General features: G+C 53.3%; 85 protein-coding genes and 3 non-coding genes across 88 annotated transcripts in view; 40 read left to right on the top strand and 48 right to left on the bottom strand.

Moving 5' to 3' along the window:
• Positions 1–179, bottom strand: part of BDZ83DRAFT_606313 (uncharacterized protein) — a 929-nt gene extending 750 nt beyond the window's left edge. Inside the window, exon 1 of the mRNA XM_060507375.1 lies at positions 1–179. This exon is cut by the window's left edge and continues 750 nt beyond it. The gene's annotated coding sequence lies outside the window, so the exon portion shown is untranslated.
• Positions 180–2,101: 1,922 nt separating this feature from the next.
• BDZ83DRAFT_52112 (uncharacterized protein) lies at positions 2,102–3,933 on the bottom strand. The gene is made up of 4 exons (XM_060503304.1): positions 2,999–3,933; positions 2,573–2,786; positions 2,430–2,463; positions 2,102–2,345 (listed from the first exon to the last, which is right to left on the bottom strand). The coding sequence occupies exons 1-4, from the start codon at positions 3,727–3,729 to the stop codon at positions 2,221–2,223; spliced, it is 1,104 nt and encodes a 367-aa protein (XP_060369419.1). The 5' UTR covers positions 3,730–3,933; the 3' UTR covers positions 2,102–2,220.
• Positions 3,934–4,641: 708 nt separating this feature from the next.
• On the bottom strand, positions 4,642–6,710 carry BDZ83DRAFT_606300 (uncharacterized protein). The gene is made up of 6 exons (XM_060507374.1): positions 6,549–6,710; positions 6,405–6,479; positions 5,884–6,354; positions 5,721–5,832; positions 5,615–5,667; positions 4,642–5,492 (listed from the first exon to the last, which is right to left on the bottom strand). The coding sequence occupies exons 1-6, from the start codon at positions 6,598–6,600 to the stop codon at positions 4,960–4,962; spliced, it is 1,296 nt and encodes a 431-aa protein (XP_060369418.1). The 5' UTR covers positions 6,601–6,710; the 3' UTR covers positions 4,642–4,959.
• A 199-nt stretch (positions 6,711–6,909) lies between these two features.
• On the top strand, positions 6,910–8,307 carry BDZ83DRAFT_606299 (tho complex subunit 7). The gene has a single exon (XM_060507373.1). The coding sequence runs from the start codon at positions 7,188–7,190 to the stop codon at positions 8,250–8,252; it is 1,065 nt and encodes a 354-aa protein (XP_060369417.1). The 5' UTR covers positions 6,910–7,187; the 3' UTR covers positions 8,253–8,307.
• On the bottom strand, positions 8,308–9,223 carry BDZ83DRAFT_606296 (tubulin-specific chaperone Rbl2). Its single transcript, XM_060507372.1, has 3 exons — positions 9,088–9,223; positions 8,730–9,007; positions 8,308–8,617 (listed from the first exon to the last, which is right to left on the bottom strand). Exons 2-3 carry the CDS (start codon positions 8,907–8,909, stop codon positions 8,420–8,422), a joined length of 378 nt encoding a protein of 125 aa, XP_060369416.1. The 5' UTR covers positions 8,910–9,007; positions 9,088–9,223; the 3' UTR covers positions 8,308–8,419.
• A 698-nt stretch (positions 9,224–9,921) lies between these two features.
• BDZ83DRAFT_727396 (Alpha/beta hydrolase fold-1) lies at positions 9,922–11,039 on the bottom strand. The gene is made up of 2 exons (XM_060512783.1): positions 10,444–11,039; positions 9,922–10,380 (listed from the first exon to the last, which is right to left on the bottom strand). The coding sequence occupies exons 1-2, from the start codon at positions 10,852–10,854 to the stop codon at positions 10,036–10,038; spliced, it is 756 nt and encodes a 251-aa protein (XP_060369415.1). The 5' UTR covers positions 10,855–11,039; the 3' UTR covers positions 9,922–10,035.
• A 556-nt stretch (positions 11,040–11,595) lies between these two features.
• On the bottom strand, positions 11,596–13,310 carry BDZ83DRAFT_738255 (sphingoid long-chain base transporter RSB1). The gene is made up of 2 exons (XM_060513020.1): positions 12,538–13,310; positions 11,596–12,464 (listed from the first exon to the last, which is right to left on the bottom strand). Exons 1-2 carry the CDS (start codon positions 12,849–12,851, stop codon positions 11,735–11,737), a joined length of 1,044 nt encoding a protein of 347 aa, XP_060369414.1. The 5' UTR covers positions 12,852–13,310; the 3' UTR covers positions 11,596–11,734.
• Positions 13,311–14,241: 931 nt separating this feature from the next.
• BDZ83DRAFT_748461 (TAM domain methyltransferase) lies at positions 14,242–15,876 on the bottom strand (the record flags this gene model as incomplete). The annotated part of the gene is made up of 10 exons (XM_060513619.1): positions 14,242–14,326; positions 14,390–14,560; positions 14,630–14,878; positions 14,937–15,073; positions 15,145–15,168; positions 15,240–15,394; positions 15,449–15,490; positions 15,559–15,649; positions 15,756–15,785; positions 15,838–15,876. The coding sequence occupies 10 exons, from the start codon at positions 15,874–15,876 to the stop codon at positions 14,242–14,244; spliced, it is 1,023 nt and encodes a 340-aa protein (XP_060369413.1).
• A 716-nt stretch (positions 15,877–16,592) lies between these two features.
• BDZ83DRAFT_606278 (TAM domain methyltransferase) lies at positions 16,593–18,859 on the bottom strand. Its single transcript, XM_060507371.1, has 11 exons — positions 18,564–18,859; positions 18,480–18,506; positions 18,335–18,425; positions 18,219–18,260; positions 18,013–18,167; positions 17,917–17,954; positions 17,714–17,851; positions 17,383–17,631; positions 17,119–17,289; positions 16,970–17,054; positions 16,593–16,872 (listed from the first exon to the last, which is right to left on the bottom strand). Exons 1-10 carry the CDS (start codon positions 18,600–18,602, stop codon positions 17,027–17,029), a joined length of 978 nt encoding a protein of 325 aa, XP_060369412.1. The 5' UTR covers positions 18,603–18,859; the 3' UTR covers positions 16,593–16,872; positions 16,970–17,026.
• An 810-nt stretch (positions 18,860–19,669) lies between these two features.
• BDZ83DRAFT_t55 lies at positions 19,670–19,750 on the bottom strand. The gene has a single exon. It is a non-coding gene; the product is annotated as a tRNA-Gly (tRNA).
• An 896-nt stretch (positions 19,751–20,646) lies between these two features.
• On the top strand, positions 20,647–24,079 carry BDZ83DRAFT_568761 (NF-X1 type zinc finger protein; the record flags this gene model as incomplete). Its single annotated transcript, XM_060504116.1, has 3 exons — positions 20,647–21,092; positions 21,144–22,802; positions 22,858–24,079. 3 exons carry the CDS (start codon positions 20,647–20,649, stop codon positions 24,077–24,079), a joined length of 3,327 nt encoding a protein of 1,108 aa, XP_060369411.1.
• A 1,518-nt stretch (positions 24,080–25,597) lies between these two features.
• Positions 25,598–27,024, bottom strand: BDZ83DRAFT_568764 (Alpha/Beta hydrolase protein; the record flags this gene model as incomplete). Its single annotated transcript, XM_060504117.1, has 4 exons — positions 25,598–25,775; positions 25,977–26,615; positions 26,707–26,750; positions 26,914–27,024. The coding sequence occupies 4 exons, from the start codon at positions 27,022–27,024 to the stop codon at positions 25,598–25,600; spliced, it is 972 nt and encodes a 323-aa protein (XP_060369410.1).
• Positions 27,025–33,524: 6,500 nt separating this feature from the next.
• BDZ83DRAFT_568863 (LYAR-type C2HC zinc finger protein) lies at positions 33,525–34,780 on the top strand (the record flags this gene model as incomplete). The annotated part of the gene is made up of 2 exons (XM_060504124.1): positions 33,525–33,563; positions 33,638–34,780. 2 exons carry the CDS (start codon positions 33,525–33,527, stop codon positions 34,778–34,780), a joined length of 1,182 nt encoding a protein of 393 aa, XP_060369409.1.
• Positions 34,781–35,656: 876 nt separating this feature from the next.
• BDZ83DRAFT_568655 (Pex12 amino terminal region-domain-containing protein) lies at positions 35,657–36,844 on the bottom strand (the record flags this gene model as incomplete). The annotated part of the gene is made up of 1 exon (XM_060504100.1): positions 35,657–36,844. The coding sequence occupies one exon, from the start codon at positions 36,842–36,844 to the stop codon at positions 35,657–35,659; it is 1,188 nt and encodes a 395-aa protein (XP_060369408.1).
• A 1,032-nt stretch (positions 36,845–37,876) lies between these two features.
• BDZ83DRAFT_762107 (carbon-nitrogen hydrolase) lies at positions 37,877–41,277 on the top strand (the record flags this gene model as incomplete). Its single annotated transcript, XM_060515200.1, has 12 exons — positions 37,877–37,930; positions 38,023–38,100; positions 38,183–38,575; positions 38,650–39,159; positions 39,219–39,291; positions 39,359–39,834; positions 39,901–39,923; positions 39,977–39,990; positions 40,223–40,350; positions 40,515–40,758; positions 40,828–40,875; positions 40,951–41,277. 12 exons carry the CDS (start codon positions 37,877–37,879, stop codon positions 41,076–41,078), a joined length of 2,169 nt encoding a protein of 722 aa, XP_060369407.1. The 3' UTR covers positions 41,079–41,277.
• Positions 41,278–42,513: 1,236 nt separating this feature from the next.
• BDZ83DRAFT_568732 (Intradiol ring-cleavage dioxygenase) lies at positions 42,514–43,750 on the top strand (the record flags this gene model as incomplete). The annotated part of the gene is made up of 2 exons (XM_060504113.1): positions 42,514–43,191; positions 43,280–43,750. The coding sequence occupies 2 exons, from the start codon at positions 42,514–42,516 to the stop codon at positions 43,748–43,750; spliced, it is 1,149 nt and encodes a 382-aa protein (XP_060369406.1).
• An 8,362-nt stretch (positions 43,751–52,112) lies between these two features.
• On the top strand, positions 52,113–56,314 carry BDZ83DRAFT_51383 (uncharacterized protein). The gene is made up of 4 exons (XM_060503303.1): positions 52,113–52,345; positions 52,406–52,717; positions 52,774–52,910; positions 52,967–56,314. The coding sequence occupies exons 1-4, from the start codon at positions 52,206–52,208 to the stop codon at positions 56,017–56,019; spliced, it is 3,642 nt and encodes a 1,213-aa protein (XP_060369405.1). The 5' UTR covers positions 52,113–52,205; the 3' UTR covers positions 56,020–56,314.
• Positions 56,315–57,950: 1,636 nt separating this feature from the next.
• BDZ83DRAFT_568648 (uncharacterized protein) lies at positions 57,951–59,241 on the bottom strand (the record flags this gene model as incomplete). The annotated part of the gene is made up of 2 exons (XM_060504099.1): positions 57,951–58,494; positions 58,574–59,241. Coding segments are annotated over 2 exons (1,212 nt in total), but the record flags the coding sequence as incomplete, so codon positions are not given.
• Positions 59,242–60,146: 905 nt separating this feature from the next.
• On the top strand, positions 60,147–60,778 carry BDZ83DRAFT_51242 (uncharacterized protein). The gene has a single exon (XM_060503302.1). The coding sequence runs from the start codon at positions 60,380–60,382 to the stop codon at positions 60,728–60,730; it is 351 nt and encodes a 116-aa protein (XP_060369403.1). The 5' UTR covers positions 60,147–60,379; the 3' UTR covers positions 60,731–60,778.
• Positions 60,779–62,136: 1,358 nt separating this feature from the next.
• On the bottom strand, positions 62,137–64,197 carry BDZ83DRAFT_568681 (RNA polymerase I-specific transcription initiation factor RRN3; the record flags this gene model as incomplete). The annotated part of the gene is made up of 1 exon (XM_060504106.1): positions 62,137–64,197. The coding sequence occupies one exon, from the start codon at positions 64,195–64,197 to the stop codon at positions 62,137–62,139; it is 2,061 nt and encodes a 686-aa protein (XP_060369402.1).
• A 1,175-nt stretch (positions 64,198–65,372) lies between these two features.
• On the bottom strand, positions 65,373–66,771 carry BDZ83DRAFT_51084 (histone-like transcription factor and archaeal histone). The gene is made up of 4 exons (XM_060503301.1): positions 66,404–66,771; positions 65,965–66,075; positions 65,761–65,888; positions 65,373–65,674 (listed from the first exon to the last, which is right to left on the bottom strand). Exons 1-4 carry the CDS (start codon positions 66,558–66,560, stop codon positions 65,462–65,464), a joined length of 609 nt encoding a protein of 202 aa, XP_060369401.1. The 5' UTR covers positions 66,561–66,771; the 3' UTR covers positions 65,373–65,461.
• A 4,287-nt stretch (positions 66,772–71,058) lies between these two features.
• Positions 71,059–72,038, bottom strand: BDZ83DRAFT_748449 (prefoldin subunit; the record flags this gene model as incomplete). The annotated part of the gene is made up of 4 exons (XM_060513618.1): positions 71,059–71,091; positions 71,191–71,383; positions 71,800–71,890; positions 72,005–72,038. 4 exons carry the CDS (start codon positions 72,036–72,038, stop codon positions 71,059–71,061), a joined length of 351 nt encoding a protein of 116 aa, XP_060369400.1.
• Positions 72,039–72,548: 510 nt separating this feature from the next.
• On the top strand, positions 72,549–72,968 carry BDZ83DRAFT_748448 (uncharacterized protein; the record flags this gene model as incomplete). The annotated part of the gene is made up of 2 exons (XM_060513617.1): positions 72,549–72,582; positions 72,751–72,968. The coding sequence occupies 2 exons, from the start codon at positions 72,549–72,551 to the stop codon at positions 72,966–72,968; spliced, it is 252 nt and encodes an 83-aa protein (XP_060369399.1).
• Positions 72,969–73,347: 379 nt separating this feature from the next.
• BDZ83DRAFT_647987 (transmembrane proteins 14C-domain-containing protein) lies at positions 73,348–73,885 on the bottom strand (the record flags this gene model as incomplete). The annotated part of the gene is made up of 3 exons (XM_060510137.1): positions 73,348–73,541; positions 73,702–73,825; positions 73,883–73,885. 3 exons carry the CDS (start codon positions 73,883–73,885, stop codon positions 73,348–73,350), a joined length of 321 nt encoding a protein of 106 aa, XP_060369398.1.
• A 395-nt stretch (positions 73,886–74,280) lies between these two features.
• Positions 74,281–75,499, top strand: BDZ83DRAFT_606208 (DAD family-domain-containing protein; the record flags this gene model as incomplete). The annotated part of the gene is made up of 4 exons (XM_060507370.1): positions 74,281–74,797; positions 74,931–74,988; positions 75,040–75,103; positions 75,173–75,499. Coding segments are annotated over exons 1-4 (520 nt in total), but the record flags the coding sequence as incomplete, so codon positions are not given.
• Positions 75,481–76,907, bottom strand: BDZ83DRAFT_606204 (GRASP55/65 PDZ-like domain-containing protein). The gene is made up of 2 exons (XM_060507369.1): positions 76,584–76,907; positions 75,481–76,509 (listed from the first exon to the last, which is right to left on the bottom strand). Exons 1-2 carry the CDS (start codon positions 76,746–76,748, stop codon positions 75,589–75,591), a joined length of 1,086 nt encoding a protein of 361 aa, XP_060369396.1. The 5' UTR covers positions 76,749–76,907; the 3' UTR covers positions 75,481–75,588.
• A 283-nt stretch (positions 76,908–77,190) lies between these two features.
• On the top strand, positions 77,191–78,012 carry BDZ83DRAFT_568768 (RNA cap guanine-N2 methyltransferase; the record flags this gene model as incomplete). The annotated part of the gene is made up of 2 exons (XM_060504118.1): positions 77,191–77,273; positions 77,340–78,012. The coding sequence occupies 2 exons, from the start codon at positions 77,191–77,193 to the stop codon at positions 78,010–78,012; spliced, it is 756 nt and encodes a 251-aa protein (XP_060369395.1).
• Positions 78,013–78,076: 64 nt separating this feature from the next.
• On the bottom strand, positions 78,077–83,997 carry BDZ83DRAFT_748443 (Dopey, N-terminal-domain-containing protein; the record flags this gene model as incomplete). The annotated part of the gene is made up of 6 exons (XM_060513616.1): positions 78,077–79,393; positions 79,449–80,911; positions 80,960–81,204; positions 81,260–83,646; positions 83,714–83,841; positions 83,898–83,997. The coding sequence occupies 6 exons, from the start codon at positions 83,995–83,997 to the stop codon at positions 78,077–78,079; spliced, it is 5,640 nt and encodes a 1,879-aa protein (XP_060369394.1).
• A 1,189-nt stretch (positions 83,998–85,186) lies between these two features.
• BDZ83DRAFT_647982 (vacuolar fusion protein MON1) lies at positions 85,187–86,980 on the top strand (the record flags this gene model as incomplete). The annotated part of the gene is made up of 1 exon (XM_060510136.1): positions 85,187–86,980. The coding sequence occupies one exon, from the start codon at positions 85,187–85,189 to the stop codon at positions 86,978–86,980; it is 1,794 nt and encodes a 597-aa protein (XP_060369393.1).
• On the bottom strand, positions 86,781–88,585 carry BDZ83DRAFT_50911 (uncharacterized protein). The gene is made up of 2 exons (XM_060503300.1): positions 86,902–88,585; positions 86,781–86,822 (listed from the first exon to the last, which is right to left on the bottom strand). Exon 1 carries the CDS (start codon positions 88,423–88,425, stop codon positions 87,175–87,177), a length of 1,251 nt encoding a protein of 416 aa, XP_060369392.1. The 5' UTR covers positions 88,426–88,585; the 3' UTR covers positions 86,781–86,822; positions 86,902–87,174.
• An 801-nt stretch (positions 88,586–89,386) lies between these two features.
• Positions 89,387–92,560, bottom strand: BDZ83DRAFT_647980 (uncharacterized protein; the record flags this gene model as incomplete). The annotated part of the gene is made up of 2 exons (XM_060510135.1): positions 89,387–91,825; positions 91,883–92,560. 2 exons carry the CDS (start codon positions 92,558–92,560, stop codon positions 89,387–89,389), a joined length of 3,117 nt encoding a protein of 1,038 aa, XP_060369391.1.
• Positions 92,561–94,711: 2,151 nt separating this feature from the next.
• BDZ83DRAFT_647979 (thioredoxin-like domain-containing protein) lies at positions 94,712–97,471 on the top strand (the record flags this gene model as incomplete). Its single annotated transcript, XM_060510134.1, has 5 exons — positions 94,712–94,834; positions 95,032–95,165; positions 95,639–95,649; positions 95,686–96,018; positions 96,078–97,471. 5 exons carry the CDS (start codon positions 94,712–94,714, stop codon positions 97,469–97,471), a joined length of 1,995 nt encoding a protein of 664 aa, XP_060369390.1.
• A 2,468-nt stretch (positions 97,472–99,939) lies between these two features.
• BDZ83DRAFT_748439 (uncharacterized protein) lies at positions 99,940–100,720 on the bottom strand (the record flags this gene model as incomplete). Its single annotated transcript, XM_060513615.1, has 3 exons — positions 99,940–100,026; positions 100,307–100,412; positions 100,572–100,720. 3 exons carry the CDS (start codon positions 100,718–100,720, stop codon positions 99,940–99,942), a joined length of 342 nt encoding a protein of 113 aa, XP_060369389.1.
• Positions 100,721–101,214: 494 nt separating this feature from the next.
• BDZ83DRAFT_789021 (HIT zinc finger protein) lies at positions 101,215–102,630 on the top strand (the record flags this gene model as incomplete). The annotated part of the gene is made up of 2 exons (XM_060515691.1): positions 101,215–101,914; positions 102,020–102,630. The coding sequence occupies exons 1-2, from the start codon at positions 101,650–101,652 to the stop codon at positions 102,628–102,630; spliced, it is 876 nt and encodes a 291-aa protein (XP_060369388.1). The 5' UTR covers positions 101,215–101,649.
• Positions 102,631–103,175: 545 nt separating this feature from the next.
• Positions 103,176–103,819, bottom strand: BDZ83DRAFT_647976 (uncharacterized protein; the record flags this gene model as incomplete). Its single annotated transcript, XM_060510133.1, has 2 exons — positions 103,176–103,482; positions 103,626–103,819. 2 exons carry the CDS (start codon positions 103,817–103,819, stop codon positions 103,176–103,178), a joined length of 501 nt encoding a protein of 166 aa, XP_060369387.1.
• Positions 103,820–107,524: 3,705 nt separating this feature from the next.
• On the bottom strand, positions 107,525–109,224 carry BDZ83DRAFT_568630 (WLM domain-containing protein; the record flags this gene model as incomplete). Its single annotated transcript, XM_060504096.1, has 4 exons — positions 107,525–107,735; positions 107,787–108,821; positions 108,870–109,041; positions 109,092–109,224. 4 exons carry the CDS (start codon positions 109,222–109,224, stop codon positions 107,525–107,527), a joined length of 1,551 nt encoding a protein of 516 aa, XP_060369386.1.
• Positions 109,225–109,620: 396 nt separating this feature from the next.
• On the bottom strand, positions 109,621–111,898 carry BDZ83DRAFT_748435 (kelch domain-containing protein; the record flags this gene model as incomplete). Its single annotated transcript, XM_060513614.1, has 4 exons — positions 109,621–109,896; positions 109,955–110,224; positions 110,276–111,772; positions 111,851–111,898. 4 exons carry the CDS (start codon positions 111,896–111,898, stop codon positions 109,621–109,623), a joined length of 2,091 nt encoding a protein of 696 aa, XP_060369385.1.
• A 1,214-nt stretch (positions 111,899–113,112) lies between these two features.
• On the top strand, positions 113,113–115,628 carry BDZ83DRAFT_606171 (diacylglycerol acyltransferase). Its single transcript, XM_060507368.1, has 2 exons — positions 113,113–113,811; positions 113,879–115,628. Exons 1-2 carry the CDS (start codon positions 113,566–113,568, stop codon positions 115,190–115,192), a joined length of 1,560 nt encoding a protein of 519 aa, XP_060369384.1. The 5' UTR covers positions 113,113–113,565; the 3' UTR covers positions 115,193–115,628.
• A 15-nt stretch (positions 115,629–115,643) lies between these two features.
• Positions 115,644–117,803, top strand: BDZ83DRAFT_606167 (apurinic endonuclease). Its single transcript, XM_060507367.1, has 3 exons — positions 115,644–116,151; positions 116,211–116,822; positions 116,889–117,803. Exons 1-3 carry the CDS (start codon positions 115,794–115,796, stop codon positions 117,326–117,328), a joined length of 1,410 nt encoding a protein of 469 aa, XP_060369383.1. The 5' UTR covers positions 115,644–115,793; the 3' UTR covers positions 117,329–117,803.
• Positions 117,772–121,984, bottom strand: BDZ83DRAFT_606166 (protein kinase BUB1 family protein). Its single transcript, XM_060507366.1, has 3 exons — positions 120,873–121,984; positions 120,335–120,782; positions 117,772–120,282 (listed from the first exon to the last, which is right to left on the bottom strand). The coding sequence occupies exons 1-3, from the start codon at positions 121,872–121,874 to the stop codon at positions 118,124–118,126; spliced, it is 3,609 nt and encodes a 1,202-aa protein (XP_060369382.1). The 5' UTR covers positions 121,875–121,984; the 3' UTR covers positions 117,772–118,123.
• Positions 121,985–122,321: 337 nt separating this feature from the next.
• On the top strand, positions 122,322–123,980 carry BDZ83DRAFT_606164 (uncharacterized protein). The gene has a single exon (XM_060507365.1). The coding sequence runs from the start codon at positions 122,610–122,612 to the stop codon at positions 123,885–123,887; it is 1,278 nt and encodes a 425-aa protein (XP_060369381.1). The 5' UTR covers positions 122,322–122,609; the 3' UTR covers positions 123,888–123,980.
• Positions 123,981–124,599: 619 nt separating this feature from the next.
• Positions 124,600–125,559, top strand: BDZ83DRAFT_568610 (uncharacterized protein; the record flags this gene model as incomplete). The annotated part of the gene is made up of 1 exon (XM_060504093.1): positions 124,600–125,559. The coding sequence occupies one exon, from the start codon at positions 124,600–124,602 to the stop codon at positions 125,557–125,559; it is 960 nt and encodes a 319-aa protein (XP_060369380.1).
• A 40-nt stretch (positions 125,560–125,599) lies between these two features.
• BDZ83DRAFT_568887 (uncharacterized protein) lies at positions 125,600–126,412 on the bottom strand (the record flags this gene model as incomplete). Its single annotated transcript, XM_060504129.1, has 2 exons — positions 125,600–126,229; positions 126,290–126,412. The coding sequence occupies 2 exons, from the start codon at positions 126,410–126,412 to the stop codon at positions 125,600–125,602; spliced, it is 753 nt and encodes a 250-aa protein (XP_060369379.1).
• Positions 126,413–126,507: 95 nt separating this feature from the next.
• Positions 126,508–127,652, top strand: BDZ83DRAFT_50556 (uncharacterized protein). Its single transcript, XM_060503298.1, has one exon. The coding sequence runs from the start codon at positions 126,758–126,760 to the stop codon at positions 127,454–127,456; it is 699 nt and encodes a 232-aa protein (XP_060369378.1). The 5' UTR covers positions 126,508–126,757; the 3' UTR covers positions 127,457–127,652.
• BDZ83DRAFT_50569 (uncharacterized protein) lies at positions 127,653–128,663 on the top strand. The gene is made up of 3 exons (XM_060503299.1): positions 127,653–127,992; positions 128,076–128,231; positions 128,287–128,663. Exons 1-3 carry the CDS (start codon positions 127,849–127,851, stop codon positions 128,584–128,586), a joined length of 600 nt encoding a protein of 199 aa, XP_060369377.1. The 5' UTR covers positions 127,653–127,848; the 3' UTR covers positions 128,587–128,663.
• A 77-nt stretch (positions 128,664–128,740) lies between these two features.
• BDZ83DRAFT_568607 (calcineurin-like phosphoesterase) lies at positions 128,741–129,541 on the bottom strand (the record flags this gene model as incomplete). The annotated part of the gene is made up of 1 exon (XM_060504092.1): positions 128,741–129,541. The coding sequence occupies one exon, from the start codon at positions 129,539–129,541 to the stop codon at positions 128,741–128,743; it is 801 nt and encodes a 266-aa protein (XP_060369376.1).
• Positions 129,542–130,194: 653 nt separating this feature from the next.
• Positions 130,195–131,298, top strand: BDZ83DRAFT_606158 (TPR domain-containing protein). The gene has a single exon (XM_060507364.1). It carries the CDS (start codon positions 130,236–130,238, stop codon positions 131,118–131,120), a length of 885 nt encoding a protein of 294 aa, XP_060369375.1. The 5' UTR covers positions 130,195–130,235; the 3' UTR covers positions 131,121–131,298.
• A 1,960-nt stretch (positions 131,299–133,258) lies between these two features.
• BDZ83DRAFT_748426 (short chain dehydrogenase) lies at positions 133,259–134,116 on the top strand (the record flags this gene model as incomplete). The annotated part of the gene is made up of 2 exons (XM_060513613.1): positions 133,259–133,289; positions 133,392–134,116. The coding sequence occupies 2 exons, from the start codon at positions 133,259–133,261 to the stop codon at positions 134,114–134,116; spliced, it is 756 nt and encodes a 251-aa protein (XP_060369374.1).
• Positions 134,117–134,149: 33 nt separating this feature from the next.
• BDZ83DRAFT_50523 (uncharacterized protein) lies at positions 134,150–135,200 on the bottom strand. The gene is made up of 4 exons (XM_060503297.1): positions 134,804–135,200; positions 134,685–134,753; positions 134,604–134,630; positions 134,150–134,549 (listed from the first exon to the last, which is right to left on the bottom strand). The coding sequence occupies exons 2-4, from the start codon at positions 134,741–134,743 to the stop codon at positions 134,183–134,185; spliced, it is 453 nt and encodes a 150-aa protein (XP_060369373.1). The 5' UTR covers positions 134,744–134,753; positions 134,804–135,200; the 3' UTR covers positions 134,150–134,182.
• Positions 135,201–140,672: 5,472 nt separating this feature from the next.
• BDZ83DRAFT_789011 (uncharacterized protein) lies at positions 140,673–141,495 on the bottom strand (the record flags this gene model as incomplete). The annotated part of the gene is made up of 3 exons (XM_060515690.1): positions 140,673–140,938; positions 141,015–141,246; positions 141,304–141,495. The coding sequence occupies 3 exons, from the start codon at positions 141,493–141,495 to the stop codon at positions 140,733–140,735; spliced, it is 630 nt and encodes a 209-aa protein (XP_060369372.1). The 3' UTR covers positions 140,673–140,732.
• Positions 141,496–143,807: 2,312 nt separating this feature from the next.
• Positions 143,808–145,380, top strand: BDZ83DRAFT_727364 (uncharacterized protein; the record flags this gene model as incomplete). Its single annotated transcript, XM_060512782.1, has 4 exons — positions 143,808–144,016; positions 144,116–144,553; positions 144,582–144,832; positions 144,889–145,380. 4 exons carry the CDS (start codon positions 143,808–143,810, stop codon positions 145,188–145,190), a joined length of 1,200 nt encoding a protein of 399 aa, XP_060369371.1. The 3' UTR covers positions 145,191–145,380.
• Positions 145,381–145,965: 585 nt separating this feature from the next.
• Positions 145,966–147,805, top strand: BDZ83DRAFT_691308 (major facilitator superfamily domain-containing protein; the record flags this gene model as incomplete). Its single annotated transcript, XM_060511314.1, has 6 exons — positions 145,966–146,098; positions 146,159–146,222; positions 146,296–146,470; positions 146,522–146,594; positions 146,683–147,301; positions 147,366–147,805. The coding sequence occupies 6 exons, from the start codon at positions 145,966–145,968 to the stop codon at positions 147,718–147,720; spliced, it is 1,419 nt and encodes a 472-aa protein (XP_060369370.1). The 3' UTR covers positions 147,721–147,805.
• A 1-nt stretch (position 147,806) lies between these two features.
• BDZ83DRAFT_606143 (FAD dependent oxidoreductase family protein) lies at positions 147,807–149,854 on the bottom strand. The gene has a single exon (XM_060507363.1). The coding sequence runs from the start codon at positions 149,430–149,432 to the stop codon at positions 147,987–147,989; it is 1,446 nt and encodes a 481-aa protein (XP_060369369.1). The 5' UTR covers positions 149,433–149,854; the 3' UTR covers positions 147,807–147,986.
• A 1,063-nt stretch (positions 149,855–150,917) lies between these two features.
• Positions 150,918–151,004, top strand: BDZ83DRAFT_t57. The gene has a single exon. It is a non-coding gene; the product is annotated as a tRNA-Glu (tRNA).
• A 7,773-nt stretch (positions 151,005–158,777) lies between these two features.
• Positions 158,778–159,211, top strand: BDZ83DRAFT_647959 (uncharacterized protein; the record flags this gene model as incomplete). The annotated part of the gene is made up of 2 exons (XM_060510132.1): positions 158,778–159,028; positions 159,100–159,211. 2 exons carry the CDS (start codon positions 158,778–158,780, stop codon positions 159,209–159,211), a joined length of 363 nt encoding a protein of 120 aa, XP_060369368.1.
• A 932-nt stretch (positions 159,212–160,143) lies between these two features.
• On the top strand, positions 160,144–161,049 carry BDZ83DRAFT_568674 (CCAAT-binding transcription factor subunit B; the record flags this gene model as incomplete). Its single annotated transcript, XM_060504104.1, has 1 exon — positions 160,144–161,049. The coding sequence occupies one exon, from the start codon at positions 160,144–160,146 to the stop codon at positions 161,047–161,049; it is 906 nt and encodes a 301-aa protein (XP_060369367.1).
• Positions 161,050–162,601: 1,552 nt separating this feature from the next.
• Positions 162,602–164,209, top strand: BDZ83DRAFT_50118 (phosphotransferase enzyme family protein). The gene is made up of 3 exons (XM_060503295.1): positions 162,602–162,883; positions 163,009–163,628; positions 163,724–164,209. The coding sequence occupies exons 1-3, from the start codon at positions 162,785–162,787 to the stop codon at positions 164,145–164,147; spliced, it is 1,143 nt and encodes a 380-aa protein (XP_060369366.1). The 5' UTR covers positions 162,602–162,784; the 3' UTR covers positions 164,148–164,209.
• Positions 164,210–165,555: 1,346 nt separating this feature from the next.
• On the top strand, positions 165,556–167,451 carry BDZ83DRAFT_716450 (uncharacterized protein; the record flags this gene model as incomplete). The annotated part of the gene is given in 3 exon segments (XM_060511852.1): positions 165,556–165,671; positions 166,128–166,554; positions 166,570–167,451. 3 exon segments carry the CDS (start codon positions 165,556–165,558, stop codon positions 167,449–167,451), a joined length of 1,425 nt encoding a protein of 474 aa, XP_060369365.1.
• Positions 167,452–171,207: 3,756 nt separating this feature from the next.
• Positions 171,208–172,752, top strand: BDZ83DRAFT_647954 (uncharacterized protein; the record flags this gene model as incomplete). Its single annotated transcript, XM_060510131.1, has 3 exons — positions 171,208–171,325; positions 171,389–171,739; positions 171,830–172,752. 3 exons carry the CDS (start codon positions 171,208–171,210, stop codon positions 172,750–172,752), a joined length of 1,392 nt encoding a protein of 463 aa, XP_060369364.1.
• Positions 172,753–173,615: 863 nt separating this feature from the next.
• On the top strand, positions 173,616–174,323 carry BDZ83DRAFT_789004 (gcn5-related n-acetyltransferase; the record flags this gene model as incomplete). Its single annotated transcript, XM_060515689.1, has 1 exon — positions 173,616–174,323. One exon carries the CDS (start codon positions 173,616–173,618, stop codon positions 174,321–174,323), a length of 708 nt encoding a protein of 235 aa, XP_060369363.1.
• Positions 174,324–174,519: 196 nt separating this feature from the next.
• Positions 174,520–176,384, bottom strand: BDZ83DRAFT_606126 (uncharacterized protein). Its single transcript, XM_060507362.1, has one exon. The coding sequence runs from the start codon at positions 176,081–176,083 to the stop codon at positions 174,827–174,829; it is 1,257 nt and encodes a 418-aa protein (XP_060369362.1). The 5' UTR covers positions 176,084–176,384; the 3' UTR covers positions 174,520–174,826.
• Positions 176,385–176,697: 313 nt separating this feature from the next.
• BDZ83DRAFT_606125 (uncharacterized protein) lies at positions 176,698–178,611 on the bottom strand. The gene is made up of 6 exons (XM_060507361.1): positions 178,177–178,611; positions 177,944–178,106; positions 177,807–177,893; positions 177,316–177,745; positions 177,199–177,246; positions 176,698–177,139 (listed from the first exon to the last, which is right to left on the bottom strand). Exons 1-6 carry the CDS (start codon positions 178,410–178,412, stop codon positions 176,874–176,876), a joined length of 1,230 nt encoding a protein of 409 aa, XP_060369361.1. The 5' UTR covers positions 178,413–178,611; the 3' UTR covers positions 176,698–176,873.
• Positions 178,612–180,849: 2,238 nt separating this feature from the next.
• BDZ83DRAFT_606123 (S-adenosyl-L-methionine-dependent methyltransferase) lies at positions 180,850–181,884 on the bottom strand. Its single transcript, XM_060507360.1, has 3 exons — positions 181,361–181,884; positions 181,089–181,293; positions 180,850–181,032 (listed from the first exon to the last, which is right to left on the bottom strand). The coding sequence occupies exons 1-3, from the start codon at positions 181,821–181,823 to the stop codon at positions 180,885–180,887; spliced, it is 816 nt and encodes a 271-aa protein (XP_060369360.1). The 5' UTR covers positions 181,824–181,884; the 3' UTR covers positions 180,850–180,884.
• Positions 181,885–182,200: 316 nt separating this feature from the next.
• Positions 182,201–184,063, bottom strand: BDZ83DRAFT_606120 (uncharacterized protein). The gene is made up of 6 exons (XM_060507359.1): positions 183,628–184,063; positions 183,491–183,530; positions 183,173–183,396; positions 182,847–183,094; positions 182,647–182,777; positions 182,201–182,570 (listed from the first exon to the last, which is right to left on the bottom strand). Exons 1-6 carry the CDS (start codon positions 183,805–183,807, stop codon positions 182,218–182,220), a joined length of 1,176 nt encoding a protein of 391 aa, XP_060369359.1. The 5' UTR covers positions 183,808–184,063; the 3' UTR covers positions 182,201–182,217.
• Positions 184,064–184,650: 587 nt separating this feature from the next.
• Positions 184,651–185,482, top strand: BDZ83DRAFT_647949 (Alpha/beta hydrolase fold-1; the record flags this gene model as incomplete). The annotated part of the gene is made up of 2 exons (XM_060510130.1): positions 184,651–185,061; positions 185,129–185,482. The coding sequence occupies 2 exons, from the start codon at positions 184,651–184,653 to the stop codon at positions 185,480–185,482; spliced, it is 765 nt and encodes a 254-aa protein (XP_060369358.1).
• Positions 185,483–185,658: 176 nt separating this feature from the next.
• BDZ83DRAFT_606115 (heterokaryon incompatibility protein-domain-containing protein) lies at positions 185,659–187,535 on the bottom strand. The gene has a single exon (XM_060507358.1). The coding sequence runs from the start codon at positions 187,378–187,380 to the stop codon at positions 185,698–185,700; it is 1,683 nt and encodes a 560-aa protein (XP_060369357.1). The 5' UTR covers positions 187,381–187,535; the 3' UTR covers positions 185,659–185,697.
• Positions 187,536–187,838: 303 nt separating this feature from the next.
• Positions 187,839–189,876, bottom strand: BDZ83DRAFT_50022 (sugar transporter). Its single transcript, XM_060503294.1, has 4 exons — positions 189,676–189,876; positions 188,826–189,617; positions 188,420–188,696; positions 187,839–188,324 (listed from the first exon to the last, which is right to left on the bottom strand). Exons 1-4 carry the CDS (start codon positions 189,785–189,787, stop codon positions 187,949–187,951), a joined length of 1,557 nt encoding a protein of 518 aa, XP_060369356.1. The 5' UTR covers positions 189,788–189,876; the 3' UTR covers positions 187,839–187,948.
• Positions 189,877–190,932: 1,056 nt separating this feature from the next.
• Positions 190,933–193,634, top strand: BDZ83DRAFT_748406 (glycoside hydrolase superfamily; the record flags this gene model as incomplete). Its single annotated transcript, XM_060513612.1, has 3 exons — positions 190,933–190,993; positions 191,042–192,936; positions 192,999–193,634. The coding sequence occupies 3 exons, from the start codon at positions 190,933–190,935 to the stop codon at positions 193,632–193,634; spliced, it is 2,592 nt and encodes an 863-aa protein (XP_060369355.1).
• A 598-nt stretch (positions 193,635–194,232) lies between these two features.
• Positions 194,233–194,682, top strand: BDZ83DRAFT_606108 (uncharacterized protein). Its single transcript, XM_060507357.1, has one exon. It carries the CDS (start codon positions 194,288–194,290, stop codon positions 194,600–194,602), a length of 315 nt encoding a protein of 104 aa, XP_060369354.1. The 5' UTR covers positions 194,233–194,287; the 3' UTR covers positions 194,603–194,682.
• On the top strand, positions 194,678–196,558 carry BDZ83DRAFT_748405 (uncharacterized protein; the record flags this gene model as incomplete). Its single annotated transcript, XM_060513611.1, has 3 exons — positions 194,678–195,468; positions 195,529–196,306; positions 196,367–196,558. 3 exons carry the CDS (start codon positions 194,678–194,680, stop codon positions 196,556–196,558), a joined length of 1,761 nt encoding a protein of 586 aa, XP_060369353.1.
• A 448-nt stretch (positions 196,559–197,006) lies between these two features.
• Positions 197,007–197,106, bottom strand: BDZ83DRAFT_t54. Its single transcript has one exon. It is a non-coding gene; the product is annotated as a tRNA-Ile (tRNA).
• Positions 197,107–197,488: 382 nt separating this feature from the next.
• Positions 197,489–199,360, bottom strand: BDZ83DRAFT_691268 (uncharacterized protein). Its single transcript, XM_060511313.1, has 5 exons — positions 199,062–199,360; positions 198,817–199,008; positions 198,660–198,764; positions 198,099–198,604; positions 197,489–198,042 (listed from the first exon to the last, which is right to left on the bottom strand). Exons 1-5 carry the CDS (start codon positions 199,254–199,256, stop codon positions 197,829–197,831), a joined length of 1,212 nt encoding a protein of 403 aa, XP_060369352.1. The 5' UTR covers positions 199,257–199,360; the 3' UTR covers positions 197,489–197,828.
• Positions 199,361–201,912: 2,552 nt separating this feature from the next.
• Positions 201,913–204,291, top strand: BDZ83DRAFT_606097 (uncharacterized protein). Its single transcript, XM_060507356.1, has 6 exons — positions 201,913–202,030; positions 202,107–202,135; positions 202,193–203,296; positions 203,350–203,611; positions 203,663–203,874; positions 203,927–204,291. The coding sequence occupies exons 1-6, from the start codon at positions 202,006–202,008 to the stop codon at positions 203,951–203,953; spliced, it is 1,659 nt and encodes a 552-aa protein (XP_060369351.1). The 5' UTR covers positions 201,913–202,005; the 3' UTR covers positions 203,954–204,291.
• Positions 204,292–205,202: 911 nt separating this feature from the next.
• On the top strand, positions 205,203–205,970 carry BDZ83DRAFT_748402 (ribosomal S13/S15 domain-containing protein; the record flags this gene model as incomplete). The annotated part of the gene is made up of 4 exons (XM_060513610.1): positions 205,203–205,404; positions 205,491–205,523; positions 205,666–205,712; positions 205,797–205,970. The coding sequence occupies 4 exons, from the start codon at positions 205,203–205,205 to the stop codon at positions 205,968–205,970; spliced, it is 456 nt and encodes a 151-aa protein (XP_060369350.1).
• A 482-nt stretch (positions 205,971–206,452) lies between these two features.
• On the bottom strand, positions 206,453–207,029 carry BDZ83DRAFT_748401 (dpy-30 domain-containing protein; the record flags this gene model as incomplete). Its single annotated transcript, XM_060513609.1, has 3 exons — positions 206,453–206,528; positions 206,592–206,833; positions 206,892–207,029. The coding sequence occupies 3 exons, from the start codon at positions 207,027–207,029 to the stop codon at positions 206,453–206,455; spliced, it is 456 nt and encodes a 151-aa protein (XP_060369349.1).
• Positions 207,030–207,504: 475 nt separating this feature from the next.
• Positions 207,505–210,432, top strand: BDZ83DRAFT_49813 (VRR-NUC domain-containing protein). The gene is made up of 2 exons (XM_060503293.1): positions 207,505–208,116; positions 208,171–210,432. Exons 1-2 carry the CDS (start codon positions 207,605–207,607, stop codon positions 210,188–210,190), a joined length of 2,532 nt encoding a protein of 843 aa, XP_060369348.1. The 5' UTR covers positions 207,505–207,604; the 3' UTR covers positions 210,191–210,432.
• A 3,377-nt stretch (positions 210,433–213,809) lies between these two features.
• On the bottom strand, positions 213,810–214,463 carry BDZ83DRAFT_748399 (uncharacterized protein; the record flags this gene model as incomplete). The annotated part of the gene is made up of 1 exon (XM_060513608.1): positions 213,810–214,463. The coding sequence occupies one exon, from the start codon at positions 214,461–214,463 to the stop codon at positions 213,810–213,812; it is 654 nt and encodes a 217-aa protein (XP_060369347.1).
• A 2,716-nt stretch (positions 214,464–217,179) lies between these two features.
• Positions 217,180–218,446, top strand: BDZ83DRAFT_49791 (uncharacterized protein). Its single transcript, XM_060503292.1, has one exon. It carries the CDS (start codon positions 217,624–217,626, stop codon positions 218,281–218,283), a length of 660 nt encoding a protein of 219 aa, XP_060369346.1. The 5' UTR covers positions 217,180–217,623; the 3' UTR covers positions 218,284–218,446.
• A 4,929-nt stretch (positions 218,447–223,375) lies between these two features.
• On the bottom strand, positions 223,376–224,474 carry BDZ83DRAFT_568826 (uncharacterized protein; the record flags this gene model as incomplete). The annotated part of the gene is made up of 3 exons (XM_060504120.1): positions 223,376–223,657; positions 223,742–224,218; positions 224,418–224,474. The coding sequence occupies 3 exons, from the start codon at positions 224,472–224,474 to the stop codon at positions 223,376–223,378; spliced, it is 816 nt and encodes a 271-aa protein (XP_060369345.1).
• A 986-nt stretch (positions 224,475–225,460) lies between these two features.
• Positions 225,461–227,274, bottom strand: BDZ83DRAFT_748397 (methyl-CpG binding domain-containing protein 4; the record flags this gene model as incomplete). Its single annotated transcript, XM_060513607.1, has 2 exons — positions 225,461–226,449; positions 226,509–227,274. The coding sequence occupies 2 exons, from the start codon at positions 227,272–227,274 to the stop codon at positions 225,461–225,463; spliced, it is 1,755 nt and encodes a 584-aa protein (XP_060369344.1).
• Positions 227,275–229,479: 2,205 nt separating this feature from the next.
• On the top strand, positions 229,480–230,655 carry BDZ83DRAFT_606064 (uncharacterized protein). The gene is made up of 4 exons (XM_060507355.1): positions 229,480–229,664; positions 229,914–229,937; positions 230,006–230,062; positions 230,128–230,655. Exons 1-4 carry the CDS (start codon positions 229,624–229,626, stop codon positions 230,480–230,482), a joined length of 477 nt encoding a protein of 158 aa, XP_060369343.1. The 5' UTR covers positions 229,480–229,623; the 3' UTR covers positions 230,483–230,655.
• BDZ83DRAFT_49686 (prion-inhibition and propagation-domain-containing protein) lies at positions 230,650–233,361 on the bottom strand. The gene is made up of 3 exons (XM_060503291.1): positions 232,707–233,361; positions 232,601–232,639; positions 230,650–232,535 (listed from the first exon to the last, which is right to left on the bottom strand). The coding sequence occupies exons 1-3, from the start codon at positions 233,173–233,175 to the stop codon at positions 231,115–231,117; spliced, it is 1,929 nt and encodes a 642-aa protein (XP_060369342.1). The 5' UTR covers positions 233,176–233,361; the 3' UTR covers positions 230,650–231,114.
• A 979-nt stretch (positions 233,362–234,340) lies between these two features.
• Positions 234,341–235,456, bottom strand: BDZ83DRAFT_568661 (SURF4 family protein; the record flags this gene model as incomplete). The annotated part of the gene is made up of 4 exons (XM_060504102.1): positions 234,341–234,478; positions 234,538–235,031; positions 235,090–235,202; positions 235,290–235,456. The coding sequence occupies 4 exons, from the start codon at positions 235,454–235,456 to the stop codon at positions 234,341–234,343; spliced, it is 912 nt and encodes a 303-aa protein (XP_060369341.1).
• A 1,776-nt stretch (positions 235,457–237,232) lies between these two features.
• Positions 237,233–238,731, bottom strand: BDZ83DRAFT_716417 (S-adenosyl-L-methionine-dependent methyltransferase; the record flags this gene model as incomplete). The annotated part of the gene is made up of 8 exons (XM_060511851.1): positions 237,233–237,278; positions 237,329–237,748; positions 237,808–237,945; positions 238,006–238,043; positions 238,092–238,246; positions 238,296–238,337; positions 238,397–238,487; positions 238,636–238,731. The coding sequence occupies 8 exons, from the start codon at positions 238,729–238,731 to the stop codon at positions 237,233–237,235; spliced, it is 1,026 nt and encodes a 341-aa protein (XP_060369340.1).
• Positions 238,732–241,576: 2,845 nt separating this feature from the next.
• On the bottom strand, positions 241,577–243,373 carry BDZ83DRAFT_691237 (cytochrome P450; the record flags this gene model as incomplete). The annotated part of the gene is made up of 4 exons (XM_060511312.1): positions 241,577–241,941; positions 242,011–242,325; positions 242,432–243,211; positions 243,299–243,373. 4 exons carry the CDS (start codon positions 243,371–243,373, stop codon positions 241,609–241,611), a joined length of 1,503 nt encoding a protein of 500 aa, XP_060369339.1. The 3' UTR covers positions 241,577–241,608.
• Positions 243,374–246,448: 3,075 nt separating this feature from the next.
• BDZ83DRAFT_716415 (shikimate/quinate 5-dehydrogenase) lies at positions 246,449–247,585 on the top strand (the record flags this gene model as incomplete). The annotated part of the gene is made up of 1 exon (XM_060511850.1): positions 246,449–247,585. One exon carries the CDS (start codon positions 246,449–246,451, stop codon positions 247,583–247,585), a length of 1,137 nt encoding a protein of 378 aa, XP_060369338.1.
• A 1,325-nt stretch (positions 247,586–248,910) lies between these two features.
• On the bottom strand, positions 248,911–250,284 carry BDZ83DRAFT_748391 (NADH:flavin oxidoreductase/NADH oxidase; the record flags this gene model as incomplete). Its single annotated transcript, XM_060513606.1, has 2 exons — positions 248,911–249,528; positions 249,598–250,284. The coding sequence occupies 2 exons, from the start codon at positions 250,282–250,284 to the stop codon at positions 248,911–248,913; spliced, it is 1,305 nt and encodes a 434-aa protein (XP_060369337.1).
• A 1,572-nt stretch (positions 250,285–251,856) lies between these two features.
• BDZ83DRAFT_647929 (5-methyltetrahydropteroyltriglutamate-homocysteine S-methyltransferase) lies at positions 251,857–254,342 on the bottom strand (the record flags this gene model as incomplete). The annotated part of the gene is made up of 3 exons (XM_060510129.1): positions 251,857–253,830; positions 253,939–254,040; positions 254,112–254,342. 3 exons carry the CDS (start codon positions 254,340–254,342, stop codon positions 251,857–251,859), a joined length of 2,307 nt encoding a protein of 768 aa, XP_060369336.1.
• Positions 254,343–257,073: the final 2,731 nt, after the last annotated feature.

Raw genomic sequence — 257,073 nt, 5'->3', positions numbered from 1 at the left:
GGGAGCCCGCAGGAACAAATACAAAAGCGGGAAAGAAGAAAGGGGCGGATGGTCGGGTGAGGGCGAGGAGGCAAGGCAGTTTGAGTGAGGTAGGGAGGTTACCGGGTTAGTTCATCGTGGAAGTCCATGATGTTTTGTCCTTTCTGGGTCACAGAGCAGCGCCAAAAGAGTTGAAAATAAATGAAGAGGAAGAAAGAGGGAGTTTGACGTAACGATGCTACGATTCTACAATGTCTGCGTATCACCACCCCTGATAGCCCCTCGTTCCTCACAGGCTGCTGGACGAAGCAAGTCCGTGACACCTTGGAGAAACCAGGCGATCCTCGGACGACGTCGGGACAGGTCGCGAGATGTTGGTTCGGCCCGGGCGAGAGGCACGGAGTACTTTCCCTCCCGTGTAGATACCCGGGTCGGGTGCACCCGTGCTCCGTGGCCCGTGGCCCGTGGCCCCGTCTACCCGGCGTCCGTCATCAGTCATATTTACCCGCACAATGGACGGCCGATGAGATCTCGTTGAATATAATGCATCGCTTCTCCTGAAATATGATTGCCTAGGATGATATTGCGGGGTATGTAGAACAGGAAAATGACAAAGCTCGAGGGGCAGTATTAGCCTTCGTAATAGCAGCCGGGAACTTGCTGTAAGCCACAAGCCCCACGTATCCTACAAAGAGCCCAGAGGCTTTGCCTGGAAGTTTCATCTCAACGACGTGCTGAGACTAGGCAGAGGCTTCACAAGAAGTCCATCATAGCTTAGTCTCCCCGTTTCCCTGCCTCGCTACGAGGCGAGCTCCTCTGCTTTCCCCACACGCGCGAGACCAACAGGTTTCGCCCGTCTGACGACGCACAGCGTAGAGCACGTCGATAACTCGTTGTTTCCCACATGGGGTACCTGTGTCTATTTGTCGCCGTACGCGGTTTGTCCCGTCTGATGAGATCGCCGTGGTACCCCTATCCCACCATGTGAGGGCGCTCAGGAGAGGGGTAAGGGGGTAAAGCATGAACTCATCGAGGGAAGGCTGACAAAGGAACTCATGTTTTGTGCCCCCCATTCCTCCCCCTCTGCGACACCGTCGCTGTGCTTCGGACACTCAATCAGGATGGCCCAAGGAACGGCCGAAGCCCCGTGTCACGATCTCGCACGTTGGGTGACACCGCGACAGGAAAAGAGAGAGAGGGAGGGGGAAAATGTGACCGCCGGGTAGAAGCTGAGCGAGACTTTGAGCGGGACTGCCGAAGCAGAACGTGCCATCCGTTTCGAGTATGTGATGCCGTGTCACCGGTGGTTCGGTCATCTCATGCACGCAGTTGGCCCCTCCCGTTCCGTGACTTTCTGCCTCCTTATCTCTACTTCTTCTTCTTGTCGCCGGCGTCTGGGTCGTACTTTTCCTTCCAGATCCTATCGAGTTTGCGGGTGGTCAGCCTTTGGGTATCACAGAGGTATTCGGGCCACACGGGGTGGTCCCAGATTGTGTGGGCAATGGCGTCAGGGACGCAAAGATAGGGGGGCAAGCAGGCAGGCAGAAAGAAATCGCGACGAATTGCAGCCCTGGGAAGCAGCATCGAGTCTTCGCGGGCGCTCTGGGGAACGCGGCGCAGCGCAGGAGGGCTTGCAGTGGCAGGTAACCGCGTGCAGCTCCGGGAAAAGCTGACTGTCATCCAAGAGGATTGAATGACAGGGCGAGCTCCCGCATTTGGGGGAAGAGGCAGAGTAAAACAAAGCCTTGGGAGCCTATCAATGCCGCAGCGCGCAAGTCATCCGCGACAGGGGAGCTGCAGCTTTCCCCCTCCTCCCCAGTGATGCATGTGCCGAATCCAACTCTGGGGAAACCCTCCCCCCAACGAACCAGTGGATAAGAAAAGAAAGAAATGACCAGACAGGCTCGACTTACCATGAATTACCTAGTGTTTTGTTGCCATTCTTTTCAGCCAACCGGTAGTAACGGGCTGCCGCGAACTGGACATGTTGTCAGCCTCATGTGATGACATTGAGCATGCGTCCCGCGCGGGTTCCTGTTTGCGGCCGTCTTTTGGGTTCGCCGTGTTGATGCCCAACTTGGACCAAAGCAGGTTGCTGGCAACCCAAGTAGGACGTCAACCTGTATTAGCGCGCTCTCTCACACATTCCATGATATGAGTGGTCTCGCTGAGTGCAAGCCACACAATACCTGAGGCTGCTGAGGCTGATGCTAGCTGCCCCTAGAGACCAAGTTCTGGGCCTCACGTCGCAAGGCCCGGTAGACGCAATGCCGCTTGCATTGATGGGTGATATGTGATCAAACGTACCTTGTCCTTTTTGCATCCGAAGCCTTCTACATAGCACCAGGCTACCTCGTTCATAGCATCTGAGACGGGCAAGGCGGGTTAGCGCACCGCTACACATCAATTGGGCCTCAACGCCTCGGAGTGCATCATCATGACAGACTCACCAGTATCTCCAAGGTTCGCCGCAGTCTCATAGTACTATGACGACAAGATGTCAGTTCTAGACCTTCAAGGCATATCCACCTTAGGCTTTCAAATTCCTTGCCCCCCCTCTCCCCTCCTCCGGTCTGCGGACGGGATAACTCACCTGCTTTGCCGCTATTGGGTCCTTGGCTGTGCCCCAACCGTGTCTAAAGGAATTCGCCAGTTCGAATATGGCCAGAACGAGCTCGCCCTTGGCAGCACCACCCTTTTTGAGCCCTGCCTTCAACGCCATCTGCTCGACGGTTGCCGCATTCGACGCCGCCGCCGAGAGATACTTGATGGCCCCTTCTGGGTCTGGTTCGCAACCCCATCCGTGCCTATTAACCCTTGTCAGCAAATCCGTCCAAATAACCCAAGTATCGTGGCACCTGTAAGGGCCTGCTCCAAAACTCTCCCCCGTCCTCCCGTACAACGTGATCGCCCGGCGAGCCATGGCCCGCCCCCGCGCCATGATCCCGTCTTATAGGTACGGGGAAAGTGCCGAGTGGGAGTCGAGACCAGTCCACATGCAAGGCAAAAGGCAACTCACCTCAAAGAAAGACCGTATAAAAACTGGCTCAGCGTGTTATTCGCCCCTTTCGGATCAGCCAGGCGGGCAAACATGGCTGTCGAGTTCTCAAAATCACCCGCCTCGTGAAGCCGGATGGCTTCCTGGATATCCTCGTCAATGGCCGGAGACGACACCGCCGCGCCCTGCGTCCTGCCCCTTGCCATATCCCCCCCACCACCCGCCGCGTCGTTCGCCAACGGCGTCGCGGGCCTGCTCTTATTCGCCGAAGCCAGCATGGTCGCGCGCTTCTCCCACTGCAGCTCGTCGCCCTCGCCGCCCTCGGCCGTGGTCACGATGTCGGGTAGGTTCTGCGGGACGTTTTCTGACGAGGCGGGCGAGCGACTGAGGTGCAGCCGCTCCGACAGCCGTCTCCCGATCTTGCCATTATTGTTCGAGTGGGAGTTTGAGGTCGAGCTCGCCTGCGAGGAGGCGGACGCGCTGCGCGAGCGGCTGTTGCCGAAGAAGACGTCGAGGCTGCGCCGGGGCTTCTGGCCGCTGCCGCCGCCGTCGTTGCCGTTCGGGTTCAGGTACTGTTCCTTGCCGTCGTCGAAGCCCGGGGGCCCGCTCGGGGGGTGGATGACCTCTTGGGTGTGTGTGTCTGATCGAATGAATTTGAATTCGGGGGCCGCCAGCCTGTCTACTGCATCCTTGCTGCTGTGGTCGCCGTTGTCGAGTTTCTCCTTCTTCTTGAGAACATCGCGTATGCCCATGATGACGTCGGGAAAGGATTAGTGCTGATCCAGCGTGTATGCTTGGAGCTCTTGGACTAGGTAGGTCAGGTCTAGAAATAGGAGGGCCGGGAGATTAATGACAGCGACAAGGAGAAAGGAGGTGTCTTTGGCAAGGAGCAATTGTTCAATTATCCATGAGTAAAAAACAACAACGACCTATGTTCAACGCAGGACAGGCAGTGTTGTCAGACTTGGTGCTATTCTCAGCTTCGGGAAAAGGATGAGAGAGTGTGTAGTCCAAGGGGCTGAGCAGATGGCGGTGCTGTTCAAAGACGCGAATCCTCCCACAAGGCAGCGGCAGCAGCCTCAGATCAGCAAGCCCCCCGATCCGACCACGATATGGCCGCCAAATGACGGGTCCCCATTAGCGCCTCGCAATAAGCTCCCCTAGCCTGCTGCCCGAGGGGACAAAGGAGGGCTGATCAGAAGACAACATGTGGACAGTGGCGCCGACTGCTCCGACCTGGAAATGGGGGCGAAGAAAGGGCCAAGAGGGGTCTCTGGGCAGTGGGAACTTGAAGCTTGTGTGCGTGTGTCAGCGCAAGGAATAGTCATCGAATGACGGCTGATTTCAGGAGTCCACAGGGGAGAGGAATGGCGGGGTAAAATTCTAATGGAAATTTTAATTGATCTAGTTGAGACACCCGCGAACAGTTGGGCCGGCCCGCACGCGGAAATGATGCTTGGCCCAATGTCACTCTTCCACATGGGGGATTTTACGCCAGTAGCACGTACTAATTAACTAATGGTAGACAATCAATTCCATCTTTCTTGTTGTTAGAATGAATGTTTCATGAGACTAAAAGAGACATCAGACTTCAACAGGACATGGAATATTGAGACATCGTTCTATTTTATCTTGGCTGATACAATACATCACATTTTTGTTTCTTCTCTTCGTCTTCCGTAATTTATATTTCTATTCATTTCTGCTATCTCTGTTTCGTCTTTTTTTTTTTTTTCATAATCATTATCATGATCTTCTAATCTTCTTTGCTTTGTGCTTGGTATCAATGCTCTGTTTCTCCATTTTCTTTGTGGGTATAGTTTGTGGTTTTCTTCCCCAATCGTTTTCGTGACCTTGAAGTACGCCCACCGTCAAAAGGCTCGAGGCCTTCCTTGGTCTGGACTCCTTCAAGGACTGGATAGCAAGCATGTTAGTAGTGAAAGGAGACCATTCGGCCTCGGCAAGGTGGCATCAGATCACAATCAGAAAGAGATAAAATCCTTCTGAACCTTGAAGTCAGTATCATCACCAGCACCATCGGTGATAAACTCCTCCACTTCGTCAGAGTCCACGTCGTCGCTATCGACCGGCTCGTCATCGCTCGACAGATCCTCCATTTCGGCGCCGTCCGCCCGCTTCCGAAGGACGCTTGCCCTCTCGCGGTGAAGGAGCTTGCAGCCCCTGGTTTTACACTTGCCCGTGTTGCTGAAGTCGGGGCACTCGAAAACGTGTCGCTCTTCGCACTCGTCTCCCTTGTCGCAGTAGCCGTACATCCCAAAGGAACGGCAGACCAGAGCACTTGAGGATACACTAGAATGAGCATAAGGGCAAGTAGAGTTGGCACAATTGCCCTTGAGGAAGTGAACGCAAGTCGGAATGCGCTGGGGCGTCAAGTCATGGGACAGATCACAAGAGTCCCCACTGGCGCAGGTCCCCTTGTGCAGCATCTCCCGGCAGATGGCAACTCTCGAAGCATCGTGCTTGTATCGACAAGATGGTCCCTTGGCACATGAACCTAAAATGAAATGATGGTGGTTAGTGGAGTCCGGTATATCATACCCACTTGAGCAAGAAATCGTCCAAATCTGTCGGATCGGATATTGCGTGGGCGATCGAATAAGATTGTGAATAAAATACCAGTCAGCGAAAACATGCTGCAAGGCACGTCGACCTTCTTAATGCCATTTTGGCTGGGGGAGCGACCCAAGTTAGCAATTGTCAGCCAGGAGCAAAGGGTTCATACCGTTGAGCTTTGAGCACACCGTCGCGGTACAGATTGCCGGTCTTGCTTCGATGAAATTTGACACCTCCGACGAAGGCGACTTTGGGGGTAGCGTTGACTGGGTGTAAATCTCCTGTACGATTGTAAGTTTGCTCTACTGTGCAAGGCTGTGATAGTAACGCACCCGACACCTTGATGAGCTTGCTGCCGCTGTTCGCGACACGGAAGCGAATACCTTGAATCTCTATCTCGTGATTGCCTGTCGCTGCCGGGTTAGTAGGAGTATGCGGTGCGCTTGCATTGCCGCTGTAGCGTTGGAAATGGTTGGCAAGCTGTTGTTGCTCGCGCGCGTCCTGCTGACGAATCTTCTGTTGACGCGACACCTCGATGGCCTTGACATGTGCTTCATTGGTCTTGTCGTAAACGGCCGAGTTGATCAGCGACCTCTGACCGCGAGTATTCTTCGAGATCCAGGCGCCTGAGGAAGTCGTCGAGACAGAACCCTCCGCGAGTGACGACGAATCGGAAGGTGTTTGGGTTCCATCTTTGTTTACCACCAAGGACCGGTGCCGAAAACCTGTCGGGCCTCCTCGGGTGGAGGGGTACGGCTGGACTCGATGCTTGTGGGGGAAGGCGCCATGTCGGTGAGTGTTGTCTATGATGTGTCAGCGCAGGATGTTTTGTCAGTCTCAATATTAAACATACGGCGATGATAGGAAGCCTGGCTGCTTGGGACTGATTGAACGCCAGCTTGCTGGGCCTTGTGAAGGTTGATCTTGCCTGTTTGCCACTACGTTAGAGACTACGCGCTCTTGTCGCCTGTGTCTTGTTACAAAAAATACTACGTACCCGCAAGCTGGCCGATTCTGGCCAGCAGTTCTTGTTCTTCCTGAGACGGCATGTCCTAGTGTTGCAGAGTTGTACCGTCCTTTTGTTGTGGTGTTTCTGAGTTTTGCGACCAAAGAAATGCTGTTGCGCCTGAGGAAGTTGGTGTGTTTTTGAGAAGATGAGATCACTGAATGTTAGGAAGGTGAACGCTTTGACAGTGCGATCGGGTTTAGGTTACCTTATCTTAGGCAGGTAGAGGGGATAGTGACCCACTTTACAGCGCTTGAGGCTTGAGGTAGCTGACCAATCTACGCTAAGCAAGGCATGTGCGGCTGCTGGCATGCTACTGCAAGGCTGTGAAAGAAGAAGTGCACAACCTAGAGCTTCTTTTCCTCCACAGCTGCTCCTTTGAGTTCACTCCTCTGTTTCCATCATCGTCAACTGTGATATCCGTTGTGTCGCGGGCCATTGTCGCTCACATCAATCGCACTATCTTGCACCACCCAACTCAGAAGAACCACGGCTTCATTATCCTTGAGGCGATTGGGAGGACCAGCGAGGAATTGTCCTCCTACAGCATAGCCCCAGGGTCGAAGCTCATCTAGCTTTTGCAAATCGACAAGCGGCAAAATACACCTTCACTTAGTTGAATACCGCAAAATGGCGTCGACTTGGGGTCTTCTGGATGATAAGGAGGAGCAGGAGCTGCACAAGACCCGACTGGTCAACATTGAGGAGAAACCCTTCAAGCGAATCACCAAGCGGCTCACATCCATCTCGACGATTGTAAATGCCCACTCGAAACAACAACCCACTCCACCACCCGAGGGCGCAAACGGCGACAATGGCGCCGATACTGAGGTGAAGGAGGAGACGAAGACCGCTCAAACTTTGCGAGAGATTGATCAGATCAAAGACGACCTCACCCTCGACTTTGCCGCATTCGATAGCAGTATCGCCCGCCTGCAATTTCTTCTCGACGCGAATGTCCGCGAGCGCGAACGCTACAAGGCCGACCAGCAACGCATTCTCGAGGAATGCCAAAACGTCCGAGACAACAACGCGCGGCTGCGCGAACAGCTGGATGGCGCCAGGGCAACGCTTGCCCAACGTAAGGAGTACGACAAGCTCGCCAACGCGCTCATGGCTAAGGGTCTGCGGCCGCGCGGGGAGCAGGAGTCGAACCTCAAGAAGCTCGAGGAGGAGATTCGCGACCTGGAGAAGGAAAGTGAGACCTACGCGGTGACTTGGCGGGAGCGACGCGATCAGTTCAGCAAAATTATGGATGAAGGCATGCAACTGCGCAGACAGATCCGCGACGAGAAGGAGGAGGTCGAGAGACGGGAGGGCATGAACGAGGACGGCGAGGAGGATGGCGACGCTTCTAGAGGGGGCAACACGCCTCGGCACGTCTCCAGCGGCAACGTCACCCCGCACCCAGATAGCGGTGCCGTGCCGAGACCGGCGTCGGCGCACGAAGGTCAGTCGGAGGATCAATCCGAGGGTCTCAAGCCTCGAGCGAGTGGCCTGGGCGGCTTTTCACGATCTGGCAGCGCCGTTCCGAGTCAGAGTGGCACCCCTCAGCCTCAAGATGATGACGAGGGCGAGATTGAAGAGGGAGAGGACGTCGAGATGGATGACCGCCATGATACGCAGATCACGTCAGGAGGCGATACGCCTCAAATCACAGTGGACGCACCGGAGAGCATGGAGGTGGACAGCTAGACAAATTAAATGCTTCGGAGGATCCTAGAATAGTCCCTCAATCGAGATACCCATTAAAGCAGGCAGCCATCGTGCCTCTGACGCTCGCCTGCCCTTAACACAACGCAATCCCGAACCTCCTCTCATCTTTGATATCAGAACGCGGGGGAAAAGAAATAATCACAATTCTAAGCAGAGACGTCGTCCTTGAGATACGTCTTCTCCTCCTTGCCCTTTGCGAGCGCAAGTCTCGCCGTCTCCAGCTCCTCGGGCGACGCACCGCCGCTCTCGGCCAGGGCAATCTGCTCCTCCAGCTTGACGGTCGCATCCTCGACGCGGGTTCTCAGCTCGGGGAACACCTTTTGCGTCTCCTCCACCGCGAGTTTCTAGCCCCCCCCAAGTCAGTCAGCGAGGTGTAGTATAACGTAACAAAGCACTGGTGCCTCGGAAGGACGAGAGTTCCAGCGGTATTCGCTGGCGATGGGTCGGAAAACCTACCAGCTGCTTGAGCATGTACTCCCGGTTTCCATCCTCATCGGGCTTGCCTTCCTTGATCTCGTTCTCCAGCGTCGTGACCTTGCCCCTTTGCTGGATGAGTTCCTTCTCGTACGAGATCTCCTCCTTGAGGAGTCTGGTAACGGAGAGGGTCGCGACGGTGAGCTGGGAGGGGGGCGCCATGGTTGTCTGTTGGTGAGGTGGTGCTGAAGAAGTTTTGAGTAGCGGCGGGGTGAAAGATTCAAGTTTGTAGTTATATCCGATGAATGGGGTTTAGTTTTCTGCGGTGGTGATGTGTGAGAATGGAGTCTTTCGGTGAAGCAAGGTAAGCTGAATTGTAGTCAATCTTGTAATTACCTACCTTCCTATGCTTCGGCTGATTGTTTCCTGCTTTTGTTTACACGGAATGCCGGCTGTTCCTGCTGCTTGGCTGGCTACGTCAAGGTGCACACAGGCTGGTGCCTTGGAAAGGGTTTTGGTGGGGGTCTCACGGCGGGGTGCATCCCGGCAACCTTACCTCATCTCAGCAACCCTTTTTGGGAACTCGTCTTCTTCATGCGACCATTCCTGGGCATCTTTGTCTCAAGGCACCACGGATATTGCTCACCTTTTGATGGCTGCCTACTGCTAGCTATGTGCTTATTCTGCGGTCGTCTCTTCTCATTTTATCTAAATTTACAGAAGGAACGACATGACGCTCCTTCAAGGTGCCAAAGATCATGGATCATGTGTTACTATCGACAATGTTGTGTTCTCTGCATCAACCGTCTAACCTAGGCAACGACTTCCATGCCATTGGAATCATCGCCTGTTGAGAAGTATGCGTATCAATGAGGTTGGTATCCAGGTGATTAAAGTAATACATGAATTACCACGTGTTGAAGTAAGGTTGAGATGACAATCATACAATAGCATTGCTAGTTTCGCTTGCCAGCCGTAGGCATGAAGAAGCCCATGCGTTGGATGCATTTTGGGATGTTGTTTATGTCTTTCCGCTGATGATCTTACTTGCAATGAACCTCCAACCAAACTCATATCTCAACCAAGTCAAAAGCTACAACAAGCACGACACAAGCGCCAGTACATACCATATACTTTGATCTATAGACTGACTATATTTGGCGCTGGTATATTGGAGATAAACAGCATGAATTCAATTATCAACACTCGTAGCTACGGCATAACATCACACCGAAAAAAAAAAAAAAAAAAAAAAAAAAAACCTCCAATCGCTAGCAATACAATGCTACGCTCAAAATACTCCCTTCCGTAGCGAATTCGACCATCCAAAGCCTCCGTTATTTTTTATTTAAGCAGACAGTGCCTCCAGCCCCTTCTCCGCAGCAAGCTCAACAGCATCAGCCGTCTCAGACAGAACAGAAAGGAACGGCGAGTGCGCAGACTTCAACTTCAACTTGGTCGCCTCGGGTCCCAGGAGCTGCTGCATCTGCTCCTGCGCAAAGTACGGAATCGCCTGGTCGTCCTCGCAGCCGACGTACATGCAGGGAATGTCATACCAGGGCTCGTACGTCATTGTCTCCTCGAACGAGATTGTCGTCTGGTGCTTCAACAAGCTCTTTGCCTTTTCCCTCGCCTCGGCGGGTACGTCTCCGTAGAGGGGGTCATCGGCGGTCACGATATGGATTCGGCCGTCCTAACGTATTTTGTCAGCACATCAAGACTCTATAAGAACATAATTGAGGCAAAAAGCTCTCACCTCTACCCTCGTCCACGGGGGATACACATCGCCCGTCATGCTCAAGATGCTTTGCCCCTTTTGCCCCACAAACGCAGCGAGATATACAAACATAATGACGCCGCCCGGATTGCCCTCCGCGGCCCTCTGCTTGAACCCGGACCCCTGGACGCCTTCAGCTGCCGCGAGACCGCCGTATGAATGAGCGACCAGGACGATCTGCCGACCTTGGTCGGCGAGCTCTTGCAGCACGGCACCGATGGCGGCCGCGTCGTCGTATAAGCCCTTGGTTGGCGGCTCAGAGCTGACGGATTGGTGCCTCACGCCGTGGGTCTCCCAACCTCGTGTGTGTAGTTCGTCGCGGAGGTCTTGGAAGTGCTCTGGCGAGTGCCATGCTCCGGGTGTGTGCACGATGATAGGTTTGCTAGGCATTGTAGGAGGATGCTGTGGTTTGATCTAGACTTTTTTTGTTCTAAACGGTCGAAAGCAAGTTTGACCCGATTGCAAGAGAAGAAGAGTGGTTGAACGTTACTACAGACTCCATCGTACAATGACGGTTGGCATTTTATATGAATCTCCATGTCTATTTGGTCAGCGTGATATTGCCCTGGCGGGTGAGGCGTCCGATGTGGACCTCGGTCTTTCAACGTGTAAGCACTATTGATAATCGTGGGCATCACGTTTCGAGACCAATCACGTTAGCGTCCAAAGTCCCAATAAGTGTGGACTTGTGGTCTGAGTAGAGTCGCCCTGTCAGACCAGCCCCCTCCCGCGTGCGTGTGTGTCGACAGGGTTTGGTGAAGTATTTATCGAGTTGTAGAATAAGACGGATGCTCTTCTGTATGGGAATCTTATCCCTGTTGCCGAGGTATGGGTGAGCCGAGAAGTCGAGACCCATTGTGATTGCTACCATGTTTGGAGAACTTAGTAGAGCTCTATTATGGTTATAGGTCCGTCTGGTTGAAGACTAAGGTAATTGTTGAGCCTCTTTAAGAGTCTTGACTACACATAGAAAAGCTCCATGAGATTAATTGAGTCAATGGTGATAGCAACGACTAACTACTCTGATGTTGTAAGTGTACCGCAATTACCTCATTGTTCTACATGAGCTACTAGGACTTTTTGCTGGTTTGCGAAACATTTGATTTATACTTAAGACATGCGGTATATTCTGCAAGTTTCCATTATGAGTGAGAGACCTCAGAGAGCCGAAAAGAAAAGTGAAAAGATATAAAATGTAAATTCGGCTAGGTCCCTTGAATGATGAACCAAGAATGATCAACGCACGCTACTTTTAAAGGGGGTATCATCTTCAAACACGCTCAAATCTCGACAGCCTCTGCTCCTCCTCGTGGTGCCTCTGGTACACCTTGCTAAGCTCCTCCAAATCCCTCTCGTGATCGCCGTTCCCGCCGGTACTCCCAACGCCATCTATACCGACAAACGGCTCCGACTCGATCCTTGAAACCATCTTCCCATCCTTCAAGAACAACGCCGGGTGGCACCCCACGATCGCCAAGAGCGCGTACCCGACAAGAAACCCCTCGAGCCCGAGAAACAGTCCCTCCCCACCGGCCCTCGCCAGCGGGCCCTGAAAGCCCTCTGCATACTCGGCGACCCTGAAACACATCCTGCCGAACAAGACGACCATGGCGGACGGCACTGCGCCGGCGAAGATGCGGAAGCGGCCCGTCAGGGGCACGTAGCCTACGTCTCGGTGGAAGGTGGTGTAGCCGTACTGCCGGTAGGAACGGGCTGCGCGGAGGAGGATGGAAGCGAGGTAAAGGCCCGCGGCAACCAGGGTCGCGAGCTGGACGGCCAGGCCCGCCAGGACGATTTTCGCGCCCACGTCGCTGGGTGCGTAGGAGGCCTGGGGTGAGAGGGTGTACGGCACGTTTTGGAAGCTGACACCGAGGCCTACGATTTGGAGGAGGAGGGCGAGGCCGTCTAGCGGGAGGAGGATAGTGGTATACAGTTCAGGCTTGATGAAGGAATGTTCTGTGCCTAGTATCCGGATCATTGGTGCGAGGCAGACGTAGATACTGTAAAATAGAGAATTAGAACCCGAGATTTCTGTAGAGACTAACACGATCTCATAGGGGAACTTAGACGTACCTTGAAGTGACAAAGATGGGGGCAATAGTGAGCAGGGCCTTGCTCTGCAGGAGAGGGTACACGGCCCAGGGATCGCTCCAGCCGGCCATGCGGTCCACCCAGCCAAGCAACTCGACTACGCATGCGAGGGTCACGATGACGGAGAAGGGTGTTGTGGCGTGTCGTTGTGTTGACCGGGCGGCGACGGCGCCGTTGATGACGAGGCAGAGAGCCGAGACGGAGGCGAAGACGGCGCTGCCTGTAAGTGCTGGGCGGTAGCCGTACGGGCTGTCGGAGACGTCGCACGTCGCGAGCGTGCAGGGTGATGAACTCATGACAGCAGGTATAGTGTTGATGATGATGCGTCAGTGTAAGTGTTTTTGGTGTCAAGATGGGATCGAGACGGGCATCAAGTTGGACTCTTGGGAGCGAGTATCACACCCGTCGAGATCTGATGATATTAGAAGATGAGAGGTGCAGCAACAACACCCACTTCCATCGTCAATGGCGGTACCACCATGCTTATATGTTGCAGCAAGCATCGTGGCCTCGACCTCGAAATGCCTAGATTCCGATAGTATAAAATTACAATCTTCCAACGATCCTCCAAGATCTACCAGATAGTCGGTAAGGTAGGCAAGGCTTGTTGGTGACAGGTGTAGTAGTGTCCATAGTGTGGCCGTGTCTGCATCCTGCCTACCGCCAAAAAGGTCTAAGTTTAGAAACGGCGGTAGAAGTTTGGCGGGTTCTCTGCTTATTTTCGGGTGGGGAAACAGCAGGAAGTGGCAGTGCCGCAGCAAACTTCGCCGGGCCTTTGCACCGCAGCACCGCACGGAAAAGTGGGGACGCGCCGGGGGCATGAGAAGCCAGCGCGCTGGGACAAACCGTTAGAGCTTCTACCTTTCTAGGCATCCGTGACCGTGGCCCCGGGGACTGGGTTAGGTGAGCCGGGGGGCATCGTTTGCCAACCTGGCTCCAATTCGATATTTTATTCTAGCTTCATCTCATTCTCCTCTTTCACGAATACTTAAAATGACATTTCCTTTCTAAGCCTACAAAGATTGGCCGTGGCGCCAAGTTAGTTTGCTTTTCCGTGATGGGTTGAACGGCTGCCTATCTTAACTTGACAGGGCCTCCGTAGGCATCGTCGGGAGATGGACCAGGGCATCTCAGTGCTGGGCTGTTGGTGGCAGTCCACTGCGGCGCATCCGGATTACCCTTGGCGCGCTTCTCCTCCAACATCCTGCCGCCTCAGCCCCCCACCCGGATGCAAGCACTACGTTAGCTTCAATGTTCTTTCTGTAAAGTTTGCCAACTTGGCCTTGCCTTTTGCCTTGTTGGTCTTGTTACCGCGTAGTTATGTATCAGAATTCTTACTATTGGTTCTCATAGCCGCTGCTTAAAGCATCCTAGGATCGACCGGACACCATGCGTATGTCTGGATCGTTTCACGGTCGCGGCGCTAGGTTGACGTGCGGCTGCTTCCCGATCAGCGTCAGGCCAGCAGGAAGCTTAGCCTTGAAAGCCCCAGTGCAGATGGTTGGTATAAATCTCGTTGTATGTTTGACATCAATCGATCCATTCATCACGGCTGCGAGAGATCCAAATCGTCCCACTTGGGGTGGCCTGTAGGACAGAAGCATATTCTCATCAACTAAGAGGATTCTTATACCTATAACTATAGAAATCCGCCGGCAGCCGAAAGCCACTGACTTCGCATCATCACTACGCTCCCTCCTCTGCCTCCGTCTCCTCCTGAGGAACCGGCGGAGTCTTCTCCTTCTCCGGCTTGCGGCCAGTGATGCAGTAGCTGTTTTCTCTCATCAGCAACCCGAATCAGCAGATCAATGTCATGGACAATAACGGTACTTACACGGGGCAGTATGCGTGGTAACTCTTGTTCTTGAGGTCATTCCGAACGTCGATGAGGAAGACGTTGACCTCGTCGCGCGTCCAACCGAGCACGCGGGTGAAGGCGGCCATGCACAAGGCTTCGAGCGCAGAACCGAAGTTCTCCTGCGTCCATAAGCCGAGCTTCTTGTACCTAGTCGACGCTATTAGCCTTTCCCTTCCATTCTTATGGGTCTCCACACTCTCTGAGTAAGTACGGTACCTCTCATCCTTGGGCCAGGTGTTGTGAGGCCACTTGAAGACGCGGAGCTCAACGTCGACGAAGCCAGCTTCAATCATCTTGTTCTTCAGCGGAGGCGCCTCGACGAATACGCGCCCCGTAATTTCGGAAGCCTCGTGCAACATATTGACGTATTTGACAATCGCAGAGTCTTTGGGCAACAAGCCGTCGTCAGACTTGGGCATGACGTCGGCTTCTTGAAGTTCTAGGTATCCACCAGGGGTAAGATTGCTATTTTGATCAGTACAGGGAGCTCAAAAGAAAGTACAGCTCTGATTGCGTAACTTACTCGTAGCACCTCTTGATGAATTTACCCCAGTCGTCAATAGCTGCGGTCATAAATCGGCTGTGGATATACTCAAAAGGCTGAGAATAAGTCCACTCTTCCTCGACATCGTCAACCTCGAACCTGACGTTCGGGGTACGCTGGAATCGCTCATTAGCATGAAAGAATGGTGTGCTCAACACGGGGAGATCCCATACAAATCCGCCCGTACAGGCGAGAGGTCAACGCCCAATACCTGGATATCGAGTTAAAATTCAAGCTCTTTCCCACCTCATCGAGGCAAACAAGGGTCATGCTGCAGCGTACCTCGGACTCAGGGTGTAAGTCGCCAAAATCCATAGCCCAGCTCCCAGTTCCGGCTCCAATGTCAAGCACTCGCCCGACCTTTGCGGTATCATCGCATGGCGGCGCCATTCCAAGTCTGTCGTCAAATGTGTAGACGCAAATATCATGCTGGAAGTCTAGATTAACTTGTTAGTAAGAGCAATTTGGAACTTTGCAACACTGCAGCGTACCTAGCCGTTCCGCCTCAGTTTCGTCGTTGGGCATGCCATACTCTGTTAAGATAAAGATTGGTCAGTATATCCAGTACTGGAGTCTCGTCATCCGGTGACTTTCAACTCACTTCCATCCTTGTATCGGTGATATGTCCGGCCATTTTCAATCCGGTATTCAAGAATAGAGGCACTGAGACTGGTCGTCGAAGATGCCACGCTCTACGCGATTGAATTGCATTAGTTTGAAGACCAAAACTCTTTGCGCTCTTGTCTCGACCAAGCTGGCTGGAGGCTTGGTTCTTGTGGGCACTACGATCTAACATACCTCAAGTTCGGATCCACTGTGATCGGATTCCTATAGGAATGTAAGTTTCTCCGCCACATGAATTGAACAATCCAAGAAGTACCTCAGCGGCGATTTCGACTTCGTGATCAACTTCAGCCATTGTCGCGTTGTGATCGGTGGTAAAGTATGTCCCGTAACAGGGTTTGTTGGTTCCGGTGGGAGTAAGGGCCTACGTTCTATCTCTTCAATTGCTTGTTTCTGGGCCCAACAATGAGGCAAAAGACTTGACTAACGCTTGAATCCGGCGCCGGCTATAGAAGAAACAGCCCCGGAAAGCAAGTTAAAAACTTGACGGGGAGGTCTCTGCTTTTTGTGACGAGAGACCTGACCGGTCAACTCTGCATCTGCGACCCCTCTTTCCTTGGCCTGAAGACATGCAACCAACAGCGACTGGCAAGATGTCTCTTTCCCCTGCTTTCGCGTCACAATGTGGAGCTCAAAAGCGCTCAAGCGAATGAGAAATCACGGTTTCTGTACCCGCCGCAACTTTTGCGATTGCTCGGGAAGCAATTTGTGGAAGGAGGACGAACACATCCCGCGCTCCCCGGAACCCTTGCCAACCAGATCAGATGCCCCGTCTGAGGCCCCCGGCCCGGACAGTCACCTACCCACCAGCCTGCATTTGCGATAAACATGGTTTCCTAAACGAAGCACTCTGTATACTAAGGGAAGCCCCTCCAATAATGCATAGCAAGTAAGGCATGTTCGGGTCGATTGTCAAAGTCCCTTACGCGTGTGGGTTGCATAAGATGTAGGTTATTTCTGGAAAGAACTCGAGAGATATCCTCCACACCACCAGCAAGCCATGGAAGTAAAGTCTTTTTTTGAATATAAATGAATCTATTTGAGCCAATTGCCCGGCTACCAGCTTTTCTTGCAGAGTCACGCGTAAAAACATCGGTTCTTTGTCAGGTAAGAGTCTGTATTTCCACTGCTTTGTACCGTGGCCTTGCGCTCGTTGAATCGCACGCCTCTGATCTTGGTTTAACGAACCATGAGTGCACAAATCTTTGAAATGTCTTGGTTTTGAGACTCATCTCTTTCGGTAATTCCGTGGTGCACAGTAGCCTGTCTTTTCGTATCTTTGTAACCGTAGCTATGAAGATTAGGAAAGCAGAATTTTTATCTTGAGTACGGGAAAGAGACGACAAGTCTTGCCTCGCGGCTGTGTAAGTGCAATACCTCCCACATACCCAGTCTAATTCTTTTCAGTCATATCCACGAAAGTAGATTTACATGACTTCGACCTCCTATGGCCTCCGCCCTATAATACAGTATCTTGCAAATGATCGTTAGTCGACGGACGTGAAGCAAATACCATTGGGGCTGGCTCATAACTCACATTCGAAAGTAAGCGTGAAAATCCCTATTCCTCACATCATGGCGCACATTAATAAGGAAGCCCTCGACCCTCGCTCGAGACCACCCAAGCACGCGCGTAAAGAGAGCCATACACAGTCCCTGGAGAGCACTGCTGAAGTTCTCCTGTGTCCAGAGGCCTAATTTCTTATACCTGATATCGTCCTTAGTACTTGAGTCCTCACAAAGGTCTCTTTGCTCGTGAAAGATGGATGCTTTGGGGGCGTCGTTTGTGCATTATTCTTACCTATCTTCCTTTGGCCACCCGTTAATGGGCCACTTATACATCTGGATCGAGACGTCCACGAAACCAACCTCATTCATGAGACCCGCTAGCGCTGGTATATCGACGTACGAGCAGCCGGCGGCTTCCGCGCCGGATTGGAGGAGTTGTACATATTCAGCTAATGCGCAGTCCTTGGGAAAGGTGTTATCGTCGGACTGAGGGTTGATGTCGGCGTCTTGGACCTCGAACCATCCGCCGGGGTTAAGATGGCTATTCAGCAACACAAAGACTGTTATTACTCATCGATGTCTTCGAGAGAGTGAGACAGAAGCAAACGAGACTGAGGGCTTACTCGTAAGCGGATTCGAAGAACTTTCTCCAATTATTGATGGCACCTGTCATGAACCGACTGTGGATATAATCGAATGGTTTTGAGTATGTCCAGTCTTCGTCCACGTCGTCGATCTCAAACCTCACATTTTCCGGCACGCTGCATTTGAAGGACATATCAGTATCGACAAGACGCCGTCAGTTAACATCCGCTGGCTCTCTTACTATTCTGGCTGATTGGGCGAAAGATCAACACCATAGACCTAATTGCAGCATTGGGTAAGAAGCCGGCCACGAGAGATGTATGATTGGTTAGAATACCTCAGCTTCGGGATGCAATTCGCCAAAGTCGATGGCCCATATTCCGGTACCAGTCCCCACGTCGAGGACACGCCCGACCTTGGCATCTTCGTCGCATGGCGGGGCCCGTCCCAGTCTATCGCCGATTGTATATGTGAATATCTCGTGCTGCATATCTAATTCAGATGTTAAGCAAGTATCGAAATGGAGTGAGTCGTCAAGCAAACCCAGTCTATCACTTTCTATCTCGTCGTTCGGGAGCACATATTCTGATTATACCATAGTTGTCAGCCGGAGAGCTGATACCCCATTGCGTCACGTAAAGCCACCAAAGCTAACTCACTGCCATCCTTATATCGGTGGTAAGTCCTGCCATTCTCGATTCGGTATCCTAAAATCGATTGGCTGATGCTCATACTAGACGAGGCTATGCTCTGCAACACCATTAAAATCATGCCTTTGAGGGGTGGCGATGAGCCAAGGCTTACCTCAATCTCAGAGCGTTCGTCTATTTGCTGTCCTTCTGCGTCAGTCTTACATTTCCTATGAGACCAATGGAGAGTAGTCCATACCCCGTTATCGGCAGCGATGACTTGATATGTCTCCCACATCACGAGTGCTCGGGAGACTGAGCAGGAAGAATGATGTGAGATGCGGAGTTGCTTGTATACTGCAGCATTGGCGACGCTAAATATGCAAGGTTAATCAGGCACCGTCGGATGGTCTCTTAACGAATATTTGTAGAGGAAAAAAAAAAGACAATAATTACAGGTACAATATACGAAATGTTGAAAACGGAATTCCTTGGGGGTTTTGTGAAAAAGGCCAGGCGCCTGGAAGGGTAATCATTTCCAATCCTCCTCTTTGGCTTTGGAACTTCCCAAACCAACAGAGCAAACCAACTTGCATTATGCACGTCGACGGCGATGCTGCCTTCACTGCTCACTTGCAGGGATTCTCCTGTGGATATGAACCAAGGCACAGGCGAATCAGAAATTGGCTCTCCGCGCAACCCCAGAAGCGAAGGCGCCAAGGGAACCGGAGTCTTCACCTGATTTCGTCGTGATGCATGGAGATAGCGGCAGGTATGGGCCCCCGATCTGCCCCTCCCATTCCATTGTGCTGTTGAGTTTGCTAGATTCTAGATTTATCCCATCGATCTGGCGGGTTTGATTGTGAGAGTTGACAATGGGAAGAGCGTCTCAACGTAGTTCTTTTCCATCGTGAGATAGTTCTTGCGTGCTGCACACGTGGAGGGATAGAATGTGCTCTTCTCTCCATGAGCAAATTGATTTACTGCTAACTGCTGGCTCTGAGAACAGGTCTCCTTCATTGGAGCCCTCAATGTGAGTAATTCTTCAGTCATAATACAACTCGACTGAGTATATAGAACATCGTCAATACTTTCAACTCCATTCGCAAGCCTTCAGCATCGGACGACGGACCGCTCAAGTGTAACATCCTGGAATGAAGCAGCGAAATATAGATGCGAAGCGGCGGAAGCCGCAAATGCGGTTCACCAACGTGACAATGTAACGCCTTTTCACTCACCCATGTACCGAGAAAACAAGGCAAACCTGCCTTTCCAAACAGAGATTACTAGCAAGTGCCGACGAACATGAGTCCTAGTGACAAAATAACGCTTTTAACCTCGTCAAGGCGGTCGGAAGCAAAAGAATGCGTCGAGGGGGAATCGAACCCCCGGCTCCCCGACGCTGCTGAATGGCAACGGAGAATTTTACCACTAAACCATCGACGCGGTTGAGATTTTGGAGGCCTGGCGGGTCTGTCAAGGGCTCTGCAACCGTGACTGCTCAGCAAGCGTCACAAACCGACGAGACAGACACAAAGTGACGTGACAATCTTGATCTGTGAGCCCGCTCCGTGAATATCAAAAGCTCTAGAACCCTGTGCCTTGAGAAGCCTGTATTGGAAAAGTGAGGGTTCAGACAAGTATCACCTCACTTCCGACTTGTGAGGTGCAATGTGCAGAGGTATGCAGCGTATCCACTGAGGCCATTTGCCCTGCAACAAAATAAGAGCTTCAACCAGGGTGAAGACAGCGGTACATATCCCAAAGCGGTCTAAAGCTACACGAAACATGACTGCAGTCTGCAAAATATAATCAATCATTGAGTCAAACTTAGATTTGTCTTAGCTGGCGGTACAGCCGAGCCGCAAGTACCATTGATGGTGACTCATAGTGACTGGCCCGGGCTTTACATACGGGCGGTGACCTCCTGCTTGTTTTGTCAGCCTTACAGTGGGCGAACAGTGGCAGTCGCCAGACTCGCCACACCTGTCGGGTCCAAGCCCGGAAGGGACCTTCTCCCAAAATTTTAGCGGGTCCACTCATCCGAACGCTTAAGTCCGCCCCAGCGACTTCACTCGAATGCAGTCTTGCCCTTTCTCTGTTGCGGAATCTCTTTTAAAGTCGCCTCCCCAGGTCCGGGTACCGAGTGGAAGTGGAATCCTAGATCTCAATTCACTTTCATTCCTTTCACGTTCTCCTTTTCTTGCGAGGGCGCGAAGCCTCTTGATTCACTTCCGCCGCCTAATCTGGCAGCACCTGTTCGAAGACGCTGTATTTCAAAAAGCGCAACCACGATTTCATCAACTCATCATCACATCATTACGCCAGTCAGAGTATCAGACATGTCGGACGGTGGCGCAACACAGACTCAAACCCAGACGCAGACTCAAGCGGGCTCGTCAGCTGGAGGAGGTTCTCAGCCAAGCCGTCGAGGCAGATCAGGAAGAGGGAGAGGAGACGGAGGCAACGGTCGTGGTGGCCGGCGAGGTGGCGGCAGGAATGCCAATCCTCAGCCCCGGGCCCAAGCTCAGCCAGCACCGGCTCCCGAAGCCCCAACAGAAAATGCACCCGAATCAGAGCCATCTAGCTCGGAGAGGAGAGGCCGTGGCCGCGGCGGTAATCGGGGCGGCCGGCGAGGTGGAGCGGTCCGAGGTGGTACGGTATCGGGAACTCAGCGAATGTTTGGAGGCAGCCTGACGACTGCCGCGGATCCAAATGCGTCGGATGCACAGGGACTGAGTGCAGATGCCCCTGACTTCGTTCCTGGGCAACCTGTAGTCCACAGAGGGTATGTTCATACTCACCACATCCTGGAACAAAGGTTGACTGATATCGTCAGAAAACAACCTGCGCCGAAGCAAAAGAAGCCCCAGTATCCTTTAGCACCAAAATCTGTCGCTGCAGATTTACCCACACGCATCCATGAGGACATCAGCAACGGCCAGTACGAGTGTGTCATTTGCTCCAGTGAAGTGTTGCGGCCATCTCGCGTATGGTCCTGCGGGCTGTGCTGGACGGTGCTACATCTATCTTGCGTCAAGAAGTGGTTCACGAGCCAGCTCAAGAAGGACGACGACACGCGCTCTTGGCGCTGCCCCGGCTGCAATTCTAGTTTGACTGAGGAGCCAAGTGCTTACCACTGTTGGTGCGGGAAGGACATCAACCCTCGAAATGTTCCTGGTCTTCCTCCTCACTCTTGCGGACAGACTTGCTCAAAGCCCAGAGCAACATGCCCGCATCCATGCCCTCTCGAATGCCACGCCGGCCCATGCCCGCCATGCACCCTCATGGGCCCAACACAGTCTTGCTTCTGTGGCAAACACGAAGTGACGAAGCGGTGCACCGAGACGGACTATGGGAACGGATGGAGTTGCAAAGAGATTTGCAGAGACTTGCTACCTTGCGGCGAGCACTTCTGCGCCACTCCTTGTCACTCTGGCTTGTGTGGTAGCTGCGAGATTCCTGTGCAGGCAAGATGTTACTGTGGCAAAGAGCACAAGGAGATTCCCTGCGATCGCCGCGACGACCTTCAGATGTCATTTAACTATGGCCAAGTGTCCAGCTCGGATTCCGAGGACATTTCTGAGGATAGCTGGTTTGACGGCTCATTCGACTGCGGAGCGACTTGTGGGAGGAAATACGATTGTGGTTTGCACGATTGCGAGAAGACTTGTCATTCGCAGGACGAAGTGCCGGCGCACTGCCCATCGGCTCCAGATGTTGTCCTTCACTGCCCCTGTGGCAAGACACCGTTGGAAGAGCTTCTCGAACAACCAAGAAAGTCTTGTCAGGACAAGATTCCTCACTGCAAGAAGATCTGCGACAAGATTCTTTCTTGCGGTCACCAGTGCATGGACACGTGTCATACCGGTCCCTGTAACACATGCTTCCAGAAGCAGGATATTTCCTGTCGATGTACCCGTACTGTGAGCAAGACCCTCTGCCATCAGGGAGAGATCGCGACTCCGATGTGTTTTAAGGTCTGCCAGGCCCAGCTCAACTGCAGTCGTCACAAGTGTGGAGAGCGCTGCTGTACTGGGGAGAATAAGGCAATGGAGAGACAGGCCGCCAAGAGGAAGCACAGACAGCAGCAGGCTCCGGACGAGGTTGAGGCGGAACACATCTGCCTCCGCGTGTGCGGTAGGACACTGAAGTGTGGAACTCACCAGTGTTCGCAAATCTGCCATGCTGGGCCCTGCCCAAGCTGCCTCGAAGCTGTCTTCGAGGAGATCAGCTGTGCCTGCGGCAGGACTGTCCTGCAACCTCCACAGCCGTGCGGGACCAGGCCCCCTGAATGCCGATTCGACTGTAGAAGAGCACCTCCTTGCGGTCACCCCACGGTGAAGCATAACTGCCATCCCGACGATGTCGATTGTCCCAAGTGCCCTTTCTTGGTAGAGAAAGCGTGCATCTGCGGCAAGCAGAGGATGAAGAATCGGCCTTGCTGGCTGGAGGGGGCTCGCTGTGGTCTGCCGTGTGGTAAGAAGCTCAAGTGCGGGTAAGTAATATTGACTCCAACATAGGCGTCACCACATGTGCTAACTAGAATGCAGAACTCACACATGTAGAAAGGAGTGTCACCGTCCCGGCGAATGCGAAGACGCTGATATTCCCGGCTCTCATTGCGCCCAATCCTGCGGCAAGACTCGCAAATCCTGCGACCACTCGTGCCAGGACTCATGCCACGCCCCCTATCCATGCAAGGAAGATCGGCCATGCCAGAGCAAGACCTTCATCACTTGCGACTGTCAGCACCGCAAGAAGGAGGTGAAGTGTATGGCTACCAAGACCAACCCTACTCCGGATCGCGACATCCTGAAGTGCGACGACGAGTGCCTCCGCCTCCAGCGCAACCAGCGCCTCGCTGTCGCCCTGAATGTCGACCCGGATCACAACGACGACCACATTCCCTACTCGGACACGACGCTCAAGCTCTTCCGCGAGCTCTCTCATACCTGGGCCCAGAACCAGGAGCGCGAGTTCCGCGTCTTCGCATCGGAAGCCTCCGAGAAGCGTTTGCGCTTCAAGCCTATGCCCTCGTTCCAGCGCGCCTTCTTGCACGCCCTTGCCGAGGATTTCGGCTTCGACTCGGAGAGCCAGGACCCAGAGCCGCACCGCCACGTCTCCATCTTCAAGACACCGCGCTTCGTCGCCGCACCGAAGAAGACACTGGCGCAGTGCGTCAAGATCCGCACTGACGCAGCCAAGACAGCAGCAGCCGCTGCGGCCGCGTCGTCTTCGGCGGCCGCCGCAGCGTCGGCACCGGAACCCTTCAATGCCTTACTGCTCTCGGCCCCACGCTTCGGCCTGACCATTGACGAGGTCGAGTCCGCCCTCGCCAACCACCTCAAGGCCTACAACACCCTTTCCTTCACTACTGCCTTCCTCCCATCAGAGGAAATTCTCATCCGCGCAGTTCCTGTCACCTCGTGGGGCACTACCCCTTCAGCCATCGAATCTTCTCTCGCGTCCCTGAAACCCCTCGTCGCGCGTACCGTAACCAAGGACGGCATCGCCGCGGCCGCGACAATGGTCCACGCCGACGCAAGCCTCAACGTCCTCCGTCGGGAGGGAACTTCGGCCAACGGCAACAGCGGCGGGTGGAACGCCGTCGTCGGCCGCGCTGCGGCACAGCGTAGGACGGTTGCGCCCAAGCCCGCCGCCGACGCGCGTCCCGCCAGCGGTTTCGTCAGCTTTTCCAAGCTGGCGCGCAAGAAGGTCGTCGAGGACTCTGTCGCGGATGACTGGGAGGCTGCCGCCGAGAGCGATGAGTGAGGCGCGCCGTGGCGCCTCGCAAGTTTTCTTGCTTTGGCCAAGGAAGTTGTTGGCTTCTTGTCTCCTCTCGATTTTGGATGCAAACAAGGAGGTGCCCTGGCGTGGCGGAGCTTGCAGCATTGCTCGCCCTGCTTCTCCACACCTCGTTTGTGGTGTTGGCGATGTGCCTACACCGCGGGGAAAGTCGATGACGGAAAGACCAAGATTTGTTACGAGGTATAGACGAATGGGATGGGAGGTCCCAGCAACAGGATAACGAGTATTATTTAAGAGAAAGTATGAAATATCGAAAATCAGAAATCAAGAGGAAAGACATGGCATCAACATGAAGAGTATCGTGATATCAAAGCAGGACGTGATGCGATTATCGCCATTTACGACAACTGAGCGTCCCCTCCCCTTTTCTGCATTCGTCCATCGTGATAAGCCAAAACCCTTTCTCCCCTCCCTTCCCTTCCCCCATGACCCCCGCGAGATCTCACATCCCTCGCATCAAAGTAAGAGCAAGCGCCAACCGTTCAGCTCTTTGCCACGTCAGAGAAACGGAGAGCATGCTGCGGGGTGAATATATGCAAGCACGAGACGGGATAGACGAACAAGCCCAGCCCCGGAACCCAAGCATCCCCAACCCGGGTCCGTCCTATCCTGTCCCCGTGTGTCCTCCCAAATTCCCACGAAGTTTGGCTCGCTGCTGGCAAGAACGGGTGTCATGGATATATCCCCGCTTGGAACTGGCTGGCTGGTTGTCCACTTGTCCGGGGCGGATGGAGGGGGCAAGGTTGACCCCGGCTCCGGACGATCGTGATAACCTTCTGCCGTCGAGCATCATTCCGCAGATCGACGTGATCCCCCTTCCCTCTAGGGCGACCAGGACTTGAATATTGATTGTTAGACGTCTGAAGGTGCTTCAAAAGGGGAAGACGGGGCGGAAGGAAGTCAACGGCCTGTCATTGTACTGTGTAAATAGACCACAGTACAGCTCGTGGGGACCAAAGTGGTCTGCTGGAAAGTGTTTGCTCCGCCTGGCATCCCTTGTCCTCAAGCCCCCGTGAACGGTGAGATACACGGCCCTACCCCGTTCAGATCAGCATGTCACCGTCGCCTCACTCCATATCTCACATTTTGACTGGGTTGCCTGACTGCTCGTACTCATTGCTTCATTATATTTATGTTGCGTTTAAGATATGCTTGTCGCATCCCGGTCCGTCATGGGGAGCGGGGGGTATCATTCTTTGAAGGACCAAAAAAGGTGTGTTTAGAGAGGAAGATCACCCGCCGCCACGTACTGTTTTCTCCGTTCCATGCCTTCTTTTGCTGCCGCAGTGGATCCAAGTGATCGGCGCATTCACTGGTCGCGATAAAGGGGGCCCATTACATCTACTCGTTGTGCTTCATGGATGAACTCCTGCAGTGGAGCCGGCGAGACACGCCGGCGAAGACGGACTGCCGTTCCGCCTCTGCCTCCAGTATTTGAGCCACGTGCTGTTGGAACCGTTTCTCGGTTAGCAGGTGGTCCTCCTAGAGGCGCTGCTTCTCCTCCTTGCTTGTCACGCCAGTGACATTGCCAAGGAAGTCCGAGATGGCTTCGAAGTAACCCTCCTCCAAAACACTCGAGTTGTGGTCGCCTGCGGGCAAGGGCTTCCAAATTTTGGAGGGCGCGGCAGAGAGTTCGTAAAGTTGGCGCATGTGACGGGGTCTAAGACATGTGTTAGTCTACAAGAGGCAACATGTGAGACACGCGAAAAAAGGCCGGTGTAGAGAAAACCAGTATCAGACTCTATGTCGTAAAATTCAAATCAAGCGTCCCGAAGGACTCATATTTTGTGGGTGGTGACTTGCGATCATCATATGGTGTAGGAGAAGAAGCAGCAGGAAGAAAGGGTTGCGTGGCACTTACGGTACAATCTCGTCCTGGAGGCCAGAGAGAAACAGGATCGGCACGGTCGTGATGCTGGAAATGATCGATTCACTTGGCCAGACTTGGTGGCAGAGAAGCGTCAAGTACTTTGCCGGTGGCAACACGGAAGGGATAAGCTTGCGCATGGAGAGGAAGGTGTTCTCCAAGATTAGACCAGCAATGTCCCCATCCTTCTGGTTTTTGGATACCAGTTTGATACTGACAGCGCCGCCCAAGCTTTGTCCGTAAACAATCAGCTTATGGTTGCTCGTCTCTGCGCGAGATCGGAGGTAATCGAGGGCGGTTTGCGCGTCTAGGAAGAGGCCGGATTCGTCAGGTTCTCCTGTCGATAGGCCGTAGCCGCGGTACTCGAGCATGAATACGTTGCAGCCGATAAAGTTGATAAGCATGCGGGCGATTGGCAAGCGGTGGCCAATGTTACCCGCATTACCATGGAACATCAGGATGGTGACATTGGAGTTCTTCCCACCGCGCGGGCCGCGGATGTAGAAAGCCGATAGCTTCTCGCCATCGTTTGTGGGGATGACGAGTTCTTCGAAATCCTTGATGCCATACTGTGAGGGTCTTGGGACATCGGTTCGAGAGTTTGCGGGCATATGCGAGGGGTAGATGAGAGCTCTGGAGCGGCACAGCACAATCAGTCAGTCGTTTGGTTCGCTGAGGGTGGGATAAGGAAGCGTCACATGGACATTGGGGTGGAGGGACCTACTTTTGCTTGAAGTAGAGGAGGCTAGTCAAGACAGCTGCGATACCCTAGGTAAGAGAGGACAAGTTAGCCTACAGCACTAGCGAGGCGAGGCAGTCGAGGCACGACCTCGGGCTCAGGCCCAAGAGGAGGGGTTGCAGACAGGAAGGTTAAAATATCGGTGTGAGAAGATGGGTAGCCCGTAGGACGAGGAGGCGGGAATGGCCATACCGTCGAGGCTATGGCTGGTAGCCGCATGTACGCGCCAACAGTACTGAGCATAGACGCCGTCTGCTCGAGGTAACTGTTGGAGGACGGCGATGCTGAATTGGAAGAGGACATTGTTCGGAAGAGTCGTGAGCAGGGCGAGAGGGAAAAAGGCGGAGGAAAGATTATATTCGTATTGCTGCTGGACCGTTCGGCGAGTCCTCAGAAAGGAATGGGCCTGTTTGATGGGGAAGGTAAGGCCCGAAGCGAAGAGAGAGAAGCGGTGCAGAGTCCAGGAGAGAGCGGAGTAGCCTTGCCTTGGCCCTTGGTAGCGAAGGCGGTGGAGGCCGATGCTAGCGGATGGTAGGTACCGCGGTAGGCAGGTTTAAGTGTAGCGGGTACCGAGGACGTGTTAGGTGTAGTCGATTGTCGGCATGAGGCGACTACGGACCTGGACCTGGCACTGGGACCGTCTGGGGCTCTCTTTCTGGACAACTGAGGTGTGGACAGGATGGACGGACGGACGAACGAACAAGGGGTCGTGCACGAAGCGGAGGTGGTGGGCGTTTGGTGGTGAACCCTGGCCGCGGGAAAGAGAAAAAGAGGTTGCTAGCCGGAACGAAAGCGAGGATCGGAAAGCTGATTTGTGTATTCGTTGGATAGTCAAATGTGTCAGTATCCACAAAGGTGCCGTTTGTGAGGTGTGGCTGGCCTCGAGGTGTGTACTTGGAGCCGATTAAGGTATTTGCGAAGGAAGGTCGATATCCAGCTGTGCTATGGCAGATGGCATCGACGGCGCGAGAGGTAGGATTGGAGGTGGTGGTATCCGTAGTGGTGATGTGGTGCGGTTTGTCTTTAGCAAGGCCGCATGATGCAGGTCAGGAGGGAGCGGTGCTAGGGCGGGATCTGGCAGCCGTGCGGCCGGGATGGATGGCCGATGGCTGTCTACTGAAGAGATGTGGCTGCGGACGGTTCAATGCCGCTGTTGTATGAAATCCCCGTTCTGCCCAGTCTTTGGTGGTAAATCGTGGGATGATGTTGGGGGGAAGAGGGGGCTAAGAAGTTGTGGCGGGTCTCCTGAGGCTTGTTGATGCGGCAGGTGACCTGATTTGGTGGTAGGCCGCAGGGCTGCTTTCGGAGGTGCACGGCAAACAAGGGTTGCAAGCTGCTAAAGGCTTGCTGGATGGAGCTCAGTGGCGGAGGTAATTAATGTGAGAATGGGGAGAGAGTCAAGGGACACGATGTGCAATGCGATGCGATGCGATGCGATCGGTAATGATGGTGGGTACTCCGCAGTTCAAGCTTAGGTTGATACTGCGAAGGTGCTAGCAAACGAAACGAAGCGACGAGTCCGATGTCACTTCCACATCCGCTATCCGTTTCTACTTTGAGTTACGCCCGAGAAGATAATGGCGTTAATATCCGTTCTTAGGTCAGACTGGTCAGCGAGGCATTGACGGAAGCATAAAAACGATGGTTGAGCTTTTGAAAGGTTATGAGATAGAAACGCGTTCGCGGTCGTGTGTGGTTTCATTATGTTTATTTGTAAAACGCGACTAGCATGAAGCAACAAACACCACTCGATCTCCCTGCATGAAGCTTCATCAACAGGCGTCTACACCACTTCAAGCTTTGGAAGTTGTAGCTGTAAGGTGGCTTGGAACTTACACAGTAGGATAAAGTAGCTCAGGGGGGCGATCAATGCGAATGTCACCGCTTTCTGGCGTTAAGCTACTCCGTACACTAACTCATACCTAGTGACGGGAAGCAATCCTACATTACATAAGTAACCTGCACGCGTGACCTATCGGACTGATCCTGCTGCTATGAAAGGTGAGAATTTGAATGGAAGTGAAGATGAAGTTGCCCTGCTAATCTCGTACCTCCAGGTGCGCCGTGGGATGACCTAGCGGGAACCGGTGATTGGGTAAAGCCCGGCAAGAAAAGGGGAAGCAGCGACGGTGATGGGAACTTCCCGATGAAAGACGACCGGCGGCATTCGTGGCTTGAAGTGGACTCTGTCAACATCCACCCTTCACCACCTCATCCTACCGTCTGTCTACCTTACGTATACCAACATACTGTACGTCCACAGCCCACAGCTCATTACACATCGTCATTCACAACAGCGGGGGACCACGTCTCTCATTCCAGAGCATTTGGGGACCCCGAGCCATCCGGATGTGCCAGTTGCCAGACAACCAAATTCCACACCAGAATCAAAAAGGTGAGACTTCCACGACTTATATTGGGCCACCTCCAGGTACAGGTGGATACTGAGTACCTACTATGTATGGGTTTCAATGGTCGTGTCTTGGCCCCCGTTCAAGGTTCGACTTTGACCTCTGAGCTTGAGTTCGAGCTTGGCGTCCTTCCGGTGGGCTTCGGACTCCTTGAGCTCTTGATTTTGAGTTGATGGATACGGAGTACTGTCTATCCATCCATACTCCGTAGTACTGGCGTGGAACGACTTGATGTGGTTCTTGACGAATGGAAAGGCTCTCTCCAGCTGCAGTGTTTGACCTGGGGTTTCCCATTCGTTCCCGCCTCACATCGCATGCAGACCAGACATGCTTTGCAAAAGCTCTGCAAGTCATTACTGCGTACAACATCCACATCTCGGCCCCTCTACGGATACGGTACCACGAGCACGTCGGAACCCACGATTCAATGCCTTGCGTCAGTTTACTGCCCAGAGACGCCGGGGGGCAGGGCAAAGCAAGGGCGTGTGCAAGAGACCGCCCCAACGCAAAGGGAAAAGCAAAAGCAACGACGAAGGATCTCCAGCAAGCAGCAGGCGATCCACTCATTTGGTAAAGATCAGGCACTTCAACGTATTACAAGCAGCAAAAGTCACGGAACTTTCCTAAGGAACAAGATCATATAGAGCTCTTCTACTGCCTACACAAGTCGTCTTTCATGCAGCAGCTGAAGCTACAAGCACACAACTGCTAATGCTATTGACCAACTTGTCACTAACGCTGGGCTGCTGGATCCTTCGTCAACTTAGACGCGCGCTTTGGAGGGCGCTGAAAGCCCAAATTGGCGATGCACTGCAACTGGGGGCCCGTCATGCAGCCCGCTAATCAACGTACCAGAGGGCGATGTGACGGCCCTGTGGAAAATGCTAGGTCAAGGCCCAACGCGGCGGCAGCAGCCGTTCCGTCGTTCTGGGACCGTCGTCGTCATCTCCTTTGATTCGCGGCGGCATCCAATGCCATCTAGACGGATAGGGGCAGGCAGTTGTCGTTTGGTGACTTTGGTCTTGTCCGAACCCCGGCCTCGCCTGGTTTTGCATGATGTTGCTTGTCCGCAGGAGTCAGAACAGCAGCAAGACGCAAGGTTGAAGGGGTTTCCGTGGCCGTGCTGAACATACCCCTGGTCATGGAAGAAGATGCAGAAGCTCTTCTCTCTACGTATATGCCCAGAATAGAAGCAGAGACACAAGCACCACTCGTTCTCGTGGACTTCTCGGCCCCTGAGTCGTCGTCTGCTATACAGGGTTCTCACCACCTCCCGTGAAACCGCGGCAGGGCGGGAACGGGGAGGGTGAAAGACAGGCCATCTCTGGCGACCGAGACTACGCTACCGCCCGAGATCAGCAGCCCCGCCAGGTCGGTTCCATGTTCCCTCACTGGCGATACCTACCGCAGTATACGGATACTCCATACCCATGCGAAGCCGCGCACTTCCTAGTTCGCGATATAAGGCCGAACGGCGATGCATGGCGTACTACGTGTCACTGTGAGGTGAGGGAGGTAGTGAAGGTGCCTGCGCAGGTTCAGGGCAGAAGCAGCTAGAGTCCCGTCATTAGCAGATATGCGGCTATACGGTGAACCCACAGGCTAAGTAGGCCTTTAGCTTTGCATATCCACGTTCCTATTTCCACCTGGTCTCGCCTTTTGAAGAGGGGGCGGTCTACAGCTGCAGAATCTGAAGGGATTTTCCAGCGACATTGCAGCATTGAGATGGGACTCTATTGAGTACACTGGGGAACAGTCAACCACCATCAGGGAGTTGCGGTAATAATAAAGGACTGCATTTTATAGTGAACATCTCCAGATTCGCCCAGCGTCCGTCTTCCCGCAGAGGACTGGAATGAGGCGGACGGATGTGACCACCCCCACCGTCCCGGACTCATCGATCATGATTGGGTTGATGGAGAGGATCTGCTATCAGAGTCCAAGCCAATGGTAGAGGCGCATCAGCTGAGTTTGGGATACAATGGACCACTCGAGACCATTGAATGTTGCTGATGACCTTGGTTCCCCTGGGATACCGCCTGTTACCGTTGGAGGGGATGGGCGTGTGACTAGAACAACATGTCAAGCTGCCCAACCTGACAGACCGTCAGTCACTCCAAAAGATGCACTCCAGTCTCCAGTCCCCAAGTCCCCACGCGCAAAGAATCTGAGGAGGGGCCCAAATCCGAAAGGGACGAAAGGGCAGGGTGGGAGAAGGAAGAAGAAAAAAGTAAAGAAAAAATCCACTGCGAAAAGTTTCGGCCGATTCCACTTTGTTTGCGTTAGGTAGAATTTGCAGTGCAGCCAGCTGTCTCTCTCAACCACCTACGCTTATCTCTATCTTACCTGATAATTTTTTTCTCTCCCAACTTCATCCGTAGATCCAAAGTATCCAGCTGTTCGGCGCGCGCAAAGCTTTCTTTCGGTTCGGACGAGAGAGAGATCAAAGTAATCTCAGTATTTAATCCAATAGTCCACAGCACGGCCGCCATCTGCCATTTGGGTAACTTTTGGACCAAAAGCCTCTGCGCCATTGCCCCTCGATTCGGCACGCCACCATCCATCAGCTCGCTCATCCTCTCTGCCCGCCAAAACAAAAAAATCCATAACCACCACCACAACACAACAGTCCCGCGCGAACCAACTCTGGCCCCCAGTTCAGCTCAAACGTTCTCAAATTGAACTCATTCAGCAGAGGTCCAGGAATTTTGCAGTCACTAGTCGCTTCTTGCGCTCTTACCGCTCCATTGCTACGGACCGTTTCTGGATCAGTTGCTTCCTTCTCGGGAACAGACAAAATTGTGTTGCGTTCCTGCTGCCCGTTCCTCGTCACACTTTTCCCCGTCTCACTCACACACTCTCACTCTCACTGAGTCCGAGTCTGCCATCGGTCTCTCTTTATTACTTTTCCAACACAAACCTGAAGCGCGAAACACCACACTTCACCCCTCCATTCCCCCTGCCACCCCTGCCGACCAAACGCCCCCTTGAACCCCTCCAAATAAGGGATTCCAACATTGGAGATCGACGGCACAGCTGCGTATTTGAGACGCGAAACCAACACGGAGAGGAGCCCCTGACATCTCCAAGCTGAACTCTGAAATTTGAACCTTTTGGTCTCTTTCTTCTCAGTGCTCATTCACTTCCCCGACCAAGCCGAAAGACTGAGAGGGCCCATCATCTCGCCATCTCTCTTTCTATCCGTCTTCTCATTCCCATTCATACTCCAGCTCACTCACTCACTCCACAAACACACACTCACGACCCCTCGTGGCGCCTCCAAGCACCTCATCAACTCATCTCACTCTCACACACATACACACAACACCCACCTCTCGGGCTGTGTCTATCAAACCCGCTACACTAGTTTCTCGCACAGCCGCGACGGACTGCCAACGTCTCACCACTCCGCTTTTCAAAGCTCCCAGACTCTTGGACTCTCTTCCCCAAACCCTCCCAAAAAAGAGTCCCGTCTTGGTCTCCTTCTGCCCTGTACCCTTCTCACCTGGTTACAAGGCACGTCCCGGCTTGCATTGCAGTCCACTTCTCGACGATCCCCCGAGCCCATCTGTCCGGCCAGTAAGGCGACGTCCTTGCTTCTGCATTCTGCAAATCCACAAACCGACATACCTACACCACCGTCCAGAACCGCCAACCAAAAGAAACTGACGCTCGCACCCGTCGCCTCCCATATCGTCGACCCCCCATTTCACCTCCGTCAAAAACCGCGACCCAGTCAAAACCGTTCTCTGCCCAACCTTCGCGCCCAATAGAGACTCCCATCGCAAGGCCAACACATCATCATACAGCGTCGCTCCCTTCACTATGGTGTCCTTTTCGTGTGAGGTAAGCCGTCGCCGCCCTCCTTCTCCCGTTCCGTATTCCTCTCTTCCTTCCATTTTCCTTCCTCATGATCCCGTCTTCCAGGGTCCCCCTTTACTCTCATTCCGTACATACCTCCCCCCGTCGGTATCTTCCCCCCTTCCCCCCCCCCCCCGAAGATCCCCATGTCGTCTTATTATAAACTCGGGGGCCTGACATCACATCCTCACACCACACCTACCACACCTCCCACACATGGCAAGACATCGCAGACACACACCCCTCCAACTACAGAAACAAACGCCCCTCCACCTCCCCTTGGATGCCGTCTTTAATAGCCAGTGTCTCGTCCCGTCCCTCCCTCGCCTCCCAGACCATATCCATACAATACCTACCTTACACCCCTCTCCAAACACAACAGAATCCAATAATCTCTCGAATACCTCCTGCGCAACATAACTAACCTGTCTCCTTCCTCCACCACAGAACTGTGGTGATGTTATGACCAAGAAGAAGCTCGATCCCCATAGAAACCGTTGTCGAGGCGCCACTTACACCTGCATCGATTGCATGGTCTACTTTCCTGGAACCGAATATCGCAGCCACACGGTTAGTAACAAGCAGCTTCCACTGGCTGTTGCAGTCACTTGTATGAACCATGGCACTGACTCGGCTGTGAACAGAGTTGTATGAGCGAGGCCCAGAAATACCAAGGCGCTCTCTACAAGGAAAAGAATAACAACAAGAAGAGCAAGACGAACAACAACCAGGCGTTCGCTCCTCAGCACGACATGGCTCAACACGCATATGTTGAGGACGTTCCCGACGCCGAATTCGAAACTTTCCCCTACGAGGCCAGCGACAATGCCAACTCCCCCGCCGACCTTCTCCCTGAAGCGCCAACACCTCCCTCGGCTGCCGAGGGTCACGTCAACGTCTTCGACTTTCTCGACCCCTCAGCTACGCCGAATGCGTCTGCCCTAGGTGCTAAGGAGCCGAACGAGGAGACGCAGCTGGTGCGCTACGAGTACGAGGCCGAGGCCTATCTGGATGACGAGGGAGCAATGGTTGACGAGGACCCGGGTGCCCTCGTACAGTACGGTACTGGCGCCATTCCCCAGGGCTTTGAGACCCCGGCTTCGAAGCACGAGCGAAGAAGGAAGGATGGAAGCGAGAAGAAGGACAAGAAGCGCAAGCGTCTCCATGTCGACACTGACCAAATGATGGTCGACGCCCCTCCCACAACTTTAGCTCACTCCGGCCTAACGGGCGGTCTGAACCGCATGATGTCGCGCCCTGTCTTCCCTCCTTCGCCAGACTACTCTGGGGGCGACGTCGCCGATCCGTCACCGGCTAGCCCGCTCAAGAAAACCAAGTCTTCCAAGCACAAAAAGGAAGGCGGCATCGGCAGCAATCTCATGGGCCTGTTGAACATGAACGGCACCAAGTCCAAGTCCAAGAAGCGCAAGGTCTCCTCATCCACCAAGAAGCACTCCTCATCCAGCCGCCACCGATCAGATGGCGAGAAGGCTCCCAAGTTGATCGAGTACCGACCCGGTTCCCGCGACAGCAAGAAGGGCGAGGATGGTGACGACGAAGGCCAGATGGTTGTCTACCGCCCGCGCGCCGACCTATTCCTGTCATTTATCAACAAGGGTCCCGAGAGCGAGCGGGGTTGCAGCATGAACAAGGCCCTCAAGCGATTCCACCGCGAGCGCAGTTCCTCCGGTGACGGCCTCGGCAAGCTTTCGGAAGAGAAGGAGCTTTGGCGCTCGCTGCGCATGAGGCGTAACGACCGCGGCGAAATTGTACTTTTTCAGGCCTGAATCTGCCGGTCGATGTGTACACAATCATGCTGTTCTTCTCGAGGGGTTAGCCGCTCTACGGCTCGGACGGGATATCCAAGGGCAAACTCATAAAGGACAACGGAGTTACTGAGCGTCATTTTTCTTGCTTTTTTTTTTCTTACTTCTTGTTTCATATTCCCATGCTAGGCAACTCTGGCACATGATACCTACAAGATGGATCGGAAACCATCAATGGCCCTAGAGGGGAAACGGGGCCAAGGGAGAAAGGCAAGGGGGGTTTGGCCGTGAAATTTCGGATATTAACTCTTTTTTTTTTCTGGGTCGATGCGTCGGTCTCCTATCTGATTCCCAATTCTTCCGAATAAGCTACATCGTCGCACTCTCGTTGAACCCACGCCTACATGCTCTTAGCTCGTCTTCGAGCCTTTCACCGAGCCATTTGGGCGTGTATGATTACGAATGAGGCTTCGATGAGGCAAAATCGAAAGTGTTTTCTTCGTTCCGTCTATTTTTCTCTCTGCCTGTGTTGAAGGAGATTTAATGATGATGGGGGAAAGAAGAGAGGGGAGGGGAGGTTTGAAGTTGCGTGGCCTCAGTTCTATGGTATATATATTTATATCTTTGTCCGTCTTCTTTGCCTTCGTACACAAACTTGGTAAACGCAAAATGCTTTGCCCATTTTGGTTGTTCAGCAGAGATCCCCCTCCCTCTTGAGCCAGTGTGTCCATTATCAATAGAACTTCGTAGGTGTACAAATGCTGCAACGCCGCTCCACTTCATCAAGTTGCTGTCGGGCGGCAAAGCGCTATATAACCAAACTCTACAACATGATCATATTTACAAAGCATCACGTCTAATGTTACCATTACATCATAGCCCTACTATCTTGAATCCTTACGCAATCCGCAAGGGCAGAATATGCTGCACCATAGCCTCCCGTCTACACAGCGGACACTCTGGCTTCTCGCGCACCCAGTCCCCGATGCACGTCCAGCAAAACACGTGTCCGCACTGCGTGGCGGACGGGTCCTTGAGTTCCTCGAGGCAGAGGGTGCATTTCCTCTGCGCGGCGCCCGAGATGTAGGCCATTGTCTTTTCGTCGCTCAGGTCGAAGCGCGCGCCAGGTTCGCTGGAGGCGTCTGCCGAGGGGATGACGGGTGTGTGTGTTACGGCCGAGATGTCGACTTTGCTGCTTCCTACGCCGTTGCCGCCCGGCGTTCCTGTTTCCGTGAGGAGGAGCCCCGTGTTTGCGGCGTAGGCGTTTGCGTCGAGGGAGACGTCTAGCAGGGAACTGCTATTGGAGCGTGTACGTGCTGCTGCCGCCGCCGCTGCAGCGTCGGAGATTGTGGAGCGGATGTGCAGGTAGGATTGCACGGCGAGCTGGGCGACGAGGAGGACGCCGAGGACCTCGTAGCCCGCGCGGTCGGGGGAGTCGGGCACGCGGCGGGTGAAGACGTAGCGGAGACCGAGGACGCGTTTGGCGAGCTCGTAGTAGGTGCCCGTGAAGTAGAAGATTGCGAGGGTCGCTGCGTGGATGGGCGCTGCGGAGGTTAGGGAGGGGAGGTTTGTGACGAGGTAGGCTTTTATTGCCTCCTTTCTGGATGTTGTTTTTGAGGAGGGTTTTGAAGAGGTTGACGGCTCGAGAAGGGTTCGAAGGCGGGCGCGGAGGGTGGGGAGGGCGCGGCCTGCGATGTAGGGGAGGAGGACGGATGTCGCGATGTAGGATGCGCGGCGGGCCAAGGTCGGTAAGGCGCCAGAAGGATCGTCGGTGTCGTCGCCGGCGGCGCCGACGTGGAGCTGGACGAGGTCGCAGTACTCTTCGCCAAGGGTGCGGTTCCCGGGGAGGGTGGTGAGGCCGAGATAGAGGGTGTCTGCGAAGAGCCTGTGGAGGGCGGTGGCCGAGTGTGCGGAGCGGGCACCGAGGAGGAGGCGGTGGAGGGAGGTTAGGGTGTTTGAGAGGTGGCCTTTGTAATAGGCGTCTTTCTGGTGGGCGCGAATGATGTCTGGGGCGGAGGCGTAGGGGTAGGGCGAGGAGGGGAGGGTTGATGGCGAGGAGGTGGATGGTGGTGATGGGGAGGTCATTTTGGAGAGGTGATGTGCATTTGCGCTGCGTGCGCGCGGTTGAGATATGTTGCTGATCCAATTGTTGGGTCTTGTGGGTTTCGGAGGGGCGGTTTCGTTTGCGCTTTTGGCGAGGTGAGGTCAGAGTCGCAAGGGCGGTTGTTCGTTGAGGGTATCGCGGGAATGGTAAAGGTAGTGAGGTCGTGAGGATTAGATAGAGCCGGGCCCGTGGTTGGGATGTTTTTTGAGCCGAGGCGATTTGGGTGCCGGGGCAGGTTTGGAGGAGAGGAGAGCTCAGCCGGCCGATTGTCAGCGGCGTCTGTCACTGGTCAGCATGTGTGGCAGCCAACGCAGTGGCGCCGGAGTGTCAGTGCTTGGGTTCCACGGCGGGGGGTATTGGCAGGGGTTCAATGTAGATACCCTGCCGCCCTGCCTATCTCTTCTTGTCTTTCATGTAAGATGTAAGAACAGCTTTAGATGACTATGATGGTGACTTTTCCTTGTGCAAGTCAATCGATGAACTGGTTACGATAAATTTGAGATTTTCCATAAAATTTGCACACGACACGAGAAAAAAGTTGTCGTATTAGTGACAAGGTCTGGAGAGAAATCACTCTACGGTAGATAAGCGGCGTTAGAGCGGCCGGATACCCGGTGCCGTGTTGCTAACATCCGATAGCGCACGAGGGGTTCAACGCTTCCCGCTCGCTCAAAGCTCTTGTTCGTCTCAAGCCAACATAAGCTTCCACCTATCCGAGACTTCTCCGAGTAAGTCGGTTTAGAAGAGCATTGAGGTCTTTTCAACTTCAGGGACAAGACTGTGAGCATTTTTATAACTTCTCGAAGGCTTTTCCCCACAAACAGAGGCTCAGTGAATTCATCCGACCTTTAGATGACTCATCTCATACCCCGCGGTGATTTACTCTTATACTGACTACCGCCAAGTTCATGCAGGTGCACTAAAGGTAAGATATCATGCGTGATAAAGTCTCTTGTCAACTTCAAGGAGACAACTAACACATCGTTGTGTCCAGATAACTCGAGCTGGTCAACATGGGACATCTCATCACTGTTGCGACTTGTTCGCTGAACCAGTGGGCATTGGACGTAAGGTTTCCGCAACTAACATAGATGAAGTGGCCTTCATGCGACCCCTCATCTATGTTTAGGAGGCAGATGCTGACCAGAATCACACATAGTGGGAAGGAAATGCCGCTCGAATCGTTGAGAGTATTCAAAAAGCAAAGGCAGCTGGAGCTCGCCTGCGTGTCGGTCCCGTAAGTATTGTGAAGCTTGGAATGCGATACAGCACGAGTAAGGACACTTGCATGGATGCGCTAGAGTCTAACACCACCACAGGAACTGGAGATATGCGGCTACGGATGTCTCGACCACCTCTTCGAGCAGGACCTCTACCTACACTGCTTCGAGATGCTCCGCCGCATCCTGCTCGATGAGACCTGCCATGGCATCCTCCTCGACATCGGCATGCCCGTGCAGCACCGCAACCAGCGCTTCAACTGCCGGGTGCTCTGTCTTGATGGCAAGATCCTCATGATCAGGCCCAAGATGTGGCTCGCTAACGATGGTAACTATCGCGAGATGCGCCACTTCACGCCCTGGATGCATCCCAGACAGACGGAGGAGTACCATCTGCCCCGGATCCTCCAGGATATCCAGGGGTCTACCCACGTCATCTTTGGAGATGCTGTGGTTTCAACGCCCGATACGTGCTTCGGCGCAGAGACTTGTGTAAGTTCGTCAGAGACCATCACGGTTAATTTGGTCGATGGCCATGGAACATGAGCTGACACGCTCGCCCACAGGAAGAACTCTTCACGCCCAACGCCCCGCACATCGCAATGAGCCTCGACGGCGTGGAGATCATTACCAACTCCAGCGGCTCGCACTTTACCCTACAGAAGCTCGACACCCGTCTCCAGCTCATCATGGAAGCCACGCGCAAGTGCGGCGGCATCTACCTCTACGCCAACCAGCAAGGTTGCGACGGCGACAGGCTGTACTACGACGGCTCTGCCATGATCTTGGTCAACGGAGACGTCGTGGCTCAGGGATCGCAGTTCAGCCTGAACGATGTCGAGGTCGTCACGGCCACTGTCGATCTTGAGGAAGTTCGCGCCTACCGTTCCGCCATCTCTCGTGGCCTCCAGGCTGCGCGGTCTGATGCCAAGTATCAACGCATCCAGACTGCTTACGAGCTCAGCTCCGAGGACGAAGACGCGGATATCATGATCACCCCTTCGCCCCCTATCAAGCCCAAGTACTACTCGGTCGAGGAGGAGATTGCTCTGTGTGCTGGCTGCTACCTCTGGGATGTGAGTTGGATCAAATACCTCTTTTCTATATACCCAGCTGACCCAACCCCCCTTATTAGTATCTCCGCAGATCCGGAACGGCAGGCTACTTGGTACCTCTGAGTGGAGGAATCGACTCTTGCGCCACAGCGAGTATGCCTCTCTCCCCCCCTTCGTCGGTCACCCCTGAAATTATTCGGCACTGACGCCCCTTTCCCAGCAATTGTCTTCTCCATGTGTCGCATCGTAATGAAGGCCGTCGAGGAGGGCAACGCCCAGGTAATCGAGGACGTCAAGCGCCTCGCAAAGTACGACGGCGAGGACGTGCTCCCCAAGACGCCCCAGGCCCTCTGCAACCAAATCTTCTCAACTATCTACATGGGCATGAAAACGCAGAGCTCCGCGGAGACGCGTCAGCGCGCCAGGGACCTGGCCGAGGCCATTGGCAGCTACCACATCAACCTCGACATTGACGACGTCTACAACGCCCAAAAGAGCCTCGCCGTCACGGCGCTCAACTTCGAGCCGAGGTTCAAGGTCGAGGGCGGCACGAACCAGGAGAACCTGACGCTGCAGTGTATCCAGGCGAGAATCCGCATGGTGACCGCGTACGAGTTTGGGCAGCTTCTTCCCACGGCCCGCGGACGACCTGGTGGCGGCGGTCTGCTTGTTTTGGGCAGTGCAAATGTTGGAGAGGTGCGTTTGCTTTGCTTTGATACCCACGTCCATCTCCGCTTTGCTGTCATCTAACATCTGCCATAGTCCCTCAGAGGCTACTTTACCAAGTCAGTGATCCAATTTTGACGACGAGGAATGACTCATACTAACTTATTTCTAGATATGATTGTTCCAGTAAGCTTCCATCCCGCTACATTCTTTTCACGGGAACTAGTACCCCACATCACTTCAAGAGGATTCTGGACTAGTCCCTCTATTTGTTATTCAACTGTACCGGTGTCCCGCTGCCTGCCTACGCCCTGGTATCGTTGCCAGTACCAGCAGGGGAGCAAGGACTGCATGACGACTCTCCAGCATCGGAGGAAGTCTACCTTAACTCCATGCCTGACTAACACTCAAAATTTAGGTGCGGATATCAATCCGATTGGCTCCATCGACAAAGCCGACCTCAAACGCTTCATCGCGTGGGCCGAAAAGGACTTCAACATCCCATGTCTCCACGACTTCCTAACGGCGGTCCCAACCGCAGAGCTTGTACGTGATTTACCCGCTAGCCCCTCAAGCCCCGCCCTCTGAACGCGCAAGAGCTGCGGCTCAACTTATGCGCCAGCATCTTCCCCTTGTCTTCGGGAGAGAAAGCAAAATAAGACTTTGCGGGGACAGAACAGCCAGCTTACGTGACCACAATCGTATTGTAGGAACCCATCTCAGAGACCTATGTACAGAGCGACGAAGTAGACATGGGCATGACCTACCAGGAACTGACCATCATGGGTCGCCTTCGCAAGGTGAACAAGCTGGGGCCGTACGGCATGTTCCAACGCCTCGTCCACGATTGGAGCGTCGACCGTAAGCGCGGACCTGATGACGATGCTCCTGCGTACGAGCCTAGCCAGACGGCCGACAAGGTCAAGAAGTTTTTCCACTTTTATGCCATCAACAGTGAGTTTTGCTGCCCAAGAAGATCGAGATGGACGACTGCCGTTTGGTAGTTCTAACTTTGGTGAACAGGACACAAGATGACGACGCTTACACCGGCTCTTCACTGCAATGACTACTGTATGGCAGCACACCGCAACCCACTTTACTTTCTTCCCCCCCCGGTTTAGTAAGTCACTGACTGGACGATAATAGCACCCGACGACAATAGATTCGACCTCCGACCCTTCTTGTATCCTCCCTTCTGGAAGAGCTGGAGTTTCAAGAAGATTGATGCGGAGCTTGCAAAGATTGAGAAGCGGAGGGCAAAGACCAAGGCATAAGTGTATTCGTAGTCTATAGTCCGTACTCCGTAAACCCCCTGCCTTAAGATAGAGAATGATGGAGGCATAGTCCGCATGGTTCCGCAGGAAGACGAGGGGCCCTGTAATTCTTATGGGTCCTCGCACTCGACCCACAGCGTAGGGCTAGCGTTCCGGCGATCGAGGTGGAAACAGATTCCTTAAGAGAGAGAAGAAATCCGCTAGAAACAAGATGCTGGGTCCCCCAATGGGTCCATACCCATCCATGGACTCCGTGGACACCGCGGTATCGTCGGACCCCGAATCTACAAAAATGCCCGAAAACTGTATCACAGAGTATAATGACCAGAAGGACGCGTGTAACGAGGCTCTCTATTCGTTGCTGGGCCCTCTTGCGGAGTACTTCTGTAGAGCTTCTTCGTTACGGGCCACGGCTCCCACATGCCGGCCGCTACCTCCCCCCTTCCCGCCCCTCCACAGCCTACCCCACATTTCCCGACTACAAGCCTCCGGCAGAGCGCCGGCTGTCCATCCGACTATTACCTCACTCGGATCCGAAAAGCTCATCACTGCCCAAGGTCTGTGAGTGCGATGTGGCCAATGAGCTCTTTTGTGATGGTAATTCTCTCCAGGTGGGGTGGGTGACTCCGGAAAGGAACCCATGTCAAACATGTATTAGTACCTTGCGGAGTACATGGTGGAATCAAATCATATGCTGAAGTGCGCGGTAACGCTCTCACGATGCGAGATTCCTTGCGCGATCCAGCCCTCCTGCCAAGACTTCTAAGGGGTAGGGCGACGTTTGGTTCCCGTCTCTACCTTACCTATCTCCCCGTCCCCCGTCGAGAGCGTGGTTGTGATGGATAAGCGTGTGAGCTTATTGGCTGATATGGCCCTGGATCCGTCTGAACATTTCCTGCGGTGTGTAAGTTGAGGTAGGCAGTGAGGTCGATTTAGGATGTGGACCATGGCTATGTGCGTACGCTTCTCTATGAAGGGGGGGATACATGGAGATCTGCAAACGTCAGGAAAGGGCAGTGTTCTTTCTTTTCGCTTCCTATGTGGCGGGAGTTCATCCGGAACGTGGCAGGGATTTCAAAGTCCACTTTGAAAGAGTGGACGAACTTTTGCCTCGACGGCAGCGGAATTGTAGTGACGGTGTACGTGACGACGACGGGTGACGAGTTGGTGAACAACGCAGGAGCGAGTATTGCCAAATTGGAGGGCAACGGAAAAGGAGAAAGAGACATCTTGAACAAGATGGAAACATATAAGGAACGCAGACTCGCCCTCGACGAGAGAAAAGAAGAATAGAACATCAGCAGCCCAAGCATTGAGAAGCTATCAGACAGAGCCATCTTTCCCAACTCCAACACTTTCTTTCATAGTCTCACGACTCTCACTCACTTATACAACAAAACAACACTCTTTCCCCCAAAGACAACAACAACCAACAATGCATCCCGCCGTCCTCCTCGTACTCACCTCCGCCCTCCTCGGCACCGCCCACCCAGGCCACCACGAAGAAACCCACCCCTCCCTTCTTGCCTCCCGCCACGCCCACCACGGCCTCGCCCGCCGCGGCCTCGAAGCCTGCTCCTCGTCAAAGGTCTACCGCGACCTCCAAGCCCGCGCCCTCGTCCGCCGCGCCGATGCCATCGCCTACCACCGCGCCGTCCGCAAGCGCGCCACCGACAGCGCGGGCGTAGGCCACAACCTCACCTCCTCGCACGTCGGCATCGACACCTCGGCCGCGTCCGCGGACCTCTTTGGATCCAACCACACCTGCATCCTCGACCCGGAGGGCGAGATTGGCCCCTTTTGGGTAAAGGGGGAGCACCTCCGCTCCGACCTGCGCGACGACCAGGAGGGCGTGGATGTCGTTCTCGACGGGCAGTTTATCGATGTCGAGACGTGCGAGCCGATTACGGACTTGTACTGGGATCTGTGGAACTGTAATGCTACGGGCGTCTACTCTGGCGTGCAGAGTTCCATGAACGGGGATGTCAATGACGCGAGTAACTTGGACAAGGCGTTCCTTCGCGGTATTCAGAAGACGGATGCGGATGGTGTGGTGCAGTTTACGACAAAGTTCCCTGGTCACTATGATGGCCGCGCCACGCATCACCACATGGTAAGTTCTCTCTCCAGACAGCAAAACCCCTAGCCTCTATTCCCCGACCAGAGGACTTTTTGTACTAACACAAATCGCAACAACACAGGTCGCCTTCCTCGACGCAACAGTCCTCCCGAACAATACCCTCTCCTCCTCCCACGCAGCCCACATCGGCCAGCTCTTCTGGGACCAAGACCTCATCACCGAGGTCGAGTCCCTCTACCCCTACACCCTCAACACCGTCGACGTGACCCTCAACGCGGACGACCACGTCGTCACGAGCCAGCTGGGCTCCAACGCCGACTCGGACCCCTTCTTCGACTACGCTTACCTGGGCGACGACGTCGCCGACGGACTGTTCGGCTGGATCACCATCGGCGTCAACCGCTCTGCTTCCTACGAGACCAGCTACGATTTCGAGTTGACCGAGGCGGGCGGTGTTGCTGTTGAGGGGGAGTCGGATGGTGGGCTCAGTGGTGACATGCCCAGCGGTGGAATGCCTAGCGGTACTGGTGCCTTCAGCGGAGGTGCGCCGGCTGCTTCTGCTACTGCTGCCGCAACTGCTGCGTGCGCATAAGGTGATGGAAAGTTGGTGGGATTGTGAAAGGGGGGGGATGGGATTCTTTCCTTACGGGAGGGGCGGCTCTTTCCTGCTGGGTTGGTATCATATCATTATCTTGTCTTCTCTATGCTCTGCTACTTTTCCTATCTGGTGTCGGGTTACTCAAAGTTGTTAGATATGGTTCGAGTGTCTTTGGACCATGATGTTAATGTTAGAAAATTACATGCTTTGAATTTCGATGACTATTTTGATCAATGGTGATTCCGTGAAAGCATTTGACTCTGGATATTTGTGCTTGATTCGGGTGGCTACCCGGACCGACGTTATAATCAGCTAATTCCCTTCGTAAACTGATACTTCAAAATTGCGGAGCTTGTCCATATCAGATACATGCACGTGGTTTAGCAACCGAAGAAATGAACTATACACTCTTTACAGTGACACCTGTCGTCCACTCAAGCAACTTAGACTGGAGATATCAAAACATGGCAATTTAATAAAATTGAGACCTTGACGTATGATTACCAGTTGCAAGCCATCAAGATGGCCAGGCTGCGCGAGAGAGACCCTTCGGCCATGCACGTTGGAACTACGTATCTGGGTATAAATGTGTTACTCGTACCACCTATCTAAAGCCATTCCGATTGCAAATTCTGGTATGGCCCCTGTATGACTACTTCCCAATAACTGTATTGAAAGAAGGAAAACGGCCGGTGTTGTTGCAAAGATATTGCTGCCTCGGCCTGTGCCACGGAACACGTTAAGGTAGAATCTCTATTACTCTGCACCCTGACAACACAAGTACTTGAGTACAATACTGTCGTCGCAATAGTCACAAGAGGTCGGGAGAGAATTGCAGGTGTCATCTGTTCCACAACCCTCCCGAGCAGAGTCAGTAGAGACACGAGACATCGCTGCGCTGACGATTGTCTCTGTGGTCGATTCCCGCCGGGACATTTTCTTTGCTTCTTTCAGTTTCTTGCACCATCTAGCGAAAAAAAACCTTTGATTCATTTGTTTCTACCAATCTGGTCTAGGCAAAGGCAAGGGATAAGTTAGTCCCGAGACAGGCTCCCAGTCCAACGCTGGTTCCGAATAGAAAGGGAGGTCATTATCTGTAGCGGAAGGAGGGAAGAAATCAGCGTCGGAGAAAACACTCCTGGATGGCTCTCACCCGTCTCTAGGGAATTTTCATACACTGCATCTCCGTAGAGGGATTCCGCAGTAAATCTAGCAAATTGGCATCGAGAAAGTTGTAAATGGGCGAGTTTACCCATTGCAGTATCCGCATTGCAAGAGGAAATATACCAGTGCACAGAGTTGTCCCTCCAGTTGCAATAACTTCCCTGCCAAGCGAAGATGTCTTATCAAAAAGCAAAGATGTCGACGAATGAGCGGACGATAAATCGAAGTCCTCTCCTCATGGAATCGGCACTAGTAAAACCTCGATAATCGACGATTGGACCCTGGTGCGTTGTCTCAGAAATCCGGAAAAGAAAAGTCAAGATCGGCAAGCGGACCATGCTCGAATCGGGTCTGGGAGATGCTCAAAGCAGAAATGTCTCACACAGTTTCCGAGAAAAGAGCCCTGCACACGAAATAACCTTTTCCAATCGTGGGCCCTTGCAGTGTCCCAGAGGCAAGGGGACTCCGCGTTTCCACTTTGAAGACGACGTTGTTGATGTTTCGTCAAAAGCGCTGGCTTTTATTTTTCCCTTTACTTCTTTCGCTCGCGTTGTTTTCAGTACGAGCTAGCAGATTTTCCCGAGATCGAGACCATCGCTGGGGCCTTTCAAACGTTAGCAAATCTGCAACGGCTGCGGGTAAGAAAAAAAAAGATTTGATCGCGGCGACCTGAAATGGGCCCGCCAACGTCAAAGCCCGCCGCCGCCTGATGCAGGTAACGTAGCTCCGGGCAGCTGCTTTGCGTCGAGGTATTACAATACCACCTTGAAATCCTCTTCGACGCATTCTTTTGACAGAGCCGAATTAACCGATGATCCCCACTCAGCAGTGGACTCGCGTAAGTAGCCCTCGGGGCCTTTCTTGTCAATATCGAACATCTGCGTAACTCGGCCTTGGTCATCAGGACTATTCCTCCCCCCGGATGTGACTGCGCCCAGACTGGCGAGATCGGTAGGGCTGCGGGCGGGTTGTCCAACGGCGTAGTAAGGTCTCTTCTTTGTTGAAAGATAGTAATTTGTAGACTCGGCTGTCGGGCATCGCGTTCCGGTCTTTCGTAGCTGGCACAGCCGGCAAGACATTGGGGCTCGAAAAGATGGCTGACCTATATTGTCTGGCTGGGCTTCCCGCGACATGATCCGGTTTTGTCTCAGGCTGGCGCCTTGGACTCGTTTTGTGTCGACGAAGACGTCTATTTTAAAGTCGCGGTCAAGCACTTTGTACGATGGTGACACTCGGAATCCTGTCTGTCGGACAAGGCGGTGGGAGTCGGACAACTGACGATATCCCTCTATTGTCGCACACGTACGATCTGCGTGATCAACGGGGATATCATGCGCTCTTTAAGTTCGACGAACACGTGCCAAGCAGTGCATCCAATTATCATCGTGGCGCATTCCAGTAACTGCTCCCATGTATTCCCGCACGTAACTCGAAGCTTCTCCCGCACCTGAACCCAGCACAGAGCTCCCAGCCTGATGCCGCAAAGCTTGGTATCACCAAGAGACCTCATGCCGAGAGAAATGGCTTCTGGTTGTGCTGCTTGGCAAAGATGCCAGCGCAGTGCTGATCCATGCAAAGCAGGCTGCCGAGGCCCATAGAGATCTACTGCGTAGAATGCCCAATAGCAGTCCATTGAAGATTTGCAAACGATTGGCAATGTGGAAATGAGAATCCAGACCATTAGGACGCCAGTGCAGGTCCGTGATCACATCACTTCTCGAGGCTCAATCAAGCAAGGAACCGTGGGCGAGATCTCAGCTTCAGGACCGCTCGGGCGGCGCGGGTGGCACCTAGCCAGCGGACCAGTCTTCGGACGAACCCTTCAATTCGCGAGATTATGGATGAGAACTGGCTTTGTTTAACTCCGCAGTCTGTGCTTGAGTTCGAGTTCGGATGAGCCAAAAGCCGATCATTGCCAAGAGGCCTGCACATCTGTCAGAGTATGCGATCCATACTGCAGACTTCATCGTTGCTGTCAATCTTGAGCCTTGATATTTCACCAGTGGCGAAAGATTTCCATGTGGTGAAAAATAAACAGTGTTGTCAAGGCTGAAGATGCGAGTGAGTGGTGTGGAGAGCTGAGAGGAGGAAACAGACTATTGTTTGGGCTAGCGGTGCCAACAGTTCTAGAGCACAACTTTGCGGATAAAGCCACTAGTCAGGGGTCGAAGGGAGAAGCTGATAGATCCCGCTCCCAGATTCCACGAGTCTGATTAGACTCTTTTGGAACGTCCAGCCGACTCAATCCAAAGATAAGGCATCGATGTAGTAAGGCGGGGTTCCGCGTAGGCCTAATGTTAAAATGTCGGGGGACGTCGGCCATGGCCGTCTCATATCCCAACGCTAGATGCATTGTGGAAGCAAAAGTTAACCCAAGAGGAATTTTCTTCCATGGTCTTCAATATTTGGCGGTAATCGCTAGGAGGTACGTCAGCATCGGCAAGCATTAGTTCCCAAAATGGAAGTCACGGCCGTTGACTGGCAGCCAAAGAAAGCCAAAGATGGCCCAGAACATGAGAGAAAAGAGCGCAACTTGATGTCCAAGTGTCTTGGGCGACGACATCTCAAGCCCTCGATCATCGATGTTAACTAGCGAGGGTGGCGTTGGCCACTTTCAACGCCGCCGAGTGCTTTCCCAAACCACTGGGACTCGGCTGTTGGTTGAGCTGCTCTGCAGGCAATCACCACATAAGGTACCTAGTGTCCATGAACTTGACTGATTCAAGCCGGCAGTGAAGGAACTTGAGTATTGGCGGTAGTTGGTGTAAGGCTAGACAAGCTCAGAGACATTAACGAGCGGCGGAGAAATCTCTCCAGGTTTGCTTGGATAAATCTCTCCGAGCCATGTCAACCACGTCAGAGATGACAGTCTGTGTATGAAAAGCGCACTGGTTGTGTGACTTGAGTCCGTCATGAAGACTGAACATTTTCGATCTTGGTTGCTCGCCAAAGTCTTTGGCCAGCTCTGTGTAGTTCGGCCAAAGCTCCCACTTGCATCGTGGCAGAGAGGCGATTCAAAACCCCGCGATCTTTGAGAATGTGGTTTGGATACGAGGTTCCGAGGTCACATCGCCATGCATTGCATGCATACGTGCCGCTGCGATGGTTGTCAGCTCCTGTGCATCTGACAGAAAGGCCGGCTTGGCATTGGTTGGCTTGGCCGCCACATCAGATTGCAACCTCAGGAACAGGCCCAAGCATTCACTGCAGTCATTTTTGAGAGAAGGCTCTTAAGCCATGTAGAAAGGCATGAGGCGTTTGTATCATCGACGAAAGAGAAAAAGGTAAGACGACACAGGAAGTGGCTTGCGGCTTGTCGGGGCTGTCGAGGCTGGCCGTGGCCTCGCCCAGCGCTGCTGGACTGGCTGACGCTATTGAACCGAGCCAAGTAGCTAGTCGACTCAAATAGAGTTAATCAGCGTTTGGGACAATTCCCGGCAACTGAGTTGTTGGACTCATGTGTGGGTGAGTGGCGGACGAGTAACCGCGGGGGCGGTTCAGTCGAGATTACCGTCAAGCTCTAGTTACTTCGTGGCTTCATCGATGTCGGCTGGTTGTTTCGTAGCTCTTCGCAAGTGCATTCAGTCTAATGGACATGCTTTTTTGTTACGGTAAATCAGCGTAGAGAGAACTGCTTCGTGGAGACGTTCGATCTGCAAATGCTTGCGCAAATGTTAGCCATATGATCACTCGCAATTTTTTGCCGTGACTGAGAAACGTATCGATCAGGTGCCAAGTTTCCGACCGATAAGGTTGTCTCGGCGAGCAGTATCCTAATGCAGGTCTTCTAGGTGGTGGTCAGCATTTGCCAATAATGACACCTGCATGGCCTCAGCTATCCCGGAGTGTAGGCGCCTCGACGACAGCAAATGATGGCGGAAATTGTGCGGATCGCAAAGCCCCCGACCAGGTGCGAGTTGGTCACATACGAACCGGGCAATCTAGGCCTGCAGCGCTAAAGTGGGGAAACTTTGGGAAAGTTGGCCAGGTCGAATCAAGAGCTGTACCTCCAGCAGTAACTGAGAGCAGGGCATTCTGCCTAGAGCGGGGGAAAGAGATCTCCAGGCGTTCGTGAGGAGTCTGGGGGGCGCCTTGTCGTATGCTGGATCGAAAGCTGAAAAGAAACTTGCTGCGATGTGTTGCATGAACTGCAGGCCGTCACATACTTCCCACGCCGGTTTTCAAGGCTAAACTGAATAGTGGGATGCGATATCGAACGGTTTGAATATCTCCAAAGGTTTAGGTTTAGGTTTAGTTGCCTCCATTCGACTACACCGTATGTCTTTACGTTTGATAGTAACGGGCGAGGCTCGTTACCGTGTCGTTGGTAACGTGGTCCAGTTCGAGTTTATTCTTGTGTTTGTGGACGGTGTGGCTACCGGAGGATTCGGGGAATGGGACGTATACACACTAGGCGTTTCTGTGTTAGGCCTCGGGATATATGTACCTTACTCCCATTCCGCTGACGGAAGGAAGGGGGGGACGGGAAGGCCCATCCGTACTTCCCTCAGATAGGTAGTTTCGAGGTTGGTACCTTCCATCGTTCATAATACTGGGTAGCGACACTCGCTTTGGGCAATGAGGCAGTTGCCAGCATCAGATGGAACGTGGAAACATCGGATGTTCAACAGTAAGAAGGCGGCACAGGATTACGGCTCTGAACTGGAAGTAGCAACTCAATCTCCTCTATCCACCCCCTTTTCGCCCAGGGGCATTCGATCCCACGTTACCCACTTAACCTAATCTGGATTGAGGTAGCCAGGATGCCAGGGTACCAGGGTATAGAAGCTGCAGAAACGTACCTTTCAAGTGTGGAGTCGCAGGGGTCCCTCCTTCCGCGAATCCGCACCACAGTCCACGGGGTCCACGGGTCAGGGGACCTGGTTGCCGCCCGTCGAAATGCCAGTCAAAGAAAAAAATCAAGTCATCTTGACTCGTCCAATCTACTGCAAGTCAGCAACTAACATCTCGTATCGTCTGATGGCAAGAAACTGACACAAGAAGCACTGGCCATTGTCTAACTCGCATCGCAATGGCTTAACGGGTCTCGGTTACTAGACACTTTCTGGGCGGGGGTTTTCCTCCCGTCTATCTCAAGCCAAGAGAGCGGTTGCTGGGCTTCGGATGAGAAATACGGCCGACTGCTCGAGTCAATGGAGAAGGAAAAGCCTCGCTCCCTCCTTTGACACTTCTTGGCAGAAAACCAAGTTCCCAAGCATCCGGTACCACAGCGGTAATTCTTGCTGGTCTTTGTTCTCACAGCCCACAATGACATTGATGTCTGGTCAACCACGGCAAAGCTCCACTGACGCAACGTCTCGGGTCCCATTCTAGATGGAAATCCTTTGTTATCGAAACGGGTGCTATCGTGCTCCAAATTTGGATGCGGCTCGTTAACCACAACGTCGCAGACGAGGAGTCCGAGTTCTAGATCATCCATCTCTAGGACACCAAGCCCAGAATAACAAGCAACACCAAAGGCGTGGGATCGTCACCAGCACCACTTCTCAGCCGCGTTCGAGATGGCTTGCGTTGCGGCTCATTTGGTGCTTCAGGAAACAAGCTTGGCCAGGGCAATAGTAATTCGGGCGTCATGGTTCCAGATGCTTCACTGACCATCTTTGCTCTATCCTTTGTGAGTTTGGAGTTCCACGACCGCATGTTTGACGTGTGACTGTTGCCCTGTGATTCTGTATCGAGATCACGGACCGGCATGGCGTTGGGATCAAAAAGATCTGCTCATGGGACCGCGGTGAATGTCGGAGTTTTCTTCACCGAAGATCCCAGCTTGAGGCAATGGATACTACAAGCAAACATAGATGACACCCTACATCCTGGATGAGTAAGGATATCCTCGGGTCTTGGTGCCCACCAGTACCAACCATAGACCCAAGGTATCTGGCTCGTATTCCAGCCACAAAACTGTGTAAGAAAGAACCTTGCATTTACAACGGCGACAGAGCTTCTTCGTATCTCGCACCCGTCGCTGCCTGAGTAAGATACTTGGAAAGAATACACCGGCTAAGAGTGGCAATAACATCAGTTCCCTGCGACTTGTCCCCTTGCCGGTAAGAGCACTTTGCCGGAAAGAGAGATGGCCAAGTGCTGACTGGGGTGGCCCCTGCATGATCAGACCCCACATTATCCCAAGGTACCGCGGGTACGAACCCCTCTGGCGCTAGCCTGCTCGACGACCCTGATCCCAAAGCGCGCATCTTGGAGAAAACATAACACACACATCTTCCCGTCTCTTTCCAGTTGAACGAATTGCAGCAAAGTCAGCGCACGCACCCTTCAGTCTGGTCTTTTCTGCCCATCTCCTTGCGTCTGGTGCTTAATCTCCACATGTTCAAGGTTGTCATTTGGGCCAAGAGCTGGTCTAGGAGCCCGGCGTTTTCTGCCTCTCGTCTGGCCATACAACCGTCTCTTAGTCCCAAGCCACGAAGCCTCCTACTCTGGGCTTCAGAACGCCCCTCTCCCATATTGCCCCCTTCTTGCCGTCTCGCACACACAAGGCGCTTCGCTCCTCCACATCTAAGTGGAGGGGACGGATAATATCATCTGCCACAGACATAGCTATGGGGATAGCGAGAGCGGCACCACTGGAACGGTCCAGGGCGGCTAACGGTTTCTTACCCAGGCGTCATGAGTCGAGAGGTTATTCACGGCTAGCGTCTAGTTCTTTTTCATTGTTCCTCGCCTCGTGTGTATCGTCTTCAGCCCTCAAGCCAGGTTCGCGACCTGACAATATCCCAATTCTCTCTCCCATCCCTTACCAGTAACCTCGGCCTCCTCCCATCATCCCGGCCTGGCAACAAGAAGTCAGCTCCCGGCCCACCACATAGGCTAATCCCACACTACATGCTGCAAGTGCACAGCTCACGCCCATCTGGCTTCCCCGGTTAGCCTTACTGATACTCTTTTGTACTAGCCCTTCATGCGAGCATGGCAACCCCTAGTTCCCTTCTTGGATTCTGTTCCGTTGCAACCTTCCAGGAACCCCTGGTCCACGAGGGGGACATCGCCTCTCTCTCTCTCTCTCGAGGTGGTAGAAGTCGCCGGGAGCCTAGTCGGGTCTATCGCGTACCCGTTTCCCTAGGGCTCCTTCGTGTTGGGCCGCTCGCTGCCACATGAGATTGCCCATGCCGTGAATCGAAATTCATATATACCTTCATGATTCCCGGCCCCATCATGACCCTCTTTCCTCTTCACCCTTCACCTCTTCTATACACTCCTTAGTCCACATCTTGTGTTGGTTTCTGCCTCTTGGCACACATTTGTCACCATGAGGACCACACAATTGTCTTTCGTTGTTCTTTCTGCTTCTTCTCTCGCTAACGCCCTCGCTTATCCGCCTGGCATTTACAAACGCGCGGCGCCTCCCGCAACTCTCCCTCACGGCTACACCTACAAGGGCTGCTACGTGTATGTTACCTCGTTGGGAAAGGCTTCTGAACAAGACTCAAAGTGCTGACCAAACAATAGCGATGTCGGCCGAACAATCTTTGATGCCGGCACGGCAAATGGGCAGATGAGCAACGATGCCTGCACCACGTACTGCTACAACAAGGGCTTCTCCTACGCTGGTACCGAGTACTACAATGAATGCTACTGCGGCAACGCCTTGGCCAAGGACGGTGTTCTTGCCAACGAGGCCGACTGCTCAACGCCATGCAGCGGGAACGCTACCCAGCCTTGTGGAGGCCCCAACCGACTGTCGTTATATCAAACGTCCCTCATTATGGGTCCATCTGTCAACCCCGGTGTTGGCGACTGGAGCAGCATTGGATGCTACTCGTGAGTAGAATACTATCTCGACAGCTTCAAGAGCAGACAACTGACAAGATTAATAGAGAGGGAACCAATGGCCGTTCTCTCACGTACGGAATCGGAAGCATCCCTGGTGGCGAGATGACCGTTGCCAAGTGCACTGCTGCTTGCGCTAATGCCAACTTCATCCTTGCTGGTGTCGAGTACTCTGGCGAATGCTGTAAGTCGTCATCGCGCTGGTGATTCTCTTGGCAGTTAGTTAACACTCTCTACCAGACTGTGGCAGCACCATCTCCAACGGCGGTGCCCCTGCCGTCGATGGCTGCAACATGCTTTGCAACGGCAACTCTTCTGAGTATTGTGGTGGCCCCAACCGGTTGAATGTCTACGATTTCCAGCACCAGTACAAGCCCCTTCCCACCTCAACATCCACCCCTGCTCCAACAGGTGCTTCGACTTCCAGCTCAAGCACCCGCACATCCTCGAGCACTGCTGTCTCCTCTTCCAGCAGCGTCGTCTCGTCATCCAGCAGTGTCATTTCCTCGTCCAGCAGTGTCGTCTCCTCGTCCAGCAGCGTGGTTTCCTCCTCTAGCAGTGTTGTCTCTTCTTCCAGTACTGCTGTCTCTTCCAGCTCATCCAGCTCCCCCGTCTCCTCCAGCAGCTCCGCGACCCCAACCCCGACTGGCCCCAGTCAACCCGCGACTGTCGGTGTTTGGAAGTGGTATGGCTGCCAGACTGAAGCTACAAACGCCCGTGCTCTCAGCGCGAAGACGACCGCTTCTGACGACATGACTTTGGAGAAGTGTGCCGCTTTCTGCGACGGAAACACCTTCTTCGGTGTCGAATACTCTCGCGAGTGCTGGTGTGGTAACTCGTTTGCCACCGGCTCAGTTGCTGCTCCGTCTAGCCAGTGCTCCATGAAGTGCATGGGCAACCAGTTCCAGTACTGCGGAGAGGGCAACCGCCTTTCTGTCTACACCATTGGAAGCGCAACCCAGTCTTCGTCCTCGTCCTCGTCAGCTTCATCTTCATCCTCATCTACCAGTGGCTCAGTGACTGGTGCCGCTACATCTACCAGCTCTACAGCAGCTCCCTCTGCCACTGGATTCCCCACTGGCTGGACTAACCAGGGCTGCTGGGTCGACAACCTGAACGGCCGCATCCTTCCCAACCAGCTTCAAGACGACCCGGCTATGACACTCGCTTCCTGCGCCAAGGCCTGTTCCGATGCCGGTTACACTGTCGCCGGTGCCGAATATCACACTCAGTGCTTCTGCGGTAACGCCATCTACAACGGCGGTGCTGTCGCATCTGACCCGACAACCTGCAACACCGCCTGTGGAGGTAAGGCTTCTGAGATGTGCGGTGGCGGTAACCGCATGACGATCATCTCCAAGGGCACTCCCCAGACGTACGCTCCTCCCGTTCCCCAGAGAAGCGGCTTCAATGGAAGTTGGACCTACCAGGGCTGTGTTCAGGACAATGTTGGAGCTCAGCCTAACCCGCGCACCTTCTACTGGCAGAACCTGTTCCCTGGCACCATGACGGCCGGTATGTGCTTGGACAGGTGCGCCGAGTACGGCTACATGGCAGCTGGACTTGAGTACGGTGAAGAATGCTACTGCGGTGACCCGGCCAACATTGTTACCCAGAAGGCCGCCTTTGTCGACGACTCTGAGTGCAACATTGTTTGCCCTGGAAACCGCAGCTCCATCTGCGGTGGTGGTGCTCGCCTCTCGACCTACTTCTGGACTGGCACTACGCCTCTCTACTCATGGAATTTCGGTACGGATGCTGCCAGTGCCGGTGTCTACGAGAACCTCATTGGCGGTGTAACCGTTCCCCTGATGACGATGGAGACCATCACCGGTAAGGTTTCCTTCCTCGAGAAGTTCGGCACTGGCCCGCCCAACTCTACCGGCGCTTACGAGCTCGACCTTTCCCTCGTCCCGGATATCAGCAAAGCCTGGAGAGAAATGCACGTCAAGACCGACATCTTCTGCTCTGCCGGCATCACCCTTCCTGACAAGGCCGGTCGCCAGCTCAACATTGGTGGATGGTCTGGTGATTCCACCTACGGCGTCCGCCTGTACTGGCCCGATGGCAAGCCTGGAACCCCTGGCACCAATGACTGGCAGGAGGACGTTACCAACCTCCGCCTGCAGGATGGCCGCTGGTATCCCTCTGCCATGATCATGGCCAACGGTTCCATCTTCGTCATCGGTGGTGAGGAGGGATCCAATGGTCGCGCTGTGCCCACCATCGAGCTTCTGCCCAGCACTGGCACTAAGCCATTGTACATGGACTGGCTTGCGCGTACTGATCCCAACAACCTGTACCCCTTCGTTGCCGTTCTCCCCAGTCAGGACATCTTCGTCGCGTACTGGAACGAGGCTAGGATTCTCGACCACGTTACCTTCAACACCAAGACGATTCTCCCCAACATCCCTGGCGCTGTAAACAACCCCAAGGGCGGCCGCACTTATCCTCTTGAGGGAACTGGCGTTCTTCTTCCCCAGCACGCTCCCTACACCGATCCGCTTGGCGTTCTCATCTGCGGTGGTTCTACTGAGGGTCCTGCTACTGCCATGGACAACTGCGTTTCCATTGAGCCCGAAGGCACCAACCCTAAGTGGGTGATTGAGCGTATGCCCTCGCGTCGTGTCATGTCCTGCATTGCCCCCCTTCCTGATGGAACTTTCCTCATCAACAACGGTGCTCAGCACGGTGTTGCTGGTTTCGGTCTTGCCAACGACCCCAACCTCAATGCTCTTCTGTACGACCCCTCGAAGAAGATTGGTCAGCGCATCACAGTCATGGCCAACACCACCATTGCCCGCCTCTACCACTCCGAGTCCATCACTCTTCTTGACGGTCGCGTTCTCGTCAGTGGTTCTGACCCTGAAGATGGTGTCAACCCCCAGGAGTACCGTGTCGAGGTCTTCAAGCCTCCTTACCTCACCTCCGGCAAGACTCGTCCTACCTTTACCATCACCAACACGGACTGGACCTACGGCCAGCAGATCTCTGTCAGCCTCGGCCACGCCCCTGTCAACGGCGATATTAAGGTCTCTCTCCTCGGTGCCGTGGGATCGACGCACGGTAACTCAATGGGTGCTCGCACCCTCTTCCCCGCCGTCACTTGCGGGCCTACCACCTGCACCGTCACGGCACCTCCCAACGCCGGTATCGCCCCTCCGGGTTGGTACCAGTTCTTCGTCCTCGATGGCGGCATTCCCGCTGTCGGTGTCTATGTCCGCATCGGTGGCGACCCCGCCAGTCTGGGCAACTGGCCCCAAGTCTCCGGCTTCAAGGTGCCCGGTGTCTAAAAGCCACTATCTTTACAACATTCAAAGCGTCATTTATTTCCAACTAGACTTGAGCTTTGTGTCCCAAGAGCTCTTTTCATTTTACCTGACTATTTTCACAAGCGATATCCCAAACTTTCTCTTCTTCTCGGGCATCTTCTTTCTTTTAGACCTAGGGATAAAAACACATGTCTGATCACATACAGGCACACACACAGTCACTATGGCGAAATATGATTTGGGAGTTTTATTTTTCGTTATTCAAAGGGAATACAAATACTCATGACGATGTCCATCAAGGACTTGGGTAAATCTCCTACAACAACGAGGCCACACTTGGCATTTCTGCAGACTAGTTTTAGTATATAATTATAATCATTTAAAATTCAAATCTTGCGGTACGTCGTTGAATGTGATGTGCTCTTGTAAGTTGCTTCTTGGGTTATGAGGTGCACAGAGTGTGCCATCCACCAACTGCTGCCTTGATTCAAGTTCTATGCGGAATTGAGCTGATATTGAGGCTGAATCTGGCCCGGACCTTGCAAGCTAGGTATTGCGTTAGACCCCTCCAATTCTTGCTAGACTAGTCCAAGGACTTAGTACTACGTTGTCATGGTCGAACAAAGCATTTTTCAGAGTCGAAACCCCCACTGATGAGGAATATCAACTCACCGCTACTCACCACACTAGGAAAGAGCTGAACGACCAAATCCCGAACAGGGTCCCCCATCTTGCATTCCGCAGACGATTTAGATGAGGAGAACCTAACACACTTGCCATCTATCAACGTTGTCTTGCTTTTCCTTCTTTTCCTGCAAGTTTTCGGGTCTGACAAGACCTCCGTGTACATGGTATGATATTGTAAATAAGAATTGTGGAAACGAAATACTCCGTAACAGGCCCCCCGTCTTCCTTTCTCCACCAGATGATCTTCCCCGGTGTCCCTTCCCTGTGCCTGCATTGGAGGTTGCAGCGGTGAATGGAGAGGGAAACAATGATTCCAAAGATGACAAAAATTCCAAAGGAGGGATCGACGTATTACATACATACTTCCTAACATCCATTCATCTAACCAGCCAGCCAGACAAAATTTCGCTATTTCCCAATCACGATGAGACAATGTGGGGAATTTTTCCCGTTTGGATGTCCATTTTCGCTCCTACTAGTTGGTAAAGTCGGCACGTTTGGGCTGGGCGAGGAGTTTCGGTGAGGAGGCGGACAGAGAGGTTCCGGTACATTGTGAAAGGTACGGCGTACCGACAGAAGATTCCACATGCATTGCATACATCTCCACCTTCTCACATGAGGAACAGCGCAGTCAGTGGCATGCCTGTCCAATCATGGCGAAGCTTGGCAAGCGCCCCGTTGACAACCCGTTTGACTTCACTTCGTTCTCTTACATTTCCGTGCTGTAATTGAGGACAGACGTTTACCAGAGGGGCATAGGTCAGGGACTTGTATCTTTTTTTTTTTTTTTTTTTTTTTTTTTTCCTCATCTAATCTCCAAGGGTCAGAGTCGATATCCAAATGAGGCCAGTTTGCCCCTGCTGGCCAGCTCTGTATGAGACGATTGCCAGGTCCTTACAAAGGCTCTTGATATGTGTAAAGTAAACTTGAAAGCTCCTGCTTGAACGAAACTGAAAGGCTTGCTTAATTGATACGTACTCTTTGTAAAGTCCCCTGCTTTCTAGGGGACCATGTTTCTCTTTGCAGTTTATCTGTATCTCATCCTTGGTCTGTCTTCAGTCTAGAGATGCAAAATATGCGGCCTAAATCCCCTTCTCTCCCTTTTGTAAAGTCGTAAAACCGTCGTAAATTCATCAGTCGCCTCAACGGAGTAGACGATATGCAATCGAAACCATGCAGCACGTCCAAGCAACCCTTCCCACTCCCGCAGTCAAAATGCTAGGTCATGGGGGCGGGTGGCCTCCTCTCCGGATAAACCCTCACTTTCAAGCCGTAATCTGCTGCGCACCATACACCATACCCCCGGCCTGCGGCACACCCGCCCCCTCATCGACATCCATCTCCCACTCCAGCTCCGGAACACCCACCTGCTCCATAACCCTCGCCACAACACTCTCAAACGCGTCCCGCTCAATGATAGCCCCAAAGTGAATACAATCCACCACCCCGCAAAACTCCCTCTTGAGCGCCTCAATCACGTTGCCGCGCATCAGCGCCGCGGCCCCGTACCGCGCCGCGAGCTCGAACCACGCCTGTACGGGGGTGAGCTCGATGTCGCCCGGGTTCAGCGTCTTGGCGAGGGCCAGCAGGGATTTGAGAGATAGAGAGGATCCAGCGCCCGTGTCGGCTTGCCAGGTGTGCGAGACGGTGGAGGCCTCGCCGCGGCGGATGGTGCGGTAGACGCGGGCGGGGGCCGAGGACATGCAGAGGGTCGAGGCCATCATTGTGTGGCCAGAGGCGGCTTTGCAGGTGTCGCCGTGGGCGGGGAATTGGCGGGGGTGGAAGTGGTTCCAGCAGATGTGTTCCATGCTGTTTTGGGGAGGGAACTTAGTAAATTACTGTACAGCAAGGACGATTGTAGGGGGTAGGTAGGCTTTGTGTAACATACGCGAGAATGAGGTTGATGGCAATGATTTCCTGTTCCGCAGACAACTGATCTGCTGACGACGGTCGAGACTGGGTATACACGACTGCGGCCGATGGCGACGAGATCTGGAAGCATAGGGTTCCAAGGGCGTCGTCCTTGCGCATAGTGACTGTGACCTCGCCCATGTTGACGTCCGCGAAGAGGTCGACCGGCGGGTACGGGTCGTAGTGCAGGGTCTGAGGTGGGTATGCCGCCACCTGGGATTCTTCCGGCAGGGGAGCGGCCGCCGAGTCCTGTGCTTGTTCGTCCTCTGACTGATGGGAGAGTTGCCGTTGTGCCGGGACGGGAGGCAATGCCTGCTGTTGTTGCTGGACCATCGCCGGCGCCATCGACACCTCTTCCGGCACCGCCACGGGTTCCTGCGACCCGCGGATCCGCACCTCGCTAACGACGACGCTCTCGCCCTTTGCGCCTTCAGGAGGTGCCACGAATCCTCTTGCGGTGAGGGCGCCCCTCATGCTCTCGTTCTCGCGGCGGAAGGCGAGGACCTCCTTCTCGGCGGCGGCGATCATATCCCTGAACTTGCAGACGTCGAGCTCAAGCTGCTTGATGTAGTTGGCCTTGCGGGTGCGGTGCTGGATTTGGGCCTTGCGGACCTGCTGGCGGCGGAACTTGGCCTTCTCTTTGGCCTTTTCTGCGGGCGTGAGGCCGGGTGTCGTTGATTCTGCTGGAATTGGGGGTTGGACTATGTTAGTTCCCTGGTCTAGGAATCTGCGGGTTTCTCAAGTGATGGATTTCCCACGTGGAAGAAAGAAAGAGGGATTGACAGAGGATATAAGCATATGAGAATGGGAGCCAAGACGGGAGCTTAGAAGTAGACGGGGGGTGAAATCTAGATGTCTGTCAAGGTGGCATGGGTATTTCGTATATGGGGGACAAAGTGTGGATGTAAGTGAAGTGAGATACGTCCAAGGTACGGCTACAATGGTCTCTGAATAGAGAATGGATGATTCCAGGAGCCAAGCCTGGTCTAGACGTGATTCGCGGGGGTCCATGACCAGCGGTGTACCGCATCGGGCAACCGTCGAGCCGGGAGACGTTGGAATCAAGTCGGGAAGGGAGATGCAGGGACAGCAATTCCCATCCCCTGGCATTGCTCGTGCGGCTTTCCCAGAAACCAACAGGAAAAAACGTGGTTCATTGGGTAATGGGATAGCTAAAAGCATGGTAGGGCAGGCCAAGCAAGCAGCGATTGTGGTCGGTTCGCGAACCACCCGAATCCACCACACCAAGTTCGGACTCCTTAGCGGCGGGAAGGGTCTAACGCCACAAGAGGGTTCGGGTGTGATGCGGGTGGCATGATGATGAGGAATCATGAGGAATCCGGCATGGGGTTGACAAAGCATAACTCACAAAGTCCATCCCCATCCCACCATCCACCACTTCTGGATCATGGCTTGTCGGTCCCCTCCGCCCCATGTATTCGTCTGTGAGACATCCATGGGCATTGATTATGGGGAAGAAAGGCCGGTTCCACACAAGGTCACTGAAACCACCAACATATTCGACGCGATTCACCAGGACCCTGGCGGAACACTCGCCGATCGAGAGGACGGGAGAGGGGCGGGCGGACGGGCGGGCCACGATGTTACAGGGAAGGACGGTAGTGGTAGGGAATACCAAGAAAATCAGGGCAACGAAAGGTGTGTGGAATCATGAAGGCCGAGAAAGGTAGGTGGATATGTGAATCAAAAACGGGCGGGAGGAGAATAGGAAAATAAAAATAAGAAATGGGACGAGCGCATGTGGGATCAAGGATAAGACGGGATGAAGGGGAAGACAATCTTGACACTTGTCATCGCAACTTTGCAAGACACGAATTTTACCAGAAAAAAAAAAAACATCAGAATGAAGAAGACAAAACAAAATACTCACAAGAACCCTGCCGTTCCTGATTCTCTCCTCCAGACAGCTGCTGCGATTGGTGATCCAACGGCGACGACGACGATTGATGATGGTAAGGCGGCCCCTCGTTTACGAACTGCACCCTCCCAGCCCTCTCGCTTTCCTTCTCTTCCCTCCAATACTCTTCGAAGCCCGCTCGACTGTCGCCGCTCGTTGACCTGTCATATTGCTGCCGTTGCTGGCCCTGGAGTTTTTGGCCTTGGTGTTGGGTGAGGTGCTGCTGCTGCTGCCCCTCCCCCGCCCTCACCGAAGCCTTGTTCTGCAGCCGCACCTGATTGTCCGCCATTACCGCGAGACACGTCGTGGATTTCAATGGAGATAAGCTGGGCGCTGCAACTTCGCCGCTGACGATGGGAGGCTGTGGTGTAGGTCGGTGTCCTGGGTGGGTTGGTGAAATGTGAGTGAGTGCGATAGTGAATGAGTGCGTGAAGTGAGGCGAGTTGAGTGATGATATGAGCGGGGTGACGTTTGGCGTCGACGACTTCCGATTGATCGATCGCTCACGAAAAGAGTGTCGTCACGTTTTTTTTTTTCTCCCGCTCTCTTTCGTTTGCAGATGAAAATGTTCCCCCACCGTTCGGAGCGGAGTTTTGAAACTATGGGAAGGGGGAGGCCGTGAGGGATTTCGCCCGTCTTAAAGATGGGCGAATTCCAAATTCCCATGGGCGCCTTTTTCTTTTCTTCTGCCCGCCTTCGGGGGGGGGAGAGGAGACCCTCATTCTCCTCCTCTTCATCAGCGCACCTCCGCAAGAGCAGGAGGAAAGGGCCCGGAGAATGGAGATAGAGAGGGCGCCAGAGCAGCTAAACTTCCTCGCCATTGGCAGGGACCACCAGAGCGCCGCAGCGTACAGCACTGCGCAGCACAGCACAGGAAACTGCCCCCCTCCCAGGGATTCTCAGGGATTCTGGTCCGTCTGCCGGGCGGCACAGTGGCATGTCAAAGGGAACTAAGCGACAGGCCGGAGGAGAGGGAAGCGAGGAGAGGGACCGCGCTTATCCAATTGAGGGACAAGTGGCCGATCACATCACGTGCCTGGCGCCTAACACCGCACCATTATACCTTGGGGAGGGAGGCAGTGTCACCTCAGCTGCAATCTCGATAGAATCTAAGAATTTGAGTTACCTTGATAATATCTTACTAAGGTACGCCTGTAAGGTAGTAGGTATCCCTTTCCGTCTCTTTTCAAATCAGATTCAAAATAGTGCAACGATTTGTCACTGGCTGAGGTGGCATCGAGAAGCGAAGGAATGAGAGCGGGTGTGAGGCTGAAGGCTGAGAAACAAGTGTTGGCAATGATTTTAATTTTCATTATACTGCAGAAACCTTGTTGTGGGTTGACGAAAGCTAGGTAGCTCTACCCGTCTTTCTCACTACCACTATTCCTAGAGCGGTTCAGAAATTTGCTTCTTCAACATCTTCAACATGGCCTGCTTGCAGAAATATTGCCACCACTCTCCACCAGCTCAAATCTGTTCTGCTTCTTCTTCTTCACGCCCAACGCCTTGCGGGAATCATGTAATCAATGCCAAATTGGCCCAGATTCGCTTTTACTTTTTTGTGACCGCCCAACGCCGTATGAATGCATTTAATCCGCCCTCTCTTTCTCACAGAGCCCGCTTCAGTCGTCGTCTTCATCCTCACTGGCGGTAGCAGTGTCCTCTTCAACGTCCGTCTCCGGAATGTTCTCGTCGTCGTCGTCGTCTTCGCTGTCGCTATCGGCCGTCATGTTAAGACCCGGGATAGCCTGGTAGTGCACGTAATCGTTCTGAACCCATCGCTTGCTCACAGGCAGCTGGTAAGGGTCGAACGGGAAATAGGGGTCGAGTTGGTATGCTTCCTCGTCTTGCGCCCCCGAGCCCGTATCTCGGAGGGCGCCACCTGTTCCGTAGGTATCTGACACGAATTGTGACAGTCTGATCCGCTTGTTCTCCTCAACACGTGGGAAGATGTACATAAGACCGAGCTTGTGTGATAGTGTCGCAAACTCCTCGACAATAGCCGGTGCGCAGATCTTGAGAGGGTTCATCTTGCAATACACGCTGGCAGAAAGCTCTTCTCTCATCCCTTGCATCCACTCCAGCTCGTGACCGAGATATGATGCAGGGTCCTCTGGGTCGACAAATTCGGGTGTAGACACGTTCAAGTCGCGCCAGCGGAAGCAGAACATGTACAGCGCGGCTTGTACTTGTGCGTAGTAGATCTGGTGTCTTCTCAGATCCGGTCCTCGAGCGTCCGCGTCGTGCTTGAGGCGGTAGATTTGCATCTGCTTGAGCAAGAGCGCAAACACTGTGCGCACCAAGTCGGACGGCACATGGGCGCCTCGCGCCATGAATCCGGCGAGGTATGTTGCCGCCGCTTGACGCACGAAGCTCGGTCGGTTTTGCGAACCAAAGATGTGCATCAAACTGCCGACAAAGGTGTCGCGCAAGCGAGCTGACATTTGGCCAAAGTGGAAAAGGAGGAATTGTGTATGACGGGACTTGTACGTCGGCAGCACGATTTTTCCAAATGACTGTACGAGCAGGGCATACCGCTCCCAGGCTTGATCTGAGTCGGGGTTTTCGAAGAGGGGTGTGTAATGGGCGAACAGCGTATCGAGGATAGCATCCAGCTTTTCAACATTGCCCTTGACCACTCGAATCTTTTCTTCATTGTCATCAAAGTCGGAATCATCGCTGTCGACGGACTCGTCGTCGCTGTCCTCGTCCGAAGCATCCTCATCGCCCTCCCATGAGCCGGTATCCAGAGACTTGCTGAGTGCGTAGGCAACCGATGCCGTGAGGTCGTCGTCGAGGTCGTCGAGATCCGTCTGCATCTGGACATCAATCTTAACCAGTCGTGACAGCAGCACGTCGACAATTTCGAGGTCCAAATCTCCCGCGTATTCCTTCAACCGCAAAAGGTTATTGACATAGGCTACGAACATTTTCTTCGGGTCGTCGTCGAAGGGGAACTTGGTTTCGAGTAGGCCGCGGAGAACAGGCGTGGCCGCGGGGAACATTTGAAGAATGTACTGAAGGCCGGTGTGTAGCCTTTCGCGCATCGTTGTTCGGCTGACGGTAGGGAAATCGGCGACGCCCCACTCAGATTGTCTGGAGTGGGAGAACTTTTCCACAATCATGGACAAGACATGCGTCAGATAGGATCCCTGGGCACTGACGAGGGCGGCCAGGAACTGGATGTACACCTTGAAGAAGTCCTCGTCTCGGCCCAGCCACGAGACCTGCAAGACCGTCTTCACGAGGCCATTGCATGCCTTGTTCTTCAATAGCGGCACGCAGCTGGTCAGCGCCAGAACGTAGCCCTTGAGCTCTTGGGGCTTGAGCGTATCTTCGTCTTCTCCGGCGACGGGTGGCAGGTATCGCTGCTTGTCGTTGGCGAAAATCTCCTTGAGCATGTCGTAGTCCTCATCCTCGCCCATGAGGTGCTCCTCCAGCGCCTTCCTCACTTCCGAGTTCACCTCGTCCATTGAGCGACTACCAAACTCGAAGACGCGGTTATTCATTTCGTTGATGAGTACTTTCCGCCTCTTTGTTGGGCTCGGAGGTGGGTCATCGAACTCAATTTCGTCAGCTTTCCTCCGGCCCAGGACTGTCTGACGTAGGATGCTTTTGATGGGCGTCGCCGTTCTCGGTGGCGGACCAGACCGGTGTCTGGAAATGGGGGTGAAAGGACGCATGAGAATGTGTTGTTGTTGGTGATCAAGGCTCTGTGCTCTCGCCTTCGTCTTTCCTCTCTTTCTTTCGGCGGCTCGGGCTCGAGGTCAGATCTTCACAGTGGTCGGCGTCTGACAATTCTCATTGAAGGGTCAACGTGTGGCGCGAGGATCTGCAGGGAAAGTCGTTATGCATGTCTCGGTCTCTTGCGACGATGTGGACTCGTTTCGAATTATTGTCCTCGAAAGAATGTGTTGGTTTCTGGGCGTGATTGTGTCGGCCGACCGAACTTATTTCGTGGTACGGTGGCGGTTGGTTGCCTGGTAAAGTTTCTAGTTCGGGCGTGAGCTGCCGCCGATGCTTTTTTTCGTCGAGTGGGCTGCCCGCCGTTCTGCTTGGCTGCCACCTGCGAAGGGGGGAAAATTTTGTGACTGGAGGGGCTGCGCACGTGCCTCGTTCGACCTGGGGACTTGGGCTGGTGGGCTGCCCCAGGCTCAGTCATTCAGAGCACTCAAGACCCCTGGAATTCTTCTGGACCGTGCACTCTCGGGAATGGAACAATGAGCTTGGTGGACCGGGAATCTAAGTGGTGGCTAAGATACTGGGGAACCTTGAAGCCTATGACGACGTTCTTTGAGCTTCTTATTGGATATCTTTTTCGACATACCTTGGATACTTTACAAACGCAGACACGGTATGGACAAGTTACATGAGTAGCCCTCAACTGTAGCCCCTGACCGTGCTGCACGAGATGAAACATGACATGACAACTGAGTCCATGTGCCTCGTTCGTTTGCGCGACGGAAGTGGAATAACAAGCTATCTGAAGTGCTGTAGCTACCAGTGCTTTGGAGATACGGCCCGGGTCCGTTTCCAAAAGCTTCGATGCTTGCTGAACTGCTCTCTGCCGATGCTTCAAAACCGCTAATTGGTCGAGCATGGCTTACTGAATCGCAACGCCATTGAGGGGAATCTATCAAATAGACACTTGAGTCAAAGAAAAGACGAACCCCCTCCACTCCACACTTTTGGATTAACCGTTCCGCTCCCCCTTCCCATAACTGACTCCTAAGGCCCTCATATACAACCATGTGCCCCATTCCATCCATGGTCAGGTAGTCTGAGACCCCCTGCCTCCGTACTTATACAGACTTGAACAAATGTCCAGGCGTCCTTCATTCGTCGGGCTTGGTCGTCAAGTCGCAATTAGTACATATATGTCGAGATGGAGAAAAAATAAAATCGCCCTTTCAAAACACTGTCCAGTCGTCTCAGGTGTAAATCACATTACTGGTAGCCGTCGGCGCCACCGGTACCATTGTGCGCCGTCTGCGCGCCGTACATGTAGCCCTGAGCGTCGGCGGTGCCATCTCCTTGCTGGCCTCCGAGGACGCTGTTTTGTGGCTCGGCTTGGAAACTTCCTGCTCCGGTTGGCGGGTTGGCGCCGTAGCCGCTGCTGCCTGGACGGTGGGAGGTTTCTCCCCTGTTGGACTGGGATTGCTGCTGGAATCGTCAGTTGAGCTCATTGGTCCTGTTTAGAGGATGATGCCGGCAGAGTTTTGAGCCTGTTTAGGAACTATACATACTTCTCTGTATTTCGAGAGGTAGATCTTGAGGGCTTCTGCGTAGTTCTCGAATCCCAAAGAAGTCATGGCGAATAGAATGTCTTCTCCGTTAACCGTCTTTCTCTTCTCCTGATGACACTTCTCCGAGGCTGTGATAGGTCAGTTACCTCCTTAGTCAAGTTGCCCCTAAACTCGGGGAGAGCAGCGGGAAGAGATTTTACTTACCCTCACTCGTAATGAAGGAGATGAACTCGCTGACGCATTCCTGCATGCATTCTTTCGCTTCCTTGGCGATCTTTGCGTTTTCAGGGAGCGCATTCTTCATGATGCGAGCGACTGGAGCAAAGTTGCGTATATTAGCGTCAAGTTCATCGTACTTCTCACCGCCAGAAGCACCTGTTGTTTCTGGCGACTTTGGGGACGATTCGTGAGACATTGATCCCTTCTAGCCCTGCGCTGCCGTCTCTGATGATGCTTTGGTTGACTGATTCGCAACCAACGTCAAAGAACAGCGAGTGGAAGCATAGAGCAAGCGAGCAGACTGACCAATCCGGTTCATAGACCATAGTCATAGCAGCCGCAAGCAAACATAGAGCCCCAGGTCAAGCATCGTCGTCGTCGTCGCCGGCTTCTCGAATTCGTTGGGGAAGGGGATCTGGCTTACCATTGGCTATGGGCAACCAGCGGTCCTGCTCCTTGACCTCGAACTCATAGGTGAGTCCACCGGACTGTGGGTCTTGAGCCTCGTTCATTTGTTCCTCTTCCGGTGATTGTACACCTTGGTCGACATCCTTGGGAGGAGATTGGGGGGAGTCCGACATATTTGGCTACCTGCAGCGGCTGCTGGCGTTCTTGTAATTTGCTTTGGCTCTTGCAGCTCGCACACACGACGGGCTTAGGATGATGTGTTCCCTGACACGTTGCAGGTCCGTAGGGCTTGCAAGTCTGGCGGCTTAGCTGCAGAAAGTGTGCGTCAATCCTGTCCCGGGCTGTCCTGGAAAGGATTATTTTTACTCGCGATCCCCTGGCAGGCCCTGTCTTGACTTCAGGCTATGACGGATCTTTCTGGGGTGGCCTGTATGCTGCCTTGCCCGGGTTGAGTTTGGCGACAGAGACTTGGAAAAAAGCGGGATGAGGGTGGCTGCGTTTGCGGGTCCCACAGGAATGGCCAACGTCTAGTCCAAGGAGAGGGTAGCGTCGAACTGGCAGAGACGTTTCTCGATCGCCCTGCTGCAGCTGTGGATATGCGCGGTCCTCCGGGTTGGTGCTCGAAGCTCGGCGCGGGTTTGACCTGTAAGGCGGAAGGTAGATGGGGTTTGCGAGTCGCGATGGGGGTGGGTGAAGTTGGGTCGAATCAGGTATCCCCAAGGCGAAGAGAGGTAAGGTACTTGTGTGAGCTTTTCGGGGCGGAGGTGCGGAGCGCTGCGTCGAGGAGGCGCGTGGGCAGCCGGGCCTTTGCTGGTACAGTACGGATTTTGGCGTGTCGTTGAGACTTTGAGCCGAGCTTTGGGCGCGCAAAGAGTCGTCCTTTGGTTACACACCGGTCGACCGGACGGGAAAGCCGTGATAGGGGAATCAAAAGGTAACAGCTGCAAAAGCGCGTCAGAGAAAAGCTTCGCTTGACCCGAACGGGACAGAGAAAGAGAGAGGGACGGGAAACGGGGCGTGAGACGAGTGGGAAGAGGCCGAACAGTGAAGAACCTAAGCACTCAACGCGCGCGTCGTGTGTGGTTGTGTGCGCCTGTGGTGTGTGTGTGTGGCTGGGGGGAAACATGGAAGAGGGGCCAGCAAGTGCCGTCGACAAGGGGTTGTAGAATTCTTTTCCTTACATGAATTTGGGGTGTCTGAGTTGTTCGATCGAGGTCGCAATAGACCCTAACAATGCGCCTTGAAAGGAGGATACACCTGTACTTGTTGATGGCTGCAAGAACGTGGGGTTGGTGCAGAAGGGAGAAATGGAGGGAAACCTAAGTGGGCAATGAAGGTGCGGTCAACAAGAGGCCGGCGCATTAAACACAATAACAAGGCCAAAGTCCCTCAAAGTCGCGCTGCCCACCAGCCGGTTTATCGATAACGCGGTAGATACTTTCGGATGATATGCGTCTCCCCCCATATTGGCAAGTACCTGTCAGCTCCATATCGTCCTCTAAGGTTTAGCGTGGTACCTGGGTCCCCCATCCATCTGATCCTCTTCCCTAACACCACGCGGCTGAGGGGATGCGCTCCGAACCTGGAAGCTGCGACTGCTCTTTCGCATACTCAATTTTACCAAGCTCACGCGCTCGGATGTCAGTTTGGGCGTCTGTCAGTCTGACGACATCTTCGACCCTGCAAAAGAAACCCCGTCAGACCACGAGGCAGAAGCATCCGAGATCAAAGATCAAAACTACCCTTCGGAAGCTTAGAATCCGTCGTCTAACAGCACCACCATGGGATCGACGAAAGGTACAAGAAAGGCTGCTCTTATTTACCTCTCCCATCCCTTTCGACACTCCTGCCTAGCCAAGTTTGATGTGTCATTGCATGCATTCATGCTGTATCAACACGGACGCTGGTCATCCTGCCCGTCCTCCCGTATATGAGCGGTGTACGGATGGGCTGCGCAAAGCCACTTCACTAAGCTCAGAGGAGGGTAGCCAGCACGGCTACCTTGCCTTTCATCGGCCCATGGCGGACGCCAAGCGGGTGCATGAAGCACAACCGATATAACGGGACGGAAGTATGATGTGAGCTTCTGTTCTTGCAAGTCTGCTGATGATACCTTTGATCTTGAGGTGGGGAAACCAAAAACGTCGGCTTAAGAGCACCGGTAAGCTCTATCGCGCGGGCCCATGCCCATCCTCCTCAACAGGCGTCATCAAAAGAAAGATGCAGCTGGCGCAATACGATAATTCCTTATACCGATGTGGATTCCCCGGCCGTGCGACTTGTGGCAGTTTGGGTAGCTCATCCGTTGCGACAAGACCGAGTGGGAGGGCGAGGGCGCCGGTTGATTTGACAATGGCACCGTCTGGAGTAAACAAGCCGTCGAACCTGTCAGCTGTCTATTTCATCATCGCCCCCAAACCAGACCGTGTCAGGCACGAGAAGGCTGACGGCAGCCTAAGCAAGCGCCCTGGATGACGACCGCTTGGGCCGAAACGTGCACCTTGGTTGGCTCGTACAGCTACTTGCCTCTTCGGGCACGATAACTCTGGAGAGGAGCCTCTTGAATTGGCCATTTGAGATACACGCACACAAGGCTGCGCAACATGACATCCAATGATGTTTCATTCGCTCTAAAATGAGACGCGAGAGAGAGCCCGAGTTGGCGTTGGTTGCCCTGGGTACACCAGCCAGACGTGCGACTCAAACACCACTTTTATCAGCAGCAAGAAAGTCGCGGAGAAATTCTTCCAATCTGTCTCAAAGAGGCGCTGGCCACCAATCGGCGGCCCATCGCCTTACAGTACGCCCGACCCTGCATGCAGCGCTGCAACAGACAACCGCCAACTCAGCCAGTCACCCTCATCGAAGTTGGGCTCCTCTGCTCTGTCGGGAGCCAATAACCCTTTATTTGGATTGGGCTCGGATTGGACGATGCCTGCCGCATCAAACAGAAGGACCACCACCAAAAACTCCTGCGATGCAGCGATGCGCTGACCTTCCACTCTTGTTTTCCACGACCCTGGTCCGGATGATGCGGTTCCTACCCCTCCTTTTCCCGCTCATCATGGCGAGAGGGGTACGGTGTATGTATACCTACCGTGTCAGTATCCGTACGCACTTCGGCCTTCCCTCGCCGTTGCGAGTGATTTCATGTCACAGGCGAAAGGGTTGCATGTGTTGGCTGCGCTGCTTCTCATCCCAGAGCTGGTGACAACTCAGAGCCACATTTTTGTGTCAACCCTGGTCTCTTACAACACCGCCGAGGGGCACCGTGAGCCATCAAACTGTTCAACTGCCCGACACCAGCATCGGGGAATCGGGCAACGTCGTCGCTGTGTCAATTTCGACTATCGAGTCCTGCGCCCTGTCTACAACTCAATATGACTCTTTCTCGACATCATCCGAAGCCCAGGTACGGCCATGCATGACTAGGTCTAGACGGTCGTCAATAACCCACTGCCAGTGTCCGCGACCATGTCCATATTGGGTAGTCCATGGTGTCGCTAACCCACTTGCTGAATGCGATTTCGTACTTGTGCGTACAGGATGCATGCGACTATGAGAAAACTCCATGGAACAGCGAGGCGGATCTAGACCATTGGATGCCTCCCGCATCTACTTAGCCAGCGGCTGACCACGGATCAGGATCAAATCGTGCCGCTCGTTGGGCATCAGTTCGAGAAAGCATGATATCACTGCTGTAGGAACCCTCAGAACGGGAACGTCAGTCGATCACCGCAGACCTTACGTTTCATCCCTTGGCACTTTACGAATCGGATGGCCGCCCTCTGCCCATCAGACAGATAGGCTCCATATGCGCACACGCGGGACAGCTTCTGGCGTCTGGACAGGCCCCAATCCGTCGCTGGCCAACATGGGCCGGTCCGCCTCCGCTCCGTGGTGCCTTCTCTCCCAAGTGGAAGACATATTTTATGTGTTTAGCGTCATTCTTCCAAAGGGACGACGTGAGATAGTAGGTAGGCATTGGTCTCGTAGCCCCGAAAAAAGGAGGCTTTCCAGAAGCGAGCGAACTGCCGTAAGGTTGTCAGAGGCCGCGCGCAGCACACCTTTTCGTCACTAGGCCGCATGACAGGCAGCCAGTAAGCACGCCTCGCCAGTTGGGTCGATCTCAGCCAGCCATCAATCTTGAACCGCCAGACGTGCCAATGGACTTTTCCCAGTGGTGTGCCAGTCTGACGACCTTTACAAGTACGATCTCGTTGGGCACTGAAACGCGGTTACCGCCGTTATCTCTATTGCTTCTGATGTCTCACAAGGCTACGACGTTGAACAACGCATTGCTGCCACTGCGTAGTCTTCATGTCTCTATTTTCCTGAGACTGAGACGTTTTGCTGAGTTGGCTCCCTTCCCTCATCGTAACATCAGCCCATGGGTGTATTCGATGCCGCCTCATTTTGGACGCCTTTGATATTCGCATGACGACTTTGCTGTCCCTTGTGCCCTTCTCCGTGTTGACTGCAACTAGAACCCCTGATTGAGAACAGAAGGCGCAGAAGGCATTCTTTCTCCCAGTCCAAATCATCTGATCCAAGGGTCTTTGTGCAGCAACCGGACTGAAAGGCTGTCGTCGTCAGTCTGCTGAACGAAGACTCTCGAAGCCAACGTCGCCGACCAACATTATGGTGACCCAAACCCAATGTTCCTACATCTCAGTTCTGGACAACCTGAACATTGTTCTTCTTCTATAATTCCACATTTGTCAGGAATCGTTTACAACCCAGTGACCTCATGGCGAGGGGGGGGGGGGGGAAGGAGCGACGTCTCTGGCATCCAAAACGAACCTTCCACTTCTCCAGCTCGTCCTGCTTAGCCTTGTACTGCTTGACAAGGTCTTCCAGGACCTTCTTCAAACCTTCTGAGTTGGTCGTCAGGGCGGGCATGACGTCCTTGACCGTCTGCTCCATGAGGACCCCGTTGATGAGGCGGAAGCACTTCCGGTCCTCGGACAGCGGTTGCAGGGTCTCTAGGACAAGCCTGTTTAAAACGAGTCAAGGTCAGAATAAGAATGGTTCGTTTTTCCATGAGAGGCGGTGTGCCGGGGATAGAGGGAACGAGGAGGGGGGGAGGGTAAGGGGGAGTGAGAGGGGTGGGAGTTCATCAAGGGTTCGTCGTTTGAGTTTCTGAAGGAATGAAGAGTGAAGAGCGGTGTGATGAGGGCGAAGAGTTGGGTGAGGGGCCATGCCGGAGTGAGTTCCGGTTTGAGGATGAGAAGGGAAGGGAAATCCCATCATGTGCCTATACCCCCTTTCCCTGCGCAGGGTTCACGATCTCATTCAGGGTATGGGTGATGGCCTCCGTCTGTCTTCGAGGTTGCGCCGCCGCCGCCGTGCGAGAATGGGATGAAGTGAACATGAGGAAGACGAGAGGGAGAGATAGAGAAAGAGACGCACTTGTGTTCTTCGGCTTCTTGTTCTACATCGCCAATCTTTTGCGCGATCTGTTGCAGGGTGTTCTTGTAGACGCCATACTGCGTTTGCAGGTCTGGAGGGAAAAGCAGGTTAGCAATGGAAAACCATGGCGGGGTTATTCTTCCAAAAAGTAACATCTCATGTTTTCCCCCTCGACGGTCGAAAAGTGGCGAGTGAGTCAACTAACCTTGCTGCTTCTTCTGACTTACTTGGGCCGCCATCGTGAGGTTCAAGTCTGTGAGAGGTGAATGGCCGGGGTTGATGAGACCTGGTTGAAGAAAGTAAGGTACGATGCAGGGCTTTGAGTCTCACAGTGAGGGAGCGAACGAACAAGCCTGAGGTAATCGACCCTCCCCTCCACTGCGCAAGCAGTGACCAACTGTGGGATGGAAGTTCTAGAAGGGGACATTCGAGGTGGCCCGAGCTTTTGCCGCGCTCTCTGTCACTCTGTGAGGTGTACGGAGTACTTCAGCAGTGTGACCACCCCGAAAATGCACAAAGCCCGGCGCGCCGTCTGCTGCCCCACCGAGCCGAAGTGGTCTTATCCAATCCCTCGCAGGCCAATTCCCAATCTTTTATCGCATTAGGAACTCACTGGGAATTTCCTCTGGCGCATCTACAGACCACAGAGCAAACGCCGGCGACGAACAAACTCTTCCTCCCACGACAGATTGACAACTCTTCTCTTGGCCTTTCCCAATCCCAAAGACAACACTCGAACCGAAGTCAAGATGCATCCTCACCTGCATACCAAGGACAACTTCGGTAAGTCACCAACAAATGCACCCGTCATGATGCCTATCCGCGCCCCTCCCACTCTTGGGTTCCTCAAACCCCGTCGCATCGCCACAACCTTCCCCCCTTTTCCCCCTGGATTTCAAACCCAACATGAGATCGTTACATACTGACAGACTGCTTCCCTCCGCGAAATAGAGTGCGAAGACATCATGGTCGCCCTCGAAGAGTGCCACGCAAAGGGCTTCATGTTCAAGTCCCTCGGCGGCTGCAACGACGCAAAGGACAAGGTCAGCGAGTGCCTCCGCGGCGCGCGCGCGAGGCGCACCGAGGCCAACCGGGCGGCGGCGAGGGCCAAGAGGGAGGAGCGCGAGAACCGGATAAAGGAGCTCAACAAGTCGCTCGGTCTCGATTAGACTGCGGATCCAACCACAGAAGCGAACGACCAACGAACGAGCCGCACCGTGTTGCGACTAGACGACTGGTGTACAAGTTGAAGGGAAGGGCAAGAAGAAGCAATGTATTATATCACGAACACTCGCAACTACATCGATTTTTGGGCGACGGCATTTGGGTCGGGACGGAATACCAGAAATAATATGAGCGATCCAATGGTTTTTGGCGTCCGATAAGGGAGCAAGAGATTGTACCATAGATTGTACTCGATCGATGTTCTCACGCCGGCAGAGAAGAACAAGACGGTGAAATTCTTGAATAATCTGTATTCTTATAAAAACAACACCCATACTCTTTTCATCCAGCAATCCTACAATCCCTCTCAGACACGCTCTCTCTTTACAAAGTGCGACGGAACTCGTTGCCAAAGGTGAAGAGACCAAAGACGGACAGCACACTGAGGAGGATCGGCACGGGCTTGCGGAGGCGGATGGCACGGGGGATGGCGGAGCCACCGAGGACAGCTGAGGCGAGCAGACTCAGCTCGACGCCGTAGGGCTCGCGGTTCTGGATGCGGTAGCCGCCGAGGCCGTCTGCGTGGTTTCAGAGTTCAGGTCAGTCCAACTATGCCAACCCACTAAAGCTACTTATGCGACAACGCGGGGCAGGGGATGGATGGTGGGGAAGCGGATCGAGGGGATTGTTGAGAGATGGAGGGAAAAGGGGAAGACGGCGCAAAGGGCTTGTACGTACAGAGAAGACCGACGCTGACTCCGGCGACGATGGACGGGACGGACTTTGTCCGGGCGTAGCCGGCGATGCCGCCTCCGGCCGTCAGTACGGCCAGGGCGAAGGAGGGGACAGAGAGGTCAGAGGACTGCGCATGTGTCTTTTGTTAGCTTTGTGTTCTTGTGAGAGAAATAAGTCATTGTACCATTTTGAAGTATTTGTTTGTGAGAAGTTGCTGAGAGCACAAATTCAATTGGTGTTAGGTTTGCGATTGACTTGGAATTGATGTAAGAAAGCAATTGCTTGTTTATGAGCAAAAGGCCGTTGTTGCTTCGGTGCCTCGGGAAGTCCAAGCTTCGGCCTCCCACCCACTCGAAAAGGAACAGCTTATGGGAAAGCTGCTGGATGATCTCATCCATTCCCGGGACCCTGACTAATCACGACATTACCCAGGGGCACGCGCACCGGGAGTCGCCAGGGACCACTGGACTGCTACCCCAGATTCGTGGCTTGGCAACGCTCTTGTCCAGGGGTAGAGGCCACACCAGCCACATCTATCACCTGACGCCCTGTGGCTTCAAGCTTTCGTGTCCTCCAGAGCTCCCCCCAGCTCTCAATTGTACCAGTGACCGCAGTACGTACGCAGCAATCGAGACAATCTGGAAGGAGACATCTCCTCAACCCTTCGGTCCACCACCCAGCCGACCTCACGATACCTCTAAATTTCTTCCCAAAACACCGCCGAACCCTCCCTCTCCGAATCACGACGTGAGAACTTCCAACAATGGCGCCCAAGCGAACCGCCTCCTCCCAAAAAGCAGCAGCAGCTGCTGCCGCTCCCGCAGTCCACCACCCCGAGCCGCCCACCTCGCCCGCGGGACCGACCGCCGCCGCCGCGATCCCGGGCACAATGACCTCGCAGCCCAAGGCCGTACCCATCACCATGACCCCCAAGAGCACCGGCAGCGGCGCCCAGAACTGGGACCAGGTCCTGGCCAACATTTACAACCACTACGTCAAGAGCACGCCGCAGCGCACCAAGCTGATTGACGTCTTCATGGCATTTTTGGTCGTTGTTGGCGCGCTGCAATTCTTGTACTGTGTTGTTGCTGGAAACTACGTATGTCTCTTTTTCATATCTTGCCCTCTCAAGCAGCTCGGACGGGGATATTGTTTAGTTGTAGCTTGGGGAAGGAGCCTTAGCGGATGAGCATCTAGAGAAGAACAATTGCTAACATGATGGTGTAAAATAGCCCTTCAACGCCTTCCTCTCTGGTTTCTCTGCGACCGTCGGCCAATTCGTCCTCACTGGTAAGACACAATCGAAACAACAGTCTACAATGGCTGACACTAGTCCTCTAGCATCGTTGCGCATCCAGACCACCGAGGCCAACAAGTCCGACTTCCCCTCTGTATCACCCGAGAGGTATGCCGGCTCCCCCAAATCCTCACGAATATCGAGCTACGACTATAGAAACTAACACTGCCATCACAGAGCTTTCGCCGACTACGTCGCATGCAGTCTGATTCTGCACTTCTTCTGCGTCAACTTCATAAACTAAGGGCACGTACCAGATGAAAGGAACAGGAGACAAGTTTTTATCTTCCAGTCGGGACAAGAAAAGGGGGTGTCGGTCCTCAAGGCCAAAGACTGAGGTTCGATGTGGGCGGTGGACAGACCAATTGGTGGTGAAGCATGAACGCTACAACACCACAATCGCATGAGCATGCGGAACGAACAAAGCAATGTACATTATTTGAGCAGGCGTTGCATCACAGCACGATAGATGTCAAAGAGATGAACAAAAGTGCAATTCTGGGAATCATCATGACAGTGGACTCCAAAATTCTAGTTCTATAATCCTGACACCCGTCTACCCACCAGCCTCAGCTTCCCCACCCCCTTCTCTATCACTCAGCACCCTCGGCCGCAGGCTGATCCTTCGGTGGTCCCGTCGAACTAGCTCTAGGCGGCGGCGGTCCCCCCATCTTCGGAGGCGGCGCAACAGGCGTACCCCTCCCGCTGGGCGCATTGTCCGCCTCCCTGCTCTTCTTCTCCTCCTCCTTGAAGTAATCATCCATAAAGTTATTGTTCCCGCCGTGGTGCCTCTCCTTCTTCTTCCTCGTCGTCGCCGTACCCGCAGGAGGCGGCGGCGCCGCGGCGCCAGCGTCCACCATTTGCGCAGGCACCAAGAAGTCGCCCCCCGTCGGAGGAGGAGCGCCGAGACCAGGCGTAGCGGGCGAGAAGAGATTCTGCTGCACCTCGCCAATCGGTCCCGCGTTCCCGTACAGCGCCGCGGCCGGGTCGGCCTTCTCCCCGCCAGCATCAAACATCATCTCGCCCGGCGCGTCGACGGGCTCGTTCAGCGGCGCAGGTAACCTGTGCAGCGCACCGTACCCCAGCACGCACCCCAGCGCGCCTTCACCACCCCACTCGCGCGTCGGCTGGATCGTCACCTCGCGCGTGACGTCGTACTCGTTGTTGTACACATACAGGCGCAGCGGGCGACCAATGTGGTCCTCGACGAGCTCGCTCAGCCCGCCCTCGCCGTGGAGGGCACCCTCGGGGCTGCCGAGGATGTAGTCGCCGTAGGGTAGGAGGCCCGCGCCGTCGGCGGGGGAGTTTGCGGCGACGTCGAGGACGTGCCAGATGTTGGCGGCGACGGCGAGGGGGGTCCACTGCAGGGAGAGGCCGAGGGAGGCGGTGTCGTGGGGAACGAGGGCGTGGAGCTCGCGGGTTCGTTGGCCCTTTGCGGACCAGAGGCCCAAGGAGACGGAGCCGCCTGCGCAGTTGCGGACTTCTTGGGCAAAAAGGCTTGGGTCGGGGTTGTCCTGATGTGGAGGGGCGGCTTGTTAGTATTTTGTTTCTGAGAGGGGATGTATACCAAGTCACAAAGATTACGTACGATAGGCCGGCCATTTATACCGATGATGAAGTCAAACCAAGGCTCGACGTTGAGTTCGAGGTTCGTGTTGCGAAGCACCTGGAAACCGAAAGAGCCCTGGTTGTTCTGTTGGGTTGGTTGCTGCCCGTCCAGGCGGGACATGAAGCGGTTCAGCGCATTGAACATGGTGATGCGCTCGACGCTCGAGCTGAGTTATCTTCTTGTGTGGTTTTGTGATTTTTCAGAACGGAAAATTGGGTATGAAAGCTCGAGATTGGTAAGTATTGAGGTCGGTGGTGGCTATTTACTCGGTGTTTGTCGTTGCGAGCATTCCATTCGTTCCTGCTTGGAGCAAGCTGTCATCCAAGGTCCCTCGTCAGCCTTGCAGATGATCCAAGCTTCTTCCCACACTAGTGGAGCCACCAAGTGGGACCTTACATTTTAGCTTCCTGTTGCTTCAGCCTCGTTCATCTCATTTTCATCACTGGACGACTTTCCCTTATAAGTCTCAACATGTGATATTGTCTCGATGGGTCTAACCAACTAGACTCTTGTTTCATCGAAATCGCTTGGTTGTGAAAGGGAACTGGGCTTGGATGTACCTTATACTTCATGCATCACCACCAAAATGAAGGCCGCCACCAGACTCCCCCTAACGGATGAGTGCCATCACTACAAGTCCAAGGCAGAAGTGCCTTGGGATCTCCAAAAGTAAGTCAAAGTCCTCTACTCGGGACAAAGATTCATATTGCAATAGCAGCTAACAAAAATCTCTAGATACTTTTCCCAGCGCTACTCCCTCTTCTCCTGGTACGACGAGGGCGTGTACCTCACAGACAGCGCCTGGTTTGGCGTGACTCCCGAACCCGTCGCAAACCAAGTCGCAAACGAAATGTACCACACCGACGCCTCAAAACACGTCCTCGTCGACATATTCGGCGGCGCCGGCGGCAACACAATCGCGTTCGCGCTCTCGGCCCGATGGGACCGCGTCATCTCCATCGAGCGCGACGCCGCGACCCTGGCGTGCGCCCAGCACAACGCGGAGCTGTACGAGGTCGCAGAGTACATCACCTGGATCCACGGGGACTGCTTCGACTACCTCCGCAAGCTGAGGGAGAGCCCCGAGGAGCTGAGCGAGGAGTTGAGGGTCGACATGGCCGAGACGGTAGTCTTTGCTTCGCCGCCTTGGGGTGGCCCGGGGTACCGGACCGCCGAGGTGTTTGATCTGAGCAAGATGGAACCGTATAATCTGGAACAGCTGCACGAGGCCTGCAAACCGATGGATCATGCGCTGTATCTCCCTCGAACGAGTGATCTCAGACAGGTGGCGAAATTGGCTCCGGAGGGGGAGAAGCTCGAAGTAGTGCAGTATTGCATGGAGGGGGCGAGTAAGGCCATGGTGGCTTTCATACCAGGAGCATTGAGTACAAAACAATCAAAACCTTGATGAACATTTCTTCTTGTTCTAGCTCTTTCAATGAGAGCCATACTCTAACAAGCAAAACCTGCTTTTACAACGCCTTGACAACGCTACGTTCATCGAACAAATCCTTCAACAACCCCTGAACACAAAACTCCCGGTCTAGTGGCGCCATCGCGTACGTCGACTCGAAAGCATAGATACTTAGCTCTCCAAAGAACGGCCGTAGAATCTTGCCCACGAGCTCGTCCTTTCTATCAATGCTGACTTCGTCATTGATGCCGCCAGGTCCAAGCAGTGGTCGTCTATGGGAGCTGCTCGTGGCCAAGTGCGCCGCAGGATTGCTACCCAATGAAGAGCTGACACCCATAGTGCCAAGCTCCTCTGCAAGCTCGTCGACAAGTGCAACAGGTTGGTAGTTGCTAGATCGATACACAGCGTCAATGGTGTCCGTGACGAAGAGCCACTCGTGAAGCTGGAAGTCATCCGGCGCAACGCAAATGAGCAGGTCTAGTAATTTGCAGGCTTGTAGGATAGAGATGTTGTTGTAGGTGTCAGATGCGGTGCTGTGATCGGCAGCCACAACAGACGCGATGGCTGCATGAAGTTCGGCATTGATAATCGGCCATAGCATAGCCAGGTGGATGGCACTGGTCTTCAGCACAAGTGCGCGAACAAGCATGAAGATCTCCGCTCTCGTTGTAGAGGAAGGTGAAGACGTCGCCGTGGCGCTGAGAAGTTCCACTACTTTGTCAGTGATGATGGGAAGCTCAGTGACAAAGGCGTCCTCTGTAGCTGCGAGGACTAGTGATGCAGTGCGACGAAGGTTGAGCTGTGTCCTCCGATCTGCCTCCAATCGAGCAGAAGTGGCACCAACACCAAACACGATACCGGCCGTGGTGGGCGGAGTCATGCGGGCCAGAAGCTCTGGCATACGTTCCTTGTCACTGACGGTCCATTGTCTAAGCAACGGCAACCAGTCGCTTCGGACGAGCTCAATGCTCGAGCTGAAGAACCGAGCATCGTTGAACGCGTCTCCAACATCCTTCTTCCACGTCTTTTGGTTATTGGGGAGCCTGGACAATTCTTGTAATAAGACTAGTGTATTCTTGGACACAGTATCAGGGAACGCCTTCGCTCTGAAGGCTGGACTGATGACGTTTGTTGAAATCGTACCGGCTGCGGACAGCACACGGTCCGTTTCGACTAGGATCTTGGGAAGGTTCGGCACGATTGAAGCCAAGATTGCGACCACATCCTCGGCTCTATCGAGGACGCTTACCAGGGCAATCGTGGGGGCGCGGCGAATACCATCGCGGTTCTTTTCCGACTTGTCGTTTGGTGCCGTATCTGAGAACGTCAGGGGCTTGGTTGTGAAGATTGCCGTTAGGAGCCGGAGGAATAGGTCCTGTCCGATTTGTAAGTGTGTTTTCTGTGGCAGGTTTTAAGGTAATAATGCTTACCCCAAGCTCGCGTCTCATCTTCCGCTGCTCCCCGAAATTGGTGTTGTCGACCTTTTCGCCCAAGATAGCCGCGAACTCCAACAGACTTGGTAGTGTCTGTCTGTGTGGGAAAGGATTTGTGAGCAGATCACGCAGGAACGCCATGCAGTCAAGCCAAATCTCGTCCATTGCGTCGTCCTCCAGCGAGCGGGCATATTCAACCAGGAATGTGACGAGGTCAATGTCTTGGAGAGATGTTGTCAACGTTGATTTTCTTGAAGCGTCCAATGCCCCGGGGTTCGTTCTGCTGTAAATAGCATTAAAGATGGCAGGGATAGTGTGCTTTGGTCGAGAACCATCCAATGCTGGTAAGAGGTTGAATACTTCTGACTGTGGTACGGGTGTTGTAATATTGATAGAGCCCCGCCAGATTTCGATGACTGTCTCGAGACACTCTAAGGTCTCTGCTGCGAAAAGGTGCTCCAGAAGTCGTCTCGCCCGGTTTCTCATTCGAAGAGATGTGTAGTTGAAAGACGAAACAGATGTTAAGTCCTGAGCATTGATATCGCCCCCTTGGCCCCAGGACCAGATCGTGAAGCAAATGCGAACAGCATCTGCGAACGCAAGATGCACCGTGAGTCTATCATTTGCGGTGGCACTCCGCGCTTGTGGGGTATCCGAGGTGAAGACACCGGATACCATGGTGCCAAAGAATCCCGATGGCTGCTGATCCGGGCCCTTGACAACTTGCGTTCTGGCCTCTTCAATCAGAAGTCGCTCGTGTGCCCGGGCCAGTACTTGCTCCAAAGCATTGAGTAGCGAGATCAGTGTAGACTCTGGTGCATTCCGGTCATCCTTCTTTGAATTGCCGTTGTCTCGGAATATGGATTGTAAGTCACTAAAAGTGTTGGAGACTTGTCTGCACAAAGTCTCCACCAGAGGAATGAGAACCTGGAAGATGGTATCGGAGTAAAACGGTAAGCATTCCGTCAGAAAGCTGACCCAACTATCGAGAACACTACGACTGCTGGGAGAGCTTAACCCAGCCTGGAGACACTTGAGTAAGTTGGGAGGCGGGGATGTCGGCTTGGTCTCTGACTGTGTCGATACTCTAAGGCTCTTGCTCGGTTCAAGACTCAGTTTTCTCTTCTCCGATGACGGAGAAGCAGGTACATCGGAGATGATGATGTCTCGGAGTTTCAGTGCATCGAACACGACGTCCAGCAGAAGAACCTGGACATAGGGGTCGGGCCCAGCGAGCGATTGGAGGAGGCGCTCGATGAGAACATTCTCGAGATGGAGGCTTCCCAGGGGCTCCGCGTAGGGGTTCAGGAGAATTTGGTGCATGACGGTCAAGGCATAGCGATGAAGTTGAGTTGCTCGGACTCGGATGTTTTCGTCTACAGGTTCGTTGTTGCCAGCGATGCACCGTAGACAAACGTGGATGAATACCTCTTGCATTGAGATGTCACCTTCATGACCAGCTGTTACGGGTTAACATCAGGTACCTTCAGTCGGGATTTTCTACTTACTCATCTGCGCGACATCCGGATGCCCGCCATCCACGGTGATCGTTGTAGAAGCCAAAACAGCCCAGATCACGTCTGGAGCCCAGCGGAAAACATTCGACAGCGTTCTCAGGTAGTAAAGGCAAAGATCCAGGTCGTCTTCAGCCGTGAGCGTCGTTGAAGTGGTCGAAGTTGATGCCGATCCAATTTCGTTGCTCGCTCTAAGGAACTCTAATGCAGAAAATTTCCTCACGAAAAGCAAGAAGAGTCTATTGGCGTCAGTAAATACCCTGGGTCAATACCTCTGATGATGGGCAAACCTACTTATCAATACCGACCAAGCTATTCAGCCATCCCTTGACAGTCATGAACAACTGGGTTCGTTCATCCAAGAGGGCATCGAGCATGAGAAAGAGAGGCCGCGTCAACATAACATCGTAGTTCTCTGACCCAGCCAGCCGGATCTGTGGAGGCTTCTCGGTCATGGGTGTTTTTGAACCTCGCCTTTCAGCACTGGAATCCTGCAACGTATGAGACCAAAGCACGCTGAACCTGCGGCCAGCATCGGCGGGACGTGATGCGAAGGACCCCTGGACGTCATTCTCGATAATGAGGCTGGCCAAGGCAGCCTCTATATCTCGATTTTGTGATGTAAGAGCAGTCTGAAGCTGCCACAATGATCTGACAGTCTCGACGTGGTACTTTGGTTCTGAAGCTGACAGAAACTCCCAAGCTTGTTGGACAAGTGGCGTGACAAGTTCGGTTAGGTTTGGCACCTCTATGCGCTCTGCAGAGTAAAGATGGGCAGAGAGGTACAGAATTGAGTTGAAGGAGGTGAAAGACAATGTGCTTGTGTGATTCAAACGCTCGTGAAGACAAGAGAGGAGGGACTCCGTGTCAAGCTGGTACGCAGTCGGCACTTTGAGTAGTAGGGCGGTCAGAATCCTCCCTTTGGCGCCTAGTTCGGATCCTGCTTCGGGGTTCTTCAATCCTTCGCAGACCAGCAAGCCCGACTTTTGCAACAGCAATTCTCCAACCTCGATAGGCGAGAGTGGAACATGGACGGCATCGAGATTTCCTTGCTCGTCGACATAGAATGCCTTGATCCGTTTCAAAAGTTCGACGGCAGGAAGTGAGGCCAGAACACCGGCCTCCATTGTCCTCTTGGACTTGCTGCCATCTGAAGACGGGAAGGCTCGATCCGGAATGAGGTCCAACACAGCTAGAGCAATGTGCAGTGCCTCGTCGGCAGTCTTTTGCGATGACTTTTTGGGAGAGTTCTGTTGTCTGTCTCTCGTGTCCTCTAGCATGCAGATAATTGAGAGAGCTGTAAGAGGCGCATGAATAGTGATCATCTCCTCCTCGCGGACATTGAAGTTTGTCAGGATGAAATTGACCAAATCCAACTTGTCGAGTCGTTCTTTTTCTGCAAGGTTTCCTGGTCCTATAGCCTGCGCTAAGAGACTGACAATCTCGCCGTAAATCAGGCCGCTCTCGACACCATCGAAGAATACGCTGGCGCTGCGGAACACTTCGTTGAAGTCAGCTTTGCTGGGAGCATGGTCTCTGTACTGCCGGACGCTGTTGACAATCGGAAGGAAAACCTCAGGAACTACCAGCCCTCCAATCTCCCATCGATCCATGAGCGACAAGCATATTCTGTAAGGTCTCGCTCTCTCTGCTGGGCTCGAATCGCGGTCAACATTGATCATGCTCAACAGCGCCCTGGTTAAAGGCTGGAGCCCATGGTCTTCAAAGTAACTCGTCTTGGACGCAAAGTAGGAGTTGTGATGGTCCGTGGAAGATGGCGACTCGATACCGCTCTCACTTTCCCCGGGTCCAGGGTCCGGGCCGAGGAACCATGCCCAAAGCCTTCGGTTGAGACTCATATCTCTCCGGATGACAACACCAGCCGCCGCACGCAAAAGGAGCTCCAAGTCGCCTGGCTTGACATTCGTCTGCAACACCTTAGAGTGCAAGGGAAGGTGGGTGACCAAGAGATCTAGGAATCCTCGCTGGATGAGGAGTTGCTCGTCTGCAAGCCCCGCAGCAAAGCAACGTAAAAGCAATCCAGGTTCTGGAGAGGTGACCATTTGTGCGAGTTTTGCCGAGTGCTCGTCTTCCTGGACGCCATTCTTGCCTGGTTTCCCTGGTAAAGAGGTTTCGCCTAATTTGGGCAGGTTCCTCACAAGGTATGCTAGCGCCCCAGCTCTCCGACTTGATCCTGTGATAGAGGCCAAGAAGAAGCATTGCCAGAAGAAGTCATCTCCCGATGAATGTGGTCCATCCAGTTCGTCGCTGCCTGGGGGTCGGATTGCGGTCTTGAAGCTCTCCATCAGTCGCAACGTTCGTTCAAAGTCCTCACTAGTTTCGTCCTCAAGGCCAGGTAAAAGGGCCAGAACAACTGATTTCATGGCTGGTCGAAGAGATCGGGGGTCAATGTCTAAAAAGTGGCGTTCAAGAATGTCGAGAAAGGGGGATCGGACTGATAGCGAGGCAAACGAAAGAGTCGACGCCAGGCCAGGGAAGTACAATGGTAAATCCTTGGATAGTCCATCGGTGCCTATGGTTGCGAATATGTAGCTGTAGACTTCGAGTGCTTTTTGGTGCACGCCGGACGGGAGGGAGGGGTTGAGACATTGCGACAGGCGTTTCGCGACGATGGCTTTCGAAGGGATAGTCGTGACCGAGGGGTGTCGGGCTTGCAGTGCCTGATGAGTACGATTAGTCTCTCGTCGTTTTGGACATCGGTTCGCCATCATGAAAAAAGACACTTACCTTGAGGAGGCGATTCAGGAAGGAAATGTAGTCAGCCCATTCCTGTAGGGCCGTTTCAAACAGAGTAAGGGCCCTCTCAACACCAGAGGCGTATTTGCGGTAATGCTTGTCCTTGGTCGGTGCTTCCTCTATCCCATAGAATCAATACATGAATTCTTCTCAAAGTTAAAGACCAAACGCTTACCAGCTCCGAGCTGGTTCCTCCATTGACGAGGAAGAGGAGACTCGCGGCCTGAGCTCTCTGGGGAGACAGACCGACGGCCAGAGCCAGGCTCAAGGGCCATGATTGCTGAGAATGGGCGTTGATTGAACGAGTGAGTACATCAGTCTGTTCTTCCGGTCTTGTAGGGACGGTATCGCATCGCTGTCTAGCCTCGGAGAATCAAGCTGGCGTAGGTAGTCGTCGCATGCAGTGATCGTGAACAGGGTTTAAAGAGCACAGTGTTGCTTGAGCTCGGAAGGCTACCATGTCTCCTTCCAGACGACAGGTGTACAGTGGGGTGGCACCCTGGAAGCTCCCAAGCTTCCCATTGGGCAGACTAGTTTAGCGACCGTTCTCGCCTGACGAGGCTGGCACAACCCTCTCCATCAGCGCCGAGATAGGATAAAGCGCAACGTCATTGAGCATTGGATTTGGGATGCACCTGGAAATTGTGGGCTCTTTGCATTCTGTCGCTTTTCCACCTTGATTGGACACTCCACCATTGAGCCTCACGATATGAGACACATCTTTTAGCACTAGAGACAAAACTTCTGAAGAAAATTGGTGTAGGTGTTGTACTTGGCCATGTCCGTGTACTAGGTAGTGTGCATGCAAAATGTCCTGGACCAAAGTGAGGCTAGTCCATGTCTTGACTTGAATCTTGTTCCCTAAGGTACTTGGTCATGGCACAACCTCTTACAGCAAACGGCATTACTATTATCTAGATAATCAGCTGCTAACGTATTGCGTCTGCTGAAGTAAGCTGTCAAAGTCCGGAATGTTTCCTCCGGCAAGGGAGTTTCCGCTCGGCCATGGGATTTGCAAATTCCCATGTTGCTCCCTGCTCTGGGGGCATTTGGCCCAGCTCCGGTCCCAGGTCAGGCGAGCGAGTGGGCCGAGACAGGCTCTGATTAGCGGACCGTTCCCACTAAGGCGCTCTACGAAGAGGCTGCCGCACCACTAGATCTCGGCGGCCCCTCCTATGCATCATCAGCAGGTCTGCGCTAACTTGGGACGATTTTCGTCCTTATCCCGTCGGGTCCCTCTTTCGCTCCTCTTCCCGTGCCGTCTTTAAACCTCACGTAACCAACCTACCAACCTACCTATACCCTAGGTGAGGTCTCGAATGCCAGTCATGGCGGTTTGAACCTGGTTTGCCGACCCAAACTCTAGATAAAGTCTAAACTACTCTACTTCAGGTAGTCTGCAACATCGCCGCGCTTCGTTCCACTTCCCGACCACCTAGCTGAAATGCTCCCGCCATCGCAATCATGGGCGAGGACCACGAAAATGGCCCCAGCGAGGAGCAGCCTCCCCCTCTACCTCCACGGCCCTCGATGGAATCGAACGACTCGATAGATTCGAGAATGGCCATGGCAGCCGCGACTACCGCAGTTACACCTCTCGACATCCAGACCCTGTCTTTCCCGGATGGTTCTCGCGGCACTTTCTCGACTACAGGCAGCAGGGCCGTTTCGACCCCTGTGCAGTCCTCGAGCGGACAAGCTACTCCAACGAGGACGCTGGGCGAAGGCGAAGATTCTATGAGTATCGCCAGCTTCTCTCCGACCCTGCGGCCGCCCAACGACATTGCAAGCCTATTGATGGGAGAGTTCAATAAGAGAAGCCCGGCATGGAATCTCCTCAGGTCGCAATCGGCAACAGTGCCACCCTTCGAAACCTTGAGGATGGACAACACAACCCGTAATCTAGCTGGGTTCGAGCATGAGTTTGACGACCTACCCGATGAGGCCGACACGAGTTTCAAAGACGAAGACCGAGTCACCATGTGGAAGGCAAAGTTGAAGCACTACATGATCCTTTCGTCGGCGGGCAAACCTATCTACAGTCGTCACGGAGACCTGAGGCTGATCAACTCGTCCATGGGCGTCATTCAAACCCTCATATCTTTTTATGAAGGGGCTAAGAACCCCTTGTCCGGCTTCACCGCTGGAACTACGCGATTTGTTGTTGCAACGCAAGGCCCCCTCTACTTCGTGGCCATCAGTCGGCTCGGGGAAAGTGACTCACAGCTACGAGCGCAACTCGAGGCTCTGTACATGCAGATCCTGTCGACACTGACCTTGCCCACGCTGAAAAACATCTTTGTCCATCGACCATCGTCCGATCTTCGAAAACCACTCGAAGGAACTGAGCCCCTGATTTCGTCCCTTGCCGATAATTTCACGAAAGGCTCCCCGTCAGCACTGCTTGGCGCCTTGGAGTGCCTCAAGCTGCGCAAGTCCCAGAGACATGCCATCAACAATGCCTTCCTCAAGCAGAGGACAGACAAGCTTTTGTACGGCTTGATTGTAGCCGGTGGTAAGCTGGTCAGCGTTATTCGTCCGCGTCGCCACTCTCTGCACCCAAGCGACCTCCAACTCATCTTCAATATGCTATTCGAATCGGGTGGGATCAAAGCCGGCGGCGGAGAAAATTGGATCCCCCTATGCCTGCCGGCCTTCAACAATCGCGGCTACTTGTACATGTACGTCAGCTTCTTCGACGGTGTGGACGGCGAGCAAGCCACGGGGCATGAGGCGCCGGTACACAAGGATGAAGAACTCGCCATCATCCTCATCAGCCCGGACAAGGAGTCCTTCTTTGAGCTCAAGCAAATGCGTGATAACGTCGCGGCTTCTCTGGCCAAGTCGGGCCATCTCTCTCTCATACAGACCGCCGCGCGTGCTGGACGGCCAAAGACCACAGACATCGCCCCCGGTGGCCAAATATCGCACTTCCTCTACAAATCCCGCGCAAACGTGCAGTTCAGCATGTCCGCTCTCGACCCCGTATTCTCCTCCCTGATGGCTCGTCGCCGCCTTATGGGCCTATATCATCAACTACACGCTGCCGTCCACGCGAAACACTCCCATATGCGCGTTCTACATTCTGTCTCCGAGGATGCTACTTCTTTAGCCTGGATCACACCAATATTCGAATTTTACTGCGTAGCCGGCCCCAACGTGAGCCGCGCCGTACTCACCCAAGGCGCCAACAAAGTCATTCAATGGGCCCGTCGCGAGGAGGAACGGGTCTTCATTATCGGCGGAGGCGTATTCTGATCCAAGGAAACGAGATGACCCCTTGAACATTCGGGTACAGGTCATACGCTTGGACTGATTAGCTATTAGCCATTAGAAATTACAAGAGCTGGCCCTCAGTGGCTATGCTGAGGCTATGCTGACTGAGAGAGAAAGCTTCTCTCGACAAACTACTTGGGTATCAATACAAAGATGACTCTACATGTCAAAGCCATCTACATTGTCGTCCACCACGCCTCTGGGATCTTTGTAAGACGAACAGCCGCCAACGTCGAACGTGATTCACACTCCGCCACCGCTGTAATATCAGCCTCGGCTCGATCCATGTCCTTCCTGTCTGTGTCCGCTTCCAACGTTCGTCCACAAGCGCCGCTCGACGACTCCTTGTCCCCGGCAGCAGCAGCAGCAGCATCTCTATCCTCTTGCCACTTCGCCCGCTCAACCGCAAACCCCAACTCATCGCCACAGATCCGACACCTCGCCCTCCCCTTGCCCTTCTTATCTTTCTTCTCCCTGCTCTCCCCGCCGAAAAGCCGACGCAGCAAATCGACCGACCGCGCCGCGAACCCGGCCATCTTCCTCCTCCGCCGTCCGCGCTTCTGGCGGCACCCGCCGCTCTGGTGGCACCACGGCACCTTGGGCAGCACCAACAGCTCGTCCTTCTCAGCCTCTTTCTTTTCCTTCTTCGCCTTCTTCTCTTCTTTGCGCTTCTTCGGCTCGGGCGGGAACACGCTAACGGGACCAGTCGGTGTCGGAGGCAAAGGCCGAGGAGCTTCAGGTTGAAGAAAGATCCCGGGAGCCTCGTAGCCCTCATTATTCCTACCCCCGCGTCCACCATTCACCCATCGAGCGTCGCCGCCCCACGGACTACCGGACAACAACGTCGCGGATTCCCTCTTCTTCCTCTTCTTGTTCATCTTCTTCTGCGGCTTATCCATCTCCTTTTGCCAGACTTCCCTCTCCTTCTTACGCTTCTCCATCTCCATCTCCTCGGCCTTCTTCTTCTCCTCCTCGGAGGGTGCGGTACTGCTCTCCCCTTCCTCATCAAATTCCCTCACCAACTTGCGGACCGTCATCATCACCTCGGTCCGCTCTTCACCACCACCCGACTCGGACGAGTAAACCGACCACAACGAATGCGGTGACACAGACAAAGACGTCGTCTTGGTCTCGAGAGATTCATCCGCGTCGGCAATATCGGTCATGACGCTATCCTTGCGCTCCACGGCGTCATCCGCATCCACGCCATTGCGAGCGCGGCGGTCGTTGACGACGTACTTTGGTCGATAGTCCGGCTGGGAAAGTTGTGTCCCGTCGATGCAAGTATGATGCCCCGCCGCCGAAGACGACCGCGACGAGGAGAGATGTTGGGTCGGATTCTCGAAGAAGGAAGGGTGTTGGATGACCAGGGGGAGACGGTCTAGAGGTGACCTGAGGTCCTCCATCTCTGAGAGAGAGGATATCATTGTTGGTGTATTGGGATTGGGTTGCGAGAGGTAGGGAAGGGAAGGGAAATGATCAATGGAATGACTTTGCTGGGTCACGGTGCGAGTCCGGTCGATGGGGCTTGATGGAGCTTGGTCGTGATAATTCCAGTGAAGCTGTCGAAGGAGCTGATGTTTAAAGCTGATTCACCTGCAGTTGGAAGCTGATGTAGCTATATACAAAGCTGGGAAGGCTGTCGACGGAAGTTAGGTAGTAAAGCCAGTGATGAAGCTACGGACGACGAAGCTACCAATGTGCCTGACGTTGAAGCTGATAGAGCTATAGGTGTAGCCAGTTGTAGCTAGGTGTAGCTATTGTTGAAACGAATGGCAATGTGTAGCGAATGTTCAAGTCTTGAGACGACTTTTCGATTTGTATCACGATAGTTTCTAACGAATGTCGGTTGAACGAGCGGTATGGTGGAGTTCCTTAACGAATGGACGGTGGTCGCGTGGACAGTATGTACCGAGGAAACCTTCACATTGACAGATTTCCGTGGGGATAGCTCGGTTTTGTGACGGCCGGGTATGAAGCCATGAGAACCTTCATGGTCAACCAGCCCCTCCGTCATGTATCCCGTATATGGCCGTACATGATACGGTAAGGTCAGCATCATGATGCAAGCCCTCCAATTCTCGCTTAGCGCCTCCTGAACACAACCAAATATGTTAACTCATATCGCATTTTATTGATTCTGTGAGTCTGCCCTGATCTGGTCAAGCCACTTCACGATGTCTCGTTCTCAACAAACCCACCATCACCCATTACGTCCCAACCAATCGTATGTATCATCTACTCTGGCCCAGGGCCATCACTTCGCTCATACTCCTCCAAAGAAACAGCCACAAGTCTTTTTCCCAAGAAGCTCGTGTTCTTGACAATCAAAAGCAAGAAAAGCACCCAATGACGATAATGATGGATTCAACATTCTCTCCTTGACAGTTAAGAAATGATTTCGCTCTCGTTTCGCCGGCCCTTGACACAGATGGAGACAGCTTGTCGGACCCATCTCTTCATCTTCCTTCGTACTTGCTTCGAAGGACCTGGGGTGGCCGTGGCCCGTTTACTGTGTACAACTGTCGCGTCAGAGTTCTTCGAGCCGGTCAGACCGGTTGATTGGGGTCGCCTGCCAGTGTGCTTGTTTCCACGCTCTCGAAGGTTCAAACGTGACTTGGTGAGGCGAAGTCTGAGATTCGACAGCTTTTTCTTGAGGATACTCGGCCGGAAAAAAGTTAAATCAGAGCTGAAGCTTCGAGAATCGCTGAGATCAAATCCATCAGTGGACGCACTCAACCTATAGAGGTTCGTGTCAACCGGGTGCGCTAGAGGGATGTCGCGTTCATGCAGGTACCCATCTCTGGAGTATCTTGCTGTTGGAGAGACACGGGCCGGTAGAATTTCCCCGTCACTTGATGTGAGCTGTACATATCGTCTTCCTTTTCGCCGGTAAGCCAAGCTGCCTTGGCGTTCCTCATGACGCACTGGGGTGAATAGGTTCTTGGCCTGGTGAGCCGGTAAGTCGGCAAGTATGCTCTGTTTGACACTGGAGCGACGTCTGACTGTGCCGGTCTGATCTTCTGGGATAGTGTCCACATCTAAAGCCAGCCGAGACGCTTTGAGTCGAAACTTTCGCTTCGATGGGCTTGAACCCACAGTCACTTTCAATTTCGGACTCGGTGCATCATGATCCGCCGGTTTGTGCTCTCTGTTGGGTTGAATCACTTCGAGCTCAATGCTAGCTCGGAAAGACTCATGGTCTTCCACATCGGAATGTGCGGTAATTCTAGGACTCGACCGTGGAGTTGCAAGGATTTCGAGCTGAAAGGGTGAAAACTTGACTGGAAATCGCAAATCGTCCCCAGAAGCCCCTGACACTCGTCTGATTTGAGCTTGCGCCTCCTTGGGGAGGGAGGGTAATGCCTTCATCAAGTGCGGGACACTGCTGCTTATACTCAAGAAACGGTTCGTAGGAATTGGCGTCGAGGAGAGTAGAGGATTGTCCGCTTTGGAGGCTGGTGGCGCTGTATGACTTCGGAGACTTGCTATGCTGATTCGAGCAAGCGCTCGGTTTCTACGATGGCCTCTGAAGAAAGGCCTCCACTGAAGGTCAGGATGGCTTGCGCCATTTGCGGCAGACTCATTCACCATATTTCCCCCCTCCAGGGGGTGATCGAGCTCCTTTTCAGCTTTGAGATCTTTCGGCTCATCTATATCGACCTCGTGAAGCCCAGTCGAGTCTTCATCCTTGCTCATGAATGGTGACTTGGCAATACGCTCGAATGACGAGACTAAAGCCGCAAGGTCGGATAGGCCAGGTTCAACCGAATGGCGTAAACTCGAGCGGAGAAGCGCCGCGAGGCCACTGTGGGACGGGGCTCTTCTGGATAGCCGATCTCGATTGAGCAGCTCGAATCGCAACGTACTGGGTTCGTTTGAGCCTGAGGTGACCTCGTCCGCACTCTTGGGATGGGATTCAGATAGTGCCTCCGTTGCATGTTCCACCGCTGGAAGTGAAGTATCAGCGTTCGCTTTCGTTGTGTGGCCTTCATTCGCTTGCTCATGGCCTCGAGACGGATTAGCATAGTTTTCCGCATTTTCTCCATCTTCAACTTTGTTATGTCCGATGTTTTGAGGCTTTGGAGTCGTTTGAGATCGCTGGAAAGCCGCAGTATTTACGTTCTGTGAACAATGTGCAAACATGTTCAAATCGTTATCAACGTCGACAGGGCGAGAAGCCGATGTCCCATCAACCTCGAACGGAAATTGTTCCAGCGTCGGAGGGGAGGCTCTGGAGCTCAAGCGCTGTGAAGGTAACATTTCGATGTCATTGGCAAGTTTCTTGGCCAAGGCTCGACAGTCATCACCGGACGAATCGCTTGAGTCTTTCACAGATATGTCGACGACAGCATCAAGACGAGCCTTCGTTTCGTCTCGAAGTACTAAGGCTCTGGTAAGGCTCGATGCTCGCTGAGGAACCGGAGCTAAAGGCAGCGCCAAGGTAGAATCCCGAGGATCTGTATGGCGTTCCGGGGTTTCAAAAGCTTCGGTGTAGTCATAATAGAAAGATCCTGCAGGGCGAATCGTGCGTGACAGATTGGGTTCCGAGTTTGAGGGTGATCTGTAGTACATCTCAACGACCGAAGTCAGGCTCGAGGATCTCGCACTATAATCCGTGGATGGTCGTCGTGGTCTGCTCGCAAGCTCGTTACACCACGGGTTATGGTATCCACGATACCCAAGAGCGGATCCAGTTGGCGACACGAAAGAGTTGGAATGCGGTAGAGACGGCATGGATTGGTTGATGCCGCCGCGAAACGCATTGGGAGGACCAAATCGTTGCGGTTTCGAAAAGGTTGGCTTATACGAGCCATGCACAGTCCTCTAATAAATAATGAGCTCCTGTTACGCAACGCTTTGTGGAGACCCATGAGTGCTTACATATGAGATTCGATCTATTTCGACCATCCTACTGTAGTCAACAAGTCCATTCTCCGTGAGAGCCGGCGAAGATGGGCGAACCCCGGGGCGTTTCAGTCGAGTCGGGTAGGGAAACGGGGAGCGTGGTCGTTGCAAGACGACGCTACTCGAATGGCTTTGGAGAGTACCAGATGACTTGTTACTGGATAATTTCCGAGAACCACATGTGGTCAGGGAGTATGAACGCTGGTACGGCCCATTGATTTTGGGAGAGAATGAGCTGGAGAAGGAGGACGGAGGGCCTTCTGAGCCATACATGGAGATGATTTCTGAATTGGTGTCTCTGTCAGAGCTGTGCCATCGACGGCCGGCTCCAGAGATGGTCCTATGGCTGGCACGAGACTCAGATTTAAAGATTGTGTTAACATCGAGTCCGGTCCGTGATCTTGCGCATTGGTGTGTTGTAGCCGCTGGAGCTATTGGCTTGATGCTGAAGATGCCTATGTCGCCTGTTTCCGTTGTGGTCTTGAGCATGCTCTCGAGAGGACCGGGCGACGGAAGTAAACTTGCATTCTCGTTGACGCTTCTCAACGGTCGACGTGGTAGACCATATCCATTGGGCGGTCGAGCGTGGGACTTATAGCTGCTGCGAAGCGAGCCATGGCTGGCTGAACGACGTTGAGCGTGGATGTTCTCCATTTGGAGAGACATTGACCAGGTCGTGGCACGGGTTGATGGTAATATGAAGTATCTCTACTTAACAGACACAGCAAAATCGTCGGGCACTGAAAGAGAGATCCGAAAGAGTCGACATGAAGCTATGTTGAAGCCGGCAGGCTGGCATATTTGGGCATTGTATCAAGCAAACGTTTTGGCAGAATTGGCAGCGGAGTGGACGTCAGTTGACCTTGACTCCTTCGCGAAGTCAAAATAGGAAGGGACGACGATGCCGTAAAGGCAGGTATGCTCATCTGGTTCGCCACCGCAAGAGAGCACCTACCTCGCGATGATTTGAACCCACAAGAAAGGCACTCCTCCAAGTGCATCCTTCATCTTGTCTCATAGGGAGCCTCTTTCCCCAGTTACATATTTGTATGGAGGAGGAGCAGGCCTCTGCCCAAAACTGCAATGTGAAAAGTCGCGTTCTCAGAGGATTCGGCTCAGATTTGGACATGATCATGGCTAGCGGGATGAGATGTGTAAAGAGAAGGCGATTCAGGCTGCTATTCGAGTCCATCTGGAACCATAGACCGTCTCTTGCCAGTCCTGCAAACAAACCTACCACCTAGTTGAGGCCGGCACTTATAAGAAGACATAACTAACCCTGGAAGCTTACAATCGATATCTATCGTCATCTGTCGTCCGTGCACGATGGTAGATGTAGCTTTCAGACCTCAAGAACGACAGACAAACGACCATACAGACTTTGGACTGTCTATTCGTAGATCGTACGCATCTAGATCCATGAAAATCGAAGGGGCGATTGACAGTTGAGTCGCTGAACTTGACAACTTTGAGGATACGATGACTTGATTGGCTTGCCATATAGTGACACATGCCTGTTTAGGTATTCATCTTGAGGATCAGTAGGTTCATGTGGTAGGTAATTTCCTGAGCGAGATTCGCTAGACCGATGCGATTAGAACACTATGCTCACATTTCTGGTAGGTGAGGTAGATGGATGACATCTGTCCTTTTCGCTTTTCAGCCTCATTGATCGTTGAACGACTCAGTGACCCGACAGATGGTTTGCGAGATAATATACGGAAATTGAAATACGATGCCGACGACGGCGCTCCAGCCAGCATGTGTCGTGTCTGACCATTTACATAGCACAAACCATGAGACGGATTCCTAAAGCTTCCTCGACAAGACCCCACTTGCGGCGGAGCGGCCGGGTCGGAGGCAAAGATGAGATGGAGAGTTTGGGGCGACACGGAGCATGTCAGCCGCTGCGTTGTTCGGGACACGGTTCCACTTTGCAGGCAACGAAGCAAACGGGCAGGACGGAGTAGCATTTTGAGAGTTATTCCATAGAGGCGAAATAACAAGATGTGTCCGCTGACGCGAGTGTTGCTCTTCGACTTTGTGGTTTTTCAAGGGCCTGTCTTTTCGTCTGAATAGCTCTGCCATTGCTTAAGAGCGTTGCCGTAGTCGCCGGCAACGCCCAACTCAAACCCCACAACAAGTCCAAATGCAGCATCGCAGGTACAGTTATGGTTTGCGTCGATATTGCCATGTTGGACCCTGGAAATGAGGCTGGGAGGTTTGACCACGGTATCCAGTAGAGCAATAATGGGTGGCTGGAGCTTCTCGCAGCAGCCACCTCCACTCTTTTGTCGGACTGCGAGTCGAAGCACCAAATAAGAAGCTGCCGAAACTGGCCAGATCTGGTTTAGTGATCCGCTCCACGGTAGCATTGCCGATGGATCTCGAGCCGGCAGGGCAGCTTGGCGGGTGGTGGAGACGTTAGGATCCTACGGCCAGATCCAATGGCAAGAGGGTGATCCTTGTGCTGGGACGGACAAGCTTGCAACCCCAAATACACCGAAGAGCTTGTTGTAACTTGTACACGGCAAAACGTGGAAATGTGTCCTCTGGGACGGTAGGAAACCTTGCCGCCCCCAAGACGTACGGACCCCATTGTTGGCTGTGTCTGCGTTGCATTCCCTTCGCCATAGAGGGAGGACGAAGAGATACATTCGGGAAAGGGATGAGACCACCACCACCACATACTTCCGTCGCAATTGAACCAACCCGAGCCTGGCGCGCACTGAGCTGGTCCGGGCTGGAACTGGGAGGACATGGGATGGAGGTCGTAGAGAAGATGTGGTTTGGGCGAAGGTTGTCATGTCTGCCCTGCCTCAAGGTCTATGGTGCCTGTGCCATCGCCAGTGCTTGTGCCATGTTGAAAGCTATTCCTCCATCAACGATGTCCTGTCTGTCTCAGACCGCCCAGGCATAAGGCGGAACGTAAGGAAAGGGGGGCTGTCAAGGACAATGGCCTCCGAGCGCGTTCGCCCCCCGGCTTCTATTTACGCCCTTGAGGCTCTCAGCCTCGGAGGACTGCTGACAAGCGAATCGTGGGGCTCTAGCAACTTCTTCATGCACTGGCGGAGACTTGAGAGGGGACTTTGGTGTAGGCAGAAATAAGTGTGATGCCAATGTAGAAGGCTCAGGTACCTGACGATGGCAAATTGAGCTTACCTACTCTCCACCGGCACAAAAGGATAACCGTTCCTACCTTAGCTCAGCTTCATCTTCAAACCGCCGATGGTCAGCCTGGCTTGATTATCAATTCACCGTAAGTTGGTGTTCCTAGCGGTCGAACGGTGGGGGGAGTGCCTGAAAGGGAGGGGAGTGGAAGCGAGTTTGCCCCTCACAACCGCAAGGCACCTTAGGAGGCACGGGCCCACCTGTGGATTGGGGTAAGTATCTTTTTGTCTGGTCTGTGTATTTCCCGTAGAAGATTACGGCTGGAGACACTTACAGATACTTAGCCCAAAAAGAGGAGAGGGGCGTTCCCTCATCCACTCATCCACCACAGACACTGCAGCCGCCTGAGTGAATGCATGAGCTGACGGGCGGTTCCTGGAAAAAGGGACACCTGTTCTCAATTGCCCTTTAGAAATCCGGAATCTTTCTCCAGAACCTCTTCCACCCTCTACTTAAGACCAAAGCCTTCCCCATTCACTCCGGTCTGAAGTTAGACTTGACAGCCTCGCCTTCTCCACGAGTGTACTTTTTTTCTTTCTTTCTTCACTGTTCATTCTTCAGATCAAAGAAAGGTAAGCTTTCTCTCAACTTTCTACTCACTCCCCAAGCTATCACCAAGCTTCATCGGTCGCATGAGGTAGTAGCAGACGGTCGCCACCACCGCAAAATCTACACAGCTCTGCCTTTCCTGAAGCTGGACAGAGCCCCCAAGCTTTCTTCCTTCTACGATTTGCCCAGACCATCACGACTCTCCGCGATAGCATCATCAATCGCTCGTACCAAAGCTAACATTTCTCCTCGCAAGATCAAGATGTTCTGCAAGCGTGTTGCCCTTGGCCTTTTGGCCGCCGCTGCTGCGGTTTCCGCCTCCGATGTTGCTCAGTTGAAGAAGGATGACTTCGCCGACTTCATCAAGACCAACGACCTCGTCCTCGCTGAGTGTGAGTCTCCCCAATAGCCTAACTATCGAGTGGAATAAAAACTGACCGTGGACTTCCAGTCTTCGCTCCCTGGTGCGGTCACTGCAAGGCCCTCGCTCCCGAGTACGAGGAGGCCGCCACCTCCCTCAAGGAGAAGAACATCAAGCTCGTCAAGGTCGACTGCACTGAGGAGTCTGATCTCTGCCAGGAGTACGGCGTTGAGGGCTACCCCACCCTCAAGGTCTTCCGTGGCCCCGACAACGTCTCTCCCTACTCCGGCCAGCGCAAGGCTGCTGCCATCACCTCCTACATGGTGAAGCAGTCCCTGCCCGCCGTCTCCATCCTCACCAAGGACACCCTTGAGGAGTTCAAGACCGCCGACAAGGTCGTTCTCGTCGCCTACATCGACGCCGCTGACAAGGCCTCCAACGAGACCTTCACCAAGGTCGCCGAGAAGCTCCGCGACACCTACCTCTTCGGTGGCGTCAACGACGCCGCTGTTGCTGAGGCTGAGGGCATCAAGGCCCCTGCCATTGTCCTCTACAAGTCTTTCGATGAGGGCAAGGCCACCTTCACTGAGAAGTTTGACGCTGAGGCCATTGAGACCTTCGCCCAGACCGCCGCCACTCCCTTGATCGGCGAGGTCGGCCCCGAGACCTACTCCGGCTACATGTCCGCTGGCCTTCCCCTCGCCTACATCTTCGCCGAGACCCCCGAGGAGCGTGAGGAGCTTGGCGCCGCCCTGAAGCCCATCGCTGAGAAGTACCGCGGCAAGATCAACTTCGCTACCATCGACGCCAAGGCGTTCGGTGCTCACGCCGGCAACCTCAACCTCGCCACCGACAAGTTCCCCTCTTTCGCCATCCAGGAGACCGTCAAGAACCAGAAGTTCCCCTTTGACCAGGAGAAGAAGATCACCCACGATGACATCGCCAAGTTCGTTGAGGATTTCTCTTCCGGCAAGATGGAGCCCAGCATCAAGTCCGAGCCCATCCCTGAGTCCAACGACGGCCCCGTTACTGTTGTCGTTGCCAAGAACTACGAGCAGGTTGTCCTTGATGACAAGAAGGATGTCCTGATTGAGTTCTACGCCCCCTGGTGCGGTCACTGCAAGGCTCTGGCCCCCAAGTACGAGGAGCTCGGTGAGCTGTACCAGAAGTCTGAGTTCAAGGACAAGGTTGTCATCGCCAAGGTTGACGCTACCGCCAACGACGTTCCCGATGAGATTCAGGGCTTCCCCACCATTAAGCTCTACCCCGCAGGCAACAAGGATGCCGCCGTCACCTACTCCGGCTCCCGCTCCATCGAGGACCTGATCGAGTTCGTCAAGGAGAACGGCAAGTACAAGGCCGAGGTCTCCGTCAAGGAGGAGGGCGCCGAGGAGAGCCAGGCCGCCCCTGCTGCCACCGAGAAGGAGGCTGAGAAGGCCAAGGAGACCGAGAAGGCTAAGGAGGATGCTCACGACGAGTTGTAAAAGAATTCTGGGTTCACTATGAAATGACACTTTGGGACGTCCCATGGGATAGGGACTATATACCTCTTGCGCGTTAGGTCGACTCTTTGCATTATGGTCTGCGGGTAAATCAACGTTATGAAATTCGAGCACATATCTTAACCTCCTCTTCACTGCGCGAACCGTGACCTGAAGCCTTAATACTCTCTACTCGATTTGTTGACGTTCGGTGAATTAATCTGTCGGCTATTGACTTGGACTGGAGGACCACAGAGCAACATGACCCAAGACCGAGAGCCGCGCATGACACAGACTTGACACTTGCTGAAAGGTAGTCTTAGTACCAAGAATTCCGCCCCACGCCTTGGATGTCCTGGTTTACAGGCTCACCAGTATAGCCGCCTTTCACGCCGCAACTTCCAATGATGCCTTACCCCTGGCCTTATAAGAAATCTCAATTTTGCAAGACCTTATCGTTCTTTCCGGTTGCATTCAGAAGTACCCTTCTGAAAACTTGCCCTATCAATGGCGGCAGTAAAATTGACAGCCATTGATGATTCAGGTGATAGCTGTCGCTAAGAGGCAGTGCTTCATTGTAAAAGGGCACTGGCTCCACTGGGCTTCCTCGCCCTTTGCTCGTCAGTGTGTTGAAGCGTGGACTTTGAGATTGATTGACAGTAGGTAGGATGGCGAAATGGAGACTTGAGCCATGATGAGGCATACTGCTACCAAAGGTCATCCGTGTGCCAGTATTTCATCCTGGTTCGTGGTGAAACATCACAAGAGCTTCCGGAGACAGGAAATGGCGTATGCCTTGGACAGTTGAAGTGACGTTCTCGCTACGCCTTTTTCTTCTTCCTTTGTTCTTACAAGCTACGTCGGAGCCGTGTGGCCTAGATATAAAGCGGCAGCGGCTCTTGGAAGAGGTGCGGCTTGAGTGTCGTACATACTATGATGTTTTCATAACGTCAATCTGTAGCTCATCGAATCGATGTGTGTTATCCTTTCGAATATTCAATGTGATGCGCATGTATTCTCAGTATGGATATGTTTGGCAGACTGGGAACTACATGAGAAGGTTTTCTTGCCCCTCTTGGCTTTTATCTTTGGTATGCTTACAAGTTGGGAGAAGCTGATCACACTCATCGCCATCTTTTTGGTTATGCTCAGTACTTACTTCTACAGATTGTAGAGTCAGGCAGAGGGACACGGTGATATCGATTGTTGAGGATTCTCTGCGTGTACTTTATGAGAGCGCTTCAAGTCGCATTTGCTTCGGTAGTCATTTCATCAGCAAACCTAGGAAACCTAAACGTCAAGAGGATACAAGAGCAGGGTAGGAATGACTGAAATTACAACGTCTACCTGTCGCACCCAAGTGACGGTATATTAAACCCCTAAGTACTAGTTCACGAGGTCTTGCTGAGGTATCAAAGACAACAGCTCGCGTAGTACAGATTGATCCGACAAACGGTACCATGAATTCAAAAACTAGGAACCATCGCCTATAAGTGGAATGGGTTAAAGGACGCTCCTGATGAACTCTAGGGACCAAATTTGGTAGGAACAGGTCTGTCTCTTCCACCCTTCCGCCCCCCTTCTTGTAGCGAGGTGATACCTTTACAGCATGTTTTGGGCCCTGCCGTGGCCTTGATGCAAGTTCTTATCAAGAAATACTTCTACTTGTTTACAATCTATATGCTCACGAACACCAATTCACGTCAATATGCGAGTGGCGCAAGTTCGATAAGAGATGGCAGGTTGAGTAAAGAACCCTGTTCATCACTATGGGGACATTGAAGTCGATTCCAGAGAAGAAGAAGGAAAGAAGACGAAGATTGGGAACTCAACCTGGGAAACTTGAGGTTCTTGAAACTTGTTTATCGTAGTTACCTGACGGAGGGCAGCTTGGACACACTGCGTCAGAGCTTTTCATCCGAAGGCGGCAGACTTGAAGAGATGAACTATTGACATCTTGAAAGCTCGCTCCTTACAAGGGCCAACCTGAGATTCCCGGCTGTCGTAAGCTCTAGTGGCTGACTCGATCGTGCATCGAGCTTCAGCGAGCGGCTCAGTGAAGACATTGCGGACTGTAGAGAGGTCAATTTTAGGGGGGAGGGGGGGGGGATGGGATGTCTACCTTTGAAGAACGAACAATGGCAAAGAAAACACACTAAGACACGGACTTGCAGGAACTCCCGCGCCGTACAAGCATATTGTTACAGTCTTGATATACAATCTCGGCTTCCACAACACGTTGCATAAAACCATACCGATGAATCGAAAAGAACCTCACGAAAGAGAAGAAGAATCGGACACTTGTTTGGAAAATTTCCGGTCGTAACCATTGTGCTGTGCTGCTTTTTTGTGCTGTTTTCGCCTCGAAAAACCTCACCGTCCATTACCACGGCGTCCCCCTCGGCATTTCGTCGCCTTGTTACACTCACATCCTCCTTCCTTCTCCCTTTTCAACGTTGCGACTCTCTTGTTTACTTCCTCTTGCGCTCGATGGCGTCCATCTTCTCTTCCAATACTTCGACGTACTTGGTCACGCGCTGGACAGCGGCCTGGAGTGCCTGTAGTAACACGGTCTGGTTAGCTCATTGGATATTCGTGGAGGGTCTGTGGCGGTGATGATTGGTTTTGCTGGGATATTGAATTCAGAGAGCAGGAGAAGCGAGGATGGTCGCGCCCCGTTGTAGCGAGACAGCGCCGGGGAGCGTTCCGGTGCAGCGCACAAGACGCAAACAACACCACGCCCTGAATCACTCATGGATGTGGGAGAGACCAGGGTGATGGACGCGGAAGGCCTCGAGGGGCAGGCATGAACGTAAATAATGAGATGCAATGACGCACGTAAATGTCCTCTGTCAGGAGCTCGTTGGAGGTCTTGTATTCTTGGAGGATGTAGGAGTAGACACCTGCGCCGGCGAGGGAGCTGCCGAGGAAGAAGCCAAACAGACTGTCCGAGGTTTGATTTGTTAGCGAATGTTTCATCATCTCTATTTGAGTAGACGTGGACTGGTGGCCAGCATCCCAAAGCCCTCACGGGACCCAATTGGCTCCATGGACTAGATGCAGGACAGCTGCCCTCGGGGTAAAGAAGAAGCTCAAGACGTACCCTCCACGGAATGCACCGACGGGTTTCCGGGTTGGCAGGGGGGCGGCGACGGCGTCGCGCAGAGGCGAGGAGGTCTGGAAGTTACGGGCGGCGCGGAGAGGGAGGCCGGAGGCGCGGGGGAGGGCGCGGGTGACGATGCGGGAGGCCATTGTGGTTTTCGGGTGATGTCGTGCGTTGGAGCTCGGTTAGAGAGGGAGGATGGATGCTCTGTCGGCGGGAGGAATGGAAGGCGACCCGATCGGAATTGGACGCGGAGTGTGAGAATGAGAAGGAGGGGAAGCTCGGTCGGCTTGCGTGCTGGTGATGTTGTGTTTTGTGGTGGTGGTAGAAGTAATGGGGTTTGGAGATGGCGTAGACCAGGTTCGATGAGGTCGGTCGGGTCGGTGCTCTGGGGGCGAGGTACGGTTAACTTGGGCGGGAACCTGGAAGCTCTGTCCCAGCCGTGTTACGTCGTTTCCTTCTCTCTGCGGCGGCGCTGCGGCGCTGCACGGCTACAGTGAGGTAGGTACCTCAGTCAGGTACCGCCTCCGCCTGCGCCGGACCAGCGAGATCAGAGAGGGCGGGATTAGCCGGGACGCCATTGGCGGCATCCTATTGGCCAGAATAGGGCGGTCGACCAGCCGGCTTTTGCTGGGGATTGTCTGGGACTCTGGGGAGTGGCTTCATGATCCACTGAAGGGGGTTCGGGAATGCGGCTCATGGGCGCATTCGGCACTTGTCGGCTTCTAAGCATACGGAAACTTGTCACGGCGTCAGGATTCTTTTGAAAGTTGACGGAACTGTTGATCTGTTGTTACCTTCATCAAGTATTTGAATGTCAATTGCTTGAATGTAAGGTAAGTAAAGTATTTAGTTACCGAGGTCTTAACCTACAACCTGGGGAAGCTCTCTGCTAGGTGCTCGTCTGTAACCAACACACTCTCATTGGCCAATAATCAGCCACTCAACGTCGTCTCTTCTGATTCGCTACAAAAAAGTTCAAGCTCAGAGACTCCAGAACCCAGAGAGCTCCCAGACGAACCACCACACTCCTCCACACTCTCTACAAAAACCCTGCCGCAACATCTCCAACCTCGAAATGAACAATTTTGGCGTCTACGAGCTCGCCAGCAGCAAAGTCACAAACGCCCCGGGATGGGCTTACGTCCCCGACACGGGCCTCAACCCGGCCGCCGCCGCCCTCCAGCCCGCGAACCGCAAGCGCGCCGCTCGAAGCAAGGCGAACCCAACCGCCTCAGATCTCACCGTCCGCCAGGAAGCCAAGATCCGCAAGGAACTTGAGCAGCTGGACCGCGACGGTGGCCGTGATGCCTCGATACCCATCCCAGCCAAGGCTTCACGAGGTACGCTAGCTCCCATCACCCCGTGCCTCCCAATACGCTGTGGAGAGCGGACTCAGTGAAGCGCAATGCGACAGGCAAACTAACGACGATTTGATGGAATCACAGGCCAGAACAAGAGCACGCCAGCGATTCGCAAAATCCTCCAATCCCAAAAAACCTTCCACAACCACTGCGACGACCACCTCGCCCTCCTCTCCCACGCCGGAAACACGCCCGCGCCGCACCCGAACCAGCACACAGCCAAGCCGGCCAACAAACCGCCCCATCCGAACCAGCACACCAAGCGCAACGCCGCCAAGCGCTCCAAGACATCGACACCCAAGACACCAGCCGAACCAGAAGACGTCGAGATGACGCCCGCGCCGTCAGCAGAAGCGCCAGAGGACTCCGCGTCGGCAGCAGGCCCGGTGCTGACGCCCTACGATAAACCGGGACCCGCGCCGCATCCCGGCGACGACAATCCGCTGCTCGTATCGCGGGTGCCTGCGATGCCGACGGACGAGGAGCTCAAGTGGTTGCTCTCGCGGCCGATGTTGAGTTTCTGGGACGCGAGGGCCGAGTGGGGCGACGACGATACGCGGTATCCGGAGCGGAGTTTCTGCGAGGTGTGTGGGTATTGGGGCCGGGTGAAGTGTATGAAGTGCGGGACGAGGGTTTGCGCTTTGGATTGTCTTGAGACGCATCGGGAGGAGTGTTTTACGAGGTACGGTATTTGAGAGGTTGAGAGGTTTCTGGCTTTTGGCAAAGTTTGCTGGAGCACACGTCATTGTGGTTGATATTGAGATTGCGTTTGGATACGGGATAAGCATGGACTGTGAATGGTCAGGAGTTATGATACCCCCCTTTTGTCTAGTTTATTTGGTAAGGATGGAAAAAAGTGATTTGAATTGGATGGCTTTGATCGCCAACGGGTCTGGATTCAAGACAAAGATCCCCTATGAGGAATTTGTACAGATGCGGATGTTTCTTACAAGCGCGGAGTGTATATATACTGTTGAAGATGTTGCCCTTGAAAGAGGGCAGACAAACTCCTATCCCAAGACCCTTTTCATCAAAATCATGAAGCCACAGAAGATGCCTGTAGCAAGAAAGAAAAAAAACGAGGTGTACCTATCAACTGATATGAACAACCTCTGTGAGAAGAAAGTAAGACGAAAAAGAGAGCGAGAGAGAGAGAGAGAGAACACATCAGACACGACCAAACATCCCCTCATCCACCACCCAGAACAACGCAAAGTTGAAGCACGCATTTGAGTTTTCTTCACAAGTCGTCCATGCTAAACGAGTTCTTGAGCGTAAACTCCACGTCGCCGACCGTCGCGCCGCCGGCGCAGACGGCGCGGAGGCTGCCGGTGGGGCACTTGTCGCGTGCGGCGCGGACGCACTGCTCCCACTTGGTCTTTGAGATGGTGATCTGCGCGCCCTCGACGGTGGTCTTAAGGGCGAAGCGGGCGGATCCGGCTTGGCCTACGGTGGTGGAGGGGTTTCCGTGACAGGCGTCGACGGAGCCGGAGATGCCGCCGCAGATGGCGAGTTCTGCTGCGTTTTGGTCGTGGAAGACGATGTGGCTGATATTCGTGTTAGTTGGTGTCTTTTCATGAGATTCGAGATTTGATAGGAGATGGGTGTTTGATGTGTTTTTGGTGGAACAGAGAGGATAGGATGTAGTGGAGAGGGTTTATTGTGGAAGTCAAGTGGAAGGGAAACGTACGCGTTGCGGTCGATGCAGGTGGCTTCCACCATGGCGGCCGGGTTCACGGGCTCCTGCATGCGCATGCTGAGGACCTCAAAGTGCTGCTGGGGCACGGTGAAGCGGGGCCAGTTGTGTCTTCCGGCCGGGGCGGCGAGGGCCGCGGTGGCTGTGAGGAGGAGGAGGACAAAGGTCTGGATGAGCGTGGAGAACATGATTGCGATTGTTGGGTGTGAGAGAGGTTTTGGTGTAAGTGAAAGTCTGAGGTCTTGATAGCTTTCAGTCGTGGATATGTGATGACTGGAAGAAGGATTCCGTTTCGGGAAGTTCGTTTTGTTTGAGGGATGAGTAGATCGATGCTTTGAATGTTGAGAGTGACCTTTGGCGTAGTGTTGGCGAGTCGATCGTGAGATATCTCGATGGGGTTTGCAAGGTTTGGTTGTTGGTCGTCGAGACGAGGTTTTGGGTTTAGAACGGAGCGAAGAGGGCTTCTTGGAAGAAAGAATGGAACAGATCACAGATCATCAAAGGTTGAAGAAAAAGAAGGAAAGTGACTGTCAACGGACTGTCTGGATTGTTTCTTTCGAAAAGAATGTGGAAAGAGAAACAAGTTTCGAACAATTCAAGCTGAAGGAGAGGTAGAAGTAGGAAAGAGTAGGCAGGACGGACAAGCCACTAAGTAGGTTTCGCAAGCCTCCATATTCACAATGGAACCAAAAATCCTTTTCCCGCGCACACCTTAACTTTGGGCTGTGAGCTATTACTAGGTTGCATCCGTAAGGTATTACTTCTGTAAACTTCCTCACTTTCACTTGCACCACCCCCTGGACCCTGGACCCCCAGTCTTTTGCAAATCCAAGAGCCGGCTTCCCCATGTCGCAATGAAGAGCGAGGGTCCAGGGGGGGAGGGGTGGCGCGAAACTTGGCTGACTGTATCCGCAAGAAATGACCCTGAACTTGGTAACCGCCTCTGAAAGTACGTAGTATGGAGCTCTGAGCCCCATTTCAATATGGATCCCTGACTTCTCCTTCCCATTATCGAAAGGCAGGAAGTGAGGGACGCGGGCTGCGGGACGCGGAACCAGACGTTTGTCACGTTTGTGCGTTGCGTACGTTGCTTGCGTTGCGAGGACTGCGTTGCGTGCTTTCGTCTCTCCATAGCCACAGGTTCTCCTCTTTCCTGGTGCCGGCCCGGTGAGGTGGGTGAAACTGGGGGGGGGGGGGGGCTTTCTACTACGCAGAGAGTACCGCGCCGGGATCGCTTCTGTGTCTTTGCAGATATGGTCCGCCTTGCCGCTTGCTCGAATACTTGCTCACCGTAGAGTCGAGACTCGAGACTCGAGATCGTCCAAGCAGACATTGTATTGTATGTGGCAGTTCCTCGACCTCGGTGGATGTAGCACAGCTTCAAGGTCCGCCACGTTCTGGTACCTGAAGGCTGACGGGGGACTAACGCTGTCGTCTGAAGACGGGAGGGGTTGTTCCCTACTAACCTTAGTATCATTAGAGTAGGTGTCACTAAAAGTAAAGCCTGTGTTTAGAGTCTGCCAAGAGCCAGAATGGCTGTGTGAACGGATGAAACCAATGCCTCTTTTTCTCTCTCTCTCTCTCTCTCTCCTGGCTAGGCATTTCTTAGTCAGTCGGCCTCTACTATGGCGCTCTCTTCCTCTCGCAAAAGTGTTGTGGCCAGATGTCCAGGACATGGGGCGTCGTTCCCGCCCTCGGATCGCCGGTTCGCTGTTTAGGACCGCCGCTGGCCGCATGAGATTCGATACTGGGCGAGTTTGCAAGGGTAGCACTACATATTGACTACTGTTCGTGCAGTCAGGTACGGGAGGAGGGGGGGGGAGGGGAGCGTTCCATCGGATAAAGCCAAGCATCGTCATTCCATCATGCCTTGCCAGCCAACTATGGGACGGTGATGGACGCAGCCGAAGGGATGATCGGACACTGGTCTGCAGCGTAAAGAGTTGTAAACGCGGGAGCACAGAAGGTAAGGTGGTAGTCAAAGTCCCCCCTGAAGAGCAGAAAAAACCCCAAAAGGATGGGATCTCTTGAAGGAACAAGTTTCGGTGATCACTTGGCCGTCCAATCGACACGGCGGCGGTCATCCGGAGTCGCAAGGTGAAACGGGGCCAGCGGCGGCCCAGCGCTGAATGTAGGCCACCAGCCACGCCCCCTCCAAAACGGCAGGCGACCTTGGCTTATTCGTGCGGTAGCGGTTGTCGGTAAGGTACGGATACTCTCTCGCAAACTGCTGCAACTTGCGGGCAACGGTAGTCCTTTTCGGCCCAGGCGATAGGTGCCCATTTTAAGCCTTCTGAAACTCGACCGGTGGGGTCCCCTATCCCGGTATTCCCGCGTCTCTCCACGGCTGGCGCGACTTTGGGGGGAGGGATGAGCGGCGAATACCACCTACCACAGTCGTGCAGTTGCCCCGGACTCGCCTCCCTTTTCTGGAGTGCATCTTTGGTGGTGGACGGTGGACGATAGGCTGAGGATGTCTTTCCCTTCTGCAGAATGAGAGCTTCAAAAGCGCTTGTCTGCACTTCTGCAGGATGGAGAAGGCAACAGACGCGGGGTGTTCGATGATGATGATAGGGTTGCTTGCACTGCAAAAGGCCAGCCGGAGCTTAAGCTCAGCCAGAGGTTGGGTACCGCTTGCTTCTCTTTTCGTCTCAACTATCTTGATAAACTGCTGCCGGTCAATAGGATGCGCAGCGATATAGAAGATCCCCGAGAATAGCCACAGAGTGCAATTCATTTCTAACCACCCCGCTGCTGCTACTGCTGGTACTAAGGTAGATAGTGGTCTTGGGTCTTTGGTTCTTCATGCTATTGCACTATTGATCAGTCATCTATGTATCTCGTTGTTTATCAGATACTCTGGCGAGTTTGCCCAGACTTTGGGTCCGTTAACCATATTTCTTTGTCCTTCCTTCTTCGGACTCCTCGAAATCTCCAGTCCAGGTCCTTTTCCCAGGTGCCGAGTAAGCGAGGCTCCGCGTCTTCCCTTGGCTCTGGCGATCCCCGAGCTGATGATGACATTTCGACGACGCATTCTGCTCGACGGGCCTAAATTCGCGGATACATACCTGAGATGCCCGCCGCGCGACCCCGTGACCTGTCTTGAATCGCCAACTTCCACGGAAGGAATGCGATAGGTGTAATTCTGTCCGTACATAGAGTCTTCATAGACGAAGCCGTGGTTCATGACCAACTGCCCACATCAAAAGGTCCCCCTGGCCCCATCGATCGGCTGTCCGCCTTGCCTGGCCTGCTCTTTCTCCATGTTTCGTCCTTATTATGCCCCCCCTTTCCCTGGCGCCGACCTTTGTGGCCGAGGGGGGATCCCATGCTGAGCTTGTCCGTGGCAAGCGTGGGACTGTAATGGCTTGACTCTTTGGACGAACCCACCAGCAAAACTTTACTTGACAACTTGACATATCAGTCTTAAATGAATAAGAGCCATTTTCGTAAATTGCGTACGAGTTGTGTGTATAAGCCTGCTTGCCCTTTTTCGCGCAGGGAAATGCGCAAGGGAAAAAGTTTCCTAGAATAACTGTCCGTTCCTGGAAAACATATCAATCACAGAAAAGCTGTGCACCGCCAGGAACGAGCCCTACCGTCTACCGTCGGCGGCCTGTCACTTAGTCAGTTGACGAGGGTGCGGATAGTGATTCGATATTAACATGCGCTCATCGCCTCATTGCAAAATCATGACTTGTCTGCTTCCTTTTTTTTCCCTGCCCAGGAGATCCCTACATACTTTTTCTTGTCTAATTGCTTGCGAATATACCGTGTACGGAGTACCACGATTGATTAGCAATAGACGCAATTTGTCATTATCTAGAACTCATCTCTTTTTAACTGCAAAGGTCCTGTGTCACTCCTAACCTTATCGTGTCGTGAACCCAAGCTCAGCCTTGCTTTTTTCGCTTGCTGTGCCCACAGACACCACACACTCCAAAGTCGCCGGGGTTGAGATACTCGCTCCCCTGGCACGCGGCGCCCTCGCAGCGCCAGGCGTTCGGTACGCTTGCCGGGTCCAGCACGTGGGAGCAGACGGCGCACGTTATCGACAGGGCAGAGTTGGCAAAAGAGCAGACTCCACAGATGGACTCGGCCTCACTATCTCGTCCATCTTCGGCCGTTGTCGCTGCGGCCGCAGCTCCATTAGACTTTGGCGCTGTCATCGTCGCTGACTCCGTCGCCGTCGCCGTCGCCCTCTGTTTCTCGGCCGATGGCGACGCCGTGGATGACGCGCTGGGCGGTGAGGTCGGATGACTGGTTGCTATTGACCGGGGGTCGTCTCGCGCTTCTCTCTTGATTGTGGGGGTTGTACTCGCGATGTCTAAAATTGGCGCCTCCTGATCGTCATTCGGCTCCTCCTTGACCTTGACTCGGGGAGGACTTTCTTGCTTTGGATTTCGGATCATCGGTTCTTGCTTCCGTGATGACTCTGCTGCTTGATTCTGTGGTGGCACAGCTGCAACTTCAGCTTCGTTCACCGGCTCGCGCTTGAACTCGAGATGCGTCTGCCGCCACTGCTTGACCGACGCCTGTAACTCCTGTAGCTCGTTCTGGGCGTCCTGGTCATCGGGGTTCTCGTCTTCGCAGACCTTGATCATGCCCCTGCCTTTGCCGTCCTTGATCACCTTGCCATCAATGTCGACAGCGTCTTCGTTCTTGATGTCCGCCGGATCGTCCTCGTACTCGCTTTCGCCGCTGTCCTCATCCTTAACCTCATTCTTGATGTCCTCTTCGGGCTCCTTCTTCGGCTGGTCGAATCGTGCGAGCGCCGCTGCGGCTCGCAATTCCCGTCCACGAGCACTCCCAGCCACGCGTGGTTTTGCTTGCGTGCGCTTGCCGCCTTCCAGCTTGACTTTTGTCTCCTCGTCAGCGCCCAGAGCCGTGCCGTTGGCGCCAAACTTTTTGAGAATTCGGCGCTCCCTTTGTTCTTTGTAGGAAAGAATTGGTTTGATCTTCCTCTTGCGTCCACGAGAGCGATATGTACCACCACATAGGTGTTCCGGCAGCGGTTCAGAGGGAAGCGCGACGTTGTTCTGGAACTGTCCCGTTCCCAACAGGGCACCACGGCCCCAGATGCCTTCGCCAAAGTACCCTCGCTGCCAGAGCCCTCGCATTTGCTCGGCATAATTGTTCCTAACAGCCCAGAATGCCCTGGAATGATTCATTTGCTTGCAGTGTGCCAGCCTTTGCCCAGTCAGTAATGGGTCATCGGGGATACTGCAGCAGACTTACTCGTGCATCATCACCATCTGAACATACTCAAATGGTAGCCACCGTCCTGACTGCGACTTGAGCACAAGCTGAATGATTTCACCGGCGTTGAAGTTTCTGCCCACGAATTCCCGGTTGAACTCGTACTGCTCTAGAGACATCACCGAAAGGTGGTGCTCTTTCATGATCGGTACTAATTTTGGTCAGCCAGTCCCAGATCGTAGCAAAAAAAAGGCCACTTACAACATTGTGCGGCGATCCTTTCGAGAAAATCCTGGGCAACCTTCTCATCGCGGCCTTTCAGAGGCTTGATGAAGATGATCCGGTCGTTTGGATGCGAACGTTTCGCATTCAGCCGCTGGATGCCGATCGGCATAGTGGCACTAACAGAGATTCGGGACTCAGATTCTCAAAGGCGCAAGTTGTGAAACCGTTTACTTTCTGGCCCAATCTTTCCGTAGAATTTCAAGTCTTTTCCGAGTATCAATAATACCTGGAGTGGAAATATTCGATGGAAAGAAGTGATGCGTCTAAGACTAGACCGGGACGTGACGAGGGGCAAAAGACGGCAGAGCGGGAGTGACGCGCAGTCACGTGCCCCACTTTCTCAGCGTTTCGGTGACAAACTTTCTTACCGCCGTCCGGGCTCCGAAGAGGCGGCTGCCTAGCTGATTTACACAAGATCAAGTAAAGGTAAGGTTCTTCCCATGAAATTTGGTATATTCAGCACTTCTTATTTTCCAAGACTATCCGCATCATTTTCCTGAAATGATCATCGTCTTCTAGCGCCACCGGCGGCAGCAGCATCGCCTCTCTCGGCAAGAGATACAACCTCACTAATACCAGCAGCCTCCTGCTCCTCCTCCAACGCCGTGATCTCCTCTCTGCAATCCCACCACTTCTCCTCACTGAGTTCAAAGGCCTTAGCTTTGATCTCCTTGATGGCGAGTGTCTCCGGCTGGATGTTCTTCCAGCGAAGGTTGGTCATGAGAATCTCCTGCCACTCGTTCGTGGTGCGCACGAAGAAGTCACGTCTTGTCTCGAAGGGCTGCAATGTGTAAGTTACCATATTTGTAATCCTGGAGATAGGCACTTGTAGGACTTACTCTTGGGTGCGGGAGACCGTCATCGACGGTTTCGTTCGCCTCAGTATCGTCGTCCTCTGTCGTGCTCGTAGGGGCAGTCGAGGAGGTTGCGTTGGTCGTTTCGGAGCCAGCAACAGAGGCCTCATCGCCCTGCTTCTTCTTGCGCTTGCTCGGCGTGTAGAACTGCTTCTTGTCCTCCTCTTCCATCTCGATGTCGCCTTCTTCATCCTCCTCGTCTTCATCATCCTCGTCGTCATCCTCATCGTCGTCATCGTCTTCGTCCTCGGACTCCTGAAATGCAATTAGTAAAAAGATCCCATTACTGGCAGTTGTCTGACTTACGATCCAGTCATCGACAGGCCTGTTGAAAATTTCTTTACAGCCGTCCATTTTGCCAAGATCCACCGCGTACAAGTCATCAAACGTGAACTCACGGTCCTTGGCCTCGAAAGTGCCGCCATAGATGTAAAGTACATCATCCTGCACAGCCAATTGGGCATTGAACCGTTGGTGCGGCAGCTCCATCGTGATCGGCATTTCCCTCATAGGGGTCGCATCCTCATCGGGCTCCTCCACTTTCTTCTCAATCTCCATGTCGTCAGCATCCTCCAAGGACTTGCCAGTTTCGAGAGCAGCCAGCTGACGCAGGAGTTCCTCCTCCCGATCCTGGGCACGAGCACGACGACCTCCACGCTGCTCAGCCGGGTTGGCCTTCTTTTGCTGGCGGGCTTTGCGAAGGGCAAGCGGGAAGAAGCGGTTTCTCTCAATGTTCCACGCGAAAAGCTCTCGGAAAAACTCGCTGTCCATTCCCTCTTCGCTATCCTCGACATCGTGCACACCTCCAAATAGAATGCCACGGCCCTTGTGCCATGCCATGGTGGCGCCCGCGCGCTTGGGGCTGGGAGCGTTGGCAGGCTTCTTGCGTCGTTCCCAGCGAACGACTGGAGGTGCGGTCGCAGGTGATCCGTCAGGCGGCAGAGACATCCTGAGGAAGAAACAGTCATCGTGAACCATTGGCTTCAAGATATTCTTCTGTCCTTGGCTTGAACCCCTGGCCTGCTTGTTGGCCGCTACCGTAGCCTTCACTCTTGAGTAACCTCCATAGAGAACAGCGCCTTGCTCGTGGGGAAGAAACGTGAAAGAAGACCGGGCATCAGGCTTCAGCTGCGCAGGAGGCAGAGTCGGACTGTGCCAGGAGAAATTTTGAGTATCGAAGATCCATACATCGGCAAGATACTTGGTCTGGTTTGAGGTATCCTGGAAGCCGCCAAACAAGATGATATACTGCTTCCAGTATGTCATGCGGTGACCACTCCTTGCGGGGGGCGTCTTGCCCTTGCACTCAATCTTTGTCCATTCTCTCGTGGCAGGCTCCAGCCGCCAAAAGTCCGAGTAGTGATGGAACGTCCCTTGCTTTGGCGACGAGAACTCTCCGCCGAACAAGTAGACATGGTTGGGGTTTGACGCCCTCGTCCAGGCGTGCCCGGAGCGCGGCAAGGGTGCGTTCGGCGACGTCACGCACCTCCACTCATCACGGTTGATGTAGTAAATGTGCAGGTCGTTGAAGAAGTGAGCCAGCGAGCCATTGAAGTACTCGCCGCCAAAGAGCAGTAGGTTGTTACTGTCACAGGGCGAGGCCATAATGGTAGAAGCAGACCGGGCCTTGGGAGGTCCCTCGCACACGGTCTCCGTGACTTTGAGGAACTGCTCCTGCTGCTTCTTGTACTCCTCAAGCACTTGCTCGAGGTCAACATCCTCGGCATCGCTCCCCTCGAGCTTTGCAATCTTGGTCTTTGCCTTCTTCTCGCCCTTGTTGGCCTGCTTCTGCTTCTTTGCAGCCTACTCCATATCAAAGTTAGGCACAGTTTCTCTGCTTGCTCTTGGGAGCCCATGAAGACGAGGCATTGGAAGACGTACTAGCTTAGCAGCCTTCTCGTCACTTTTCCCCTTCTTAGCCTTGGCCATTTTGAAAGACTTGGGTAGAATGCTGTGATACGTGCGGATAGATTAGTTCAAATATTGACGTTTGTGACGTCGGCGGGGTGAATGGCGGGATGATGATGGTGGGGTTCACCGTCTTGGGGAAAATTTGAGTCCAGTCATGGAGGGGCAATTTGCATTGGTCGATACAGTCCTCATCCCTCCGCATTTACTGTGCCTCTGGGCATCTTGAGCGCAAATACAGTGCGAATCGATACATCGTCACTGGACATATCCAACCTGCAAGTATTCGAAGCCACAGGTCTGGGCTCGACGCCATGAAGTTGATTGATCATTCACAATGATTCTCTTACAAAAGAAGACCGGTCCATGCATGTTGAATCTTGATGCGACGTTCACGTTGCCGGCTCGATGGTAGGTTTAAATGTCGCGTGCTCCCCCTGCCGTTCACCCGATCCCTCGATAATTGACTTGGCACAGGCCAGAAGCTGACTGGTCGCTGTCTTTCTGCCCTTCAACATCTGCCCTTCAACATGGCATGGGCAGCTGGTGATTTTCACATGTTTGAGCTGGTCCAGCCCCACTGAGGCTTTTCGCCAGTGTTGAGGATGGCAAAGGAGCTCTGGCCAAGGTCCCAGGGAGGCGTCCGAGAACATGCGAGGTACCTTGTCGTGTTTGCTTCCTTCCGTGCTTCCTTATCCCATAGCTCTGCTTGAGCTACCGTAGGCAAGTCTCAGACCAACAGCTCAACGACGCTATGCTCGAGACAGTCGCGTCGATCGTTTTCGAGCATCTAGTGCAAGCCCATGAAGCCGTGTTAAATCCTCTGTGAACGGTGAATTGTTTCCATGACGGCCTCCGATTCTCTTGAACGGAATGAAAACCGCATCAGTAAGGCGGGATCCTATTCTCGTAAGAAGCATAAGGTCATTTTGAAAGCTTGGTAATCACATGCAAATTAGGGATTGGGTGGTGGTGAGAAGAAGGGATTGAGTCTGACCGGGGTGCATATCGACATATCGAGGGTTGTGCATATCTCGCATATTATGTAGGCTTATGCATGATTTATGCACAAAGGACAGCTTCTGTGCTCAGGGGGTAGTGTCGTAGACTGCAGCCGCTTGCCGGTATGCGGACGGGATCCAATCCGTAACGTCATCGTCATTGGCGGCAGCTCCGGGGTGCTAGCTGCTGACGCTCCCACGCACACCCACGTCCCTCTCTCTCATCCGCACCCAGCGTAATGCACCCAACCTGCCCTCGTTTCGCAACATCAGGCTAGCTACCACCAAGTAACCTTTCCGCCCTCCCTTTGTGCATTCCTTCGCCCGCTCCCTCATAGACTTCGGACCCTGTGCGCCAAAAAGTTTCCGATCATCTCTGGTCAAACCACGGCCCTTACTGAATCAAGCCGTGGGTCTTCGATTAGCAAAGGAGGTCTCCTCCGAGCTCTCAGCCTACGCCCACGCCGCACGCCTGTCCGAGGTCCGGCCCTGCCGCCATCCGACGCCGACGCAACCATGTCTAACTTTGGGGACGGGACCAAGGTGGCTGTCATTTCAGGTAAGAGACTACCTGCTTTATAAACACCTTTGGTCTCCGCATCTTCTCTTTGTACACGTTCCCACCGAGAGCTGGGCCTGGATTGCCGATAGCGACATACGAGCCACCATCATTCAAGATCCGCCATCATGCCTCGCAAGAAGGGTTCCGCAGCTCGTTCCAAGTCGCCAACTAAGAGGCAACCTGTCAAGAAATTCAGCAACCCTCAGCTTGCGTCGCAGGCAGCCGAGTCTGGGATCAGCAAGATTAATGTTGTAGCAGAAGCTCCAGAGCTTGGGCCACCAGCGTCCTCAACCAACGACAAGCAGACTCCTGATGATACCGAGAGACCTGCCGCTGAGAGGAAGGAGTCCAATCACGAATACAGCGCCACTGTAAGTCAATGTGAACTCAACTAGCTACTTCTCTTCTCCATCTCGCTGACAATGCTTCCTCCCACAGGGCCTAGACGATTCCCCTAAAAGCCCAAGCAGAGGCCATCGACGATCCCCTTCCTCGGCGAGAAGCAACGGCAGTATCAAGGCCGAGGAGAACGATAGCAATGGCAATGCTGTTGACCCCGAAAAGAGCTTTGGTAGCGAGGGCACCGCTGATGAGACTCTCGTCGATGGATTTGATGTTGACAGATCGGAGTCAACAAGTGTCAAGGGAATGAGCGACGACAACTACCCGCGCCTCACTCTCGCAGCACAAGGCCGTAGGAACAGCCATCGCTTCGGATTGAAGGCTGCAGGCATCCGCTTCGCGCCTCTTCAGGTCCCCTTCCAGCGTCGGCTCCAGACCGGAGCCGTTCTGTTTCACGGCCTATCCATTCTCACATTCGTCTCGATCTTCTTTTTCCTCGCGGCGATTCCTTTCACCTGGCCTCTCTTGGTTCCTTACCTTATCCACCTGTCACTCTCTGGCGTTGCCTCCAATGGCAACTTGAAGCTACGGTCGGAATGGCTGCGATCGCTTCCCATTTGGAAGTTCTTCGCCGATTACTATCCTGCTGAGCTTCATAAGACCCATGATCTTCCACCGACAAGGAAATACATTTTCGGCTACCACCCTCACGGAATCATCTCACACGGCGCTTTCGCAGCATTTGCAACCAATGCCCTCGGATTCGCCCAGAAGTTCCCCGGGATCACCAACTCATTGTTGACACTCGACAACAACTTTCGAATCCCTTTTTACCGCGACTACATTCTGTTCATGGGCGTTCGATCTGTGTCTAAGGAGTCGATCTGGAACACGCTGAGCAAGGGCGGCGCCAATGGCGAGGGAATGGGGCGTGCAGTCACCATCGTTGTGGGTGGTGCCAGGGAGTCACTTGAGGCTCAGCCTGGAACTCTCAGGTTGATCCTGAAGGGACGCAAGGGCTTCATCAAAATGGCGCTGCGGACTGGAGCTGATCTCGTGCCCGTTCTGGGTTTTGGCGAGAATGACCTCTACGACCAACTTAGCCCGAAGACCCATCCTTGGGTGCACAACTTTCAGATGTTTGTGCTTCGCGTCTTTAAGTTTACTCTCCCGGCTCTTCATGGCCGGGGAATTCTCAACTACGATGTTGGCATGATGCCGTACCGCAGACCGCTCAACATCGTAGTGGGCAAGCCTATCAAGGTCACCACGTCGCCCACAGCACAACCTACCCAAGAGGATATTGACCGACTACACGACCTGTACATGGCCGAACTTCAGAAGATTTGGGACACTTACAAAGACCAATTCGTGCCTGAGCGCAAGGCCGAGCTCCAGTTCATTGCTTGAAGTAGCATAGTACTGCTGCCAGCAGCCGCGTATCCTGTTTCTTACGACTTTTCTTTGAGTTTGGTATTCCGTTCTTGTCTTACTCACAACAAAATACGGCAGCGGCGGTTAAATTTGGCGCCTGGAGGGTGTTCGGGTTGGAAAAGGGGAAGCAAAGTACACTGGACATCGGGTTGGCTAGGTATAGTTTCAGCAAACATTACGGTATTCAATTGAAAGTCTGATTAAATTCAACCTATTGAGATACCGTAGCGATGTGAACATGATGTTTGTTAATCACTTCGGCCCAACCGCGAGATTTTATTGGAGCAGGTGCGTCAAGTAAAGCAGTAAGGTCGAGCACGGACTCTATCCGTACAGCTACAATAGCACCTACTTAATTGCTCATTAAAGTCACCTGACATCGCGCATGTATGACGCGGACCTTGACGCGTGCTAATCACTGGCTTGCCGACGACGAGTCTTTGCTTTTTTGGAAGATCCGATTTCTACTCCTCATCCGCCCCCTCCTCCTTTCAATCTTTCGAGAATTGGTCCTTCTTTACGCATCCTATTGCAAAGATAATCACCTCGGCACAAATTGAAAAGAAGACGAAAAATCATGCCTCCCCGCACTTCTGCACGCAGAAAGGCGCAAGCAGTCGTCGAGACCAAGGTCGAAGAGACGGCCACCACGAAGACGAACGGAGCCAAGACCACGACAGCCGCTGCAACGAAGACAAAAAGCACAGCCACTGCAAATAAAGCATCAGGAAAGCGCAAGGTCTCCTCAGACGACGAACACGAGGCCTGCGGAAGCTGCGCCGAGGAAGAGGAAGAGAAGCCTGCGAAGAAGAGGAAGACCACAGTAGCGAAGGGCAAGGCGAAGAAGGAGGACGACATGCCGCTGGCAGTCAGGACAGCGGTGTCTTCGCTGAAGAGGGCGATGTACATTGGTGCCCATGTCAGCGGTGCTGGTGGTCAGTAGCTGCGACGACTCCCCTCTCCTCAGACCTTTGCGCTGACAATTGTATCGAAGGTGTGCAAAACTCGATTCAGAATGCCGTCAATATCGGCGCCAATGCTTTTGCCCTCTTCCTCAAGTCACAAAGGAAGTGGGAGAGTCCTCCCCTGGCAGCCGATGCCAAAGACCAATTCGTGTCCCTCGCAAAGGAGAATAACTATGATGCCGCTGCACACGTCCTTCCCCACGGCTCATATCTCGTCAATCTCGCCCAGGCGGACGCCGATAAGGCGAAGCAGGCATACAAGAGCTTCATAGATGACCTTCAGCGGTGCGAGCAGCTGGGCATAAAGCTGTACAACTTCCACCCGGGCAACACGGGTGGAGAGGCTCGCGAAGAGGCGTGCGGGCGCATCGCGGCGCAGCTCAACACTGCGCACAAAGCGACGAAGAAGGTGATTACAGTGCTGGAGAACATGGCAGGGACTGGCAACGTCATTGGCACAAAGTTTGAGGACTTGAAGCAAATCATTGACAAGGTCGAGGATAAGGAGCGAGTTGGCGTGTGTATTGACACTTGCCATGCCTTTGCGGCAGGATACGACTTGCGGACGCTGGATAAGTTCCATGAGACGATGAAGGAGTTTGACGAAGTCGTTGGTAATAAGTACCTCAAGGCGTTCCACCGTAAGTGCTCACTCCACTCATTCAAACCTTTTAGCACTCTAGAAGGCCATGGCTGACACCACAAAGTCAATGACAGCAAGGCACCCTTCGCCTCACACCGCGACCTCCACGCCAACATCGGCACAGGCTTCCTCGGTCTCCGCGCCTTCCACACCCTCGTCAATCACGAGCCCTTCCAGAACCTCCCTATGGTTCTTGAGACGCCAATCGACCACAAGGACGCAAACGGTAAGACTGTCGAGGACAAGAAGGTCTGGGCGGAAGAGATCAAGCTCCTGGAGAGCATGATCGGCATGGATGCCGAGAGCGATGAGTTCAAGGCGCTCGAAGTGGAGTTACAGAAGAAGGGCGCGGGCGAGAGAGACAAGATACAGGACCAGGTAGACCGCAAGGCCGAAAAGGATGCCAAGAAGGGGACTAAAGGGGCCAAGGGGGCCGCGAAGAAGGGCGCGGCGGCTGGGAAGGGTAGGAAGAAGAAGGTTGAGACTGACGATGAGAGCGAGTGAATGGACTGGGCTGGGTTCGATGTCTGGACTGTGTATCAATATGTGCCTTGTTACCTTATGAGAGACTGGATGCTTGGCGTGTAAAATCCGATTTTAAGCCCGGAACAATAGCTGAGAGACAATCTTGCCACAGTGACATATTCCATGGCCATGGGATCTATGTGCAGTGACCTCGAGGCATCTATGAAGTTCTGCAATCCAGCGGCTCGTCGACCTCGGCCTTGTGCTGTGACCTATCCTACCCATTTCTCGTCTGATGAATCAGGCACCAAACTTTTTACATATCCACGGAAACCTCAGGCTCGAGGAGGCTTTTCCATCCGATCACAACAACAAGCCCATATAGGTCCCCCAAACTCCATTCCAGTCACCAGCCAGCAGGCGCCCGTCTAGGTCGACGGGTCAGGTCAAACTGGCTGGGTGGTGGAGTGGTTAAAGGTCAATATTAATCATCTACACCAACCAGCCTACTCGACGACAGGCTAAGCGCATACGAGAGTACCCGAGTTCGAATCCCAGCATGAGCACCAAGAGATGTAGCCCCCAGTTCAGCACCTGGGGGGTGAACTCTTTTTTGGTTTGTGTGTGTACATACATGTATTACATAGACGCTATTGTGATAAAGTCCTTCTGAGACCCGAGTCTAGGAGACTAAAAACCCAAAAAAGAGACCGCACCAGTGGTATAGGTAGTTCGACGTAAATAATCTCCTTCCTCCTACACAGAGCCCGGAACGCCTCCCCGCCGCCTCCCTTCGTCAAATCGTACGCAAAATAGGGATGCCAATACACTTCTTCACCTCCTGCCCTTGGCAAAAGCCTCGACCTTGCCCACAAGACTCTTCAACCCAACACCTCTCTCGCAGTTGCCCTCCAACCAAGCCTCCATCTTCTCCCTGACGCTTCGCATGCTCTTGAGAACAGGCATGCGGGCGCCCTCCTCTACGGCGACAAACGACCCAGGGTTAAGCAACAAATCGAAACACTCCGACCAGATCTCCGTCTGCCAGTACCGCTTGAGGCTCTCGCGGACGCGGTACTTGCGCCCGCTCGCCCCGATCCCGCCCTGATCGCAGCGGACCGTGTCAATGTACTTTCCAAACAGCAGGCAGTGGACGATGCCCGCGAGGCCGTGGTAGTCAATCTGCCACGTCCACGGCCGACCCTCGCGCATCTCGGCGCAGTCCTGCGCGCTTGTCTTCCAGTCCGCGATGAAGCCCACGTCGGGCGCAAAGTTGCGCATGTCAATGCCGCGGCCGAAATCGATGAGGGTCACGCCCCGCGCGTCCCAGCCGCCTGCGCCGATAGCGCTGTATTGCGTTGATAGGGGCTGGTCGTTGCCGCCGTGGTCGAGGCGGAGGAGACAGTTGTCGACTTTGAGGTCGCCGTGGAGGACGCCGCGGGCATGTAGGGCCTCGACGGTGCGGAACAGTTCAATGGTGAAGAACATGGCTAGCTGCTCATCCATAACGGCAGAGGGCTCGGCGCGGAAGAAGTTGACAACGTCGAGGACGCTGCCGTGGGGGTGATAGGGAAGGAAGAGGAAGCCCTCGTCCTGGTAGAGGTGAAATTCATGGGCGTAAGAGACGGAGGCGGCTGCGCGGTGCTGAGGGCCCAGGCGCGTGTGTGCAAGACGCATCATGTGGAACTCCCAAGGTGTCGGGGGAAGTTCCATCTTGAGTGCTTCCAGAGGGCTGCGATGGTTGACGGCAAATGCGCCCTTTCCCATGGCCACGACGCCGTTCTCATCCTCGTCTTCCTGGTCTGCGTCCGGGTTCTCGACAAGATATACCGGAGCAAAAGCGCCGGCACCGAGCTCTTTCCTGATGGTGTACTCTGTCGCAATATCGGGAAACTCGATAGTGACCATGGCACCAGCATTGCTCACTCTGTCTCCGCCCTTGGCTGCCTTTGTCATGGCCTTGGCGAATTTACGGATCTCGTTGCCCTTTTCATACTTCTCGTGGCTATGGTCGTAGAATCCAGGGTATGAGTCGAGCGAAGGATGCATATTGGTGAGGATCTCATTCCTCACAGCTTCATCTACTGGATTGCATTGCATCTCCTTGATGATCGGTCCCTTGGGAGGCGCTGGTTTTGACGGAGCAGACTTGGCCTTGCCGAGAAGGGGCTGGGCAATTTTGATGGGTCGAACCTCGCTCAAGACTTCCCTCAATGGGCTGCTACCCGGTTCTTCCATGTCAGAGTCTTCCTCATGGATAGTTGACTCATATTCCTCACGAGACGGAGTCTCGTATCTCGCCTTCCGTTCTGTAAACGCAAGGGAAGATTCGGTTCTCTCCGTAATCGGGGTCATGAAGGGGAGACGGTTATTGGCCATCTCGACCGGGTCCCTAAACGGTCGTGTCCTGGGCTCATAATCCTCTGGTGGTATCGGAACGAAGATCGTCTTCGTTCTTGGCGGGTAATCCTCATCACCTTCCTCTTCTTCGTCGGCCTCCTGCTCATCACCTGATTCTCTATCATTCTGAGAGGCAGTCTGCTCATCTGGTAGAGGGCCAGTACGCTCGGAGTAGTTTGGATCCATCAAATCGGAAGCTTGGGTATCGTCTACACCGGCCTGGGTCGCGTCTTCGTCGAGCACAGGGACGTGCTTGCGTGTGGAGAAGTCAGACCATTCACTGATACTCTTAATATCCGAGCGATCTTCGTCAGCCTCTTCGGCAGCGTTATCGTTTTCAATCAGGCGAGTAGTCATGGTGTTCTCAACCTCAGTGTAGTCGCCATCTGTTTCGTAGTCGTCATCCTCGTCACTATCTTCCTCTTCGTCTTCTTCCTCCTCCTCCTCATCATCCAGAGGATTAGACTGAATGGGTTGGTTAAAAATCTCGTAGATCTCATCCGTAGCAGCCCGGGTATGGAGCGTCATTGTTGGCTCAGCCGTGTTTCTCTTCTTCAACTTTGGCCTAGACGGTGAGTCTAGATTTGCTTTGACTACAAAATTGTCAGCTTGAACACGATGTAACTTGAAGTGAACGCCGCTTACTGATCTGAGTCTCGTTCACCTCCATCGCCTTCTTTTTCTTGCTTTTGCCCCCCTTCTTTTTGACTATGGCTCCGTTCTCATCCATTACGACAGTTTCTGTGTGAACAACCAACTTCTCCTGTACTAGGTGGCTGAGGTCGTCAACCATGGAAGGCTCAACGCTCATCATCTCGGAAGGAACTTCTTCAGTTAGTGATATGTCATCCCAGGAGACATCCAGCCAGCCTCGGTTCATGGCCCAAACTTCCTCAAAACCAAGCTCCGAGCCAGGTTCTTCGGGAGTGGGATAGAGGGCCTCGAGGCTAACAAAGATGCGCTCCTTCTTCCCGCTTACGGGGTTCACTACTGTTTGATTCTTCGATGGCACGAGTGTAATATGGGACTTAGACATTTGCGCTCGTGATGATCGTGATTGGGCTTTGGGTTGCAATTTTGATTGCAACTGAGACTGAAATACATGAAACGCCATAAAGCCAAATATTAGTCCTATAATCATCAACATCCAGGCATTGGGAAGTTCAAGTAAATAGGTGCTTACCGTATCCTTGAAGATAGCCATCTTCGGAGCAGTGCTCTTCTTCCCGCCAGCCTTCAATGTCTCTCCTGCCCACGGCTTGGGCTCCATCACGTTCTCCTTCTTCCGGTCGCCCAGGGAGCCAATTGAATCCCATCCCTTCGAGCTTGGTCCACGCGACGACAATGCTGGGGGCGCGGAGTCAGCGTCTGAGAAGATGGACATCTTAGCCTTGCCAGGTTTCGCCGCCGTTGTGCTCACGCCCTGGCTGGGTCGGGGGCCCTGGGGGTCCGCAGCGACAGCGGCCGCAGCGCGGGCGGCGGCAAAGGGATCAATCTTTGCGGCCAAAGCGGGCCGCACGGTGGGAAGTGCTGGTGATGAGGGCTCGTTGTCGGCCTCGGGCTGGTGGGCAAGTCTCTCCTCGAACTCCTTGAACTTGCGAATCAGACGCTGTACCGGTCTTGCCTCGCGCTCGATTCCGAGCTTGTACACCTCCTCTGCTTGGCTCCATCTGCCAGCGCCCTCGAGCCAGGCGGCGTACTCTTCGTAGAAAAGGGCAAGCGACTCTCCGATGCTGTGTCGCGACAGGAAGAGGAAGGTTTCGCGCGGCGAGTCAGCGAAGAATTGGATGTACAGAATCCAGATCTTGAGGTATCTGGGATCATTCTTGTACTGTGATGAACCAATAAAGGTCTTAGTTGCGCGCTCGAGGAGCGTGTGAAGCTGAGATTGTGGTGTTGCTTGCGCTGACGGGTATGCGTCCAGGGTCCATCGGACATAACGGTCGAAAATGTCTAGAGGGTCGTCTGACTCGGAGATGTTCTGGAGCTCCTCCTCGTACTCGACTCGAATGCAGTCGTTGACATTCTTGGTGTCTGAGGGTGTCGGGGTGTTCAGCTTCTGTAGAGGCGAGGGCGAGAACAGCTGGGCCAGCTTTTTGGCGGAGCGACCACTGGGCAGCGCCTGGATGTTTTCTTTCTGTGCTTCGATAACGTCGAAGTTGATGAGATCGTCGGAGGCTGCCATGGTCAGTATCGTCGCGGCAAGTTGCCGTCGCGTCTCCGGGTGATGTGGTGCTGGAGTACTGCGTCTAGGTTGTCGATGTCCAAGTTGGAAATGGGGCAGCGTTAGAAAAGGATGCCCAGTGTTGTGGTGTTGATTATTGATAACGATAACAGATCGGCCATGTGGGACGTGTGGCGCGTTGCTGGGACAACGGACTTCTTCACCCTGATTATGTAATCATTAGTCCTTCACCGAGCTCGGTGTGGGTGCATCGTCATTTTGTCAAACGGTACTTACCCAGTTAGGAAGTAGCAGTACGCCTCCATCCATTTCTCTAAGTTACCTCCATACAGTAATCCCACGTCATTTCCTTCGACACAAAGGGAAAAAAAAAAAAAAAAGAAATCAACAGGTAAACAAAGCTTGAACCGTTTTGCGGAATCCAGAAGGACAAAAGATTTTAGCGTCAAAAAAACCTCGGTCCCCCGTTTGGCCTCTTCTAGCGCTCGGCCCGTCTGATCTTAGTGGCCGATTCTGCCCATGTGCCCCTATCTTGTCCAACCTCTTTGAATATGGAAGTAAAAAGTCAGAATGACGCCACCCCAGTCACTCCTTTCTTGCCAACTTGATACAACAGATTCGAGCTCACTCGTCGCAATACAGCGAATTTTCGCATGCTTCTCATACGTTGAACGGCGAAAATACTTCGCAACTAGCGTCCAAAGAGTCGCGATTGCGTTATAGAAGAGCTTCATCATGGAACACTCAATGCCGGCGACTTCGGGATCAAATCTGATGCCGAAGAAACGCCTGCTGGACCTTCCTAACGAGCTTATCTGTTGCATCGTCGACTCCGTCGCACTTTTGAGGAAAGACAGATACGATGATGCTAGAGATACCCAGACCTTGTCGAATCTTTCACAAACTTGTCAAATATTTCACCTTCTCTGCAATTCTCAACTCTTTTCTAATATAAACCTGGATGAATCCAAAGACGCCGCCGGTCTTCTCATCCGGTCCCTTATCGAAACACCTGAACTTGGGGTTCATGTGCAACGTTTGACGTTACGCGTAATATGGGAGTCAGCCGAGCAATGCGAGAAGGGATTACGGAAACGGCTTACACCAACCCAGAGCAATGCGACAAGTCATCCGGGAACCTTGCCCAATTTGCGGCATTTGGAATTGGAAGACCCTGCGGTGTACTTCATGAACATTCCCGAGGTTCCTCGCATATTCACTGGCCTGCTTGCGCTGCCTCCTCTCATGTCGATACTTACGCGATACGATAACGATAGATGGGGAGGTCTCGCCCAAGTCGCCGCGGCTGGACCCTTCGCCTTGGAGCAAATTCGCTTCCACGAAACTGCCATCCGGGGACCCGACTTATGCCGATTACTCCAGCTGTGCCCCGGTCTCCGAGTCCTCGAAATCGAGATTGACTATCACTTCTTCGCTCCTTGTTTCCAGCAAACCACACACCCAGGAATCACCACTCACCTATCCACGACGCTCTCAACACTCTGCCCGCGCTTACAGAGACTTACGCTGCTACACGGGGACCTCTCGGCTCTTCGGACCCCCGATGAACCATGTCTCACATGTCTCACGAATTTGGAAGATCTGACTGTGTTGGAGACCGAACTGCCAACTATCTTCCGAAGTCCCGAAGACATGGCAAACGCAGACATCACTGCGCGTTTGCCTGCGAAGCTCACGCAATTGACTCTCCATGACATTTGGTACTCGGATCCAAGGTATTGTCTGTACTCTTTGGCCCCAGGCTCTCGTCCTTGGATTCATGAGAGATTGGACGCCAGCACTGAACCTCTGACTGCGATGCTGCTTCGTCTGGCATCATCATGTTTGGCCGGTCAACTACCTGGCCTCCGAAAGGTAGCCGTCAAGACTCCAACATACGAACACGACAGAGGCAATACTTGTGACAAAATTTCAGAAGCATTTGCGAAGACTGGAGTTTTATTTGAACTGATTTCCGCTCACTCAACATTTCCATGCCCATTAACGCGATAACATCAGAGATTGGGACAAGATGTTAAACAGTCTAGTTTTTGGCATAGTTTTAGTACTTACATAGCTATCACTAGTAATCGAGTGAAATTTACCCTATGTTGAATACTATCTTTATTTCCTCAATGTAAATTTAGTGCTCTAATCCAGTGCTCTATGGCTTGATATCACTGCAGGCTAAGTAACAAACGGCCTATCTGAAAGTTTATTTCGACGTCAGAGAGTTTTTCCTTCGTAGTATTGATAGAATTGGTTTGGGCGTAAAACAGACATTTCGTTGAGTAGAGAAATATTACTTAGAATCCTTATCTTTGTTGCTGCTAAGAATAAACGTCATGTATGGAGATGTACACCTGGAATTAATTTTGTTGCATCGCTTTCCAGAAAAGATTGAAGAACGTATGACAAGTAGGCAAGTGAAACAAAAAGTCCCAGAAGACGCCGTCTGAACTTGCAGACACCAATCGAAGTAGGGTGCATGTGGCTGCACTGAAGAAGCTCTAAACCGACCTCCGGGCAATTCCCGATCCGCACAGCGGGGTTCTTGCATCACGTCATGCGGGCCGAACAATAGTCTTCTCGACCTTACTTCTACTACACATTTAGTACTGAAAACAAGAGTAGTACCGTTGCTGAAAAGGAGGCATCAATTTGTACTTACCTCGGACCTCAAAAATTTGACAATACTCACGACTTTCTACTTCTCACACTCACGATGCGTGTCGAAAAGTTCCCTCTCTCACCCCCGAGCCTGGAAGAGCTAGCCGAGCGACTCAAAGCTCCCTTGGATGCCAACTACGAACACACATCAGTGACTGTGGTCGATTGCCCCGACCTACGAAAATCACCTTTCCATCTGGCGACTGAGGGCCTCTCGGGCGATGAAAAAATTGCAGATGTTGGCGGCCAGCCGAACCTCTTTCCCCGCCCCCGGCTTGACAGCATCTGGTCCATACCAGAGATTGGCAGAAACATGGAAATGAGCCCCGAAAAGGGCAGCTTGATCGGCGCCGGCGCCGGTCCTTTCCACGTCATCGGGCAGAACAGCGAGCTTGCGCCGAATCTCAGCTGGCAAGGCGGTCTTGATAAGGTCGATAACAAGAGTCAAGTCATCCAGATCAAACGCACCACCGGAGAAGTCAGCGTCGAAACGAGCCCTTCCGTAGACTGCGGCCTCATGGTCAACTTGTACGGTTCCTTGGGCGAGCTAGGACCGGTGCTCAAGATTACAGCAAAGGGCCGCAAGGGTTCTGAAAAGAGCTTTACCGAGTGTATCCGGAAAGGGTTGCATGCTGCGTATGGCGAAGAAAGAACTGTTAGTCTCGGCGGAGCCTTTGTTGTGAAGGCAGGGAAGGCGACCTACCACATCATGCCTGATTTCCCTGCTGAGCGCGACCTACCTTTCAAAGATAGAAATGAGGTTGAAAAGTGGTTGACCTTTCATGATTTCGATTCGCCCATTGTGGGACTATCTGTGTTGCACTCTGCCGATCCCGGCAACAAGATGGGCTTGAGGATTGAGCATACGCATGCGTTCTCTCCACTGGGAAAGAATGCTGGAGGTCACTATCATTACGAAGCCGAGGGGGAGGAAGACATTGTTGAATATGAAGGATACTTCAATACTGCAAAAGCGATATACAGGATAGACAGCCCCACAAATATGAAAGGGTGAAGAACGATAATATCAAAATTAGAATGGCCTGCTCTACCCTTCAATACCAGAGATCCTCATCCTCAGACTCTTCGTCAGGAATATTAAGGCTCTCTTTGAATTCCTTCGTCCACTGTCGGAGTGGCTTTTCACCGACTCGAAGCTCGTCGTAGAATGACTTCAGCGGTTCAGGAAGTTGTTTTGAGTCGAGCAAACCGTCGTCGTCAACATATTCCTCCATGTAGGCGATCATGGCCATGGCGAAAGAGCCCATTGTCTTGCCCGAGTCACGAGCATAGAGTCTCAGGTAAGCCTCTAAAAGTATGTGAGATCTGGGTACGACGATGGAGGTGTCGCTAGATTTGAAAGCACCAGATCCGCGACCCGGTCGCCAGGGTGGAAGCACATCTCGGTCATGAGCAAGAGCAAATGTCGCTGATTGCTTGTCTTCGAAAGCTAAGAGGGAATCGTCAAAGTCTGGTAGAAACCATAGTGTTTCTGACTGTAGGTATAACCCTATAGTGAGCTCCGAGGATTTGATGTGCACATGAAATGCAGGCGGTGGTGTTCGGCGCTCAGGCGAGCTGGCAAAGCATAGTTCCACGGATGGGCATTGCTCGATTTCGGGTAATTCTGAGATAGCATCGGCGCCGACCGAAAGCATTTGATCTTGGACGACAAAATCTATAGACTTTCTGTTTGTTAGCCTTGGTATTCAAGACACCAATGCAAATGCTCGGAATGAACCTACCCCTATGATTGAAGGCACGCCGTGGACATTAAGCAGATAGTGTCCCCAGAGTACGCAGGGAGTTTTTGATGCGTTGAGGGCCGAGAAAACCGACTCTACAAAGTGTTCTGAAGTTCGAAACATTCCGAGCATTTTCGGCTATTGAACAGTGCCTGCGACTCCAGCTTGTTCTTTCGAAATTGGTGATGTGTGATGAGATCAAGGCCATTCAACGTATGACCTGAACAGCATGTGTAGGTAAATATTGTTAGTGGTCAAGCAAGTTGGTTGGGTCTTGGAATTTAACCCAGGCCGCTGTATTTACCGCGGACGTGTGGAGACGCTGCCTGCTGAAGAAGAGGGCCAGGCGGGTGGGCAACCTCTCACAGCCAACCTGTCATCTACAACCCACACACTCCGTCTTCGAAGTCACGCTAGCACAGCAAGTACTACGCTTCTTTCGTTTCCGCTCTTCATTTGAAGTACAATATGGACGCAGCGCATCGCTTTACTTATTTCGGAGCTTTGCCCCCAGAATTACGGCTGCAGATATGGACGGAAGCGCTTTCGGTGCCATCTGTTTGGGCTGTGAATCAAGAAGCAACCGAAACCAACAACGCCAACACGAGCCATCTGCCCCTCATCATGAACCATGTTGGTCCGGCTCCCTATCTAGCAGGCCTCGCTTGCCAGGAGTCGCGGCGGCTAATGGAACAACTATACGCCAAGCCCATACATAGACCAACGCACTCGGCGGCAAGTAGTGCGACTCATTGGATCGATCTGCAAAAAACGGTCGTCTCACTCGGGGACTACCGGTCCGCGGGGGCTTTGTTGGATGCGTTCACTTTCGAAGACTTGGCAAGATTCCGCCATGCCGTTCTACAGTCATCACGGTTCTCTGATATGGCCAGGCTGTGCCAGCGCCTGGCCAACTCATGCCCCGGGTTGTCTACGATCATCATACACACGAATCACGCTGGCTGCCTTTTTACCGACCTTCCTTGTGAACCCTTGACCCAAGACATGGCTGCACTTTTTGTCAACATCCTGGAGGACCCAACCGCCGGCCTAAATTGCAACCACTACGATACCGTCCACTTTCGCAGTCTGCTGCTAGACTATTTCGGCGACTCCCCTCCGACGTTGCATCTCGCCTCCCCACCCGGAGCGACTCGTCAAGACTGATGTTGGTTCAGCCTTGATTGTCGCGGCCTCTTCCTCATGTCTTGGTCGATGCTGTTGGTTGATTTCATTGGTTTAGTTGTTGGTTCAATGTTGGTTAAATGTTGGGACTGATATCAGCGTATCGCGGCTTATCCCTGTATCATTCTTGATTCGGATAAATGTGATTGCATAGCCTCCTTGGAAACACTGCGGTCTCGAGTTGCGCTGGAAGCCATGGCTCTTGGGGTCTGAAAGTGCTTGTTATATCAATGAACGCGCATGCTCTTTGTAACCTCTTAGAATCAATCTAGCATCACTGCACCTCGCTTCACCGACCATCAGTAACTATCTACAATCTATCTGTCCAAATATTCTTAGTGTACTATCTTTTTTTTCTTTTTTGGTTCGAGACCATGACTGAGAGAATTCTTCTTGAAAACGCTGCCTCTGAGGTTATCAGCATCCTGAAAGGCATCCCGGAATTTTCTCATGCTCGAGTCGCCGTGATTGGCGGATTAGCGCTGTGGAAGTATGTTCCTACTGGCAGGACCACCGAGGTATGTTTCACCAGCAGCTGGACGACTATCAATGAGCTATGCCAAAGGTCATCGAGACTCGCATCTGACTTTGATCAATGCAGGACGTCGACTTCATTATCAACATCGACAGTGCTCCGCATGGGATTAAACAGAAGTTGCTGTCTCTTCCAAACTCTCCATTCGTTCAGCAGGCACAATTCTTCTACTACAAGCAAGGAACAACTCTGGTGCAAGTTGATATCACTCCTGGATGGCAGGTCAGTTTAGACATTGACTTAGTGGCACGCTAGCTCTCTGACATTCGTCTCCTAGTCCCCTTACATGCCGGCTGCCGCCACAGAAATCGGGAGAATACCTCACGGTTCTGTTCCATATATATCACCTACGGACCTTATTGTCTTCAAGATCAACTCTTGCGGTTTGCGGGCTCAGGTGAATAAGAAACGTACCGATGCTTTGGATGCGGTGACGTTGCTGGAACTCGAGACCAGAAACGGGCCGTTGACTCTCAACAGCGCCCAAAGAGCCGTTGTTGAGCAATGTATTGCAGACGTTGTGGCTCACGGCCCCAAAAATGCTCAATGGTGGAAGCAGCGTCTCGGTCTGCGCTGATCTAAATTCCAGGCTCCTGTACAATGCATAGCATGATCATGGTGGAGTGTTTGCTGTTTATTTGCTGTCTGTAAATTCGTCCTAGGCTCTTTTGCCGCCACAGTGTGCAGTCTGCGGTCAAAGGGCGCTGTGTTCAACTCTTCAGTATCTTCGATCATATCTCAATGACTTTATTCTCTTCGAATCCTGCTGCCTGCGCGAAGTAATATCCTCGCTGATTCGCAATCAGCCTCAGAGGCTCTGTATCGCCTTCCCTCTCAACGCTGAAATCACAGTTGTAGTGCGTGTGACCAAATGCCCAAATTTTGACTCTGGCGCTTTTGAAGCAATCCTCCTTTGATAAATCCGTGGCAAAACCACTGTTGATGGGACTCTGTGAATGCCTTGGATCAGACGCCCGAGCATCTCTCGTCGGACTCCAGTGTGAAAAGATGATGATTCTGACCTCAGACTTCTCGAGCTCTGCGACTTGGGAATTGAGCCAAGAAAGATCTCGTTTGTGGGCTTCGTTATGCGAGCTGATTTCCCAATCATCGATCTGGAAGAAGTCCTGGAGTCCCATGCTGACCGAATCGGCGCTTTCGGGCGGAATGAGAGAGAACAGGCTACAGCCTAAGATGACGACGTTGGAGTCTGGTACCCGGAACATAGAGCGGTCGAGTAGTACAAAGTCTCCTAGTGACGAGTCCTTTTTCGCAGCTGCTTCGAAATCCTGAAGAATCTTGAGAGTGATACCCCAGCTGGAATGATACGCTTCATGATTTCCAGGGACGAATAGAACAGCGCGAAATTGCCGAAGCTGCTGTGTCAAGAAAGCGAGGCACTCCTCCTTGTGCGCAGCAACGTTTCCTATGTCGCCAAGAAGGCCTAGGTAAGGTGCCTGTGGCACAATTTCGAAAATATCGTAAGCTCTCGGGGACTCGAGATGAAGGTCGGAAACTATTTGGATAGCCATTCTGAGGAAGAGCGGGGGATTTCTCAATTATGGAAAATCGTGGTGTTGGTTGGTGAAAGTTAATGTTTAGTTGCAGATGAAAACGCGTCCCTGCTTGGGCCCAATGAACATAGTGCGATGACTGGTTAATTCGTACTGGACACTGTGTCAGCGAGAAATGGAATTGTTACCAGTCGCTCCTATTCGGAGACAGTGTTTTCCACCTTTCCAATATTAGATAACATTGAATGAACCAACACCGACAAGTTCATCAACCATTTATGCATGATCATGGCAATCTAGACATAAGCTACCGTCAGACGTGCTCTAGTATATATGCCTACAGTTTTACAACCTGCAAACAGTAGCTTGACAAATGGCAACTGAGCGGAGGTAGGTGTTTGGTATTATTTAATACTGGAGACAAGTAGGCTTGAGCGGGTGCAAGCTTAGAGGGAGCCGAAATCCGATGGTTGAATAGTTATAGGATATTGACGAACTCATGTCATTCAGTAGTCGTTGCCTCCAGTCTGTAAAACTTTGGCGATAAGAGAAGCGAGAACATTTGGCGTTCCAATATGTCTTTGAATCGGCAATCTCCGCAATCGCCCCCTTGCCTCTTTGGGCCACGGAATATTTTCCTCTGTCAGGGGCCGCTCAAAGCTTCAATGCCAACATATCACTCGCATAAAAACCAACGTCCTAGCCTGCTAAAATGTTCACCGTTCGACAGGCAATCGGGAAAGGCCTCGGAGTTTTTGCTTCGAAACCAATTCTCACAGGGCAAAGAATCCTCACTGACCAGGCTCTACTCACAATCATCTCTTCAGACAGCAACTCGATCCTGCGACAGGCCCAACTCCTCTCAACAGCTGGCCGAGACTCACTACTCTCATTATCAACCAATCCCGGCAAGTCCAGCGTCTTCAGCTGGCTAGAGTCAATATGGCGAAGCAAGTCTGCTCCACAACACACAGTGTCTAATCACACCATTCTCAATATCTTTCGGAACAACAACTTCAACATTGGCAACCAGACTCAGGCGCTTTTTTCTCAAGTTGCGCGCTTGAATCACTCGTGTGTCCCCAACGCCCAAGGAAACTTCAACAAGGATTTGAACGCATTCACCATTCACGCTACCAGAAACATTGAGCCGGAAGAAGAAATCACAATCTCCTACCTCGACGAACATCTGGGCCTGCGGCAATCCCGACAGACCGCCTTGCATCATGGCTACGGCTTCACTTGCGGATGCTCTGCTTGCAGTCCAACCACCTTGTCAGAAGCCGGCGAGGTGCGCCGGGCGGAGATCCAGCGCAAACTGGAGCTCTTCGCCGAAGCTGCTTCTGAGGATCCGGAGGACGAGTTCAAGATGATGCTTGCGCTCTTGGACGCTCACGAAGCGGAGGCTATCCGCGGACGGGAGGTCTCGACGATGTACATTGCTACCGCTCGTAAAGCGTTTGACTTGGGAAAGCGAGAGGAAGGATGCGAGCTGGCGTTGAAGGGCCTGCAGCTCGAGAAGGAGGCTGTGGGTGATGACAGCCCTTTTTATGCTGCTAGTCTAGAGGCAGTACATGCGCTGGGGGTTGAAATTTGATTCTGGGTCAACAAAATAGCCATGGTCGACTAAAGGCAGCAGACTTTTGTTCCTGAAGTTCCGCGTCCTGAGATACCCAACAGGATTAATTGTCTTTTGTTTCGTATAGCATCGTCCGCTCAAGTCTTTAATCATCTGCAAACTAGGCCTAGGCAATTCATCTTAACCTCAATATCAGTTGCTATCGACTACTGGACTGAAACCTCCGCCAAAATCTGACTCATCGACCAGTTGCGTAAGCAACGACTCCAGCTTCTTGCTCATTGGCTAGGGGCAAGCATTCTCTTAAAAGTTTTCAGAATCGAGTAGCTTCACACTTTCTGCCATATCAAGAAAGGTGTATCGGTTTGTATGTTTTTGTACGAGTCCTAGGAGCGAAAGCTAATTCACAGAAAGGCCAAAGTCTCTGCGATGGTATGGAGCAACTCGGACAATGGGTTTAGCCCAGTACTCGTGTTGGCGGAAAGAGTATTCAGTGACGGAATACCCGCGAGATATAGAACCCCCGTTACAGGTTGGGATATAAGCAAGCTCACCTCTGGCATCCTCAACAGCAGTATAAGGGACTCTTGCCCAGAAGCTTAAGATGGTCATACCCCTAATCCTGAAGTGCAAAGCTAACGAGCTGCAGCTTGTGAGTTCGAACACCACAAGCGACCAACTTTTCTTTCTTCCTTCCCATGTATCAAATTTCGTAGTTTGGGTACCCACTGATGCGTTTTTGAAACTAGCTCACGTGAAGGTAAAGGTCAAAATTGTCGAGGTCCGGTCTCGAAGTTGTCACGGCTACCCTATTGCCTTTGTCGCATTCACATACTTGTCGCCTTTCGGGATTTGACCCGCATAGCTCGTCAGGCTCTGTGACAGCAGTGGGTATTCACATCGTGGTGTCTGATAACTCCCTAGAATGTTGGTGGAGACATCCTCCTGCAGTCAACATACAGCCCATATTCTTATCCTGGGCAGAGAAAGATGAATTCTAGTTGTGCTGACTAGGAGGAGCTCAAGATGAGGTTTTGAACTCTATTGGGCATTTGAATGAGAGAATAAACGCATCCATTACAGTGACATGCTTAGTTGCTCGTGCGTCCGGGCCACTACCTCATCCGCCCATCACAAGGTACAAACTGGTGGCTAGAGCTTCAACCGAAGGTGGCCTTGCTTCTAGTCGCTATCTTAGTTTTAACTTCGTTCGTGATGCGCAATCTTTCAATGGAATAAGGACAGATTAATTTAGATCGAATGTACATACACGTTCAAGCTATCGACCTGAGTGGCAAGTCGCTTTTTGGGAAGCTTTGAGTGCTTATCGGTTCCTCTACCCTCCGATTGTGTAACATGTTCAGTTAATTTGAATTCGCCGAGCGCCGTTGTGCTGATTGACGTGTGTTTGCCAACGGTTCGTAGCTCCCGAGCTCTCCCGCAGACGCCAATCCGCGGAGTGCGACAGTTCCAATAGAGGTTATCTCCTATTTCCGGCCGTCATCTTTTCAACGAACGTACGTCATGGAAGACCTACAGACAGGTTTACACAAAATTGAGCACTGTTTCTGCGCTTCAATGAAGCAGAAATCCCCAGCAATTGGGGGGAACCCTTAACTAGAAGCATCGCACGCTCACCAAACATTCGTAAGTTTCACAGGGGTTTTCTGTCGTAATGTGATTACGGAATTACATCAAAATCCATCTTCGTAGGCCATAACGGAAATTCCCATTCGAAGAATGCTATAGAAACTTGCCCTGCTTAGAAACATATCCGAGCCTGAAATATATCCGCTTCCTTGGCATAAGCTGCATATCTCTATGTGCCGCATTAGGGGCATGCTGAATCACCATCCCCCAAAACACAAGCGCCACCAACTTACGATTGGTGCATAACGTTGATACTTTGGAGTCGAATCAGCCTGTGTGCCTGTCTCTAGATTTCTAATTCCGGACTTTATGGCTTTAACGCGCCCGGGACGGGGGAACAACCGATTTCCGAAAAATGCACGCGAAAGATGTTTAACGGTTCTGTTTGAATTGAGATTATAAATACAACGAAGAAGTATTCGTCAATAAACCCCATAACAGAGGGTAAGCTCCGCACATCATCAATCTTACTCGCAGCAATCCATATACCAATACAGTATCTCACTATGTCTTCCAAGAAGATCATTCTCATCACTGGTAGGTTCTCACTCTGATTCACTCATGAGAAGGTCTCTGGTCACTTGAATCGAGAAGACCATGCGTCAGTCACCGATTAGAATGAGAGTTGACAGAATTCAGGTGCAAACCAGGGCATCGGCTTCGACAGCGCCTGGGCTTTGGTCTCCGCATCCCCAGACAACCACGTCGTCGTCGGCTCCCGAAGCAAGGAGCGGGGCGCTAAGGCCGTAGAAGATCTCCAGGCCCTGAAGCCGGCCGGCACCGTGAGCCTCTTGGAGCTCGACATCACTTCCGATGACTCCATCCAGGCTGCGGTTGAGAAGCTCAGCACCGACTTTGGCGTCCTCGACGTCCTCGTTAACAACGCCGGCATCGTCATCATGCAACCCAAGGATCGCCGTTCCGAGCTGATCGACACCTTCAACACTAACGCAGCTAGCGCATTGCTCCTCACCGAGGCCCTGCTACCGCTACTCAAGAAATCCAAGGACGCGCGAATCATCAACGTCACGAGTGGTCTCGGTTCTCTTCACGAGCGTACGACTCCAGGAGGTGCCTTTTACGACGTTCCCGCCGATGCCTACCGCATCTCCAAGGCGGCCCTGAATATGGCGACGGCCCATATGCTGTGGGCCTACAAGAGCTGGGGCGCGAAAGTTTGGGCCTTCTGCCCTGGCTGGGTCGTCACCAATCTGTCGGGTGAAGGCGACAGGCAGAACAGGATTGATGGAGGCGCCGAAAGTTCGGAAACCAGCGCGCAGGGTATTCTTGAGATTGTTGAGGGCAAGAGAGATGGCGAGGTTGGCAAGTTTCTCCAGAGAAATGGAAAACAGTTCCAGTGGTGATCAGTCCAGGAGTATCATGAGGTGGATATCAAATTATTTGAATGCTAGGATCTCAGGGCTTCCAACTCATCGCTTAATTGATATCTCTGTGGTCCGCATAAGCCCAGGTCCTTTATCATCCTGGAGGATCATGTCCTCGCTTCCAGACCCCCTGCTGCCGTCTTTTCCGTATGGGCTTTGATGTAGGCTACCTACAGTACTGCGCTGTACCTCGGGGGATCCAGCGAAAGTACGACCATGCATCTCGGATTCAACCTGACTGTCATGAACTCTGTAACCTTGGCGGCGTTTCGACGTATTCGTTCCGGTCCGTCTTCGATTCTCGTATAATTCGCCGTGATAGCGGTCGCTCGACGAAATCTTGAGGGCATGACCGACAAGAGGCTTCAAGGATGGTGCGCAAGCCGCAATGATTCCGAGGTTGAGTTGTAAGCTGTGGCAATCAAGTGTTAGTCAGAGCAGATGATAATTTGAGGAGGAAACTGACAATTCCCAGAATTGAATACTTTGGTAACTTTGGAGTTGTCAGTTGGGAACGCTTGCGAGGTGATAGCAATAAGCGACTTACAAAGTCTTGTCCATGTCTTTCCCGTAGGCTATTTGGTAGACTGACTTGATAACACCCATAGCTACCGCACTATGGACAATTAGTAAAGAAAGCAATACCGCAGTTGGGGTTCAACATACACGTAACCGAGACTGAGAACGATGATGAGATATATTCATGTCCTCAGTTTCATCTGCAGCGTCCAAATGATGCTCACAGGAAGCGTATGTTGTTGTTGTTGTTGTTGTATTTAACGCCGTGGCGGCCGGGCTAGAGCCCTTACCGCAGACCTCCCGAAGGGTATATGGCGTGGAGGGCCGTGAGCCAAGGCTACCTACTCTACAGTACGTCGTCTCTTTACATCGTCCTCCAAATCATGCCTTGTGGCCACTACGCGTTCTGTCTGTCCCCGGTTCCCGCTGGTGCCCCAGTTTCATTCTTTCCCAAATCGTCCCTTGGAATCGGGAGGTTCTTTGTAGTCCGCACTCACATCTACCTAGGTGTGGATGCTGCTACCGCAGACAGATCTTCTGGAAGAAGTCCGTCACGCGGAGAAAGGCCTCGAAGCCTCGTGGGTCGGTGATTAATCTCTTGAAGTAGGCCTCGAGAGATCCCATAGGACCTATGGGCTCGGGCATACTGCGAGAGTGGAGGGTCGGCCACCGTTGCCTCCTCGCCAGCGTTAGTCGACAGTAGACCAGGTGGTCCACGTCTTTCGCCTCTCCACAAGAGCACATCATTAGAGCGTCGTCGTGGTTGAAACGTCGGTGATATTGCTCGAAGTCCCCGTGACCCGATCGTGCCGCCAGCAGGTGATGTAACGTAGCCCGCGGCAAGGCCAGTTCAGGAGGGCTGGACAGAGCTGCCTCAAGCCCCAAGTCCGCGTACCGCGGCCTTCGCTCTTTATACCACCATCTCCTGTGCTGGCTTTGTAATTTTTCCCTTGCAAGCCGCTTGATGCCCGCTAGTGTTGCCATTTGACCCATCCGCGCCGGCAGTGTCGTTCCTTCTTTGGCCAGCCGGTCCGCGGCCTCGTTTCCTTCGATGCCCTGGTGTCCCGGGGACCAGTGCGTCCGTATATCAAATATCCTGGCCGCTTCTTGGATTTCGAGGAACGCGTCTTGTGACGAGTCCGGCGCCTTGCCGCGGATGCCTTGTATAACGCTGGTGTTGTCGATACATATGTGGATTGGATGACCGCGATTGGTGAGCAGAGCCCTTCTGAGGCCGGTTCGCGCCCCTTCGACCTCGGCGTCGAACACTTCTGCTAGTCCGAGTCGGCCGCACCCTTGCGCTATGCGTTTGGAGTCTCGGTAGATGACGAAGCCGTACCCCACGGCTCCGTTCGTCGCCCTGGAGCCGTCCGAGAAGACGATCATATGGCTTTCCGGTACTGTCTTTAGCCAGCGCTCGAAAGCTTTCGCAGCCTCTTCTTTGCATTGAACTACTATCTGATCCTGTGAGCTTGGCAGGTACTGTGATTGGAGGAACGTTGGTCTTCCGCATCTTGGCAGAAGTTCAGCCGTCCGTTGTAGTCTCGTCTGTTGCTGTCCCTGCTGGGAGAGCCGCGCGACTAGCGGGTGTCGGCGATCAATCCTCTGTAGTCGGACTGCGGCCCGTAAACGGACGCCTTCTAAGGCGACTTTGGCTGACGGTAAGCCGGCGTCTCGGAGGAGGCTACTGGTTGGCGTTGTCCTCCAGACAGGTAGAACGATCCTTGCTGCCGCTGTAATGACGCTGTCGATCTTCTGCACGAGCCCCTTCTGGCCTGTGTTGACGGGTCTTCCTTGGAAAGGCGGACTCGTGTCTGTCTCCGCTTGGCGTCTCGAAGCCGGCTTCGTGATACCTGCGTACCATGTTTCGGCGCCGAAGAGCGCGATCGGCAGTACGTAGGAGACGACGGCTTTTCGCACGGCGGCCGCTGGCAGTCCTCTCTTTGTGTTTGTAAGCTGCCTCAGGTGTTGAGCTGCCTTCTTTGCCGCAGCTACTCTTGTGTCGACGTGGTGCCGGAAGGACAGTCTCTTGTCGAACCAGACACCCAGCCAGCGTACAGGATTTGTCGAGGCCTTGACCACCAAATCCCCCGCCCTGACCTCTGGCAGCTCCGCTGGCTGGCTGTGCTTCCTAGTAAAGTGGATGACCTCGCACTTGCTCGGGTCGAAGGAGACCTTGTTCTCCGAGCCCCATCTGAGAATGCCGGCTGCGCTTCGGTTGAGTATTGCGACGTTGCTCTCCAGGGAGGGGCTGATGGCCAGAGTGGCGATGTCGTCCGCGTACCCGAATCGCGCGTCCGGGTCGTCTTCAAGGATCTCCGCGATGTAGAGCAGAAAGACGATGGGAGATAGTGGCGACCCCTGAGGCAGCCCGCATGACAGAGGAAAGTATTCCGTCGTGCTTTCTTCCAGTCGGACTCTGGCGATGCGGTTGCAGCAGAAGCTGAAGATGAGTCTAATCAAGCCGTGTGGCCATCCCTGCTGACGCAGTCTAATGACGAGCCGGTTCCGAAGGACGGAGTCGAACGCCCCTTTTACGTCCATAGTCAGAAGCGTCGCCGTGAGCCCTTTTAGGAGGGCCGTTTCGATATCGTGGGCGAGGCAGGTCGTCAGATCGACGGCTGACCTGCCTTGTAGAGCTCCGATCTGTTGCGGACTGACGATGCGCTCGACAATCGCCAGAGAAGCCATCCTTCTGGCTATTAGTCTCTCGAGTCCTTTGCCCAAGCACGAGAGGAGCGCGATCGGCCGCCAGGACCCGGGCTTGGAGGCATCCCTGCCGGCCTTCTGGATCATGACCACCTCAGCTCTGCGGAAAGGCAGAGGAAAGTGGCCGGCCCGCATACAGGACTGGAATAGCTGCCTGACCGGCTCCGAGATGACGCCCCAGCAGGCCTGGAGGAGGCGCGTGGTGATCCCGTCCACACCAGGGGTCGTTGTCTTTGTTAAGGTGGCCGTCTTCACTTCTTCTCCGCTAACATTGTCCTGCCAAGTAATCGCTCGCCTTGGGACGACGGGTACGTCAAACGGATTACCCGGTGCGTCATCTTCCGCACTAAACCTGTCGAGAAGGGCTTCCCGAAGCGCTTGGGCCTTTTCGTCAGTATCCTCGATCGTCTGGTTGTCCACAACCAATGGGGGTGCTCTGGTCAGTGGGCTCGCCTTCCGCCAACCCATGATCTGGTACAGGTCCCGGTCTGAAGCGACTCCATCGATCTTTCCGGCCCAGTATGCTCGCTTAGCCTTCCTCACCGTGCTCAGGAACGCCTTTCGTTTCTCCATTAGATAAAGGTGCGCATCTTGCTCCGTCTCCCAGGCTTGTTGGTTGCGGGCAGCACGGTATGCTCTGTGGGCCTCTGCGCATTCCTCCGTCCACCAAGCCGCGCCTTTACCATGTTTTCCTCTCTTCTTGCCGACCGCCTCAATGGCTCGGGAGAAGAGCTCGACGATGTGACTTGCCTGCCCGTCCAGGTCTTCCGGAGTAGGTTGATCCCCCAGATTGGGCATCGCAGCTAGCCCCCCTTCGATCAGGTCTCTCAGCCGAGGCAGCGCCGAGTCGGGCACTGACAGTGGCCGTGGCTGCGGGTGGCCCTCTCCCTGTGACACTGGGCGTTTGAATAGTGGTATGACGGCCACGATGGCCTCGTGGTCAGCTCCCGGGTGTAGCTGTGGGCTGACCTGCGCGTGCGCAAAAGGGATATTAGAGAAAGCCAGGTCCAGGACATGTCCGCAATCCTGGGTTGCCACCCCAACTTCGCTGATAAGAGAGAGATTGTGGCCGTCTGCCCAGCCTGCAATGTCATCTCCCCGGTTCCCGTTCCTCGTCCCGGGCTCCCAAGAGTAGTGATGCGCGTTGAAGTCACCCGCGATCAAAGCTCGCTCCGGGGGTTTGAGTTCTAGCAGTATCCCTGTTGTGCGGCTGTGGGGGTCGCGGGGTTGTCTGTACACGTTGACGATAGTCGTCGTTTTGTCGACCACCAGCCACAGTACGTCTCTCGTGTGGACAGGCCTCTGCTGCTCCACCGTCATCCCTATCCCTTTGCGTGTGTAGGTCAATACTCTTGGTCTGGTTCCTTCGCTGTCCCAGAAGTCGACCGGGACGAAAGAGTCGAAACCCGGGTGCGTGTTCAGTTGCACGTTTCCGTCCTTCCAGCCCGTCCAGGGTTCCTGGACGAGGACCACATCTATCTGAGCCTCCCAGCAGAGCTGCAGGAAAGCCGTGTGCGCCGGGGAGATCTTTCCGACGTTGCCCTGCGCAACGCGTAGCATCCGTGGGGTCGCCGCTCTCGGCTTACGTCTCCGAGTCGAGTTCGAGGTGGGTGTAGGCATTCGCGACGTTGTAGTTTGGCTTCTGTGCTGCCCGTTGGCTCCTGCTTGGCATGGGTAGCACGGGACGGTCGATGGAGGTGTTGTCGGGGGAGTCTTCGCCTTCGCCTTCGTCCGCCTCGTCTTCATCCATGCTGCTGCTGTCAGTGCTTCCGTCACCGAGGCAAACGATCGAGCTTGCGGAGGGCGTTCTCGTGCGCGCGCGCTTGGCGCCGGGTTGCTGGTTCTGGCTGGTGGAGGTAGGGACGCCTGCCGCCTCCTGGCTACTGTCGGATCGAGTAGCCTTGTACAGAGTGTCCGATGCTTTCTGGCCGGCCTTCCGGATCCGAGCCCGCTCCTTTCGACCGGGAAGGGAGACGACGCCGTTTACGACCGAGGGCCTCGCTGGGCAGTCTGTGTGGCCGGCTTGGAAGGGGCCGCAGCAGTTGGGACACTGGGGCCTGGCCATGCAAGGTCCCGTTTCGTGTGAGTCGGAAGGTCTTCCGCAGTTGCTGCAAGTCGGTCGTCGTCCGCAGAACCGGTTGGCGTGGTAGCCCTGGCAGCCGGGGTCATGTCGGATGAGCGTCCTTCGTTTTTTGATGGGCAGAGATCTGCCGCTTTGGTTGAAGAGCCTGAAGGGCGTGACCTCTGATGTGAATGATATGAGCCAAGATATTTCGTTCGTGACTGGGTTGGGCCCAAGGCGGGACGGTCGAGCAAGGACAGGCTTCTGTCCTGTCTGTGCGAAGACCTCATCTTCAACGAGTGTGGCTGGGTCCAGGACGTCCCCGCCAATGCTGTGTAGTTTTGTTGGGCATCGCGGCACAACGTATGTGTGCCACTTGATAGGCGTCTCGACTTGGTGGGCGCCGAGGCATTCCGCCAGCTTTGCCTTACTTGTAAGTAGTCTTTCCTGTATTTGCTTGTTTCGCGGCTTCAGAGAGTAACCTGTGCTGATATGGTAGACGTGGGGAAGGTCCGCTAGCCCCAGGCCAACGGCCTTACAGACGATCTGTCGTACGGCGAACGGTGCGATCTTCCGAGCGGCCGCTAAGCTTTCTTCCGGGACGCGGGCAAAGATGCGGAGGTCCTCCTTCGGCTGCGCCTGCGGCTGATCCTCGGCGGGGAGTGTGGCCTTCGGGCGGGCAGAGCTCTGGCAGCTCTGGCCGCTCCGGGTCGCCGCAGTGGTGTTGCCCGCCATCGGTGCGACGACAGCCGCCCAACTCCGGGCCGCTATTGGGCTTGTCTCGTGATTGATCAGTCTCTTGAGGGTTTGAATGACATAGGCAGTGGCTTCTTTCGCGATCTGCTTTCTAGAACCGTCAAAGCTGGCGACAACGCTGTCGACGGACCGTGCAATGGTCAGAAAGACGTCTTTCCGTGCCTCGTACTGTCTAGCTTCTTCTGCAAGGGCTGTCAAGACGGACCCTGTGGCAGATCCGCTCGGAGCAGATGCGGTAGAGGCTGCGGGCCCCTCGGCCGAGGTAGGGGCGTCGGTGGTGGCATCAAGCTGGCTTCCCGTTAGGCTGGGCCGGGTCGGCTGTGCCTCGGCGTCGCGGCGTCGCTTAGCTCTTGAGGTGGGGTTCGGCTCCGGAGGTGTCCCGGAGCCTGGTTCGGGGTCGGCTTGGTCGGCCGACATCAGTCCGGTGCCCGACGGCGGCTGTGAGGCCATCGCGGATGCGGGCTCCGGCAAGGGGAGGTGAAGAGTTTTCGGCTGTTAGTAATTTGGTGGTAGGCTCACTCATTCACTAACAGCAGATGCCAAGAAAAATTAGGCGAGAGGGAAGTTGCTCACAGGAAGCGTAGCGAAGCATACATCAGTGGAGATGTTGAAGGCAGTGTTGATCAAGCCGAATTTGATGAAGAGAGTGATTGGATAACATTTGGGTTTCAAACTCTTGTCCCAATAGCCTTCCAGTGGTTGACAGTAGAAGAAGAACGTCATCCAGGCCATAAAACTATAGGCAGACACAAATACTGATTGCAGTCAGAAAATAATCATGCGTGTCTACCAGTGTCTGATCATTCACAGCTCAAGGTAGTCGATACTTACCAATTAATGCCCAAATAGATCTCGAGTACCAGATACCATTACTGAGCCGGAGGAGTGAGAGGCCAATCGATACTTTCAGCAACGCCAAACCAGCGATGGAAGATATGATTGACTGGAAGAAGCTTGACTTTCTCATGATGACTATATTCTCGGCAGGGATGGTGAGTGTGTGCTTCCCGAGACCGTAAAAGGATTGCACTGAAAAGATTGTCATCCCTGCCACGGCACATGACTTCCAAAATCAATATTTCTCAGCTCTGGAGACTAAAATCGACCCAAGCAGACGTACCGCTGATGCAATGGCGACGTAGTCGTCTCTCCCCATAAGCTTGACGATGGCGGCACGGGTGTACACGCGAAGGCCAACGAAAAGCAGAGCAAGAGCGTGGAAGCCGCCGGTTACACCGACAATCATGGCGGTATTGCTCTCCTTGGCCCATTCCGGGTCAAGGGGTGTGGTAGGTGGGGGAGCTGAAGACATTATGGCCGATTATAGCTGAACAAGACGTACATTGAGACCAGGCAAATGAAAAAGCAATACATAGATGATAGAGAGATATTTTGCCCGCATGGAAGAGCGAGTCATAAGTTCATATCATGAATGTTTACATGCAGCATGTTACAAAAAGCCTGCCATTTGTGAACGCAGGAAGCAAAGCAGGATCCAAAAGCGTGCCACGGCCGTCTTACACCAAGCATTGGTGCGGGAAGTTGGAACTGAATCAATGCGAGTTGCTCGTTCAGTCACGTTCCATTCGCTTTAGGTGTCAAGTGGGTTTGCAGTCCACCTGCCTCTTCAGAGTGTAGAATTTTCGTAAGCATGGCTCTGGTGTGGCGAGCTCACTCCTGCAGCTGTCTTCATCGAGAATCAGGCATCCGGTGGGATGGAACCTGCACTGTTTTCAGTCAACTGCTTAGCTGCGGCACAGAAAGGTGTGCCGCCCCCGGCCATCCAAGTCCTCCGGGCATTTAATTCCCCCTGAATGAGTGAGACGTATAGGATTCTGGTGGATTGAGTTGAGTTGCGGTAGAAATGGTGAGTGAGCCTGAAGACTCTTGAAGTTCTTCACTTATTTTTTCTCACATCGTTTTCTTCAACTTCGATGACAGCACGTACACTTTGGTGAATTTGTCTCCGAGCAAAACATCATCGAAAAAAGTCCGATCTGATTTAGAAATAAATTCAAAGTGGTGCTCGTTACCGATGTGTTCTTCGTCAACTTGCTGGGATCAGTGGCGAGATTATGTCGAAAAACCAATCTCTCAGGCTGGGCTGTGAGGATTCATTGCCTTCAACAAGTATTACAGCCTTGGCTGCATGTATGGCTGCCTACACTCTATGTCGCCAGGTCTTTTGAAATCCACCCAGGCCGGCCCATGTCAGTCGTCGGCCTCTCGGTCAACAAGAAGTACGATATCATTTCCCCATGTGATGTACGAATGTCCGAAAGATCAGGGGAGCTCAATTTGGCAAAAAATTGATTTGAGGCGAGAGACGCAATCTCTCCACCGTGAAAAGTCTCTTTGAGGTAAATAAACCGCGTTAGATGATCTTTCCCCCAGTGCCTGCGGGTAAAGGCCTTCATGTGAGTGATTCTCTAGCAAATGCGGGATGTTAGTCGAGCCAGGGCATTGCACGCTTAGGGGCCAAGGGTTAACGAACGAAGGAGCCTCATCATTCGTCGACAGCCTTCAACCGCAGCCGCAACCGCAGCCATATCTGATCCTGGCGCACTAGATCCATGCTCGGTGGTGTGATACGAGCCGTTGTAGGGCATGTTCCCCGAACTCCCCTAGCGTGCCCGTTGGAACTAACATCTAATGTTGACAGCCTGTGGAGCCCCTGCATGGGTTGGAACGCTGGAGCTAACAAGATGTGACATTCTGACGAGCGGGGGCGGGGGCTTTGTTGCAAATTGCAGATTTGCAAGTTGCAATACATCTTGGAAGCTTCCTTAGTTCAGCGGTCCCTGGTATGGACTGATTTGCATATTCAGAACTTTGAAAGCTTGTGCTTCAGCCTCCAAAGCCTTCTTCGTACGCCCGAACTGGGTCAAGTGTATGTGGGCCGTGGGGGGGTTTAAGGCAATGGCGTGCCCGACTTCTTGCATGCGATTGGATGGGTGAGATTGGTATTCCGAAGTCAGGAACACTTACTGTAGACGAGCGAGGTTGAAGGAAAGGCCTACACAAGGTGAGAATCTCTCCAGATTCAAGGGCAGAGACTAGCTATACTCACTCACGTGCAGCCTTTCCCGGCTAAAGAGCTCCAAGTAACTAAAGTCATCTCAGAATGTTGCCCTTTATCTCCTTCTGCAATCCCACGTTCCATTCTCCAGGCGGCTCGTTGATCGAGTATTGATCTCAGACCCCACCATATCAAGAAGCGGGCTTGATCCCAAGGGGCAGGGGTCAGTAACGAGGACGACTTGCCTAGTTCAGATATCAACACCGAAGTGCCGAGAAAGCGTAGGCCTTCCAACATCCACGGGCAAGTTGTTGACCAACACATGAGTAACTCTACGAATCTAGTCAATTGTGGCGATGAATACGCTTGCCAAGTCGACTGGTATCAATATGTTGAAATTACATTCGGCAGTGATGGGAATGCTTCACCGGTGGGAGCATGCCTCGGTGTATATAGAAGCCACCCACATTCTCGAATGCCACGTTTCTCTGTTTCTTTTGCTCACCTTCCTCGCTCCGCTGCCCTTGCAGATCCCTTCCCCCTCCTAAAGCGGAAGCTTGCATCTGGAACCCCCTTTCATCAAAAGCAGACTTTAGCCGATTACGATGATTCCCGTCAAGATCACAGCCGTCCTGAGCTTGGCAGTCGTCGCATGTGGCGCCCCCCTCGACACCCCTCTCGAGGCTCGTGACGCTGGAGATGTGCTCGCAGACCTGCAAGCCCAGGCCATGGAGAATTTGAAGGCGGCTGAGGCCAATGGGACCATTTCTAAGCGTGGTTGCAACCTCTTCAACGCCAGTGTTCGCAGGGATTGGTAGGCTCTTTGCTCTATCTTGTCTCATAATGTTTTCGAGGCCTTTCCTGTGAGACGGAGTGGCTAGCCCTAGTACACACATCTAACATCTTGGTTCAGGGCTGCTTTCTCTACCACGGAGCGCAAGGAGTACATCAGTGCCGTCCAGTGCATGTTGACGTCTCCTTCCAAGTCCGACCCATCCTTCGCACCAGGAGCCCGTAACCGATATGACGACTTTGTTGCCGTCCATATCAACCAAACTCGGACCATTCATGGCACAGGCAACTTCTTGACATGGCATCGGTACTTTACCTGGGCGTATGAGAATGCTTTAAAGACCGAGTGTGGTTACAAGGGGGCCCAGCCCTACTGGAACTGGTTCGCTCACACCGATGATCCGCGCAAGTCACCAGTTTACGATGGGAGCGATACCAGCCTGAGTGGTGATGGTGCCTTCATTGCTCATAATGGTAGCGTGAGTGCTTCGCCATATGGCGAGATCGCAGTACCGTCTGGTAATGGCGGTGGTTGTGTGATGAGCGGTCCTCTTGTGAAGTAAGTGACATCCTTACCTTCATGAGAGGGTTCATCTGACAGGATACAGCATGACTGTCAACCTTGGTCCAGTATCTCCCGGTATGAATGGTTTGGACCCCAACCCCCATGGCCCCATGGAGTACAACCCACGTTGCCTGCGCCGCGACTTGAGCTCCTACGCAGCGTCTACTTGGTTGACGACCCCTAACCTGCTCAACGTCACCGTTGGCCAAGCTTCTAAGAATATTTCAACATTTCAGAATGAGCTCCAGGGACGCTTCTGGGATGGCTTCTTGGGTATGTTCAACGAATCCCTGAGATAGCTACAGTTGAGACTAATACTTCGAATGTAGGCATGCACGCTTCAGGCCATTTCGTCGCAAACGGAGATGCTAGTGATCTATACTCCTCCCCGACCGATCCGACCTTCTTCCTCCATCACGCCATGGTCGACCGCGTTTACTGGATTTGGCAAGCCCTTCACCTCTGGGAGGCTTTTGAGATTGCTGGGACCATCACGATTCTCAACCTGCCACCGAGCCGTGACGCCACGAAGGAGGACATAGTTGAGATGGGCGTTTTGGCGCAAGATCGCCCTATCAAAGAGCTACTGAGCACTGCTGACGACACTCCCTTCTGCTACATCTATCTATGAAAGCATGAGGGACAATCATTCTTAAATTTCTGAGGAGTGCACGCGCACCTAGGGTGCCTGTGGTTAAATCAGAGTAATGAGGGCTATAATGCAAAATATCCTTGATGAAACAGGCTTTGGGTCATGTGCTCAACCAAGGAAATCATCAATGATCCTCAGTGAGGATTCTAATTCGTGTAGATCGTTTCAATCCAAAACTCTGAGCCAGGATTTGTGCCTGCACGTAAGCATACTAGAGTTGTCTGTGCTGTTGCTTGTGAAGCCGAGCTGAGATATCATCGTAGTTTACTTGAGAAATGTCAGACGCAACTTGATCGGACTTCTGAAAACTCCTCAACTTCTTTCCTGAACATCTGCCAGTTTATGCCTCCCTAGTTTGCTGATGGATCCAGATGAGATCAAATCCGACCAGGGCTATGGCGTGACGAGCTTTCGGAAAGATATCGGGAAATCACCCTTGCCTAGCAGCAACATGGTCAGCGTTATCATTTTCAAGTTTCCACTTTCTTGCCTGAAATGCGTAGCATTGGAAAGTGGATGGGAGATTCCTACGCGGCTCTCAAGGACATCGGGGCTGCTGTTCGCAAAATCGCATCCACTTGGCGCGTTGTACCATCAAGACCTGCCATAGCGCAATGCCGTTATCGCGCTGATGATTCGGGTTGAAAAGGATTTGAAGAGGCTTTGAAAAACAAAGCACATGTCTTGAAGATGCCTCCTTGAGTTATCAGCTCAATACGTATTCTGTTCCTCAAGTGCGACGAGATCTCTTAATATGTCTGGAGTCAGCCCTCGGGCGTTGAAGCCCAAAAGCAAAGTCCACGATATTTTCCGCGGAACGATATTCCAAGCTGTCTTGCTGGGTCTCATCAGCTTCACTCAACCCGGAATATGGACGGCAATGAACAGTAAGCTGATTGAATGCGTTACTATTACCGCGATATGTAATTGCTGATCAATCTCTTCAGATTTGGGCGCCGGTGGTCAAGCTGAGCCATACATCATCAACGCTGTGAACGTCATCACATTCGTGTGAGTTGCTCTCTCTCGACTTAAGTCTTTCCGAATGTTCAGGGATATCGTGTTCGTGTTGCTAATGGCTTAGTATCATGATTGTGCTGTCACCACTGGCGAGTATGATCGGGAACTTGATTGGCATGAAGTGGATTGTCGTCATCGGAACGTTGGGCTATGTACCGTACTCCGCGGCGCTCTATTGCAACTCGATTTGGGGAACGCAGTGGTTTCTGATCTTTGGTGCTGTCACGTGTGGAATTTCAGTGGGTTTCCTATCATCGCACTGGTAGTCATGGGTCTCTGACTTGAAGTAGGCATCGGCACTCTGGCCTGGTGAAGCCGCTATAGCTGTGGGCTATCCTGAAGTTGCTCGTCGTGGTGTCTGCAGTACGTGTTTCTAGAACCACAAAATCATCATATCTTGAGACATGCAGAAACCTCGAAGGAGTCTCATCATTGCTAATCTCTCGCATAGTCAGCATTTGGATGGCTCTTGGAAAGCTCGGATCCATCATTGCCACCGCGATTCAACTTGCCATTAACAAAGACAGCGACACGACCGGCGCCATCTCACCTTCGACTTACCTGGTCCTCGTTGCAATTCAGTGCTTGGGTTTGCCACTTTCACTACTGCTGGCACCACCCGACAAGCTGATCCGCAAAGACGGGAAGAAGCCCATCTTTGCTAACTCTCAGCGAACATTCAAGACGCAGTTCAGGGGCTTCCTTGCGCAATTCAAGCGCAGAGAGGTCTTGCTTCTCATCCCGGCCTTCATCACCGCACAGTGGGGCGTCACGTACCAAGGCAACTACATGGCTGCATACTTCACCGTTCGCGCTCGTACTCTTGCGGGGTTTATCATTGCTGTAGTCGGCGCGATATCAAATGTTCTCGCAGGGTGGTGGCTTGATTCAAAGCACTTGAATAGAACTACCCAAGCACGCTGGAGTTGGTATCTCTTGTTGGCTCTCTTCACACTGGTTTGGATCTGGAATCTGGTTGTCCAGGAGAGATGGGCAAGAAAGAGTCCTGGCGAGATTGACTGGGCTAGTGAGAGCTTCGGTGAAGGAGTCGCAATCTTCATTCTTTACCGGTAAGAGTTTTCCTCACCGATCTCCAAAGCAACCATGGCGGCGAGTGCTGACAAGCCGTTTTAGCATTGCCTATGAGACTGTCGGCGTATGGCTCTACTGGACTCTCGGAACCTTTGACGTTGAAGCGGACACCATTGCTTTGTCGATGGGTGTCCTTCGCTCTGGAGAATCGTTGGGATCGGCTCTAGCCTATGCCGTCGGCTCGGTCCGCAGCGCCTCATTGATGACCAACTTGGTCATATCTGTAGTCGTGTTCTACGTGGGAGCGCCGGCGACGACCTGGGCTGCCCTTCTTGTCAAGGACCGACTCCCAGGTGAAGTATCTGGCCTGGATAGCGACGCAGGAATCTCGGACGCGAACGTAACCGAGCAATCTGACGCGGAGCAGATTCAGGTCAACTCCGGGTCGAAAGCATGATTTGGACTCCGAATTGTAGATCGGCCGGTGGACCAGAGCCTATGGAGGTTGAAAGCTGACTCCTTTGTCACAGCTGAGGCGATGGATTAATAAACAATGCGTTTAGCATTTCACCCGACCTCGGAAGAACTATCAGAGTGGCGCAGAAATTGATCCTGAGATGATGATTCTATGTAGGCTAGGGGCCAGGGCCTTCAGCCGAGGCTCTAATATGCACGCTTCCAGCTTCCATTCTCCTTCGCTATGCCAATAAGAGCGTATCTCCATTACAGACCAAGATCCTTCTTCAGGCCCGGCAGAACCGTCCCCTCGTTGAACGACCATACCAGCGCGCTGTTGTGACCAGAGAAAGTCGCACCAGCCCAGTACGTGTTACGCGCTCCCTCCAAAGCAAGCAACTTCCCATAGAATCCTCCCTTAATCTCCTCAGTTGAGACGCGGACGTTGTAGGGCTTGTGGTCCGAAACATAGGGGAACGTGACCGTCTGCGCCGCGTCCTTGGGCACAGCGCCGACAGCGGCCAGCGTAGCCAGGTTTTTGACGAGGACGGCCTTGGCATCCGCCTCGGTGTAGTTCGTATCCTGGAAGCCGACGGCGACAAGGAAGTCGTTGGGCGACCCGGCCGTGTTGAAGCCGTTCGTGCCGGGGATGACGGGCTGGTTGAAGGGGGTCTGGACGCCGACGTTGGTGAGGCTGGTGTTCAGGCCCGGGATCGTGGCGACGCCGGCCCAGTAGCCGAGGGCGGAGAACTTGGAGAAGAGGGCGTGCTCGTCCGAGCTGAGGTCATACTTGGCCACGTTCTCCAGTATAGGGGGGATGGCGATGAGGAGCTTGCGGGCGCGGATGAGCTTCTTGGGTTGGCCTGGCTGCTGGACGAGGACGGTGACGCCCGAGGTGGTGGCTTTGTCGATCTTGACATCGCGTTCGACCTTGACGACGTTGGAGTTGAGGAGGACGCTGTCACCGAGCTCCACGGCGGCGGCGTCGTACAGAGCCCGGGTATCACCGTTGCCGGAGAGGATGAACTCGCCAAAGAGACTCTGGAGCAGACCAGGTCCGAGGCCCTTGATGCCGTACAGCGCCGGGATCGTGGAGATGTCTCCGGTCCACCAGTTGAACTGGGCGATGACGGCCAGAAGCGCTGTGAAGTTGTACTTTTGAGCGAGCTCGGCAAAAGGGAGCGTAAGTTCTTCCGGCACGGGGTCGGGAACGAGGAAGCCCTGGTCGATCCAGGGGTACTTGGCCAGCACGTTGGTCGAGTAGGCCTGCGCAGCGGCCTGGAGCGCCTGCTGCTGCGCGGCCGAGGCCGAGGCGTTTTGTGCAGGAATAGGGAACCCGAGCGAGAAGTCGTAGCTCTTTGACGCGCCGGCGGTGGCGCTGGTGAGAGGGTTGGCCTTGATGGTCGAGACGTTGAGGCGGGAGAAGTAGTTGCTGACAATCTCTCTGTTCTCGAGGAGGACGACGCCGACGTTGGCCGGAATCTTGGTCTGCGGGTTGATGTAGGTCTCGGCGTGGCCACCGATCTGCGACTTCTTCTCGATGACGGCGATCTTGGCGCCGGCGTCCTTGAGCTGGATCGCGGCGTGGATACCGGCGCTGCCGCCGCCGATGATGGCGACGTCGACATCGATCTTTGCCTCGGCGCAGGGCTTCGCTGCGGCTTGAGAGAGCAGGAGAGCCCAGGCGGGCGAGGCGAGCTGGTTGAACTTCATGTTTTGAAAGGAGAAGGGCCAAGGAGTGACTGTAGTTGAACTAAGTGGTATTAACAAGCGCGCGCCGTATTAGAGATTAGCTGGCTATGCGGCATGTAGAAGGAGGAAGTCAAGAAGAACAGGACCTCAGCGTATTGCTCGGGACATATTGTTGTATTTATCAATTTGCTCCTAGCGAAACGTTGCCCAGGGCCATGAACTTTCTTAGAGAATCTCTGCCGGTGCGGCCGGACGACCCGGACATCGAAATGGCGGGCGTTTACGAATGCCGAACCAGGCAAAGTTCCGCATCCTTCACAGCCCCCGGTTGCCGTGTAAGTGTGACACCCGAAGCGACCATTAATGGTAGCCACGGGCGCACTAGCTACCAAGGTTGGGAAGCAAGAATACCGAACTACAGAGTGAACGAGATTATTATTAATCTGGAAGGAAACTTTGACGTTGACAGTCAACGGTGCAAATGGCTTGCCCGGGCTCCACCAAGTCCGTTTAAGCTTTGACTAGCGGTATTGTCGCAAGGTTGTCAATATAGCCTCGATGGCATGCTAAAATTTTCGTAAACGGAGTCCGAGCTGTCACATTGACTTGGTGTGTGCCCGCCGCGCGCGCGTACCCGAGTACGAGCTATTCTAGTCGGGTTTATAGGTTATCTCGAGGTTCAACGTCCTTCTTGTGTTGTTGGTCCATTGTTGCCAAATTTGTTTACCAACTTTGTCGTTCCAATGCCCAGAGTTTTCAGTACCTCATCTCATGGCTGTAAAGACATGCTGTGAGTCTTCCCGAGTCTTGTCTGACTTTCGATTCACTTCAAATCGACGCTCCACTGAGAGCAACTCAAGCGAATGGCCAATCGATCAAGTTATTCGACTATCACGATTTCGTCTGTTAGCCAATCAACTAGTCGTCCAGAAATGAATAGATTGAGTTGAGTGAAGTGCTGTCATTGACTTTCCCTCATCAGCATCCTCTTACGCCGATAGTCTATCATCTCAATTAGAAGGTGCGTAAAGTCTGACACAGCCTAAACCGAGAGTTCGAGAGTTTTGAAGCAACCGACTGTGCTTTCTCAACTCTTGACAGCTCAGTCTTTTTCGGTATTCTTTTCAGGTTTTATCCCCGGTATGTAAAAGAAGCACAAATTTTCACGTAACTGATCGAGTCAATAGTCTGTACAGTGGCTGCATGTTCACAATCCAAATTTTCAACTACTTCACGAATGCGAAACCTGTTTCTCTCTACTTTAGTCTAGGAAAACCTGACCAAGTCAATCAGGCATAAGACGTCAAAAGGCCCAACCAACCCGCAAACGGGGCAGCCGCCCGCTCTGAACGGAAACCCGCAGGCATCTAGCTAGTCGGACGGCACAAAGAGGAGCCACACAACCGCTCGGAATCCACGCAGACTATCTCCACATTCACCGGGGCCTTCTCCAGTCCTTCTACGCACCATTCCTATTTTCCTACTCGTCCCGAAATTCCATCAACATCCGATATGGTGTAGTGGCCAACATGATGCCCTCTCATCTCTGGGAGAGGTTAGGCATAGCCCCGAGTTCGATTCTCGGTTTCGGAAATCATTTGCTTTTGGCTGTCGCCACTCTACTTACCTCATTTACTCACTGACTGACAGATACATGCTGGGCTTTTTTGCTGTCTATCCGGCTTGGAATAGACATTAAATCGGCAAAGGAAAATTGTCAATTTTGCAGATCACCGGAACTAGAACAGGAAAGCCAACCACGTGACGGATCGGCGGTGCTTGGAAAGTCATTGCAAAAGGCCGGGTGCCGGGAAACCCAGTCGCCTATCGGCGTGAAGCCCGGGCTTGCTGTAGCAATCAGAACTTGGCAGCGGTAGCCGATTGCCGGACCTTGATTCGCAAAGAAACCTGGCAAACATAACGCTTGTATGATGGAAGAGTACGACTTGACGACCACGAGACGGCGGCAATCCCTAGGAGCTTAGCGACTGCGTCCAACTAGACGTCTCAATGTCTATCTGCGATCCGCAATCTGTCACAATCACAGTAGCAGGCGTCCAAGGTGGACATTGGAGAAATGAACGGAGAGCAAAGGTAACCGGAGGCTTGGAACAAGAGATAGTCACCGTGGTATCCCGTGACATCGTCTGCAGCCATTCAACGGGGGCGGAAACGGTCCATCGCAAGCGCCGTAGACATCCGTAAACCATCCACGAAAGCAATCTTCGCCGGCGCATCCGGTAAAGACGGACCGCGGCACGAATCCTCACGCGCGCCGGGGCCGTAAAGTGACCAAGAAAAAACGCGAGTTCAGGCTTCAAAGAAACCTTGATACTCGACGCGTCGGCGCAATGGTTCACCAGCCGTTGATGATCATGTCAGTCTTGTCTGGGGACGCCCCGCGTCATTCAAAGTTCAAGCGCCAGGAACAAGAGACATCCATCCACTACGACCGGGTGATTAGCGCAGTGGACGAATAAACTTGTGAGAGAGGGGGGAAGGGATCGTGGCGTGGTGTTAGCTTTCGAGGATAGAGGGGTTTGAGGCGCGCCAAATAGGAAAGCAGAAGTCAAGAAAACGGTCCTCATTCGCCGCGAGAGAGATGCGGGAGATCCCTTCTTGCGACCGGGGTGGAGGGGTAGCTGATTGCAGAATCGGGAAATGGAGCAAATAGTACGGGCGCGTAGGCATTGAGCGTGTAACGGTGCCACTGATTTTGAGCCGCGTCTGGCGAAAACTCGAAATCATGAGTTACAACAACCGTACTCATCATTTCGTTCAGAGCCTGCTGAGGCCGAAGGAGACTATAGCGTGGCGACAAAATAAGATGGGCCATATGTCGATCGCGCGACGTGCGGGAGCGTCCTGGGACGGGATTGCGCAATAGACGTAACAAGATAGAATTCAGCAGACATCAGACGTCCTCCGTGCGAGCACGTCTGTGTCCTGTGCTCCTGCGCTTGGAAGCAAGACACGGATTCTCTCCCAAACTTATAGGCGAATGCTGTTATCTTGACTTTCGTCAGGGAACGTGCGGAAAGAATAAGTTGCCCACGGTCTCTCAGAGGCGTGCGAATACATATCTCTGTTCTTCGGTCATGAACGTGAGACGTTGACCATCCCACAGCTTCAGATGTGGCAGCGCGAATTTCTTCTGCTGGATCAATGGGAACAACTCGGTTGGCGGATCGTGTTGCTGCTGGGCGATGGCTAATCAGGCGCTTCAGGCAGAAGGCAGATCTGAACCCAACGTAAACATACGACTGAAGCTGGCAAGGCGACTAGGCGAAGTTGGGCAGTATGTGTCTGTACGGAAGTACGGATACTTGGGTCGCATAACCGCCAACGTAATGAGTGACAAGTGAGCCGTGTCAAAGCTCGGTTCCAGTTAGAGTCTAGACCGCAGTGACCGCACGGCTTCGTGAAAAGGGGTCCGAAGCGCATGTGGTTCCTGTGTCAGTCCGTGACTGCTCCAGATGGATCGACATGGGGTGAGGTTGAAGCAATACGTGGAGTGCAAGGAGATGTGCCTCCAGGACGTTGGTCAAGATAGCTGTAACACTAAGGAGGCTCGGCGTTCCCAGGCTGAAGGTGGCCCTCGTCCGAGATGTTGTCAGCCTGTCACGCCAGATCGAGCATTGATAGGCGTTGATAGTAAATGCCGGGCGACGGGAGTGGCAGAGTAGCGTAGGCAGCGTGCGGCGTCCCCCTCAGCCCTGGTTTCTTGCCCTCAGACTGGCTCAATGTCTGTGTACCCCGGAAGAGGCGTGACGCTTTCTCACCCAGTCGAATCGTGCAAGAAAGACAGCTGACCATTAGTCAGCTGCAGAAATGATGTGTCTCCAACCACTCAAGTAGTCCGTTTGAGGCGAATTCTGGTCCAATCGTTGTCGCGTCACGTTGTTCGCCTGCTGCTCGATCCGTGCGAGGATGAGGCGAAGGCTCTCCGTCTATGGAGAGATGGTTGAGATCTGTTGCGACGTTCCAACTTCCGGCTCTCTGCCCACGACGGATCACCAGTGCGGGCGGATTCACTTCGGCCGCTTGCTGGAGCTGCTCACCTGACCTCGCGCATTATTCCAAGCACAGGACAGACACGGGGAGTGAGCAGATGTCTGCCTTTCAGGCTATATCCGTACTCCTGTATTCGTGCTCCGTCCTCTGTAGTCCGTCCAGCTGCCACAGACTACAGTCTCTCAGACTCACTCCCCGCGTTGTTGCTAACTTGCAGCCGCTGCTTGAGCGAGTGCAACGACCGATGCACCCGGGCAACCCCACTGTGACTGTCGGCGCGTGAGACACCAAGCCTTTGATGCCCAGGCTGCATGTTCTTGCTGCAGTCAGAGTTCTGTAGGTAGCTATCTCCGAGCGGCCGGATGCAGGTTTCGTGACTCCGAGTCACTCGGGACAGAGACCTCGCACTGGATGCGGTACGAAAACACGGGCTAAACCGCGTATGCTGTGTAGTGTACGGTAGCCCGTTGTCAGCAAGCTTTGATACTGGTGCTTTTTCGACAATCGTGCTGGCGACATGTAGCCTTTTCTTCCATGCTATTATCTACCTTGCTCCAAGGCCTGGGAAAACGAAGCAAGTTGTCCGTACCCATACGAATACTGTAGAGCTGTGAATGGGTGCACAACCTTCCGTCCTCTAGCTTTCATGAGCGCCACTCCAGAGTTCCCCCGCTCGAGATACTCGAAGAGGGTGGGAGCCTGTGAGGGACGCGAGGAGTCCGTGAGACGCAGCGCAGGATGCAGGTACGTACCTGCAGAGCACAGCGGCTCATCAGGGAAGAGCTGCTTCAGAAATCCAGAGTCATAAAAATATTTCGTCAGAAAATTATGCGGTGTGTGTCACGTGGGGCCGAAGTGGCTGAAGGTGGGCCCTCGCAATATCTCGTCGTGCTGCCCCAAGCCGTGAAAAGAAGAAAGGTGTGTGATGCGGCGCGGACGGAGCTAGGACAGGAAACCCGGAGACAGACAGTCGCGTCGCAGTTGCAGGGGACCATCCCAGCCCGCACCAATACTGTGTAGTCCAGCCCAACCGATCGACAGTATGAGCCCCAGCCTCCGTCTATCCCCTGGCGAGCTACCAACCAGCGCAAACCGTCAGTCCGCATCGGGACCTCGAGCAGTATCCGTAGGTATTTCGTACCCGAGCAGACCTAGAGCTTGGAGCTGGTGATCTTTCCGTGGTCCATGAAACCTGGAAACAGTGATTCGGAATCCCACCTGGTCGTTTGAAAATGAGAGCACCGTAGCCGGCCTGTGATAATTAAGCGCTGGTAAGAACACCCGGGTTGAGGCTTTTACCCTATGTTATCAGATATTGGGAACAATATCACATTCGGCAGCAGTACCCTTGGGGATTTCAATTCGAATGAACCGAGTCATCAGAACGTTCCGTTCCCAGCCTCCCCGTCGCTCGTCAACCTGACCTTCTTTTGCCCCTCACCGTTCCAAAGCCAAAAGCCGAGGGTGGCTAGCAGAGTAGTTGGCGGCACTGGGCAGAGCAGAACAGCCGTCACCGCCTCTTCTTTCTCCTTCTCTTCGCTCAACTGCCCCTTGCTCGCACTGTCCGTGTCCCACTCCCGGCACCCGTCGCTGCGAGGAGAACGAGGCAGCCTGGCAGTGTCGAAGGCGAAATACAGGAGATGCGCAGCCCGAGTGAATCGTCGGTCACTAAATTTAGGCCTTGCTAGGTGCCAGCTCACAACCCGTCGATCGGCTTCATTCCTCGGAGTGTTGGACGATGGATCAGGTTTTCGCTCCAGTCCCGACACTGACCGGCTGGCTTGTTGCGTCACCCATACCGTACGCGCATACCGCTGCCATGCCATGAAACGACGGCTGAGAAAATGGGAAGACACGGAAGAGAGGCTTGATGAGGTAGCCCAAGGTACAGTGCAGTAGGGTCCGCCTCAATAGCTCTAGAACTTAGAGCTTCAGAAGAACATAGGTAGAGTGCAGCCTACGCGTACCGCCGCACCGCATATCGTGTGTCGTGTTGCAGCTGGAGCTTGGGTCAGCATGGACCAAAAGTGGTCATCCTGCCGGGAGGTCAGGATGGGCATTGAGCAACAGCGGTGCGATGAGTCCCTTCTCGTCTCATGTTTCCCGTCGTCGTTGGTGTGTGCAGCCTTGCTTTAAAAGAGGGAAGTGCTGAAGTAACGTGGCAGATGGAGACTTTGCCCCATGCGGAAAAGTTGAGAGTTCGAGAGCCGGGGCAGAAAATCAGAGAGGTTGACAGGCAGACGCCGAGCGCTCGGAGGAAGAGGGAAAAGAAAACCCGCCATGAGCGGAAGAGGATGAGCCACGTTCAAGAATGTAAACTTCCATCCAACAGGCACTATCGATATCACACTGGAAGATGCTGACTTGTTGATAACAATAAAGATGTTCGGCACGAAAGTGGACAGCTTAAGGAACCTCAATCCTCACTTAGAATACCGGTACCTTCCTAGGAAAGTGGGAGTTACTTCTGCACCTGACTTTCTTGCACTCCAGGGAAACAAAAAAAACCAAGGCCAGGAAATTCGACAAGCAGTGAAGGAGCGACGGGAGGATGGGAAAATGACTGGATGCCTTACTGGAAAGATCCACTTTTACCACAGTTCCAAAGCGCACCCCTCTTTCCCCTCTGTCGGAGAAAAAGAGGTGTGAACATAGCCGGCCCAGCTCAAGATCACGTCATGACAGCAAATCAGAAGCGAAGACAGCAGCGCCAGCCACACCCATGGACCCACTAGGACCCGCTGATTCAGCCAGTCAGAGATGTTAAAGGGTTGATGGTCCCGCCCCTCAAATCATGGCCCAGAAATCTCCCTCGTCTTCCACCTGCTCCTCCGCCCCAACCAATCAATCCTTTCCGACCCACCCAAACGTGACAAGGTGCGAAGGCAGAAAAGAAAAAGGACGGGAAGACAGAGAGAGAGAAAGAGACAGCAAGCAGCAAAAGAGCGAGCGAGTCGAATCATTCAATCAGCTTTCGTCCCTCAGCAGCACTTCGAAACAGACACCAGGGTCGACCAAGCTGGTGTCATTCCATTGGATCCTCGACCATCATATCAATCGGTCGCCAATCATCAGCTAAGCCTATCCGCTACGCATTTTGGCACTATATCGATCTTGCATCCAGGTCGTGTCGTGCGGACGGTATCGTAGCAAAGCTGTGAAGAGACGCGCGCGAAGAATCCTCAAAGAGAAGACGTGAAGAAAAGCAGAAGAGGTCTACTTACTTTACAGTAAGGTGACAGTGAGGGGGGAACCATAGCGCGACAGGCAGGCAGGCTGGCTGGCAGGCAAACAAGCAAGCCGTCAGCGGCAACGCAACGCATCACCGAGCACAACGCCCGCGCGCACCTTTTCTTTCCTGCCTCCTTCTACACACCTCACGGTCACTTACACACACCGCCAGAAAACCGCGGTGGGAAGGCAACCCGAGAATAAGACAGCCAGCGCAGAGTACGACGACTCAACTCGAGAAAGAAAGAAACGCAGTGACGCAACATTGTCCTGCCCGGCCCTACCCTCCGACTCTGCCACTTTTATTGCCAGCCCAACGTCTTGCACTTCTGGCGGCGACGTCCTGAGAAAGTGGAAAGAAGATAATTACACCTCAACGCGGGAGGGGGCGTGTGTGCGTACCTTCCATTGCTGTAAGTTAGACCATCACCACCACTACGGAGTACCACGGTGCGGCTTTACCCAGGACTTTCACTTCCTCACTTCCCGCCCTTACCCTCTTCAGTCTGACCATGTCTGCTTTGCTCCTTCCCTCACTGCGACGTCAACGTCAGCAAACCATACCCCCCTCCCACCACCTCCACACCCCTACCCCTCTTCTGCCTGGCTGCCTTGCCCTCCTCACCTTCCTCGCCCTGGCCTATTTCCCTTTCCCTTTCCCCTCATTCCGTCTCTCCTACCACAGTCTCTGTTAAACACACCCCCTCTATCGTCGCAGCCTTAGGCCCACCTGATCCCAGCAAGAAAAAAAAAAAGGTGACCCATCTTCCGCCGACGCCACACACTCACACTCGTGTCTTTAGGATCCACGCACCTTTTGCTTGGTTTTTTTTCCCTCTCGACCCTCGTGACCCTCCGAAACAGGCGTACAAAGTGCCAAAGAGCCCCGGTTCGCCAAAAGGAAAAGCTCCAGCGAATCCAACGAGCCAAAAGCCAGAAAAAACCCGCCCTCCCACAAAACCCAGCAAATCAGCTCGGTTTTTTCTTGCGACCACTCACATCCCTCCCTCAACTCTCCAAACGTCTCCCCCGACCTAACACCACCACTCACATTTCACCACTCATCACTCACCCAACAGTCGTGAATTGTTCGCGACTTGGAATCCGCCCAGAGAGGTCCTATCATCGTCGATTTTGATCTTCTCGCTATCCTGCGACCAAGCATCTTGTCTATTGGCCCAATACCAGTAGCAATACCAACTGCTCGCTCATCAGGTGACTGAAGCAACCTGCGGAAAAAAGCATCTTTTCCTGTCTCTGCCTGTTTGACCGCAGCGCTCCGGACCGCACGCATCGCATCGCATCAGCGCAGCGCACCGCGACCACACAGCAAAGGCCAGTCAGCCCAACCGCGTCGCACTTTCGCCCTCCCGCCAAACATCCTATCGCGCAACGCGTCATAGCTTCTTCGGAGGCGATTTCAAGCTCATATCGTGACACTCGAGTCAAAAGCCTATCAGAAAGCTTCGCCTCGACTTAGACCAGGAGCCAATCCCCGAAAAATTCACCCCCAAAGCCAAAATTTCAGCCAACCAGGTACGTTTCGCATGCCACTCGACTCAAGTCCTTTGGCGCCCCTCCTGTCCAGCCTTGTACGCGCGCTTCCTTGTCCCTGACGACGGCCGCCATCTTCTTTCCCTATCCCGTCTTGTCATTTCTATTTTGTACGCTATCCTCGTTTGGCTTCTCTGTCAAATTTGGTGCTTCATTTCTCGAGCTACCTATCCATCTGGCATTGCCAAGTGGAAGAGGGAGAGTACTTGACGGATTCTTCGAGGAGAACCAGTACGAATATTCTTCTGGCCGTTGTCACTTCTTTTCTTTTCTCCCAGTTCCTCTCTCACACACAATCTGTATGCGCCTGCTGTTCTTTGAAACCGGGACGGACAACACATGCTTACTGACTTGAGCAGGGCGCATAACATTCACACCTCCTTCACGGCACATCGCTTTCATCGGCGATTACACACTCATCTCCAATTTTGGTGGTACGTTGATTGTACTTTCTTCATTATCACATTGTCCTTGGCCTCTCTAGCACTCGTACTCTTCCCCGTGCCTCCCGAATGTGCAACCATTCATCCCTCGGTGCCCCCTCCCCTTCACTATGCCCACGTCAATATGTCTCTTTCCTCTCATCTGCGGGCCCTCGCGTCATCCTTAGGGTGGAGGGTCTTCACTCCCTCATCCTCTGACGGACGTTACGCTGTCTCGATTGTTGTACTTCGCACAGAGAAGCGCATCGGCGCACCAAACCTTCTATGCCTTCTCGAAGCACCCCTTCGGCGGCACATCGATGCAGCAGCAGCGCATTGGAAGGGTTTCTCACGCCAGCCACTGCCAACTACATCGACGTGCACTCCCAGTGGAATGTATGTTGTTGCGAAGCGCTCAGTGAGCTTGGCTTGGCTAGTGGCAGCGACACACGACAGCGCCTGTACAGGCACCCCTTCCCCTCCACCGGTGCAAGCACGGGCTCTGTCACCGCAGCTCGGACTGTCTTTTGGCTCTGCGCCGCCACCATAACCGCATCAAGGGGAAGTGTCGCCGCGTAGGTTGGCATGGTGGGCCTTGTCTCTGCATATTCCGTCATGCATGCGAGGTCTGCCAGCGCATCAAGTGGTGGCCCGAGACGCCAGGAGAGGAACATGAACCCCACCCCATCTGCTTGTCTTCGTCGCATCATCCCGAGCTCTGGCTTATATACAGGAGAACTAACATTCTTGGTTGGACAGATCTAACGACGCGAAGTGGAAAAGGATTAACGGTCTCTATTTTCTGGAGAACTTGAGGCACCGACCTATTTCGTCCAAAAGAACAAGGACAAGCCAACTCTTGCCCTACCCGCTCCCGCTGTGCAGCCGGTAGACCAGCCCAGGACCAGCCCGGACCAAGAAGCCCTTGATCGGCTAGAAGCAACAGAATCGACGCCGCCTCGCCTCCGCCTTGTACGGTAGCAGCCTCGACATACCTGCCCGCCTCTGTCGAACCCACACACTCTCGCCGCCCTCACGTGGCTGTCATTCTGACCCAAGGCTTAGCCACCCACCTCGTCCGCCCCGCGACTACATCAGCCCGCATATGCCGTGGTCGGCCACTTGCGTCGCGCACCACTGCCAGCTCATCCACGCATCACCAATAGATTGAGCCCCTCCGCTCCCAATACACTGGAAAAAGGGCCCTAGGACACCGCCGGCTCCCAATCCGTGTGCCCAACTCTACCCAAGCAGACGGGCCGTCCCAGTCATTTTAAAGCTCACTCCTCACGAGAAAGGCAGCTTTCGTCGCAACTCATTCGTCACTCGCGACCCATAGCCGTGATACCCTTTTATCCTTCCCACGGTCACGTTTTTTCAACCGCGCCAAAACCGCTGTCAAGCTACACGGCTTAGCTGGCATCTCATTGGTTCCGATCCTTTCCGCGACGAAGACAATTGCATTCATTGCACAGCTTGGTCACCCCTCGAACAAGCTTAACCCCAGTATGATGGAATACGCACAATATCCTCAACAACCTCAAAACGCCCATTCCGGATACACCAACTCCACCACAGGAAATAACATCACCTCTCCTCACGGCGTACAGACGTCACCCATCCTGTCTCAACAGCAATCACCCTCTCAACAACAGGGACACAACATGTACCAACCACAGTACAACGTCCCCCAGCAGGGAATGCATTATGGTATGCCTCAAATCCAAGCCGCCGCCATGGCGGCAACTGCAGCTGCCTCGGGATCCAACTATCCTTACATGCAGTCGGATCCCAGTTTGCCCCAGACCTCGCCGCGAATGGGCGGAGCGAAGAAGGAGAGTCGCGATCCTCGATCGCCCACCCAGATGAACAACGTTTCGCAGCTACCGGGCCAGAGACGCCTCAGCCAAGTCACCAGCCCCGGCGTCCCTACGGCACAGGGCATGATGAACCACGTCGGCGCGCGAGCTGGCGTTGCGCCGCCGCAAATGGCTCAGGCTCAAGCCATGCCTCACCCGCAATCGCCCGAGATGCCCGCTGGTGGTGTAGAGGAATCGCCCCTTTACGTCAATGCTAAGCAGTTTCATCGCATCCTCAAGCGTCGTGTCGCACGTCAAAAGTTGGAGGAGCAGCTGCGCCTTACTTCCAAGGGCCGTAAGCCATACCTTCACGAGTCAAGACACAACCATGCTATGCGCCGACCTCGTGGACCCGGAGGCCGTTTCCTCACTGCCGAGGAGGTTGCCGCCATCGAGCGTGAGAAAGGCGGTGGCTCCGGCGAGGGTCCCGAGGATGTTGTCGAGTCCAAGGCAGGCTCCAAGAGAAAATCGGAGGCCGACGACGCCAGCTCGAGCAAGAAGGCCAAGAAGGCATCCGAGACTCCTGAAGAGGATGAGCAGGAGGATGACGAGTCCTGATCCGCAGCCATACAATTTGTTGTTGTTTTGTCGCACATTCCGATGACGAAGTCACGACCGCCTGCAAAGACGACTTGCAGCCATCTCCACTCTTTCGAATTGGGGCTACAAAGGAGAGAAGGGAACTTGTACGGGACTTGTCTATAGGGGCTGGATTTTTCCAGATGTCTTTATACGCAGCATGCGGGCCGGTACACAGGACTCTCGTTGCTCTCTGGCTGCCAGGTCTAGCCGATGCCATTCCGGTCGACATTGGCTTTTTTTTATCGCGTCTCTTTTTTTTTCGTTTTCACGGCTAATACACATTATCGACTGGCAACAGCATGGCGCCCGTTTAGACGGGTGGCCGCAAGGGAAATGGGAGGGAAGAATGCATGGACGACTCGAAACGACGGATACCCCTCTTGTGTTTACTCGATTACCCCCTTCTCCTTGTTGTTTTTGTTTTCACTTCACTTCGTGTTACATTTCATTTCCTGGACGAGGGATTCTTCTTGAGGAATGGTCGGTAGTGTAGGAATTGGGCAGATGGTCTGGCTACCAACGGCTTCCTTTTTTTTATTTTATATTTCGTGATTCAGCAGGGAGTTGAAACGAAGAGAAAAGAAAAACCCAAAACGAAAAGCGGCCAGCCATTGGTGTGCCGCGAGTTTGATGTACGGGAACAAGAGAATGATTGAAGATGATATTTACGCTTATATTTATCTGCTTCACCATTTCCTACTTGCTGGATTGATGGAGATAGACTGGGTTTCCTGGCAAAATCCGTCGCCGGATTCGTATGTATGGAGAGAAACACGGATTTTACGACCTTTACTTTTTGAACAATTTATACCTTTTAGTCTTGTTACTGCAAATACGTGCCATTCAGGGTGACCAGGAGGATGTTGTCCGCGATTCATATTAACAATCTATGTGAAGGAGCGATTCGAACTGGGATGGACTTCTATCCAAAGTACCCACAAGATGGATCATTCAGGACAGGAATGAGGCGTTTGAGCCAGCAAATAAAGGGGCTGAGGCGACGGATCCTCGATCACGGCCATGCATGAAGGGACGGAATGGCTGGCTTCCACAACTCAGATTGGATCTCTGACTCGGTCGGGTGCGGCTATCGAGGCCCGCCTCCACCTCCGCATTCTGCTGCATCCAAGGACTAACTGTGAAGGAGACCCTGGGCTGGGTCGGGTGCAGGTTCCCCAAGTGCGTCCGTCTCCCCCGCTCTGGAGACTGGCAGTCCTAAAGCTAAGACAGCTCTGCAGCTCCTTAGGCCGGTGGACCTCGGCATCTTTGTGCTGGTTGGGGCAACTTGGGGGAATCAATCAGATTGCTCTCCCGGCCGCCCACCTTGTATGGAGTTTTGGATAGCATTCCAGGCCCCGGCTCACCCCCGCGTGCCCGCTAAAACGTCACTGGGGGACGAACCGAGGCTGGCAAAGGTCCGAACCAGAGATGCGCCGGCCAGCCTAGGTGGTACCTTAATACTGTACCCCGGAATCACCTCTCTCCGACCGAGAACTTTGACGGCAGCGGCGGACCTGGAACGACATCGACCGACTACATATCTTCCTCGGCAGCCGGTTCAGTCCGAAAAGTATCCCTGCGAATTGAAAACCTGTACTATTTCAGCCAATTGCGACTACAATCCGCGATACTCGACTGGAAACCAGCAGCGGAGACGACCCTTGAGCTCAGTAACCAGTCTTTCCGCACACCAAGGACGGCACAGGACAAGATGGCAGGACGCGTGCGACACCCAATCGACCAGCAGGCGCTGGAACGATATATCGAGAAGAATGTACCGCAGATCAAGACGCCATTGGAGATCAAACAGGTACGTCTACGGCCCGCCTTCTGTACCACAATTGCCTCTTCATTGCCTTGTTCTCTTCCCTTTGCCCATGGCTAGAAAATAGGTCCTCTTCTCGACTGACATGAACCTTTTTCCACGCATGACAGTTTGGCTTTGGCCAGTCAAACCCGACATACCAACTCACCGACGCGACGAACAAGCGCTTCGTGATGCGCAAGAAACCCCCCGGAAAGCTCCTCTCCAAGGCCGCGCACAAGGTGGAGCGCGAGCACCGCATAATTCACGCCCTCGAGCCCACCGACGTGCCGGTCCCCAAGGCCTACTGCCTTTGCGAGGACGAGTCGGTCGTCGGCACCGCGTTTTACATAATGGAGTTCCTCGACGGGCGCATCCTCGAGGACCCGGCCATGCCCGAGGTGTCGTCGCCCGAGGAGCGCAAGGCGCTGTGGAAGGCGGCGACGCTGACGCTGGCGAAGCTGCATAGGGTCGCGCCCGAGGACGTCGGGTTGCAGACGTTTGGGAAGAAGAGCGGCTTCTACGATCGGCAGATTCAGACGTGGACTACGATTTGCAAGAGCCAGGCGGCGGCGGTGGATCTGGAGACGGGGGAAAAGGTTGGGGATTTGCCGCATTTTGGGGAGATGGTTGCGTTTTTTAGTGATAAGAGTCGGCAGCCTAAGGACCGAGGCACCTTGATTCATGGAGATTATAAGATTGATAATCTCGTTTTTCACAAGACGGAGCCGAGGGTCATTGGCATCTTGGAGTACGTTCCCCTTCCCCAACCCCTCCATTTTCTCTTCTTTCCTCCTCAGTTCTGGTTATGGAACCCGTGATGAGAACTGACATCAAACCTTTTAGCTGGGAAATGTCCACCGTAGGCCACCCCCTCTCCGACCTCTGCAACTTCCTCCACCCCTACTTCACCGCCTCGCGCGCGGGAAGCGGCCTCTACGCCAACGACGGCTTCCTCCCCGGCGCTACCCCGGGTCTGCCGACGATCGAGGAGATTGTCGGGTGGTACACGGCCGAGGCGGCGCAGGCTCCTGCGGGTTCCCCCGTGGGCGGCGGGTGGACGCCCGCGACGGAGCTGTCGTGGGGTGCGGCGTTTAGTCTGTTCCGGCTGGCGGGCGTGTGTCAGGGCATCGCGGCAAGGGCGGCGCAGGGCCAGGCGAGCAGTGAGCAGGCAAAGAGGTTTGCTGTTACGAGGGGGCCGTTGGCGGAGTTTGCTTGGGAGCTCGTTGGGAGGAGTCAGGCTGAGAGTGGGGGGAAGGCGAAGTTGTGAGGAGGGGTTGGGCTGGTGTAAGCAAGTAGCGGTTGGTAGATTTAAATCATGCATGAGATTAGGTGATGTTGTGATGTGGTGTTTGCACCGCAAGTGCTTTAGATATGTATTGTGCTAGATGGTATGTCGTAAGGCAGGGTGAGTAAATAGGCCATATGACTGAAAGTCTAAGTTGACCAAGCTCATTGCATTCTGGGCTTTCTCATATGCGCGTTTGTTGACAAGCTCACTTCAGCCTAGGAGGCAGAGAAGGCAGTTTCTCCCTGATCATACATGGCGGGAAGACAACGGTGTTGGGTTTTAGGAGCCTAGGGAGTGTGAAGGCAGGTGGTACGTCTGTCTCCCACGACGCCAGAGACTTTACTGTACATGCCGTTTTCTTGAGACATGGAGCTTATAGGCTATGATTGTTGTACTAATACTACTGATACTTAACTTAACGTTTCTAGGTGCGACCCAGAAAAATCCAAAAGCATTGCCTCTGATCACGTCAACACTAGAGTCTCTAGTTCGACACCTCTTTGCTGTATAGCATCTACCGACATCCTTGGATCATTAACACTAATACGTCCGTCATTCTTGTTCTTGAAAACAAAGGGCGGCAAAAAAGGATCGAGCGACGCCACCTCTTCCCAGTCAAGAGGCAGTAGTCCGAGCCTCGCATCACTCTTTCTAAGCTCACCCGTCTCAGTGTTGATAAAATACGGCATCGCCCAACCTTTGGTGACGGGAAGCGCATCTCTCCACGGCGGCTCCAAAGGCGGTTTCAACGCCTCGCCGAGCATCAGCCCATGAACGAAACACGGTCCAACGACCTTGTATTGTCCGGCATCTCCAGGCCGTAGAATCATTGGGAAGTCGCATCCAAGAAGCACGGCAACTTGATCACCTAGTTCTAGAGGTTAACCCAATACGATCGCAAGCGATTGGCTACCTTGTAGGTAGGTCTTGAGATGGAGGAGACTCGCCTTCTTCTAGGCCTCTCGCAGAGACACCCATGTACCCTTCCGTGGTCGCAAAGAGACATTCGTTCGCAAAGAAGCAATCTTTGAATGCCCGTGCTACGTCACCATCAAGTTCAGCGTCGGACAATGCCGACGTTAACAGCTCACGAAGCCGTCGGATGGATGGAAGCGGATTATCGCCCAGAGCTCTGTCGCTAGTCCTGCCGCGCACAAGTACTTCGACATAGGCATCCATAGAAAGTCCTCCCGAGACGTACATGTCGTTTTGTGGATCTTTAGGTGCCCAATCTCGGACCACTTCCTTGAGTTGTACGAATGTGCCATTCAAGTCGTCGCTGACACGACTGATGGTGGCCACACGTCTCCCGGTGACTTGTAGATGGTAAGCCGGTTCGATGAGCTTCACCACAGCATTGGAGCGTGCAGAAGCATAGAATCTTCGAATGCTCAAGTACCCTATATTGGCACCTTCTACTGGTTTCTCCAGGTTTGGTACCCACGATGGGCATCCTTCAGGACGCGTCGCTATGCCGCAGTTATTGATCATGTTCAATTTCTGGTAGACATCGTTTTCAGCTAAAACGAGCTGTGCAAATGTCTTCCAAGAGGGGAAAGAATAGTCCACCTCGATCTTGGCAACGATTCTAGGATCCATTAGGCCCAAAATTCCGTATACCTTGTCTCGAGGGTCTGAGCATTGCTGATTCCGCGTCCAAAGTAACAGATGCTCACATGAAGCGAGCGGCGGTGCCATCAAGCCTCGTGCATAGGGGAAGAGACGACGCCTAATGTCCTCTGGCAGCAGGCTTGAGTTTTGTCGGAGTACCAGTAATGCCTTGCGTACATCGACCCAGGCAATGGCGTCCCGGCCGCATTGGAGCATCACTCGATCGCACAAAAGAGCTTCTTGTAGAACCCAGACACGCTCGAACCATGGTCGATGGAGTAGCGAAGATATGGATTTCCAAGTCCTGTCCTTCCAGGGCAGCGGAACGTCGTCTCGCCACCAATCAAGCTGCTCGGCGTTGGGAGCAACCCCTCGGGAGGACCAGAGTTTCGACTCGTGGCAGGACTTTCTCTACTATGAGCGTAAGCGACGGCAAGCCGAAGCTTCTGGCGAGAAAGTCTATGCGGGGATTGATGGCATAATTGTCTGCACCCAAGAGCAAACTCACAAAGAGATTCTGCAAGCGTTCGGACCACTCAAACTTCATGTCTTGAGCGAGAAGCCGATTGCAACATCTCTACAGGACTGCCAGGACATATACGTCAGCCTCGGTGGAGCAAACCCTGAAACGGTTTTCTCAACCGGTCATGTCCTACGATATAGCCCTCACAACATGCTTTTGAGGAAACTCCTTTTAGAAGACAGGGTGATCGGAGAGGTCATATCTGTGGAGCATACGGAGCCAGTTGGCTGGTTCCATTTCTCACACTCGTACGTGCGAGGCAACTAGCGAAAAGAATCAGTTGCGGCGCCAACACTCCTTTGTAAGGCTTGCCATGATATCGACTTTTTACTGTGGCTGCTCAGCTACAGAACGGATTCTGGTCGACCAGCCCATATGCCCAGCCTGATTACCTCAGTTGGCAACCTATCGCTCTTTACCGAGCGTCGGAAACCCAAGGCAGCGGGAAAAGCAACACACTGCTTCTCTTGTCCTCACGAACAGTGCTGCGATTGGAGTGCTAAGAAGCTGTACCTCAAAAAGCTCTATGACAAGGGAGAACGAGATTGGCCTATTTGTGTCGTCGTCCCTGACATAGAAGATATAACAGCTACATCGGGGACAGATCATGGGCGTGCCGTCTTGGAAGAGGTTCTCTCTGCAGACTACGACGCCTCTACACCAGGAGACATCATCGAGTCTAATCAGTGGTATGGTCGTTGTATCTGGGAGTCAGATAATGATGTCCTTGACGATCAAGTTGTCACCCTGACCTGGGAAGACGACTCAGGTGCTGTGAGCAACGAGGAATTCCCCGACCGCGGTCCTAAGACGGCAATCTTCCATATGGCGGCATTCACCGAAGTCCAGTCCAAGCGGCGAGGCAAGATCTCGGGCACCCATGGAGAGATACAGTACGACAGTAACGAGATCCGAGTCTACACTTTTGATAGATTTCGGGACCCGGGGGCAGCCGAAGTCTTCATCCCGCCAACAGCTGGCGGCCATGAAGGTGGCGATGGCGGTCTTATGAACAACTTCTCTCGGGCTGTGGAGGCTGTCGTCAATGGTGAACTCAGCGTGGAGCAGGCGCAAGCGAGACATGTTGGCTGTACGTTGAAGGAAGCATTCATAAGCCATGCCATGGTCTTTGCTGCGGAAGAAGCTTGACTTGGGAGGAAAATTGTGGATTGGCAAGATTGGTGGGCAAGATTGGAAGGAAATCTCTCTGACCAGTGAGGTTGAGCCGAACGGAATATTATCCACCTTGGGGCAAATGCGAGCTTGCCGTCAAGTTGATTTCATGTCCATAAGCCCAGTATACTAGCATTCTCCAGCCACAACGCATGATGGAAACTTGAATCTTCAAGGCTAGCAACTGAGAGACTCTTTCCCTATCTCGCAACTATCCAGTAGATGCTAGAATGGCATGTATCTAAGTAAGTAGGTATCTGATTTTGATATTACCATCAGGGTCCCGGAGATTTATCAAGCAAGGCGCAGCTACTTCAGAATGATACAATAATGTATCGCCGCGGCCATTGAGCAGCCTAAGGTGCTTGCTGCTTCTCGCATCGCAAGTTGCAAGTGACTTGGGATAATCTACCTATGTGTTACTTACGTTGCTTATTGCTGCTCTCTACTGTCAAATGGAAGTACTGCACACTCGACGGAGGTAGGCTCGTGGAACAGCAAACTGGCAAAGAACTCTTCACTCCCTATCGCCAATAGAATTGAAGCTTTCGTTGAAACACAACACCGAAGAAGTTCAACTATCTGTAGGTTCTCAATTCACGACGCTCAGTTGTGATTAAGTGAATTACAGATTCGCGCCTGTCAGAACTAAGTACATGAACAAGACCTCTATTCTTATGCCTTTACTCGGTTTATCCAACATAGTCACGGTAACTCAAGCCTTACCTCGCGTGACTAATCCTATCTCTGGCAACTTAAGAGGACAGAGGCATATGCCAAATGGGAAATAAAATTCATCCCATCGGGCCATTCGTACACAACTCCTTCTGTCTCTGGTCAGAAATGGCGAGCACCAAACGTTGTTTCTGGTCCGTGGATAATTCGGGCTACGATCATCCATGCACGGGACCTCGGCGACACCTGCAAGCTCGAAGCGTGACTGCATTGACTCTCGACTTTTTTTGCTCAGAGCGAATCCCGGATTAGGCATGCGAAGCTTGTAAAACGCATTTTCTCCTTACCATTGTTTGATGCGCAGGATGCTGCCACCATTTCTATTAGAGTGTGCGGCAGTGGCATCAGAGGTGGTGAGGTTGAACAGTCTCAATCGTGACAGGCATGTTCATCTCTCCATCGGCTTGACAAAGTCTATGGTCAGCTTCGATACGAAGGCCTCGAGATTTTAGCACTTTACGTATGCCAAGAGAAATGAGCCGTTGGCCCGAGGGAGACGAGAGCACCGGAGTAAAAGGAGGGATCGCGAGGAGTGCACTTAATAATAGCCCGCATCGTCCACGTGCTGCACTAACAGCAAGAGAAGCTAGTATGCAGGAGCGACAGGAATTATGGAGTCACCAGTTACGCGAAAGTCCTCATGCCTCACAGAAAGCATCCCCATAGTCTTTCTTGAACCAGTCCACATAAGATAATTGGATGTGGAAACCCTCTCATTTCCAAGGGGGAGCAAGCGAGAGTTTTTAGCATTCCAACTCGTTAGACAGTGAACTGCTACGCTATGCGGATATTCTTGGTTTTTGAGTGTGCCGGCCCGTAGTATTTAAACCTCTATCCCAGTCAGAGCCGTTGAACTCTGTCTCCCCGTTAAGTTATCGACTGGCAAAGACAGCGGGACATTCCTCTTCTCAATCGTCGGATGGGTCAAACAGTGGCCCGGTGCTCGTTTCAAAGTCGTGCGATGACGACGGTTGTGGGTGGTAGTGGTGCTGGACCCAGCGTTTCCCATTTGCCCGAGCAACCCTGAAGCGACCATGAAATGCGAGTTCGCTTCGCTTGTAGCTTGGTAACGCTTAGTTAAGTTACTGCTTGAGAAGGACGAAATGCCCTGGAACGGGCCTCTCTGACATGCTCCAACAAGAGTGGCATTAGGCCGATTGACTCCCCCCACCTCAATATGGCAGCTCCCGCTTCAATTTATTGCTTTCCCCTAACTCAACTCTGTTGCTGTACCTTAATCCCGAAGCATGTCTCGAAGCCCGGAAACTGCAGGAAATCCCTTGGAGATCTTACTCTTCGGCCTGGTCTCCGGGGCTGACAAAGCTTGTGCAGAGTAGTGTCAGGGCAGACCTCCCGACGCCAATCCCGGATCGACAATCGACAGGACACCCAACTTCACCTAGCCTCGAGGCTCCCACCCAGACTGCAACGATAAGAGAAGGGAGAAGTGGTCCGGCAACCGAACGTGATTGTTTCCGAAGACAAGAATTATCGTGGACCATCATCAGGTCTAAATACCCCCTCACTCATCATCTCGAGCGCTCAAGCCTGAAGCGTCGCCGCAAGAAGAACCTGTCATTGGACTCCCGTGCGTTACGAATTCGTCTCAGAGTGCGGGCCCGTCTGAACTTTTCTTTCTTTCGGGCGGGAACACAAAGCTGCCATCGGAGGTTCACCGCCGCGACACCTTCTGGACCGTCACGATGGAGGGAAGAAAGGGGGGAAACGATGGAGATGGATCCAGGCTGTGCTTCAACTGTTCTCAATTGCGACTGGTAATGATCCCTCTCCTTCTCATCCACTCTCTCGTGGGCGCAGCGTTATAACCCATTATGGCCCATCCTCAAAAGGCATGAAACGCGGTTGCAGCCCCGTCTTCGTCTGGACTCCCAGCTCAACATCTGCCCATAATCGATGCATCCCCGGCCGACATGACGGGATGGTCGCCCCCCTTGTCGCTCTCGTTGCCCTATCCGCCCCTTGACCAGTCACCAGACTTGGCTAGCAGGGACGTAGACATAGGGCGACACAGGCATGCCCCCACGGAGAAGACTCGGTCTTGGTCCTTGTCTTCGAATGGGTGACCTTGAGACTTCAGCGCAGCCTCCAAGAGTCTCCATAACCCCCTTCCAACTCCACAGAGGTCTCCATGAGTCTATAACCCGCGTAACGCCCCCGTCCCCACCTGACATCTCCACCCACGCGACGGCATCCGTTCCAGAAGATCGTCGGAGCCGCGGAGGGGATCTGTGCTAGCCCGGGGTCCCTCGCCTGCCTTACCCAGCCTGCCCAGAACCTTTGAGGAAACACGGGCAGGAAGAGCCGCAGTCTGCAGAAAGACTGGATAGTTTAGGCACAAGGCACAGGCACAACGTTCACGGTTCCTGGAAGTCTGTTGCTCTCTCGCCCATGTGGTCCACTCTGGGGGGCTCTTCCACCCCTCTTACCCCCGGTCCTGTTGCTTCTTCTCTCCCACCTGGCTCTCACTCTTGCCCATCGGCTCAACACCAGCTAAGAAGCGCTTACACAAACATGCTCTCATCTTTCCAACAAGCCCCATCGCCCATCCTCCCATCCTCAACGTCTGTGACCCCTTGTCGAAACAAGCTCTACCCTTGAAGTAACTCCTCTTGTCATCGCCAAAGGGGGTAAGACGAGAAAGAGGAAATGGGAAGCAGGCATGTATAAAACTTAATAGGCCTCGCACATCAGGTAAAACGCAGGATTCCCTGTGCTCTTCCCGTTTGTATCGCTCGCTCACACTTTCCTTGAGTTCGATCTCTTCTTGGTTTTTTCTTCCCTTCTCTTCCTTTTCACACTCCCAGCCGGTCTGTTCTTTTCTTGAGAGAGGCCATAACCAAACCTCTTTCGTTTCTTTCCCTTCCATCAACGCGGTGCTGGACACATTGTTTTTTTTTTAAACTTCCTTTCGCTACTAATCCAATTTTGACTTGTGTGTACCTTTTCTTCTCGGTCCACTTGTCTCCTCTCACAGCCATGTCTTCTCACATGATGAGAGCGTTGGCCGCCGCCGCCATGTTGGCGATGGCCCAAGCCCAAGGTGTCATTCTTGCCGCGCAAGGCCCTAACGGCCCTGCCAGTCCAGGTCTTCTAGGTATGCACTTTTATGAAATGAGATACGCAAACTTTAGAACGGAGTATTGACGAATATTTCCAGTCGATGCAAACAAGGCGGATGCAAACATCATCAACCAGAAGGAAATTGTGGATAACGTTGTCAACGAGTGCGGCCGAACCATTCTCGCGGGCAACATCGATATCGGCGAGACCACAGAGGCCCAGCTGGGCAACAACACCGTCACTAAGGTCACGAAGGGCTCCAATGTCGACGTCACCATCGCCCAGGTCAGCGCGGACGGCGCCGGCCCTTACAGTTGCGATCTCGACTTGACTAGCAACGCCAACGGTGCCACGGGTCAGACGAAGCTTCAGGTACAAGAAGCAGGGGCCCAGAGCGGACAGATCAAGCTCAAGGTCACGATGCCGGATGATTTGGCTTGCGTAGGAGGTACGTTTAATACGTGTTCCTATATGGCCTTCGCCTCAGGAACCTCTGCCTTGCTTCAAGTTTGACGATGACTAACGAACTTGCTAATAGCCTCCACCGGTGACGTCTGCACTGTCCGCTGCTTCAACGACAACGCGAAGGGTCCCTTTGGCGGCTGCTTCGCTGTTCAGCAGACCGATACGAAGCCCAAGCAGAACACCCCGGCCAACATTCCCACCGCTCAGACCCTCGACGGTGTTCTGAAGCAGGTCCAGCAGAACATTGTCGACCTCCCCGCCGCTGTCAAGTCGAACCAGGAAGCCAAGACTCAGGACGATCAGGGTGTTACCGCCATCAAGGAGCTCCTCGGCAACAACGCCACCCAAGAGGCTGCCGGCCCTGCCGGCTCCGGTGCCAACACCGGCAATAACAACAACAACAACAACAACAACAATAACGGCAACAACAACAATGGCAATGCGAACGCCGGCAATGGTAATGGAAGACAGAAGGGCAAGGGCAACCGCAATGGCAATAACAATGCCAACAACGGCGGCGCTGCGGCCGGCGGCAACGCCAACGCTGGCAACAACAATGCTAATACCGGCAACAACAACAACAACAACAACAACGCCAACACCGGAAACAACAATGCCAACACTGGAAACAACAATGCCAACACTGGAAACACCAATGCTAACACCGGCAACACGAACGCCAACACGGGCAATAACAACGCCAACGCCGGGAACAACGGAGGCAACGGACGTACCCGGGGCAAGAACAACAACGGCGGTGCCAACACCAACGCCCAGAACGGCGGCAATGCCCAGACGGTTGGCAACAACGGTAATGGCAACGCCAACGCCAATGCCAACGGAAACAACAACGCACTGCCTTTGGCAACTGTTGGAAAGGGCAACGGTAACCGCCAGAACCAGCAGAACGGCAACAACAACAAGCGTGTTGAGACACCAGATGCCGTGCTCCGCACGCGCTGGGCCAGAAGAAACCTTCGCCGCCGCGCCGACTAATTGTTACGCAAGGTGGGAGGGGCTGGGGTGGACTGAGGTCGGCAGCGAGCCGCCCACATGATCTTTCCTCCCCCTGGTTTGAGCTTCATGTTGTGTGAGCAGGCCTTTCTTGGAAGCTGTTTCTCATTTCTTCGTCGATGGGTCATTCACCATTCAAGACGGAAGAGGAGATGATATCTTAGTTGTTAGTTAGCGAAATTTTATATTGAGCCGTGTAAAGTTTATAAAATGGTAGAAATTCGGTGGTTATCTACTCCTTGGATACCATAATTATTCAGCTTCTTTGCCCAATATCTGTCCCTGGTAAGCCATATTTCACTTCCGCAAAGTATAAGCTTTGACTTATTGGTGGACAACTCTGTACATCAACTCTTAAGGATGCATTCATTGAGAAAGTCGATCCAACTCCTTTTCCCCGGTCTCACTCATGGCTCATCTCATGCACCACTGCCGATTGAGGCCAAAAACACGACAGGGATGAAGGATAAGCGAGCAAAAGGCGCGGACTGAACGTCTGACAGACCGTCGGACGTTGATAGGGCAAAGAAAGGTACTTACGTAGACCAAAGGATTTCCCCTCCTCTCTTCAAATTGAAGGTGATAGATGATCGTCCCAGTCTTCTCCCGTCATCAAAATCACTTGAAGATCTTTAATCTTGCTTTTTGCGTGTGAGTCTGAAGTGCGGGTCAATCTGCTTGATCAAGACAGTCGCGGACAAGGGGATTCCACTTGACCAGCATAGTGTGCTGCCACCTAGCAAAAGCTCATCAACTATTCACATTACCTGTCACTCGAGGTGATTTAACTTTTCGTATTTCCATTTTACAACAAAAGAACCAAGCTACGCAAACACCCAACGAAAATGACGGCCCTATTTCCCCAAGCGGCTTACAAAATCGCAACCCCGCGGCTCATCATCCGCAGCGCCGTTGCGGACGATGCAGAGGCTCTTTGCCGCCTCCTCTCGACACCCGAGAACCACCCTTTTGGAGGTGCTCAGACGAACATATCTCCCGAGATTATACGCGGTCGTATCGAGAGGTGGGGACCGGATTATGCCTCTGGGAAGAAGGCTATCTTGATGATTACGATCCGGGAGACGGGTGAGTTGATTGGATGTGGTGGGTTCAATTGCTTTGAGACTGCGGAGGGGGAGACGTGCGATGTTGCGCTGAAGAGGAAGCGGGATGAAGATGAGCAAAGAGGAGGTGAGGAGGCTGCTGGAGATGGTGTTGCTGGGGAGGCTCGTCGCCTTATTACGCCGTATCTTACCGACTTTGGGGTAGTCCTCGATCATCGTTACTGGGGCCAGGGATACGGAAGGGAGGTTTTGTGTGGCCAAGTCGAGTTTGCTGTCGATGGGCTTGGCTGTAGTATTGTACGCGTCGAGACTGAGGTTGAGAATGAGCCCTGGAGAGCGGTCATGAGATCCATTGGTTTGGGTGGGCTGGAGACAAAGGGTCCCGTTAGTTATGGCGAGAAGAATATCGGGTGGATTTACAAGATTGATCCGTCGACGTGGAGCGACTCGAGGGGGGATTTGAAGAAAAGCGGAAAGTGGCCACTGTGAAATATACTAGCCTCTATCTTACGAGTTGCTTCATATTGTTCTATACCTTGAAGAGGCAGTGTCTATATGGACGAGGTCACGCGATGCGGACTTGGTCTTTTGCCTCACGTGAAGATCCTTCATAACATGGTTCAAAGTGTTCGACAAATGTTTCATGAGTTCAATTTCACGAGCAACGAATTTAAATAGGTAATTTTCTTTGGTAGGCGGTCTAGCATTACTTTGCTTGTGGCTGATGCTCCTGCTCATTATAAAGTCATGTTGGCATCGCATCTTCACTTTCTCCCTTGCTCTTAATTATACTCCCTGAAATTACTAACTACGAATATCTCTTCTCGTCAGTTTTCAATAAAGTAGAACTTGTCAATTAAGTCGTCAACATGCTTAACCGACTAAACTCATCTTTGCCCATGACTGGGCATGACTTAGACCCCTTCCCAAACTGTTCATCTAGTACCAAGTGCACCACTGCCCCGCCTATTGCATACCGTCGCAAACCTGTCTCATTTTAGCTTCTCATCGTCTAGGAGAGAATATGCCGGTAGTGGAAACTCCGAATCGTCATTATTCGTATCATCAAAGAACCTCTTAGCCACCCAAGGTATTGCAACAACTCTGGACATCGTCGACACGACCGTTCCCAGCAACCATCTCTGCCATGCCGAGACCGGATGTGCGACTCCTGGGAAGAACCACGGAACGCTCTGAGTCTCCTCGACGTAGGGGCGAAAGGCAGCCTCGTAAGCTTCGAATGCCCGGGAAGGATGTTCCCCGGGTGTGAGTTTGGTGAGCTCACCAGCAAGCATGTAACCTCCAATAATGGCCAGCGTAGTCCCCATGCCTGAGAGGGGCGTCGGTGCAAATGCCGCATCTCCCAGGCAGATGACACGAGAGCTGGACCACCTTTTCATCTTGATCTGCTTCAGGTCCTGAAAGTAGTAATCTTCCGCCTGCGCCATGGCGTCCATGATCCGGGGCGTCTGCCACCCGGCGTCCAGGAACTCCCGCCTCACGAGCTCCATTTGGAGCTTCTTGTCGCCTCGTGCGGCCTCCTGCCATGCCGTCTTCTGTGCGCTGTTGCAGGGCATGTGCGTGAACATGGCCCGTATGGTGCCATGCGGGTCGGGTCTAGTGGTAATGATCTTCGATCCCAGGGCCTGGTATATATTCCACCAGTCGTTGTCCTCGGGAAGACGGGGGATGGCGGCGTAGGCGACGTACATGTTCTTGTCGATGACGGTGATGCTTTCTTGGGGGAAGACTTGCTTTCGCACCTTTGACCACTGGCCATCTGCTGCGACCAACAAGTCGTACTCTTGCACTTCTCCGTTGCTTAGCTCGACTTTGACGTTGGTGTCGTCATTGGATATGACTTTGGTGGCGGTAGTGCCGAAGAGATACTCAATGTTTGAATGGGTCTTCGTGGCTTCGTACAATACTGTAGCCAAATCCCCTCGAAGGATCTCAAATTCTGACGTAGGGCTTGCGGAAGAGCCCTGCTTGACAGGGAAAGGAGCAAAAGGGCGCCCTTTTGGATCGATGAACTGTGTTCCTTTTTCTGTTGTGTTGAAACGTCGAAGTTGGTCCATGAGGCCCATCTTCTTCAGGACAGTGATAGCGCTGTGGTTGACGTCGACGTTGTGGCCGTAGGTGGGAATTGACTTGCACTTCTCAATAACTGTGACATGCGCACCAGTCCTGGCCAGAAACCAAGCCAGCGTGGGACCGGCGATACCTGCTCCGCTAATGAGGACTTGCATTATGCTGTGAGATTCAAGAATCAACTTGGCTTATTTGAATTGATGAAGATGTCCAGATGCTTTCATATCGTTGGTTTGGCAAACGCTCCTTTTAAGTACTTTGACGTTTGCTAGTCCAAATACGTCCTAATGTGTCTGAGTCTCGAGGTAGCTGCGCCTATTGGTATACCATCTTTGGGAGAAAGTGACTTGGAAAGAGAGGATTCTGGCGTCTCAAACGCGGTTAGACGTGCTCTCAGAGATGTTCGTGTGTTCTGCCTGACGATATCACAGTCGGGTGAATCAAGCATTTGCCAAGACGTATCTCCCCGAGGGAGCTTCCGCGTGTACATGACGCTAGGTTTGGCGCCTGAATCCTGATGAGAGCTGTGCCGTGCTAACCGCGGCGACACTATCCGCATTGAGCATATTCGCGTCATCGTCTGGAACGCCATGCATACTTAAAAAGACATTGGCTAGCAGCGCATGGCTGACTTGAGCGATCAAATAAAGTCAATCGGCTGGACTACGGGTCGATTCCCCGGAATGACCCCGAAGTGGGGGTTCTCTCCGGATTGCGGCCTTCGGAAGATCTGCTCGACTCCGCACCGGAGACAGGCCGGCACGGCTTTGCGAGGTGGTAGGGGAGTACTCTCTCCATAACGATCGCCGATACATCGTAACGTTGTTCTTTGAGACACACCATGTTGTATGAGAAGTGAAAGTGGAGCAAAATTGAAGCTACATTTGCCCTCATCCTGGATCCACACATGAACATATGAAGCAATCATCCCCGCCCTGGAACCTCCATTCATAGGTACACATAGCAGAATGGACCTGCAACAGTGCTCATAGCATCCCGAATGCTGAGGGACTCGCCGACCCAGCCATACTGAAGCACATCATCCATCGTTGTGTTGGCACTAGGGGGCTGGTCCAGGAATGTGTTGGTTCCGCCGAGAGCAGTAACGCCATATTGACGCTCCGGAGGTGAGAGCATCTGCCACATCCACCATACGCGATCAATCATCGAGTGATGGAGATAGAAAACAGGATCCCCTGGGGAAGTGAAAACGTCTATTCATATGAGTCAGAAATTAGCACCGCTCAGCATGCTGGAAGTTGGTGTATCTGACCTCTTCCGGGATCTCCTCCAAGGGAGTAGTGACCGCCACCGTGAATACCTATCGAGAAAGTATTGTCAGCATTTGTACGGCCTGCATTGGAGATGTATCGAAACTCATCAAGCTTACCAATATTACCAGAGCCTGGCACACCCTGCATTTGCATCTGGAAGTCGTACACATTCTGAGGCTGAAGAATATTGGACAGCACAGCAGTCACATTGGCGTACAAGAGGTTAACCTCAGTTGTCAAATCGCGCTTGAGACAGCGGGGGTTATATGTCAAGGGCCCATTAGGATTAGCCTCGGAAATACCTCCGGGCAGGTCAAGAGCAGCGGGGCCAAGATTGACTGTCATATTCTTGAAGGGCCCAGAGTTTACGCAGCCTCCGCCTGTACCGACTGGAAGTTCGATGATCGGCAGACCATTCTGACCGCCGAGACGGATTGGCTCTCGGCCCGGGATGAAATCACCATTTCCAGACATGGAGGTCTCGCTCCCGTCGAAGATAGGAGAGGTCTCCAAGCCTGTGATCGCGGTCTTGGACCAGTCCCAGTACTATTGTGTGAGGTTAGTATTAAGTAAGAATACTGACGTTATCATGAGTTGAAATCCTCACGGGTTGAGTGCCCTTGTAATTACACTCTTTGCGCAGAGCCTCTTCATACTGCCATGTGAAATATCGATGCCAGGATAGGAAGTTACCCTGCTACGGTCAGTTATCTTGTCAATGTTTTGTCATCTCATGACACTTACGGTATAGTGTATGGTGAGAGTTTGATTGATGTGAGTTGCGACAAAGTCATCGAACCTAGTTCTAGCCCCAGAGGACTCTGAAGCGGGTGTGCGAGCCGGCCTGGACTGAAGACACTTTACGGCATTGATGTAGTCAAGCTTCTCAACTCTGCTCAGTGTGCCCCTACGAAAGTGCAATGTAAGCAGGATGAACGAGAAGGATGAAGCTTCAACGATGGCATGGAAGAACATACCACTCCTTCCGAACACGAACATTATGCCAAGAGCAAGCGCTGCTGCGCTTCTTGGTCTCACTGCCCTCGACCTCTGCCTTAGTCTTATCAAAAGCAGTCTGAGCCAAGCTGGCGAGCTGTTGGAGCCTCTCCGTAGTTGCATGATCTATGTCGGACTCTGCTGAGCGAACAACTGAACTGGCCAAACCGAGTGCGCTGGCTTGCAGGGCAAGAAGGCCCAGGTCCAAGAGACGCATATCGAAAAAAGGGCAATCGATGCGATCAGCGAACCTGACAAGTCAATAAACAAGAGCTCAGCCTCGCTATACAGCAGAAAGAGGAGAAAAAAAAGTGCAGTGAGATGCGGACATCCGTAAAGATATGTGCGAGTCCGACATGACTGCCCTGCCTCGCCCACGATATCGAAACGGCCCTCCTAAAAGGGCTCACGGCGACGCTTCTGACTATGGACGTAAAAGGGGCGTTCGACTCCGTCCTTCGGAACCGGCTCGTCATTAGACTGCGTCAGCAGGGATGGCCACACGGCTTGATTAGACTCATCTTCAGCTTCTGCTGCAACCGCATCGCCAGAGTCCGACTGGAAGAAAGCACGACGGAATACTTTCCTCTGTCATGCGGGCTGCCTCAGGGGTCGCCACTATCTCCCATCGTCTTTCTGCTCTACATCGCGGAGATCCTTGAAGACGACCCGGACGCGCGATTCGGGTACGCGGACGACATCGCCACTCTGGCCATCAGCCCCTCCCTGGAGAGCAACGTCGCAATACTCAACCGAAGCGCAGCCGGCATTCTCAGATGGGGCTCGGAGAACAAGGTCTCCTTCGACCCGAGCAAGTGCGAGGTCATCCACTTTACTAGGAAGCACAGCCAGCCAGCGGAGCTGCCAGAGGTCAGGGCGGGGGATTTGGTGGTCAAGGCCTCGACAAATCCTGTACGCTGGCTGGGTGTCTGGTTCGACAAGAGACTGTCCTTCCGGCACCACGTCGACACAAGAGTAGCTGCGGCAAAGAAGGCAGCTCAACACCTGAGGCAGCTTACAAACACAAAGAGAGGACTGCCAGCGGCCGCCGTGCGAAAAGCCGTCGTCTCCTACGTACTGCCGATCGCGCTCTTCGGCGCCGAAACATGGTACGCAGGTATCACGAAGCCGGCTTCGAGACGCCAAGCGGAGACAGACACGAGTCCGCCTTTCCAAGGAAGACCCGTCAACACAGGCCAGAAGGGGCTCGTGCAGAAGATCGACAGCGTCATTACAGCGGCAGCAAGGATCGTTCTACCTGTCTGGAGGACAACGCCAACCAGTAGCCTCCTCCGAGACGCCGGCTTACCGTCAGCCAAAGTCGCCTTAGAAGGCGTCCGTTTACGGGCCGCAGTCCGACTACAGAGGATTGATCGCCGACACCCGCTAGTCGCGCGGCTCTCCCAGCAGGGACAGCAACAGACGAGACTACAACGGACGGCTGAACTTCTGCCAAGATGCGGAAGACCAACGTTCCTCCAATCACAGTACCTGCCAAGCTCACAGGATCAGATAGTAGTTCAATGCAAAGAAGAGGCTGCGAAAGCTTTCGAGCGCTGGCTAAAGACAGTACCGGAAAGCCATATGATCGTCTTCTCGGACGGCTCCAGGGCGACGAACGGAGCCGTGGGGTACGGCTTCGTCATCTACCGAGACTCCAAACGCATAGCGCAAGGGTGCGGCCGACTCGGACTAGCAGAAGTGTTCGACGCCGAGGTCGAAGGGGCGCGAACCGGCCTCAGAAGGGCTCTGCTCACCAATCGCGGTCATCCAATCCACATATGTATCGACAACACCAGCGTTATACAAGGCATCCGCGGCAAGGCGCCGGACTCGTCACAAGACGCGTTCCTCGAAATCCAAGAAGCGGCCAGGATATTTGATATACGGACGCACTGGTCCCCGGGACACCAGGGCATCGAAGGAAACGAGGCCGCGGACCGGCTGGCCAAAGAAGGAACGACACTGCCGGCGCGGATGGGTCAAATGGCAACACTAGCGGGCATCAAGCGGCTTGCAAGGGAAAAATTACAAAGCCAGCACAGGAGATGGTGGTATAAAGAGCGAAGGCCGCGGTACGCGGACTTGGGGCTTGAGGCAGCTCTGTCCAGCCCTCCTGAACTGGCCTTGCCGCGGGCTACGTTACATCACCTGCTGGCGGCACGATCGGGTCACGGGGACTTCGAGCAATATCACCGACGTTTCAACCACGACGACGCTCTAATGATGTGCTCTTGTGGAGAGGCGAAAGACGTGGACCACCTGGTCTACTGTCGACTAACGCTGGCGAGGAGGCAACGGTGGCCGACCCTCCACTCTCGCAGTATGCCCGAGCCCATAGGTCCTATGGGATCTCTCGAGGCCTACTTCAAGAGATTAATCACCGACCCACGAGGCTTCGAGGCCTTTCTCCGCGTGACGGACTTCTTCCAGAAGATCTGTCTGCGGTAGCAGCATCCACACCTAGGTAGATGTGAGTGCGGACTACAAAGAACCTCCCGATTCCAAGGGACGATTTGGGAAAGAATGAAACTGGGGCACCAGCGGGAACCGGGGACAGACAGAACGCGTAGTGGCCACAAGGCATGATTTGGAGGACGATGTAAAGAGACGACGTACTGTAGAGTAGGTAGCCTTGGCTCACGGCCCTCCACGCCATATACCCTTCGGGAGGTCTGCGGTAAGGGCTCTAGCCCGGCCGCCACGGCGTTAAATACAACAACAACAACAACAACACCATCTTGGTTGGGGCGTAGTCGGGGCCCATCGTGTCATCGTCGCAAGCGAATCTCCATCTCAGCTCTTGCAGCTCGATCCACCCACCCGGCTTTAATACCCTGCTATTATGAGTAATGTTTCGTTTAATTTGTCTCTATGACGGATGGGCACTCACCTATTTGCTTGACGCAGAAGCCTAGGGCAGTCCTTGATGAAAGGAGCCATATGCCGCAGGTGGATGAAATCAATTGAGTTGTCCGGGTACAGCCACTCTGCCTCAGCATCGTCGACCAAGAATTTGACATTCGGCGGCACAAAGCCGGGTTGGATAGGGCTCAGATCAATACCATCGATTTGTGCTTCTGGATAGTTGTCGCCCACTTTCATCTCTAGTTAGCTAATGCCGTCCTATACTCAGTTGAGAACTTGAAAAGCCTCTTCACGTACTATCAATCGCCCAGATCCCAGTACCGGTACCAATATCGAGAATCTTTTGCGGGTTTTCTAGAGGCGCGCTGTGTAAATCCCCGTCGCAGATGTGAACCACCAAAGCGTGCTTCATGTCCTCGCGATCCTGTTCAGGCTCATCGTTTGGACACAAGTAACGCCCTTGCTTGAACTTGTGATAGCGGCGCTTATTTTCCCATTCATAGTCACGAACGCTCGACGACAGTGAAGTCGAGGCATTGGAGCTGCCATCGCTGCTAGTCTCGTATCCATCAGTGGATGGGTCTGGGTCTTCTTCCGCCACAATGACTGCAGCTGGCAACACTGGCGCGGCGGGTGGTGATGCGGCAGGAGTCGGCGATGCCGGTGCTACTGGTGCAGCAGCATTCCTGGTATCTTCAGTCGTCGAAACTTCAGGGTTCGCTTCCACAGCGACTGCCTCGCAGACGCGCCCCTCCGCCATGTTGTGAGTTGTGAGCTGTGGAAAAGGGTTAAGGTATAGAGTCTGTTCAGGATGTGTCGTTCAACACAAGGGATATTAAAGTGAGGGGAAATATTCTGCATGCAGAACTAACAGACATGCCTGGAACATTATCGCCCCATTTTTGTCGTTCGATAGCCTCGATTGGGTCCTCCTACGGGGGCTCACATCAGAGCAAGGATCATGACCAATGCCGTGCATCCAGCGGGCATGGGGATGACATCGAACCCACCAGACCAAATGGAGTTCGTCGGGCATACATTGTGAGAAGTTGATTGAGCAATTCGTCTTACACGTGGTAACATTTCTCTCAAAAAACAGACTTGCTATGCAAATTTCTATCAAAATTTTCAATTGAAGCTGAATGTTACGATAATTATGAAGCTGGTTTCCCGCTCGTGCCTTGAGTATCTATAGTTACTCCCCCTTTGCTCAAACTTTCATGCCCACTGCCCCCGTCATCATTTGCGACATCAATACTTGGCTCAGAATCACGTTCACTCAGTCGAGTAAAGGGGCGCTCATCCTCAGCACCGCCTCCGCCGAGCCCTTTCCGCAACGCCCCAGTCCCAGAGCCTCCTAGGTAACTGCTTCCATTTGCAGTGCTGGGCTTCGTACGGTCATTGAGTATGTATTGTCCGCCAGAGTTCTGGCCACTCCGTTTGATCGAAGATTTCAGTCTGCCGTTGAGCGCGAGGTTGAGGATCGGTTTTAGGCATGGGAGACAGGCTAGTTTTCGGCAAGTTATGTGTCAGCGGAAACCCAATGTAAATTTTTGGGCAGACCGCGAGAGGAGGGGACATACCACAGATGATAGCTGTGTTGGCTTCGACATTAGTCCAGATAATGGTGTCGATGAAATTCCAGGTAATGTCAGGTGACGTGAGGTCAACTGAAAGAATCACATTTAACCGAGCCATGGAGACGACAGTAACGCTGTTCAAACTCGTCAGCAGCTGTTGTTTCTCCTGAAGATATTGCAGATTGCTGATTCAAGGTACTCACAAAGTACCGAGCGCAAAAATGCCTGCCAGGGCAAACTTTTGGGCTTTGTGCAGCTGTAGCTTCCACACATATGGGATGGGTAGCAACACAACTAGCGCATCCGTTATGATATTGGGAATTGAGTTTCCCTTGAAGAACATCTTGACATCTACACCGCATGTGTATTGATCAGACGACAGGGGGTTGACTGTGTCGTAGCGCGCCCAGAAGGCATGAACAGGGAGACATTGGAAAATCGTAACGAGGATCTGCGATCTTTGTCAGTGAAGTTCCCAGAGATCTCCAGACACCGAGACTGAATTCGGAGTCGAGGTCTTTCAACATACAACAGCAATGAACCAAGCTAAGACGATACCGGCCATAGCCCAGATGTAATATCTAATGCTTTTACGGGCATTGAATATTCGCCAGTAGAGAGCCAATGTCGACCACTTGACTGTTGATAAAGTCACTGTGTACGCTACTTCTGATACGAAAAGACCAATTGCCCACGCTCTTGTCGCCGAAGTTGGCGCTACCCAGATATGTTTACCGGTACCATTCGGTATCACTACAAGACAATCAGATTATCAGTACTGGTCTGTAGTCAAGTTCAGGCTCTTGATAATTGAACTGTGGTTTTGGGCTTCATAGAGTTGACTTACTGTATCCTACGCTTATGAAAACGTGCACAGCTGCTGCGGTCTAAAATTGAATCGTCAGCGAACATGTATTGTCCCTGTGCACTTGATCGTAAAACAGGAATTGAAAATTCAAAACAGCACGTGTTTTCGTTGCATACCAGGGAAACAGTGATCAGCCAGTCCTCCAACCAAAGCTTATTGGATTGTATTCGTCGGGCAAGAAACCGAAGCGCAACTGCGATGGCTGCGAGTGCCCACGTGCAACTGAGAGCACCAATGATGCTGGCAACTCTGGACTCGCTGAGATCTATGCCATCCGGAACTGGCAGAGAGGCCATCTTACCTCCGGCTCTGCGAAGAATTCCGTGTCTGGGCTGGAAAAGAAAGAACAGACATCTGTCAGGTTAGACTTTCAGACATTTTTTTGGGTGCCCGAGCCAGACAATGGCCATGTTTATGTGTGACCAGCCGGAAACCGAGACTTGCCGTTCCATGCTGGCCAATAAGTCGGTTCGATTCATAACAGTAAGATGCAACAGAACCAGGCTCTTGGCCCTGGTTCATGCGCCCGGAAACTGGGGCCGCCAGGTACAAAATCGAGATTGATTTCTCCACGATCCGGGCACAACCTGGGACCACCGATTACCTATTACACCATCCGTTGGAACATTAACCCACCGGTCCACATAACGACTGGTTGGCGTTCGTCTCACTCGTCAAGTATCACCAATTGGACTTGAAGGGAATTGTAACAAGGACCCTAAGTGTTGGCCGTAGTGTGAAAAAATGGCATGTTTTGGGCTGCCCTGGAAATGTCACTGTAGCCTGCTTGAGTCGTGCGATATCCACTCCAAGTCACCAACCAACACAACCAAGCTAAGACTTACCAGGTGCCCTAGCTCAATTCCCACGAAATAGGGCCCATCTGGACGTAAATGCGCCCCATTATCGCCGGTCTCTGGTTCATATCCCGCATGCTGAAGGAAGAAACAGGGGATGAACACCTTCCAAATTCAATTCCCGGCGCAATGAAATAATAAGTAACATGGTGTCCCCCTGATCAAGGTCTCTTACCCGGTCAAGCTTCCTCATCTCAGTTCTCACTCTCACTCACCACCAAGTTCAGCCGGATCCTCTTCACCCTAGATCAACTTCGAGAGACCGCAACCATTATCGACGCAATGAGTTCTCGTACGCCTCCAACTTTCCTTCTGGTACCGGGCGCCTGGCATCGTCCATGGTCTTTCGACCTTTTGCGCGATGACCTCCACGGCCGGGGGTTCAGTACTGAAACGGTTACACTGGCCGGCGTGGGTAGCACCGATGCGAACGTGGGATTGGAACAAGACACGGCAGCCGTCCGCACCGAGCTGCAGAAACTCGTCGACGACGGGCGTGAGGTTGTCGTGGTTGCGCATTCTTATGGCGGCGTCCCTACTGCGAACGCGGTAGAGGGCTTCAACTACAAGGCTCGAGTTGCGCAGAGCAAGACGGGCGGTGTTCTCATGGTCGTGTACATGGCCTCTTTTGCCATTGGTGCCGGGTCAGCTCTTTCCGACGGCGCGGGCTCAGTGCCCTGGTGGGACGTCAAGGTGGGACAACCCTCACATGCAGGTTCCGGAAAGTTAAAGACACTAGCTCATCACTCTTACCTTGTAGGACGGCTTCATCTCACCTCTCTATCCGATCTCCGTATTTTATGCCGATGTCGAGCCCGGCCTCGCTACCAAGGCCGTCGAGGCCCTACGTCCACAGCCTTTCAAGACCTTCCAAGACAAATCAGGCTTCGAACCTTGGAACGAAGGGTTTGAGATGGGCTACATCTTTGCTGAAAATGACCAAGCCATACCGCTTGATTTGCAGATCATGATGGCCTCTCAATTTTCTCCCAGCTCTTTCACAGATAGCCTTTCGGCCAGCCACTCGCCGTTCCTCAGTATGCCCAAAGACCTTGGGGATGCCCTGCAGCAAGCGGCTAAAACGGCTGTCGCAAAGACAGAGGGCTTGAGATAGTTTAAATAGTACATCTTACAAGTCAAAAGTGAGTAGTGATAGGCTTCAATGTCGGATGCATGCAACTAGCCGATGACTTCATGTGGGCTATGAATCAGATGCCAGGAAGGCTGTTTTATCGTTGCAACCAGACAGCAGGTATTCATCCGGCAAGTCAACTTCACTACTTCTCCAGTGGAGGATGCAAAAAGAAGTCAAATTTGCCATCGGCCAAATTACAGCGCCAGATAAGCCTCGATGATACATGTGAACGGCACGGAACCCCATAGGTTCCTAGGTTCTTGGCAGATCCGAGCCTTGAGCAGTACCTTCATGTTGCTTGTCAGGTACTGAGCAGTGGCTTGTGCCATCTCACTTTCATCCTTATCTCCCCAGTCGCCACTGTACCACAACTGTCTGCAGTCAGAGGTAGAGAATGTAGTCCATGGCTGTTTGCGTCCGTCCCTTTCACCGGTGCTAGGTATACCACAGATGAGATAGACATCGGTGTGGTCTTGCCCCAAGGTTATTCGAAGCCGCAGGCTCGTTCTATATGACGCATCCTTAGGTATTAGAAACTTCCTGTTTAGACTATCCCAACGATCTGAGGGAAAGCCCTCCATGACTTGCAACTTGAGATGCTCTTCATGATTCTGTAAAATCTGTAGATACACATCTACTCTCCTGATGACAGACTCTTTTATCTGCCTCTGAATAGACGGTGTCACTCTAGAGATCACGCAGGCGTCTTTCTCCACCAACATAGTTCTCCGGGCGTCATCCAATTCCACACGCGTGTGTCGATACTTTGCTGCCATAGGCAGTACCCTCGAGAATAGATTCGGGCCGACTTTCCGAAGAAAAACGTTGAATATCTCTGGGTTCTCGCAATTTGGCGAAGCAGCGTAGTCAAGCTTCATTCCTAGGCAGTTGATCTCCGGAACCTCGAAAAACCGTCGCCGGCCGAATCGGATCCCGCGGTTGGTCATGGAAAACTCTCGTCCGTCCAGCAACGTCCCTCTAATACGCGAGATACTGTTGGATTCAGAAAATGCTTCTGGAGACTTCGCGAGCATGTCGCAGAAATCAAGGTCTGAAAGATCTCGCGGCATTGTTTCTTCCCCTTTGAGTCTTGTCGTTGATTCAGGGCGCAGCGGCGCGTGGCAGAATATGGAAATGTCGTTTGAACGCCGGATGATCTCCTCCTGCAGACGAAGGAACGCCCTATCGCCCTCGCCATATAGCATCGGCATATTGACGTCGAAGATTCCAATGAGACAGTAGGCAATATCCTCAACCCTTGTTGTAGTCCGTCTCGATGCCCATGACATCCTGCGCGCCACCGGCTTCGACTCCAGGAGTGTGCAGTCCCCTAGCACGTCCGCGTCCACCCGCGTGATTCTAGAGATGGCGCCCCTGAAGTCCGATCTGTGTCCTCGGAAGTTCCACTTCTCGTCGTAGAATCGGAGAACCTTGGGCGCAATGAGTTCCTGGAGACACCAGCCGCGGGTGAACCATCTGCAGTCCTTCAAAGCATCGTCGGTAGACTCACCGTTATCACCGGCAGCTGGCCAGTCTGAGAGGAAGGCGTAGCATACTTCGGCATCACGATACCAGCCGAACATGGAGTTAATTGCCTCGCCGAGCTCGGCGCTACTCGTCTTGTCGATGCAGCAGGTGTCGATCCATGCGTACGCTATGCCGTTGGCCTTGGCTTCGCGGCATGTTGCGACGATCTTCTCATGGCCAGACTTCCGCGATGCCTTGTGATCTGGCGTTTCACCAATTTGCGTGAATTCCTGGAAGCTAACCTCCTCATTTTCGACCCATGTATGCGAGAGAATAGCATAAGCTGGCGCTAAACTGGCGGTAAAGAGCCTCAACTGGAGAGTCTCCGTATCGATGAGCCGGATGGACATGCTGCGTGGTGAATCTACTACCTGGAATTTTTGGTGACCTTCAAGTTCGCTTCAGATATCGTGCTCGTCGTGGAGCTTCCTGCCAAAGAGCAGCAGAGCGGCTTGGAAGGCATGCGGAACACGTACGATAATCAACAGTTATGCCGCTTGGGCCGGGTGCCTGACTTTGAGGACAGCTGAGTGTCGTGAATCCTAGTCGTGCAGGTAACATGCATGATGCACCAATAGCGTCGCTTGTCACGCTGCATCCAAGCCAATAGTCACTTATCGTAATTGGCACGATAGCTTGTGTGTGCTCCATTCTTTCTGACTGTCACAGCTACTTGCTCTCTAGGTACTCTTCAACAGGGTTGATATCAGAATATGGGCCAGGAACTCAACATCGAACTTACACCATGAACCAATATCAGGAGATAACACTAAGACATATTGCAAAGCTGCGTATGAAACATAAATGTGACGCTGAATCTTGAATTAAATGCATTACATAGTACTATTACTATACTAAATGCGAAATGGGTATTTACTTTGAAGCTTCAACGCTCCTTGCTTTGCGAATTGCAATGCCTCAAACTCTGTGTTCAGCATCGCTCTGGTACTGTCTCTTATCCTCATCATCTCCGTGAGTAACCAAAGCTTCAGTCTTCTCGCTCACAGCAGCCGCAGGAGGCACCGCAGCATCATCACCGTCAAAGATGACAGCCATTTGCTCCAGGGTGTGTCCGCGAGTCTCGGGGTAGGCGAAGAAGACGGTGATCCAAAGGAGAGCAAGCATCACGATGAATACAATGTAATACTTCCAGTGAATAGCCTCCAGTGCAATGGGGTTCACGAAGGTGTTGATGAAGATAGCGATGACGGTTGAGCACCAGGTGACGGTGAGACCTCGGGATCGGAGGCTGAACTGCCAAATCTCGCAAGGATAGGCCGTAAGGAAGGGGGTCCTAGTGTCATGTAAGTGAGTATTCTCTTGAGAAGACCGCGAAGTTCTCGCGAGTTCGGGACTGGCCCTATATGGGCTCAGAAGATATAGACTTACATGGCGATGTCGTATCCAGCAAAGAAGATGAACAAGAATGGGATGACCGAGGATCCGATGGCCGATGACTGGGTCGTGGCGAAAGAACCACTGAGGCCAGTAATGATGATGAAGCTCACCAACATGACGCTGGCAGAAGTCAAAAACAGGAAACGGCGACCCAGCTTGTCGACGCTGGTGGCGGCAGCGATTGCCCACAGCAGGTTCCAGACGTTCAGGCAAGCTGAAATCAAGGTCTGGTTCGTGACTGATGTGACTCCAATCGAGTTCAGGATGACTAGACAGAGGTTAGCAAAGTCAAACTGACACAGCCTAGGGAAAGGTGTCGAAAGGATGGAGTATCGTACGAGCTAGGCAGATGTTAGCTATCGAGACAAGGAATATGATGTTATCGGTCAAAACTCACGGAGATAGTATGACACCACGCCATTACCAGCCCATTGGGCGTAGATACCGAGAGTAACAGAGATAAAGAGGCGGTGGCGGTTTCCTGGTGTCTTGATCATATCCATATACGAAGCGCTGGAAGAAGCCTCCTTTTCTGCGGTAATGGTGGCCTGGATCTCAACAACCTGGTAGGTTACCAAGGGATCGTTTCTGTTACCACCTGCGTGGTGAGTGGCCAGGATCTCGGTGGCCTCCTCGACGCGTCCAACACTAATCAGCCAACGAGGACTCTCGGGCGACAAGAGGAAGCCGGGCAAGGCAACGAAGGGAAGGACGATCTGGAGGACGACGGGGATACGCCAGCACCAGTCCGAGGCAATGTTACGGCAGGCAAAGGTGACCCAACCGCAAAGGGTACCGCCAAAGTACCAGCCGACCATAAAGAGGGCATTGGCGATGGATCGTTGCTTCGGGTGGGCGATCTCGTTGATCAAGAGAGGTGCAGAGTTTCCGAGCCACGAGGCGGCGATACCGATGAAGAGACGTGAGTAGGTGAAGGTCGCTTCGTTCTGAGCTGCCGTTTGCATGACAACACCGAGGATCAGGAACAAGTATCCGACGTAGATACCGGGCTTGCGACCCCAGCGGTTCGAGCACATGGCGGCGATGGGGAAGGCGATACCGTTTCCGAGCCAGTAGATACCTGTGATCCAACCAAGGTATGCGCCGGAGGGGTTGTGCGTAAAGGCGTTCCATCGAGGTAGGGCGAGGAGACCGCCCATGATGGATCCATCGTAACCGTTGGCAGAAGCTGTGGAAGTCAAAGTTAGCTACCAAAAGTCACTTTTTGCTGAGCCGAGTTTACACACAAAACAACACCATGGACAAGGTGATGAAGTTGAGCTTCCGCAAGTGGGCGTGCTTCCACCAAGGGAGGTCATCGCCGGGGATCACGGCCAGGTCTTCGACAGGTTTACCCATGTTGACGTTGGGTTATCAGAGTCGCAAGAGAGGCTGGCAAAAGGAGAAGAGACAGAAGTTTCCGGATCTGAAGAGGAACTCTCAAAGATGTTGTCGTCAAGTTGTCTAGACTCTTTAGAGCCTGCGAGCGCCGTGAAGCAGGGTCACATCACACAGTCCAGGGGGGGAGAAGGCAAGGTCTATATACAATCGATACTCCCTTCACAAGTGACAACAGGGAAAACAAGTCGGAAGTTGGCTTGCGATTTGCGTACGAAAAAAACCGAGGAGGTGGAGCATGGCATCCCGATGCCCCGGTCGTCGCGTGTTCGTCCGGAACGCAGATTTGGGTCGGATTGGGGATTGGGGAGGGGCCAGAACTCTCCAGTGTTACGCCCCATGGAGAAAACGCTTCCAATGCAGGCCGTCGCGGGGTCCCATACGACCCACTTGACAAACATTGGTAAAAGTGGTTTGCGAAGTGGTCGTAAGGTCGTAAGGATGGTCTGGAGAGAGGAGGACACGGGGGCGGAGAATTGAGTCAGTTCATGCTTTGATGTGACGGGAATAGTCAGAGTTGAGGTCTTCAACAGTCAGGGGACTCAGGGGACTAACACTGTGGCGGAGAAATGTGTTCTTGGCTAACGTTGGCTTTTCCATAGCTGAATCTGCTTAGACCAAACAATGCCCTGTGCCTCACCCCACTAAGCCGTGGCAGTTGAGGCCGGCTTTCAGACCATTTCTTCTATTTCTCCGCCTTCGAAACCGTTTCCCCATCGTGACCAGATTTTCGGCGCGTCGGCTCACCATCCACGCGACTCTGAAGCAGTAAAGTGGACAGTAAAGACCCAGAATACTCACTGATTCAAGTGTAACTACGTCATGGCCTTCGGAATGCGATTCTTTATGTCCGACGTGTGGATCAGAACCCCGCGGTCGAGGGGAGACACAGAGACCATGCTGGAAACTTGGGGCTCCCCGCGTTGGCTCTGGACTCTCGGAATAAAGAGAAGCGCCCGTCGATCGGCTTAATTTTTCCCTTGGTCAATTGCTGGTGTCTACTCTGTCCTTCTTCAGACGAAATTCGGATCTTGTTGTTGGAATTTACCTGCCTCTTCGCCGTCTGAACTGTTTCCCAAGACCAGCTTCTAGTCACACGTTTCACCATGGATGTCGAAGCACTTCTTGAACAGCTCACGCTGGAGGAGAAGATCTCACTCACGGCTGGTCAGTTACCAAAAACTATCACTCGAACTCAATTCTAACTAGAAAAAGGCGTTGGCTGGTGGCACACTGCAACAGTCGAGCGCTTGGGAATCAGGCCGATTCGTCTCTCTGACGGCCCCAATGGCGTTCGCGGTACACACTTCTTCGACAGCACACCTTCCGCGTGCCTTCCGTGCGGAACTGCCATTGGCGCAACATTCGATGTCGAGCTGGTTCAAAGGCTCGGCCGGCTGCTGTCAGATGAAGCTCACGCAAAGGGCGCCCACGTCCTGCTTGGACCTACGATCAACACCCAGCGTGGGCCCCTGGGCGGACGTGGTTTCGAGTCCTACTCCGAAGATCCGGTACTGTCCGGCATCCTCGCCGGCAACTACGTTAATGGAGTCCAAGAGTCAGGCGTGTCAGCCACGCTGAAGCACTTTGTGTGCAACGATCTCGAAAGCGAGCGTATGGCTGTCAACGCCATTGTGACCGACCGTGCCATGCGCGAGATCTACCTGCTTCCCTTCATGATCGCCATTGAGATGGGTAAGCCTCGCGCGATCATGACCGCCTATAACCAGGTCAACGGCGTCCATGCGGCGGAAAGCAAGAAGATTTTGCAGGACATCCTGCGCGACGAGTGGAAGTGGGACGGACTGGTCATGAGCGACTGGTTCGGTACCTACAGCACATCTGAGGCCATCAAGGCAGGTCTCGACCTCGAGATGCCGGGCCCTAGCAGATGGCGCGCCGGAGCTCTCTCCCACGCCATCATGTCTAACAAGGTCAAGCGATCAGAGCTCGACTCGGCGGTGCGAAACGTCCTGAAGCTGGTCAAGCAGGGCCTCGAGAACACCTCCATCCCGCCCAACGCCCCGGAAACCGAGGCGAATACACCAGAGCACATTGCACTCCTGCGCGAAGCAGCCGCCAAGTCCTTGGTACTCCTGAAGAATGAGAGAAACATCCTTCCTTTTGACAAGAAGAAGAAGATTGCCGTCATCGGGCCCAACGCGAACATCGCGACCTACTGCGGCGGTGGTAGCGCCGGACTCAGAGCCTATAACACCGTCACTCCTCTGGAGGGCGTCAAGTCCCTCGCAAGCGAAGTCGTTTTCTCACAAGGTGCCTACGGTCATCAGTCTCTGCCTCTCCTTGGCAAGGCTCTCAAAACACCAAACGGAAAGCAAAGGGGTTTCGTGCTCCGCATCTACAACGACCCCCCACCCAAGGACACCGCCAGCTCAGCCGACAGCCGGACACCCCTCGAGGAGCGCGTCCTCGACGATGCCAACATCTGGTTCGTCGACTACGAGAACGCCGACCTCAACCCCATCTGGTGGGCCGAGACGGAGGGCACCCTCGTCCCCGAGCGATCAGGAGAGTGGGACTTTGGCCTGTCAGTCCACGGCACCGGCGAGCTCTTCATCGATGGCAAGCTAGTCGTCTCCAATGTGGAGAACCAGCGCCTGGGCAGCAGTTTCCTCGGCTGTGGAACGGTCGAGGAGACGGGCACCATGCACCTGGAAGCCGGACGAAGCTACCGCGTCTTGGTGCGCTTCGGCTGCTCGGCCACCAGCAAGGTCAAGGCCTCCGGCACCGTTGACTTTGGCCAGGGCGGCGTCCGCTTCAGCGGCTGCCCTAAGCTCGAGCCTGCTACCGCGATCCAAGAGGCCGTGGAGGTCGCCAAGAGCGTCGACCAGGTCGTTGTGTGCACCGGTCTGAGCGGCGAGTGGGAGTCTGAAGGATTCGACCGGACGACGATGGCTCTGCCTCCTGGCACCGACGAGCTTGTTGCTGCTGTGCTGGCGGCGAACCCCAACACGGCTGTTGTCGTTCAGAGCGGTACGCCGGTCTCCATGCCTTGGATCGACCAGGCTGGCGCTGTCCTGCATGCTTGGTTTGGTGGCAACGAGTCTGGTAACGGCATTGCGGATGTACTCTTTGGAGAGGTCAACCCGGTAAGTTATCTCAGGTGCCATCGGCGAGCGTGAATTTACCCTACTAACAAGCTACATCGCAGGCCGGAAAGCTTCCCCTTACGATGCCGCGCCGAGTACAAGACAACCCCGCAGCACTAAGCTTTCGCTCAGATAATGGCCGTTGCTTGTATAGTGAAGATGTTTACGTCGGCTACCGCTGGTATGACACGCTCGACATTGAACCTCTGTTCCCCTTCGGACACGGCCTTTCCTACACGACATTCGAGGTCTCCGATCTCGAGGTGTCTGACACATCGGCCCAGACCAACGGTCACGCCAATGGCAACAACACAATTACGATCCAGGAGGCGGATAACCTCACCGTCCGTGTCAAGGTCGGCAACACGGGCTCTCGTGCCGGTTCTGAAGTTGTTCAGGTCTACGTTACACCGGCTGCGCGCACGCCATTGACCAGCACGACTCGGGACACCATCACTCGTCCCAAGAAGGAGATGAAGGGCTTCGCAAAGGTAACGCTGGAAGCCGGAGCTAGCGCCACGGCAGAGATCTGTCTGGATGTTCTGCGTGCGACGAGCTACTGGAGCGAGATGGAAGACTGCTGGCGCAGCGATGCTGGCTCTTACGGCATTCTCGTGGGAACCAGCAGCCGTGGAGAGTTCCTCGAGAAGACCGTCAAGGTGGAGAAGTCGAGGACATGGAGGGGATTGAGGGCATAGACGAATAGACTTAGACATGCATTCTGTACATAAGTGGTTGGGATATTAGACATTATGCGTTGAGACGAGGGTTAGAAACACCTCATAACGCATGTTCTGCTCATAAGAGCACATTTCAAACTTGAAACTGATGATGATCAGAGCGATTGGCAGAGGGTTGTATAAAGTATTCTCAGTAATCTTGGTGATTTGATAATTTTTTCGCAGAACTTCACGTTAAGGGTTTCACTCGAGGACCTCCGTAGGCTGATTTGAGTCGTGCCATCCCACTCGACGGATCTGGTCTCAAAGGTTATCGGCCTTTCGCCGCGATCACGCATCAACAGACTTCGGGCGTTGCCCGAGTCATCCCTGGTGATAAAACATCTTCCGATCACGCGCAGAGCTGCCATCCCATGTCTAACCCCATTCGAGAGTGGAAAATCGGCTGGGGACCCCAGAATTAATCGGCCGGGGCCACAACGCGCCTCCATCATGTCCCATTGACCATGGGAACTAGCGTTGGGATCAAGTAACACTAAAAGGGAGCATGTCCACCCCATTTCATCCCATTTCTCCGCATTCTTCACATTTCTCCCCCTCTCCACGTTTTCCAGAAATCCCGGCAGGATGGGTGCGGCACCACCATCCCTATCGGTCCGAATTCCACCAGCATGCGCCGTCGCTCAAGCACTCAGGCTGCGTCCGTCAGCGTCTCGCCAACTGCGATTCGAAGGGCTGCTAGCAAAACGCCGGATGAGATTACGGGCTTATCGTCGACGGCAGCGGTGAGATCGAGCATCGCCAGCAGAGCGTGCGACGCTTGTCGTGCCCGGAGGAGAAAATGCCACTTTGACGGGTCTTCGCCCCATGCTGAGGGCCCGTCTCCGACGCAGTGTCGTGATTGCTGCAGACTCGGCATACCATGCAGCTTCCTGGTGCCCACGCGGCCGCGGGGACCTAAACGAAGGTATGAAGATCCGGGGTAGCATGGGTTTCGTTCTGTCTATCTTTTCCGCCCAGAGTCACTCACTTACTGGCTGGGCAGGAAACGTCTCCCATCAATGTCTGATAGGAGCGAGAGTGAGCTTCCCAATGAAGCGGAGACTCATCATGCAGAGATTGTCGAGCAGCAGTCTCAGCAAGCTCCCGAGCCTGCAGTGAGCATTGAACCTGTCCTCGTCTTGCCAGGCCAAACTCCTCCTTCAAGACCTTCACAAGCCAGGTCTCCTTATGAGCCGTCCCATTCTGTCCTTCATGGCCCATCTCCGCGCGCCGCAGTTCCGGCTGAGACGGAATCGCCTTCGGTAGCCAGCGCAGGGTTCCCTACAGATGAGTTGTGCTCAAGAGCACTTATACACATCTTGATGGCAGATTACCTCGACTTAGTCTACCCGCTGGTTCCCGTCGTCCATCGGCCCAGTTTCCGTCATGATCTGGCCACAAACCGGGATATCACCGATCCGGACTTCTTTGCCGTCCTGATGAGTTTGGCCGCGCTCACGGTCGGGCTTTTACCGTCGCGCTTCCGCGACTACAGGGCTGTTGACCCTGAGGCTGCGATGCGCTTTGAAAATAGAACTGCGATGATCAACTGTTGCGCGGAGATATGTACTCGACAACGGACTGCAAACTACTGGGACCACATCAACCATCGGAAATGGGCAGTGTGCTATGTTCTTTCCGTCGCCTGTTTTCAAACGGGCCAGGTTAATCGGAGCCGGATGTTCGATGTGGAGTATCTGCAAGTTTCGCGACTTCTCGGGCTGCATCGCATTTCCGAGTATGAGGGTCTCAACTGCATCGAGACCCAGTTACGGAAGAAGGCCTTCTGGATGCTCTTCTACGGCTACGCGTAAGCCGAACTCTCATCCTTGGTGAACTATTCTGATTACAAAAGACTAATAACTCCTAGGCATACCAGAGTTCAAGCCGGACGCTGGGAGCGTCTGACATACTTTGGGCCTGGCGAACTACGCGAGGTCAACTACGAAGCTCTCATGCCCCTCGACATTGACGATGAGCACATCTTCAGAGATAGGATCCTTGATCCCGGCTCTCCAATGGCATCGCACGGAACACCATCCGCCCATACGCAGGAACCCCGAGCGACGTTCACACTGACCAGCGGCTTCATCATCCACTCCCGGGTATTTCACAAGGGTCTCCAGGAAGCCATAGCAACCTTGGGCTGCGAATGTGAGCTTCGTCGCACCCCTGCCGCTCGTCTCGCGCGCATGCGCGATCTTCTCCAAGAGATGAGATACATGCTCGACGATGTCCCGGGTCCCATGCGGCAATGGGCTTCCAACGATGGGGGTACCGATGCGGCACCCAGCACACCGCGATTTGACGATGAAAGAGCTGCAGCTGCTGCGTCTAGCTATGGCAGCCCGGCAGACTATAGCCGTGCTCCGGAGGCCGGATCCTACTCACAGGTGATCCAGGGCCAAGCCGAGATCATGAGGGCTAACATCCATGTCACGCATCTGTGGTTGCAGAGCTTGCTGCTGGAACAAGTCGACGGTGTCACTCAAGAGAGCGCGATTGCCAACCCATCGACGACTGGACGTGAGGAAGTATCGGCAGCCCTGAAAGCGAACTGGGCTGAGCGTGAGGATATTTGCCGTCAAATGCTGCACTTGCTACACAGCATCCCATACGTCCACCTGGAACCAAACGGACTCTACTTGGTATGCTCAACGCTTGATCCCAGCTCATGCAAAGTTCAATCTCTAATCACATCCCCCCAGGCATACAAGGTTCGCGACGTAGCTGTAACGCTACTCAACTGTCCATTCGAAGCCCATGAACGGCCTGCCCGTCGTGCGGTGGAGTACATGCGGGATTTCACTCGCGCATTGTCGCGGCTCGATCGAAGTGAAATTGTGAATACGAATAGTCTGAAAAGCTGGATCGACATAGACCGGGAGCCTGCAATTTGACAGGATAGTCTACAGCATTTCAGCATCGACAGGTGGAACGCTAAGCTCACCGAGTCAAAATGATGACTTTATCAGACATTGGAAAGGTGCCATAAATTACCAATAAGGGTCGCATATAAACGGCATTAATCATGTTTCGAAATGGAATCGTAATTAAAGATGATTTACATATGGTGACTTGGTGTAAAGTTAACAAGTCACAATTTCTTGAGGCTTTACAATATCATTGTTGAAACATATTATATGTGGCTGTTATGCATTAGCAGTAGTTGGCTCCCTCCGGCGTCAGGACTCCTAGCTACTTGGAGTGTTGCTTCGCGCATTACACTAAATTTAACGCGGCAAAATAGGCTCAAGACTTGCTGACATGGCTCCTTGAAGCTAAAATCACATAATCCATTTAAAGAGGTAACTACATTTTGAATAAAGGCAAAAGAATCAAAAGATTTGAACCCGGAGAGGTTCGAACTCTCGACTTTGAAGAAACATACTGCCGTGGTGATCACGAAGTATAAGCATCACACTCTAACCAACTGAGTTACGGGTCCTGGGTTGCGCCGAAAAGCGCTGGATTGCGGGTCTATGATGCGAGTCTCCGTATTTCCCCCATGTTTACTCGGGTCTCCGAGCGCCAAGGTGGAAGCAACGTTTGTTGTGCTTGGGGGCTTGCCAGTTTGGCGCCGCAGCTTTGATCAGAACAAAGGCGCGAGAGGATGCTTGAAACAAATGACACAATGTCAGTGGAAAGTTTGTGAGTGCAATTGAAGACTTGGGTTGATTGGCAAGTACGAAACTTTGAAGGGAATTTTTCCTTTCCCCAAGTTTTTTTTCCCGGAGAGACCAAGTGGGCACTGCCACCAATGAAATGGCTTGGTCTAAATCCCTGACCCCTCTGGCTTGAGCTGTCTGAATCGCCATGTTAAGCCACAACTTGACAACCTCGGCTTCATTCTATGTTGCTGGGCTGCAATTCCAGACCTGTCGATGTCGACTTCATCACTTCAATCGCAGCAAATACGGACTGAGAAAATCAAACGTAAAATTATGGTAAAGATATCGTTCATGCTCGACAGCCGCTATTCGGATTACCAAGTACAACAATGGAGAGCTGGCTGATTAATCCAGGGCCAGAGCTCACTCTTCCAACCAATACAAGACATAAAGCAAGTCATCATACCACCAACGCCTTGTTGACCGAGCTTATCGCTCAATCACCCATGCTTTGTCATTACTTCCTAGAAACTTCCCGGCCCTCCTTCTCTTACAAAGATCACTCCTTTGTCGATGGTCGGTATTCACTTTCCTGCCCTGCGAATGAGAAACGTGGCATGTATCTGGGTGGTGGAGAATTACCCGAGTCCCTCGCCGTTGGCAGCTCGACTGGCGCAGCGGCGGGTGCAGCAGGGGCCGCAGCAGGAGTTGTCGCCTGGTTGTCCGGGGCTTCGACGACAACACTGGGAGCTATAGATGAGATCCGGTGGTCGCTGGGACTTTGATCAGCAAAGGCCGAAAACAGACCCGCAAGAGCTCAGAGACTTACTAGTAGGTCTGCATGCCGTTGACAGGATGTGTGAATCCGGTAGGCTGGGGGCTCAGTTGAGGAGAGAATTGAGCTGTGGGAGTGGCGTGGTCACGGTAGGGACCGCTGAAGTTGCTATAGTGACTGTTTCTCCATCCTTGAGTTGATGGACTCTTGGGCTGCATCGAGTAATTGAGCTCCGTGACGGCGGGCTGGGATGGAGCATTGGGAGGTGCCTGGTACGCGGTAGAGGTTCTCTTATAGGCGCGATTGATGCCGCCTCGTCGGCCGCACAGGTATACCAGTAAGCCTCCCACGAGGAGGAAAGCCAGAGACCCGATCACGATACCGGCGATTTGGCCGCCGCTGACACTGTGATGGTAGTTGTTGATAACGGCACCGTTATTGGAGCCGCCGCTGGTTGCCTTTGGTGCATCTGATTCAGTTGGGAAGGGTTCGCCAGGAAGAATCTGAGTGGTCAGTGGGAGGGCTGCTTCGAGCTGTTTGTCGAGTGTCTGGGTTGAGTTCTGAGACTTTATGAGTATATATGAATCTCTCAGCATCCTTGGGAATTTGCCTTACCTCGTTGATCACACCGACCATCTTCTCTTTGTAGCATGAACCGGGAGCACCACAGTAGTAGAAGATGGGAAGCGTGTCATTGACGCGAACCCTGTACCGTGGCATCTGAATCATGTTAGTCCCCAACACCAGCCGAGCTTCCATGCGCCATACTAACATCATTCGTGATGGCCTTGACCGACTGGTTTCCGCTGTAAAAGCCCTCGCGGCCAATGTCAATATACTCGTATGGCGTGCAAGGGAATCCAAACTCGGCGCGAATAACCGAGTGAGCATCGGGATAAAATATCCATTCGATGGTATCGCCGACATTGGCTTCCGTCTTTGCGGGTGAAAACGCGAACCCGGACTTGCAGCAGTTTAGCTAATATGAAATGATTCTTTGGGTACCCATTCACCTACAGCTCCGACGGCAATAGTATGTGTCTGCGCAGCAGCAGCAGAAGCGGTTCCGGTGGCCGAGGCAAATGCCAGTGTCCCGGTAGTCGTAGAGCTAGATGTCGTAGATGTGAGGAAGGGCGAGATTGTTATTGTCGGCAGCACCTGAGCATTCATCAGGCCCGCTAGAGTGGCTACTCCTAACGTGAAAGACCGCATCTTATCAGGAAGCTGTGTTGTTCAATCACAGTATTGAGACTGGAACCAAGCAATGGTGACGGGAGAGAAACCAGAACAGAGGACAGCTCAAATGAGGAGTGGGGATGTAACGTGTGAAGGGTCCATGGCAATACTTATTGCGGCAAACATCCTCATGTACATGCCGGGCCGGGCTAACGATGGGGCTGGGGCGGGGGACTCGGGCCCAAAGGCTGAGACCATCAGTCTGCATCCTGCTCGAGAACTCCGCCCAATGCATGCATGAGAGACCCGTTGGCTTGGTGCCCACATGGCAGAGGCTGCCTTACAGCTCATGGTTCGACTATCTTTCATACTGGTCACCGAGAGAAAGAAAAGTGGCGGATATCCATGCAGCCAGGAGTCATGGATAATGGTCGCGCCTTCAAGACAGCCTTTGTTTAACGTCGATCGATGAGTCGAGTCTTTACAGCAAGGAGGTTTCTCGCCGCGCCCATCGCTCGTAGATAACATACTGGGAGGAGACAAAGCTTCACAAGGATATCGAGGCGTTTGCCATCGTTAGGCGTGCGTGCGAAGTACCGAACATGGCGTAACCATAAGTTATAATGAAACGTGCGAATTCTTGTGACACTTGAAGTAGTCTGGAGTAAGCCAACACAGCAAACGATTCATTTGGCAAGACTTGGGAACTACTAGAGTTCAGGACGCGATACGGAGCAGATGGCCGAGCTGGGTTGACTTAAGCCAGTGTTGGAAACGATCCTACGCAAAGCATAGTTATCACTAGAAAAAAGTGATATTGAGACGAACTGTCGCGAGAGGCCCCTTGGTGAACATGAAGGTCAACTATCACACCAGGGAACCGGCGGCTTCATACATGTTTGCTGCCTTAGCCCGGACTTTGAATGCGCTCGGCCGGCTCTCACCTGAGCCATGTTTGGTGGCGTTTGTCCTACAGGGAGGACCATTTAGGGAAGCAAGCAGGACCACGCATGGTTGAGGTCCCTCGCTGAGCTACTTGTCGTGAGTCCGGATCAGCGGTCCATGTGGTAGGCCGCAGTAAGCCGGACCAGACGAAGAAGGTCCGAAACTTTGCACCATGAATAGATATCTGAAAAGAGGCTGCTGGAGTGGCCGCGCTGCTCACCTTTACACCATACACTTGCCTGTATCCCTTGGTTGTAGATCAAACTTAATGCAGTGCCCATCTCAAAGATCACCAACCCAACGGCTTTGCCGCGGTGATACAGCAAGATTTGGCCGGGAAAGAGACTGAAGAAACAACTGACGTCCCGATTAAGACGAGTTGTGTCCGGACAATGCAGGCGCTAAGACATTGTCAGGGTCCTAGTATTGCACTAGCGGCGAGCATCAGGCTCTGGGGATAGATCCAGGGCTGAGAGTAAGACAATATGTGGAAAAAACAGCTGGCCACCCTCCCTTGGTTTCGAATTCTCCGGGAACGGGTGTCGTCAATACTAAGACGATGTCCAGAGTAAAAGCCGTGAGCCGAGGTGCCGGACAACGGCACCAGACTCAAAATCATAAGTGGTGGTTTGTGGTGTTTGAAGTTGCTGACTGCATGGCTGAGCCGTGTCAGGGAGCCTAAAAGCAGACACCAAATTGAAGAACAAACTTTTGACTGAGTTTATACTTGAGGAATGTCGAGATGGAGGACTCGCGTGGTTCCGGTCATCTCACTGTGAGAAACCCGAGTAACGCTGGGCTCGGCACGGTGAGGCATGTTTCCTGAAGAGCTTACTCATATCAATGACCCATGTTCGTGACTGATAGCAGAATCGGTACCGAAGCCATGCCTCAGCTCTAGCTCCCTGACATGGAAGCTTTTGGCGGCAAAGTGCGTAAGGATTTCGCTTGGGCGAGAGCGCAGCTACCGCACAGACCAGCTCCCTTACGCCCAGCGGCTGACGGTATTCCGAGACTCTTTGGTACGCGCGACTTGGATGCGTAGGGACAGGAGGAAGTAAAGTTTGAGATCAGCCGCATGCGCAGTGAATCTTCGGGAAGATGTTCGAAGGTAATGGTTGACTAGTTGTTGCTTCATCATCAATACTTACACAGGGAGTGGGCGATGAAGGCGGAAGAAGCGAGTCGGAATGTCGGTAAGAAGGCGTCTCATGAAGAGAAGCAGATTTCGCAAGAATACAATCAAGTGAGATTGCGTTTCTTGGTCGAGTCTCACGAGAGGTTTGTAGCGACTAATTGGAAACAAATCGGATCATCTGCGGAGATGTATCGAAGGGAAGCAGATGCTGAATGCGCGGAGTAAGTAGTGTCTGGAAAGGTAGACATCTCGAGAATATGAGAGGGAATGCGGGCTTTAGCAGAAGCCGAAATTACTGGAGCGTATTGAGACCAATAGCCAAAATCTCTGAGAATATCCATGCCAGGTGATTTTGAATTCCGAAGATCAAAGTCGACGAAAACAGATCGCAAGTATCCAAGGCTCATGACATTAGAAGTGTCTGCTGACTAACGCACTTTGACCGGGGATCACCTTAGCGCGGAAGGAAGCACCTCAAGCGGGCCCAGAGGTCTGGACAGATCCACTTCGACCAGAGCTCTTGGCCAATCATATTACAGTTTCAGAGCTTGACCTCTTCAGGGAAAAAAGTTCCAGCCTCGCGCCTGTGGACTGCGCCTCTGCCTCACGCGGCAATCTTCAACTCCATCGCCAATTGCCTTCTCTAGCCTGGGTTGACCATCATTTACGATTAGCCCTATCACGCCACGTGCAATCGCAATCATGAACGGCGACGGCTATTCTCGTGGTAAGTCTGCACGATGTCTGACAGACCTCTATATGCCTGTGCCTCTGTGTCTAACAAACGCCTTTGGGGAGGAAAGGTCGAGGAAAGGGATCTCGCGACTATCCGGTATGTGTTCATCACTCACAACGAAGTACTTGCACCAAAGGCTGAAACTTGATACAGAGGGAGCGCGATGATAGACGCGGTGGCGATAGAGACAGGCACCGAGACCGAAGACGTTCCCGTTCCCCCTACGACCGAAGCTCCAGACGTCGCGAGGACGAGGACAGTTACGCGACAAGTCGCAGTCATCGCGAGCGCGAGCGTGAGGATAGATACTCTGGGCGCGAGAGGCGTGGTGGAGACCGAGAGTGGGATCGCGACCGCGGATCCTCCAGACGCGATGCCAGAAGAGACGATGACGATCGCCCGCGGAGAGATCGCGACCCTTACGACGACCGACGCCGAGGCGGACGAGACAGAAATGAGGATGCCGGATTTGGCCGCCGTGAACAACAACAGCAACGCCAGCGAAGCGCGACGCCACCTCCCAAGAAGAGAGAGCCTACACCTGATTTGACAAACATCACATCAGTCTTGGAGCGCAAGCGACGTTTGACTCAGTGGGACATCAAACCCCCCGGCTATGAGAATGTCACTGCTGAACAAGCCAAGCTCTCAGGCATGTTCCCTCTGCCCGGTGCTCCTCGTCAGCAACCCATGGATCCCAGCAAGCTTCAAGCCATCATGAACCAGCCAGGTGGCCAAGTCAACAGCGCTGCGCTGAAGCCGAGCAACTCGCGCCAGGCCAAGCGTCTGCTCATCAACAACCTTCCCCCATCCACGACCGAAGAAACCCTCCAGAACTTCTTCAACTTGCAGCTTAACGGCCTTAACATCATCGAGAGCACCGACCCCTGCACCAGCTGTCAGGTTTCAAAGGACAACTCCTTCGCCGTAGTTGAGTTCAGAAACGCTTCCGAGGCCACCGTAGCCCTCGCTCTCGATGGCATCTCGATGGAGGCCGACGATGCCACAAATGGCGCAGCCGGTAGCCAAGGCCTTGTGATTCGTCGCCCGAAGGATTACATCGTTCCCGCGGTGGTTGACGACGTCCCATATGAGCCGGGCGTTGTTTCCAACACGGTGATCGATACTCCTAACAAGATCAGCATTGTGAACATGCCTCCTTACCTGTCAGATGAACAAGTTTCGGAGCTTTTGGTGTCATTTGGCGAGCTCAAGGCGTTCGTGCTTGTTCGTGATAGAAGCACAGAAGAGTCTCGGGTAAGCTGAGTCGCATTTGGCCATCATACGTATCACACTAACAACCCTTGCAGGGAATCGCGTTCTGCGAGTACGTTGATCCAGCAGCTACGGACGTTGCCATTCAAGGCCTCAACGGTATGGACCTTGGAGACAAGAAGCTCAGGGTACAGAAGGCCAGTGTTGGTGTAACTCAAGTTGCTGGGGTGGAAATGGGAGTCGCAGCCATGTCTATGCTGGCTGGAACGACTTCAACTGACTCTGAAGAAACCCGTGTTCTGCAACTTCTCAACATGGTCACTCCAGAGGAGTTGATGGACCCTGACGATTATGAGGGTAAGCGACAATATCTAAGTCTGGCCTTGTGCACATACTGACAATCTGCAGAAATCAAGGAGGATGTTCAGGAAGAGTGCGCCAAATTTGGCAACGTGCTGGATATCAAGATCCCTCGTCCCGTGGGAGGCAGCAGACAATCTGCCGGTGTTGGCAAGATCTTTGTCAAGTTCGAGACTAAGGAGTCATCCAAGAAAGCGCTCCAAGCACTCGCAGGACGCAAGTTTGCGGATCGCACTGTTGTTACCACGTACTTCCCCGAGGTAAGAAGAGCCCCAGGATCGCATCGCGAAACAATTACTGACTCTGCTGTAGGAAAACTTCGAAGTCGGTGCCTGGTAACCGTGTTCACATTGGGCACAGGGAGCAGAGAGATAACATAATCAAAAAGGCAAGGCTCGGCGGAAGAGGGAAATTTAGGCCGATCATATTCTGACAGCCTTGTAACCATTCAAAATGCTGTACCATAATTCCACGATGCGGGCCGCAGGCGACAGGGACGGGAGCATTCACCAAGTCGCAAAATTGCAGATGACTTGCGGCGGCTTCAAGCCGGCGCGGTGGAGAAAAACTAGGGGTGTTTTATAAAAACTTTCTGACCGAGAACCACAGTTCAAGGCGTTGATTGTACCTTCGTAGTTGTATTTGCATCAATGGAACACCTCTTCATGTTTGATTTACGTTGAAGTTCACAGATGATGAGATCTTCGACTGCAAAACATGTATGCCCACATCACTCTTCAGTCACTTCGAGTCACAGAAGTTGGAACCATTCATTTGCTCATATGTTTTGGTTTGCTATCTATGCCATGGCTACACACCATCATGGTTGACTCCGTGTCTGTAGTTTTCTATTGCGCTTCACGTGAGACGTAATGAAGACCAGAACCTATTCGAAGCGTGTAAACCTTTGCAGCTTGTTAGCTTTCCGTTCAGGAGTTTTGATGGTTTGAAATGAGAGAGAAAAGGTGCAATATCAGAAGTCCTGTTCATTCATTAAGCCCGAAGACTTTAAAATAAGAGGTACCAGAAAAAAGTAATAATGGAGGATCATCATTTGATGCAGAGGAGGGAGATGAGACGTATAATTGGGAATCTCTTACCTGAGAGAAAAGACTTAAGGAGGCACCGCGAATCAGCACTCAGCGGCGATGCATCTGACCTGTTCGTCTCTCAAAAAATAGTTGAAGTTGAGGGAGCAAGAAGAAAAATCTCGAGCTCACACAGCTTGAGGTAAGCAAAAGAGTGCACGGACCAGTCATAGGCTGCTTGGCCCCATAAATCCGGCCCAGTAGCGGATCCTCCAAAATTTTCCAGACCAAGCCCAGACGGGACAAGGATGGTACGCTGCAAACCCGTCGTTGAAGCCAGCTAGGCCCGGCAGGAAGAAGGAACACTGCACTCCAGCAGCTGCCCTAATTAAGCGAGGTTCTCCCGCCCGCACAATCCACCCGTCCACGCCCAGCGGCAGCCCGCTCAAACCTGTCGCAATTGATCGTGAACTTTTTTCCCTTCCCTTTTCAAATCCGACCAGCGACCGACCGACTGACCCCCTCGACTCCAGCCGACAACACCACAAACCACCGTCAAAATGGGCCGTCTTCACTCCAAGGGAAAGGGTATCTCCGCCTCGGCGATCCCCTACAGCCGCAACCCCCCTTCGTGGCTCAAGACCACCCCCGAGCAGGTCGTTGACCAGATCTGCAAGCTGGCCAAGAAGGGTGCTACCCCTTCCCAGATCGGTGTCATTCTCCGTGACTCCCACGGCGTTGCCCAGGTCCGCGTTGTCACCGGTATGTCAAATTCGAGGTCCCAATTCTCCGCGGGAGAATTGAAAAAGAAGGAGAATTTTGCGACTGACTATTTTCGCTCTCTACAGGCAACCGTATCCTTCGCATCCTCAAGTCCAGCGGTACGATCCCAGTTATTTGAACACACCAAGCGGCGACTTCGATGTCGAGAGATAATCAAAACCGTCCGCGAGGAGCAATCCTCTTTACCGCATTTAATGCGCCTCTGCTTGGTCTAGGCTGACAGAGAGATATGATGAACAGGCCTCGCCCCCGATATCCCTGAGGACCTTTACATGCTCATCAAGAAGGTACGTTGCTCGTCCTGGAGACTCTCGTCTCTGTCTGTTTTGGAGGAAACCCCGGGCGGATGATTAAATAATTGAGTGATACAGGCTGTTGCCGTCCGCAAGCACCTTGAGCGCAACCGCAAGGACAAGGACTCCAAGTTCCGCCTCATTCTTATCGAGTCCCGTATCCACCGTCTCGCCCGCTACTACAAGACCGTCGGTGTTCTCCCCCCTACCTGGAGATACGAGTCCGCCACCGCCTCCACCATCGTCTCTTAAGCGCCTTTTAACCGCTATCACGAACGAATGGATTGGTCGTCGCACGACGCGGTGGATTCTGGTCATGGAGTTGGGGTATTAGGAAAGTGCATTTAGAGCTCTGATGCCAGCTCTCTAGGCCCGGTGGCCGCGCGGGGATTTCTCACGCCGCGGAGGAGGAGTAAAAGTTTCCCTGCATGTCGCTCGAAAGAAGTAGACATAAACCAAACAAAAATGAGGAAATTCTTCCAAGGCAACACCAACGTCTATGAGTGTTTTACGGGCTGCTACGAGGAATCAAAAGTTTTATGAACCATGGTATCATTCGTATCATCATGACTTTCGAGCGCAATGCCCAAAGTACCTATTGCAAAGACTTTTCTGCTTCCTAAACGCCTAGCTTAATGCCAACCAAATCAATAGTCCATTGTCCCGAATGATTATGCCATCCAAGCCCAGCTATTACCTTGTGGCGTAAATCAAAAGATAGGTCGCCCAGCAGCTCAGGCAGAGGGCTCGTTTCTACGACGAGACTCCTCAAGAAGGAAGTTGCCCAAGACATGGAGAGGATTAGCAGGTCTAGAACGCTGTGAGATTAGCCTTCGTGTTATAGGTGATGACCACAAGAAGAGCAGTCCTTACTGGTTCTTGCTGATAATCTTCATGCCCTCGAGCAGAGCAGCGGTGACGTGGTTGTTGATGTACATGCGGGCATTGTCGCCGTGCTCTACCGCGCGGTTGGGGAAGTTCGTCGCATTGGAGTCTGGATGAACTGAGCCAGCACGGGAGCTAGCCTCGCCATTGACATTCCGGCTGGGAGTACCAGTTCGGCCAGGAGCAGGGCTGGGGGCGCTCGGAGCGACCTGCGGGATCGGAACGGGGGACTGTCATATTGAGATTAGCGAGGCGAGAAACAAGCGCATGACATTCTCAAGGTCATACTGAAGCAGGTTCGCCAGCATCAGCCATAGGAATGTCGAGGCTAGCAGAGTCGGTCATCGTGGTGGCAGGCGCAGGAGCAACCGTAGAGTCTGCAGGCGCAGTGGCTTCCTGGGTAACGGGCTCTGCTGGGTTGGACATCGTGAAAGATGGAAGATGCGATGAAGACAATTGGTTGATATTATTGTATGGCGCAAACTCCCGGTTGGGAAGAGAGCAGGTGTCGAAGGCAAGATTCGTTGGCCAGTAAAGATAGCTACTTGCGATTTGTTGATTATCGGGAGCTGTGAAGTTTGCGACGGCAAAGGCAAGATTCACAAAAACGAAGCTTCCAGAGCAACAAGACACACCAAAGGGATCTTGAAAGGTTAGGTACAGTGAGTGGGTTGAAGAAAGAACGGTCGTTCGGGAACTCAACCAGTAATTCGAGGGTCAAGGAAGTTGTCAATTGACTGCGGGGGAAGTTGCGACGGTTGGGAGGGCCTGACGAGGAAGCTGTTGTTGTGGTGGGCCAGAAGAATCAGAGCTCATTTACGCGGGGTCACCTGATCTCGCGTCCAATGGAGCTTTCCCCCCTGCGGCAGCCATGTTTCCTTCGCGTCTCCATTGCACATGACGCCACCAAGGCAAACCCCGTTGATGATCTTCGCAAACTACGCTGGGTGACTGAAATAAGAGCCATCTCTCTACGATGTCGCTATTGATCAATTCGCACTATGGACGCCTTCGTACAGCGGCTGCCACGCCCAAGATCACAGCCTTCTTCAAGATCTCCCACGAGACCTTCGCCGCTCGGTGAGAGGCCGGCAAAGAAGGTCAAGGTCGAAATCAAGGACAGCGACTGTGACGACGATGATGTTGAGATAAAGTCTGAAACTGACGAGGCTGATACCTCTGGTCTGACTGTCAATGATGTATCCGACGCAGACGACGAAGTCAAGCACCACGCACGGCAGACTGACATCGAGAGCACTTTGCCACCCATTCAGTTGGACAAAGAGGCGATAGAGGAATACGAATTGATGAGGAGCTCTCAAGTCAGCGCTCCTGAAGACGAACCAGCAGTTGCGCCTGAACGAAAGTGGGTAAGGGGCAAGAGCTCTATCTACGTGGATGCGTTTAACCTTGCCTTGGACACTGTCTTGGCAGACGAATCCCATTTGTTCGACGCCAAGGAGTGCAGCGTATTCGACCAATGGAAATCGCTGGGATACGAGGCCCAGTATTTGTGAGTTCACCCTGTTTCCATAGTGTTGCTCTCCTTGACTGATGGTTTGCGTAGATATGTGCGCTTGTTCTTGCGCAAGACTTCCGCTTGGCACCGTCAAGACCGGCTGGGATATTACAGCGATGTTTCGGAACCTGAAGCTGCCATTGCGTCTCTGCAGAAAGTCAGAGATCTTCCCGAGCCCGATGCTCCCGCATGCAGCAATCCTGTCGAAGGCATTGACCTGGAAGAATTTAGCTTAGACAACACATTCACATTTGCCGATGCTTCTGAAGAACTCATCACAACCATCGAAGAGGCGTCTTCGTTGCTAAGCCTAGACGAACTAAAAGATCTTGCTAAAGAGGCCAAATTCCAGGGACGCTACAAGGCCGACTTGGTGAAAGCGCTATGCCGAACAGGCTATCAGCAGACCGGGCTCTTTGCCCATGGGTTACAACGGTCTGGCAGCGGCGAGTCCCAGACTGCTCGAGGTTTAATGCGAGATCGTCACGATACTCCACCGCACCTCAGCAGGCAAGATTCGAACCAGACCCAACACTTTCTAGAAAAGATCAGGGTCATCACGGGCCCTTGCATCAGGCTATCGCCACTAACCTATAAACTCTTCGAGAGGGTGCACCTGGTCTTCTACCGGTCGACAGAATGGACCGAGAAGTCTCTTACGGCCATTATTCTTGCTAGCATCGCACGCCGGAACTACCCAGAGTACATTGTCTGCCGAAGCACGAACATTTTTGCTTCACGGAGACATGTTCTCGAGTTCGAGTCTGCAGTTCGTGTCGAAGCCGAAGTCGATCAGGTCCTAGAGTTCAATGGCTCGCCGGGCGAGGCAGGTCTTCGCAAGGTTGTGGATGTCTTCGATCGTGTCTACCCTCGATGGAAAACACTTTTGAGAGAGGAGCAAGACAAGGAAAAGCGATTATACGAAGAGGGTGAAGGCGCTTACCTGAGAAGATTCACGCCTGTTCATTCCTACACGCGCATCGTCCACAAAGCAGCATATGTGTTTGGGAAATTGAAAGATTACGAACGCGAACACGCTATTCTCACGGAACTTCTCGAGCAGCACCTATTCCATCCTGCCAGGCGAGGCAGCTGGTATCAACGAAAGGCCCTCTTGGAGGAACATTACATGTATGCACTAGACGCCAACGCCGTGTCTCCTGATCCAGACATTCAGAAGAAGCATTGGAAACGAATCGCAGCGACGACTTGCGAGACAGCGCTAGAGGACAATGAGTGCCATTTGATCTATCATTACGATTTGCAGAAGCGTCTGCTCAAGCTCGAGAAGCAGCTCCGCATCCCACGACGACTTCAGCACGACTTCGGCCATGTTCGTCTGCAAAAGCCACTAGAGCATACTGTTGAGGGCATCCAGGTGATCAAAGAAGAACGCCAAGGCAGGAATGGCCGACAAGCAAGTACGAAGACGATTTGGGTCGACGAGCTAGAGGAAGGCGGCGAATGCAGCGTCGAAGAGATGTGCCTAAGTTGGTACCGAAGCAAGGGCTATAAAGGATACCACGCCGAGGGAGGCATCGTGCGCACCCTTTTCGCCTATCTTTTCTACGACATTCTGTTCCTTTACATCCCAAATGTATTTCAGACAGCTTACCAGACTTGCCCCCTGGACCTCCATACGGATTCGTTCTATCCGACGCGGCTGTCCGAGATTAATCACCGACTAGTCGAAATAGGCAACGGCGGTGCGGAAACTATCATCCGCGAGGTCGACGCCAGAGAGCGCGAACGACGAACCTGTGTTATCGGCCTCAATTGGGACTACGACGTCGAGGATCTTGTGGAGCTGGTCGGATGCTTCGATGGTAGCGCACTGGCCGCTCTCTGCAAGGTGATGGCACAGGAGTACCGACAGCGGGGCGGAGGCCTGCCTGACCTGATCCTCTGGCGGACGGGGCCGAAAAAGGAATGTATGTTCGCCGAGGTCAAAAGCGCCAATGACCGTCTCAGTGACACTCAGAGACTTTGGATCCACGTTCTCACGGGTGCAGGTGTGAAGGTTGTCCTTTGCAACGCCGTGGCCAAGAAAGTCAAAAATGTTGACTGAAGACGCCCTTGGAGTTTTCAAGGACCCCTGCTTGTCGAAAGGTATTTTGATCGTTCTTATGGGCATCCTTTCGGGATATTGCATGGTGTTACAGGAAGCGGAGATTGCTTTGAAAGCTCAGCGCTTCCCGAATCCGGGAGATATGGCAATATCTTCGGCCATGTTGGATGCCAGTCGATGAGCAAAACACGCCAGCTTCAACATCAAGATTCCTTGAAATTGGACATGGCTCGCGGTGCCTGATTCCTATGCGCCGGATCAGCCGAGCTCATCTCAAGGGCGGGAGCCGAAATACGATATATGGCAACGCCAAAAATAGGATTTTGATCTTCAGCGATCCGCAATCACTTTAAACCCATGGAAGCAAAAGAACGACGAAAGAAGATTATGAAACGGCCGAGTCGCCACTAAAAGCTGCACCTAAGCTCTGTTCAGATCACCGGTCAAGGAACCACAGCACCTCGAACAACCAATCACTTATCCATGATTGGTGATTTACAGTCCTGTTTCGATCTGATCATTTGGCAAACTGTCAAATGCCTTGGCTCCCGTTTCAGCATTACCAGGGTCTTGAACTCGTGGCGCCGGGGGGAGGCTAATTCTGGTATCAGAATTCGAGACATCCAGTCAAAGGCGACAACCAGCAGGCAGGGCTCGTTTTGGGTCGGAGATTTTATGAATCACATGCAGCCAATCACGCAAAATCGTCGAAGGTCGGTACTTTGGGTGACGAGGTTGGACGGAACCCTGTGTTGCACTGGGTCATCGGAAGCCAGGCAGGCAATGAAATCTCACATTCTCACCGAGATTGGAAGACGCAGCACCACAGGCACGCCTCCCCAAGGCTTGCTGCAGTCTCGATCTTTGCCCCTCCTCGCGCTACTGATGCCGCATCTTTGGGGGTGGAGGTCGTCACACTCGCGGTTGGTCTGGCGTTTCGTTTACTGCGTACGTGGGCTAATGTGGTCCAGACATGCGTCCTAAACATGCTACTAATGTACGGGACGACGATTCCGTACGTAGTGCCAGTTCATGCTTCTATGATCTATCGACCTTCTTCACCGCCAGATGACAGAAGTCGATAGCAACCAACCGATCACTGTCTCCAGCAACGGAACATTACCGGCATCTTCCCTCGAGAGACCGCAAACCCTCATCCCATTTTTCGTCTCTGCTCAATGCAGAACTACCCTTGCCCAGTTTCGAAGCAAAAGGCCGGAAGATTTCAGCTCTGTGGGAGCAACTTGACTTGCGACCGAGCTCTTTGCGACGGGTGACTCTGCGTCAAGGGTCGAAAAAAACAAAAGTCACAGACGCTTCGTCTGGCCCCTGCCCACCATAATCCCCACACCAGCACGCCGGCGCTTAACTCCTCGACCAATCCGCTGTCTCCTCGCCGACCGTTGGTGATGGTCCTGACGGGAACCGGGACACCGCGGAATCCCTGTCATTCCCGCCGTCGAACCAATCAATACCCCGGCCGTTCTGAGGACAGGCGCTTAGCAAAGTGAGGTGACTGGGGGGCCTCCACGGCTTCGCTCCGTACGCGACCACCCACCCCCATGCAGTGCCCGGGATGCCGGGTCGTACCATGGCCGGATCCGGCAAGGCGCCCCAGGCCGCTTTTGCTGGTCCTTTTCGCGACTTCTTTCTGAGTGGATACTTCGCCTGCTTGGTACTTTTCTTTGGCTTGACGACACGCCCTCGACTGCGGATGAGTTGTTGGCTCTGTCCCATCGCGGGTTTCGAAACGCAGTGATTCTTGGATCTCAACCGCGAACCTGCAAGAGATGCTTTCTGGGACAAAAGCCAACTAAAGGAAATAAAACAAAATCACACACGCGACATGCACGCCTCGGGGTGTGCAGGTGTGTATCTGTACGAGTGTGAGGCAGTCATGGACCTCGTCAACCATGATCTATCCCTCAAAGAGCGATCAAAAGGTTAAGCGGACCACGGAGGAGGGGAGGGGGCCGTAATGAACTAACTTGGGGAGACATGGGTGCGCCTTTCTACACTTCAGTCATCACCGCATCGCCCATCACGACTGCAACACCAAGCCACGACTAGCAGCGGGAGGAGGATGATGACGCCCCAGCGGCAGCAACATCAGTAGCGGCGGTGGCAGGAGCAGCATCTATAGTGCTGTAATGTGATGTCCGCTCTCCGGCCGGGACTTGACGCATCACCGCCGAACCATCACCCCCCATCCCAACCCCATCCAGCCTACTTTCTGCCGTATGGATGCCCCCCTCCCCTCCGGTCAGATTGCAACGCTTTCCAAGCTTTTTCCTCATATTGGACCGCTGAAGATCGACGGCTATTACATCGATCCCTCATGGCATCCCCCTGCTTGGCGTGGTTTCCCATCTGATGGGGAGGGGTACACAACTCGGCTTTTCAAGAGAGAGCATACCAAACCCAAAGTGTGACGGGATGGTACGGGTATGATGAGGTGAAGGGCAAGACAAGGCGGACGGGATGGCATCCTCCATCTCCTCAGCGGAAACTGAGGCGGGGGAAGAAGGGTATAGCGGCCGGCCAGCTGAAAGCGAAGACAAACTACGGTCAGATGGTCAATTATGACGCCTAGTCACACACTTCAGGGCAAAAGACGCAGTCAGTAGATGTCCGAGGACGTGGTCATGGCTCTTTACTTGGAATCACCATACGTGTGAACACCATACGTGGGATCAACATCATGCTCTCAAGGAACGGGAGTAAGACATGGGAAACGGTATATTTTTAACTCTGGAGATCAAAAGAATCTACCCGCTTCCTCGTCGACTCCACCCGGCCGGTCATCGCGGCCTCCTCTTCTCCTCCCCGCTAAAGCGCGGGTCCATAACAAACCCACGATGCTGGCCGCTGATGCGGCCGCGCTGCACGAGGATGCCCGCGGTGCAACGATAAACAAATAAACACATACACATACACATGATTCGTCACAAATGCTCTTGCGGTGAAAGAGTTGTCCTCAGAGACAGAACTCAGTTGTAAGATATACACAGTATGCTGATATTAGGCTACCTGGCTCGCTGTGTAGTAGGTATCTTGCCCTCCCCGTGGAACTCTCCCCCATCGTCTCCCAAAAATTCCAAGACGCATTCAACCTTTCCCCTCCATTCAGATAATCAAGTCCGCCCACCCAAATAGTTCCTGGTATCGAACATGAGCATCGTAGAGACGCCAAAGAACTCCGTTTGGCCCGTTCCCAATCAAGGACCGGTAGATGATTCGAAACAAAAGACCAACCAATTCCCTTCTTTCTTTCGCAACATATTCCTCGAGATGAACCAAGCAGTGATTTCACCCTTACGTTTGCCTCCATATCATGGTGTGCGCCAGTTTGTGTGCGCCAAGTTACTTCCGTTAAGTCATATCGTTGTTAAGTCCCTGCGTGGGAAGAGCCTGCTTCATCACATGTCCTGCTTCTCTTTTTTGTGGCGCTAGGCCTAGGTCGTCAAATATTGCTGCGTTTCTGCTGAAGGTAACGTTATTGAGGCGATGGTGATGGTGATGGTGAGGGTAGGTAGAAAAGAAAAAAAAAATAGATCGGGATATGTAGTGCCGATGTTGTGTTAGGTGAAAGTGGATTCGTTTGCTTTGGTCCAGATGCTCATTCCACCTTCCTCCTCTTTCCCTTTGGCGCGGGGTTCATCCTCGGCGTGTAAGTTACTGTCCGCGTGACCACCTCGCGGATGTGACGCACGCTAGTTCTCGAGGGCTTCTTTGAATCATTCAACCTCTTGGCCTTCAGTGCTGCGTCCCAATCGAATACTGAGTGAACCGATCTGGCGCTGAAAGGTGACCGTGCGCTCATTGGTGAGTCCAGGTGCGATACTGCTGGAGAAGGCGGGATCTTGAGGCTTGGGAAAGAATTCGCGCCGGTGGGAGGTGCTGACATTGGCAGATGTGTGAATGGGCTTGGCGGGATGGCCGGCGCCGTAGCCGGAGCTTGATGCTCGTGTTCACATTTGCAAGAGATATCTGTCTGTTCGCTGGTGGCGGTGGAAGGCAACGAGTCCGGCGTGGACTCGGGAGTAGTCTCGCCAGAGGTTGATGGCTTGAAAGCGGCTGGCGAGTTGAGCGACATGGCCTTGAGGAAATCCGTGTAGGCTGTTGGCGGGCTGATGGGTGTCTTGACGGGAAGGTCTTTGCAAGACATGGGTCTGGCAGAGAGCGGAGTCGAAGCCGAGAACATGTTTTCCGAGGGGAAAGTGCTGGTGACGGGCGTGGCCAGCTGGGCCAACTTGGGTCTGTTGACGGGCATGATGGTTTGAGGCGGAAGGAGAGGCGGGAGAAGAGTGAGGTAGTAGCGAATGTGTGCGCGGAGAGAGATGTCCAGTCAACTAAATGACTCTGACGTGGTGAGAGAGGAGGAAGTCAGGCTGCCTACGAGCTGCAGAGACAAGTCGCCTGGGGAGAGAAGGGAGAGAGGAGACCGGTAGTTGCGAGGGTGGGTGGACGTTATATTATTTCGAAGAGAATGCGGTGGGCGCTTGTGTATTTGTGCGGTCGTAGTGTAAGTGAGCCGGAAAGAGGACTGCAGTGCGAGGTCAAGCTCTGACGGCGGCAAGGAGAATGGAAGGTTTTAGGAAGCTGATGTGCTCCCGGAAGTCTGGTCTGGGGTTGCTGGGGGCTTGAACAGGTGGGCAATAACAAGCCAGTGCTATTCGCCAGGAATGGGTTTCGAGTTTGGGCGGGAAGACAAGCAGGCAGACAAAATGTCAGTCTTTCCAAGTCGGCAGGCTGGATAAGGGAGGGGCAGAGTTGGGAGAGGGGTGAAGAAGGGGGCGTCTGGTGATGAGATGCCGCGGACGAGGGGGAGGGGTGGATGGCTTGAAGAGAAACAAACAACAGAGAGGATGTAAGGCCTGCACCAAGAGGCTGCGGTAGCGCGTGAAGGATTCTGTGAGGTGAAGAGGAGTCGTGATGTGTTGGTGACAGCGGATACAGATGGTCCAACGAGAGGGAAGCAGTGGCGCGCGGCGGGAGCGTCGAGGAGAGCGGTAGACACGAACAAGAGCGAGGGCGTCGTGGTGGTGGGGAGGACGGGACAGCAATAGAGAGGAGCGGACGCGGGAGTCGAGAGAGACTGAAGTGACCGGGGTATCTCTAAAGCGGCAGGGAAGCAGCGGGTGGATTAGCTGGGATTGGTCGTGGAGCTTCAACAGACGACGGTTTGATTCGTTGCGCGGGCGCGTGTGGTGTGTGGTGTTCACTGCCTTAGTGCGTGCTGAGCCTGCTGCAGGAGACAGCGAAACAGAGAGACTGGACAGAGACGGGAACGGGGCCTGTCAGGGCAGTGAAAGAGCCAAAGCGGACAAGGGGGTCGATGAACTGCTGCCGCAGCAATTAATTTGCCTCTATTGGCGTCCCTTCTTTGGACGAACCGGCTCGTTGCACGCCAAAAGAAAGCGGGCAAATTTTGTTCTGGGTTGTGACTGACACAGCGGTTGGCCTTCGTCCCGCGCTCTGCTACGGTGCCCGAAGCTGTTGTTGGCTGTGATGGAATAAGGTAGACTGGCTTTTTTTCGTTCCGGTTGTTTGCGTCAAAAGGCGACAAGCCAATGGGAGTGGCTTGGTTTGAGGAAGCGGTTGGCGTTCGGCGGATGGCTAGGATCACCGTTTGTCCCGTCGCGCGATCGTGGATGCCTCGTGGCCTCTCGCCCGGTAAGTGTGATGAATGTGTGATTATTGGATGAGCCTTGGTCCAAGGTATTAGTCGGGTGTCGGGTAGCAAAGTCAGCTAAGGCAGGCTCAGGTAGTGGCGTAGTGCAATGACGATGTTGCTTTGTACGGATGTCTCGTCGATTAGGATTGGTTGGCTAGCAAAGGTAACCGGCACCTGTAAGTCGTAGCGTAGTCGTCCAGTAAATAGGTATCTAGTATCGTCCCAAAAGCGGAGGCTACAAAGACTCGCAGCACTGGGTGGAGGTGATGCGCCGTGTAAGTGGGGAGGGGGATGCAAAGCCACCTCAGGCAGTGGATGGTAGGAGAGGCAACAGAGACAGAATGCCGCAGAGAAGCAAAGAGAAGAGATCGTAGAGCGCGAGTAACTCAAATGCGAAGCTACCTGAGCTAGCAAAAATCAAGAAGGCAGTGGCCCGGCGTGGAGAGGCCTCGATTTCTGGTCTGAAAGGCTGATACAGAGGCGTGATTGGCTCTTGGAGGAGGCTCGCGGTGAGGTGTCGTGCAGTTGCGGGCTGTCCGTCGCTGGGTCCAACGGGGCTGCTTATGGGCGCTAGCAAAGAAGCACTGTAGCCAGTCAAAGAGGCGGAATGGCAGTGGGAAGACAAGAGTCGGCCGGGGCAGCCGTCCGGAGGGTGTTCCGCGGTTGAGCTGGCTATTCTTAGTGCTGTGTGTCTAGGACTGGTGATTGGATGCTGGCCGAGGGCGCTTTCTCACCTGTAAATCCCCACGTCGTCCACCAGATCTTGCAGATGAGTCTTCTGCCGGGAAGATGTGTCGAGAACCGGTCCCGATGGTGATGTGTGGCGAGGCGGAGCAGGAATCTCGTTGGATGGACCGAGAGATTTGAAGCTAACAAAGACGGGACACAAGAAAAGACGTCTCGGTCCGATGACGATGAAGCCGGGATGGGCAAAAGCAAGAGGCAAAGACGAGAAAGAGACGTCGTCAAGCGTCGTCAGACCTCGTGATGACAGTGGAGCCGAGAGAAGGCGCCGGAGCTGATTGATGCCGCAATGAATACGGCCGGGAGTGACAGCTGAACAGGGGAAGTAGGATGCAACCAGTGGATGATGAGTGCACCTGATGATCTGAGATGAGGTGGATGTCAAGGTGAAGAAGATGCCTCGGCCTGGGTTGAAGGGCAAGAGACTGGGATCTGGGAGGAGAACAAGAATTTTGTAACGAGGAAGGAAGGAAGGGCGTGGGTCGAGTGTGATTGCCTTGTTGGTTCTTGCGTCGGTGTTGGAAGGAAGAAAGGAAAGCGCTTGGCTCTCGACTTCTGGATTTGGGGGCTTTCGAGTGATGAGGAGGGGAAAGGGAAGGATGGGCTGAATGATCACGAGTTTCCTTCTTTTTTCAGCATCACTGTCGGCCGGATTGAGCCATCATTTTATCCATTAGTCCATCCACGCATTTCTTGTCTACTCGGCCTCACGATTCATCTTCCAAGCGCCTGTCCCCGTTCGCGACTTGCTTGACATCGACTTAGTCGCCCAAAGTCAAGAGAAACACAAAACAAAAAATTGAAATTTCGTTTTCAAAAACCAATTCTTGCTTCACTCCGCGCGCGGCACCGTTCAGCGTCTCGACTCTCGACAGTCCCTCGATCAATTTGAGCCTATCTTTCCATCTCTTCTCAAGCGCTCTCCATCAAAGGACCACCATACGTCCTATTTCCAGCCACCTGGCCCAGCAACCAGATCTCGCCAGATCCCAGAGCGCGCGCCATATGAAGCATGCCGGCCATTGGACCTGGCTGCCACCACGCCGTTGGCCGTCAGCGACTCGGAGAATTGCAGACCATGCACACAATCTGCCCCCAAGCATCAACTATGAGGAGCGGGGACGTGGCCGGCCATCTCTTCTGCCTGCCTCCGATACACTTGAGAGGGGGCTCTGCTCCGGCCCCAGTCCGTACCCGGCTGTCATACAGCGCGCGCCTCCAGCCAGTACGACGTTGGGCCGCGGCCCGGTCGTCGACCCTCACCACCACCGTCTCCGTGTCAAGACATCATGGGCCGGGACACCTCTCCCAGCCTCCCAGACCCCGACTCCGTCTGCCATCCTACTCGCCGACCTTATTGCCCACTTCACCATCTGCCGACTCTGAACTCCTTGTTTGTGGATGGTCTAGAATCATAACTGTGGTGATAAGCGCCAGTACAAGGCCTGTTCTATTCGCTGGTTCAAAAGAGATCGAATCCTTCGCGCCTGTTTCCTGCAAGCTCCCTAGCACCTCATTTGCCAGATCCACGCCAGCTTGCACGCCGCAAATATTTGGAGTCGGTTATTCATCTCGCCGCCCATGCTCAGTATGCAGCCACACAATCTCGTCAACTGCTGCCCTGAGGCACATTCAACTCGTGTTGGTCCATGCAAGCGGTGTGTTGTGTTAGTGCGTCTATGGCGTCTTGCGAACCCTTCCGTTGGACGTCAACGATAAACGCGACGTGGAGGATTCAAAGAGGTTGAATCTTGATGTTGAGAGACCAATTGCTTTTGAGTTGTCGCTCCCGTGTGCCTTGGGTCGTCCATCTCATGGCCTTCAACCTGAAGGATCGCGCTTAATATTTTATGCAATCGATCGAAAGAGACTGTTCACTTGACTTGTAAGACTGCGTAGACGCCCCTGGAGACGACAATCATGCTCTTCTCTTGCCACGCCTTCGGCGTTGCTAGTAATCGGTCCATTTGCCGCGCGATAGTTCAGCAGCGAAGATTTCAGGCAGCAGAGTCAGAGATTGAATCAGGTTTTCTGGTTCCTTCAAAGCCAATGGTTCCTCTGATATCCTCGGAGGCAGGTTGATCAAGGTACGTCCTCGCGCACCGGACACTAGTTGCCCCTCCTACGTCGCGACGCTCATCAAACAGACCAGAGCAGTATTGGCGCCTCAGATGCAATAACGAGCGTAACGGGATTGGCTGGCCTCGTCCCTCAACAGTACGCGATGCCATCGTGAGCCGCTGGCCTTTTTTGCTGGTCGGGGCCATCCATATTCAAGTGCGATCTACGTATGGCCTTCGACGGACTCATCAGTGTTTCGCGGAGGATTTACCTTACCTCCCGAGGAATCCGGGTCTGAAGGACAAAAAAGAGTTCACCACCGGTGTGGCTACATCTCTTGGTGCTCATACTGGGAATCGAACTCGAACTTGTAGCCTGTCGTCGAGTAGGCTTTGGGCGTAATGAATTGTTGACATTGAACCATTCCACCACCCAGCCAGTTCGTCCTGACCCCCCGACGTAGAGGGGCGCCTGCTGTTGCTGATGACAGGAATGAGATTAGGGGGGGGGTATATACCTTTGTCCCGTCACGTATTCGAGAAGAGTATTCCGGGCTTATCTCGTAGCGACAAAGTAGGCCGCCTAACAAAGAGGGTCGTCGTAAAGCACAGCAACGGCTTCACTCATAGCGGCCTCGGTCGCTCCTGAGCACAAGCGCTGCGAGTAAGCGCTGCGATGGAAACGAATCTAGGGGCTGACTACACCCCCGAGCTTACGATCAAGGTGATTGTAATGCTCCCCGAGATCTTGTGGATTCTACCTTGATCGAGCGCGAGGTCAGTATTTGCTTGGACTTAGGTCCTCTGCTTGATCCGTCTTCGTGATGTGTACGCATATATAAATGTCGACCTATATATCCAAGAGCAATGGACCGAAGCAGGAGACTACCGCAATGTCCCAATAAACTTTAATCTCCTAATAAGACATTGGAATCGGCCATATAGTTATTTATAAGAATAAACCGCGTGCCAGTTTTATATATTAGTTTAAGGTGCTCTCTTTCCGCCTTCCTTCTTTAACCTTTTGTAGTTACATGTCAGAATACGCCCCGAAGTGCATCCAGAGCTGGGCAGTACATAGTCTGCGGAGACTGAACCATGCTTCCTAGACTAACGAAGACCGAAGATTTCCTCAAAGGCTTTGATCTACCAGGGTCAAGAGATTATTGGCCCATGGTCATCAATGGATTCGGCTGTTTTGGTGCTCTGGTTGAGGAGTCCCTTCCCGTTCCCAGCTATACCGGCTTTATATAAGCGACGAGGTCTGGCCCTGGTTATTGGCGAATTATCTCTGTCAGACTGAGAGCAGAATGAGCCTAACGCAGGAGCCCTTGACTCTTGGAACTGGCTAAGGTACCTTCTGTAGTACGCCAGAAAAATCCTGCCAACATCACACGAAAAACGGCCTCTCTTCGTACGCCACCGCCATGAGGCGTGGACATTGGTCGTTCTGCTCAACTGAGCCCAGTCTTTGAAGAACATCCCCCAAACACAGGCGAGGAATAGTTTCACTCGTTCTTGCGGACCTTCTCGAGTGAAGTTTAGGGGGTGTGGTCTAGTCACGCTTTTCTAAGTTGCTGGATGAACTTGAAGAACCTCAAAGTGAGAAGTCTAGGTGTCTGCCCTCGTGGCGTTTCTTGACCTGATTGTCGATGGAGAGCTGAGTGTTTGAAATAGCGCTCTTGATGATAACTTGATAGTTGGTATAGGGCATAATCTCCGTTTAGGACATGGTTGGGCGCTCACATATGCGGTTCAGTACTAGATTGTCACGAAGCTCGCTCGCCTGAGGTCGTCGTTATATATAGGGGTCTCGCTAAGCGCTATGATATCTTGGTCATTAAGCTGCAAGGTGCTCTCGGTGATTTTGAGGTCTCTGCGTAATTACGAGCTGTCTACTTCTTCCTGGGAGATTGCTTTCGAGGCTATTCGTCGTGGAGGCACGAAAATCACTTCCCATCAGAATAGGCACAAAGGGGACACATGGGCAGCTTGGATATCAACCTCGTCCATCACCCTCGCCACTCTTTCCTCTCTTTCTCCCTAATCTACTTGAGCCTTTCCATCTTGATCTCGCAAGTAACTATGTCCTTACATTTCGCCTTCTGTTTCCTACAAAACGTCCTCGCCGACGATGCAGAGGCCAAAACCTCCCAATTGCGACTACTGTCCCCACCAATGCGTCCTCGGGGGGTGAGATACTTTCCTGTTTAGATTCCATCAATATTGGCCTTCACCTTATACGCGCGCAACATTCCTCCACGCACCTCCTCGAAGCCGATGCTACGTCAGTAGGCGACGGTCCCTTTAACGACACCCTCGCGCTTTTTCGGCTCGGCGTTGCTGTGACTGTGGGCGATGGCCAGAGTGCTGTCGTGTAGTCTACAGGCTGGTGTGAAGTTTGCAGCGCGACGGTAGTCCCTATGGTCCTCCGTTGGATGACGTCGACATCAAGTGACCGCTGAAGCCTGAGTCGAAGCTCACGCAGGCGTCGGATATTGTGCAAAAGTCTGGGTTTATTGAGGATATGGCGCCGAGGAAACCGCTTCGGGATTGACGAGGTGTCGTATATCTTCACTTCCGAGATCGAATTTTGCGCTGTTGGTGTTGAGAGTAGGAAGATGTATCAGTTCTGGGAGGCACTAGGTGCAGGCTGCTGACCGAAAAGGAGGATGTTGTGAGTGATATGGAAGGTACGGGATGCACATGAACCACAATTAGGAGTAAGGTCCGGAAAGTTGGCATACTTCATGATTCAATCAGACCTCCGGGCAGGGCGCCTGCTTCATAATCAGGTTGAGGTCACTCCTACCTCAACCAAGCCCAATCGATCCTCATGGTCGAGCGGTATAACGCCCTGGTCCGTTAGTAACAGAATTTGGTATGAAATCTCGAGAAGTCAACGGATGGAGGATTTCGTAGGGGCTCAGTTCGATATACGGACTGAGCACCTAAGCTTTTGCTTTCTTCACCCTTTTAATATTTTCTACCTAACTAGAATGCCAATAGCTTCTCATGCCACTATCTAGGGCAGCTTAGAACATGCCAAGCTATGAGTGTATGTGTTATCAGGGCATCCTTCTGGCCGGGGCAAGACTCAACATCTTATAATACCTTATGCTATTTCTTAACTTGAGTACTTATGTGGGAGAAGGAGGTGGGCGTAGTCCATCCACGTCTCCGAATTGGAAGGTGGGGGGATGGTATGGGCTGGGTAAGGAAGGAGCGATTACCCGGCCCATACCACCTTCCTTCCGTCTTATCAATCTCTTCTATCCAACTCGACTGCTCAATATTCCGATATAGTTGAAATACTTATATTGCTCTAATGCGAGATAATATAGGCCTTAGGAAATCTTCCCTTTCGTCAAAAAGCGAAAAAAGGAAAAACAACAGGAGCCACCGAGGAATGAAAGCCGGAGCCCAGAAATATTCCGGAGCATCACGGACTAGTTAAGACTTCGCGGCCTTCACCCCTCGGCCATCAGGCCCGGTACTTGTTGTTAGGATGAGAAGGCGCGAGACCTCCTATGAGGCATACCCTGAGGGTTTACTGAAGCTCCCCACTGTGGCAGGAGCGATGTCGTGCCGGCCGTGTGCTTGTCCGCAGGCCGACTACCCAGAATCCATTCGCTATAACGTGCTCATTCTAGGGGTAGAGATAAAAGAGGTCGTTTGTGATACCTTCTTTGGCTTGATTTGGAAGGGCACTATGGAGGCGAGTTCCTTCCGGCCGCGTTGCTTCAAATACTAGGTGATGGCTTTCAGAGATTTAAGGCTCTACTGTTTCAATTTTCGATAGAAGTCTTGACCACACATGGAGAATGGTGGTATGGTTGTCGGCTTAACATGAATTCTAAGCGTACTTGGTCAAGACCTAAAAACACACCGGAGTTCTCAAACTAGAGTCAAGTGATGTAATCAGCACCCCCCAACAGCCAGATCGTCCTCTACCATATTCAAGGTGGAACAATGAAAAAATAAAGGAGCGTCGAGAATGTATAAGAACCTTCTTTGAGATGGTCGAGGCCATAGGGAGCGGGTGAAAGAGTAATTTCTCTATTTAGCTTGGTTATGGAGAGATGCCATCTACTTCCAGATCTAAAGAAGCGGCTGAATGTCCTCGGCTAGCAAGATCAGAAGACTCGGGGCAAGATGCTTTTACTGCTCAAATAGGTACGAGGAGCAGTTCCTAGGGCCAAAAGTAGGCTCTCGAACTCGGAGATGAGCTGACGTCAAGCTGCTGTCTATGATGGAGTGTATCGTTAAACTATACAAGATCATTCCTTCTTCATCGGAGAAGGGGTTGACGACCGAGATCCAAAACGAAGTGCTTACATCCACGTCTAGTTTACACAAGTAAATACCCTCTGATATGAAGGCGTTCGGGTATGTTGATTGTGATCCAGTAAGAAATCAAGCGGGCAAGTCGTCCTGCATCATCCATGATACCACAGAAGGAGAAGAAACGGCGATCAAGAGGTATGCAACCACACTGCTGTGATACGTGTCAGATATTGCTTAATTAGCCGAATCAGATAGACGTAAATAGCACAATGAAATCCATGCTAGATCCGTCATGCATCCCAATGCCCCCCTCTTAAACCTGGTGCCCCGTCGCCTACCTAGGTACTCAGACATGTGTATCCTGCCCAACCGTGGTTCGTAATGCTCGTTAGATTTCATAGTTGCCCATCACAAATATCATACCCGCAGCTCAACCGCAATCTTATCATCCTTACCCACGACTTCCTCCTCGCCTCCTTTACGTCTGCGACTCAGCTCGCTCTCGGCGATAGACCGAATCAGCTGTATCGCCAGTTCGGTACCTCTCGAGACGGACGCCTCGGATGCGTCGGATGGGACGTGGAGGAACGTCACCCGGCGGTGCTTCTGTGCCTTCCACAGATGTGCCAGACTGGAGAAGTAGATGAAGTCGCAGAGGTAGTGTCCCGCGTCCTCAGATATACGAAGGTCAGATCCCTCCTGCGCAAGGCGTCAGCACCCTTTTTTCACTCTCTGCCTCACCCCTGGACTACACCAATTCGTCATCCTCGAACAGAGACTTACCGGACTATGGTCCTTCCACCGCTCCAACACATCAGCCAAATCCAATCCCGTCTCAATCTCAGCCGGCATGCCGTACCACACCCAATTCTCGCCCTCCTCCCTCCGCCGATCCTCGTCCTCGAGCTTTTTCCCGTCCACATCAGGGAAAGCGTACCCGTCCCGGTGACCGCGGCGCTCAATCGAGTAGAACAGTCGCGGTCCCGCCATGCCGATGTGGACGGTCGCGTCAATGCGTGGGTGAGTTGCCGGGTCCCATAGCTGGGGCACCAGGCGGCGGACGTTTTGGTAGTTTACGCGGATAGCTTCCGGGTGGACGAGGATCCGGACCGGCGGGAGGGGTCGAGAGGAGGACGAGGTAGAGGGTGAGGTTGAGGAGTGGTGATCTTTTGGATTCTTGGCGCGGAGGGGCGGGAGGTATGCTGGGAGAGAGTGGGCGATTTCCCAGGAGGGGTTTACAGGGTATTGGGCTTTGAAAGGCTGGGATTGAGCGATTGTCAGCTAAGAGGATACTTGTTTCGTGAAGAAGGATGTTTGTTCTCGTGGAGCCATGCGCGTCGCCCGTCGTCGGCTGCGATGCGATGGACGGTAGTCACGCCGCGGCGGGCATGGCGGGGTAGGAAAGGAGGGGCAATCGGGGAATGGAACGGGAGCCGAGTGGAGATGTAGAAAAACGTACGCCGAAGCCGGTGACGAGCACCGTGAACTCGTCTTGCGAATCAATTTGTGACCCCATCGCGAAATAGTCTGAGCCTCCGACAAGATGTCTTGGAAGTGAGGATGATGCGAGAAGAAGTACGTTAACGAAGGTGGCTTCCGGAACAAAACCACGCGATCGCTCAAGACGTGGGGGAAGGAGGGGGGAGGGACGATCCAGTCTGGCGATTGCTTTTTGTACCCTCCACTCTTACGGGCAATCCTAGGTCCCCTCCCCCATTCCTGCCGGGCGCCCCCCCTCCACTGCTCTGATGCGGGTGACATCCGCTCCGGTGCTGGATGCGCTGTGAGAGGGTGGTGGGGTCTCAGCGCTAAGGCACCCGGTGCAGAAGCCGTACAGGGCCCGCGCTCGCCTGCAGCAAGGGCGATGCGGGGCACCTTACACCTCACCTGTGGGCGCCTTCCAGTTTCACCGAGGTACGCCTGCCTTCTTGGACGACGTGCCAACCACCTGAGATGTTTTGACATTCAATTCTGACCCTCATGATGTTATGACTTGATGCACAGAGTCCCTGATATCACAGTGGATATCTACCGGCCATGTCGGCGAATCGCGTGTGGTTGCAACGGCGTGTAAGACAAGATTTTGACTTTGCAAGGCGATCGGGAGGATTCAGCAATGTCGTACCGCGAAAAGGACCGCCTGGGGAACAAACATAAATCTTGATTGGCTGACAGCCAGACGGACACAGCTGGAAAAAGGTAAACTCAGCGGTGAGGAGCTGGGATGGTGTCGTAAACATTGGATGCTGCACAAGTCATGACCGATCTGAATGAGGAATAGTATTCAGAAACTTCATTATAGCCCGTTGGACCTTGAGTCTAATGCTCGTAACCACTATAATATACTGAAAAGGTCCGTCTTTTGACGGGCATTTATCGTCGCTTTTCTATGCCGTAAGCGTAGCACCCTCTGCGGTGCGGGTATCAAACCATATATCATCATATCCAGCCCGCGACTGAGCCAAATTATGAGATCCTTAACATATGGAAGTCAAAGACGCCTCATGTCGAGGCTGATCGCGGCTCGTCAAGAATCTCCAAACCTCCCGTATCATCGTATCCCACGCGCTCTTCATGCACAGCCCTTTGCATCTCATCTCGAAGAACTGTCTTCTCGCCGGTGACAGGATCCCATTCCCATCCTTCACGCATCCACATCCATCGAAGACACGCCCGAAGCTCCTTGTCATCGGGGCGCACTCTCATCCACTCGGGTTGGAAATTGGGCGCTGCGCCTTTGCCGTTCCAGTCATTGGCCCGCCCCAAAAGCTCGTCCCGACAGAAGATTCGCCAGCTGTCCAACGCGTATTTGCCTTGCGTGAAATGACCCATCTCCCAGGCATCGTCGGCATCTTCAGTCGTAGGCAGTTCGGGCAAGCGTTGCTCGGTATCGCCGTTGGGTCGAAGTGATTTAGCCTCGACATCTCTCTTGTCGTAATTCTTCACTCTGTATACAACCCCCCTTGTCGGGGGCTTCTCGAGCCAAACTCGAGCATACCGCTGTATCGCTGCAGTCCGCACAACTGAAAGCCCCAGATGGCGAATCATACTCATGATTATCGGTGTCGCCTCTGGATCGGCCAAGGCCTCGGGTGTTGGGAAGCGTTCCTTGACCTTATTAAACGTAGGGATGGCCAGCGTCCCAGCTGTTTTGACGAGGAAGGTCACTACTACAAGCAGCCAAAACGGCTCGTGAGCAAAATCTTCTTGAATGAGGCCAAACTTTGATGCCGTCAGTCGTGGAAAAGGAATCGTTGAAACGAGACCAGCGCCGCGTTTCGATCTAGGAGACTGTTTGGCTGGCGATGGCAGGTTGAAGAAGGGAGATTTGACGGCCGTCTTTCGCCTCGGCGAGGGGCCGGCAAGACCTAGTTCTCCGACTTGATCCGGCTCAAGTCCTCGGGGAACAATAATTCGGACGAGTTCATCGGAGACGGACTGCTGGGCGGGGATGGCCAGGATGGCGCCTCTGCCCGAAGATCCCTGGCTATCTGCGGGCCGCTGACTTTTAAATCGCCGGCGTCATCATCATTCACTCCGCTAGCCGCACAAGCGGCGTTCTGGGCCTCTCCGGTTGGTTCCTTCGGAGATTTTCCGGTGGTGTCATTCGGGGCCTCATTCTCAAGAGACTGTTTGCGAGGCGTGATATTCGGCGTAGCATATCCGTTGTGGATGACTGCCGGTGTGTAGGCTCGAGCTGCGTCGGAAGCGAGCGGAGCTGGGGATGAAGATGAAGAGGGCTGTTCTGGCTGGATGCGTGGTGATTGTTCGGCCGCGGGAGGCGCGAAATAGTGGGATGTGGATGATTTGAGTGCGACTTTGCGTCGCTTGACTCGTTGGTTATTGGGTTGGGCATCCTCATCTTCGACCTCCTCCTCATCGTCCCGTACGCGCTTGAAGACGCACTCTCGCTTGATAATTCGCTCCCATTTGATGACAGCAGGTTGGGGAGCAGCGACGATGCCTGATCGATGAACCCGCAGAAGCGTGGCTAATTTTTTGATGGACTGGTCAGTCGCTGCCCAACCCTGACGCAGCTTGTCGGCAGCTAGCGTGGCTTCTTTAACCCGCGGGACGAAGGCTAGGAGATCTTGTGCATCGAGAGGGGATCTAGTCGGGCTCTGCTCCTTGAGTGAGGCCGCACTCTCGAGCATCAGGTTCCAATCCTCGTATCCGCTGAACAGGCCGACATCGTAGATGGCCAGCCTCTCGTCCCAGGGGGTGCCGGGTGCAGCGAGGACATCAAGCAAGAATGGCTTGTCGATTTCGGGGACGTCGAATCCGACGAAGACGTCGTCTGCTAGTGCATGCGCCATTGCTGATGATGTGGGTGGACTGACGCAGACGAATGAGCCGAATATCGCGATATGATGTTTGTGTGTACGTATGAGTGTGTGGGTGGGTATGTGGTGTGAGTGACAGATTGAGTGATGGAGTGAGAAGAAAGGAGTTTTTTCCGAGGTTGCGAGGAGTATTCAGGGAAGGGAGTGAATTGTTCCGGAGAAAGGTCTGAGAGAGAGGGCAGTGGACTAAAATTGAGTACGAAGCACCTGAGGATGACTTGAGAGTCCGAGCCGACGTTAATGGTGATCTAAAGGGGTTGAATTTCTTCAGTTGCCTTTGAAGTGAGGCCTGGGGACCGTTGAGGACGCCATTGTGTGTGCTGTAAGCGGTCAATGGTATTGAATTGCAGCGTCAAAGAACAAAACAATTGAATGCGGCAGGTGCAGGGGAAGAAACACGGCAAGGCAAGTGCGAAGGAGGGGTGAGGATTCCGTCTATCGTTTAAGGAATACCTTTGCAACGGCAACGGCGCTGATGAGGTGAAGTCGGGTCTGTTTTCAGGAGAACGTTTCTACTACGCAGAACAAAAACCTGCTGGAGGTGTGGTTGTTTAGCCTCATGCGGATCCCCTGGCGAGCCAGGTCCCCTTTTTCTTTCTTTCAGCGTCATAGCCTGGCACCCTGGGAGGCTTGGTTGGCTTTGACGCAGGATCTAGTTACCTTACCTTCGGTAGGAAAATAGAAACACGAACCGGCCACTGGCTCATGGCGGATGAATCGAAACAATTGGGCCGCCGATGAAAGAAACGGGAGCTCAAAAAACGGCGCCATCCGCGTGGAAGCCATCGACGTGGAGACTTGATGACGCCTTTGGTGTCTGTATTTATCCAGATCGCTGACCAACAACACCCGGCCTCATACACACAGAGTGACATACTACCCTACTGTGTAGATGCCGTGGTGCTGGGCATGACATGAGGGGGAGTTCCTGGCCTGTCACTGCTGCAGAGGGCCTTGATGATAAACCAGGTCGGCCCAGCTTATTGGACATCGCCTACCACAATCAGGCACGGATACATGGCTCAGCCAAGACGCCTAGCAATGCTAGCAGCAACTGTCCAAGTTCCAAGTCCCCTTCTCGAACAGTTGGTTGTCCACAGGGGTGCCTCACCCAGAGCCTCCTCGCTTTCCCCAGATTTTGCGATAGCAGAGATAACCTGGTTGGTAGGCTGCTATCGCATTGATCAAGTTACGCAATCTGGGACCCAGTCTTGTGACTTGTACAAAGGTCCACTCGTCGACCTTTTTTTCGCTCCTGGTTTACTTGGAATGGGCCTTGGAATGGGCGACAGCGATCCTCAGGAACCAGTGCATGAGAATCGTCTGCTCGAGCGTGTTCCATGGTGAGGGCAAATATTTGCATTGATTACACCAAGTATATGGCGTGCTCAAGCTCCGGTAGCTTCTCCAAAACGTTGCCCAGCGGTGCGGTGTCAAGGTGTCTCCCAGGAGCGGTGGTAGGTACTGGTACCCAAGGTGTTGCTTTGGACGAATTCAACGTACCTAGTTTGACTTCCCGCAAGTACTCGGGGAATGCAAAGGTGCCTCAAATTGGGCAAGTCCAGTCGAGGCCAGCAACCATTCCCGTTGGAAACATCAAGACGTTAGCATCCGGCACCAACACCACTGGCTAGACAGCATACCAGCAAATGGCATTCCAATATTTTGAGGTGCCTGGCCACCATCAGCGGAGACATTATTGAGATGGCAAAAGTGCGCGAGTTCCTCAAGATTTAGGCAATTACCCTAGCGACATCGAGGGTGGCAGTGACATGAGCCAGCCAAAGTCTATCCGGCGAGTGTTGTTTTAGTGAGCGGAGACCGAGATAGGCGTTCGGTGCCGCGGGTGCGTCTTTCGTCTTTCGTCTTTCGCACTCTGCGTGTCTGCTCCCCGGGTGCCACGTCTGCGGAAAGCCGAAGCGGGTACGTACCCAGTACCTACGGTGTGCGGTGTGCCGTTCCCCAGCGCAGCCTCTCTGCGTGCAGGTGCGGCCTGCCGTGCCTGCTGCACTGTCCCAGTGCAAAGTGTCTCGGTGCGTCCACTCCTTCCATGACGGGGAACGCATGATGAGTGGTCCACCGCGTGACGGCCTGTGGGGCCAGTCATGTCACGTGGACGCCTTCGCCCAATCCTTGCCTCCCGCCAGCCGGTCGCCTCATTTACTGCCTACTCCCCATTTTCGCTGTTCCTAAGAACTTCCAGATCCTATCCCAACATCCGTCCATCCCTCACCACACACCCCCCCCAGCGCGTCCTTGTCATTTTCACGAGCGTTCACCAACCCGAATCGAACACTCTCAGCGTCATCCGAGCATCGAGAGATGAGTAGTCGCGGCGGTAAATTAGCCCCAGAAGTCAACCGGTAAGTCCGATTTCTTCCAGTCGCGATTCTGCCTACCTGCTAGGCTGGTATATCTTTGCATCTTTTCCCTGCCTTGGCCGCACACGACTTCCGGCCGCCGGCCAAGGTCACCCCACGGCCCATGCCGACCACCTCCTTCCGGCCTCGCCTGCTACCTACCTCGATCCTACTATTCTGTGCTCCGATTGATACCTACCCTGGCCGGCGTGCCACTTGATGGAGAGACATGGCTGACTGGTTGTCGTACAGAGCTCTGTTCGTGAAGAACTTGAGGTAAGCCTCACCAACCCTTCGACGTTGACCCACGCGACGATTGGCATCAATGACTGACTCCGACATAGCTACAACGTAACTCCAGAGGAGTTGTTCGACCTGTTCGGAAAATTCGGTCCAATTCGGTACGCACCTATTGTCGACGACAAACACCGCCCTACCTCGATATCATTACTGACCCCTACCACAGACAGGTTCGTCAGGGCATTGCGAGCGGCACCAAGGGTACCGCCTTCGTTGTCTATGAAGACGTAATGGATGCGAAGCAAGCTTGCGACAAGCTAAACGGCTTCAACTTCCAGAATCGATACCTGATCGGTATGTCTGCCGATCATCTTCAACAATTGTGGATCCATACTAACCTGATGACTAGTTCTGTATCACCAGCCAGAGAAGATGCTCAAGTCAAAAGAGGACCTCGAGGCTCGTCAGGCTCGTTTAGCGCAGCTCAAGACACAGCACGGTATCGATTGACAATCCGACGGGTCTGCGGCACGCCTCCAGACACCTACCTCGTCTGCAGGCCCGTCTATTTCTTCATCTAAACGAACCACTTCTCCGGATCAGAAGACGATCCTCAGAAAGGGCAAGCCGACCATCACCGGGCGCGCACCCAGAACCGGTGTACGATTCGCCGACGGAGTGCTCCCCAACTCGCTCCGGGCCCAGACTTGCGCTTGAGGTGGTGGGTCGTTGTAAAACATGACCCGCCAAAAAATTCAAGCCTTGTTCTGGTCGGGGGTTCTTACGGTGCAGAGACACGCGCAACTTTTCTTGTTCGCTGGTTTTGGCTTGGCAAACGCCCGAAAACTCACTCAACCTCTCCTGGAGAGTATCACGACCTGATATGAATCTTGTGCGATGGCAGGGGCGATTAGGGGACAGGAAACCGGATTGAGCCGTCCGTGGATGAAGTCAGTCAACAACTTGGCAGTCCTCGGCGGTGTTGTTTTATATCATTTTTTTCTTTCCTTTTGCTGATTTGGGAAACGGAGGGGGGCGTATCACCTTTGCTTGTGGATCACCATCCTTCGACACTCTTCACACACTACAAGTTGCTATCAAAGAATGCATGACAACCGAGGCACCGGCCTCGTGTTCCTCCTCCTCTTGTGTCCTGACACTGTTGGGCCATACGAGCTATTTTTTGCTGATGTCGTAGTGAATATCTAGGGTCCTATGTGCGTATACTTTCCAACGTTGTGACCACCCATTCCATGAGTTGCCCAGCCTCACTGCTGGACATGTCATCATTGGCCGTCAGACACCTTTTAACCACCTGCTTGTACAGCTTTCCGGTCTTGCTCCCCAGTCCTGGAACCAAGACTGGCAGGATGACCCTATCCCTCCACTTCTCCGCCGAGTAATGCGGCTTGTAGTATGTCTGCAGCACCTTCCACAGCCCAATTTCCAACAATACAAGCCCTAGGCTGTACACGTCGTAGCCCTTGCAGTACTGCTTCCTCCCGAGACCAGTGCCCAGCGATCGGGGATCTCTGTGGAGATCGAGGATGCTGGGGTTCCGCGGGTTGACGCTCATCTCGGCGTCAAAGTCTGGACGTGAGGCATCGAAGCCGACTAGGTACGGGGACCCGATGTCCGGGACGACGGCGGCGGAGACGGTCGTAGCGCGAATTGCGGCGAGGGAGGCGGCGGAAGGGAAGAAGAGGATGTTTGCGCTGCATAGGGACTTGTGGAGCCAGTCTAGGGAGTGGAGGGACCAGAGGGCGCAGGCGAGGGTTGACGCGAGGGTTATGCGGTCGCCTAGGTCTGGCGTTTTCAGGTCTGGGGAGGAGATTAGAGTGTGGAGCGTTGAGTGGGATGTTGCTGGTTGTGGCTGTGGTGATTCTGCTGCTGCTGCTGCTGCTGCTACGGTGTCGGCCTTGGTCTTGGTCTTGGTCTTTGTGATAGGCAGGGAGTCCGAAGGCAAGGATGGTTGAGTGAGCAAGGGACAGCGGTAGACGAGGCCGTAGCGGGCGTTGTTCGCGTCGTCGGTGTAGCCTACGCAGTCTATCGTGTGTAGGTCCGGGTGGTTGGAGGAGGCCGAGTGCATCATGCGGGCGAGGTCATCGAGGCGGCGGAGATGGAGGAAGCGTTCGTCGGGCGAGGAGGGGTCGTATTCTACCCATTCTACGAGGACTGGGCCGTGGGTTGTGTGCGTTGCGTGGGTGCGGGTTGTGTTTGTCGTTGATGTTGATGTCAGGGAGAGGAGGTTCAGGGAGGATGAGGAGGGTGAGGGGGCTGGCTTCGCGGTGGAGGAGTTGCGGCGTTTGGCCCCCGGGGTTGGGGATGTTGGTAACGGTGGTGAGAGTAACGGCGTGGTTGTTGGCGAGGAGCTCAGATCGAGGTCCGTACGGGGGATGCGGAAGGCGAAGGTCGGGCGGAAGGAGGCCTGGGGCTCGGCGTCGAGGTTGATGCGTAGCTTTTTCAGGTTGGCGGAGGCGGTGAGCTGCGGGTAGGAGTCTGCGGAGGAGGACTCGAGGAGGGCGAGCTGGGCTACGTCGCGGCGGGCCGAGTCGAGGAGGGAGTGGCGCCAGGAGCGGTGGAGGGAGGGGAGGAGGCGTGGTGGGAAGAGTTGTTCTAGGCCGTCGTTGAAGTCTGGTTGTTTAGGTGTTAATGTGCGAATATTGGGTTGTGTATGGGAGTTTAGGTGGGAGGTTTACATTTCAAGTCTGTTAACAAGGTTGTGAACTTCTCTTTGTCTGTCATAATCATTAGCGATCTGACATCATACACACAACAAGATATCAATAGAGAGAAGAAACATACCAGCAATAACCCACTTCGCCCTCCTCGAGATCTCCTTCCTCCAATCTCTCCTCTTCCCCTCCCCTCCCTTTTCACCATCAACACCACCACCACCACCCAACTTCCCGGTCCCTCCATCAGGACCACCACCATCCTCCACAAACCCATACCTCTCCCTCAACTTCCCAAAGTCCGTAACAGTAGCGTGCAACTCCCTCATGATCCCCTCGGCCAACCCGGCCATCCTTGGATCACCTGCCTCGCGACTGAACCCGTTCAGGTGCGCCTCCAGCCGGCCCTCGGCGACGCCCCACCCGCGACCCCAGACGACGAGGCGCATCTCCTCGATGCGCACCTTGCACAGCAGCCGCTGCGAGTCGGCGTCGAGGTTGGCCGCCGCGGAGAAGTAGCCGTATGCCTTGACGCAGCCGTCGAAGAGTTGACCGAGGAAGCCTACCACGCCTATTGCTGTGCCTATTGCTTCGGCCATGTTTGCAGGAAAGGGGTTCTGGATTTCGTTGGTTTCTCTCTGTTGTCTGATGCGTGATATTTCTCTACCTTTCCTAGGTGAGAGGGACTTGCTCGTGTCTTTTTTTCTTTTCTTTTTTGGTGCGCTGGGTTATCCCTTCTTTTTTTTTCTACTTTATCTCACAATATCGAATTTTGAAGGACTTCGGGTATCGTCTCTGGAGTAGGCTCTTTCCGATTCCCCGCATGTGTTGTTGAAGCCAAAATCGTCGTACTACGTCGAAAACGGGTCAACGATCTCTCAATGTGGGAACACGGAGAGGAGAGGTTAAAGTGAGGTTACACCGCTTTCTTCAACGATGGTACGGCCTTGAGATATCAGGTGTGGTCAATCTCAAGCTGGAATAAGCGAATACAAACAAACCGAATGTGACTCCAAACTTTCAGCTACAACCCTCTTAACCGAGGTTTGAGAAACCAAAAAAAAATCGAATTGGTCATGAAAAACTTGTGAGGATAGTTGGAAAGAAACAAGTAAGCAACGGGAACATATGATGCCAGGCCCTCGACATCCTGCATACGGGTTCCTAGAGGGGTCGTTGAAGACCTGCATATGATCCACATCAAATCTCACCCAATCGCAAAGAGTCTTCTCGACGGTTGTGTTCCCCTCATTGTTGTAGCCACCTTTGATGCAAGTCACCTCGACCGAGTAGCCAATTCCAGCCCCCTTCTTCGCCTTAGTGCCGGAGCTTGGCGGACGCCTTTGACCAGGATTAGGGGTCAACAGTCCACACATTGTCGAGTTCCAGCTTAGACCATCTGGCGAACCTCAGGACAGTCATTCAGCAGCAGACACGATACGAGGGGGTATCCAGAGACTTGTATGAACTTGAATATATCTTCTCCATTTCCTAAGCGCACTGCTTAAACTGTCCTTTTCCCACTATTCAATCCTTTCTGTGTCTACCCATCATATATGCGGCGATGGGATCCCGTTGACCCAACGCCCAAAAAAATGCAACTGCAGTGCGGGAACAAGGTTGCAAGCCTTTTGAATGCCATTCGTAATGCCAAGAAAGCGACTAGATGATATCGATTGTCGTTCGTCTTTCTTTTCCCTAAAGGTATGAGATCAGCCCTTCCGAAACTGGGCTTTGTGTTTTTCCTCCTCAGGAGTTCTTCTCCTAGTAAACCTTCTTCTTCTCGTCGATGGAAAACTGTCCAGGTCCGGCGTTGACGAGCAGGAGAAGACCGCCGACAATAGAGAGGATCTGGAAAAAGTCGTACTTGGCGAAGTCCTTGTGGGGGTGGTGCTCATGCAGCTGCAAATCATTAGCATACACACGTCGGGCATTGAAAGAGGAAAGCTGGAAACGCTTACAGTCCAGAAGTTGTTAACGAGGATGTTGAAGATGCTGAGAATCAGGACCAGGAGAGTGGCGCTGAACTTGGCCTTGAAACCGACAACAACCATGACGCAGGCAACGAAGCCAACCAGGGAGGTAATGATGCGCCAGACAGACCAGGAGCCGCTGAAGACGAAGCCGACGAAGAGGAAGATGAGCAGGACACGGCCAGCAAGCTGAAAGTACATCTTGCGGTCCTTCTCGTCAAGCTGGGGCAGACCAGCAAAAGCCTTGGTCTTGCGAACCCACGAATCGGAGAGAACCATGAGAAGACCACCAATGACTGACAGGTTGCGGAGGAAGAAGTTGAGGTCGAAGATCAAGCCGTATCCCAGAGCCTGCGTAACGACGACGCCCATAAGGCCGGCGACCGCGTAGTCGGAGTACTTGCGGATAATGACGAGAGTGGAGCATGCGACCATGGCGAGGACGTTGACGATGAGGAACAGGTGGGTGATACCCGAGGGAACTGTACAAAGTTAGCACATCCGATTATTAGCGCAGATGTTGTAGAATTGGAGACATACTGTGGCGGTAATCGTGAAGGTACAGGAGCTGGTCGCTCCATTGCGTAATGATTCTAAGAGCATCTTCGAGGAAGGTAACGACGATCAGGAAGCGACCAATCGCAGGCAGATAACTATCGGGCAATGTTAGCCAACATCAGACTCACGCAATGGCGAGCTATCCGACAGCTCCCTGTCAAGATGCCGAGGTTCCAACTCACGGCTTGATTGGCTCGCTGAGAGTGTCCAGCATGTCTTCAATCTTGCTCGTCTGTTGACGGATCATGTCCAAGGGGCTGGACTCGGAGCTGTCGCCACTGGGACCGCCAAAGGAGGCGGAGGGGCCACCGGCACCCAAGCCGTAGGAAGGGCCTCTCTGTTGAGCCATCGCGGGGAGCGGGAGATCGACGAAGGGAGTGAGGTCGTAGGAGAGGTAGACGTGGCTGTTGCACAAGAAGGTACAGACAGACCAGCTGTTCGATCTGGTGACTTTATTTCTTTCGAGTCGTCGTTTTGGTCGTCGGAAACGACGGAGTTTTCTGGTGGAGAGACGAGGGGTCTGAACCGTGAGGCGAAAAAAATGAGGGTTGACCGCAGTTGAGATCCGAGGGCTGGCCTTGACCTTGACGTTTCGGCAAAGGTAATTGGGGGTGGGAGGGTTTGCGACGATGGAGAAAGACAGAGAGGTAGAGGAAAGGATTGACAAAGGTAGACCGTTGGCGCTCTTGGGAGAGAGTTGTCGTGGCAGTGCCGTGAACTGTGGAGGGTCTTGGGTTTGTGTGTCGAAAAAGAAGGGGAGCGACTTTTGAGTGTCGAAGGGAACGAAATGGAGAAACCAGAGGGCAAGCTGGCCTGAATGGCGTGGATGACTTCAGATTTGGTACAATGTGTCCTTTCGAGCCTCCCGCGATGGCTACTCAGTGCTCAGAGGTCCGAGGTACCCACTTTTTAGACAGAACACCCAGAAAGGGTAGGTCGCTGGGATGTACCTGCACCTCCCTTCGGTACATGGATCTTTGCCGTAGACACCCGCCCCGGCTGAGGTACTCAAGAGGGGGAAAAGTACCGGCCACACACATCTCACACAATTGGAAGCCATAAGGTAGTTAGCACACCCGACACCTCGCTTGTCTCCGTCTCCAGCGGCACAAGCAGTAACCTCCACTGTATTTGCACCTTATTAACAGCCACCTCGCCTTCAAGCTTCAATGTGCCCGCCCACGAGCCTACGGCTCGAGGTACGTATCCGCAGATGGTGGACTGCAACCATCCGTTTGAGCCACTGAGGTCTTGCCGCTTGCCCGTTCTAAACTACTGCGTGTGGGCGGTTGGCCCCTGCACGGCTTTGTCCCTGAATTCGGCACGAACGCCTAATTCTATTTTTTTTCCCCTCTTTTCTCTGAGTACCTGGGTAGCTCCAGCTTCAACCCGCTTTTTGCCTCCGTGTGTTTTACATTGGTTGCGAGCGTGGATGCTCTTCATGGCGAACACGAACCAGCAGAAAAACCTACTCACATTACATCGAGTTGCTGCAGAGATTTGAAGTCTTTACTTCTTGATATTGCCCGAAATACAATCCAGACCAAAGAGCTCTCAGGCAAGGGATAAAGGTAGTGAGTTGTCAACTTTCACTTTGCTTGAAGCTCTGAGCTTCCATCACCTGATTGGCAGGCCATCCCTTGCCTCACTTGCAACCTTCCTTTACTGGTTGGCGGCTTCTCGCGGGGAGCTGTTATCAACGAACACAGCTTAGAGTCCTAGGTGATGTCTTCACCAACTGCCCTCTTCATCTTCGCGCCAGATTCTGCATGTTCGTGAACATTTGAACGGCAATCGAGCCGGAGGTTCGTCGGATCTTTCGGTTAGAAGAGGGCGCACATCTTAATGGCATTGTGAGGCGAGTCAGTCAAGCATGAATCTTAAACCACGCCCGGGCTTCGTTCTTCAGCAGAACACATGACTTGACCAGTTTGCAATTCTGAAATGATGGGCAGAAGATACTGCGAGTTTTTTACACACGCATCGAGATCTACTGAGAACAAGGCGAACTGAAAGACACGGGACACCGTCCAAACAGCTCACGCATCTCGGATGGATGGGGGCCATTCACAAAAAGCATGCTAAAATTGAACGGAACTCCAAATCATGAGACCTTCATCGAACCTCAGCCCCTCTCATTCACCGCCGGCTTCCTCCCCCAAACAGAATACCTAATCTCAGTTAGTAAATCCCCACGGTGCTTCAGAACGGTCAAACTCACACTGAAAAGTATGCGTGAATATTCCGATCATTGATATCCTTCCGCACATCGACAAGGAACACAAGAACCGCCTCCCTCGACCACCCGTGGATCCGAGTGAACGGCGCCATAATGAAGCCCTCCATACCCGCAGTCAAATTCTCATTCTGCCAGACGCCGAGCTCCTTATACTTGTGATGCCGCGGCCAGGAGTTGGTCGGCCACTTGTACCTCTCCAAGACGACGTCGCGGAACCCGATCTCGACCATCATGTCCTTGAGCTCCGGTATGTCCTGATACGGACGACCCAGCTTCCCCATGGCCTCGCCAAGGAGTTTGAGGGATTTGGTGAAGGCGAGATCGTCGGTTAGGGTTCCGTCGTCTGAGGTTGGGATTAGGTCCATCTCGTTCAGCTCGAGGTAGCCGCCGGGTGTGAGGTTGCTGGAAGTATTAGTTGATACAAGTTCCCGTGTCGGCCTTCTGGATTGGGGATGGCTTACTCGTAACAATTTTGTAGGTATTTCCTCCAGTCCGCAAGACTGGATGTCATCAGACGACTGTGGATATAGTCAAACGGTCTCGAAAACGTCCATGGCTCCTCGATGTCGTCAATATCAAACTTCACATTGGGAGGTACGCTGAGATGGTCAGTTCATCATCCCAGCTTCACATGACGGTGTACATCAATGAACACTCACAACTCCGGTTGAGCGGCTGAAAGATCGATTCCCAGAACCTAGAAGGCGTCAGTTGGTGTTTTGGTCAAAGACCGTTTTGGGCTTACTTCAGCTTCCGGGTGTTCATCGCCAAACTCGATAGCCCATAATCCGGTCCCAGTACCGACATCCAGAACGCGATTTACGGGAAAGTCTGGGTCGTTTGGTGGTGCGGTTCCCAGACGGTTGTCGAAGGTAAGCAGCCACAAATTGTGTTGCAAGTCTACTTACGTGAGAGGTCTCTCTGGGTTCCCACAGCGAAGAAGACTTACCTAGTCTGTCGTTCTCTCTCTCATCATTCGGGTAGCTATATTCTATGTGCCCGTCAGAAGCCCGGACACCATGGGGGGTCTCGAGGGAGTAAAGCTCTCACTTCCATCTTTGTACCGATGATATGTTCTGCCGTTCTCCTTTCTGTAATCGAGAATGGAGGCGCTCACGCTCGTAGTTGACGATGCAGTGCCCTAAATTGAATATCATCAGCATGTCTTCCGGACAATCAAGGCAGTGCCAAACCGTCGTACTCCGTAATCTGATGTGGCATCATCTGCAGCCTGTAGGTTTTGATATCAGTAAAGCTATACTGCAAATAACAGAGACGAGTCACATCACCTCCTCAGCAGCAAGCACCGCTGCATTCCCAGCGTGGTCTTGAGGCGACTGAGGCTGGGCCGGACTCGATGACGCAGGACTCCTGGGCGAAGGCATGATAACGGTTCTGTAAAGGTTTCAGGTTTGCTTTCCGCTCACTCACGCAGTCTTCATGCCCCAAGAATAAAGTTTGATTTATTTAGTAAACAGAGACAACCCTCAACATAGAGACTCCATAGCTTTCCAATACCCCTCTCTATTTCACCTCAGGACTATTTGTATCAATGCGACAGCGAGAAGTCGGTGACCAACGAGCCGTAAGCGACAGCGAATCCTTACCCCGGATGCCAATGTCGCAGTGTCCAACTCCATGACTCGAGACCCTGTCCCTGGACGGTTCTACCAATCCGCTCGCGGGACGATACGAACCAAGTGGGCTTCTTCAGACGGATCAGCGAAAATAGACAGATGTTGGTCCTAGATTTACGACCAACTGCCGGTGTACCTTATCTGACTACGTGTGTAAGAGAACCTGCGGACGGATTGGGTATCATTCAATGGAGCGAAAGACATTGCTCCATTATAGGAAGGACCCGGGTGGAGAAATTGTTCAATTAGAGTAATGGAAGTACGAGGCTGTTTCCTCCTAAGTAAAGCAAGCTCTGTCCCGGGAAACCTCGAGTCTCGGAGCCGCTCCGGCCCCGGACTCTATGGTGGATCTCTGAATGTCCTCGAGCCGCGCGCCACCTGCTTTGCCGTTCGTAACTCCCTACAGGGGCCTGTCGCTATGGAGACTGCACCGTTATACCATGTCATCCGGGTGGTCGGATTGTCCTACATGAACTTTGAATCTGAGACTCGGGAGCATAACAGCTTGTCAGATGGGTTCATGGATTGATAGATGTTCAGAGCTTGTGTGAACAATGACACTCGGAAGGCGTTCTCAAGCACTCTTGGCTATGGTTTTTTACCGCTGCGACGGTCTTGTCCAGACAGCACAGGAAGGCTGGTGGTGGAATAGGTTCCCGATGCCATGAAGAATTAGACTGCCGTGGGAGGTGACTTGGCGTCCATATTTGAAGACGACATTTGAAGTAAAAGATGAGGATATCGATATCCGATGGTGGCACCTTACAACAATGGATGGGAAAGGCACATCTATACCCTCAACGTGGACCAGGTTTCTGCTCTATAATTATTGTGTCTTGCTACCCCTTTCACTTTTATTCATCATCCGAAATGGCTCTCTTCTGCTGAGGTGCGATCATCCACAACTCACCGGTCCCAAGTGGTGAAAGAGGAGACGCACATCGTCGACTCAACTATATGGCACCTGGGACCTTTGTTTAGCAAAGATGCTAAGTAGAGGGGACCGAGGCCTTCTGAATAAGAAATCCGATCATGGACGATCTTCCGCGAAGTTTGCGGCTGAAATGGGAATTGATAAATCGGCTAGTTTTGGGCCAGTCAAGAGGTCTTCAGGATAAGGGCCTTGCATCGGCGTCGTGAATCGACAGACGAGTGGCGTACAGTTACATTCATCTACCCTGCTCTCGGCTGTTGGAGACTCAGACTTTACTGAAAACCAAAAAGTTTGACTCCTCAACCCAGCTCTTTCCACGTTTGTTTCCTCTGTTGCGTATAGATTTTGTTTGATAGCATTGCATAGGCAAACGAGGCTCGGGACTCAATTGACGTCGTTTTCACATTCCGACATCCAACTTAAAAGCTAGCCACAGGAAGATTCTGAATGTTAATGCGCCAATCCACTATTTGCTCACACACAATCGCGACTGTCGGCCGGAGTTATGAATTGGACGAGGGACAAGCGTGGATGACAATCCTTTCCCGCCAGGGAATTGGCACCCGTCTCACTCCAGGTCTTTTACTCAGTGACAGACAGCATCAACAATCGCAGAGTGAGAGTCTTAGCCATTCAGACTTTCGGTCATTGGCTGTCTGGGCTCATATGTTCACTAAATGTATGTAAGCTATTGATTGCACTTCACGACATGTCGTATTTAGTAGTGTTGGTGTGATCGTGATGAGGTCAAGTCTAAGGTCTCAGATAGAATCTACAAGACTTTTTTGGGGAGGAGGCTGCAACCCCATGAACCTGGTAGCTTCATAGATCAACATAGTCAGGATAGTTCGCCAGTCTACCGTCCAGGCGTTGATGCAGTGTCTTTGAGTTAGCACGGTAGACGTTTCGCAGTATAGAGTGGGCGGTTTCAAGAGCTAGGATAACGTCGTTTGGATAAGACTATTTGCTTGGGATGCGAGCTTCACTAGTATGTACCAAACTCTTAGCCTGTGATGTGTCGCTGGCGTAAAGTAAGGGGTTCAGACATCCCACGGAGACGCGGTAATGAGGGCAACCGCGACCAGTTTTGGCCTTCAGGCTTCAGACTTCAGACCTCTCTTATTACCCTAGTGATCTTCTCTGTCTTGAGACGAAGCCCATTGGCGTCATGAGTAACTCGTGACTTTCGGAGTATTCCATCCTGTAGATTACTCGAGTAGGGATGGAAAGGCAGTGGTATGGAGTTAAGATTTATCAACCTTGGGCCCTCTTGCGTAGCTCTGGGTGTACTTGTTCTGGATTATACGATACGGCTATAAGTCGCTTCTGAGCTGGAGGTCCTTCTGAACGATGCGTTGCAAACTGCCTCAAGTCGCAGAAAAGTTGCCTTGGTCCATGCGAGAGCTCCAGCACAATGTCTTGCCTCTTCATTATAGAGAATAGATAGAGAATCGAGACTAAGATAAGTGGACACAACTTGTAATTCCTGAGGTTATCTGTCACACCTTCCATCGGAAGGACTTGAAGGACCGCAAACAGTCCGCTTGTCGACCTGATCTATGTCTGAATTTGACTGATCCAAGACAGCCTCACAAACTAAATAAATGCCTTGAACCCTTGACAAGCTAAAAGCAAGGTTTCCAAATGCTGAACACAAAACCACGCTCCTATCAACCATCTTTCAACTCCACTTACTCCACAGCCTTAACCGCCGGCGTCAAGTGCACCATCAGTGGCGGCTTATTGTAGAGAATGTAGACGTCGTGGTCGATCCAGCCCTTGCTCTGGGCAGCCAGCTGAAGGTCAAAGTTCCAGATGACCTTGGCGAGGATCATCTTCATCTCGGCGTAGGCGAGGTTCATGCCCAGGCAGTTGCGGGGTCCGATGTGGAAGGGCTTAAGGGCCTCGAGGTGGTCGTCGGCGAAAGCCGGATCGTCGAGCCAGCGCTCCGGGTGGAATTCAAAGGGTTTCGAGAAGATCTTTTCGTTGTGGTAGAGGGCCCAATGGGCGACGCCGATTGTGGTCTGAAGGATAGGTACGGGCGTTAGCTTGGTTAAAGGGGGTAAATGGGGAGGGCGCTTCTGAGAACGCACATTTCCAGGGATCCAATGTCCAAGAATCTCTTGTCCAGAGGGCGGCGTAATACGCGGAAGCGCGACGGGAACGGGAGGATAAGATCGCAGGGTCTCCTCGAGGACGGCGTGGAGGTACTCGAGCTTGGCGGTGCTGAGGAGGTCAATCTCGTCTTCATTCTGGAACGAGGTCCTGACCTCCTTTTGGAGCTTAGCCAGCTTGTCTGGGTTGGTCAGGAGGAGGTAGGTGCAGCCCGACAGAGCCGTCGCTGTCGTCTCGGAGCCGGCGACAATGAGGACGCCTGAGTTCTCGTACATCTCTGGCATGTTCATTGGCTGCCAACGCCCTGTTAGTATCTGAGAATTGACCAAGAGATGGGAGTTCTGCCTTTCGTCGCGTTTTGTAGGCGCAGAGGTAATTAAGTGTAGGGAGGTTTCTTACCTGGGCTCCCTTCTTAAGCATGGTTTCCGCAAAGTCAGGTCTCGGTGTGCCGAGAGATACTCTTTGGTCGACCTTTTCACGGACGAATAGCTTGTGAGCCATGCCCTTCTTCATGACTTCCTTGGGGATAAAGGCCTTGAGAATGGGTTCAAGGACCTTGAAGCTCCTGGTGATGTTGACCATGCAAATCATCTTGATGTTGGAGAAGATCACCTTGACCCAGGGGTGGTAGTCAGACTTGTCAAGGCATCCAAATGACTGTCCAAAAGCGAGATCACCAATAATGTCAAAGGTGGTGTAGTTGTACCACGATACGACGTCGACAGGGCCCTTGCTGCAGATACCGTGGAGTCGCTCGATTAAGAGGTCAATGTAGCTCTTAATGATGGGCTGCTGCTCCTGCATGCTCTTGGCGGAGAAGCCGTTGGACAGGATGCGGCGGTAGCGGGAGTGGTCCTCGCGGTTGGCCGAGATGATGTCCATGTGGTTCTTGTCGATGAAGTCCGGATCTTTGGCGTTCTCCTCGGTCTTGCCCTTGCGATGGCCCATAATCTCCTTCATTGCGTCTGGGTGCTGGAAGGACAGCTCGTTGGGCGAGACGCGGATGATTTCGGCGTCGTAGTACTGGTGGAGGGCGAGTATCTCCTTGTGTGTCTGGCCGCGGGCGCCCATCAATGCGTAGGGGATACGGGTAGCGGCCCATAGCTTGGGGCCAGGGTACTTGCAGAGAGGGTGGAATGTTACGTTGTAGATGATTTGAAGGAGGAGGCAGATGACAACCTGAGAGTGTTAGGAAATTTCGACTCTGTTGAGGTGAAGGAGAGAATAGGCTATGGGATTAGTATACGGAGGGAGATGTATACTTACTAGTGAAATTGCTACTAGAGGCCATAGAATAAAAGGTGAGAGTCTTGAGCTCCCAAATTGGTTTTCTGGCAGCATCTTGGTTGCGCTATTTCTGGGCTGAGTGAGCAGAGGTCGGCACGCAACCTGTCTAGAACGAACAGTTTCTCGCCGCTCGTTTCTGTAGGAGATTTCTGAGAGAACAATATTAGAGTGTGGTGATAGAGTCTTATCAAAGTCTCAAACGCGGAGGGCACTGGGGGCTCTTATATGCCACTCGGACTGTCTTCGTCGACATAACTTTCAGAGCAAAGGAGTACGACATGACAGTATAACCCTCAAATCCCTACAGATTACAACGTCACAATGTTTACTATACGCTCACCGGTCATTGGCAAAGCAGGGTATCCGCACACCAGGCCATCGGCAGGCAAAACACCATACAAGGCGCAGGTTCTTTCTCCCCCCCCCCTCCACCCTCCCTCCCCACGCGGAGCCGTCAAGAGGCCGTCTTGCATAATGCAACGAGACGCTCAATGTACAATGGTGAATGAGCATCCTCCGCGTCAGTCAGTATGCGAGAGGGCCAACTCCGCTACACACTCACACGAATGCGAGGTAGGCTAATATCAGCGCCAGCGACCGGCCCGCCGCGCGTCATAGTTCCCCGGCATGGGTGATCGACTAGTGCCCATCTACAATCTGCCACTAGGAAGCCAACCTTACTCGTCGGAACTTATTATTCGTCCACTCTTTTTGAGGACGACAGGAGGCTTGGAAGGCCATGTCGTTCCTGGCCGGAAACCTATCGGCAGTCGACATGTTGCAGGGAGGGGCGGGTGAGAAACGGGTATGCCTGATCCTTCCCGCATCGTGTTGCTGTTGCCCCCATGGTTTTACGATGAGTGTCATGACAAGTCGTCTCCTTCTAGAGAGGGCAGTTCGGCTCCGAGACTCGTAAACTCTGTGACACTGACAATTCTGGGGCACTGGGGCTTAAGTTGAGTTACTGGACTCAATGGTCTGTGGGCCGCTGGGTTCATCTTGGCACGGGGATCTGGACCGGCAGCGTTTGCCGGGGTATGAAGTCAGTCTAAGATGTTAGTTGACAGTCCAAGAACTTTTCGAGGCACTGGCAGGTTTTTTCTCCTTCTTTTGACAAGTTGACACACAGCCGTACGGATATGCACGACGTTGCCGTGCTTCGACGTTGGACGTTGCAGCGCAGTAGCGTTTCCATTGTTTCCAAGACTGCAGAGATTGTCTCAGAAACGACACCACGCGCAGTCCCGCCTACGCACCTCTACGCTCTCTGGTTCGCACGGGCAGATGAGCGGGCATATGGCGTTGTCCCGGGCCCCGAGAAGCGGCATCCCTGCTGCTCGCCCGTTTTCGCTCTTCGTCCATTGTCCGCGTCTTGGCCCGCCTCAAGTCCGCAACGGGCGGGGATGAACTTGTAAACCATGGCACGGTGACACAAAAGGCGGATATCATCTTTCGAAATGTGGTGGGGTTGGGGGCCAAAAACCTGCCGAAGACCTCGCGGTCCCCCCGACTTTTCTTGAACCTTGGTCTCTGGAACTCCGCCGTTTCTTTTTACTGCGCCGCCGGAGGGACGGCGAGTCCACGGCTGCTTGTGCTTACTATTACGGCGCCGGCTTTTGGATGCCTCCCGGGGCGATTGTACGTTCAGATATCATCAAATGGCGGACGGCGGTTGTGACGAACGCTGATCTGCTGACATTCTATTTCCTCCGAACCGGTGGAGGATAGCTATATCTCCGTGCCATCGGCGGAATATTAGGCAAAGACAACTCATTCTGACACTTTGCGCGATGGTGTGGTGGTCGCGTATTGTTCCCCCCCTCGCCAACGTAAGGGTGTGGGAGGGGAGAATGGGCAGTAGTAAGTGGTCCGATCATTGGGCTCAACACAGGGACGTTCGTTTCATCTGCCAGATAACTACCAAAGTCGGCCGAACTACTCACTTCGCTGCTCTTGTATGAAGTTTTACTTCGCCCAACATGATTGACGCCGAGCAACTTAAACGTTCCTGACTCGAAGTCACAACGTGAAATAGCAACGAGAAATGTAAGCAATTCCAGCAAACAAAACCGAAATTACGGCGAATCCTTCTACTTCACGTTGGTCACGGAGGACGCCTGGCCTATTGAACAGAGAACGCCGAATTACTGGAAAATTTCTACTGGTGAAACTAACACCTAACATTACAACTTGACGGCTGCTGGCATAGTCATAGTCAGCTTGCTAGGGCTCCCAACAACCTAGTACTACCGTGCCGAAGGTTTTCTCTCTTCTCGGGCAGGACTTCGCAAGTGACGTGCAGGCGAGGGCTCTATGATAACCGATATGATGCAAGATGGCAATGCCAGCCTGCCTAAGCCAGGCCGGTGGTCGTCCATCTTGCATCGGCCCTGGCGCAAGTCGGCTCCGAATGATACCCCCACCTGCCGGCACGGCGAAGCAAGTCCGGCTTGAAGTCAGCTTGATTCGATGAAATATAGAATGACCTGACTATGACGATGCCCTACATACAGCGAAGTGTTGCCTTCTTTTGTCAAGAGCCCGGCGTATTTTATAGGCTTGGCAGCTCCCTGTTCTGTCACGCAAACGCCGCCCTGATCAAAACCGTTGTTGTGTAACTCACATGCACTCCTGTGGCTTTTGCCCGATGAGGTGGCTTGCATGACTGAGAGTCCAACAGCAAGACATCAAGAATCGCCTATATGACTATTCTCGAGATGCAAAGAGGAGCGAAGCGAATAGGTCGGATGATTTGTCTGATGATGTTCATTTTCGCAGACTTTTCGCATTGAATACGATGCCGCAAACTTGTGGGCAGAAACGGCTTACCCATTCGAACCGGCAGGTCATCCCGAAGGGAGGCTACGCCGAGGCGAGGTATCCGAGATCGGGCCACGGGGACAGGGGACCGATCGGGATCCCCACAGTACAAAACTATCGGAGCGTCACCGGCTTACTTCCGTCCGCACCGAAACTCGTACCACTTCACCAAAGTCTTTTTCGGTTCTTTCTTTCTAATAGAAAAAAGAGCCAGGAGTCTCGTCTGACAAACGAACATCAAACAAAAAAAATCACGTCTCGAATCCTAAAGCCGTCAATCATTAACAGTTCACTACACCTCCAACCAACATGGCCTTCACAGTTCTGTCAGACAACAACGTGAAGCAGCTCTTCCAGGGCTTCGGCCCAGAAGACGTGGCCCTCATGTCCGACGTCCTCACCGACGCATTCCTATCCTACTCCGTCGGCCCCGAAGCGCAATATCAGCCCCACCGCGCCGCCGTCGTCAGACCCGACGGCACCACCGGCCTCTTCATGCCGGCCACGATGAAAGGCGGCATGTCCGTCAAGGTCGTGGGCCTCCCGCCGCCCAACTCTGCGGTATCCGACCTCCGCTGCGTCCTCACCATTTGCGACGGCACCGGCAAGGCCGTGGGGATCATCAACGCCGAGGAACTCACGGCGTTCCGAACCTCGCTCGGCTCTATCCTGCTGTACAGGTACCGCCAGGCGACAGCAAACATCATAGTCTTTGGCGCCGGTAAGCAGGCGCTGTGGCATCTCCGGCTCGCTCTCGTCCTCCGCGGGAAGGACATCAAGACCATCACCATCGTGAACCGCTCAAAGGAACGCCCGGCGAAGCTCATGGAGCGGCTTCAGGCCATGAGCAAGGCCAGCGGCGTGGGAAACACCGACTCGGTGACCTTTACCGTCATCGAAGCGACACCAGACAGCGCACCAGGCAACGCCGAACTGTGCACCGCCGTCGAGGAAAGCGACGTCATCTTCTGCACCACGCCGTCCACGCAGCGCATATTCCCGGCCGAGTGGCTGACTTCGGAGCGCGGCTCGGCCAAGACGCGGTATATCTCGGCCATTGGGTCATACAAGCTCAACATGAAGGAGCTCGACCCAGATTTCCTCCGCGCCGTCGTCGACACGCCTCTTGGAGCCTTCACTTCTGCGGAGGGCGGTGCCAAGAAGGATGGCGTCATCTTTGTGGACAGCCGCGAGGCATGTTTCCTAGAGGCTGGCGAGCTGGTGGAAGCCAAGATCCCCGCTGAGAGGATTGTCGAGGTGGGTGAGTTTACTGATGAGCTTCGCAAGGCGGATGAGGGTGAGGCGGTGTTGTTGCGGGAGTGGCTTGAGAAGGGGTTGATTGTGTACAAGAGTGTTGGTATTGGTATCATGGACTTGTCTCTGGGCAAGGTCATCCTCGAGTTGGCAGCCAAGCATAAGGTTGGCACGATATTGCCAGAGTTCTAAGTTTGTCTTTCACATATCAAATACAATAGAGTCCAAAAAAGTCTATGGTGTAATGCAAGTTCTTCTATTGTAAGCGTGGTGGTGGGCTTCAGTTCTCAACTGCCTGACTCTCGCAGTGACGCTTGGAGGCGCACTTCTCCCAACGCTCTTCTTTCAATGAAAAAAGACAATGAGAAGCCAGAGGTGTAGGCTCAGTAGTTACACAAGCAAAATCCTATAGGCCAGAGAGAGAGGGAGAGGGAGAGAGAGGAGGGGAGTAACAGCCGGCGGAAAACAATGCCACGGTCTCTTAAACTGTTGGGCATAAGGAAAGTGCGAGAATCCTCAGCCTAGCGTCGTAGACTATCACATAATGTTAAATATAGATTAGGACCACGAACGGCTCAGATACCGAGAGTACCACATTCGCGTCTGCGATGTGACCATCCATGAATGGGCCTCCTGATGATTTTTGATTCCCCTGGTGACCAAAGGGGGAAAGCCTCTCACAAAACGCACTTGCATGTTCGCTCAGCTATACCCTCTTCTGTCTATTGGGCATAAGCAGTTCTCGTTGACGTATTCGTTAACGAATCGTACGAGCGAGCTGAGCGAGCATTAAGGGTAAATAGTTGAATTAAAGACTTGTAAATACCATATCTCTTAATAAGATACGTTCATTCTAGTTATCTTTTTCAAACATGGACAATCACTATTCACGTACTCGTGACCGAACAAAGACAATATAAGAAGCCGTGAAAGATGATGAATGTAATGTATGAAACTTGATTAAAAGAGGTTCTTATGCCAGACATAGTCACTTCATCAACAAGGATGACATGTTCGTTGCCACCGGCCGTCGGGACAAGGTCGTCTCAAAATGTCTGCTATTCACGGTTGCTGATTCCAATCATAGATTCAGCAGACCAAATCGATTGCGACTTCTTAATACTCTAACGAGATTCTATCTAGGTGTCAAGGCCCCTTGACCAGGGTTATCTTTCCATCAACCGCTGAGATGAAAACGTTAGAGGGAGATGGGCCCAACATTGATGAGACACATCAAAGTCAACGAGCGAGAATCGTGTACATTACCCAAAATCTATTCAGAGACTCTCAAAAGTCTAGCCATCTTTGAGACTCAGCATCTATCTATGCTTTTCTTTCTACCTCGAGACGATCTAGCAAACCACTACCGTCTGTCTATCCCGCCTAGATCTAACCAGACTACTGTATTCCCATCTCATCTCAGTTCTATAAACAACCCCCCCCCCCCAATCTCGCATCATCATCACCATCTCCTTCTTATATCAGAGCTTCGCGCCCTCCTTCTTCCGACCATGTAGTCAATGCTTCCTCCGCGGCGCCCGGTGGTACTGATTCGACCACTTAATCCTCACACCAATCTCATCCGCAATCTTGTACACGAAATTTGGCTCCCGCAAAAACTGCCTCGCCACAAACACCGCGTCCGCCTGCGTCACCTGCCCATGCTCTTCGTCCACCTCCAACGTCGCCGCGTTGCCCTGATCAACACCATTATGCCCATTCGCCTCCGCGGAACCAGAACCTTGGGCCTGCACAATGCTCCGCGCCATCTCGCCGCTCGAAATCATGCCCACGGCGCCGATAAATAATTTCTTGCCCTCCGCGGCCAGCGCCTCGCGGATCTTGCCGGCGATGCTGACCTGGTAGTACGGCGAGATCTCAATCTTTTGCGCCTCGTTGTTGCCGCCGGAGGAGACGTCCAACAAGTCGACGCCCGCTTCGGGGAGGAGCTTGGCGAGCTTGATGGAGTCCTCTACCATCCACGAGGGCTTGCCGTCGTACTCCATCCACTCTGTTGCCGAGATGCGGAGGAAGAGCGGCATGCCGGATGGGATAACGTCGCGGACGGCCTTGATGACTTCAAAGAGGATGCGGGTGCGGTTCTCGAAGCTGCCGCCGTACTGGTCGGTGCGTTGCTAGAGTTGTGTCAGTATTTTCTGTGCCGCATATTATGATGGGAGGGTCAAGAAGGGGTCAGAACTTACGTTGCTCAGAGGAGAGAGGAACTCTGTAATCAAGTAGCCGTGCGCGCCGTGAATTTCAATGACATCGACACCCGCCTCGACAGCCCTCTTAGCCGACTCAGCAAAGGCCTTGACCACGCCCTGAATTTCCTCAACAGTCAGCTCCCGCGGCGTAGCCCATCCCTCGGTGAAGGGAATCGAGCTCGGCGCAACACAGTCACCAGGCCACCCGCCCTCGCTCTCCAGCGCAAGAGCCTTGCCCTTGGTCTCCGTAATCCACGGCGCCAACGTGCTCGCTTTGCGGCCGGCGTGCGCAAGCTGGATACCCGCAGCCTGGTTCTGTGAATGGATGAAATCAACCACGCGCTTCAGCGGCGCGACCTGGGAGTCCTGCCATAGGCCGACGTCCTCGGGGGAGATGCGGCCGCGGGCCTCGACGCCCGTGGCCTCGATGATGGTCAGCGCCGCGCCGTGCAGGGCGAACTGGCCCAGGTGGACGAGGTGGTAGTCCGTCATGTGGCCATTGTCGGCGGAGTACTGGCACATGGGCGAGACCCAGATGCGGTTATTGAGGGTCAGGTCGCGGATCTGGAGGGGTTGGAAGAGCGTCGGGGCTGCGGGGGCGTCGACGGGGGTGCCGGCGGGGGGCTCCTGGGCCGGGGTGTAAAACGGCACGCCTGGGGCGGCCTTGTTGGCGGTGCCGGTCATGGTTGTCGTCCGGGGAGCTTTTCTCTGCGTCAGGGGAGGTCAGAGACGAGGGTGGTTGTGCGGGGATAAGGTGGCGTGTTTTGCGGCGTTTTCTGGCGATGCTTCGTTTGGAAGGGGAGGGGGCGGGACGTTTGGCCAGTGGTTTCGAGTTGATGAAATGTTGACAGGCAAGCGGGCAGAAAGATAGACCTTGGGAAGGGTCGTCAAGGGGTTTTATCTACAAGGCTAAAAGCGCCGGCTCGAACCCCGGGAACCTATATTCCGTGTCGTCACAGCAGTCGAGTAAGACTTGTCCTGATTTGTAAAGCTGTCGATGCGGGCAGTGGGCAGGGTAAGGTCGGTTGGCAACAAACACCTCGGCATCGAGAAGGCGATATGGAGCATGATGAGCAACAAATCAAACGGCTATTGGATCGAAACCTCTATCTCTAGGCTCATCGCTCCAGGGCAGTGGGGGGTGTATTCTAAAGCAACAAGTTGAGCAACAAAGTCGATTAATCAGCGCGGTCTAAAGTGCGTTCATCTCCAAGCCCGCGGTGCTTCCTACCTTATCCGACGAAACGCCCTACCAAGACGCCCTAAAGCCCACCTTCCGAACGGGCGATTGAATTCCAGTAGGTAGGTTGCTCTTTCCTCAATGAAGCCATCTGATGCTTGCTGAGTAATTGCAGAATGCCATGCGTCAGTCCTGCTGCAAACTGCAGGTCCTCACCTCCTTCAGGTCCTTCCTGTTGAACGGGAATAAGTTTGAATCGAAAACGGCCTCTGTCCGGAGTGGGTCTCCCGAGTGGCGTCATTCCGACTTGTCCCCCCTCCCCTTCCTCCCCGTGGCACCGAATCGGCAGCCGTCCAACACCACCCCAACGGTCCAACCTACCTACCCCTCCATCCCTCTACCCTACCGGTCCTCGCCAAGTTGCGAACCGAGTTTCTGGTTAATGAAGCGCCGTTTCTTTCTCGAAGCCTTCTGCAAAGACTAGTTCACCCGGCAGCGGGGGTTTCAGCTTTGCAGAATGTCACTATTGACTAGGACATGCGAGCAACTATGACGCCCCAGGTCGCATCCGAATGCTTATGCCTGTAGGTAAAACCGACGTCCCCTGCTCACGTCACCCACCAACCCTTTGGCAACAACCAAAACCTCGAGAGCCCAATATCCGCTCTTTGGAATGGCTTCAGTTGTGCCACGTTCCATTATTTACTTCGCACAATCACCAAAGCACGACAATGCGCGAGACCAAGTGATCGAACCTTGCAATTTCATGTATTCATGAACATACTACATTAGACCATGGCCCGTTAAGGGGCTCTTTGGGTCTATATCCGTTCAGGACCCATCCCTGAAAGCGGTATCTGTTGAATTCCTTACTTTTCCCTGAGTCCCAAACCCGCTTGCAAAACGCCGTGGAGATGTGTTGAAAAAAGAACGCCTATGTTGAATTTGCCCGTAACCTTCCCCTGTTTTTCCGGTCATCCCCGCGGGTATTGCCACGTCATTGTCTGTTGAAAAGACTTATCGATCCCACCCAACACCTAAATCACACTCATGTACACCGCATCAACTGCCATAACTTAGTTGGAGTACTTCTGGCGGAAGTACTTGGCAGCGTTGACCATGTTGACCAGAGCGGCCTTGGTCTCAGCCCACTGGCGGGTCTTCAGACCGCAGTCGGGGTTGATCCAGAGCTGCTCAGGGCGAAGACCGTTGTTAAGCATCTCCTCGATGCGGGTCTTGATCTCCTCCTCTGAGGGAACACGGGGGGAGTGGATGTCGTAGACACCAGGTCCGATGTGGCGGGGGTAGGCCTTGTCCTCGAAGACACGGAGGAGCTTGGCGTCAGACTTGCTGTTCTCGATGGACAGGACATCAGCATCCAGCGCGGCAATGGCGTGGAAGAAGTCCTGGAACTCGGAGTAGCAGAAGTGGGAGTGGATCTGAGTGGAGTCCTCAACACCGGCGGTCGACAGCTTGAAAGAGTCGACGGCCCACTTGAGGTAAGCCTCACGCTCGGAGCCGGTACGGAGGGGAAGACCCTCACGGAGGGCGGGCTCATCGACCTGGATGACGTAGATGCCAGCGGCCTCGAGGTCGACAACCTCGTCGCGCAGGGCCAGAGCAAGCTGCTGGGCCTGGACGGACTGGTGAACGTCGTCACGGGGGAAAGACCAGCGCAAGCAGGTGATGGGGCCAGTAAGCATACCCTTCATGGGGCGAGCAGAGTTGGCAGCGGCGTACTTGGACTCCTTGACGGTCATGGGCTCGTTGTTGCGGCGAGAGATGTCACCGACAACGATGGGGGGACGGACGCAACGAGAGCCGTAAGACTGAACCCAGGCGTGGGTGGTGAAGACGTAACCGTCCATGCGCTCACCGAAGTACTGAACCATGTCGTTACGCTCGGGCTCACCGTGGACGAGGACGTCCAGGTCAAGCTCGTTCTGGATCTTGATGGTCTCCTCAATCTCCTTCTCAATGAACTTCTCGTACTCCTGGGCAGTGATCTCGCCCTTGGTGAACTTGTTGCGCTGGATACGGATCTCCTTGGTCTGGGGGAAGGAGCCGATGGTGGTGGTGGGGAAGAGGGGAAGCTTCAGGTGCTTGCGCTGAGCCTCAATACGGGTAGGGAACTCAGACTTGCGGTTGTGCATGGCCTCGGTGACCTCAGACTGGCGCTTCTTGACGTTGGGGTCGTTGGTGCGGGCAGAGGTGGCGCGGGACTGGATGTCCTTGGCGTTCTCATCGAGCTTGGCCTGGACGGAGGCAGCATCGGTGATGGCCTTGGCAATGGTGGCAACCTCAGAGGCCTTCTCGGAGGCGAAGGAGAACCAGCGGTAGACCTCCTCGGGGAGCTTCTTCTCGGAAGCGAGAGTGTGGGGGGTGTGGAGGAGGGAGCTGGAAGTGGAGACGATGACACGGTCCTCGCCGACCTTGGCGATGGCCTGCTTGACGGTGTCGATGGCACGCTGGAAGTTGGTCTTCCAGATGTTACGGCCATCGACAACACCGGCAGAGAAGATCTGCTTGGGGCCGAGCTTCTCGAGGACGGGGCCGAGCTGCTCAGGGTTGCGGACGAGGTCGACGTGGAGACCGTAGACGTTGCTGATGGCGGGGAGAACATCGAAGTTGTGGACGATGTCACCGAAGTAGGTGGCCAGGACAAGGTTGGGGAGGCCAGCACCGACAAGCTGCTCGTAGGCGGGCTTGAAGGCGTCCTTGGACTTCTGGGGAAGGTCGTAGACCAGGATGGGCTCGTCAATCTGGACGGTCTCGGCACCGGCAGCCTTGAGCTGCTTCAGGAGCTCGACGTAGACGGGGACGAGCTTGTCGAGGAGGGAGATGGGGTCAACGGACTGGCCACGGTCGGGCTTGCCGAGGTGGAGGAAGGAGACGGGTCCGAGAAGGACGGGGCGGGTGGTGATGCCAGCGGCCTTGGCCTCGTTGAACTCGCGAACGGGCTTGGGGTCGGAAGCGAGCTTGAAAGTCTGGCCATCCTGAAGGGTAGGCTTGACGTAGTGGTAGTTGGAGTCAAACCACTTGACCATTTCCTGTTGATGGACCCATTAGCACATGGTCCAAGCTTTTTTTGGATTTTTTTCTTTGTCGGTTTTTGCCAACAGCTCAATTATTTGAGCGGGGGCGGGGGCGGGGCTTACCAGAGAAGGAACGTCGATGCCATCCTTCTGGTGGCCACGGCCCATGGCGAAGTACTCGTCAATGGGCTCGAGCTTGGTCTCGGCATAACGGGGAGGAACAGCCTGTTTGTTTCGTAAGCTTGTAATTCTATGTGGTATTGACCATGGATGGAGGGGGGACGTGAGTCACGTACGTTGAAGAGCTGAATGTGGTCGAGGACGTGGTCGTAGTGAGCAAAGTCGTTGCTGGGAATGATGTCGACACCGGCATCCTTCTGGATCTGCCAGTGAGCAAGACGAAGTCTCTTGCCCTCAGCGAGGAGCTCGTCGCGGGAGAGCTTGCCGCCCCAATAGGCCTCGTTGGCCTTCTTGAGGTCACGGTTCACACCCATGCGGGGGAAACCAAGGACCGATGACTGAACCATCTTGAATGCTGTTGCTTGTCTGTGCAAAGTATTCAAAGGTGACTGAAATGTGCGTTGTGTAAAATTACCTCGCCGACAAGAAGCAAGGTAAGGAAGAAAGAATTTGGAAGACAGGTCGGTTGAGGAGGGGAGGAGGAGGAAGAAGGGAAGAGTGAAACGGACGGGAAGAAGGCGGAGGAGGGGTTAATAGAAGTAGTCGGACGGACAGGCGAGGAGGGTGAGAAAAAAAAAAAAACTCTACCAGGTGGCCGAGTCGGTCGGTGAATTGGGCAATTGCGTGCGAAGGTACGGCGGAAGATGAGGAGGGGAGCAACAGCACAGCAATGGAAGCTCAGTGGCTGGGGTGACGGGTCCCGGGTCCAGTCAATTGAGAGCGAAGTCGGCTTTGGATCTTCTGTTTCCCTTTGGTTCCTTTGGGATTTCCCTTTTCCCTTTTCCCACCATACGGAGACCTTACGGAGACATAAGGTACATTACGGATACCCTACGATCAGCCAGTGACCCGGTGATTTTGTCTCTATCTGCTTGGTTTACGAATTTTCTGCCTGTGCCTCTCCCTCGACTGTCTTCCTTGCCAAGTTCCTCCCTCCTCTTCCTAGTATGGTCAATGGTGTATTCTGGTCGTTCCTACCTACCCCTCCATTGCGTATGCCTGGTGCTTGCCCAGGAAAGAAAAAAAAATGAGGCGAGAATTCTTTTCCCACCATGGTCCCTTAGCGTTAAGGTGGGGTAGTTTTGGAAGGGAAGGAGGGGTTGTCGCAGATTGCCCTTGAGATACGGCCCTCTGACACGCCTTGAGAATGCAGCGTGGCGTGAAGCTGGAGACTCGATTGGGGAAAGGTCTCTGGACGCATCCACCCAAGCAAGAAACATTTCTGGGCTGCTGATGGCGGGGTACAACAATTGAACAATGTCACTACCGTGAGCTATCAGTAACTATCATGTTTAACTGGGAGTTCCCGGCGGCAACACACGAGCCACCCATTGTTCTCTGTTAGTGCCCCTCAGTCCCACACCTGAGAGGCAACGTACACAGTAAGACCAGACCCGAGTTCCGTCACCGTCACTTTCCGTTGAATGGTTATCATCTTCTTCTGCCTTCTATGTTGCAAGCTGACGTGCCGTGCCTCCCTCGCTTGTTCACACATTGCGTCGGTGTGCCTGAGGATAATGGCCCGAATGGTCTAGAATCTGAGACTACTGGCTGTACGTGCCTGTTGATGCATGAGACGACAACTCCATAGCCTAAGGTAAGTAAGCGCTTTAGGGCAGGGCAAAAGGCAAGTTGAGATTGTCCATGTACATGACAAGTTGAGAAAATGTGAGGATAGGTAGCAACCCAAAGTCAAAACAATAGACGGGAAACTGCGAGCAAAGGAAACTCAGGAAGGAGGGGCAGACGTTTCCCTATTGGCTGAATCCCACTTGAGCGCGGCAGGAACGCAGGGGACCTGCCTCGATATGGAAGGGCGGTGTGGGAAGTCGGGGAATGCGCCTCCAGCTGCTTGTTCTTGCTCGTGCCTGCCTGGTGGCTGCCCGTCGTGAGAAGTTAAGAATATCCGTAGGTACGTACAGAAATTCGAGCCTGAGGGAAAGAACGTTTTCACACCCTCTTACCTTAACGCCTTGGGCTTATCGTGCTCGATGCTGTCCGCGGCACGTGCGCGCTCGATGCTTTGCCTCAGGTACGAAAGTAATCCACTCGAGCTCGTCTGGTCCCATTTTTGTCGCTATAGTCTCCTTTCATTCGCTCAACCCTCCGCCTTACTGGAGCCGCCGCACCTTTTTTCTTCCCCTTGCTTGAAGCTGATTGTCGGAGACCTGCTAGGGTGACCTTACTCGAGCGTGTTGAGCTCTGCGCGCTTCAGGAACTTCCGCCTCAGATTCCATAGACATTCTCACCGTTGTTGACGACCCCTTCTTGACTCTCGCAGCTTCACTAGCTGCGCTGAGTTGTCACCTTGTCTTGCTCTGTTGAGAAACTGATGCATGTTGCATTCCTGAGTTGTCTACTTCGGTCAATCAATGTCTCACCCTCACGCGTCAATTGTCTCCCTCGATTGGACGAGCCTTTCCTCCTTCAACTGAGGCCATGACGGCAATTGCAGGTCAAACGTCGAGACCGCCTCGAAGCCGTTCTAGCTCTCGCATTGTTTCTTTTTCCTCGACAACGGTAGCCAATAGTGAATGAGCCGCCACTCGTCACCGCTTCTTATAACGGCCTCCCTCAATGCACCAAGATTCAAGACAGACTACGCCAGCCTGGACCAACATCGTGTCGCTCGCTTGATAGTCGTAGAAGCAGTTGAAGCTTCCGACCTCGACTCTTTCGTGATCATCAACACTGCTCATCCGCTAACATCAGAGCGGCGTGGGGCCTTCACACGGCCGCCATTAACGCATTTTTCGATTCTGGGGCAGTCCGCAATGGCGTGATCGGCGGCAAAAAAAAGATCCAGGATCCAGTCGGTCAGTCTGGGACCTCTGGGTGACTGGCACGAATGGCACCGACTGTCAACTGGGTCTACGGCCTGCCTCTAGACTCTTTTCACTGGAGCAGGTTGGAGCTCACTGGAGTAGGAGACTGGAAGCATGGAGCACGCAGAAAAATCCGCGCAAAACCTTCCCAGCAAACAACCCTGGCTCCCGGTTCTTCCTCTTGTTACGGGTCGGGGTCTCATTCTCGAATCTCGAGTTCTCAAACCCCTACCGCCAACCCCACCTCTCCATA

The sequence above is a fragment of the Colletotrichum acutatum genome, assembly GCF_030867785.1.
Source record: "Colletotrichum acutatum strain CBS 112980 chromosome Unknown BDZ83scaffold_12, whole genome shotgun sequence".
NCBI lineage: Eukaryota > Fungi > Ascomycota > Sordariomycetes > Glomerellales > Glomerellaceae > Colletotrichum > Colletotrichum acutatum.
Note: the sequence above shows the minus strand (reverse complement) of the source record. Positions and strands in the feature narration are given on the sequence as shown.

What these genes read in the sequence shown, in the direction of transcription:
- BDZ83DRAFT_52112 (XM_060503304.1), bottom strand. Translation starts at nt 3,729, where the DNA reads ATGGGCATACGCGATGTTCTCAAGAAGAAGGAGAAACTCGACAACGGC. An exon ending in TTATACGGTCTTTCTTTGAG is followed by an intron (nt 2,787 to 2,998) that starts GTGAGTTGCCTT and finishes AAGGGTTAATAG; the next exon opens with GCACGGATGGGGTTGCGAAC. An exon ending in GGCGAACCTTGGAGATACTG is followed by an intron (nt 2,346 to 2,429) that starts GTGAGTCTGTCA and finishes TGCCCGTCTCAG; the next exon opens with ATGCTATGAACGAGGTAGCC.
- BDZ83DRAFT_606300 (XM_060507374.1), bottom strand. Translation starts at nt 6,600, where the DNA reads ATGCCGTCTCAGGAAGAACAAGAACTGCTGGCCAGAATCGGCCAGCTT. An exon ending in CAGAATCGGCCAGCTTGCGG is followed by an intron (nt 6,480 to 6,548) that starts GTACGTAGTATT and finishes AGTGGCAAACAG; the next exon opens with GCAAGATCAACCTTCACAAG. An exon ending in CAGCATGTTTTCGCTGACTG is followed by an intron (nt 5,493 to 5,614) that starts GTATTTTATTCA and finishes ATTTCATTTTAG; the next exon opens with GTTCATGTGCCAAGGGACCA.
- BDZ83DRAFT_606299 (XM_060507373.1), top strand. Translation starts at nt 7,188, where the DNA reads ATGGCGTCGACTTGGGGTCTTCTGGATGATAAGGAGGAGCAGGAGCTG.
- BDZ83DRAFT_606296 (XM_060507372.1), bottom strand. Translation starts at nt 8,909, where the DNA reads ATGGCGCCCCCCTCCCAGCTCACCGTCGCGACCCTCTCCGTTACCAGA. An exon ending in AGTACATGCTCAAGCAGCTG is followed by an intron (nt 8,618 to 8,729) that starts GTAGGTTTTCCG and finishes GGGGGGGGCTAG; the next exon opens with AAACTCGCGGTGGAGGAGAC.
- BDZ83DRAFT_727396 (XM_060512783.1), bottom strand. Translation starts at nt 10,854, where the DNA reads ATGCCTAGCAAACCTATCATCGTGCACACACCCGGAGCATGGCACTCG. An exon ending in CCCCGTGGACGAGGGTAGAG is followed by an intron (nt 10,381 to 10,443) that starts GTGAGAGCTTTT and finishes AAAATACGTTAG; the next exon opens with GACGGCCGAATCCATATCGT.
- BDZ83DRAFT_738255 (XM_060513020.1), bottom strand. Translation starts at nt 12,851, where the DNA reads ATGAGTTCATCACCCTGCACGCTCGCGACGTGCGACGTCTCCGACAGC. An exon ending in CCCATCTTTGTCACTTCAAG is followed by an intron (nt 12,465 to 12,537) that starts GTACGTCTAAGT and finishes TCTATTTTACAG; the next exon opens with TATCTACGTCTGCCTCGCAC.
- BDZ83DRAFT_606278 (XM_060507371.1), bottom strand. Translation starts at nt 18,602, where the DNA reads ATGTGGGAGACATATCAAGTCATCGCTGCCGATAACGGG. An exon ending in TCGCCCAATCAGCCAGAATA is followed by an intron (nt 17,852 to 17,916) that starts GTAAGAGAGCCA and finishes CTTCAAATGCAG; the next exon opens with CGTGCCGGAAAATGTGAGGT. An exon ending in GGGTGGCCAAAGGAAGATAG is followed by an intron (nt 17,290 to 17,382) that starts GTAAGAATAATG and finishes GGACGATATCAG; the next exon opens with GTATAAGAAATTAGGCCTCT.
- BDZ83DRAFT_51383 (XM_060503303.1), top strand. Translation starts at nt 52,206, where the DNA reads ATGAGGACCACACAATTGTCTTTCGTTGTTCTTTCTGCTTCTTCTCTC. An exon ending in ACCTACAAGGGCTGCTACGT is followed by an intron (nt 52,346 to 52,405) that starts GTATGTTACCTC and finishes ACCAAACAATAG; the next exon opens with CGATGTCGGCCGAACAATCT. An exon ending in AGCAGCATTGGATGCTACTC is followed by an intron (nt 52,718 to 52,773) that starts GTGAGTAGAATA and finishes CAAGATTAATAG; the next exon opens with AGAGGGAACCAATGGCCGTT.
- BDZ83DRAFT_51242 (XM_060503302.1), top strand. Translation starts at nt 60,380, where the DNA reads ATGAAGGGGAAGACAATCTTGACACTTGTCATCGCAACTTTGCAAGAC.
- BDZ83DRAFT_51084 (XM_060503301.1), bottom strand. Translation starts at nt 66,560, where the DNA reads ATGTCGGACTCCCCCCAATCTCCTCCCAAGGATGTCGACCAAGGTGTA. An exon ending in CTGGTTGCCCATAGCCAATG is followed by an intron (nt 66,076 to 66,403) that starts GTAAGCCAGATC and finishes ACTTTGCTCCAG; the next exon opens with TCGCTCGCATCATGAAGAAT. An exon ending in ACCTCTCGAAATACAGAGAA is followed by an intron (nt 65,675 to 65,760) that starts GTATGTATAGTT and finishes CGATTCCAGCAG; the next exon opens with CAATCCCAGTCCAACAGGGG.
- BDZ83DRAFT_606204 (XM_060507369.1), bottom strand. Translation starts at nt 76,748, where the DNA reads ATGTTCAATGCGCTGAACCGCTTCATGTCCCGCCTGGACGGGCAGCAA. An exon ending in GTATAAATGGCCGGCCTATC is followed by an intron (nt 76,510 to 76,583) that starts GTACGTAATCTT and finishes CCTCCACATCAG; the next exon opens with GACAACCCCGACCCAAGCCT.
- BDZ83DRAFT_50911 (XM_060503300.1), bottom strand. Translation starts at nt 88,425, where the DNA reads ATGATATCCTCTCTCTCAGAGATGGAGGACCTCAGGTCACCTCTAGAC.
- BDZ83DRAFT_606171 (XM_060507368.1), top strand. Translation starts at nt 113,566, where the DNA reads ATGCCTCGCAAGAAGGGTTCCGCAGCTCGTTCCAAGTCGCCAACTAAG. An exon ending in ATCACGAATACAGCGCCACT is followed by an intron (nt 113,812 to 113,878) that starts GTAAGTCAATGT and finishes TTCCTCCCACAG; the next exon opens with GGCCTAGACGATTCCCCTAA.
- BDZ83DRAFT_606167 (XM_060507367.1), top strand. Translation starts at nt 115,794, where the DNA reads ATGCCTCCCCGCACTTCTGCACGCAGAAAGGCGCAAGCAGTCGTCGAG. An exon ending in CCATGTCAGCGGTGCTGGTG is followed by an intron (nt 116,152 to 116,210) that starts GTCAGTAGCTGC and finishes ATTGTATCGAAG; the next exon opens with GTGTGCAAAACTCGATTCAG. An exon ending in GTACCTCAAGGCGTTCCACC is followed by an intron (nt 116,823 to 116,888) that starts GTAAGTGCTCAC and finishes GACACCACAAAG; the next exon opens with TCAATGACAGCAAGGCACCC.
- BDZ83DRAFT_606166 (XM_060507366.1), bottom strand. Translation starts at nt 121,874, where the DNA reads ATGGCAGCCTCCGACGATCTCATCAACTTCGACGTTATCGAAGCACAG. An exon ending in TGGCTATCTTCAAGGATACG is followed by an intron (nt 120,783 to 120,872) that starts GTAAGCACCTAT and finishes CATGTATTTCAG; the next exon opens with TCTCAGTTGCAATCAAAATT. An exon ending in GGTGAACGAGACTCAGATCA is followed by an intron (nt 120,283 to 120,334) that starts GTAAGCGGCGTT and finishes ACAATTTTGTAG; the next exon opens with TCAAAGCAAATCTAGACTCA.
- BDZ83DRAFT_606164 (XM_060507365.1), top strand. Translation starts at nt 122,610, where the DNA reads ATGGAACACTCAATGCCGGCGACTTCGGGATCAAATCTGATGCCGAAG.
- BDZ83DRAFT_50556 (XM_060503298.1), top strand. Translation starts at nt 126,758, where the DNA reads ATGGACGCAGCGCATCGCTTTACTTATTTCGGAGCTTTGCCCCCAGAA.
- BDZ83DRAFT_50569 (XM_060503299.1), top strand. Translation starts at nt 127,849, where the DNA reads ATGACTGAGAGAATTCTTCTTGAAAACGCTGCCTCTGAGGTTATCAGC. An exon ending in CTACTGGCAGGACCACCGAG is followed by an intron (nt 127,993 to 128,075) that starts GTATGTTTCACC and finishes TGATCAATGCAG; the next exon opens with GACGTCGACTTCATTATCAA. An exon ending in ATATCACTCCTGGATGGCAG is followed by an intron (nt 128,232 to 128,286) that starts GTCAGTTTAGAC and finishes TTCGTCTCCTAG; the next exon opens with TCCCCTTACATGCCGGCTGC.
- BDZ83DRAFT_606158 (XM_060507364.1), top strand. Translation starts at nt 130,236, where the DNA reads ATGTTCACCGTTCGACAGGCAATCGGGAAAGGCCTCGGAGTTTTTGCT.
- BDZ83DRAFT_50523 (XM_060503297.1), bottom strand. Translation starts at nt 134,743, where the DNA reads ATGGGTGTTATCAAGTCAGTCTACCAAATAGCCTACGGGAAAGACATG. An exon ending in AAAGACATGGACAAGACTTT is followed by an intron (nt 134,631 to 134,684) that starts GTAAGTCGCTTA and finishes ACAACTCCAAAG; the next exon opens with TTACCAAAGTATTCAATTCT. An exon ending in AGTATTCAATTCTGGGAATT is followed by an intron (nt 134,550 to 134,603) that starts GTCAGTTTCCTC and finishes TGATTGCCACAG; the next exon opens with CTTACAACTCAACCTCGGAA.
- BDZ83DRAFT_606143 (XM_060507363.1), bottom strand. Translation starts at nt 149,432, where the DNA reads ATGAAGTTCAACCAGCTCGCCTCGCCCGCCTGGGCTCTCCTGCTCTCT.
- BDZ83DRAFT_50118 (XM_060503295.1), top strand. Translation starts at nt 162,785, where the DNA reads ATGGCAGGACGCGTGCGACACCCAATCGACCAGCAGGCGCTGGAACGA. An exon ending in CGCCATTGGAGATCAAACAG is followed by an intron (nt 162,884 to 163,008) that starts GTACGTCTACGG and finishes CACGCATGACAG; the next exon opens with TTTGGCTTTGGCCAGTCAAA. An exon ending in AGGGTCATTGGCATCTTGGA is followed by an intron (nt 163,629 to 163,723) that starts GTACGTTCCCCT and finishes CAAACCTTTTAG; the next exon opens with CTGGGAAATGTCCACCGTAG.
- BDZ83DRAFT_606126 (XM_060507362.1), bottom strand. Translation starts at nt 176,083, where the DNA reads ATGCAAGTCCTCATTAGCGGAGCAGGTATCGCCGGTCCCACGCTGGCT.
- BDZ83DRAFT_606125 (XM_060507361.1), bottom strand. Translation starts at nt 178,412, where the DNA reads ATGCGTCTCTTGGACCTGGGCCTTCTTGCCCTGCAAGCCAGCGCACTC. An exon ending in GTTCGTGTTCGGAAGGAGTG is followed by an intron (nt 178,107 to 178,176) that starts GTATGTTCTTCC and finishes GCACTTTCGTAG; the next exon opens with GGGCACACTGAGCAGAGTTG. An exon ending in GCCAGGCTCTGGTAATATTG is followed by an intron (nt 177,247 to 177,315) that starts GTAAGCTTGATG and finishes CTTTCTCGATAG; the next exon opens with GTATTCACGGTGGCGGTCAC.
- BDZ83DRAFT_606123 (XM_060507360.1), bottom strand. Translation starts at nt 181,823, where the DNA reads ATGGCGGAGGGGCGCGTCTGCGAGGCAGTCGCTGTGGAAGCGAACCCT. An exon ending in TGGGATCTGGGCGATTGATA is followed by an intron (nt 181,294 to 181,360) that starts GTACGTGAAGAG and finishes TAGAGATGAAAG; the next exon opens with TGGGCGACAACTATCCAGAA. An exon ending in CTTCTGCGTCAAGCAAATAG is followed by an intron (nt 181,033 to 181,088) that starts GTGAGTGCCCAT and finishes TCATAATAGCAG; the next exon opens with GGTATTAAAGCCGGGTGGGT.
- BDZ83DRAFT_606120 (XM_060507359.1), bottom strand. Translation starts at nt 183,807, where the DNA reads ATGGCCTCTCTGCCAGTTCCGGATGGCATAGATCTCAGCGAGTCCAGA. An exon ending in TAGCTTGGTTCATTGCTGTT is followed by an intron (nt 183,095 to 183,172) that starts GTATGTTGAAAG and finishes CAAAGATCGCAG; the next exon opens with ATCCTCGTTACGATTTTCCA. An exon ending in CAACACAGCTATCATCTGTG is followed by an intron (nt 182,571 to 182,646) that starts GTATGTCCCCTC and finishes GCCGAAAACTAG; the next exon opens with CCTGTCTCCCATGCCTAAAA.
- BDZ83DRAFT_606115 (XM_060507358.1), bottom strand. Translation starts at nt 187,380, where the DNA reads ATGTCCATCCGGCTCATCGATACGGAGACTCTCCAGTTGAGGCTCTTT.
- BDZ83DRAFT_50022 (XM_060503294.1), bottom strand. Translation starts at nt 189,787, where the DNA reads ATGGGTAAACCTGTCGAAGACCTGGCCGTGATCCCCGGCGATGACCTC. An exon ending in CGTGGTGTCATACTATCTCC is followed by an intron (nt 188,697 to 188,825) that starts GTGAGTTTTGAC and finishes ACCTCTGTCTAG; the next exon opens with TCATCCTGAACTCGATTGGA. An exon ending in GCTGGATACGACATCGCCAT is followed by an intron (nt 188,325 to 188,419) that starts GTAAGTCTATAT and finishes ACATGACACTAG; the next exon opens with GACCCCCTTCCTTACGGCCT.
- BDZ83DRAFT_606108 (XM_060507357.1), top strand. Translation starts at nt 194,288, where the DNA reads ATGCGCCGTCGCTCAAGCACTCAGGCTGCGTCCGTCAGCGTCTCGCCA.
- BDZ83DRAFT_691268 (XM_060511313.1), bottom strand. Translation starts at nt 199,256, where the DNA reads ATGCGGTCTTTCACGTTAGGAGTAGCCACTCTAGCGGGCCTGATGAAT. An exon ending in ATACTATTGCCGTCGGAGCT is followed by an intron (nt 199,009 to 199,061) that starts GTAGGTGAATGG and finishes AACTGCTGCAAG; the next exon opens with TCCGGGTTCGCGTTTTCACC. An exon ending in TCAAGGCCATCACGAATGAT is followed by an intron (nt 198,765 to 198,816) that starts GTTAGTATGGCG and finishes AACATGATTCAG; the next exon opens with ATGCCACGGTACAGGGTTCG.
- BDZ83DRAFT_606097 (XM_060507356.1), top strand. Translation starts at nt 202,006, where the DNA reads ATGAACGGCGACGGCTATTCTCGTG. An exon ending in GGACCCTGACGATTATGAGG is followed by an intron (nt 203,612 to 203,662) that starts GTAAGCGACAAT and finishes GACAATCTGCAG; the next exon opens with AAATCAAGGAGGATGTTCAG. An exon ending in TTACCACGTACTTCCCCGAG is followed by an intron (nt 203,875 to 203,926) that starts GTAAGAAGAGCC and finishes ACTCTGCTGTAG; the next exon opens with GAAAACTTCGAAGTCGGTGC.
- BDZ83DRAFT_49813 (XM_060503293.1), top strand. Translation starts at nt 207,605, where the DNA reads ATGGACGCCTTCGTACAGCGGCTGCCACGCCCAAGATCACAGCCTTCT. An exon ending in GGATACGAGGCCCAGTATTT is followed by an intron (nt 208,117 to 208,170) that starts GTGAGTTCACCC and finishes TGGTTTGCGTAG; the next exon opens with ATATGTGCGCTTGTTCTTGC.
- BDZ83DRAFT_49791 (XM_060503292.1), top strand. Translation starts at nt 217,624, where the DNA reads ATGCCGGCCATTGGACCTGGCTGCCACCACGCCGTTGGCCGTCAGCGA.
- BDZ83DRAFT_606064 (XM_060507355.1), top strand. Translation starts at nt 229,624, where the DNA reads ATGAGTAGTCGCGGCGGTAAATTAGCCCCAGAAGTCAACCG. An exon ending in CTGTTCGTGAAGAACTTGAG is followed by an intron (nt 229,938 to 230,005) that starts GTAAGCCTCACC and finishes ACTCCGACATAG; the next exon opens with CTACAACGTAACTCCAGAGG. An exon ending in GGAAAATTCGGTCCAATTCG is followed by an intron (nt 230,063 to 230,127) that starts GTACGCACCTAT and finishes CCCCTACCACAG; the next exon opens with ACAGGTTCGTCAGGGCATTG.
- BDZ83DRAFT_49686 (XM_060503291.1), bottom strand. Translation starts at nt 233,175, where the DNA reads ATGGCCGAAGCAATAGGCACAGCAATAGGCGTGGTAGGCTTCCTCGGT. An exon ending in GGCGAAGTGGGTTATTGCTG is followed by an intron (nt 232,640 to 232,706) that starts GTATGTTTCTTC and finishes TGATTATGACAG; the next exon opens with ACAAAGAGAAGTTCACAACC. An exon ending in CTTGTTAACAGACTTGAAAT is followed by an intron (nt 232,536 to 232,600) that starts GTAAACCTCCCA and finishes CTAAACAACCAG; the next exon opens with ACTTCAACGACGGCCTAGAA.